Source organism: Cygnus atratus, chromosome 1 (assembly GCF_013377495.2).
Source record: "Cygnus atratus isolate AKBS03 ecotype Queensland, Australia chromosome 1, CAtr_DNAZoo_HiC_assembly, whole genome shotgun sequence".
Lineage (NCBI taxonomy): Eukaryota > Metazoa > Chordata > Aves > Anseriformes > Anatidae > Cygnus > Cygnus atratus.
In genome coordinates this window covers 132,194,817-132,483,174 of record NC_066362.1, presented here as the reverse complement: position 1 = coordinate 132,483,174, position 288,358 = coordinate 132,194,817, and the positions used below count along the sequence as shown (strand labels likewise).

Genomic DNA, 288,358 nt, shown 5'->3' with positions numbered 1-288,358 from the left:
TTCATTAAGTAGAATTAGCAATTCAGGCTACTGAGCCAATGGAGCTTCAGTTTGAACCAGGCATACACATTTCATCTTCTTACCTTTCATGCTGTAAGACAGACAAAGAGAGCAATTTAATAGAGTCATTGGGCTGCGCACTGATCTCTGGCTAAACTAGCCCACTTTTGCCCTGAAAAATGCTTAATGCCTATATCAAATCAGGAATGTGCAGTACAGAAGTGTAGTTTGTGGATAGCACTGACTATCTGTATCTATATCTGTGTAGTACTATCAGGTGATTCACAGTTCTAGACATCTGGATTTCTTGCTTATTGGCAAGCTGTGAACACATTGCACTTTTTGCTGCAATCGGGAGGCTACAAATTTGTCTATAGACACCTATATTTTTAGGGCAATTTAGATTTCCTTTTTGGAAAAAAAAAAACACACTTCCACATTTATTGCAAAATACCTCTTCTCCATCTGATTTAACATGATGAATCTTCTTCTTCATCTGCCTGATTTCTTGCAATGTTTTATCCAGGTTCTGTCACACATTTGTAAGGAAGCCTATGTTGTTCAGAGTAGGACATAAAATGTCTCTGTAGTGTGATTTCTGTTGTCAATCCACAGTAACAACAATTTAATATTTTCTCGTCTTCTAAATATCAAGGGTTCCTTTCTTTGTCCACAGTACAGCAACACACACACGCACACACACACAATGTATTTCAAGTACCTCACTGAATTCAAGTACCTCACTGAATTCCATTACCTGGAATAAGAGTTTTGTAATGCCAATGCACTGTGACTCATGTAATTCAGATCTGAAGCTAATATGCTGTTTGAAAATGTACCCGTTGCTGAGATGATTCCTAAACAGGGACACTGAGTAGTGATTATTAGATAGGACAAGACATGAGCTGAATTACTGAAATGTGCAATAAAGAGATCTCAGCCTCTACAATTTGCCTGTCAAAAATGAAGCTTTTAATCAATTTAATCAGTGTAACAATATATTAGCTCAGCAGCCTGCCATCTCAGCATGTAATTTTAACTATAAAGAACATTCTATAAACACTATAAAGCCTCAAAGTGCTCTTTAAAAAAGTCTCTAAAACATAAACAAGGTTTTTAATAGCCTGTGTCAGCAGGACTAGAACAAATCACAGGAATGTAATGAAGAAGCGTGTTTTTTGTTGTTGTTTTGTTTTGTTTTGTGTTTTTTTTTTCCTCAAAAAGGATTCTGCAGCACTTGCTAGATTGCTAGATAATCTGACTACATGCCTTATTCTTTTGTGAAAGCAAAATATAACCTTGATTTGTCTTCTTCTCCCCCAAATCTCTCTAGCTTTCATGCCTCGTAGAACTGCTTATACTAATCTTCATTAGTTCTCTCAGGGTGCTGAAATCATGCATTCCTAATTCCAACAAACACACTAAAACACAAAGGAATGTTACAAAACAGTATTAAGGGCAGTAAAGAATCTCAGTCTCAAATTGCAGTGTTAGAATAAATTTTCATAGGAAAGTATTACTGTGTATTATCAATAAGTTTAAAGAAGGTGAAATCATCATTTCTATTATTTCATTGCTTTATTATTTCAGTGCAGGAATTACTGTAATTAACTTTTCCTTATGTTTTCAGTTTTCCAGTGACTCATTGTGAAAATTACCTCCCCAAGCCTCCTACATGCACACAAACCACCACATATTTGAAAGTGAAGAAAGCCAAAGCATCAGGCACATCTACAAGAGGGCTAGACATGAAAAACTGCATATATAAACACATTTTCTGTGTGACAATGAACACTTGCAATAGTATTTTAATGAAGTATGGTCTGCCAAATGAATTTCACATCATAAATACAGTTTTCTATGTACAGGCAATTATGCAAACTATTTTCTGAGCTTCCACCCTCCAATGCACCTGGCCTGCCCTACAATTATGGGAAAGGATGGATGTGGCTTTGACCTCCTCTGCTGCCTTCCCTTTTTCAAGAGTTAAGCTAGGGAGTGGTGACCGAACCTCACACAGGGATGGAAGAGTGTTCTGAGAATTGCCTTTCCACTGACCTGAGCACTCTGAAAAGCCTAATGCAAACTAGCCCCTGAAGAAAACTGTAGCTTTTTTTCTGTAGAAGAAGAAAATGAATTCTTGGTTCTCAAAGGAGGAGACAACATGTGTAAAAGTCCAACAGCTGCACCATCACATTTGAGTCTTAAAAATCTATCCAACTGGAGAAACAGATGTGAATTTGGAATAAATTTCAGGACATGCTTCCCTCAGTGCACCGATAACAGGGACAAAGAAGGCAGAACATTAAATCCCAGGCCTGTCATTTATGCCAAAGCAAAGCTTACATATAAACTACAAAATTAAAGAAGAGAAACATTTCTGTTTTGTGAACCAGCCTAATAACAAAGGCTTTCTTCCCAAATCAATACTTTTCAGCTTCAACAGAAATGCACTCAGAAGAAAAATAAGTTCTTGGAGGTAAAGCACATAGGACCAAATATCAAAATCAAGGAACAGTCCACTGTAGAAAATTACTCTGCATATGTATATGTAACAACTGCTTTATCTTTGAAGGCCAGTGGAGTCCTGGTATAGTTACCATTTCATATTTGCTGTACAAATCACTAAGATGCTTGGAGAATTCTCTGATCTCATGATCATTTTATAAAATAGGATTTTCTGGGGTCAGTGAATCCTATAGATTGCTGCTCGTTTGCAAGCAACTATTAAATAATTGTTTGAATTTCGTTTTGTTAGTTCTTTCTCATATAGCTCTTATCATATGAGTATGTATGAGAACGACTGTCAAAATTGGTGAAAGCCACCGCAGTGAATTCATTTTCATGGTATCTATGACCCTTTTTAATTTATATTTTTTAATTTTCTGTGACTAGTGATGTGAGTATAGATATGTATGTATGTGTATAAAATTGTGTGTGCATGCATGTGTGCATGTGCTTGTGTGTATTTGGCTGACTTTGTGAGAACTCAGATGGAATAATTGTATCAATAATGCAATACCTGCATCAAGTGTTGCAGCTTCACTGGCATCAGGCATCTTGCTGTGTTTGATTTTCCTCTTCATTCTAAATGTTTTAGCTATCAGTGGAGGAGTAATAATTAACACAGAGAAATTTCTTCTTTTTTCTGATGAAAATTGTTCATTGTTTCTGTTGAAAAATTTTGATGTGTATTTCAAACTATATTCATGGTAAAAAGATCCAGTCTATCATGAAAAAAATTATGTATTTATATTTATTTCATAAATTTTAACAAGGTTAAATGCACTGAATTAATCGTTCTTTTCCAGGAGTTTGCACAGCCTACTCCTGCTTTAGAGCTTTGCAGCAAATAGCCACCATTACACTACTGAATTGACATAATCAAGCCACACAAGATATTTCCTGTTTACATGTTGTATTAATTTGATTGACCATAAATGATATGTTAGTCCTGTCAAAATAGATCCCATAGCATCAAAAATACATCTGGTAGGGAATTCTAATGTTCTAGGCACTGTATCTTTTGTAAAATAATTCTTCTATATCTATTCCCAGTTAATTATTTTAGACAGCTAATCAATTCAATTATTATCCAAATATTTCAAATCCTTGGTTTGGTAAATCTTCATTTACTGTAATGAAGCGTGCAGTTACGCAGCATATTCTCTCTGATGGAAATGTTAGCTAGGTCCTGTTCCCCCTCTCCCTATTCTAGTGTTCGTTTTCATGCTAATGTTTTATTTTTGCCATCCTTAATACAATTACTTATGAGACCACAATGCAAACCAGGTCATTTAGATTATTTTGATTTCAAAAACAAACACCAAAAAACATTTCTGTACTCCAGCTTACAGTGCAGAACTTGTGAGAACACAAAAGATTGCAATGGTGGGCAGAAATCTGCAGTTTGGAGTGGGAACTACATAAACTATCTTTGTCAGCAAATAAATCACGGTATATAGCTCTGCCTTACTATTTCAAAATACTCTGTTCACAAAATAAAAAATCATTAGGAAAGATTCAACCCAGAAACTATGTTTATATGGAAAATATACATATATGAAGAAGTAATAGTCATAAAAAATAAGTTATTAAACATTTAAATTAATAGAAATTCTGTGTTTATGATGAATGATAAAATAAATAAAAAGGAAGGAAGCAAGCATGGATAGTTACTGGCTCATAACTTTTTCCCCAGAGTTTACAATTTTAGTTTTTCAAATCAAAACACCCATACAATCACCTTTAAAGAAACCCAGCCACTGAGAACATGAACAGTTAATAGAACATGTCAGAATCACTGTTGCTTCTGCAATTTTAATTTGATCTTCTTGGTATAAACTTTTACAGTTCCCCAACTCAGTTTACAGGATGGACCATATGTCACAGTAGTTCATTGAATCTTCCCTGGTATTATTGAATGTAATGCTCAGAAAACAAGCTGCTGAAAAGGTTTTGATTGTATGCTTTTCCATAATATCAGAGTGCTTGACAAACTTTACTGATTTCATTTGAATCTGACTTTTGAAACATGATAATATCTGTAGTTTTTAAAAAGAAGGAGAAGAAGAAGAAGAAGAAGAAGAAGAACAACAACAACAACAACAACAACAATTAAAATCAAAAGCACTGCAACTTTGAGATACTTAGAATCTTTTATTTCAAAGTAAGTGCTGCAGTATAAAACTTTATCACCATAGGATAGAGTTTTATTTCATCAACATATTTCATCAATATATATAGGGTGAAGTCAATCCAGCTGACCCTGCTCTGATCAGGAAGTTGGTTTAGATGTTCTCAAAAGGTGTCTTCCAGTGATCCAGTGATTTTGATAAGAAAACAACCTATTGACTTCAAGAGAAAACTAGTAGATGTCTCAGAAGAAATAGATTTTGTCCAAATCTTTGGCAAGGAACATTGGGGTGTTTTTATGCCTCTGTGTTTCGTCTTGAAAGCTGCTGCCATCTGATGCAGCCCTGATGCCCTGATGCAAAAATAACTTTTTGTTTTGTTTTGCTTTGTTTTTTTCAGCATCTCCTGTTGAGAAATTTATATTTCATCTCAAAATTGATCTGATCTGATTTTAAGCATCTCAGAGATAGAAATTTTACCTTTTACCAGATGTCAACCTCGTAAACCATCAGCCAAGAATACAGGGTCAACAGGACTGGAAGAGGACGGCCTGCAGTGGCAGATCAGTCATCTGGTATGATTCTGCCTCCTAAACTCATACATAATTTTCGAACTTTGTCATTCCAGTCACAAAATATAAACAAACCAAACTTGGCAACAGCATGGAAAACAGAAGTCTCCTTGTTTAACTCAGTGCCTAATAATGAATTTAAGAGTTGGATTCACTTCTACTTGCTCCTTTACATATCTTTTCTTTCTTCTGGTGCCTCAGAGGTAGCCAACACAGCAAACACACTTTGGTTTTAATGTTTCTTACCAACTGTAATGGCTCCCTACTTGAGATCTCACATTTTAGATCACCACTTATCTGTGGTGATTACATATTCAACTAAATTTCCTTGTCATTTTGCTATGGCCAGGTGTGCCATTTTTAGATATTTTCTGTTCAAACATCTAAGATTTCTCCCTGAATCTTGCTCAAACCTTGTGGTATTCTCTGAAAAGTTAAGATGGAATGTGTTACTAGAAATGAAAATTCACTACCATTCATTCACTACCGAAAATTCACTAAAGAAAAGAAGTCTGACAACTGACAACTGTTGAAGGACATTAAACATTTCAGAACTTTTTGATTACTACTGAAATAAATTTAATCTGATAGCACAACTTACCTTTGTATTCCCATGCTGCAAATGTCTATATCTGTACTGGTAACATTTAGTATCCTATACAGACAAAAAAGGAAAGGAAGGGCCCATATGTTTTGGTTCTTCTGATCTGTTTTAGACATCATTTTTTATACCTCTTTATTGGCTACGTAGAGATTACAAACACTCAAATGTAGTGCTATGACTATTAATCTTGTAAATTTGATTTAATATGAGCAAATAGAAGGAAGCCAACAAGCCTATTTTCACCTTGCACTTCACTGGATTCTGCATTCTGGTCTCCTAAGTTAAAAATGCACCTTGTTCAACCAATTGTTAGATCATTAACATATAAGTCTTTAAAGAATTATATGTCTTTATGTAGAGAGAAATTAGTCAGGAGATTTATGTATATAGTATATATCCTTAAATCACAATGTTTTGAAATGCTTTAGAAGTGCAATTACAGCAAATAATTCTAAAAGTAATGGAACTAATAAAGCTTAGTATCATATGCCTGAGGACTTGAGTAGGGTCTCCTCTTCTCACTCCCCTTTACCCACTCTATAAAATGTGTAGGACTTTAACATCTCTGAGACTCATGTATCTGTCTAATAACTTGGTTACTGATGAGGAAGCTCAGACCCACAAATACAAGTGAGATAGACACATAGATAGACCATGGGTAGTAGTAAGCATATGCGACCTAATTTACAAGATTTTTTAAACATTTTTGGTTGGTTGGTTGGTTGGTTTGTTCTGAGTTTAACACATTAATTATCCCTGCAGTTAACAGAGCTTGTAAAAGATATATACTAGAATCTAAACAAGTAATTGGTAGGTCAGGAGTTGCAGCAATCTGAGATATACAGCTTGTCCCATCAATGCATCCAATATCAATGTATGGTCACATCTGCTATGAATTCCAGTTAGAACATCAGCTCAAAACACTGTTTTGGTTTTGTAACTTTCAAATTACTTCAGAGTCAAGGTTCTGAGTTACTTTTTTTCCACTCCACTGGTTTTGTGGGCTTTGAATCAGTCACCTCCGCAACATCCACTATGAAATCACTACACTGTGAAGGATCTTTCCATGGTTACACTGTTGAAGGCTGTCTCTCTCTTCTTATACAGTTTGTGAAACATCTTGGCTGAAGTAGTGTGAAATGATTCATTTTTTGGCCTTGCAAAGTCATGAACATTTGCAGATTTTTCTCAGTTCTGCTGAATAATTCAAATTAAGCAACTGACTACTAACTGTCATTGTCTGTGACTAAGAGATTTGGTAGCCATTCAGTCAAGCTATGTTGATTGCCACCTTTTTAAAAAGTATTTTGCCATATAAGACACTTGTTTTTTCTTAATACATTGCACCTGGTCTTTCTCCATAATAAAAAAAAAATACAAAAAAAAAAAACCCTACCCATAATAAATTTAAGAAACTTCAAGTTACAACACACCATAGAAAAAAAAATAATAATAAATAAATAAAAAATCTGTATTAGGCTGATTTGTTAGCTTGCTTTTAAAGAAAGGCTCAAGATCTAATACAATTGCAGAAATGATTGTTAATCAAAATAATTCTTTAGTTGGTTAAGCATATCAACCTTTACATACTCTAAACATCTTCCTAGCTTTTTTCCTGAGGGTGTTCATGGAGAAACTAGTAGAAAACATATTATAAACTAAATGGAAGTCTTGTAATGAATGTGCAAATGCTAAAATTACTGTACATTAATTCTCTAGAAATGACAGCTACAGACAAATATGATGTGACTTACATGTCAGGGACATCATCATATAGACAAAGACAAATCTTCAAATTAAGCCTCCCAACAGTAATATTTTAAGAGCCTGAGACCATCAGTTTTTCCTGGGTACTTATAAATCCCCTTAAAACGAGGTTGGTGGCTTTGGCTGCAAACACCCCTATGCACAACAAGAGGTCAGATTCTTAGCGCTATACATAGAAAGGAAAAATTCAGAAGAAATAAATGCTCCTTTTGTATTAAAACCTGGTATTTAGCACATCTTCTGTAGCCCTTCTATTAAATGCTGTCCCTCTAGATTATTATTTATGACAAGATCCATTTATGCTACCCACCATTCTGTTGCAGTGTTTGAACAGAGGGATTTCTCCTCGTCACAGAAATGTCAAGACATATGTTTTCTGAGACCCTGCAAAGTATTATACCGGGCTTTATGTGGATCTCTGATTTAATCAGAATGGCCTCACATTCAGTCTCAGACTATGAGTCTTCAGCTCATTTAATTTATAGCTGTTTTCTCAGCTCAAGACTTTGTTCTCATGTCAAATCTTTCCTTAGCATAATCTGTCAAAGCAGATTCTTGGTTAATAGCTTTGATGAACATGCCAACGTTTTAATGTAATAACAAAAATGGAAGGTTTTCCATTATGGGAAAAGAAAAACCTAAAAGAACAAAAATGATTATGTCTAAACCTCACCATATATTTTTGCTGCCAAAGTTGAAAATAATGCAGACTGAGCAGCACCTCAGCTAGGATGCTGCTTCAAACTTAGCACCACAAAGAAAATGCCATTCCCGTTTAGGGAAAGATACATTTAACTTTGTGGACATCATAGTACATATGAAGCATGTCCATACTTTCATTTTAAATGAATTCCTTCTTCTACTGATCTAATCACTACTTTTTCATTGACTGATTTAGGAGAAAGGGAAGGCAATCTTCTGCTGCAAAGTAGTAAAATGGTCCACAAATGTGGAATATTTCAAAAAATTTCTTAAAATACTGTATTATTGCAACCTCATCTAAACCAATGACTGCAGTAAAAATCAAAGTGATTACAATATTCTAAATAATTAAACAGATTAGATTAAAAAACTGTTGAAAAACAATGAGAATTTTTTATTATCTCTTAACGTGTCAAGCCATTGGACCTGGGCCGTGAGGGCTCTCCTAGACCTGTCTGTCCCTGCCCTGCCCCCAGTGCTCCCCATCCTGCATGGATCCAGGCCCCCATATCTGCCCCGGGGCTGCCAGCCCCTGCCCCAGTGACCTGCAGCAGGTCCTGTCTCCAGCTCCCCACAGCCCTGCCCTGCCCAGACATGGCCCCTGCCCAGCTGGGCCCACCCACAGGCCTACAACATCCAGGCCTGGCTTTGCGCATACCCAGAGAGGTGCCTGGTGCTGGGGCTGCCCTGGTGCCACTGGCTGCCTGCTTCTGGCAGGGTGTTGGGATGACATGGGCTGCCAGGGCCGTCTTTGAGCCCCCGTTGGGAGTCTCCACAACCCTGAGAAGTAGAATAGAGATCCAAAAAGCTTTGTCATGCTTCATAATTTTTTACGTTTTCTAGTAAATCTCTTTAATGTAAATCATTATATCTCTGTGTCTTTGTTCTTGCTTTTACGTGATTTAGCAACAAAATATAGGAAGGTGGGGATTTTTCTGCAATCAGTACTCCCAGAAGGATTTTTGTCTTTTACCATCAATTGCGGTTTAACCTTACAGGAAGCTAATACTGCATAGCCACTCGCTCACTGCTCCCCAGCAGGATGGGGGAGAGAATCAGAAAGGTAGAAGTGCAAGAACTCCTGGGTTGAGGTAAAGACAGTTTACTAGGCAAAGCAAAAGCTGTGTGCACAAGGAAAGCAAAACAAGTTCTACTTGTTCCACTACTACAAGTTCCACTACTTCCAAACAGCAGGCATATGTTCAGCTATTTCCAGGAAAGCAGGGCTTCATTGCACATAACAGGCACTTGAGGAAAAAAATACTATAACCACAAACATCCCCTCTTCCTCCTTCTTTGCCCCCTGCTTTCATTCCTGAGCATGATGCTATATGGTATGGGATAGCCTTTGGTCCTCCCAGCCTCCTCGCTTGTGGGACAGCATGAGAGGCAGAAAAGTCCTTGGCTCTGTGTAAGCACTGCTCCACAGCAACTAAAACCACTAGTGTGTTATCACCATTATTTTCATCACAAATCCAAAACACAGCATTAGATGAGCCTCTATGAAGAAAATTAACTCTATCTCAGCCAAAACCAGGACAGACAAACACAATGAAAATGAGTATGACGTGTGATGAGTGCAACCAAAATGATACATTAAATTGTGCTAATATGAATTTGTAGTAGACCAAGGGAGAGAGCATGAAGATATAGAATCCTGTGTGAAATTTGAAGTTTCAGTGGCAAGAAAAATGTCCTCTTCAAGTGGCTGATGCCCAGACTGCAACAAAGCAAATGAAGTTAGTTAGCTTAAATACAGATGTCAGTACATTCAAAGATAATAGTAGTCTTCATATGATGCATTATTTTAGACTTAATCTTAGTGCTTATTAAATGCTATATTTAAGAAATGATAAACCCATTCAAAAATATATAACCTCATTCAAAATCCTCAGTATGTTTTCTCCTTTTGAATATTTATTTCTCTCCCAGCAGTACTGCAACCTAACCATGTATTATGTTAAGTCATATATAAATAAAGCTAACAGCTTTGGGAATTGTTAGTTGCTAAGCAAGCCAGTTCAATTTTCCCACTGTCTGTAGGTGTCTGAAATAGTTGGGTTCACTAAATTATTCTTGTTGAAGTGTTCCATTTCAAAGGAAAAAATAAATAAATTTTGATTTGGCCTAGGAGACAAACACATGTAAAAGAATGAGCATTGCTTACTGGAAAGGACACACTCATGTGGGTTCAGATTTCCTTTGTCAGGTGCTGTGAGACATGATTGAACACCTCACACTTTTTGAGGTGTACATGAACACCTAAAACAACAAGGTTGCACAGCAGCTGATAATGGAATTTCAGGCTGTACACTAGGGATGCTAATATTCACAGTAAAAGATTACTGCCCAACTCTTACTTTAAACTTTCTGTTAATCATTCGAATCTATGGCAAAAGGTTAAGCAATTTGCCTGAAATTTCCAAAGTTTCCTACAGCTCAGTACTTTAAAAATAAGTTTAGGGGACAAATTAACATTCTTGACACAATGATTAAACAAGCAGGTTGGACAGAGAAAGTGACAGGTGTTCAAGGGAATCTTTTAACCATAATAAACTCAAAATACAATGACTGAAGGACTTTAACAATTCCTTTATGTATTTTTGTGGCATGTTGATTGCAGTTCAGTTTTATCTGTAATATCTCTATATTCTGAGATGATTCAATGAATCATTTAAATGAAGGGAATAAAATAGGGATTACTGAACTACTGAAATCACACATAGTAAAGAAGTTTATTTGTTGCACTAATAATTAGTTTACACTAAAGCAAAGCATTAGTTTATACTAAAGCAAAATATGCATAATCCTTAGAGTCAGGTGACATTTTATATGAGAAAAGTATTTAAACATCCATCTTTTCTCTAGTGTCTCTCTCTTTCAGATGTGACTAAAGTTTTTTTTTAAATCTCAAGGGAATGATTAGGGATATAATTGGCTGTATGGTGGAATTTTTAAGTTACTGTCTCTAACACCCCAATATTACGTTTTTGCGTGTGTCAGTTGCATTAGCTTGAGGCATAGGTTTTGCATGTTAACCCACTTTATATTTGTTAATATATATGTACACACCAATAGATGGAATTTTTTCCCGAGTTTCTTGATGGCCACCTGTTTGGGATTCCACTTGAGGAAGCTAAACAGCTGAGGATCAGAGGTGCTTTTAAGAAAATAAAACATACAGGTCAAATGGGCACGAAGAATGTTAAAGAAAAGAGCACAGATGAAGAACTGCTTCTTTTCAGCTATATGCCTCATACATATTAATACCGCAAAGCCTTCTAAACACTGCAGAGAGTGGACATTGCAAGTTATATTTACATATGTAGATATAGCTTTATCTACCTATATATTATGTACAATGTATACAGTTATTAAGTTTATTACGAGTTAAAGCTATTACTGATTGGCTATTACTGATTATGAGTTAAAGCTATTACTGATTGGCACAATACATTTGCTAGACCTCAAAAGAGACATCAAATCTAGAAGCTGAACTAATTATTTAAGCTTACTCGCTGAATATATTGCAGCAATTTTTATTGTTTATAAATTGATTACAAAATTAAAATGCACTTTTCCATCATTCTGGAAGAAATCTTGTTTCAGCAAAATACATGGTCAGGGGTTTACACAAGTCCTGAGAGTACAGCCCTCAGACTTCACAGCTGTAAGACTAATTGTGGGGGAGAAAGGCAATGAAGAGTCTCTGAAACAGACAGATCTGAAGTTTGCTGGATGATCAAACCGTACAAAGTCTTCCTTGGTGAGATGCAAAGAGAAGACAGTACATGCAACAATGTCATCAGAAATTAAAAATTAGTATTATGGATGACAAGATCTCACAGAGAAGGACATACAAATGTGCATGCCGTAAATTGGATTAAACAGGGTCGTTAATGGGGAAAAAAAATGTATCAGGTTAGTTCAGCTATTTAGATCTTTTTATATAAGTTCCTGCTTATTGCCAGGTCATTTCTAAAGCTGTCCATATGTTATTTACAAAACTAGAACATGGAACTGAATGTCATTCCATTGAAAAGTTCAAATAAACAGCCCTTGAGTTATACTCTTTGGAATGATTTTCACAAATACCTGAAATACTTTGAAAAGACAGTATAATAACAGAATTTAACTTCTGTATAGGATAGACCACAGAACCATGCTGGTGGTTTCTTCATTACATCAACAACTTCAAGTTTAGCTATAATATTTTTTCTAAAAAGTCAAAAATAGTCAAAACTCGTGGCAGCATCCCTGCCATAGTTGCTGAAAGTTTTCTGAATCATTATAAAATGCACAAGCTTATTATGAAAATGGAAGAGGCACATGTTAAACTTCTGAGAAACTTAAAAAGTTGAAAATTACAACTGAACTCAAGAAACATATTATTTCCACAATGTATGGGCAAAAAAAAAAAAAAAAAGGAAAAAAAAAAAGAGAGAGAGAGAGAGAGAGAGAGAGAGTTTAAACATGGAGTATTTCGGGATAGTTTGGGAGTTCAGGTGCCTTTCCAAACTAATCATGTTACAAACTCTGCATGAAATTGACCTAAGTAAAAAATATGTGAAATAGATCTTGAATAATATGCATTTTGATTGTGTGCAATAGCAGAGTAATTTGGAGCATCTGTGCTTGAAAGCATACTAGACTGATGTTATATTTCAATAAACGGAAAGCATCATGAAGTACATTACCAAAAGACAGATGCTGGTATTGAAAAATAAATATTGAACTATTTATGACAATTGCTTTATCTCTATGCTGAGCTCTGACTTTCAGTCGCAAAGAATAAACTTCCTAGGTCATGTGTGTATATTTTCACTTGAAAAAAAAGAAAAAAAAAAAGAAGAAAAAAGAAAAAAAGAAAAAAGAAAAAAAGAAAAAGAAAAAAGAAAAAGAAAAAGAAAAAAGAAAAAAGAAAAAAGAAAAAAGAAAAAGAAAAAGAAAAAAAAAAGAAAAAAGAAAAAAAAAAGATCATTATAAAGAATGACAAGCTACAGTTACATCAATTCTGTTTTACCCAAGATGAAAATCAAGCCCTGATTAATTGCAGAGCTATGTTACAGGCAAATTTACTGCCACTGTGGAAACAGTCTTGACATGTTGGGAAGCCAGGAAACATTCTCAGATCTTTTTCTCCACAAAATCTGGTTTGGGTGGCTTACATGCAAGAACTGAGCACGAAATTTCTTCTGCCTAACTTAAGCTGTTTAAGAGGTAATTCTTAAGCATAACCATTTTTGACTACTCAGATGGGTGTTTAATATTTGTCATTGGAATCACCTACTAATTGGGCCTAAAAAGCAAATTATCAAAAGAGGAAACCTTAATATCTGTCTCAAGTAGACAGAACTGAGGTAAGTTCTGTTCTGAGAGAAGAACTCCGCCTCAAGTCTGCCTTCCCATAAAACTGCTAATGAAAGCACTAGGTGGTATTGGTCTCATGACTATAAACATATTACAAAACATAATTTCCGCCAGTTCATTTCAGTAACAACAGCTGTTGAACAGCTACAGATTGTAATGACTTTAAACCACCTGTTAGTTTGGTTGAGATCTGAACAACTGACCAGTCCCCTAAGAAATGAAAATTGCAATACATCTTAAGCACTCATTTCTCATGATGCCTCTTCTGACTTTAAAACTGTGTTTCAGTTAAAATTGGCATATCTCATACTAAGCAAAAATATATTACATGCATTTGGCTGATTTCTGAAAAAGAACAGGTCATGTCTGGTTGGTTGGCCAGCTATCAGCTACTAATGTTTGGCAATACTCAAAAAGCTACCATAAACATTTTGATAAGTGCTAAGAAATTCTTCCAAGTTCCTTATCATCTCATCCATTCATCTGATTATGAATAGATAATTGTATGGGAAAAGTTGTATATACTTTATACTTCTACATGGTAACAGTGTCTGGTAGGGCATACATGTAGAGCTGTACAAACACTAAAAGCACAGCCCAAATGTAGCAACTGTTTGTGAAACCTGGAAAAAATACTGATCAAAATACAGGGGCACATCAGAAGCACTGAGAAGGTGACAGAGAGAGAGCAGCAGTGATGAAAGTGCACAATTTCATTCCACAGGTCTTGTGTTTATTCTGTGAAGATCTAGCTTCCAAGTCAGAGAAAATGAATGTGTTTTACCTAATGGTACTAGTGACACAGAAGCTGCATCATGTTCCCTTGTTCTGGACGTGTTTCACATACCCTCAGAAAGAAGAATGGTGTGTAACCATATCTGTTGACTATACTACTGGAAGACTGTCCTCTCAATATGAGGAGTGCCAGTAGCCAGATCTGCACTATTACAGAAGAAAACAAATAGAATCACAGAATCATCTAGGCTGGAAAAGACCTTAAAGATTATCAAGCCCAACGATCAACATGGCCTACTGAGTCCCATCACTAAACCAGGTCCCCTTAGTGCCATGTCCACACGTCTCTTAAATACCTCCAGGGCTGGGGACTCCACCACTTCCCTGGACAGCCCATTCCAACGCTTGACCACACTTTCCATGAAGAAATTAATGTCTGATATAGACATTTCCTGGCACATCTCAAGGCCGTTTCCTCACATCCTATCACTTGTCACCTGTGAAAAGAGACTGACACCCTCCTCGCTGCAACCTCCTTTCAGGTGGTTGAGAGCAATGAAGTGTCCCCTCACCTTCCTCTTCTCCAGACTAAACAACCTCAGTTCCCTCAGCCACTCCTCATAAGTCTTGTTTTCTAGTCCCTTCACCAGTTTTGTCACTCTTCTCTACATCCACTCAAGCAACTCAGTATCCTTCTTGTAGTGAGGGGCCTGAAACTGAACACAGTACTCAAGGTGAGGTCTCACCAGTGCTGCATACAAGGGGACAATCACTTCCCTAGTCTTGCTGGCCACACTATTTCTGATGCAGGCCAGGATGCCATTGGCCTTCTTGGCCACCTGGGCATGCTGCTGACTCATGTTCACATGGCTGTTGACCAGCACCTCCTAGGCTATTTTCTGCTCAGCAACTTTGTGGCTACACTTCCCCAAGCCTGTTAGTGTTGCATGGGGTTGCTATGACCCGAGTGTAGGACCCAACACTTAGCCTTGTTGAATGTCACGTGATTGGACTCAGCCCATCGATCCAGCCTTTCCAGATCCCTTGGCAAAGCCTTCCTACCCTCAAGAAGACTGAAAGTACCACTGAACTTAGTATTGTCTGCACACTTACTGAGAGTACACTCAATCCCCTCACTCAGATCACTGATAAAAATGTTAAACAAAATTGGCCCCAAGAGTGAGCCCTGGGGAATGCCACTGGTGACCTGTCACCAATTAGATTGAACTCCTTTCACTATGACTCTTTGAGCCTGGCCATCCAGCCAGTTCTTTACCCATTGAACTGTATACCTGTCCAATCTATAAGCAGTTTCTCCATGAGAGTACTGTGGGAGAGAGTATCAGACGCTTTACGAAAATCCAGGTAAACATCACGATACACCTATCATTAGATGTGACATATCATATTGGTTACACACTACAAACTTACATTTCTTAAGGAATTATAGGCCATGTCTACATTATTCAATTAAATGGATACAAGGAGCAGCTAGTTAAATTAGGTAGTGCTAGTTCCAACCACTGGAGCTTGATCTGTACATTTAATCTGTTGGAATCTGTGGTATGTCCCTTGTATATTCTTGGTCTTCATTCCCAAACCATTTCTGGGAAGAGACACGATTGACAAGGATCAGGAGCCATTCGCAATAAAGTTTGGATGCAGCCACCTACTTGTGCGGGACAAGATTGTTTAATGTTATGAATGTGGTCTGTTCCACATCAGCTGCCCTCAGTACCTGAGAACAGTTCTTGATACACTTAAAGCCCAAGACAGAAGCAGTTTGCAATAGGCACATCTTGCAACAGGGAGATTCTGATTAGAGAAAATGAAAACTTTATTCCAATAAAAATGGTCAAACATTGGCACAGGTTGCTCAGAGAGGCTGTGGGGTCAGTTCCTTGGATATGTTCAAGATTGACACAACCTTGAGAGATCTGATCTGCTTTGAGAGTGGGATAGGATTAAATGACCTCCAGAGGTCCCTTCCAACATAAATTATTCAGTAATTCTGTGATTTATGTTCTGCTTCAAAATCCAAACCAGGCTGTGCACTCAGATAAGGATAATTTAATCCGACAGAAATTATCATTTCTTAAATGGGCACCACAGATCAGATGGATGAATTTTCCATGGATTTTACCAGTGTAATTCACATAATTTGCATCCCAATCAAGACCATTATAGAAAGATGACATGAACATCTTGTTACATAAGGTAAGCAGTAATACTTGTGTATTCACTTAACAGAGACACATCCAATTGATACATGAATTACATCTGGCAAAAGTTTGAGGAGAGATATGAGAAAAACTCTACCAAAATAATTATATTAAGTGAGCAACATGTTTGAATGTAACTGAAGAGAATAAGAACTCCATAAAGACTAATTCACAAAATCTCCACAGCTAGAAAATATTCCTATACAGCCAGGATTTGGGTCTTGTGTAAAAAGTGATATGTATACTTTTTTAATCTTTTGAAAGTGATTTAACATAGATTAGTATTTCGGAGTCCTAATTTTACTAAATACAGCTGTCAAAAGTCTTGACATTCCTCAGTAAAATATGACCCATTTTCAAAAGAAACTAACTCACCTGAGAAATATGCTTCATCACCCTCTGGGTGAAGTATTTCCTCCTAACCTCTAATCTAAATCTCCCCTCTTTTAGTTTAAAACCATTCCCCCTCATCCTCTCAGTATCTGGTTGAACAAAGAATTTCTCTCCATCTTTTTATAAGCCCCCTTCAAGTACCAAAAAGGTGCAATGAGGTCACACTGGAGCCTTCTCTTCTTTAGGCTGAACACCCCCAGCTCTCTCAGCCGTTCTTTGTAGGAGAGGTGCCCCAGGCCCTTGATCACCTTTGTGGCCCTCCTCTGGACCCACTCTAAAAGCTCCACATCCTTCTTCTGCTGGGTGCTCCAGACCTGGACACAGTACTCCAAGTGGGACCTCACATGGGTAGAGTAGAGAGGGACAATCACCTCTCTCGACCTGCTGGCCACTCCTCTTTTAAAACAGCCCAGGATACAGTTGGCCTTCTGGGCTGCAACTGCGCACTGTTGACTCATGTCAAGCTTTTCACCCATCAGAACCCCCAAGTCCTTCTCTGCAGGGCTGGTCTCAGCTTGCTTTCGTCAAGATTTTTATTATTATTTTTTCTATGGTATGACATAATTAAAAGCACAGAAAAATTTAAGTGAGATGTATATATTTCTTATATTAAAGTTATTGCCAATACTTTCCGTCCTCTGTGATCAAATAAAAATACATGATAAATTGTCTTTACCCATGGATCCTTTATAAAGTGCACAAAAAAATATTAATGATCATATCAATTCATGCTTAGGGAGACCTTATTCAAATGGATCACTGGCAAAATAAACTACAAGATGAAGTGTGTCAATGAATATATGAAGTTCTTAATACATAATTCTGCAAATAACTACATTTGCATGCTGATGGCAATAACATACTGGAACAAGCATAACACTACTGGAACTTCTGATGGCTAAATGCAAAAAAAAAAAAAAAAAAAATTAACATTACAGAATATTGACCTCAGTGATTTCCCTTCTAATATAAAGACATTTGAAAACAGGAAGAACTTCTGACGGCTAAATGCAAAAAAAAAAAAAAAAAAAAATTAACATTACAGAATATTGACCTCAGTGATTTCCCTTCTAATATAAAGACATTTGAAAACAGGAAGATTTCACACATAGGAGATTCGAGAACTGAACAGTTAAACAAACATTTCCTTCTCAACTTGAGCTAAGAGAAGGAGTACCAGATCAGCTAAAGCAGAGACTTAAAGGCTCTGGATCTGACTGCTCAGCTCTGTGCTCACTGGCTGTTTAATCCAGCTCCCTCTGACCTCTCTTCTCAGAATGCCTTTGGCCTGGTTTCGCTCCAGAATTGCCTTTCTGACACACTGTGGTGGTCACACCACTCCCTCTCTCCACTCCTCAACAGAACATGGGGAGAAAATATAATGAAAAACTTAATAAATTAAGATAAGGACAGGGAGATCCCTCACCAATTACTACTGCCTTACTACTGGCAAAACAGACACAGCATAAGGGAGATTAATGTAATTTATTGCCTACTAGTAACATACTCGAGCAATGGAGCAGTGAGAAACTAAAAGCAAACTAAAAACACCTTCCCCCCCATCCACCCTGTTCTATGTCCTCCCCCAGAGCAGCGCAGGGGAATGGGGATTGCGGTCAGTCCCTAATGCTTTGTCTCTGCTGCTCCTTCACAGTCACTCTCTGCCCCTGCTCCACGTGGGGTCCCTCCCACGGGATGCCGTCCTTCCTGAACTGATCTTGTATGGGCTTCCCACAAGCAGCAGCTCTTCAAGAACTGCTCCCACATGGCTCCGTACCACGGGGTCCATCTGCCACTCCAGCAGGGGTCTCCCATGGGCAGCAGCTCCCCCCAGACCCCCTGCTCCTGCGTGGGCTCCTCTCCACGGGCTGCAGCTCTGGCTCGGGGCCTGGTCCTGCGGGGGCTCTCCATGGGCTGCAGCCTCCTCCAGGCCACATCCACCTGCTCCACCAGGGGCTCCTCCACAGGCTGCAGCGTGGAGATCTGCTCCATGTGGGACCCATGGGCTGCAGGGGGACAGCCTGCTCCAGCAGGGGCCTCTCCACAGGCCGCAGAGGAACTGCTGCTGCGTTCCTGGAGTACCTCCTGCCCTCCTTCTGCACTGACCTTGGGGGCTGCAGGGCTGTTCCACTCTAACACGGCAGGTTTTTTCCCTTCCTTAAATCTGCTCTCCCAGAGGTCCAACCAGTGTTGCTCCCTGGCTCGGCTCTGGCCAGCAGGGGGTCCCTTTTGGAGCCGTCTCTGGTCTCACATGGGGCTGCAGTCACCCTTGCAGCCTCCCTACTACCTAAACCTTGCCACATAAGCCCAATACACATACTCTTTCTTTATTAATTTCCACACCCTTCTCCTCTAACCTTATTTAAGCATTTAGCTAGTCACTTCCTACCTAAACATGTTGTTGTTGTTTAACCCGGCCGGCAGCTAAACACCACACAGCTGTTTGCTCACCCTCCCCCCTCCCTCTCTGGGATGGGGGAGAGAAACAGGAAAGTGAAGCCTGTGAGTTGAGTTAAAGACAGTTTATTAAGACAGGAAAATAATAATAACAATAATAATACTAATGATAATGATAATAGTATTACTAATAATAATGTGTACGAAACAAGTGACGCACAATGCAATTGCTCACCACCCGTTGACCGATGCCCAGCCTATCCCCGAGCAGCCGGCCCCCCCACCCTGGCCAGCCACCCCTATATATTGTTTAGCATGACGTCAGATGGTATGGAATACCCTTTTGGCCAGTTTGGGTCAGCTGTCCTGGGTCTGTCCCCTCCCAGCTCCTGCTGCACCCCTAGCCTGCTCGGTGGCAGGACAAAGCGAGAAGCTGAAAAGTCCTTGGCTTAGTGTAAGCACTGCTCTACAACAATTAAAACATCAGCATGTTATCAGCGCTCTTCTCATCCTAATCCAAAACATAGCACCCTACCAGCTACTAGGAGGAAAATTAACTCTGTCCTAACTGAAACCAGGACACATACTGAAATTACATCCCCAGCACAGTGTCATGTACCACACTACTAAACTTTCAGTGTGTTTTCTGTTTTTTGTTGATATTTTTTGTTTGTTTGTTTGTTTGTTTGTATCATTCTTTTCTTGTTTCCTTGGACTGCAATATGGTTAGGAAAAACATTCTAACACCTAATGTGATGGGTTGCCATTCCTGGCTAACCATGAGATTCCAGGAATTATTAGTGATCCTTAATAAAAACTTAGCAAATGTATTATTTTCAAGATTGGGAAATAACATCTTCCTTTGGAAAGTCGTATATTTGCAATATATTCCTATAATTGGTTTGACAAGGGTAGTAAAACAAAACTCAACCCTTTGGGAGAAGCATTGAAAATGGTGTTTTGTCAGGAGGAAAGTACTAGTTAGAGAAGATGATTTGTGGACAAATGAAAAACCACAGCAGAAAGGAAAATGACTGAACCACCAAAGGAAACTCTTAAACAAATACAGTATTTTCTTATACATAAGAATGTATGTAAGAAAGATGTATCTGCTAAATTATTTATGAAGCGGATTTCATATAGAGGTCCAAATTCTAGTCTGTATATTAAACCTGATTATTTTCTTCCCCACCCTTTGATCATATGGTTTTAGAAAAGTATTACGCTGCCAAAGAGGATTAAACTGGATTTGAGATCCATGACGGTTCTATCATATCAAGCATACAGGAGCAGACTTCCATTTTTGTGCAGCACTAGGCAAACTGACAGCCTTCAAATTATCCTCCCTGTTATGGTACCCTGGGTCTACTGTCTGTAGTCTACTTAACCCGGGCTGATTTCTGTGTATCTGTCATTCTGTTTTTGTTTGTTTGTTTTCTTAATCTAATCCATTTTCAACATTACATAGAAAGAGTATGAACATTCCCTGCCCATGGAGGCTTGGAACTAGATGATCTTAAAGGTCCCTTCCTACCTAAACCATTCTATGATTCTATGATGATAATAAATTGTATGTAAAATATAGCTTAGTCCATCTAGCAATGTTAATCTTGGCCCCAAACCAGCAAAGCTCTTATTATTTCTTAATATTATCATTACACTCAACAGAACAATTGAAAAGCAAACATATATCGAAGCACGGAGTCAACTCAAGGCTTCCAAAATTATCTGTGCTATAACAATGAAAACAATAAGAACGCAGAAAAAAAAAAAACTAGAAATAAGGAAAGGCATAAGAAACATTTCTGGTTCAAAACTAAAGAAAATATTCAGTTAAAAAAAGTGCTAATTAATCTACATTAATTAATCTACATCTTGGACACAGATTATTAAACTAGAGATAGTTACATACTGATGATAATGATCTTTGCTTGAAATGCATCTCCATCTGGAGAGTCATCTGGCTCACAGTGGATCAGGCAAGGCTAAATATCTCTCTGGTTACCTCTGTACTGTATTTAAAAAGGGCCAGAGACTGAGGCCAGCACTGGACCATAGATAGCATCCTTACTGCCTGGTTGTTAACAGCACTTCCTGACTCTCTCTTTTGGAATAGACCTACTAGCTCTCTCCAAGACAAACTTCTTACAGAGGCAGTTAGCCCTAAACACTGTGGACCAGGGCCAGTTGGCAGCACTCAATCTTTCAGCAAAAGATCAATTCCTGGATTTATTTAGAAATACAAATGGAACTCCATATTCCATCTTTGGGAAATGGCTCAGAAAATTAAGCTCCCTTTGTGAGGTGCCTTGATAAAGATCTTGGGTCTATCCTTCCCCTACTTTTTCTCCTCATGTTCTCTTTTCTGTTGCAGAAGTTTTGAAAACTTTTAAACTTTTTAACACATGGATTTCTCAGCCTTGCTGTCTTTCTACAGCTACAAGAGGTTATTATTTCTCTGCCTCTGGTTTGACAGAGCTCCTGAAAATCTTCTAAAGGACTTTGAAAAAGAACCACTTTTTGGTTTTAAGTAGTCCTTTCTCTATTACGGGGGATTACGTAACTAAAACCTAAAATCAGAAGTTTTATAATACCATCAGGTTCAGAAGTGGGTTTTATTCTTTCTGTTTTATTCTTCACTGTCTCTTCAAAGGCCCAGACTGTATTATGAGAAAAGAAATATGTTTCACTTTGTTGAATGTTCTGTGTATTGTATTCTGTAGTTCCACATTAGTCTTATCAAATGGATAATAACCAATTGAAGGACAAAATCAATGTTCATAGTCTTGTAGTGGTTTGAAGCATGTAAAACAGCTAAACAATTAGAAGAAACAATTTCAAGATATGAAGATCATCTTCTTCTGAATGTCCTAATGAGAAACAATGTAATTTCCTTCAAGATATTCCCAATAAGCATGTATAATCGTATGACCTCTACCTGTTAGCACTTCTCAGGCACCTTCAATTTTTTCTTGTGCCTGAAACTTAAAGCTGCACTCTACATTCATTTGTACTGAAAACTGTCTTGTTCTGAAGTTTGTGACTAGATTCTGCTGTACAGTTTTGGGTACAAGTTATTTTTGCCTGTGCACAGATGGAAAACTTCTTCTTGGTCTGATTATAATTGGAAAGATATTTTGCAGAGCAGTGAATATACCAAGGAATAGCTGATACAATTCTAAGAACAAAGCAAATTATTGCTTTTGGGAAAAAAAGAAAAGAAAACAAGGAAACAATTGTTTTTGTTGCATGTACTAAATATCACCTTGCTAAACAAGGACTTGAACACATGGTGTCTTAAATAAACTGGAAATATGTCAGTAAATGAAGAAGTCAGATATAACTTCATTTACCTGATTAACTTCATTTACTGTTATTCTGTAGGCAGGATAACATGTTTGTGACATTTCAGAGTAAAAGAAGGTTAAGATTATTTTTTTTTTTACATTCAAACTGAGATAGTGATAAGAGCGGCTCTTAAAAACCATGAGAAATTATTCTTGAGCAATTGCTGGAAAGTGATATGTGTTACTATGGTAGATTAAATAAAACAGTTTTCTCTTCTACAAGGAGAGTGGTGGTTTTATGCCTACATAGATTCATAGAATCATAAAATCATAGAAACGCAAGGTTGGAAAGGACCTACAAGATCATCTAGTCCAACCATCCTCCTATCACCAATACTACCCATGAAGCTACTAAATCATAGAATCACAGAATAATAGAATATCCCGAGTTGGAAGGGACCCATAAGGATCATCAAGTCCAACTCCTGGCACTGCATAGGTCTACCCAAAAGTTTAGACCATGTGACTAAGTGCACAGTCCAATCGCTTCTTAAATTCAGACAGGCTTGGTGCAGTGACTACTTCACTGGGGAGCTTGTTCCAGTGTGCAACCACCCTCTCGGTGAAGAACCTCTTCCTGATGTCCAGCCTAAACTTCCCCTGCCTCAGCTTAACACCGTTCCCGTGGGTCCTATCACTGGTGATAACAGAGAATAGGACACCTGCCTCTCCACTCCCCCTCGCGAGGAAGTTGTAGACTGTGATGAGGTTCCCCCCTCAGCCTCCTCTTCTCCGGGCTGAACAGGCCCAGTGACCTCAGCCGCTCCTCATATGTCTTCCCCTCTAGGCCCTTCACCATCTTTGTCGCCCTCCTCTGGACACTCTCCAACAGTTTAATGTCCTTTTTGTACTGTGGTGCCCAGAATTGCACACAGCACTCAAGGTAAGGCCGCACCAGCGCAGAGTGGAGAGGGACAGTCACTTCCCTCGACTGACTAGCGATGCCGTGCTTGATGCATCCCAGGATACGGTTGGCCCTCCTGGCTGCCAGGGCACACTGCTGGCTGTTATTCAACTTGCTGTCAAGCACAACCCCCAGATCCCTCTCTGCGGGGCTGCTCTCCAGCGTCTCGTTGCCCGGTCTGTACGTATAGCCAGGGTTGCCCCGTCCCAGGTGCAGGACCCGGCACTTGCTTTTGTTAAACTTCATGTGGTTGGTGATCGCCCAGCTCTCCAATCTGTCCAGATCTCTCTGCAAGGCCTTTCCACCCTCTTCCGAGTCCACAACTCCTCCAAGTTTGGTGTCATCAGCAAATTTGCTCAAAACACCTTCTAGTCCTACATCCAAATCATTTATAAAAACATTGAAGAGGACTGGCCCTAAAATGGAGCCTTGAGGGACCCCACTAGTGACCATCTGCCAGCCAGATGTGGCCCCTTTTACCACAACCCTTTGAGCCCTGCCTGTCAGCCAATTGCTCACCCATCGCATGATGTTCTTGTTTAGCTGTATGCTGGACATTTTGTCCAGTAGGATCCTATGGGAAACCATGTCAAAAGCTTTGCTGAAGTCCAAAAAGATCACATCAGCTTTCCCTTGTTCGACTAGATGGGTGATCTTATCATAAAAGGAAATCAAATTTGTTAGGTAGGACCTACCCCTCATGAACCCATGTTGGCTGGGACCTATGACTGCATTGTCCCCCAGGTGCGCTTCAATAACTTCAAGGATCATCCTCTCCATAATTTCACTAGGCACTGACGTGAGACTGACGGGACTGTAATTGCTAGGGTCTTCTTTCTTACCCTTCTTGAAAATTCGCACAACATTTGCCAGCTTCCAGTCCAATGGGACCTCTCCAGATTCCCAAGATCGTTGAAAAATAATTGAGAGAGGTCCCACCATGACGTCAGCCAGCTCTATAAGCACCCTGGGATGAATCCCATCTGGACCCATGGACTTGTATGGATCCAGGTGGAGCAGCAAATCCCACACACGTATCATATCTCAATCATATCTCGTAGCACCATGTCCAGGCGCTTCTTGAACACTGTGAGGGATGGTGACTCCACCACCTCCTTGGGCAGGCCGTTCCTGTGCCTGAACACTCTTTGAGAGAAAAAGCTTTTCCTGACATCTAATCTAAATCTCCCTAGGTGCAACTTGTGGCCATTTCCTCGAGTGCTATCATTAGTTATGTGAGAGAAGAGGCCGACTCCCTCCTCATCACCTCCCTTCAGAAAGTTGTAGAGTACACTGAGGTCTCCCCTGAGCCTCCTCTTCTCCAGACTGAACAATCCCAGCTTCCTCAGCCGCTCCTCATAAGACTTGTGCTCCAGACCCCTCACCAGTTTTGTTGCCCTTCTCTGGACACGCTCCAGGGCCTTAATGTCTTTCTTGTAGTGAGGGGCCCAAAACTGAACACAGTACTCAAGGTGCGGCCTCACCAAAACTGAGTACAGGGGGATGATCACATCCCTGCTCCTGCTGGCTACACTATTTCTAATACAGGCCAGGATGCCATTGGCCTTCTTGGCCACCTGAGCACACTGTCAGCTCATGTTCAGCTGAGCATCGATCAACACTCCCAGGTCCCTTTCCTATTGACAGTCTTCTAGCCACTCTGCCCCAAACCTATAGTGCTGCATGGGGTTATTGTGACCAAAGTGCAGGCACTTGGCCTTGTTAAACCTCATCCCATTCACCTCAGCCCAGCAGTCCAGCCTATCCAGATCCTCTGAAGGGCCACCCTACCCTCAGGCAGATCGGCACTACCTCCCAACTTGGTGTCATCAGAAAATTTACTGAGGGTACACTCAATCCCCTCATCTAGGTCATCAATAAAGATATTAAAAAATATAGGCCCCAGTACTGACCCCTGGGGGACACCACTTGTAATGGGATGCCAGCTGGACTTAACTCCATTACCCACTACCCACTGGGCATGGCCCTCCAGCCAGTTCTTTACCCAGAGAAGAGTATACCTGTCCAGGCCATGGGCAGCCAGTTTCCTCAGGAGAATACTGTGGGAGACCGTGTCAAAGGCTTTGCTGAAGTCTAAGTAGACTACATCAACAGCCCTTCCCTCATCTACCAGTCTGGTCATACAATCATAGAAGGAGATGAGGTTGGACAAGCACAGCCTGCCTTTCATGAACCTGTGCTGGCCGGGCCTGATCTCTTGGATGCCACATATGTGCCATGTGATCTCACCCAAGCTGATTTGCTCCATAACGTTCCCTGGAACCAAGGTCAGGTTGACAGGCTTGTAGTTCCCCGGGTCCTCCTTACGGTCCTTCTTGTAGGTGGGAGTCACATCGGCAAGGCATGTGGGCAATGGCATGAATTTTCCATAATTTATCTATTTGTATAAGATAACATACATTGGTAGAACTATGCCAGCAATTAAAGATATAATATTGACTTTAAATACATGCATCAACAGTTGTCATAAACATCTTTATGTAATTCAACAAATAATAATGGTCTTGGTACACAAAAATATGCACTAAAGGAATTGAGAGAAAAATATTCTCGTTGCTGTGTATTTCACATGCTAGGAAAGTAGCAAAAATAGCACGGTGTATACAGGAACATCCTTGAGAAATTGTTCATAAAGGATCCAACTGTGAGTTAATATGACAGAACATAAAATATGAAGCATCAGTCATGTCACTGGATTAATATCTTTTTTGCCTAACTGGATGGACATGCAGGAGTACGGATTTTAGTTTCTGAGAACTATTTGTCATTAGATGAAATCTAGAAGGCTGCTAAGGATCCTAGAATATGATATCCAATGTAATGACCAGTAACCTTAACAGAAATATTTTATTTTTCCAAGTCAAAAAGACGTAAACATGGTTTATCTACCCAAATGTCTCAAACTGCAAAAGCAGGGCAATTTGCTTCAGTCTACCCAATCAGACAGAAACTACAATTCCTTCTGGAAAAAAGCTCATCAGATAAGTTTAAGGTCAGAGAAAGCAAGAAAGCTGAACTTTCCAAAGAAAATAAGAGTTCCCAAGAAATGTAAAGAGATACTGCTGAATCAAGCTGCCTAAATTCAGCGCATAAGAAAATAATCAGATGTACTACCTCAAAGTAATAGATTTCAAGATGTCTAGTACTCGGTCAAGATCAAAAAAGAGAACATATACAAATATTAATAGTCTTGGAACTCTACCAAAACAGCAAATGTAAGAGAGAAGCAAGTTCAAAATGTTTTTAGGAGACTGTTTCTACTCTTTCTCGGTCAAGGCAGAATAAAGATTGTTTCAGCTCTGTAAGACAAATGCCCCTGTAGTGACACACAACCACTTTAATAAAAGTAAGCTGAACAAGTTTCTCTATTTCCTTTACATATTAACGTGATTCCTGATTGTGGGGAGAGATCAAAGTTCCCTTACCCATCTCCCTGTAGTTGTCTTTGGCATTGATGATCAAGTGGCCAGGCCACCACAAAATGAGAATAAATATAGTATGAGGACAGAACTGAAAAGTAAGTGGAGGAAAAAGAGTTTTGCCTTGTGAAGAAAAAGCTGATAACCCAAGAAAGCTGATAACCTAAGAAAACAAGTTATGATTTCCCAAGTTCATTTTAACTAAGTACATATATCATTTAAGTACTTCTGGCAATGCATCTAAATATTAAAGCATTTGCTATTTATATGGATTTTCAGAGTTACTGAAAGAGTCATATTTTACTCATATGAACAGAAACACCAAAACGGCTATATGTCCCATGCAGACTAGAACTTCCTTTGGCCAGAAGCATGCAAGCAAAACTTTTCCCCCATTTTTAGAAACATTTTTTTCTTTTGTTAGTATTTTGTACATTTGCCCTATAACCTAAAACTTGCAAAAGAAAGACCCGTCATACCCTTTTTGAGTTATGAAACAAACATGAGAAATATTTCCTTCTTAAGATTCTGTTATACCTCATTCATCTTATCATTGTTTTCACTCTGTAAAGATACGTTAAGCTTTTTCCAAGCCCTCAAGGCAGCACAACAGTATTACAATAACATTTGCTGAAAGCTCTTTGAAAGACCTCCTACACTGCAATTCCTAGTTGCCTGGCACACCCATGTGTCAGTTCTTTTAAATCATGTCTCAGCAGGTTTTATACACATGCTCATTCATAATGTATGAGCTTGTTGGGTTTGGGGGCTCACTTTCTTTTATTACAGATTGCAGTATTGTTGAAATTAATCATAGGTTACTTTCCCTAATGGCCGCTGCTGGGAAGTTGAGTATGCTGGAAATCCTGTTGTGATTTGGGATAAAATATTCATATCAATACCAGCTGCTTTGTGTTATAATGATATATGTACAGTTTAGTAGTAAAGCAGTTAGTTGATAATATTAGAAGGTTATCCTGGAAAACTACCATATTATTTGTGTTATTGTGGTAGTTGATATGGATAATTTTATTTATCTTTCAAATTCAAACCTTATTTCCATGTAAGAACTACCTTTTTTTCCAACAAGAAACTTTATGGCTAACTATTTCTTGAAGTGCCAATACCTATCCTTATCACCGTTATAGATCCCTATTCCAGTGAATTAAACACAGGCTGTTCTTTCCCACATTCAGATCAAGTACATTTACTTACACTTGATGATAGATTATTCAGCTATTGTGGGAACTCAAATAACAGTTTCTATTGTACTGAACCTGAATTCTGTCCTTCAAATCCAGAATCCCAACAACTGAGAGGTTCAAGCAGAAGTTACCTGCTGCTATTTATGTTCATTAATTTTTGTCCAGATGACTTCACAGAATCACAGAATGTTTGAGGTTGGAAGAGTGTTCTGGAGCTCATCCTATTCAATTCCCTGTTCAAACAGGGCCACCTAGAGCAGGTTGCCCAAGACCATGCCTGAACAGCTTTTTAATATGGAATCATAGAGTCATTTAGATTGGAAAAGACAAGACCTCTAAGATCATTAAGTCCAAACATTAATCTAGCACTGCTAAGTCTACCACTAGACCATATCCCTAAGCACACATCTACACATCTTTTGAATACCTCCAGGGATGGTGACTCAACTATTTCCTGGGAAACCTGTTCCAATGCCTCACAACACTTTCAGTGAATAAATTTTCCTAATCACAGAATCACAGAATGGCTGAGAGTGGAATGGACCTCTGAAGATCATCTTGTCCAACCCCCCTGCGAAGCAGGATCACCTACAGCACACTGTGCAGGATGGCATCCAGGCAGGTTTTGAGTATCTCCAGAGAAGGAGACTCCACACCCTCTCTGGGCAACCTGTTCCAGTACTGTGTAACCCTCACAGTAAAGAAGTGCCCTCTCATATTCAGCCTGAACCTCTTGTACTGCAGTTTGTGCCCTTTGCCTCTTGTCCTGTCTCTGGGCATAACTGAAGAGAGACCAGGTCCATCCTCTCAACACCCTCCCCTCAGATATTTATATACATTGATGAGGTCTCCCCTCAGTCTTCTCTTTCCCAGGCTAAACAGGCCCAGTTCTTTCAGCTTGTCCTCATACGACAGGTGCTCCAGTCCTCTAATCATCTTCGTAGCCCTCCTCTGAACTCTCTCCAGCAGTTCTATGTCCCTCTTGTAGTGGGGAGCCCAGAACTGGACACAATACTCCAGGTGTGGCCTCACCAGGGCTGAGCAGAGGGGGAGGATCACATCCCTTGACCTGTTGGAAACACTCTTCCGAATGCACCCCAGAATACTCTTGGCCTTCTTGGCCACAAGGTCACATTGCTTACTTGTGGTCAGCCTGCTGTCCACCAGGACTCCCAGGTCCCTCTCTGCAGAGCTGCTCTCCAGCAGATCAGGCCCCAGCCTGCACTGGTGCTTGGGGTTATTCCTCCCTAGGTCCAGGACCCTGCACTTGCCCCTGTTGAACTTCATGAGGCCCAACCCTCCAGCCTGTCGAGGTCCCTCTGAATGGTGGCACAGCCCTCTAGGGTATCTGCCACTCCTCCCAGCTTTTTGCTGTCAGCAAATTTAATATCCAACCTAAACCTCCCCTATTGCAACTTAAGGCGATTTCCTCTTGTCCTATCACTTGTTGCTTGGGAGAAGAGACCGCCCCACACCCCACTATAACCTCCTTGGTGGTATCTGTAAAGAGCGTTAAGGTCTCCCCTGAGCATCCTTTTCTCTAGGCTAAATAACCCAGGTCCCTCAACCACTCTTCATAAGACTTGTTCTCTAGACAGCTTCATTGCCCTTGTTTGGACATGCTCCAGCACCTCAATGTCTTTCCTGTAGCGAGGGGCCTAAAATTGAACACAGTTCTCCAGGTGCAGCCTCACTAGAGCCAAGTACAAGGGGACAATAACTTCCCTAGTCCTGCTGGCCACACTATTTCTCATTCAAGCCAGGATGCTGCTGGCCTTCTTGGCTACCTGAGCACACTCATATTCAGCCAGCTATCGACCAAAACCCCCAGCTCCCTTTCTGCCAGACAGCCTTCCAGACACTCTTCCCCTAGCCTGTAGCATTGCACGGGGCTGTTGTACCTCAAGTTTAGGACCCAGCAGTTAGCCTTGTTGAACTTCATACAGTTGCTCTCAGCCCATCAGTCCAGCCTATCCAGATCCCTTTGCAGTGCCTTCCAACCCTTAAGGAGATCAACACTCCTGCCCAACTTGGTGTCATTTGCAAACTTACTGAGGATACACTTGATACCCTCATCAAGATCACTGATAAAGATATTAAAGAGAACTTGTCCCAATATTGAGCCCTGGGGGGACACCACTTGTGATTGGCCTCCAACTAGATTTAACTCCATTCACCACAACTCTTTAGGCTTGGCCACCCAGCCATTTTTTTACCCAGCAAAGTATACACCTGTCCAAGTCATGAGCAGCCATTTCTCCAGAATACTGTGAGAAATTATGTCAAAAGCTTTATTAAAGTCTAGGTAGACAACCTCCACAGCATTTCCTTCATCCACTAAGCATGTCAACTTGTCATAGAAGGAGACTGGTTAGTCAAGCAGGACTTGCCTTTTGTAAACCCATGCTGACTGGACTTGATCATTTGCCTGCTCTGTATGTGCTGCGTGATGGTACTCAAGATGATTTGCTCCATAACCTTCCATGGCACCGAAGGCAGATAGACAGGCCTCTAGTTCTTTGTGTCCTCCTTCCAGCCTTTCTTGTAGATAGGCATCGCATTTGCTAGCCACCAGTCAACTGGGACCTCTTCTGATAGCCAGGACTGCTGATAAATGATGGAAAGTGACTCGGTGAGCACTACCACCAGCTCCCTCAGTAACCCTGGGTGGATCCCCTCTGGCCCTATAGACTTGTGTACATCTAAGTGGTGTAGCAGGTCCCTAATCATTTCTTCTTGGATTATGAGGGCTTCATTCTGCTCCCCATCTCTATCTACCAGCTCAGGGGGCTGAGTACCCAGAGAAAACTGGTCTTACTCCTAAAGTCTAAGGTAAAGAAGACATTAAGGCATTATGGACCAGCCTTATCCTCATGTCTTGTCACTATGCTTCCTCTCACATCCAATAAAGGATGGAGATTCTCCTTAGTCCTCCTTTTCTTGTTTATTTATAAAAATATTTTTGTTGTCTTTAACAGCAGTAGCCAGATTGAGCTCAAGTTGGGCTTTGGCCCTTCTAATTTTCTCCCTGCACAGCCTCGTAATATCTTTGCAGTCCTCCTGAGTGGCTTGCTCTTTCTTCTAAGGTAATAAACTATCTTACTCTTCCTGAGCTTGAAGCCAAGCTTCAGCCAGGACAGTCTTATTCCCCATCAACTCATCTTTCGGCACATGGGGACAGTCTGCTTCTGTGCCTTTAGGATCTGCTTCTTGAAGAGTGTCGCATTGAAGGACTCCTTTTCCCTTCAGGACTGCCTCCAAAGAGACTCCACCAACCAGTCTCCTAAACAGGTCAGTCCGCCCTCCAGAAGTCCAAAGGCAGCAGTTCTGCTAATCCCCCTCCTTACTTTTCCAAGAATTGAAAACTCTATTATGATCACTATGCCCAAGACAGCCTCCAACCCTCACATCACCCACAAGTCCTTCTCTGTTCACAACCTAAAGTCCCAGTGCGGCAGTCTCCCTGGTTGGCTCACTTACCTGCTGTGTCAGGAAGTTATCTATCTTCCACGCACTCCAGAAACCTCCTAGACTCTTTCTTCTCTGCTGTGTTGTATTTCCAGCAAACATCTAAAAAGTTGAAGTCCCATACAAGAACAAGGGCCAGTGATTGTGAGACTTCTTCCAGTTACTTATAGATTATTTTGTCTGCCTCTTCATCCTGGTTGGGTGGTCTACCACAGATTCCCACAATTATATCTGCCTCATTGGCCATCCCCCTGATTCTTACCCATAAACACTCAATCTTGTTTTCGCCATTATTAAGCTCTAGACAATCAAAAAACTCCTTAACATACTGAGCTACCTCACCACTTCTCCTTCCTAGCCTATCCCTTCTGAAGAGTTTATACACATCCATTGGATCAATACCATCATGTGAATCATCCCACCATGTTTCTGTGATGGCAACTATGTCATAGTTTTCCTGCTGAACAATGGCTTTCAGCTCTTCCTGTTTGTTGCCCATGTTGCATGCATTGATGTACATGCACTTCATGGGCTAGAGATCCCATCACCTTTTGAGGGGAGAAGCCCTAATTCCTATGTGACCATTCTCAGGCACTTCTGTGATTTCTAACCCATCAGTATCCCTTGTGCCTTTGCTGTTACATGGCTCTTCTTCCCCTGCCTATTAGGACAGCAGACCAAAGGACTTTGCTAACACATCTCACAACTACTGGCCCCCGAGGCTTATCTCTAGCAAGCCTGATTTTATTCCTTTCTCCCTTCAAATTTAGTTTAAAGCCCTTTCAATGGATCCTGCTAACCCCTGAGCAAAGATTCTTTTCCCCCTTTGAGACAGGTGAACCTCATTTGTTGCCAGCAGACCTGGTATCATGTAAAATGACCCATGATCAAAAACCCCAAAGTTCTGACAGTGACAGTACCTGGCTCAGAGTCAGGTATTGATTTGCTGACTCATCCTGTTTCTCCCATCATTCCCTGCAACTGGAAGGACAGAGGAAAACACTAGTGTTCCTGATGCCTTGACCAGTTGTCCCAAGGTCCTGAAGCCTCTCTTGATTGCCCTTGGACTTCTTGTTGAAACTTCATTGCTGCCTACATGAAAAACCAATAATGGGTAATAATCTGAGGGCCACACCAGGGAAGGAAGCTTTCTCCTTGTTTTTCTAACCTGGGCCCCAGGGAGGCAGCAGTCTTCCCTGTAAAGTTGTTCCAGTCTGCATATTGGGCCTTCTGTTCTCTTCTGAAGGGAGTCTCCTATGACAATGACCCATCTGTTTTCCTTGGTGGGAGCTGTTTTGATGTAGGACATAGGCCAACTTAACCTCAGTGACACCTCCAAACCAGATGAACTGTGCTCCTCAATAATGTTCAGTTCCGCTTACAGAGCCTCAAACCTATTGCACAAGGACACCTGGGAAGTCACTGAGGAGATGTGCCTGTCGCACTGGGCAGGAAGTTATCGCCATTGCCTGTTATCCATTATGTCACCGTGTGCAGCTGGACCTCTGTGAGAGCAGATTTAAGAAAGGGAAAGTGCTGCTGTACAACAGCAGCTGGGAAAAGAGAAGTGAGAAACAGCCCCCAAGGTCAGTGCAGAAGGAGGGCAGGAGGTGCTCCAGGGACCAAAACAGAAGTTCCCCTGAGGCCTGTGGAGAGGCCCCTGGTGGAGCAGGCTGTCCCCCTGCAGCCCATGGGTCCCACACGGAGCAGATCTCCACGCTGCAGCCTGTGGAGGAGCCCCTGGTGGAGCAGGTGGATGTGGCCTGGAGGAGGCTGCGGCCCATGGAGAACCCCCGCAAGAGCAGGCCCCAGGCCGGAGCTGCAGCCCGTGGAGAGGAGCCCACGCAGGAGCAGGGGGTCTGGGGGGAGCTGCTGCCTGTGGGGGACCCATGCTGGAGCAGTTTGCTCCTGGGGGATGGACCCCGTGGTACGGAGCCATGTGGGAGCAGTTCTTGAAGAGCTGCTGCCCGTGAGCAGCCCCCGCAGGATCAGTTTGGGAAGAACAGCATCCCGTGGGAGGGACCCCACGTGGAGCAGGGGCAGAAGTGACTTTGAAGGAGCAGTGGAGACGAAGCATTAGGGACTGACCACAGCCCCCATTCCCCGTTTCGCTGTGCTGCTTGAGGGGAGGAGGTAGAAGACAGTGGATACCTATGCATGACCAGTTCACTCAAGTATTCCCCGACCTGATCCTTTTCCACCAAGAGCACATCTTTGCTCCAGCCTTTCCTCCGGTGCCTCAGACCTGGGATTTCTGAAGCCTGATCTTGCTAGAAAGGACTGAGGCAAAGAAGACATTCAGTACCTCGGTCTCTTCCATGCCATTGCTTGGTTGGTGCTAAAAGTTATCCAATATTTAAAGAATTTTGAAAGAGGTGCTTGGAAAAAGTAAACTAAAATGGTGGCATCTTTATGATACTGTTCTCACCAACAGCCTCTTCAAGCTACCATTGATTTTAATAGAAAAAAAGATCATGAACCAAGTGAATTAGGGAATGGAGATAGCCTGGGAGATAGTGTAGTGAAGATGGTCAGGTGATGCATATAATAACTGATCAATATTCAAAAACTGGTCAGGGCCAAGCTAAGGAGAGGAGAGAAAGAGTTAGTACATGGACAAGGAAATGCACAATGAGCTGCTAAAGCCAGGGATATGATTAATCAACCAGCCAGTACATTTATCCTGATTAAGTCAATGGGATATCTCCAGTTAGATAAACTGGAGGAAGTCCAAAAAAGTCCCCTGGAAAACCTAATCTGCATTCATACTCATGATGGAATATCCTTTGCTTGAGGAAAGTGGAAAGGCTATTTTGGGAGAAGATATGTATCAGACAAGAGGGAGCAGTGAGCAGCTGTCCATTTTGTTTGGCTGGTTGGTTGGTTGGTTTGTTTTCGTTTGTTTCTGTTTTTGTCATTGCAATGTGACTTTCTGGAGGAATGTTGCTTCCTCCTGAGGAGGATGAGCTAGTGTGATCTCTCCTTTGAAGACTGACACAAACCATTTCTGCAAACATTTTTAATGCCTGACTTCCAGACGTTTCTTTGTTATGTATATGACAACACAGAATTGGTGGCAAAAATATACCAGCCTTTTGGGACTAAATTGATTTTGACCCATTTTTGTTCCTTCTACTGCTATAGTACGAAAACCAGATATGATAAAACCCTAGGTCTGAGGTCATTTCTGCATGTTTGCTTTGTTGTACTTGTTGTTTTGCCTTTAAGAATCAGATAATTGCCTATGGCAGCCTTCTGCTTGAGAAAGTGAGCAGCTGACCTCAGATATGGAAACAGCTCTTAATAATCAGGTTGTGCCACACAGTTGATAACTTATTCCCTCAGGTACCTGTGGCAATTTTTTTTCTAACCTCTCTTCACAGTTTACTTCTGAACCACAACCTTTTTCCCAGCATATACCAACTCTGTCAGCTGCTATCAGATTTGATCTCTTATCGTGCAAAAGTATTTCCAGTCTTTCCTTAAGGCCAATCAGAAAGCAAATGTGTATTGTCATTATGCTGTCAGTGTGAACTACTCCCCAGCTGGCTTCTTCTCATGATTCCTTCCACCCTTTGGTGCCTGAAAAGTACTTTCTGGGACTAGTTATAGAGGGAGATGTCTTCGTCTAATATATTTGGTCTTTTGGTTCAGTGTAAATTTCTGGAACTCCGTGTAGGCTGGAAATCTGTTGTCTGTATTTGCATGATGGAGATAGCCAGCTTACTTTGTGCAGCTTTGTGAGAAGCAGCATGTCTAAGCATGACTTTGATTTGATAGACTTTGCATGTACAGCTATCCAACTCAGAGGTGACCCAGTAAACCAGACTTTCTTGTGAAATTTTGGAAAGAACAGGGGATACCACAGAATGAGACACCGGGTGAGGGAAAATTTTATTGATATTAACACAAGTTCAAAAGCTGCCCAGTTATACAAAGAAGCTTAAAAAGGAACTATTTATTGAATGGTACTGTCAGAATTAAATAGAAGCTTGCTGGCTGACTCTTCTGGGCATCTTCCATACCATTTTAAAAGGAGAACCTAATGAAAATGGGGCTTTGCACACATCAGTACTAATCCACAGGATGGGATACTATATACACCTTGCTGTTACTTGCAACACTGTGGAAGAAGACTTTTTATAGATCTCAAGCAACTTAGTTAGAAGCAGTTGTGCCCTAAGAAAGGAAGAGGAAACCGTAAAGTACTAATCACACTCTCATTCTCAGAATAATACTCAAGGATCTGATTCATCAGATTATGTGACAGAAGCCACCTGTGCTGTATTTTCTAACAGAGATTATACCTTGAATTTGTCTGCTCATTGAAGATAGCAGTTTTAGTTTAGTTTAGTTTAGTTTAGTTTAGTTTAGTTTTGTTTTAAATGCGTATTCTTTCCTTTGCATTTATTTAGCAAGAAGAAAACAAACAAGCAAAAAACTTTAATCCTAAATTTTATCCAGAGACATCTCCCATCATGTTTAGAAGTACAGATTACTCAAAGCCACTTGCAGATGGTGTTATTAAAACAATACAATAACATTAGGATTATTTTTTGTTGTTGCGTTGTACAACTGTAATTTCTTTTAAAATAGGAAGAAACAGCATGGTATCAATATAATGTACTAAAAGCCCAAAATTATATCTATACATAAGGAAATTAGAAAAGTAGAAATTTTCTTGATTCTTGAAATGCTTTGTAGCTTGATTCAAATTAAAACAGCTGAGACAAAAGTAAAAAATGAAAATCCTTAAAACATTCAGATGCATTCTGCAAGTGGTGACAGATTTATACTGTGGCTTCTGAGCAAAACACACAACATGGGCCACATGAAAAGATGTTCCCTAAAACAGACTGTATATGATCCACAGTAAGCCATAAAATAAATATATGCATAATAATAACAATAATAAGCAGAGCCTGGCAAGCTAACTTAAGATTTTATGCTTGTAAATATGTCCCACATGTCTAATTTTGAAATTGTGAACTTGATTTTACTGCTTTACCTTTTAATGGGATGAGTTAATAACCCAATTTTTAATGTAAGCAAGGTAAATGTGCTTTAAGTGTGCACTAGCTGTCTCAGTTTAGTGACAGAACATTAAGATTTGTCTCTGCCTTGTCCTGTTTATCCATTCGTACTGTTCTCATACTGTAGTGATTCTCCACTCTCTTTGGCTTCCATATGAGGTTTATATGTAACAGAGGATTTGTGGGAACAGGTGGCTGTAACTGCTTTGATAAAACAGAACCTCAACAGAAAATAGTGGTTTGTTAAAAGTGAAAATTTGAAATTAGTCAGATCTATAAGCTGCCTTGTATTAAAACTTAACATGAATGAGAATGATGGTGAAAAGTGTGTGTTTGAGTCTTTTCAGGCAGAAAAGATAATAGAAGGGTTTCCCAGTTCTTTTCTTCTTCTTTATAATTAATAGCTCTTTCTGATGAACAAGTGGTAATGAAAGTCTTGGTTCAGTTCTATCATTTGTCTTCCTTTTTGATGAACTTTCAGCAATTATTAGCATTACAGCCTCAACAGTGACTACTGAAAGTTAAAGGGCTCTTTCAGCAGTACACAGCCACATGTCAATAGAAGTTGCGAAACACAAAGATATTTCCATCCCTTTCCATATGTGCATGATTTTTATCTGAGTAACATACCATGGCCAAAATCTTCATGCTTAAAGGAGGTTGTTTCTAGAAGAAAACAAAGCAGAGTTTTATCCTGCAAGCCTACAGTAGTCTTTTTAAGACAGAGGATTTTCTAATAAGGGTGGTCTATTTTACAGGGTTTTCTGCATGTAGAAGAAACTATCTTTGCTCTTTCCATTTGGGAAGTTAAAAAGCCAACACACAGGTGGCCAGGAAAGACTGGACTAACCTTTTGCAATTATGAACTTGCTGGGTCATTGGGAATGCCTGCTGGCATACATTATATTACGCAGGGCAACTGTTTGATGGGGAATGCAACACTGCCCAAAGTCAATTTTTAAATACATATGAATTTGCATTAATCCTTATGTGTATTACAAGACATACATTTTGTACCAGAAATGTGTACTATTGCATGATGGATGAATCATTAGAGAATCTCTGGTCTAACACTGATCATTAGGAGTCCCTGCATATTCTCAACAGAAACTACAGAGTAGCATTTTAGATTTCTTCCAACAGCCACCATGTGTTTTCAATAAGATCAACAGTCTGCAGGTGCAGTTATCTTTTGCAGTACATAAATTTTAAGGAAACTGAATTCTTTTTCTCCCCTAACAAAGACCTCTGAGACTTGCCATGCAGTTTAGACCCTGCCATTGAGGTGTAACCTCTGACCTTCAATGCAACACGCACCAGAAGAAAGCAAACTCCCTAGTCTGTGCAGAACACCTGCTTCAAACATCTGCAAGCAGCAGAGCAGGAATTTAATGAACTGGCCTGCTCACAGCCCTGTGATTACAATAGCTCTGCAAAGATTCTTAAGGAGGCCAAGACTAAAAGTGTTCACGACAAAATGTTGACCTTTTACAGACTTAGCATGATCAAACTTAATTGCTGATGTAGTCTGTTAAGAAAACCAGCCCACTTCCCTGTTACATGTTCATGCTTTATGTGCTAATTGGTTTTATTCTGCCCTTAACTTACGGACTTGTACCCATTTGGAATGCCCAGTGGAAGAAAATCCCACTGTCAAAGCTTGGAGAGAAAGCTGTTAATTTGGATTATTCAAGGAAGACTGACACATCATTGTTGAGGTTCTTTAATATGAATATAGGTGATTAAAATAAAGAAAACTAGTCACCATTGCACTAAGCTAGAAAAGATCATTTAGACATTAGCAGGACATAGCACCAGCCAGCAAGGAAAAGAGTAGAGTTTAGACTCATCTCAGTTGCTATTTTCGTGCTACTTAGAATATCTCTGTTTTCCAATTTCTCCATTTGTAATGGTAATATTTATAACTGCTTATACAATGCTTTGAAATCCCTGAAAAGACCTTTTTTACTTTAGGGTTTGCACAATACAGGCCTCTTACAGAGTGTAATATATAAGTCCCTGCAGAATCTAGACTAGAGTCCTACACAGCTGTCCTGTCTGTCAAGCTTGGATGGGACTCCACTGTGAGTAATGCAATGTTTCCACCCTTGTGCCTTTTTTTTTTTTTTTTTTTTTCCCCTACGGGGAAAAAAGAGTATGTAATTCAACCCATTTTGCCAGTTTCAGAAGCAGAGGCTGTTGGGAAAGTGTGGAGCGGTGGAGCACACAGTGTACCTTTGACACCCTGGTGGGTCACTTCTTGCTACCCACCAGGTTCTATACGTGTGCATACAGTGAAACAAATGGAACTTACTCTTCTCAGTTCTACATCATTACCTGCTCAAAGAAGCTGGCTATGGTCTGTAGCAATCTAGTTAGATATTAGCACTTTTTACTAGTGTACTAAATAAGACTAATAATTATAGCAATCACGCCCTGTTCTGAGCTGTACATCTCCTACTAAAGATGATATTTCTGACTTACCGAAGTTACACTGAAATCAAGGAAAATACTGGTAACCACAGAAAGACTACCATAGGTAGGTAACCATAAAAGACTACCCAGGATCCGGTCCAACATGTCCTTGCTATAAACACAGTATAATTCTTCTTCCACTGCAAAACTTGTAAAGCAATTTTCTGCTGTACCTTTGCCAAACATAAATCTTGCTTAGTTATCTAGAGCCTCCTAATTGAGTCATTAGCTCTTCCCACTTATCTGACTATTGCTAGGCTTATTTTTCCTGTTTGGCCACAACTTTTTCTGTGCTTCTTTCTATTACAAAAAGTGCACAACATAGTCCATGCCTTTCACTGTAGTAGCTCTGATAATCCTCTAAGGTCCCTGGGATTTTAAATGAGGAGAGCGTGCCCTTTGTTAGTTTGACTGTTTGGAAGCTGGGTTCCCAGCAGTATTTATGTACTGTAAATTGCAATGTTGCAGAACATAATTTAAGTGCCTGGCCTTATTTCCTCAGATAAGTTATTTTCCCAAATTTCTTGAAAATTGGGATTTATCCAATCATGCCCTATAGTAACACCTACAATGCTGGTCCCTTGACTATCTCAGACCAGGAGATATGCTAAGCACACTGAAAATCCCTGTCTGTTTAGCTCTTAGATCTCCTTCTAATTAATCTAAGACACAGGAGGAGAACAGAGGTAGGAGACTGAAGAGACAGGTTCATCTTAACATGTTACACTGTCATGGTATGACAAGAGACCATCAGATCTGAGAAGTGTCTGCAGGTACTCAAGATACCCCAATTCATTTAATTTGAAAATGGGATGTTTGTTTTGAGTATTGAAAAAAGCTTTAATGTCATGGAAGGAGGAAAATCTGTTAAAGAAAATTTTCTTTATTAATATATAACCTCCTACAAAAGTTGCTTTCAAGCTAAGTTTTTAATGTACCAAACAGGCATGGTTTCTTTAAATGTCCCTGAAGTTTTCTTCCTATTGTTCCACTGCAAGAATGATTCTAACCTAATTAGGATACTACTTTACTCTGATGGAAAATCTACGATCATTTAGGAACAGAAATGTCTGACAAAAGACAGATATATAGGTTCCCAGCTAATTTCTTTCCAGGATGGCTCTCTGCTAATGCCTCTCTTTCCCACCTCTCAGACAGATGCAACGTAAATTTTATATGATGAAAATCCCTAGGAAAAACAACAGAAAGACCATTCTTTCTCAAATAAAACTCAAGTCTCAGATGTATCTATGAGTCAATAATTAAGGCTGTCCACGGGAAGGGTTTTCACCACAAAATATATAACTAAACACCAGTATCTCAAAAGTGTACAACCAACTTTATCTATATCCATGTCTGACTTGTGTGTATATATATATATATATCTGTATATTAGTGAAAGAACCATCTGTATTCTAGAATTGGAATTAGTGGTGTACCCACAGGGTCACTACTGGCTCCTATGCTTATGCTGTTCAACATACTCACTAATGAACTGGATGATGGGACAGAATGCGCCCTCAGCAAGTTTGCAGATAATACAAAACTGGAAAGAGTACTTGATACACCACATGGTTACAGCACCTTTAAGAGGAACCCCAACATGCTGAAGAAGTGGACATTCAAGAAATTGAAGACAGACATCTCCTGAAGAAAGAATCTGCATGAATATCAGCAAAGGGAAATGCGAAGTCCTGAACCTGGTGAGGAGTAATCCCATGTACCATACAGGGTGGGCCCTGACCAGCTGGAAAGCAGCTTGGCAGAGAAGGACCTTTGGATCCTGCCGGACACCAACTGACCTTGAGCCAGTTGTGTGCTCTCATGTCTGTGAAGCCCAATAGCATCTTAGGCTGCATTAGGTAATGCTGCCAGAAAGTCAAGGAAAGTGATTCTTTCTCTTTGTTCAGCACTGGTGAGACATACCTGGAGCACTGGGTCCAATGCTGGGCTCCCTAGTACAAGAGAGACATGGACACATTGGTGTGAGTGCAGCAAAGGACTGCAAAGGTGATTAGAGGACTGGAGGCTTTTCAACACAGGGAGAGGCTGAGAGTGCTGGGACTGTTCTGCTTGGGCAGAGAAGGCTCAGGGGGGATCTTAATCATGAGAATAAATATATGATGGGAATAGAGAGCAAGCCAGACACTTCTCAGTAGTGTCTACTGACAGGGCAAAGGTACAAATGGATACACATGAAATCATGCCTGAACATAAGGAAACATTCCCTTACTGTGAGGGTGACTGAGCACTGAAACAGGTTGCTCAGAGAGGCTGCAGAACCTCCTTCCTTGGAGATATTCAAAACCTGACTGGATGATGCCCTGAGAAACCTGCTCTAGCTGATACCACTTGTGCAAAGGAGCTGGACTAGACAATCTCAAGACACTAGATAATCCATCCTCAGTTATTTGGTGTGATTCTGTGCAATCCAGTCTTTTTATGTTAAAAGTGGATGTCAGTTCTGCGATTCTTTTTACAGGCGAGATGTGGAAAATGGGAAAGTTGGCTCTTTGATCTCAGTATAAAAAGCACTGCAGTACTCAGCAGTGTTAATGACCATGCCACTTCCCTCTCTGTGCATAAATGCTTCAGCTACATGAAACATAGCAGGTCAGATGGAGTTACCCTCTGTGACAGACCGACAATTCAACCACCCTGCATCAGTGTGGAATGTAGGGAAATGAGAAAACCAGAATCTATTCCTAGGTTAGTCAAGTGTTTGTATAAGACTTAAGAAAAGTTCTAGAGGTGGCTTTAATCTCTAAAAATTTTAAAAGTTGGGCAAAAATAGTCTAGCCGCTAGGACTCTAACATATGGCCATAGACAAGAACTTTCTCAGTAAACATTGACATGATAAGGGAGCAAAACTCTTCTCCTCAAGCAGTCAAAAGGCTATTTCTCTCCTTGAGCAAAAAGCAAGGTAGAATAACTATGCTGGTTATGCAAGATAGTTCTGGCAGTACATATCAAGGTTCATATCAGTCATTAACCAAGAAACCCTTCCCACAGCCTACATAACAACTGAAGAGCTTCCATACTTAATTTTAAAAGCAATACTTTTAGCTTTTTTTAAATCTTGAACATATGTTTTCATTATTTAGGCCATGGGTGTTCGTAAGGGGATGGGCCCTGATAGGATGTACCCACAAGTGCTGAGGAAGCTGGTGAGCCCACTCGCAATAACCTGAAGACTGGAGGAAATGTCACTCCTACCTTCAGGAAGGGAAGGAAGGAAGACATGGGGGGAACTACAGGCTGGTCGGTATCATCTTGGTCCCTGGGAAGCTAATGGAGCAGATAATCCTGGAAACCATTTCCAGGCAAGTGGAGGGGAAGAAAAACATCAGGAGTAGTCAGCATTGATTCACCAAGGGGAAGTCACATTTGAACAACGTGATAAACTTCTATGATGAACTGACTGGCCTCCGAGGGGAGGGGAGAGCAGTGGCTATTGTCTTCCTGGACTTCAGTAATGCCTTTGACACCGTCTCCCATAAGATCCTTGTAGACAAGCTGTTGAAATATGGGCTGAATGAGCAGACAGTGAGGTGAATAGAAAAAAAAAAATGGCTAGACAACCAGCCCCAGAAGGTGGTGAACAGTGGCACAAAATCTAACTGGAGGCAATTAATGAGCAAAGCACTCCAGACATCGGTACTGGGTCCAGTCCTATTTAACATCTTCATTAACAATCTGCATGATGGAGTACACTGCAACTTCAGGAAATTCACAGATCACATGAAACTTGGAGGAGTGGCTGAAGGGCTGCACAGCCATTCAAAGGGACCTCGACAGGCTGGAGAGGTGGGCTGACAATAATCTCATGAAGTTCAACAAGAAGTGCAAAGTTGTGCAATATGTCACTAAGAAGGCTAACAGTATTCTTGGCTGCATTAGGCAAAGTATCACCAGCATGTCAGGAAGGGTGATCTTTCCCCTCAAGATGATCAAAGGACTGCAGCACCACTCCTACCTATGAGGAGAGGCTGAGGGTGGTGGTACTGTTCAGCCTGGAGAAGAGGAGTTTCAGGGTGGATCTCATCAATGTCTATAAATACCTGAAGGGAGGCCATCTTCTGAGGAAGATGGAGCCAGACTCTTTTTCAGCGGTGCCCAGTGACAGGACAAGAGGCAGTGGGCACAAACTGGAACACAAGAGGTTCTGTCTAACCATTAGGAAGTAATTCTTAACAGTGCGGGTGATGAAGATCTGGAATATGTTGCCCGGAGAGGTTTTAGAACTTCAGAAGTTCCTGGGCAGCCTACTGTAGGTGTCCCTGCTTGAGCAGGGTTGGGCTAGATGAGTTCCAGAGATCCTTTTCAACTTTTACCATTCTGTGTTTGTAATCTTTTTTTTTTAACCTTTAGAAAATGTACAGGCAAAAAGAGGACATTTACTGATGATAAAGACTGTTTTTCATGAATAATTACTGACACGATAAAAAAAGAAAATCCTTCCATAGGCTTTATTTCAACAACTTTACCTTTCTCAGCTTGCAAGTTATTCAGTTCTATACAAAGTATACCACATAAAGCAAATAGTCACTGCAGACTCCAATGATAGCATTTTATTGTTAAAAAAAAAAAAAATCAGAAATGAAGCACTATATTGTGAAAAGCGTATGAAGTAATTAGCACATTGAGCTGTTCTGAAAGCTGCTGGCACTGTTTAGAGATTAAATCAGTCTTTGGCATTACTGATCATAATTATTTGAGTGTTGTATTCTTAAATGGGTATTTTACCGAAAGGCTATTGGATTAGTAGTTTGAAAAAAAGGTTTACTTTATGAAGCCATAATAACAGTCCATGTTAGTGGCAAAGGCAACAAAAGGAATACACCTCTGGTAAAGCAGATTGCTAGATATGCTTTATGCTGAGATTTTTACCCTAAAATATGACTTCAAACAACAGATAGTTCACTTGTGATCTTGGAGAACAACAGACTCTTTTCTTTTGGGAAAAAAAAAAAAAGAGCAAAAGAAGCTCAAAACGTGTCTCTGAGAAATTTGGCAATTTCCACTTGAAAGGGAATTTCAAAGAGATATCAATTCTGGAAGATGTGTCTTAGTCCTTTCTGATTCTGTCATGCTTTGTTTTCTCTTTGGAGTTTGAATGCACTGTTAACTTTCTCCTATCCTCATACAAAATTTAATTTTGAATTTGGTCACTTTTAAAATTAGATGTGTATGTAATATTTGGAAATCAGCATGCCTCTCAGAACACAAGGTGTATGTTCTCTTTACATTGGTTTTATCAGGTTAATAGCCATTAATATTTGTGAAGCAGTTTGTGAGGAAAATATAAGTGAATCAGCAACTTTTTCTTCTGTTTGTTTGTTGTTGCTTTTTTTCCTGCTAGCATGTCATGCAGATCTCTAAGCACAAATATATAATGAAAAAAAAAATAGATACTAAAATGGAATTAAACTTTCATAAAGTAATTTCTGAACTAATTCACAGGATATACATTGCTGTTTATGCATTGCAGACATTGCAGACCTAGGGAATAGTAGGAAATCCCCACCTTAGGGATAATAGGAAATATTAGTGTCATCAGAAACTAGTGAGAAAGCAGAGAAAGCATTGCAAAAAGAGTGCTTATTATTACCTCATTTGAGCTGGACATATGAAAGCAAAAACACAGTTTTCAGAGTATCCATATATTCTCCTATAAAAAATCATACAACTTCCTATAAGCACAGATGGTGACATGACTTAGATTTCCACAAATCCATCTCTATTTGGACATAGTTAAAAGTTGCTCAACTTTTGCCATGAACTTCAGTTCTATTGACTCATATTGGATAGAACCTCAGCTAGCATAACATTATCAAATGAACTTCATGAGCCAAGGCACTTATAAACTCAATTTAAGATAAGGTGATTAACTTGTTGGAAAATCCACAAATGTAAGCCTTCAAAGGCTGAGGTCCATTCAATATTTTTGCAATAAAGCCTCTGCTTCTCTTTTCATGCAGTGTGGGATACTTTGGAAGGCACTTTTAGCAATAGCTTACTTTCAAAATATTTCCTGTTATTTAAATATTGCTATCAGCTATATTACTGAGAAGAAATGGGATGGGAGGAAGATAGGGTAGTCTGATAAGGCAGAAGTATATATCTTTTTTCTTTCAAGAGCATTTAGTGAGAAGTAAAATCATTAGGAATTGTATTGTTTATGGCTTTTCAAAAAAATTGTCTGGTAAAACACAAGGTAATCCATGCTACTCAGAGAAATCCCTCTTCAGTTTACTCTTTGGATTCCAATAGAGACCATTATAATAATCAGAAGTAATGATAGATCTCAGTCTCATCTCTTCAGATATTGCAGCAAGTGCAATGAAAATCAGTTTCCTTTGGGACAAGAGGCATTTATTCTGAAGGTAACTTGCAAAGAAATAATTTTCAGAATACACAATGAAAGATGAAAACAAGGGCTATGCTTTTTCTCGTATTTGATATGTTGCCCTAGGGCAACATGGGAACCTTGATAATTTGGTAATATTTATAAACCACATTATGCGTTCTTATTTCTTTTATTAGCTGGTAGAAATTAAGTAATTTTTGAGTAATCAGATATCTTCTGTGAACTACTTTATACCAGCAGCTTCTAATTATACCCAAAAATTTACATTCCTCCAAGAACTTTACCTTTTACTAGGATGAAGTTGTCTGAGATTTGCCATTTTACCAAAAGAATGTTGTATACTCTGTAACAATAAAGCAGCAATTTTATCAGTGAACATTAGCTAACATCATATTTTAAAATGCAAATATAAGTAAAGCAGCACTCCAGACAGTGTTAAGATGTAAATAAAAATTATTCTATTCATGACTTTATATTAACTTTTCATTAATACTGTAATGTCCTATTAGGAATAAATATAGCACTAAGAATCAAAGTAAAGATTAAATAAAAGTAAATGACTCTGTCACAGCCTCAGTCTTTTACAGATACTTTCCAGGTGACTAGTACGCCTAACTATTAAACAAAGCAAATATGGACGATTTGGAACTACTTGGAAAGTCTTTCATCATTTGCTTAAAAGAAATGTGTCCCAAATAGTTCAGCACATCATACTCTGGAAGCCATTTAACTAATTTATAAAAACAAGACCACTGTTGAGAGTGTGGCCTGCATCTACCAGGCATAATGATGCTGCTTTATGTTTTGTTCATTCTGGAAACAATCAGCCACACACGTGCCAGGAATAATAGCTACTATATGTTCAGAAAGTACTCAAACACTGAGACACATGCATCTCATTGCCTAAGTAGGGAGTATAAATCTACCCCAAAAATCATCATATTTTGATATTCATAAGATATTACTTCCACCGTTGACAATTTCAGGCCACTTTCATATCTAATGCATCACAGTTCAAAAATATTAGGGAGATAAAGCATGTGAATGAGAAAAAGAAAGAGCTGTGGTGAAAAGAGAAGTGAAAGCTGCAGAGAAAAGATAAATGAAAGACGAATAGTTTTCTGTGACAAATTCTCAGAGCAGCTGGAGATATCAAGCAGGCTTCGCTAACAAAATATGATCCCATTTCTAAAAATTCAATGTAATATGCAGTTATTATACAATAAAATTCTCACAGGCCAATAATAACTCTTAGAAATGAAAATCAGGGTGTCTCAGAAGCACAGTCTACTTTCCTGGGACCACTCATGGGAATAAATGTTATGCAATTTCAGGAAACTTGACGGAAACATTTCCATAACAATTCTTTTCATAAATAAGTATTACTAGCAGGAATTTGTTTTCCTAAAACTCTCTGATAAGTCATTTTAGAAAACTGGCTACCCCTTTTACCTTCTAAAGCTTTTCTTTCCCAGTTAATAGAGTGAACTGGTAGACATTGCTGTATACAAATTTAAAAGAATACTGAAGACTGTAACAGTTGTATATAACTTGAAAGAGTTTGTTAATACCTTGGCAATAGTTCATACATATCTGTGGACTATCCAGTGTCCTTTGGTCTTGAATCTATTCAGCCTACCAAGATCTTGGCTCTTGTTGGAACTGGAAGATACTTTGCCTTCACAAGTGACAGAAAGCCACAACATATTAACATTATCGACAACAGTCCCTTGTTCTTTTCTAGTACGCAAAGTATGTATGAGGATATATTCTCCAGTGACAGGGTTAGCAACAGAATCTTTCTTTATGACTTTGGTGGGAGAGGGATGTCCTTTTAGTTCCTTAATTTAGTTTTATGTACATTCAGAATAACTACACAGAGGCTAATAGGTTGAAACAGATTATTAATCAGCATGTCCATGCCAGATTTAGTAGGTGAACTAACAAGTAGAATGTAGTTTTATAGTGAGCTCTATACAATAGACAGAAAACACAATTGACCTACTATGGGCAGAGTACAGAAGTCATTGTCTAGGGACTCATGGGTTGCCTTAACATAAAATCAATGACAGTTCAGGTTTGATCTCACAGGATGAAAGGATTAGTGCATCTGAGAAATGTCAAAGAAAACAAGATTACAGAGCATGTGATGCATAAAGAACTGTGGGTTATGTATGAATGGGGTCTTTGCCAGGTCAATTTGCTGAATCTGTTCCTTTGCTCTGAAATCAGAGTAATCTACTCAAATTTATCTTCACTGCTGAAAATGTGTTATTAACTATGCTTGAATTATGGTTCATCCTAGAAGGTTTACACATTTCATATTGAGAGCTGCACATTTAAATTGGAATTAATAAATAATTAGATGAAGGTAAACTAATGAAGGCCTTTGTGGCTGTGATGAGACACACAGCCCCACATGGTTTTGGAATGATCAGTTGTGGAGATCCTAGTCAGCCCTGCCAGCTTTACTGGCTGTATGCAACATCTCAGGGCCCTGAGGGCACTGCCAATTCTCAGGGTTCCCCAAACCTGCCCAGGCCCAATGCACCACATCAGCCCCAGGGCTTCCAGCCCCTGCACTAGTGAGGACACAGCAAGGCTGGGCTCCAGTTCTCCACAGCCCTGCCTTGCCCAACCTTGCTCCCCTCCCAGCTGGGCCCACCAACAGGCCCACAGCCCAGCCTGGCTACATCCAAGTGTTGTCCTCAGGAAGGTGCCTGGGTCTGCCCAGGTGCCCCTGGTTGCACGTTCCTGGTTGAGGTGGTGGGATAGGACGCTCAGGGCATCTGAGCCCCCCATTGGAAGTCCCTGATACTACCAGCCCCAGGGAGTCACCAGCCCCCACAGATAACATGCAGTGGTGGGTTTCAGAACAGTGAAAGAGTAATTAGGGAAATGCTCGCCTACACCTGCCTGCCCCAAAATAATTGCCCTCTCTTTTTGGAAATGGACTTTGAGAGCAGAAAGAACTGAACTGAGCTGAACTGCAGCTAATCAGAGGACCCTGATATAAATGAAAACTGTTTAGAAACCTTATAACTATAAAACTAGACCATGCATGAAGGTGTCCCACCTTAGGAAAGTGGGGTTTGAGGGCTGAACCCCCCAAAAAAAAGTATAGAAGGAGTTTCCAAAAGTTCTGAAATAGGATTCCTTCAACATCTGTTTGTGTTTCCTGTGCGATTGCTCTGGCACCCTCCTGGAAGGAACATCATACATGGTGCCATGACCCTTTGTGGCTCTGAGTCTGATCATGCTGCTGATGGACCAATACAGCATTTGTTCTGCCTGCTAGAACTACTACATCATCACTACCATGTGAAGTTTTTTGTTGGTGGTGGTGGTGGGTTTTTTTTGTATTAATCTTTCTACAATAATAAGAGGATTGCGCTGTTGCCCACCAGAGTAGATTTACTATATAATGAAACTGAGGGATGTGACATTCCCTGAGGTGTCAGGTGAGGGGTGCTAGGGTGATGAAGGATGCCTAAGACAATAATGCTGGAGGGCTGTACAAGGCAGGGGTCCTAAACAGTTCGGTTTAATAGAAAACTGGTTTGATCTTTTCTGCACTGCCTTTGGAGAGTAGTGCCAAGAGGAAGTTATCCAAACTTAGGTCTTTGTCCTGGGCCTAGGTAGTTGAAGTGGTCCTATATAGGGCAGCAGACAAACTAACAACTAAGCAAAGTGGCTGGTCAGGCACTCAGTGCTCACTGCCTGGACCTCTTTCACACAGCCACATGAAGACGGCATACATGCTTTTATTACACAAAGCAACTGACCATATCCTAAGAATTTATGAAGCTTTTCCTACCTATGCTTTACCTACCACAGAATCACTGAATGTTTGTAAGAGGCCTCTGGAGCTCATCTAGTCCAACTTCTCTGCTCGGGGGGGGTCACCTAGAGCAGCTTGCCCAAGACCATGTCCGGACAGTTTTTGAACATCTCCAAGGAGAGGTACTTCACAACCTCTCTGGGCAGCTTGTGCAAGTGATTTGTAATCTGCATAGTAAAGTGTTTCCAATGTTCAGAGGGAACCTCTTGTATTCCAGTTTGTGCCCATTGCCTCTTGTCTGGTCACGAGGCACCCCTGAAAAGAGCATGGTTCAGTCTTCTTTGCACCCTGCCTTTGGGTAGTTGAACACATTTGTGCTTACTGCAGCTTTGGGCTCTGGAAGTGACAAGCAGAGGCAGTGATCTCTTCTGTGGTCATGAACTAAAGACACAGAATAAGGTTCATGTCAAAATGACTGAGTTCTGGATCCAGAGGTAACTTTAACTCTGATATTTCCTAATTTTCAGGTATACAACTTCTCAATTGAAATATATTTTAATGTGTTTTGGAGGTGTAGTGGAATACTATTTCCCTCCAGTTATAACATAGCATAAGATTAAATCAGTGTCTCAGCTATTGTGCTCTCCTGAGTTAGGAGCATTAGTCACTAAGAACTGTGTTTGACTAATTACATATTTACCTTTAAGAGGACTTATTTTAATATATATTACAATTTGAATGCCTTATATGTCTGTCAAATTCTTTTCTCAAAATCATTTTTGATAACATAAGCAACAATAAATTTTCTCTAGTCTCACCTAGAAGATTAGATTTGGGATCATGATTAGGATATAAACTGAAAAGATCTTCACTTTGCGTCTTCATTTTGCAATTCACATAACGCCTATTTTACTTGAGAAGAAAGATAAAATAATATTTTTTATTATTTAGCTCCTATTGTGCATAAATACACACATTCTTATGATGTACATATATATATACACAAATGTATAGATGCACATATATATATATATATACACACTGTTTCTAGGTACAGGGAGGTTTTATAAGAAGCAAAAGCTATCGGGGAGAATCTCTGACCAGGGTCAAGCTGCTAGGCAAAACTGACAGGTCACTAAGGTCAAGACCTATTTCAATTAACCCCCCACCACGTGAATGGCATTAGGTAATTACTGTTTTAGATGTGTCAGGGTAGATGAATTGTGTGTGTATTAGCATTTAGACATGAAAGTATTTATCAATGAAATTTCCAGTATACTGCTACAGTCTATTACCTGTAAGATGGTAAATACTAATACTTAAACATACTTTTAACTACATAAATTTCAGGGTTTAAGGAATAAATTAGAACAATAGCTGGAATACTGTCATTAGTCAGACAAAATTCCCTTCAAGGCTTCAGAATGAAGGGTAAGCACACTACTATTTAATTAAATGAGTGGCTATAGGCCCTTATCCAAACAGCAATCAAGTCAGTGAATGACAAAAATGCTAACCCATGAAAAAAATATGGATAGTCTTTGAAATCATTAACAACTAATAAACTTTAAAGAAATGCATATTACTGATGTATGAATTATAAATTTATCCAATCTGATACCATAGGTGTTTTTTATGGCTAGTCTGTTTACACTTCAATTATTCATCAGAGAGTATACATACATTCATAATGCCAACATTCATAAATATTTCTGAGCACATAGGCATGAAGAGTTTTTCACTGAATTCGGGCTCGGATCTGTTTTACTCCTTTACTAGTACCCATCGGTTAATGAAAAAAGAAAATTTCATTTCTCTCCTATGTAAAAAAGGGAAAAAACAAAAGACTGATTTCTATTTATTTATTTATTTATTTATTTTTAAGTATTAATGAAATCTACTGGTGGAATTTCAACATGAGAACTGTAAAAGTTGGAATGTTTTGAAAGATTTGCTTCTTCTCAGTTATCGTGTTGCACTTTTGGTGACAAATGGCTTTACACTGTTAAATTGGCTGATAATACTATAGACCACTTTTGGATTTTAAGCATGCTGTGGCTGGGTACTCACAGAAGTGCAGCTGCCAAGCATTCAGGACATGACTTTTAATTCTGATGTAAATTGATCAGAAAGTTGCACCTCTACCAGCAACTACAGTTTAGGCCACAAGAATATTTGTGTTATCCGGTCTTCAATATTAAGTTACATAATCTCAAGGATACAAAATTCATATAAACATGCACAGACCACTACAATCCAATCACTTGTGCACTGGCTTTCTCCCTCTGTCAAGATATTATAGTCTTTGAAAAGTAGTCTCTAGTATCTGAAGCTGTCTCTGCCACTGCTCAGGATCAGAGCAATCTGGAGATTATCTTTCCTAGTGAGTGGGTTCCTTGTTCAGGATCTGTCCATTGGAAGCAAGACCAGCTGTGGTGTGAGACACCCATTATGAATATACACCCTTCTTTCACAGGGGAAGGTACTTGAAGAAGAGCCCAGGTTATAAGCAAATATACTCTACTGATGTTTGTGTGCTTCAATAACAGCTAAGGCCCAGCAAAAAAGTGAAGAGTGAGAAGAGAAAGTTCAGAGCAGGTGAGTAGATGGTGCCTCTCGTGCAAGAGAAAGGTAGATGTGTGTAAGTACCTGGAGGAAATCTGAAATCCAAAGCTCTGTAAATAGCTGGAGCAGGTGTGTCTTATGAACCTCTAAATAGTGTAGAACACTGGACACAGTAGGTGCTAGGAAGATAAGTTACTGCTTCTTTGAAAAACAGAATATAATTCTTCTTTAGTTTAGTAAAGTAACTGATGTTTCATCTGTGACACCAACATCCTTTAACAACTGTGTCCACTGGAATGAGTACAGAGACGTTTGTGAGACAGAGAGACTATATTTTAACTAAAGAAGGCTTTGGATTTTGGATCTTTGTAACACAACAAATTATAAAGAAAGCCTCACTATTTCAGAATGCAACAAAAACTTATACTTGGCTTATCTCTCATTCAGTTTCTCCATCTGTATGCAAACATCTACCTCACAAACAAATCTAAAGCATAACCATGAAAAAGCCTCAGAAAACACTTCCATACCCTACCCATTCTGATTTTTCATTTTCTTTCTTCTGTACCTCAGCAAGCCACTGTCAAGGGATTATACTGTGCCTAAAAAGACACTTTATCCAACATTTCTTCACCTGAAAATACCAATTAATGTAAGCTAAAAGCTTTGCTTTAAAAGCTTTGAATTTGTACATAGGATGAAAATGTTTATCAGAACCACTATACAATTGCCAATAAGAGGAGGAACAACACAAAGGACTATCTCACAAAGCAGACTTGCAGCTGGATCTTTACCATTACAAGGAGATATTCAAAAATGAATTATTACATTTTATGGGCTGGATGTCTGCTTTTCCAAGGCCAGGTTTATTGCCATGCAGACTGAAGTATGGAGGTTCTCTGAATGATGCTTATTTTACCATTTTTATGCAAAGGGTTCAATAAAGTAAAGAGAGAAACAGAGAGGCATTGTGTTCCCTGTGGGATCTTCAGTTTGGGCTGTGCTTCACTAGCCAGACAGAAGTCAAAAAAGATCTCCTTCCCAAAATTTTGGGAGGAAGAGGAAGGGGCTTAGAACAGTCCTTGCTACTGTTTTATTGAAAAGACTACTGCAGCAGGATTATTGGCTTCTTTTGACCTTTTGACTTTGGTTAACTACATCTTTAAAAAATAACATTTGTTCCATGTACTTTTCCGCATGAACAAGGGTCATTTTTTAACCTCTTTGTGTTTGTTCAGCATAGATCCGTAGGGAGAAAATAAAAGTTCTAGCAAAAGCTGGTGGCATTATGAAGTCTATTTTTCTTTTTCTTTTTCTTTTTATTTTTATTTTTCTTTTTCTCTTCTGGAATTGTGTCACAAAGAAATATTACTCCCTGTCCAGTTCTGTACACAAACACCAAGTTTATCAACATTCAGTCACAGTTATTTTTGGCCCTAGTTCAAAGACAGAGAATTATACTGTACTGCTTCAGTTGTGCAGATCCTCAAAAGAAAAAAAAATCCTTTTATAATATCACAGTATAATATTCCATGCATCTTGCTATTAATTTTAGCATTTACGTATGTAGCCTTTTGCAGTCTCAAAGCTATAATTTTACAAAACCCAGAATATGGGCTGTACTGGTAGAAACACCTCCATTCTAGCCCTATTGATTCACTGAGACCTGACTTGGTGAATTATAAATGGCAATAAGTTTTCTAGATACTAAGTTAATTACAAAGAATATTCAGGACATAATCTTAATGATGCTTTGTTCTAAAAGTAGTACCAACACAAGCCTCAGTTGTACTTATGGATTTCAAAGATGTCAGAAACCACATATTTTCCGATTTCATTGCAGTTTTGATAGCATCAGAGACACCACGGTCTGTGAACAGTAACATAGTATTTAGAGCTTTCTCATCTCTAGCAAATGATATGCATGGCACTGATAACATTTACTGTTTTACCAATGTGCAATAAAAATCCATCACATATTTTAATGTGAAACACAGACACAGTCTCAGTTGGTCCTAAGATTTCATGTCAATTTATCTACTTCTGTATGAGAAGCAAATGCTAATTATTCCCAGATTGTACTTGCGAGATAAACTGCTATTTAACTGGAGGAAAGAGGGAAAGAGGTGAAGAAAGGATAATACTCCCACCTTTGCAAGTTTTCCATGCCAAAAAGTGTGTGTGTGTGGGGGGGGGGGTAGTGTTTCAGATATAAAGCGAGATAAAAGATACTATATACCATTGCACAGTAACTACTGATGGACCAGCATTCTTCAAATCAAAGATTTGTCTGCCTGGTTTGAAGGAGAGACTTTACAAAAGGTATTCAGCTTTTCTCTAGACAAAGCTGTTTGTAGTATCTTGAATTCATTAAACCACTTGTCATCTCCTTAATCTTGGTTACCTTTCCAAACAGAAAATAAATCAGTTTTCCATTAATTAATTATAATGTACTAAGATTTAATAATGTTAATTAGTTGTTCAATATTGTGATCAATATGTTTCTTCCAGAAGTATTCCAAAGAACTGTATGTCCAGTCTTTGGATTAATAAATAAAGAAATAAATATATAGGTGGGAAAAAAAAAGAGGGGGGAAATGTAGGCATTTGAGAAGCTATACTGATCAAAATGATTTTGATGATTCTTTTAAAGTTAACTTAATTTTTCTATGCTAGACTAAAAAACCTTAACACCTACCTTGCAGATGTGTATATTTAATGCTGTTTAGCTTTCCTACCAAAACACCAAGAATCAAGGGCTGCAACCTCAGTAATTACAAAGAACAGTGCAGCAATTTCTCTGTGATGATTAGTGCTAATGTATTAGTACACTGCTGTTTGAATACAGAAGTCATGACTCACAGTGAAGTTCTGCAGGATCTCTTTACTACCAATGCGTTTCTTTGGTAGAAATATATAGAAATAGAAGTTTACAGGAAATTTTTTTGAGGTTATACTCATATCACACATTCTGGTGCTAGGTATTTCATATAGATCACATAATAAAATATGAGTAACTTCTCTGGTTTTATTAACTGATCTGTTAATGTTTTGGTGCATATTCCCATTGCATTAGTTCATTACCCTAAAGTTGGATGCTTCCTTTTCCTAGCATAAAATACAACAGACACATTCCTCAGAAGAACATTGAAACATCATCAAAATCCTTGTTTCTTTTATTTATAGACTAAGAGAACCTGTAGTTATAAGATGCTTGGTGACCTTTTCAAAAGCTTTCCTTAATATTTTATTTCAGGTGTAACCATGTCTGGTAACGTGATTCATGTAGTGCAGGAAGTGCTTTGTGAGCACCAAAAGCTCCAACTTCGAAGATGAACTTAAATCTCCATAAAAATCTCTAACAAACCCCTCATCTATTGACCGAGTCTTCAAGATCTTCAAAGTTGGCCATCCACCTTTAGTCTGGTAAAATTTTCATTAGTCTGGTAAAATTTTTATTGATCTGTCAGAAACTTAGCATTTTTTCCCTACATATTTAAAATCTAAAAGAATAAGGGTAAGGCTTTATCTTTAGAATCAAATCTTGTATCACTTTTTCTTTTTTTCTATTTCTTTTTTTCTTCTCCTTTTTCTTTCGTCTTTTTTCTTTTTTTCTTCTTTTTCCTTTCTCCTGAGCATGTTTTCTCTTCTGCTCCTTCAGTGCCATTCACAGGGTTAAATTCCGAACACTACCTGGCCCTATTTTACGAGGTTGTGAAGTGGAACTAGAAATCCGCCTCTGGACTGAGTATAGAAAACGTGAGTGTTAGCCAGTCGTGCCAGTAGAGAACTCTTTATAAATTACTTGGGAAGTATTCAAGGAGAAAGTGTACCTCACCCAAAAGTACTCCAAAAATCTTCCGTCATACCATGAAACCCCTGGATTACACCACAGGCTGATACAATTTAGAGGCTGCTTCAAGGTTTCAAGGTACAATGACTGATGAGTGCTTTCCTGTTTTGTTTTTGTTTTTTTTTTTGTTCCTTTCTTGGGTTACATATAGCAACAAATCACTACAGAAACTGTGTATTTAACTGCTCCGGAAATTATCCAGATCACCAATCATTATGGTTCTGAAGTACCATCATATTTTTAACACCCAGAAATAGTTACTGCATATTTCTTCTGAAGCTGTAGCACCAACTTTCATAAATGTTTTATTATACAATTAATATATTAATCCATGATGGAATGAATGTCACTGCTCATCCTTAGGTAGTATCCTGTAGAAGAGGTTATAAAGTACAAGAACATCTAGACATGCTTAACTAATTACACTATAGGAACATACTGAAATATTACTACACTCAACACAAAGTTTGTCATCCTAGAACAATCTTTTACTATTAAAATACTGTTTTGTGAGTAGTGACTGTGATACTGCTCAAAGATACTATCTGTATCAATTTTTGCAACCTTTTTAATACCAGTTAAATAACAGCAGGTTTGACTTCCAGTCTCATTGGTTTGACCTAATCAAGGAATACACTTTTACCATTTGACACATATACCCTTAGCTTAGCTGTTGATGAATATACACTTAACAATACAATTTCAACTTGAAGGTGGCATTTCTCACTTCTACTTCTATTTCCCTACTGACAGAAAGCTTCCTATTAGCTGTGAGGAATGCAGCATTTATATGCAGTTATTTTTTAGTAAATTCAAAAGACAATCTTTTGTCCACTGAAATTATTAGGTATGCATGCTTAGAAAGTTTTTCTGGGGGGAGGGTGGAAGAGGGCAGTGGAGAGGAGGGTAGTCTCATGTGCTTGGAAGCTTACTTTAGATAGAAGTAGTTCAAAGCATTTACATCAAAGGCCTTATATATATATATATATATATATATATATGTATATATTTGCCATTAAAGACTGTGGAGGTGAGCTTGGCAGACGCAAAGTGTTGCATTCAGAGCCAGAAGCAAATGTATATATCTCCAGGCTTGTTCTGTTCATGTTTTCATTAATTGCAAAGAATGTATTGCTTTAGGCTTTCTTTATACTATAGATAACAAAATCACTTCAACAGAAGTAAGAATCCTTTAAATCACCCACAGAATTATCTTAGATACAGACAGTGAAGAATTTTGTGGTCCCCATTTTGCTATATAAAAAAAAAAAAGTAAAATAAAAAAAAAATTTAGATTTCTCTTTGCCTTTTACAAGAAGAGCTATACCATCACCTACATGTAGTTCTCTTAGATGTTCAGCAATACTAATGGTAGCAATTCTCCAAATTGTTCTGAAATGAATGAAAAAGTTGTTGGAAAATGGAGAGAAAAAATGAGTGGGGGATCAAGTGATAAAATAAAATATATTTTAGCAGTTCCATGGCTCAGGATGATGGTGAATTTGTGGATAACTATAAAACTTTCATTCTTGAACCTGATGTACTTGCAGTGACCCATGTTGCCCCCATTAACGGTATCAGACTGTCAGTTTCTCTGTTGGCTCCTTGACTGTGTGTGAGAAAGGACAGCAGAAAGAAAGGCATTTTTGTTTATAGAGCTTGGAAGTAAGGAAGTAAGACAGAAAAGCAGTGAAAAATAAAGTGTATGTAAGCAGTTAGTAGAACCTTTAGGATGAAAAATAATTTTCATTCCCTTCAGGAGGAAAGGAACATCATGTTTTTAAGACAGCTTTATGCTACAAACATATGCTTCTTATTCAACATTCCCATTCTTATTCACCAGCTAGAAAATATCCTAACCATACAAAACTGCTCTTCTCTTATGGAGGTGACGGTTGAAGACCCATAGGTAAGGAAAAAGGAAATACTTGCCAAGATCATCTTGAGTAGAACCACCTTTGTGTTTGGGGTCCCAGATGGTTTTGGTTTCAGTGCTGGGGAGTCATGCAGGCTAAAACTGACTTTTCAGGAGAAACTGTTAAAATACCCTAGCAGAGCTGGGGAAGCTCCTTATTCAACATGTCAATATAGTTGATGTGTAATACTTGTGCGGGTAGCAGGCGCTCCAGCTGGTATGGGATCAGTATGCAGTCACCCTGAAATGACTGGAAAACTTACATGGCAATTAATACCAATGTTAATGCTGTAATTTGCAAGTGAAGTCTGAGGTATTTGTAGCACGTTCATTGTTGCAGAAATTTTGCTCACTGGGTTTTCACAAAGATTGGTGTATGTGTGTAAAGTGGAACGAATTAGTCAATTTAACCATCTAAATTAATTATACTCCTGCAAAGCGTAGACACTCAGCTAGATACTTGCACCTCAACTGGATTGGAAAGATCAGAGTGGAGCCAAATTCTTTGGTCTTTCCATAAGCATTACATTATCACTGGGGTTTCTCAAATTCCAAGGCCCTGTTTGCCCATACTAAAGATTGCTCTGTTTCACACATACAAGTAAAGAACTCTTGAAGGATGAAAGCTCTGCCTGTGCCTGGGGCAAAAAGGAAAATTTTCTCTTTTGTGATGAGTAAAAACCCAGGCCACATAGCACCGAGGTCTCAGTATTACCATCTACCACAGAAAGTTACAACAGGATAGAAGCAAAAACTCAGCAGGATAATGTAAACACATGCTTGGGAATTGAGGGTTGCATTTAAGGAATGAAGTTAATGTTTTGAGTAAATGATTTCTTTTATTATTTTTTTTTTCTCGAAATTCTTGGGAGGTCTAACTGTAGTCTGGGAGACTTTTGGTTTCTCAGGATTGCAAAGCTTCTCAGTGCTCCCTCACACACACAAAAGCCAGTGCTATGCACTATATAGTCGTGCTAAGAAGGGAAGCTCTCTGTAGGAACTGCTCAACATTTTCTCTACATTCCAGTGAAGCCAGTGCTGAAATGACATTGAGTTCCTGACACCTGCCTTTTTAGTAGGTGACCGAATGGAAAAAATACAGACCCTGTCTGCCCAAAAGACTGCAGTAGCAACACAGGGATTGTGACTGTCCAAGTTGTGCATTTGCTTCATCCATGCATCTATGAATATTAATGGCGTAATTTGATTACTTTTAGAAGGAGGGTTGGTTTCCTGGTCAGTAGAAGAGTTTTTCTACAGTAGAAATTCAATTATCTACCTTTCTGACTTGTATTTCTGGTTCATGTTTCTTTTTTTTCCCCTTCTGCCTTTCTTACTATTACCTAGCTCTTTACTCCATTCTTTTTCCATATCCTATTTACCCATTGCTATTTGAATGCCCCACCTCAGTCCTGCTTTTAGTTCTGTTCTGCTCCCATCTTTCACCATATTTTGTTTGATACAAATAAGATTGTAGTTACACACCTTCTGTTCTCCTTTCATGATAGCATCAAAATACTACTTTCCCAGCAATGTGAGACTTGCAACAGTAAGAGCTTTTTGTTGGATTTTTTTTTTTTGCACATCTTTTTGAATATTTGGCATTAAGTGAAAAGCAGGCTTTTCCTTTCACATTACTGCTGTTTTGAACAAGCAAGGTTTCAATTTCTTTGAAGATAAGAGAACAAAAAATATCTATTCTTTGGACACATCTTTGCTATTTTGCTATAAAATAACAGTATTGACTCGTCTCTCCTGCCATTAGACCATCTACCTCCAGGCCAGGGCAATAAAGATGCTTAATTTGTCTATCACTGAACTTTGACATTTATTTTTAAATTGTATTTAATATGCGTTATGTGTGGGAGAAAACTCTTGCATCAAGCATGTACATCATACCTATCTCCCTTCATTTCAGATAATCTAAAATGCCTATTCCTGCTCATTTTACCTTTACCTCACTTTTCAGTAAGTTGTTTCAGTCACTTTCACTAGTTAATTCCTAACCGTCAGAAGTTAATAGTTTTTTTCCTTTTAATTTTTCTTTTTGCTAGGCATTACCTTGACTTATACCTTGAACACACACCCTCACCATCCCCTTCAAAGTGTTTGCATAGTTAACAGTGCCATCTCTCTATTTATTACCTTTTTGCAACTGTTATCATGTGTTTGCTGTTACCATCTGCTTGCTGCATATTGACATCTCTTAAAATCTGTTTGTGTTCACGTGGCTTACAGACAGAGAGCTCTTTTTGTTGGTTTGTTCATAAGCTAATTTGCTCTCAAAGAAAAAGGAAAAAAATACCTGAAGTGATTGATTCCTCTCAGTCTCCATTTTGCAGGGTGAGAAATGTAAATTAGTCTTGTGTGTGTAGAAATGTAGAATCAAGTATGCTGTTGATGCTAAACAATTTTTTCATGTATATTTATTAACTGACACAGAGACATATGCTTAGGAGAAACAGCCATAATAGGCTTTCACAGTTTCTTACTTTTCTTTGAATTAGGCTTTCATATTATCAGCTGCAGAAACTGGGTTGGAAGTTCATCTTTTGTAACTTTGTAATAAATGTATAGTGCTAAGATTGCACAGAATGATCTTTCTAGTTGAATATCCCCCAAATCAATTAAGTAAATGAAGTAAAATAAATAAATAAATAAAAAGGCCAAATAAAGCATTATAATCACAGCAGATTTTAGTTGTGATTATGTACATAGAATTCTGAATTAACACTGCCTAGAATCTCAATCTCATTTCATACAATTGCCTTTGAATTTATGCTGGTAAAAAACAGGCCAGAAATTCATTAATTCTCTTTGGAAAGAAACTATTATGATTATATCTATGCAATTATTAATTTGTTACTAATTTCATAAATAGAAATTAATTATACTGTGTATTTGGTACAAGTGTCCTTTGTCTTAGAATACCTTGTATCTTCAATATTGAGAGTATTTTCCCTGGTATTATTGGCATCCTGTAATGCTAGATGTACAGAACTGCTATACAAAAAATCTGAGCTTGATACCGTAACTATTTCACAATATGTCTATTATAAATAAATTAAAATCTTCAAGCTCAATATTTTTGTTTGTTTTTGTTTTGTTTTGTTTTTCCTCATATTTTCCTCTAGTGAAAAGTTTAGCATGTTCTTTTTTAAAGATGAAAATTCAGATGTTATCTCTTTGGTTATCCACCCAGGGTACAGTCAGTTTATACCAAAAACCAGCAATGTGGAAATAATCCAGACTTCTGCAAAAATATACAGAAGAAAGTAATACTTTTGCAGCATGTATATATTAACTATAAGGAAAAACGGGGAAATTCTGAGTTATTTTTTTCTAATTGTCTGTCAGCAACTTTCACGCCTTTTTTTTTTTTTACCTAGTAAGTTGTCTGTATGCTCTAATGAAACTGAGCTACTCTGGGACACTGAAAGAAATGAAATGAAAGAACATGAGGTAGGCAAAGGTTCTTGTTTAATGAACCTTTATTAACCTCCTACGTATTTCTTCTCATTATGTTGATTTCAATCTTAGAAAGGACTTAAAAAATATATTCAGAGAAATTGCCTGCTGTGGAAAAGTTTGGTTTGTGAGGAATGTGGTGGTATGCCAGTTCCTTCAGCATGGAAAGAGAAAAACATAAGAAAATTTAAGAATGCTTACCAATTAAGGCAATGTAATTCAGCAAGCCAGAGCCAACTGTGGAATAACCCTCCTATGAATACAATGTTATAATTGCTGCATAACTCTGCAATCCTAGTAAAGATTTGTCAGTTCCTACAAGAAGACAACCTTACAATACAATTAACTGGTATCTGAAGACCTTCAGCAAGGCGACTAACACCTGGGAGAGAAAGAAATGCCTCCCTGTTTATGGTTTGATGAGATAACATAAACAAGTAGAGTCTAAATAAAAATTATTAGAGTCACTGTAGAGCAGGGAGATAAGTCTTGCAAAAATACAGGTTAATTGGTAGCACCTTAAAGTCAAAATATTTGTGTTGACTTATATTAGCTGAGAACCTAGCCTTTTATCTTTGAAGTCGAACTCAAGGAGCCTTGAATCATAATAGCACTGAAGTAACATTACTTCCCTCAAGACAGTTTCTCAGAGTAAAGACATAGCTAGATGGAGAGAATTTATTGATTGCATCTTTGATGCTACTGACCAAAACGAGACTATACTATGCTCAGATTGCAAGCTCTACTGTAAGCATTTTGACTGTGGTGTTCCTGCCCAGTGGAATGAAAGAAAAACTTATTAAAATGCTCTTGACCTGGAGGGATAACTGTCATGAAAGACATTGTCCCCCTTAAATGTCATAATATTTCTCTTCCCTTTCTTATTTCTAACAGAGTACAAACTCTTTCCTGACCAGATCTTGGTGGGAGAATATGCCTTTTTCTACTTTTAGTAGTCAGTCTAGCTATACTTTTAGATGTCCAGTCCAGGAATATTGGCATTCCTCTTTGTTTGTACAGAAGCACCTCAGGTTGTGGAAATCTTTGAAATAAAAAACAGTGTTATATTAATAGCACTATTGTAAGTGAAAATGAATATTGAGTGTCATTAAAAGAATGAGGTAGTCTGCACAGATTCTGAGGTGCTTTCTGTAGAAGCTGTGAGATTTCTTAGTCTATCACAAATGTTGGACCTCCACATGGAGAAGCAAAAGTGACAAAGTTGAAAATATTTATGATATTATGTGAACATTAATTCACAATTCAGATCAAAATTTTGTAGAGTAGCCACGTCTATTAAAAACCTGAATAAGCAATGCCCCCACATTTTTACTTTCTTACGTCAAACACGATTATGCCACCTAAAAAGCAGGCAGTCCAACACAATCAAACATCATGTTCTCTCTGCATTTATTTTCTAGCTGTTGCCTGTTCAGAGGAAGCAGGCTAGGATTGTATATTTGTTGCATAGACTTGCAACTTTGTCAGCACTTCATCTTTCTCTTCATGAAGGCAAGCATCTAGATAGTAGCATTTGTAGGAGGACACTAGTTGCACTGTATCCATAATAAAAATAATGGTGAAGGGAAATTGGAAGGGGAGGCAGCAGGCAGTAGAAGAGATGAGAATTGAATAATTCATTTTGTATTATAGACAGCTTGTAACTTGTCCTAGCAGCTGGCACTTTTTTTTTCTTTTTTTTTTTTATGTTCAACAAAGAAATTCTAGAGTACTGATTTTTCTTTTGGAATTCTCTGCCTTTATTTTCTACCAAAGAAACACCTAGTATTTATCTATGCATTACAAGATGTTAATTATAGAAAAAGTTTCTACCCAGAAGAATCTATTACTTAAATAGATAACCAAGAAATTACTGTTATCTATACTTCACTGGTACAAAAATCAGGAAAAAGCAGATTCCAGTGATTTACCAAATGCTGTACAGCAAGCTGTTTCTCTTAGATTTCAGCCCAGATTCTTCTGTCTCCTGGTCCTGAGAAGAGATTAGCATTCCCTTCTGACAGGGAATTTCTATTTCAATCTCTGCAGTAAGAATGCACTGGACTATGTCAGTACTCAAGCTCCTTTGATTATATCCACTTATGTGGGTATACCCTAAAAGATAATGCAATGCACAGCCACTTGATCATTCCTTTCCACACACACTAAACAGCATTAAAGCAAATGTCATATGTAGAGCTGACAGAAATGGATTGTACAAAAGTGATGAAGCATGGAGAATTATTTAGTAATGGAGGAAATTTCAAGTCAATACTGACCTTTTCCCAAGTGGTAATATTTCTAGATGATGAAGTATTGCAGACATACACAGTGCAATATACCCTTCAGAATCTTTGACTTTCTATGTGTTTTTTTGTCTATTTAGCCAATATTTATTCTTCCCTACTGCATTTGTCTGTTAAAAGATATAAAAATGAAAGCAGTCTAACTTTGTTTTTTTTTTCAAAGCTTTGTTTATTTTTTTAGTAAATTCAAGACATTTTTGATCTTGAGCATTGAGTGGTGTCTACCCGGACTTCAATAAGGCCTTTGACACTGCCTCCCATAAATTCTTCATAGACAAATTATAGATGCATGGATGAGCATAAAGTGAGGTGGACTGCAAAATGGCTGAATGGCTGGAATCAGAGGGTGGTAATCAGTGGAACAAAATCTGTGTGTAGGCCAGTAACTGGTGGTGTACCTCAGGGGTCAGTCCAACCCTGTTCAACATCTTCATTAATAATCTGGATGATGGAGTAGTTTGCTGATGACATAAAACAAGGAAGCATGGCTGATAGGCAAGAGGGTTGTGCTGTCATCCAAGAGAATCTGGCTAGACTGGAAAAAAATGGGCTGGCAGGAACCTCATGAAGTTCAAGAAAGGGAAATGTAAAGTGCCTGGAGTACTGGGTCCACTTCTGGGCTCCCCAGTACAAGAGAGACATGGAGCTACTGGAGTGAGTCCAACAAAGGTACACTAAGATGATGAAAGGACTGGAATACCTCTGCTATAAGGAAAGGCTTAGGAAACAGCTGGGGCTGTTCAGCCTGGAGAAGAGGAGACTCAAGGGGATCTCATCAATGTCTATAAATACCTGAAGGGATGGTGCAGAGAGGACAGAGAAAAGGTCCTGGTCAGTTGGGCCCATGACAGGACAAGAGGCAATGGGCACTAACTGTAACATGAGATGTTCCTTCTGAACATCAGAAAACACTTCTGTACTTTGTAGGTAACCAAGTGCTGGCACAGAGAGGTTGTGAAGTCTCCCTCCTTGGAGGTATTCGGAAACTGTCTGGACATGATCTTGTGCAATGTGCTCTAGGTGACCTTGCCAGAGCAGAGGGATTGGACTAGATGAGCTCCAGAGGTCTCTTCCAACCTCAACCATTCTGTGATTCAGTGATTCTAATTACCCTAGCTGTGTATCATATATACTGCACTTAGGCCTAGTGAGTTAAAATCAAATGATAACTTTGCAGTAGTAGTTTCTTAAAGAAATTGCCTAATCTCACAAGGTACTGCATTAGCTAAATAATTCTATGATTATTGCAGATGTCATGAAATGTCTAAATCTCTACTGAAAATTACTTCTCCAAGAAGAATCCATTATTTTTTAGGCTATGAAAACATAGAAAGATGTGAAATTTGACTTTCCTTCTGCAGAAATTTTCGTAATATGTTTTGGTTTTTTTACATAAAATTTTCTTTTTCCTTTAATATTTTAAAGACATTTAAAGTGTCACAAAACAGTTACTAGGACACTTTTTTTTTTTGGTGGTGGTTTGTTTTTTTTTAAATAAAAGTAAAACAAGATCACACCTCTCTGTGACCTTTAAACAGTTAAAAGGAAAATTCAGCAAAGTAACTTCTTAACTTTCAAAGGGTGTACCAGATAAGTAAAAGCCTCCAAATTTGATAAACCTCTGAAAAACTCAGTCTAGGAACAATTATTCTTTTCAGGCATTATGCATGATGGTACTACTGTGTATTGTAGCTAAGAGGGTTACAATACTGTAGCTGAGAGGACTACTGGGTATTGTAGCTAAGAGCCATCTGCATCCCTGTTCCTTCACACTAATTCTCAATCACTTTTTCATCTGGAAGGACAGAAATATCTTTGGAGTCTCAATCTGCTGACACTATAACCAGTAGCAATATGTACACTTTGGCTCAGAGTACTTAATTGCACTGCTTGGGGATTTTCTCGCTGTTCGTTCAGGTTGTGCTGCACCTACCCAAACTGAACATCCTTTCATGAAGACAGGGCTTTCTCCATCAGAAATGAGTACGGACCTGGTCCTCACATATTCAAAACAGACTGAGCCCTTTGCCTGAAGACAAAATGAATTGTTCTTAGGACAGATGTTTATTTCAATGGCTCTTAAATGTTGGAAACCATATAAACTGTCTTCAGGCAAGGATTTCCATTACTTTATTGTCCTCACTATTACAGAACAATTTCCAAATATTAAAATTTGAGTTCATTACTTATTCATCATCCTGCTTCTCAATGCAACCCATTTCTAAATAGCTGAAAGTAAATAACACTTCTTTACTCTTTCTTTTCTGTAGAATACCATACTCCAGATGTACTTCATTCATATCATAGATCACATTTTCTGAACTCTGATCACTCTCCTTGCTCTTTAATTTTTCCACAGCCTTTCTTAAAGTAAGGTTCATTCTCAGAATAGTACTCCCACAGAAACATTACTAGTGCCAAGTAGAAGGAAAAATGGTTTTAATGTTGAATGTATGTTGAATGTCACATTCTTGTCTAAATAATTTAGTATAGTTTGCCTTCTTTTCTTTTGCAGCAATACAGTATCATTGGCTCATGGACAACCCATGAATTCAATTCTATTAGATGACTGCTTAGCTAACTGTTCCCCAACCTGTACTGTCCAGCAGATTGTTCTTGCTCTAGCAACATACTTTTTATTTATCCCTATTATATTTATCCTTTTATAGTAAACCATACCATTAATTTGAGATTATTTCAAATTCTAATCCTTAAAATATACTTTCCCTAGCAAGTCTGCAAATTTGAGAAGAACACTCATTCTTACCAGATGTATTTCATCATCCATAATGTCAATGATAACAGTACATAATCCTGCTCAGAGCAAGGTGAAGTACATTAGTAGATTCATTTTTCAATATCAACATGCACCATTAGTAATTACTCTTTAAATATGTTTTTTCAACAAAGTCTGCATATTCTCTTTAATATTTTCATCTGAATAATATATATTTTTAAATTTAATCCTAAGAGTAGGACACAAAGTCAAAAGCCCTGCTAAATTCAAGATGTGGAAAAATGCTCTTCCTTTCTATCTTAAAGGTTTGTTAGTATGTTATATGAAGAAATAACACTACTTTTACACAGTTTTTTCTTTGCTAATTCATGGTGGCCGTTGCTTAGTTCTCTGTGTTATCTTCTAAGTTCTTACAGGTTGGACCTTGATATTTTTTTTCATCCTTTGCTAGGTTTCTTTCCTTTATAATTTTGCTAAACTTATTTTGTTCCCACATCCATTGTTACTGACCTGCACACAGACAGTATGCTTCCTGTTGTATATTAGCAATGAAGGTCTTTCAAGTTAGTCAAGTTGCAAGCACATTTGGTATTGTTTCTTCTGTATCTTCTTTGGTGATATATCTTCTGTATAGACATGTAAGCCTGTGTTTTTCAAAGTTCTCTTTATGAAAATAAAATAAAATAAAATAATAATAATTAAAAAAAAAAAGAAAAGGACAGAGCTTTTTAATACAGTTACCTGGACCTCAGCACCATATAAGTGCCTCAGCTGACTAATGAGTAGCCAGCACAGATACAGATGTCCTCTCTGTAGAGTCTATCCTTAGTCCCTTAGTCGGGTGAGTTCTTGCCTAATTATTCTGCATTCTTTCTTCAGATTGTGTTTGAGAAGCAATTAGTGACTACCACCAAGTAGTAATTAAGTAATAAAGTAATTAATTACCACCAAGTCCTGTGATTGGATTATTCGTATGTTCATCTCCATGACCCTGAGCATGACAGTGTTCATATTCTTTTTCCTTTAATTCTGAGCAGTATGAAGAGGGATGTGAAAACTTACCGAAAATATATGCTTTTTCATAATTTGGATCTCGAGTAAATATAAACACTCTTCACATTTAAGAATAATTTCTTGCCTTTTTCATTAGTCTCCTGCTTGACTTCTCTGAGCAAGCTATATTCTTCAATATTTATGTTGTGACATACGAATCGTCCAACAGGCTTTTAATTAAGCAAATGTCAGTTGAAGTAAAATGTTAGCCATGTAATATAACCTTCAGTTCCTCCTACTTACTTCCTACATAATACAAGATGTTTGGTGAACCAACACACCATTCTCCTTTTTGTCCCTCCTCTGACCTTATGGTAAATACCTCTATTCTTGCTAATATTTAGACTTATGTTAAGGCCAGAATAGTTCATACTGATCTAATGTGTTTTTGTGAAATTGTCTCAGTAAATCAGTAAATTAGTGAGAAAGAGAAATGCGGTTACTCTTTGTGCCATGGGGTTTATAGAACATTATCCCATGGTCAAGGCAGCAGACTTTCTGCTGGCAGCACCATCTGCTCACTCACATATTTATCTCCATGTCACATCTGTCCCTGAGCCTTGACCTTTGATCAGCAGAACTGACAAAAAAAGCCACCTGAGCTCCTGACCCCTTCACCCCCCAATCACAAAGCCTTACAGTAGCTTTTAATCTGTGTAAACTCGTTCCCAGTAGTATTATTAACACCCACATGGAACACGAGCATGGAGTAGTATTCAGTGGGTTGGTAGAGCCTTGGCAACATTTCACTAACACCCAGCATTTGGGTTCTTTGGAGGCAGCATACCTCCCAGAATGTCAAAACTTGTCTGCAGATGGGTCTCACTGTCACTCTCATCACTACTGTCATTGACAAATCATAATCTTCTCACAAAAGTGGTGTTGTTGTTTTTCATGCAACCCAATCCTTTAAATTTTTAACTTCATGGAATTTGAAATACTTCTCTTCCAATCCCTCTCTGCTACATTACTGTCACTGGTGTAAAATAATAATTTTTCTATTTACAGAGAAAAGCTCAAAAGCATAAGTCCTAACTGGCAAGAAACCAGAGTACAAATTAAAACAAAACAAGACAAAACAAAACCACATATTTCTTCTTTTTAGAGAGGCCTATGATTTTTAAAGTATGTATAAGGTTGGTAATTCAAGGGATCATTTTGCCAACCACAATTAAAAATACAGTACAATAAAAGAATACAAACTCATCCATCCTTAGGGGTAAGTAGTTAAAGAGAAGATGAATGTCTTTAGTAATACACTTTTGTCTTAGCTAAACCTCTGACTGCATTCTTGCAATACTTCCTGAAATATATTTTCATAAACAGTGCATTTTTACAGTGTAAAGGATATACACAAAGAGCAGAGAACTATCCCATAGACAAAGTCATACTTTTGAAACATTTCAAGGAACACCTAACCAAATCACTCTTTTGTGACGTAATGATTAGCTGCTGTGAGCTGCCTTTCCCTTTCTTTGTATTTATATCTAGAATGTTGGTGGAGGAGAATAAAATTTTAGGGAAAATATCTGAAATGAAACCAAAACTATAAACATCTTATGGTGCAAATAGTGACCCATTCTGTAATAATAATAATGATAATAATTGCTCATCTTAATAAACTTTTGTTATTGTTGCTGTTGTCAATTTTAGATCCTTGGTGGGAAAAATAGCCTCATTTTGAAGAAGACTACATAAGACAATCAACCGCATCTTAGCTCTATGAAAGATTTCTCATAGCTCACTTATTGAATCATTTAGGAGAAAAGAACAAGATACTAAATATTGGAAAAAGAAAAGCTGTGAAGGACAAAGCATCTCATAATACACACAATTATTGTGAGGATGATATTGTGAGATGATATTGTTAGATCATCTCTATAAAAAGTAATGGTGATGTTATTCTTTGAAGCAATCTAGCAAAAGATAGATTCCAACCTAAAAGGCATATTATGCCCAAACAGAAGTCTTCTGTGTAGTTAGTGATCAAGAAAAGGTAAAAACATTGTAAATTTTACAGAGAACAAGGAGTACAAATTTGAGACCAAGGAATACACTAAAGAGTGTTTAGTAATTGGAATTAAAAAAAAACATGTTGTAGCTAGTAGTTGAATTTACTGTTAAATTAGTGATGCAGAAGCATGACTGTCCAACTCAGGGAAAATTCAGGATATTCAGTGAAAAAGTATGGTGGCAGTGGTCAAGAAAAAGCAGAGGGAAAATCCCTAGGGAAAAAAAAAAAAAAACGGAAATGCATAAAAATGCTTTTTAGAGGAACGGATTTCCCATGGCAGAATTATGGCTATTAGGGACAAGGCAGAATAAAGCAGAGAGGAGAGCAGCTCAGACAACAGAATTATAACTAGGATGTACAAATGAAAAGCCAGGATTGTCTGTCAAGAAGAAAGAATCAGAGAGATCATCTAATCAAAGGTAAGTGATTCATGTACCCTAGGATCTCTTTTCAAAGTCAACAATGATGAGTAGGTTGGGCTTGTTAATCTCAAATCTGGCAGGGCTACCATTAAATTTAAAATGGATTTAAGGGCAGAGGTGGCAGTGATTTGTAAAGAGAGTTTGCAAGAGATGATCCTTGGAACCAGATGGAGTGGCTGGGGATAGTACTCAATAGCCCCGGGGACATAAAAGTTGCCTTGTTTAGTACAAAGTCTACCTTAGCCACAAAGGAAAGGCATGTGTATTTGACAAACGTGGTATTAATGGGATTCCAAACACTAAAATGCCTAACTAAATTACAGTCATTCAGAAAGGAGATTAAAAACAAGTGGAAAAAGCTTGGCCTAAATTTGGCAATAATGGTTTAAAATCAGTGCACAATTTACTGAAATGAGACATTACTTCACGCATTTTGCATTGGTGCTGGTATAGAAGAAAGACTAAAGATCATGAGAAAAAAAAAAAAAAGAGAGAGAGAGAGAACCAGCAGCCTTTATTAAACTTACAAACTTACCCTTACAGTGTAGTGTGTTCTTACAGTGCTCATGCTGTAATACATAAGTCCTCACTTATGTAAGCCATAAGTACATTTTAAACTACATTAATGTATTAAGGGCAATACTATGGTAATAACCAAATGCAGTTTTCCAAGATGCCCAGCCTCACTGGAATGCTGCAACTAATGGCTTCCCAATATTGCACAGCCTTTTTTTTTTTTTTTTTTTTATTCCTTTGACACATTAGAAACATATTTTGTGAATTGATGCTATAGGATTTGCTGAAATATTCTCTCCAACAGTCTCTTGACTGATTTAGTCATTTCTTCATTGTTTCTATTTATTTTTTTTATTATTTCTAAGGATGGCTAAGTGATATGTGAGAGAGAAATAAGGACTTTGTATCATATTTATTAATATTTTTTATTCTTTACAGAATCACAGAACCACAGAATTACCTCATTAAAATATTCCTTGTCTCCTTCTAAGTAGTTATTTTTGATGTTTTTCTTCCAACCGTGGCCTTAAATATATATATATATATATATATATTTTGCCAAGTTCATGGATCTGATCATTTAAGGGAAAGCTAAGTATTACCTTACCATGGGAAATTTTACTGGGAGAATGATAGCAGCCTGCCAGAGGCCAGAAGAAGATTTCTTTGTTGTCTTTATGTTGCACTGTCTCCAAGGCAAGGACATAGCTATTGAATTTACTGGCAGACCCAGTACCTAACTGTACCTGGACCCACAGAGCAGCCAAGATGCAGAGCACAGAGATATGCAGGGAGACCAGTGTTCACATCTGGCCTCCTTTTATTTCTGGCACCAAACCTCTGGTGGTCTACACTTGCCAATCTTTATTCTCTCCTGCACAAGTCTTTAAGAAATTCCATAAGTTTTATTTTCTTATCTGTGGCTGTGGGTTCATTTAAAGGGTGACCATTTTTCTTGGTTCTGAGTCATCATGAAGTAACCATTTAAGGAGGAAGAAACACATTTTATTTAATCTATAAGTATTTCAATACTTCCACATTTAAGATGATAGTAACATATGCTTCACCATGTCTGGAAATGGCTTTTGAAGTGCAGCAAGTCATGTATTTAGACTTGTCTTTAGAATACAAGGGCAACCTACTGATTTCAGAAGTCTAAGCTTCAGAGTATTTCAAAGTCACTGTTGCTAAAGCCTTATTATAAGGTTACTAGAAGCCAGAACACCACCTTTTTGTTGTTGTTGTTTTGTTTTGTTTTTTGTCTGAAGCTAACTGGTTCAACAGGCAAAACTGGAAAATGATTGAGCAGAAATATTTTGCCCACATCAGTTTCCATATAGTTATAACAGGAATTAGCATAAAGTCTTCAGGTCTCTTCATTGCCTGTCTTCTTTTGTACAAAAATTGCCTCTTATTTTTAATTTTTGACATCTACAGCAGGACTTTTAGTGAGATAACAAAGCTTTTGCTTGACACCTAAGGTCTTGCCAGAAGGAATGAGGATGTAAGGCTCCAGATTTCCACTGTGATGTGCAATAAGCCTCCATGTGGGCTCAAGTCCTGCCCTTAGGAAGAATGCTCTCACCTTTTGACCAACACTCTGTTGCAGCTCCTGTTTTTGGTAGCTCAGAACCTCATTACAGTAGATGCCCTCATAATGCATGCAAGTATAGCCCGCTTATTTGCAGTCACTGCTGAAAAAACACACAGTGATACTGCTTGAGGTACTCACCTCTAGCCAGTTGAAAAGCTACAGCGTCTCTGCATGTAGTGACAGGATTTGCCCTTTCCAGCTTGTAGGGCCTTCATTTATTCAGTTCTTTTGATCTGACAGTCCCTCTCCTTTCAGCAACAGTGTCTGACAGTGATGAAACTCACACAGCTATCCCTAGATGATATATGGGTGACCATCTGAGCTGAAGTAGACTACAAACCTGCAGGGAAAGGACCATGTAAGGACCACCTACAGGGCAAGACTTACTTAGGGAATGTCAGTGTGAATTTCCCCAAGTATATGGTAACCCAATGGAAAAAAGAAGGAGAAGGGACAGTAGTGCATATGTTCACCATAGTGGTTGAAGAGTGAAGATTAGTGGAACACAGGGGTGTCCTCTCACCCAAGCCAAATGCCATGTCTCAAAGCTTTGTTTGGACACTTCTTCACTGAGAGCAGCCCTGATGAGAAGGACCTGGGGATGATGGTTTATGAGAAACTCACCATGAGCTGACAATGTGCACTTGCAGCCCACAAAGCCAAGTGTATCCTAGGCTGCATCAAAAGAAGCATGGTCAGCAGGTCAAGGGAGGTGATTCTCCCCCTCTGCTCTGCTCTTGTGAGACCCCAGAGGGAGTACTGCTTTCAGCTCTGGGGCTCCCAGCAGAGGAAGGACATGGACCTGTTAGAGTGAGTCTAGAGAAGGGCCATGAGGATGATCAGAGGGCTGGAGCATCTCTCCTATGAAGACAGGCTGAGAGGGCTGGGGTTGTTCAGCCTGGAGAAAGGAAGGCTCCAAGGAGACATTATAGCAACCTTCCAATACCTAAAGGGGGCCTATAGGAAAGCTGGGGAGGGACTCTTTGTCAGGGAGCATAGTGATAGGACAAGGGGTAATGACTTTAAAGTAATAGAGGGGAGATTTAGATTAGATATAAAGAAGAAATTCTTTACTCCGAGGCGAGGCACTTGGACAGGTTTCCCAGAGAAGCTGTGAATGCCCCATCCCTGGAAGTGTTCAAAGCCAGGCTGGCTGGGGCTTTGAACAACCTGATTTAGTGGAAGGTGTCCCTACCCATGGCAGGGGGGTTGGAACTGGATGGTCTTTGAGGTCCCTTCCAACCCAATCCATTCCATGATTCTATGATCCTCCTCATCTTGGAGGAGCTGAGCTCACTGTGAAATAGGTACCAGAAGTAGACACTAAACCCTGTCAGAGCAGCAGGCAGTGTTGGTCCCAGATAGTACCCCAGCTACAGTGATGCTTCTCATTGAGGTCCCAGTTTCTATTCTGCATCAGTAGATGTCTGGGCTAATAAAGCAAAGCAAGGTATTTCTCCAAGTCTTCCACAAGCAAAAGTTCAATGGAAGTAAGTCTATGTGGATTGCAGCATGAGGCCCTTTCTGCCAGATTTTCTTTGCAGCTAGTCCACCCTCACCTGTTCCCATCAGAAAGGCAGAATACTGGAGGTGTGAGGTGTTCCTCTCTCCTCATAGGAGCTCAGGACCTTTTCCTTCAACAGCAGGGGTATCTCCCCCTGACTAGCAGGGCTCACCCTGACTCATTTGCTGCTTTTTTTGTCCAGACTGTGCTTGTGAAGTCATTTACACACCCTCTCTTCCAGCTCAGGGACCCAAGGACCCCAGGTCCACCCAGGATCAATGGGCACTTAAGTGCTGAATCCTTTCTTTCCCGCCCATCATACACTTATGTGATGGGATGAGATGCCTTTCAAATTCATTTCCATTGAAGGCACACTTTTATTTTCCCCAGGCTGCTGTGCCCTCTATCTCTGCCATCCCCAAGCACAGGGATTTGAGTATCTGCAGCACCAGCACAGCTGGTCAGGTAACAGCTGTGCTTTGCCACAGCCACAGCACCTGGCCTGCTCAGCTCAGCTCAGCTCTCCCAGAGCCCTTGGTGGTCTCCTCTGAAGCTCATACCCTGCTCGAGGTGAAACGTTATCTGAGCAGGGAAGATTCAAGGCAACAATCCATGGCATACGAAAGAGCAACACAAATGGGCCACAGCTATTGTCAATAACTATTTGTTTAATATTAGTAAGGTAAATTACCACTTGAGGTCCTAACTCATTCAATTTTACAAGCCGAGCAACCAGTACAAACTCTCTAGAAATCTGGCTACTGAACTTCCTGTTTCTCATGGCTTGTGAGGTAAGTAATGTCTGACAACATAAAGATACATTGAGAAGCTGGTTTCATTTTCTGCAATCTTTCAGTTTCCCAGAGGCAGTGTAAGAAGGGTTTCCTCCCAAATCTACTGAGAATAAAAGAACCTATATTCCCTCAAAGGAATGTATTGCAATTTTTTGGTAATTTGACACACAATCAAAATTGTTTATGCCATGTGGTTTTCCACATGCAATTTCCTTGAAAGTTAAGATGTCACTATTTGCCTTATTGTTGTTTCAAAAGTACTTAGTAAGAGAGGATGTATAATCTCTCTTTGATGATAACCAAGACATGAAAGGGCAAAGCCCTGAGCAACCTGTCATCTATGAATGATAACGTAATAAATTATACGAGAGATTTTGAGATTAGCTGAGATAAGAGAACAAGTTCCCTAGATGAAGTCTGATGACAGCTACCAAACACACTGGTTATATTATACATGGCTTCCCAATAAATATATATATGGTTTTTTTAAATCAGGAAGATTTTTTCAGTCAAAGGTTGAATTTCAGGAAGTGAGAGAACCCCAAACTGAAGTGCTCACCCAATTGAATCATATTGTTCTATGCAAGTGTGTTGATGAGTGATTCTGAGCATGATATTAGGTAAATAATACTTTTTCAATTGCATTTACATAAATAAAAGGATTTGTTTCTTGTTGTTAGTTCCACTTACTTTATGAAGTTACTTAAAAAATTTACAAAATCACCTAAAAAGAACATGCGGGATCACCTTATGATTTTGTTAAGGTATTGAGTACCCTCTGTCAGTAACAGAGAAGAAAAAATAATTAAAAAATTGTGTATAATTTTGATATTATCCAATCACAGAAGTTCATGTTGTTCCTTCTACATCTCTCTCCAAACCTCTGGTATTCATCCACATCTCCTGTTTTGTCAATGAATGGGAATCTGTTTGTGCTCAGTCTCAGTAATATATTTAGCTAACCTGAAAACGATTTATTGTCTTAGCAGCATTTATTAATCTACAAATATGAGTGATATCTATCAGTTTAATATACTCCTGTGTGCTTGCTACAATTTCCTGTAGCTAGCATGCCTGTTATTTAAATACACTAAGGTTTCCTGAAATACAGTTTCTCCAAAACTATATTATGTAGATAGTAATTTCAATGAGATACAACCACAGATATTTTATATGTCTAAAAATAATATTATTTTGTTCACAAGGGACACTTTACTGAAATCAGCTCTAAATACATAAACTCATTATTTTAGTGACTTTATTTATTGTAAAGATACCACAAACCTCAATCTTCACAGCAATGACTGGTGACGAGAAAGAAGCTATGAATACATCTTGTATGTCCATGATAAATAAATGAGGCAAGTTCTCAAACTGAACATACATATAAAAAAAGCAATGAATAGTGATCCATTATAAAATAGAACAAAATAGAAGATGTTGAGACAAAAAGATGAGAGAAATTAATACAATCTTCAAACAAATGAAAAAAAAATGCAGGAATCATTCACTGGTGCATCATAATAGCTTTAAGTTACTGTATACGTCTGGTAACTCATCCACTAATGAAGCTATTAAATCGGATTCTTTGTCATAAGAAGTATTAGAAAAAATGCCTGAAATCCACTCAAAGCAAGAAGAATGTGTGTTGCTCTTCATGGTCTTCATTATGTTTCAATGAATATCACACAAAAAGCACAGCTGTCCCAAAGGGCTCTTTCAGAATCCGACAGCAAGTTTTGGCTTAGTAATTTTTTTTTGGTTGTTTTTTTTTTAAGTTTTGCTTTTTGTTTTGTTTTTCTTGTACATCAGTCTTATGAGACTAATTGATGTTGGCTTGAAGATATGCTTAGTGAAAGTCTGAAATATAAATAAACATTGAAGCACAGCTCAGAAAAGAAATTTAAAAGATTAATTTGTATGTTTGCAGACAACTACTAACACTGGAAATTGGATGAATACATAAGACGTGTGTGTGTGTGTGTGTGTCCTTCACTTTTTTTGTGTGTGTTTGTGGTGGGGTGAAGTCTATTCATTCCCCTATCTACCTACCTTCCACTTAGGTAGAAATGGCAGGGTGGAAATTACAGCTTATCACTCTACATCTAATAATAACTAAGCAGCCTGAACCACTTAAATCAAGCAACATTTTCTAAACAAAATTATAAAAGTATGAAAAATATGCTGGCTAATCAGTTCTAACCATCAAATAGAGAGTTAAACACAGACTATTTTGAACCTATTACAAATATACTACTGGACAGCTTGTGAAAAAGACAAGCAAGAACTATTTGGTGTATAAATATATTTGCACACAAACATAAAGAGATATTTGTGTTCAGCATATTTGCCTAACTTTCCTTAAAAATGGCAGTCCAATCATTCCAAATTTGATATCCTTTTAAGAAGAAAGAGACCTCCTGAATGAAGCTTATTATTAAATAACCTGAATAAATCACCATCACAGGTGAGGAACTGGGTACAGCAAGCGTTCATAAATTCTTTAGCTTCTGACCCACAAAACAATCTCAGTAAATGCTTATAGTAAGGTGTATACTAAATATTAATCTATACTTCTACCAGCACCTTCAGTAGAAGCAGGAATGCTATTATGCACAATCCAAAGGGAGACAAAACAGACATTTCTGTTGAACCACATCCCCTTCAGGCCTGCAGGAGTCTTTCGCATAGGCTATATTTCAAAGCCATGTGTTCAATGATCTCCCATGTTTTCTTTCACCCTTACAGGTGCTGCATTGTCACTGGCAGGCTCAGCCAGTGTTTTGGCTGAAGGCCTTCCTCAAGGAGGCTGGCATATATCCAGATGATGACAATACAACACCTGTAATAGGAAAACAGAAGTATGGAGGATTTTTTAAATATATATTAAAAATAAATAAATGATGGAGAGCCAAGTTGCACTGAAGCACAAAGTACAAAACGCAAAATGAAAATGATCCATACTGATCAATATATACCAAATTTGCTTTATTTCATATGATTGACATCATCCAGTCATCACCTCTTCTAATTCAGTGTTGAATAGAACATTTATGTGAAGTTATGAAAGGGGAAAAAGAAAAAGAGTGACAGTGCATAGAACACTTCATCTATTTATTATGACAACTTACCTACCCACAGTGATATATAATTCCTATGAGGGTTTACCATACCACACTGGTGGAATACAACTTGGAGAGGAATTTAATTATAAGGGTTTATGCTAAACATTGTCCATTTATGTAAAATGAAAAACAAACAATAAAAATCCTAAACAGTTATTCTACTGAGAAAGTAATTAGGAAAATTTGGAGTTTATGCTCAAGTTAACAAAAACTATAAGTAATTTGAGAGTACGTGAAAGGCACACCTGCTAAGAGATTTACCAAAAACATTCCATTTGAGAATGATAGCACATCTATGACAATTTGAAACAAATGTTGTAGTAAGACAGATATTTATATTTATTAAAAATATATCATTTAAATCATGGGATACTCCACTTTTAAATATAAAATATTCCAAATCTGGTGTACACATAGATTTCACCATGATTTTCATAAACAAAAATCTTGACTTGCAGGATCAGGCCACTGACATAGATCTAGCAACATTTTAATTATTTGAAATTACCATTACAAAGGGTTACTAAAACTCCATTGTGTACTATCCCATGGAAACAAGGGAAAAGAAGACAAGATCTTGAGTCTGATTTTTTACTTTAAGAGTTGCTTTTCAATATAAAATACTCAAATGATACCTAGATTTATCTTCAGATTATTTTGATCACTTTCTAAAGAAAACAAAATGCAGTAGCAAACAGCGAGGATAAAATGTTATGACTACATGTACAATGAAATGTAGAGTACCAATGGTACTCTGATTTTTATTCGATAACACTTTATCTCCCACTTAAAAAAAAATAAAATAAAATAAAAAGTTTAAGTCCTGTATGGAGGAGATAATGTAGCAAGACTTCAGTGTAGGGTAGTTTATTACCTAAACAGTATATACAAGTTCTAAACATGAAAATAATGAGTAAAATAAATCAGGCTCTATTTACATTTACATTTTTTTTTTTTACAAATTGTTTATACATATTGTTTTCTTTCTCTAAATAAATGGACAGCCACATAAGACCAATTTTTTTGTATTACATACATAAATAAATACTGACTTTAAATGACTGTTATAGGAATATAATTTCTACAGCCAATTTGGGTAACAGATAAACAGTTCTGTTACAACTCTACTACAATATAATTAGGTAAAAAGAAAACATTTTACATATAGAGCTCTGTTAATAACTTTGTAAATTGTACCTTACTAATATACTCAGTAGAGGTAATACAGTCGTTACATTTCATGCCCACAACTGAACAATGAGTTTTGGCATGCAAAACCATATATAATCATCAACATCTGCAGGTATTCATTTACATTTTTTAAATAGAGGGTTTTCTTAATTATTTTAAACTACATGCAACAGCTTATTAGCATCATATTCCTGGTTACAATGCACAAGTTTGCATAACATTATTTTTAGTAATTGATGTTCACAGGTACTGATCAAAAGGGTAGGAATATACTTGGCACATAGTATAAGAGAATTAATTAATAAATAAGTCAATATCACAACTACATTTACATATACACAAGACAAAAATAAAAATTTCTATGGTGTTCTACATAGAATTTAGAACTGTCTGGGTCCAATACTTTGTTCCATAAGGCCCTAATTTAAGAGAGTATTCAATTCTGACATCCATACTTTATTTAAGACATCACTAAAGCTCACTCTCTACTGTATACACAAAGGTATACATCCATCCCACTGAATTCTTCTGTGCGTATAGAAGTTCTCTTTTCTGCACACCTTCCTGAATCAGAGCCTGCTTATCTGAAACTCTCCCTGACTCCAGTAGGGAGTATGGAGATGAAATTATTGTTGAATGAATTTACTCAATATTTAGGTTCCTATATGCTTCTGCTAATATAAATGGTAAATTTGCCACTCATATTAACAATGACTTTGATTTTATGTGTGATCATGCCAAACATTAATGTCAATATTAGTATTGCCATACCTCAATTCTTTCTGAAGCCACTAAGATGAGGATGTGCAGCATTTCAGAAGTCAGACCTCTTATTTACTGTCCATGTGCTGTATTCTTAATGAATGTTCAAGATGTTACACATAGTAGTACAGCACAAGTTTTGTCTTATTTGAATTTCCCCTACTCTATACACTACTTAAAAACCACCAAAAAGTTACAAAAACACACCATTGTATTCTTAAACAAAAATCATCGGTGAACAGCAAAAAAATCAATTTCACAAAGCAGCTAGCAAAAATGGCATAATCTCATAATTCTTTTAGAAATAAAGACAAACATAATGCATCCAGAAGTGAACTGACAAATCCATCAGAATCGTACATAGAAAATAATATATTAGTGTAAAGGTGCAGAGTATTTAAAAGCATCCCAATATCTATATTAATTCTGTATTATGCAACATCATTAGGGAAAATAAATCATTAATTAGTGAATCACGCAGTGAATTACAAGTCTATTGATAAATTAAATGTATAATGTGATTTAGGCCAGTAAATTAGGACAACACCCTGTACAATTCAGCAAACAAGGCTTTATGAGTTAGGCACTAGAAACTTCAAATTGGTACTGCTAAATTCAAAGAATAATTGGGAAAGCACTCGTAGTTTCAAATTTAACATCCATGCATGACCTTGGTAGATTTATTATTTTTTATTTTTGATTTGGAGGATCACTTGAAAGGTGAGTTGATAAACTCATTTGTAGAAGGATAAAAATGACTTTACATCTTTGTAAAACAGACTCTGTATAATGCACTTGCTCAATACAATTCTACTTTATCAAATACATATATTTTTTTGGATGGCCAAAATCTAATTTAGAAGGAAAGCATACTCCATGTTCTTTAACATTAACTGCTACTTTTTAAAAATTGAATGTTTCAAAGAAATAATAAGCAAGCAGAAGAACAAGGCTTCCACTCAGCAATTAAGACTAAGGATATGATCACTCAGGGCTGCTAACTTCCAGTTTAATCTCCAAACCAGGTCTGGCCTCATTGTAATAAAGACTGACATCCATGTTCTATGCTTTACCAATGTCACTATGAATGCAACATAATTTCATTAACATTAATCAAGTCACTACAGAATTGCTCCAGCATAACTGGAATAGACTCTAATGGAAAGGTTTGGACAGAAGTTTTTTAAGCAGCCTGAGGTAGTACTTGCCCTGATCCCACTGAAAACTACTCTCAGCAAACAAGATACCTTCTATCCTTACTTTATGCCCTGCATAACCCAAACATCAAAGCAGTGCTGCACAACAGTTCAATCCATATAGTTTTTTTTCTTTGTAAAGTCTTGTACGCATTACACATTCTTACATCCCTCAAAATCTCTGAGACTCTTGCCATCTTCCAAAATTGAAATAAATATTACATTACAGATTTTATGAATTACATTACAGAATTTTATGAATAACATTATCTGTTATTTGTTAATGTGTTTTGGAAAAGATAAGGTGACAGACCACCAGAGGAAGGAATCAAAATCACCATTGCTTTTAATATTTGTAAAACAACTGTTAAAGGTCCAAATCACATGGCAATTGAAATTTTCTGTAAAAATCCTTTGTCACTGAGTGCACATCAAAAAAGACAACAGGCAAAGTAGAAAGAAAATGGGAAAAAAAAAAAGGTACTTTAATAGCAAAGGTAGATATATAGAAAAACTGGAATGACCAAGTGATCAGAAATTAATTCAGTTTCCTTCACCCTCAGTGCTATTGACCCACATGCACCAAAACTATAAACTTCAGTAGAGACAAACTATATGTGATTATTTTGTGAATGCCCTACTATGATAAATACAAATGTGATCCTCAGTTTCAGGCATACATTTCTTTTATCCATATTTGTTTTCTACAATACAATTTGTAATCAAGAGAAGGAAAATATATTTGCCACTAATGTCTGAACATTAGATTTTGATTGTATTTGTATAGAAGTTTATTGGCAGATACTTTCTACCTTCTTGATAATAAATCCAAGTAGTTTCTGTTTACTATCGAAGGATGTCTCTTTGTGTAGCAAATTATTCTAGACAGTTTATATTGTACAATAAAGGCAGTATGTATTCCCTTATGGTTAAAAAGGGCACCCTTCTGCCTGAATTTGAAAAATGCATTCAAATAAACTATAAGCCAATGCTTTCCAGATGTTAGAGTATTGTCATGCAACTCTTCTGTATAGCAGAATAGCATGGAGCCAACATACCCATCCCTCTGTTCAAAAGATCCATGGGGAAAAGAGATGTGCATCAAAAGACAGAGAAGCCAAAAAAGTAGCTCTACAGCTACTTGAATAATAAATGTGCCCCAGAATTTCCATTTTTAAGATGTTAATGGTAACTATTCAGACTTTTAGCTAGAAAATCAACATTTCATTTTAAGATAATAACAAACAAAAAATAGTGGGATTTTAAAGGTCATTCTTCCAGAATCTATCAATTAATTGTATTAATCACCATTAATTGTCAACAATTGTATTAACTGTCATCTGTTTCTTTATAATGAATAGTACATCTACCCTGTATATATTTTAACTATTAACTATATTAATAGAAGATCTCCATACTGAAACATTACTTTGGAAGAGGTGGTTGACTATGCAAATGTATCATCACTCTCCTCTGCAGTGATACTGCAGTTATTAAACATTGACTATTTAAAGGTTCCTGCTTCTGCTGCTTATTTTACTTATGTCCTTATTTCAGACAAGTGGAGATCTTTAACAGCAAAATACTCTAGGACTTGAACTGGTAAGAGGGTTTTAAGTAAAATAGATCAATTAAACATGTTAATGACAACATGGCCTCCAGTGTTCAAAGGTATGTATGTATCACAGGACAACCTCTTATATATTAACATTGAAGTCACTAAGAGAAAAAGCTGTATACACCACACTGTTTCAATCTACTTCAAACATAGAAATACAAAAACATTATAATAAACACACTTTGATTTTCTCTCAGGTGTTGAGTTTGATGCAATTTTCAATTTGTTGAATAGTAGTGGTACAGAAATTATACTTGCTGTATGCTTCATCCTTGTCTTGGTACAAATACAATTCTTGATGACTGAACTACATAGAGTTGATACAGATCATACAGCATGGTAACTTCCACTGGAAAACTGTATTCACTGGAAAACTGTATTCATTGCTCCTACAGATGTGCCTTTTCCTAGCCTCCACTTGGGAGCTCAGTTTTTCCTCTCAGTTATTTATATAATCATCTGAAACAGTTTAATATTTCTCTGGGGGTGGCTTATAGTGGTGTGGATGATGTTGCTTCAGATGAGGTCCTAAACAAAAGGATAAGAAAGTATGCACATATCAAACCCTGAATATGTAATACAATCATTTACCAGATTCTCCTATAAAGGCCTCTTGAGGCCTCCAGCTTGCAAGCCTTCAGCTTTTAAGTGAACTGCCTGTGCTGACAACTACGTGCATATTCAGTCCAGACAACTTTAGTGGACTAATTCACTGTAATTTTTGCCGGGCTTCACAACACTGAGTTGTGCCTTTCCAAAAGTTACAAAATGCTTGAAACGGCCATTAAGAGGTTTGCACAGCTTTAGAAATATGGTCATACTATAGCCATACTCAGCTGAACACATCTCAGAAAAGTCTAATCTTGAAAGCTAAGCAGTCCCAGGCCTAGATGGTACTTGGAGGAGAGACCACCTCCGAATCCCAAGTACTACAGGTATAAGCCAAAGAGTTGTGGTAGAATGTGGTGGCAAATGTAAGACCACACAAAACTGAATGAGAGAAAGGCTATATTTGATTCCACCACTGCTGATAGACAGTTACAGAGAGAGGGAAAAAAAAACAAACAATAATACCATATAATGCCATGCACATTATGTTTATGGAATTCTACCAGAGCCAGTAAAGATTCTAAGGCTCAAGCAACCTGTTTGCATGTGTAAGACTGAAGTTTTTTTTAACACACAACAACATGCCAAAATGAGGTACTACTTACTGTGGGGTGAAAATGGAGGAAGAGTAGGTGTTCGGAATGATTTTATTGTAGCTGGTCCCTCCCCACCAGTTGTCAGCACTTGAACTTCCAATCGGTACAGCATTGATGGCCTCAGATTGGGCACGGTGAGTACATAATGATCCTAACAATAAATAAATTACATTAATTCTCATAGCATCTAAAAATAAAGCATGGTTGCTCTACTCACACAAATCAGTGGTTTAAACAGGTTCTGTCACTCTCGGCACCCACAAATTGCTTTCTTAGAAATCTGTAAAAAGGATTTAACATATGTGTTACTTGGTTGAGGGGGTTTGTCTTGAACTTTTGCTTGCCATTGACTTTGAGCATACATTGTTTCCCTAATGCTACAGTTTCATGTGTAAGAGGTACAAGCTTTCCTTATTATTCTTGAAAGTTGATATGTTCATCACTGAAAAAACAGTTTTTAGCTTATTTTTTTATTTTTTTTTAACAGGTTCATTAAATACACTTGTTTTTATTTTACATCTGGCTGTAAATTCTACTGATTGATAAATTAACTCATGGGAATTTTCAGATCTGGGGTACAAGCTGCAGATAGTGAAATCAGTGGGTGGCTACAGTGATTTCAGCAGGTTTGTCCAAAGTTACACCATGAAGATCGGCCCTTCTGTTCTTAATCACGTTTCTGGCAGGATGGATTGTGAAATATCAGTATTGTCCTCACTTTTTATTGCTCTGTACCTTGTGTGGTTACTTAAAACTGTGCAAAATAATTTCACAGTAAGTTTATAAATGCTCCCAAATAGGAATACATCTTACTGAAGACTGAAGGGCATTCAGGAATTGGAAGTCACAATTCACCTTATTCCAAGCTAAAAAAGGACCTCAGAAACACACAGCATACTAGTCCCAGGAATAAGACTGTGGAGCAGAGACACTGGACAGCGCACACGCAGCGTGGTCCTCTGATTAGCCAGAATTTTCATAGCAAACTCTTCTGGCAGGCACTGTCCCAAGCACACAGCAGGGAGCTGAAAGTGGCTGTGAGAATAACTGATAATTTGCTGTTCTTTCCAGACCAGAAAGTAAAGGGGAAAGGAGAGAGAGAGAAAAGGCAGGGGTAAAAGTGTAGCTTTACTGACAAATTATTGCATATACTGAGATTGGGCTGCTCTTAAAACATCTTGCAAAAGCTGTTCCACCACATGTAACATACATAATGGGTAGGAGAGAGAGAGAAATACATACATCACACTTAGACATTCACTCTGCTCTTTCATATGCTCCTGGGACATGTGCACTTCAGCCTAGTTGTGTAAATATTAAATTTTTAACAATCAGAGATTACCAACAAAAATGAGTGAATGATCATCACCATGAAATACACTACATTATGGTGGTTTCAGACTGTAGGTGATATTATTTCAGCTCAAACCAGAGTTTTGTGCAAGTTAACCAGGTGTTATGAATAGATACATACATACGGTGATAGATAGTTAAATCTTCAGGCTTTACAGTAGTGAAACCATAGGGGAAAAAAAAAAAAAAAGCATAACACAAGGTAAAGAAATATTTTAAATTAGACATAACTGAACCAGAAGCTTAAAAAGTGAAATAGAAATTCTGTATAAACCATACGCCTGGTCCTAAAACAAAAGATGAAAACTGAAGTGAAAAGTAACATCTCATGGTCTATAACCGCTTATTGTGCTAAAGTGGCTGTTTGCATTCAAATGCCTGTGATTGAGTATCCGCTTTAAAATAATCCTGCAACATGGCTTGCTGAAGAGACCAAGGCTCTATCTGCACTGTGTTTCCACTTGGGACTGTAGATTGAGCTTTGAATGAACTAGTCTGGATCCCACTGAGTCTGTACTACTGTGGAACAAAACAGCTCTGCACACTGCGTAGTAGCTTGCCCCATAGTTCTGGAGCATCCATGGTCAACTTTGTTGCTCTGTCTGAGAAAAACATGCTTTCAAACACAGGGGGCATAGCCTTAGGGCAGTCTGCTAGGAATTAAGATAAAATTGTGGGAACCTTGTCTTGGACTTGTGGAAAATGTGTTGAATGCAAGATGTGTCCAAGAAAACATTTTATGCATTCTTTTATAAAACAAATGTTGTGAAAAGATTTTCAGTCTGTTCTGCTTGAGACAGTTGCTTTGATCCACGTCCCTGAAGTGCATGGAAAGACTCCCAACATTGTTAGTAGACTTTGGATCAAGGCTAGCTACTTAAGTCCTTTTGATGACTCTGGTGGATCTGGCAACTGAGTCTGAATGAACTCTGGTGAATCTGGCAAGGCAGTCTGAAAGAAGTGCTCTTCATTTGCTTCTGCTAGAGGAATTGAAATAGCAAGGGCCGTCTTAAAGCAAATAGGGGGAAGAATTCAAATAAATCATTGTAATACTTTCAGTAAACAGTGAAATCTAGTATTCCTCAACTTACTTGTCTATCAGACAATAGCGCATATTCACAGAGGGGAAAGTGATTTTTACTTCTCTTAGAGCAAAGAGTGACTCAAAGGGAAAAAAAATTTGGTTAAATCCATCAAATTTATGGACATGGACACCAAATAATTAGTAAAACTATAGTAGCCACCAAGCTGAACAGCCTGATCATCAAAAGAAAATAAAAACCATTTATTGCCACACACAGATGATCTTTTCCTCCCTTTAGGCATTTCTCAGATAATGTCTGTTAATTTGACAATTGTGCACATTAAAATGTTTGATGTGCCATCGAGAAGAGTAGCTGTGCTTTGTATTTCCAACAAGGAGGAAAAATTAAAGCACCTCCTGCTCCAACTTGTCCGCAGAGTGAGAGAACGCTATGTGTGACATCCGCGTTACCACTAAAAATTAAAAGTATGCCACGTATGCATGCAGTTATGAATGCAATAGAAAAGGAAATTAACAAACAACTTACTGCTGGCAGTATCTGTGACTGCGAAATGATGCTGTTGGGCAAGCTGTTCTGTCGACTTTCTGTGGTTACTTCTGCCCATGTGACTTGAAACCCTGTCATGGGCTGGTGAAGGACTGCCTTAGATATCTTCCAGGAAAAATGACCAGTGATGTTACCTTCCTGAACAATGAAAGACGCAGATAGGTTCTCGGGTTTGGCCAACACTTTTGGTAGAACTGGCACTATAAATTTGGAAAGCAGAAAGATAAGCTAAACTTTGAAAGATAACATTCAATAATGTTAATTTAATTTTGCAACTCAAGGTCAGACAGAGCTCTCTTTCTGATGTTGTCCAGTATCCTGCCAGCTTTCTGCCATTACATTTTCAGTTTTAACCAAAGCCTATCGTTGATATATTCCATTGAATTTTGGGCCAAATTCAAACTTCAAATCCAGTTCCATCAGCTACAGATGACAGAAAGAAAAGCCAATGCCACATAAAATTATAAACACCTATTCACAGGGAACCATCCTGTGGGTCCTCTGTATTTCAGAATATCTGAGCTATTTTTCAGTTTTGGGACCACAAGAAAACCCTTAGATCTCCATGATGCAGGCAAAAAGTAAAATTCATGCTCTAAAACTGTAGTACGATTTAATAGCGGCACTCTGTTTAGGTGAAATGTATGCTTCAGTTGCAGTTGCCCAGGAAGAAGACTGTAATGCTGGAAACTTTGTCTTCACAAAGCTATGGCTGACCCGACCTAGTGCTGGCAATAGCCCTGCTTGAAGTGCATGGCTGGATTAGCTGAGATTAGAGATCCTTTTTAACCAACATCTCCATGATTCTGTGATTTACCATAATCTTTTAGCTACACCTTGAATTGTAGCTACACTCTACCACGTATGAGCACCTTTATTTGTTATTTAAGAGAAGCATTAACCTAAACAAAATCAAACTGAAAAAGCAGCTTGCATCAGTAGCAAAACATTCAAAAGATGGATCATGCCAGCATAATTGTTTACATCTGTCATTCATCATTATAGTTAATGTAACTGAGAAACTTTCTCCTTGCACTAAAAACTATGTAATAACAAGTGCCATCATGTGTTCATAACCAGTTCACTAAAATTCTTACCTAATTAACAGGAATGTGGCAACTTAAATCTATATTGCTATGTATTTTAGTTGATTTTTCACATAAGCATTAATCATCTCTTTTTTTTTTTTTTCTTCTGAATCTTTTATATACTATTTTAGAATTTCATTAAAGACTTTTCTTGGTGATTGTAAGTACGTTTGAAACTATTTGGCAAGTTCTCCAGATCATGTCTTACCTCCTTCAGCAGGACAATTAATGTGCTTGTGGTTTTTTTCTTTAAATGCAGAGCAAGGTGGGGTGACAAAGAAAATACTCTCAGCCTTAAAACGACCTTTAGATTTTGCAGGCAAAACAGTTACTTTATATTTGCATGCAAACGACAGGTCCTTCAGAATCATGTAGTTCTCCTGTAACAGGAAAAACAAAAAGAGAACATGATGCAAATAGATCCCTAGGGAAAAAAAAAAAAAAAGAAAAGAAAAAAAGTGAAAAATAAAATTGGCAGAAGATGAAAAGCTTTCTCCAATAAAATATTTTCCTGATATGCTTAACACATGCCAACATAGTTTTTACTCAGTCAACAAAGCAAACATTGCATATGTTATGATTATTTTCAGTAGTAAAATACATTAGCATGGCATTTCGACATGCCTTTCTTTTCTATACAGTTCCTTCACCATGCTCTATCAAAGCAACTAACATCTAATATTTAGAACAGTCTCTGACATGATGGCAGTGGGGGTAGCAATGTGACGATGTAAATGCTAATTGAATTAAATAAATGTAAGAAAGCTGAGTTAAGTTGCTGTAAATGACAGGCTTCATCTACATTTAACTTTTTTAAAGTGCATTCAAAGTCAGTGTGGCATTATAGATGAACTTTTTTTCCCCTTTAGTACATTAACTATTTCTATATTATTATCAAGAAGATAAACTCCACAGCTGTTTTGCAAAGCACAATACTCCTTTTAAAGACAGTGACTGAAAAAACTTTACACAAAGTGTAAGTGTCCTTCTAACTTCTTAATGTTGTCTAAAGTATATTTGAAAATCACAGCCTGAAAGCTTTAGCACAAATCAAATTATAGGAAGAAAAAAAGTTGTTTTTTTGTTTGTTTGCTTTATTTATTTTTTTCTAGGAGAATGTCCAATACTACCTTTCTGGCTAAGGACCCAAGTCTTTCACTGTCTTTTAGATCTTTCTTTCTTTCACTTCAGAATCACTAGTCTCCAAGGTTTTTCTACACAACTCCCTGTTTTTTTGGAAGTGAATCCCAAGCCAAGTTAGTCAAAACTTCACTTTGAAGGTCATTTTCAATGGGATATAGAGATTGGGCTCAGAAAGGACTTGATTCTCCATCTTCCACCTGCTGTGAGAGTATTATAACAGGTTTGATTCCTACTTAAGCTGTAACTGTACTGTTTATTTTTTTTTAAGAAAAACAAAACAGACAAACAGAACTGTTCCTTTACTTTACAAATGACTGTAAGTAGACCTTTGTTTTAAGATGATAGTATATTTAGGCAAGATTTCAGGCTATTCCCTGTAACCAATGTTTCCCATTCACTCATTAAAACAGATACCTGCCTGTAATTTGGGGTTTGGGCTGAATTTTAGGAGGCTTCAAATGCATCTCAAAGTACACTCTGAGAATAGCAAATGGTCTAATTTCAATGTCCATAAAACCATGGACCAGAAACCAAATGCTCAACACTCAAAACCTAAGGCCTATATACATCATGAACAATTATATTGACTATCAAACCCTTTGTAGCATCAGTCTTCTTCTGAGAGTTTGTAATAAAAATAAGCCCTCAAAAGAAACACACAGTTTCACAAAGTAGATTGAACAGATTGCTGTAAAATGACTGATAGAAATAAATGAACTAATCCCACAGCGTATTGGCCAGATGTACAAAGAGTCTATCTTGACCTCAAGTGGAACTAAACTTATTAAATACAAACTTTCTCCTATCTTCATGGGCATACCTTGAAATACTGAGCCTGATTGATCATAGCATTATATTACAATCATTTTTTAATTCACTGCTAATATTTGCTTTGCTAACCCCATGAAGTAATAAATCTTACAAGCTAACAGCTTCTTGCGTGAGAAACTGTTTCTTATGATTTACTCTACTTTTACATGTCATTAACTCCATTGAATTGATCTGGTAGTACAGTTCATGGTAAGAAGTAAAGGTGAATTATGTTTTATTCCATTCAACATAACCCACTAAATCAATTATGATGCACTCATCACAGTATTGTGTTTTTCAAATAATGTGTTGCAGATACAATATGATGTCTAGATGATGCTAGATTACCAACAATATAAGTATGAAGAACTGACACTGTAATATATATTTGATCTGACATGTACTTACATGGATCTTTTCTCCTTATCTGATATCTGTGCAACTTTCAGATTTAATTTCTAGTATTTTTCAACTACTGTTCTGTTTTTCTAATTCTATTATTCTCCTCAGGGTTGTGAAACACACCCGCATGTCTAAAAGGAAACCTAGCTTATTAATTACTATTATTACTTGTCAGTATTTACACTTTGATAGAGTCTTACAGTTCTAATTATAAATCAAGCCCTGTGTTCTATATGCTGTAGAAATATATAGGTACTTAGCTATAAATTTGTCTGCTCTTGTTTTCTGAATAGCACCAACAAAGCATTATGACTTTAGCTTGGCTTGGATTTAAAACAACAACAAAACAAACAAACAAACAAACAGTACTCCAGATGCATCATTTCTATCTTTTGCACAAGAAGAAAGTAAAAAAGAAGCATTCTTACTTATTCTTACTGATTCTTCACTCAGAGGGTGGTGAAGCACTGGAAGAGCTTGCCCAGAGAAATTGTGGATACCCCATCCCTACAGTCATTCAAGACCAGTTTGGACGAGGCCCTGTGCAACCTGATGTAGTGGAAGGTATCCCTGCCCATGGTGGGGGGATTGGAACTGAATGGTCTTTAAGGTCCCTTCCAACCGGAGCCATTCTATGATTCTATTCTATGATTACTTATATGTGAAATATAGTATGAAACATGCTGTGTTATGTTACAGAACCACCCTTTCTCTTGCTGTTTAGAAGCTATTCAGAGTCAAGCACAAGTCTGAATGGAGACTTACATAAGTCAGCTCAGTTACTTTCCCAAGTCCCTTGGTGTCATTGTGTGCACAGGACTCCAGTAACCAGTGGACTTGGAATTGATTCATGTTGATATCTAAATGGTTCAAAAAAAGAGGAGAAGACATAATTACACTTTCACCATTGCAACTTCTCAATCTTTTATATATATATATACACGCATATATATGTGTATATATATATATACACACACATATGTGTATATATATGAATATATATAGGAATTTTAAGTATTCTAGAGTTGGTAATTCCTCACTTGTTCATAAGCACACATTAATAAAATGGAGAAAGTATTACACAGTTATGTAATTTAAGCCATATATCAGCTAACATGTTAACTTTAAAAATAGAGAATTAGCATTTTCAGAAATGTAAGCATCTAAGGATGTATTAAAAATAATCTCAATGCTCCTCCTTCTGAATATCTTGTAAATGAACGGAATGACTTTGCGCCAACTGCCCATGACTGTTTATATCGTCAGAGCATTGCAACACTGCTGTCTGGCACTACTTGAGAAATCTGTGCCTGGAGGTATGTGAAAATGCCTGCAAAACCCTGAGATTTGTTCTTTCAGAAAGTATGATAAGCCCTGTCCTGTATCTGCCCAAATAAAATTCTATCTCTGACTCTTAAGAGCAATACCAAAGTCTTGAGTGACAAAACTTACAGCACTATGTTTTCAAACATAAGCTTTCAAGCAACTTCCAGCTCTTCGCTTTTTGAGAGCCCTACAAATAACTATAGGGATAAGCATAATAATTTATAGCTGTTTTTCTCAATACTGATTGCATAAGGAAGCAAACCAAAGAGCAATAAAGAATTAGACAAAAGAAGAAAAACTTATCAGGTAGTACAAATATATTCTGTCATTTTTTTTTCAGGATTTAGTTCTCCTCCATCTTTATACAGAGGATGCAAAATTACGTGTCTGATATTATTAATTAACTTGGTATGACATAGCCACTAATGCCAAGTGCCCGATTGTGGGTTTCAAGAGGGAAAACAAATATCTTTGCTGCCCTTAGGGCTGGTCTGGCATTAGACTGCTGTAAGCAAGTTAGATGCAGAAGGGAAGGATTATAAATTAAAGAGAAAATAAGTAATGTCTGAAACTAGCTCAAATAGTATTCTAGTAAAAGACTGATGAGAAACCTCCTTGAAATAGATTTTTGTAGCACTTGGCTTCATAACAACATGTATGCTAATTATTTGCATGTTTTCTTCAGAAGTCCAAATGCTCTCAAAAAGAAATGTTTAAAGAAATAAATTGTTGCCTTGTGATTATTCCCTCACACTTAGAAACAAATAAATAACTGGATGTGCTTTCACTCGCCTCTTGGTTGCAGGGCTTTTCCCATTTGATATGCCTCTTGGATGAAGACACAATCACAGTGCACTTGGAAGTAGGTTTCATCTGATTTTATCTGTTCCAGTTCACTCAATTATTGCCTATCACCTGCTTGCACCCCTCTCCCAGGATCTGAAAGTGTTGTGTGCTATACTAATCTGACTATACTAACAATGTGCAGTCTGTGCCAAATGACCATAGTGATTGCATTAATGAAATCTTTTATTGATTGCATATTATCTGATAATCAGAACTTATCATTTTAAACTATCTGCATGTAAGGTAGACCGATCTTTGTAAAGCTACAAAATACCAAGAATCAAGAGCTTACATCAACTCAGCACCCAGATATATCAGTCCAGAGTTTCACTATGCCTTTTTCCAGAAATGTAATTAAATCAGTTGTCATCCAAAATATTTGGTATTTGCAGCTTCTGGCACTGCAGAAAGCTGTTTGGATTCTATTGCAGCTCCACATCTATTTCTTTTGTGAGCTTTTCAACAGCTTCTGCCCTCTCACAGTTCTTGCCTTCCTTCCTAATTCTCCTCTTGTGCATTAGCAAACTCTTAGTCAGTCATTCATAAACAGCTGTGGTTCCAAATAACCTATCTATTTGAGCTAGAAAATCAGGAAGAGGTTAAAAAAACTTTTTATGTCACTCTTGTTTGTCCTATTAACTTGGGACTGTAAATATAGGATGAATGTTTTTAATAACCACAATTTCATATTTTTATATTTAAACAAAATGAACAAAGTGTCCTGGTTTCAGGTAGGACAGAGTTAATTTTCCTCCTAGTAGCTGGTAGGGTGCTATGTTTTGGATTAGAATGAGAAGAGCGCTGATAACATGCTGATGTTTTAATTGTTGTAGAGCAGTGCTTACACCAAGCCAAGGACTTTTCAGCTTCTCGCTCTGTCCTGCCAGTGAGCAGGCTAGGGATGCAGCAGGAGCTGGGAGGGGACAGACCCAGGACAGCTGACCCAAACTGGCCAAAGGGGTATTCCATACCATCTGACGTCATGCTAAACAATATATAGGGGTGGCTAGCCGGGGTGGGGGGCCGGCTGCTCGGGGATAGGCTGGGCATCGGTCAGCGGGTGGTCAGCAATTGCATTGTGCATCACTTGTTTCATACGCATTATTACTATTAATACTATTATTATTATTATTGTTGTTGTTATTCTTTTCCCTGTCTTAATAAACTGTCTTTATCTCAACTCACAGGCTTCACTTTCCCGTTTCTCTCCCCCATCCCGGAGAGGGAGGGGGGAGGGTGAGCGAACGGCTGTGTGGTGTTTGGCTGCCAGCCGGGCTAAACCACAACACAAAGGAATCCTGGTATTCTCATAACAACCTATATTGAAAAGACAAGACTTTCTTTATTTTGAGTCAATATGTAATTAAAGTTATTTCACAAAGGGTTTTGCATGCATATTTATATATATGTACATCATCAGCTACTAACTGGAATCTATTCTAACAGCAACAGCTAAGTTTAACCAAAATTTTTCATTAGAGGGGGTCTTTTTGACTTCTCTATACTTTTATTTTCAATACTAAGACTTCTTCAGTTTTCATCTTCATGAAGCTTGAGTAATTTGGGTTGCAAAACTGAAACATAACAGAAAAATAGGTCCTACTTGAGACAGAAACTTTTCCAAAAATCGGGAAAAGTTGGACATTTTTTAATTAAATAGAACCAGAGGCATGAAGAACTCAAAGTGTATATATATGAATGAAGTATACTTATTAAATGACAAGATTGCTTTAGAAAATCTTTTTTTTTTTTTTTTTTTAAAGCATAATGATGCAAGATGTATGGAATGATCTAAGAAGCCACATAAGAGACTTCAATTAAAATAAAAAAAAAGATGAAAATACACATTTTTTCATGAAATTGCTTATAAAGTTTATGGCTCTAGAGTTTAGCATTTATGCAACTCACTCTGTGTTTACAGCACATGCAAAAGAAAAGCTTATCCTAGACTTCTTTTCTCCTTCCATTGAGATCACTAATGTAATTTTATTAAGATTTTTCTTTTCAGCTGTCCATTAGAAACTCAGCAACAGGTACTGAACAGTTCAAGCTGCAGCCTAGTTGAATGTCAGTCACTATCTCCAAAGCTAATGGTTCTGCATTAAGTCCAGCTGAAGTTAATAAACTGTAATCCACAGCCATAACTTCTTCCGAAAAGTCATTTGAGTAGTTAATATTTACAGAATATCCAGTATCTACTGGGACCGATTTCTGGCAGTTTTATCAGAAAGCTCTGCTAACCCTTCTAGAATGGGAACATAACGCTGCAAAGAAATGGCAAAATCCTTCATTTCAGTTCTCGGATATTTCACATTTTTCTCTGATATATCACATTATAAAAACTTTTTTTTTTTTTTTTGTATAAAATCCATCTTCCTCGTAATAGTTAGGAGTTTTCTTGATTATGTCCTTCTAATTGGAAGTCTGTCGAAAGTTTGGTAACTCCCTTGTTCTTCTGATTAGAAAGCATGCCATTTGACAGTAAAAAGACTGATCCACTAAGCACAAACTGCAAGCAATCATCTTTCCCAGCACTGAAAATATTTGCATAGAAACACGTGACTTGAAGGACTTTCAAGCATCTCTAAGCTTGTGAAGTTAGTCAATAGAATAGTCACTTAAGTAAGAATTCCTTAAAGAACTTTTACTGCAAGCAGATTACTCAAACAGTTACTTTTGTGCTTTTGTTTGTACTTTTGTTTGTACTTTTGTTCAATTACTTCTTTACCAAAAAAAAAAAAAGGCAAACCATAAAAATATTTTACATAAGTCACTTCAAGAAATCACCTAAAGTTACTGACATGGACATGATCTTTAGCTGCCCAAATCAAAGACTTCTTGATGTTTCAGACAGTTGCACAGAACTAATCCTCCCAAAGAAATTAATAGCTAATGTTAATTATTTTTGCTATGATTTTTAAGGTAAATTTTCTGAAGTATAAAATGAGTTCCTAGACTAATAAAAACACTCCTATACAGGCATCACATGAGCATGTTCTTAACATTCCACGTATGCTTAGCTCTTTTCCTTCTAACTTTGTTGAACAGACATATCTCTAACTAGAAATGTAGTGATCTGGGCTTGCTCTAAAGCATGTTGAAAAGATGTCTGTTTTGATTCCCTCCTTCTTATGTTCCAACTAAAAACAGCCTTTATTTTCAAATGAATACACAAAGCTTTCACTGTATTTATGAAGATGTCCTTTGCCAAATTTATCTTCTTTCTCCCCCTCTGTAACCTAAACTCTTCTGTTCCATTCTAATAAAATAAATATATTTCAGATTTATGTTTGAGGAAAGTGCACATTTATTATGTAGCTTTTAAAAAAAAAACAACAGTTAAAGCATCTCAAAATATTATTAATGTCAATTAATTACAAGTCAATTAATGACAAGTACCTCAGTTTGCCACTTTGAAAAGTTCTGGTTTCTATGCACAATTTAAACACCGTGTATCGAAAAGTTTTGCTTAAAATACTGCAACATATTCTGCATGACAGTTAATAGGAATGCCCTTGGCCTACATTTTACATCTGCTAGATCTCATAATCTCCAGACAGCATCTGAAGTTTTGAGATTCACTTAGAAAAATCACCCAACACAATGTCAGGTAATCCTGCAACTTTTCAGAGCTGGATTTTCTGGTTTAAATGATTCTACATTTTCTGAAAAATACATTTCTGAAAAATTAACTAAATAAAATAAGTAATGTCTCTTCCTCTTCTTTGCCAACACTTTCCACATATTTATCTTGCTATACATTTCCAGTACTGCCAGCGGTGTGAATAATTTCATCTAATGTGGTTTCTTTTTTCTGCCATGTTACTACAGACAGCTCCTTTCTTTGCCTCAAATACTTTTTTCCACGTTATATTTACTGCTCCTGAAGGGTGCCAACTTGACAGAAGGTTGCCAACTTGACAATCAAGAGGAACTGAAGTCTGCTTTGTAGATAGATAATCAACATAAGCATGGGCAGGAGCAGCAGTGAAGTTTGTTCACGCAGCCCAGCATCATCAATATCACAACAACCTACTACCACTCTAGGAGACTAGGTACAAAAATTTAAGAGGCACACATTTCTTTGTATTCCTTTAATCTACAGCAAGTAAATTACGTCAGATTGTTTTGGGTACTGGGGTTAGCTGTGCTGCACGTTGGCTGGAAGTCTTTAGGCAAAGCACTTCTTACCTCCCTACCTCTGCTCCATGCCTGTCAAGTGGTGATAATGGTAACAGTCTCTGCTGTAGAAGTGTTTCAGCCCTATAGTTCTATATTGTTCTGTTTGATGGGTGGCTGTTGAATGATGTCTGCCTGCAATTTAGTATAAAAATGCCAATTAATGCCAGCTGTGACAGTACTACTGTGTGGGCAACCAAATCACAGAAACTTACTGGAGAGAAAAATCAAATGGGATTTGATGGAAAACAACATTTCAAAGCAGACTTGTTCAACAACAGCAGCTCAAATGAAGGCTTAGTTGCAAGAAAAATGTTTGGCATTGGTAAACACACTAACATTGTCCTGGCTTCAGCTGGGATAATTCTTTACCTAGTAACTGGTGTGGCACTGTGTTTTGAACTTAGGATGAGAATAATGTTGATAAGACACCAATCTTTTAGATGTTACAGTGCAGTGTTTACACAGAGCCAAGGACTTTTCAGCTTCTTGTGCTGCCCTGCCAGCAAGAAGGGTGGGGGTGCACAAGGAGCTAGGGGGACGCAGCCAGGACAGCTGATCCAGGCTGGCCAAAGGGATGTCCCACACCACGTGGCATCATGTGGAACAATAAAACTGGGGGGGTTGTATGAGGTGGGTGCCACTGGTCAGGGACGGGCTGGGCATTGGTCAGCAGGTGGTGAGCAGTTTCATTGTGCTTCACTTTGTACTTTCTTTTATCATCATTATTATTATTATTTTCCCTTCTTTTTCTGCCTTATTAAACTGTCTTTATCTCAACCTGTGAGTTTTTTGCCCTTTTTTTTTCAATTCTCTCCACCATCCCACTGTGGCATGGAGTTAGTGAATGAATGGTTGTGAAGTGGTTAGCTGCCTGTTGGGCCAAACCACAACAGCTGATTGCTGGAGAGCAACAGGATTTGAAATAATTAATAAGCAGTATCTGATAGGTTTCCCCATTAGAATTAAATATGGTTAAAAAAAAAAAAAAGTAAAGAATATAAACATAGATTAAAAAGCTTTACTCGGCAGCATAAAAATATTAATTCAATAAAACGAGAAAGCATACATTTAAAAGTATTCCTGTAAATAAATTATGTTCTGAGGTGTATTTCTTGTCATTACTTCAGGAAACTGAGCTGGCACACACACCCCCCACCCCCCCACCCCCTATACACATTTATAATTAACATATTAACTGCATGTGCAAAATGGTTGTTATCAAAGTTTGGAAGATAATTTGCCATATGAAAACCTGCTATCTTCATTCCGACCTAACCTTTCTTCAAACAGAATGCCATAAACAGACTATAATTTCTGTGAAGCTATTCAGTAAGAAAATTACTGAAGGAATTGGTTTTGCATGTAGCTAAGCCCATGGATCTATTATGTATTGCTAAAGCTGATGTTTCATACAGCAAAACTGCAATGATTACTTGTGACTGGCCACGTTTTTTGTTTCTTTTCTCTTGCTGGGGCGTTGATCTTACCAGTTTCTGAGCGCTCTGGCCCTGATTCAACAAAGCACTTAAGCATAGTAACAGTTGTGTTGACTTCAGTAGTTAAGAGCAGCTAATGGATAAGGCCAGAAAGTTTAGTACCCAACAGGAACAAGACATTAATGACCATACAAACTATAGTCAAAAGATGGTCTTGAACATGTCTTTAATTGTTTTAGATTAATAGAAAGAAGGAAATATAGAAACATTAAGTAGTTTCCTTTCTGGATTGTGTGCCTTGCAGCATTACTGCTCTAAAAATTGACTATAGCAAAGTTTAACCAGACTGGGTAAAGATTTTATATTTAATTTTACAGCCCAGGGCAGAGTCAGCTCAGGGCACACGAAGCACATCTCAATATCGACCAGCTTGATTGTTTCTAGGGCAAAGTTATAGCAGGAGCTTTGCATAAATACTTTGTCAAATAATATACCACCCAGGACAAAAATATTTATTTTGTATTAAATGGTGTAGCCGTGCTATGGTAAATGGTAAATAGCAAAATAGTAAATGGTGAAATTTATGTCTTACATAAAGAAAAATATTTTATCATCTCTGAAATGCCTGAAGCTGTGTACAGGTCAATGACTTCTTGAAGAAATAGGAATAAGTTGTTCCTGCCCTATAGTTTCTCAGTATGCAACCCTTGATACACCTTTGCAGGTATGGATACAATACAATACAACACTGCTTCTAAGCCACTGTTCTCGCACAAGCATGAATGGCAGCATAATTTTCCCATGTTTCCACACCAAGAACTATTATGCCAATATTTGAGATAGAATATTATGAATTGTCTTCTGCTCTCTCAGACCTTCATTCATCTGTTTATCAGGCCACCATTCTTCTCCATGGAAACACAAAATTATAAAATGCACCAGCTTTCATAAACAGTTTTTCTGATAAAAAACAATTGGTAGAAAGGTCCTGAAAAAATATGTAGGAGAGGCATAAATTTGGAAAAAAATCAAGTGAATAAATGAACCACTGTTATTTACTACTAGTTGCTTCAGTTTTGAAGACATGATTAGTATAAAGTGATCCACTTGGTACTTACTACTCATGACAGTGTCATGCTGTAATAACAGTATGACTGAAAAATGGTTTGAGAGGGAATGCTTCAGTGTACAGCAGAGAAGCAAAGTATGATCTCAGCAATACTTGATCATAAGAGTTATTTCTTCAGTAGTGGTTTACAAGCTATTCTATTCCTCTATGAGTCATGGAGTTTCCCATCAACATTTGAAATTTGAGGCTAATGACAGGACAAGAAACAATGATGGAATAATAAGTATCTTATTTTACCTATGGTACTTAAGTGAGCTGTCAGTCTTAGGACAGATAGGTCAACACAATGTATCACAGAATCACAGAATCATCTAGGTTGGAAGAAACCGAGCTAATGCGTTTTCCCCTGTAAAAAACTATGATGTTGATGTGCTCTGTCTCTGGAATTTTAGCTAAGTTTTCTTAAAAGACTGAAATGAAAACTACTCTGGCACTTTAGCTGCCTGTGTATTGATTCACCCAGTGGTAGAAAAAAAATCAAAAATGTCAAATGTTTGGTTTTGAAATGCATGGTGTTCATGACACCTGAGAACAATAACTTTTTAATGATCACCTATTCAAGCAGTATGATTAAAATAAACACCAACCCCCTCAGCTGACATTTAAACTACATTCAATAAACAGTTCTTAACAAAGCAAATGATACTGTTTCCTGCTTTTACATGGAACATGAGCAGCATTGTTTAAATTGCAAAGATTTCGTTTCTCACATTATTCCATTTAAAACAAACAAGCTTTCTATAGAATACACTCTTTGCATAACACAACAATAATCCTCTCCAAAAAATATATTAAAAATTACTGTATAATTTAAGGGTGGGTCTGAGACACAGTGTTTGTTTCCATATCTAGGTTTTACGATTTAAAGGTTCAAGGTATAAGGATGTTTGTATTAAAGGATTTAAGTCTGGAATCATCTCTAAACCAGATTACCTCTACTCCCACTCCCTTTCCCACACACAACATCCTACATAAAGTGAATTCAACAGTATTTCTTTCTGGTTTTCTATTACAGGGAAATTTGCCTTGTGTAAACTCCAAGTCTCGTAATAGCTGCTTGTATCCTGAATAGAAGCATCATACAGACCTTCACATATATCTAAGCATACAAAAATAGAATTTAATGAAAAAAAATAAGCAAGTCCAAGGCTCATTATGAGCATTCTGTCAGTAACGTTAGCCTTCTGTGTAACTTTGTCAAATCTTGACCTTAATGTAAGAGGGGAGGCTATAATGAGGGTAGGGAATCTGGGAGTTTTTCCCATTTCCAGAGTCCAGGTATACAGCCAACTTAACCTTAACTCCTCAATGGGAGGAGATGCAGAGATGCACCTGCTACTCCCTTCTCTCTCATACCTCATGGACAGAAAAAATTGATAGGTGGGTTTGCATGCATGCAAAATGCTCCAACAAGTTCTTAAACTGGCCATTCATGGTGTGCATCATGGCATGCCATACCAGGAACTCAGGTATGCTGAGAGCACTTACAGATGGTTATTACATCACAGTTGATGAAAGGTATCTTGATAACCTGCAATACCTCAGGATCTTTTAATTCACAGGAGGAATGGTAGGATTGCTTCACGTATGATTGTGTAAAGATGTAAGTCAAAGCTTTTACTGGAAATGACCTAGTAATACAGTTTGGGGATACTGCTTTTGAAAATATATTTTTCAGTTATTAAGGTTAAGAATAAAAAGAGAACTTCTTTCAAACACCTAAGCCAAAATGAATACATTTTCACAATTACTTATAAGAGTTCTGGAGTGAGGGCTTTTGAACAGCACACACTATGTAAATTTTAAAATGACACAATGTGTGAATTAACCAGACAAAGTGTTACAAATCAGTGAATATTTTTGATGTAAGTAGTCCAGTAGAGCCACAGTCTGTCTTCAGCAGACATCAGTGGTGATCTGCTAAGCAAAATCAGCCTTATGTTCTGCTTTTGCTCTGGTACCACAGTAGGTAATCCTGATTTGGCTTCTCTTATTTGATTTCCTGGAAGGCTTTGAAAAATTTCCAATTACTTTCCTGGGACTAATCATTGGAGAGACTTGCCTCTAAATCTCTCATATCGAGAGCTTTAACCACCTACCCTGAAAGGTATGGAGGTTTGGAAGCAAATAAAAGGCAGTCATTAGTGGTTTTCTCTTGTGTCTGTGGAAACATGAAGAAAGGCAGTAAACTGTGATATTCAAAAACCTCCCCAACATCGTCTCATTTGCAGCGGAGATGCCCCTGAGGTTGCTGCTATTGTAAATGTGAACATAAAGTTGCATACTATTTGAGAAGTTGCACATTTATCTGCTCCATTAATTGTATTTGTTGATTTTTTTGTGACTCCTACCAGCAACATTTTAAGTACTGTTAGCTCTTCACATTTAGACATAACCCAAATGCAAACCACATAGTTCGAGCCCTGTAGTCAGTTCATAAAGTATAATGTGTAGACGGTCAGATGCTCCCGTTTTCACTCTCTTCTAGGAAGCAAAAAGACAGAGATTTTAAAAATCAGCAGTGAGATAACAAAAATTTTATTCCTGGAATTAGATTAGGCCTATGTGAGGCAGAGTTAAGGAGGAGTAGGAATCACAGAAGAATAATTCTGACAGGCTATTCTTTTAACTCTGGAACAACTCCCCACTACAGTTATAGCTGATAGCATTACAGAATCACAGAATCATCCAGGTTGGAAGAGACCTCCAAGATCACCTAGTCCAACCTCTGACCTAACACTAACAAGTCCTCCACTAAACCACGTTACTAAGCTCTACATCTAAACGTCTTTTAAAGACCTCCGGGGATGGTGACTCAACCACTTCCCTGGACAGCCTATTCCAACACCTAACAACCCTTTCAGTAAAGAAGTTCTTCCTAATATCCAACCTAAACCTCTCCTGGAGCAACTTCAGCCCATTCCCCCTCGTCCTGTCACCAGGCACATGGGAGAATAGACCAACCCCCACCTCTCTACAGCCTCCTTTAAGGTACCTGTAGAGAGCGATAAGGTCACCCCTGAGCCTCCTCTTCTCCAGACTGAACAATCCCAGCTCCCTCAGCCACTCCTTGTAAGACTTGTTCTCCAGACCCCTCACCAGCTTCGTTGCCCTTCTCTGGACTCGCTCAAGCACCTCCATGTCCTTCTTGTAGTGAGGGGCCCAAAACTGAACACAGTACTCGAGGTGTGGCCTCACCAGAGCCAAGTACAGGGGGACAATCACTTCCCTAGCCCTACTGGCCACACTGTTTCTTATGCAAGCCAGGATGCTGTTGGCCTTCTTGGCCACCTGAGCACACTGCTGGCTCATATTCAGCCGACTATCAACCAATACTCCCAGGTCCTTCTCTGCCAGGCAGCTTTCTAACCACTCCTCTCCCAGCCTGTAGCGCTGCTTGGGGTTGTTGTGCCCCAGGTGCAGGACCTGGCACTTGGCCTTGTTGAACCTCATACAGCTGGCCTCAGCCCATCAGTCCAGCCTCACCAGGAAGAACGCTGGGGAAGCCCATAGGATACAGGCATGTGAGTCAGCTGTAGCACATGTGGAAAAGTAAAATTATGCAATGTCTCCTGGTGAATTTCTGAACAGTTGATCTAGTCAAAGATTGCTGAGATTGGGGCCAACTTTACCAATTAAATCCCTAAATGCCAATGAACATTATGCATACTCCCACAATCAACCTCTGCTGAGCCAATGTATTTGCATGGAAACACCAGATAAATACATTGCTGTATACATCACTATAATTAATGTTAAGATCTTCTTTTTGAAAGAACCATCTGGACTACAGTGATACCTTCAAGTACAAATATTTTACTGCTTATGTATCTATGATTAGGAGATGGCCAGCTGTTCAAACACTGATCTTGCAATGCAACGGTTAGTACCAAACTAAGTAATTCCTTAGTGTTAAGAAACTACTGTTGAATTATTTAAAAAAACAACTAGAAACTCCGTCATTGAATGGTTTCATTAATTTCAATGGTATTAGTTGTGTGAGAAAGGACCGCAGGATAACGTGGGGAAAGCTTTCAGTTATTTTAAAACCTGCCATATGAAATACCTTATTGCAAACAGAGAGTCAGCACATACAGTCACTTCATTTATCTCCCTGAACTAAGTGAAAGTTAATTTTGTTTTCCTAAGATCTGGTTTTAAAAGCATTTGTGGCAGCTTTCTATTTGCTTTGCCTTGCCTTGCATTTTATTCTTCCCTGTAATTTAATTCATTATTCTTGTTTGGTTGATTTATCAGACAATGGAGGATTCTTTGCTTCTCCCTGTTTTAAGTGTTCTTTTTTTTTTTTCTGCTTTAGCATTTACCAGAAGCACAAAGAAAGAAGCCTGAAGCCAAGTCTTAATGCATTTTAAATATTTGTCTTTTTAAGCAAAACAAGGGGCATATATATAGATTTTAAATATCTAGAAGTACTTTAAATGTTTTATTTAAACAGGGGGACATAAATGCACGTAGACTTCATTAAAAGACAAGTGAAGGAACCTAAAGCTTTACTTGAGCAAAGATAGTTACCTTATACTCAAATAACAAGCACTGAGAAAATGGTAGTAAAGACAGTGTGCTGGGTTAGAAAATATTATTGTGATATGTTGCTTTGGAAAAGAATCATACTAAATCACATTCATTAGAATTTTCATGTATGGGAGTTATTGCAGCAAGCGATGAGAATTGCAGAAGTGAGCTCATAAAGAATAGTTTGGTTTTTTTTTCCTCCTCCAGTTTATGAGATATGTCTTATTCTCATACCATAATGATATGCAACTTTGAAGCAACTTTAAGACTTCTCAGCTGAGGTCCAAAACCTCAGCTCTCTAAGTTGCCAAACCACTGTGGAACAGAAGAAATATAAGATTCTCTTTATTTTTGCACTTTCAGTCTTGATTAATGCAGAAGATATTGAGGATCTTAATTATTAAGTAGCTAATTCTTTTAAGTAGGTGTTTCAGAGTGCATCGGTTCTTGGTAACAGATGACACTCTGTGAATCCAGCACCAAGGAGTTAAACGTGAGCTGTTTAAGTTGGTTCCACTACTTGACATAAATAGCACATAATTTCTAATTTCACACAGTCAAGATGGCCAAAAAATCTGGCCACAAGCAAGTTCCTCTTTTCATTTACAAAAGCAGAATTCATGCTGTTTAAGGAATGTACCGTGTTTCTCTAATCCCAGGCCTAAATCAGAGGCAGCAAGTGAAAGACATTTTCTTCGTTCAGAAAGAAGCCATTGTAATCACATAATTACAATACACTTTTGTGATGACTGTCTAGCAAAATTATGTGCATTTGCTAAGCACCTTGTACTGCTTGAAGTGTGCAGTTATTCTTGCTAGCATACCTCCTGACGAAAAGATATTATTGCTATCATACTGAAGCATTCAAACTGAAAGATTATTTCCGAGAGTTGTGTTTTTTGTTTGTTTGCTTGTTTGCTTGCTTGTTTTTAATGTAAAGTATAGAACCTGCATTCCATTCATGCCTCATGCTTACTGAAGCTAATGGGACTTAAGAAATGACACTTGAACTGGCCTAGATAAGTCTTTCCAGCTACCAAACTGTGGCACATTATGATATATAAATATGGAAATAGGATCTTCCACTCAGACTTTAATTCAAACATTGTATTCAGTTCTGAGTACTGACAGGCAATCACTTTACTGCATAATAAAGCTACTTTGGTAATAGCTTGCAACATCCCCTCTATTTCAGGATAGAAGTTGGATTAATTCTATTCAGAGGGATACAAAAACAAGAGCTTCAGCCTTGATGTCATCATTGTGTTCACTCACTGGCTTCCTACAGGCACATCTGCAAATGACACTGAGGAATACATCTTCTTTGTAGTAATGGCAGAACTACCTTTGAATGTCAAGAGACACCACCATGCCTTCTGGAGATCCGAAGGAGCATTGCAATAAACTTTTAGGTGGCTTCTGCAGCCTGGTATTCATAAAGGACAAATTCCCTGTCATTCAGAAAACAATAAAAACATCTGTTATAGGGCCTCACAAATAGGGCCGAACAACTTGATTTAACTTCAAAGTTAGTTCTACTTTGAGCAGACGGTTGGACCAGATGACCTTCAGAGGTCCCTTCCAACCCAAATTATTCCATGATTATATTCTGTCCTTTTTTAGACAGAGCAAAATGTTTCAAATCCAAAACAATTTCGAAGCTAGCAAATGGAACTATGAAAATAAAGAAATAATCCAAAACAACCTTAGTAATATGTTTGTATTTTCTAAGTGGTATGAGACAGCAAGATACCCATACAGGTCTTTCCTTCTGATTTTTTCTGTAATTTGTGATGCACTCTGATGTTGGCAAGCAGTACAAAACTCTTCTGTAGAGCCATCTTGGTTTTGGACAGAATTCCAAAAAATACATATTCTTAGGTCTAACAATAATGAGAAGTTATTACTAAAGAAAATGAGTTAACATTGTTCTTACAAAGTGAAACCCTTCTGTTTTAGTAATTGTTAAGTTTTTGTTACAGTTAAAAGACACTTTATATCAATCTATCAAACTGGTTTAAATATCTTCATCTTAAAAAACTCCAAAATCTAAACAACATATTTATACCATCACCGCTGCAACCATCTCTGGTTAGTACCACGAAGTCTATTGCATCAAGTACTAAAAACCTTGAAAAACAAATTAGACAAAGCAGATTGCTACAAACAGTTGAAATCTTACTGAACTTACAAATGTCAAAAATATTCAAGCTTCAGTCTTGTATTTCTTGAATTATTTCTTATGTCATGAGAACTCTCAATATTATCAATCTACATATTTCATATGGTTTCATGATATTTTCTTAATTGCTGTGTATTTAAAAGTCATATATCCTAATTTAGGACTATACAATGGCTGCATTTTTGAAAAAAAAAAAAAGAAAAAAAAAAAAGAACATTGCTTTTAATAGCAAAACTGAATAGAACATCCTGAGTTGGAAGGGACCCAAAACGATCATCGAGTCCAACTCCTGGCTCCACACAGGACCACCTAAAAATTAAAGCATGTTTCTGAGAGCATTGTCCAAACGCTTCTTGAACTCTGTCAGGCTTTGTGCCATGGCCACTATCCTGGGGATCCTGTTCTAGTGCCCAGTCTCTTTTGTAGCAAACTACAAAATAATGAGAACAGTAAAGCAATCAGTAGGGACTCCTGCTTTCACCACTCATGTAGAAGACAGAGGTCAGTTCCTTGTCAGGAAGGATTTGAACTTTGATTGCCTATCTGCAATGAAAATAACCTAGACATCAGGCTGTAGAGTAGGCTGAGGTAAATTATCTGTATTCCCTATTATAGTTGCTGCATTCTTATACCTCCTACAAATCCCTAAAGATGACTTGAAACAGTACAGTTCATAAAGGAGAAAAAAATGTGGGTACAGTTCCAAATTCAGTTGGCTCCAGTAACTGCTGTCTTTCATAATGACAAGACACAGCCAATATGTTCCTCCTTCTGTGTTCACAAGCACAGTGAAAAAAATCTTGCTCCTGCAGTACATTGTCATTAGTAAATTTGCAGTAAGTACCTCATCCATGCACTACCTAATCTCCAAACTCCTATAAGAGCTCATAGAAGCTGCTAGCTTCTCAGGAGGAGGTAACTGGCTATATTTCAGTTCCACAGGAGACAAAGGCTCCTGATGAGTTACTGCATGTGCTGTCACTCAGAACAAATATATTTTTGTTAAAAAAAAAAAAACAACTGTGACAAACTTCCATATTCTGTCCCTCTCACATACCTTTGCTATCACAGCTCATTACGTAAGAAAAATGAAGATATCTTCCACTGTATGGCTGAGGCATAAACCTAAATACTCAAAAGCATGTGACAGAGCTTACTTCCACCACATGACAAAAATGGATGTCTCGGTGTCCCCCTGATATAATTGAATGTACACAGATTCATACAAAAATCTATACAGTCAGCAGCTCATGAACTCAACTAGCCCACCCCTTGAATGCAAGTAAAGGTGACAGCAAGCAAATCCATGTCATTTCTAAAAGATGTGTGCTGTATCTGTCTTTGAAGATCACCAGTAGTGGAGATTCTGGCACTTACAAAACCAGTTATTTTAAAACGATAAAATATTTTGTAACTGGTCATGAAAACTACTATACATGTAAGGTGAATTTCACTAGGGGTGGTGGCACTTTGGTCACATGATGCATCACCTTCCTCCTGGAAACAGGCTAGAGGGAGAAAAGCCACAACTGGATGAGTTACTTCACAGAGATGAATATCTTTCAACTGTGAGTTGACCCTGCCTAACATCTGTGGGACTGTGGGAGATATACTATCCCCATCTGTGAATCTTGCCTCATTATTTTTTTTTTTTTTTAGTTCAAACGGCTCAGAATTGAACCTCAGTTCCCAGAGAGAAGTGAGCAGAGAGAAGTGAGGCATCTCCACGCCTTCTACAAACAAGTTGTCTGGTCTGAGCTGGTCATTTAAGGCACCCTCTGTACTGAGAAAGGAACACAGGCAATTCTAGAGCATGATTTAGCAGTTGTGTGGGATGAGTTACCTCAGAAGTCATGTTTTTCTGACTACAAAAGCAGCTCAACAACTAGTTGACAACTCACTTACAGAAGGTTAAATTTTAAGGTGACCAGTCCAAACCTCAGAATATACAAACTCACTTTTGATAACCAAGATAATATTATTATGTAAACTTACCATTAATTATTAAAAATGCCTCAGTTTTTATTTAAGCTTTAAATTATCTTGCCTTTCCATAAAGTTACACCAAAATGAAATTTTAATGGGGAAAGCTAAAAAAGAAAAAAAGAAAAAAAAGATAGCCAAGAAAGGGACAAACACTTAAAATGTGTATGTAGTCGGGCTGAGCCAAAGCTTGCAGATTTAATGGAGCAATAAACATATAATTTGACAGAATGTGATACAGAAGGGAAGAGAGGTAGACATTTAAACAGGTAGGCAGTTTTTAAGAAGCAAAGGATACCTCTCATAATCCACACAATCCAGTGTGACATACTCTTACTGTTATATGGAATAACTGAATGGCCTTTCTCCAATCAGGGTGATGCTGCATAACCTACGGAGGATGGGTGTTGGATTTGACTTTGAATGATTGTATAAGGCTCAGTGTATTATACCAATGCTCTACAACTCTGAGACACTTTATGAGAGTTCTTCCTTAGAAAAACAGTGAAACAAAAATTGGACAAACCTGTTCTCTTCCAGTAGACTTTAACCTGAAGTTGATTGTCCTGATAGAAAGGAGTTCCAATTTTAAGAAAACGAGTGGTTTTCTTTCTTTGAAATGTTGGGTAAGGATCTACCAGTCCTTTCTGGGGTTTCCCAGCAGATGTCTGCTCATCTGCAGTACATAAAACAATTAAGAAATTATTTATTTTAATACAGTGATGTCTAATGATCATGTTAACAATGTTCAAATTCAGAGGAAAAAAAACTTATTTCAATATCTTACCGAAACAAAATTATTATAACTTTAAAGAGCAAAGTTCATAATGGTTGAAAAATATATAATCTGTCTGAAATTCAGTAAAGATATTTTAGAGAGAAAAAAAGGTAAATATATTTTAATATGAAAATGCTCTCTAAACTTTTAAAGGAATCATAAGTAAAGGGAGTGAATTTGTAACCCCACGAACAAAAAATGTTAACACTGTGACTTTTTAAACAAGCATGGTATCTAGCTGTACTTCTGTATAATCATTCATGGTCTTTATATTTGCACAGTATTTGAATATACACAAAACCTGAGGATGGGATTAAGTGTAACCCACAGAGGCTACATGTGGTTATTACATCAAAGTAAACACAGTCCTCTGGTACACTATATGAGAACACTATGGTCAGATTAAAGATCTTTCTTGCCCACTTTCCTGTCTCCAACAGTGAACAGTGAATGCTTAGGAAAACATTGTAAGAGCAGAATGAACTTTGAGCAATTCCCTCGGTGTATGTGCCTAGCTTCCAACAAGCAATGGTCCTTCATCATCAGGACAACACAATGTCCTTCATCAAGCACTACATCTAGTAACAGTTTGTGAACATATAGCAGGATTGTCAGTATTTAGAATAATTGAGTATTCCTAGATATTTTCAATTTAAGAGTCGGTAGTGCTGATTCAAACTACATTTAATTATACACTTTCAGATATATCAATTCTGATTGAGGACAGTATTTGCATCAGATTAACAAAAAAAAATGTATTTAATTCTATACTACACTTCAATAAAAAGCAGAGATTCCGATGATTAGTTAAGTTGTGAATTATTAACTACATACTTGAGAGAAAAAGGGAAAGACTCAAGTTTCAAGAATAATCGTGAATAATATGTAAGCTTGAATATTTTGCCCAATATATAGCTTCAGCTAAAACCCTAATTGCTTTCTGGAAAAAATATATTTTTTCAATCCTTTTTTAAATCTGATATATTTTTACATTTTCTTTGCTTCTTTTAAATCAATGCAAACCTACCAAATGTATGCAAATTCTTTCTCAAGGTAACCATAGCGTTTATGTTATCTGAAAGAAAATCACAAAGTGATAGAGTAAAATACAAACTTGAATCTATTAGGTATATATCAAAGTATTTTAATTTTACTAAATTTATACTTTGCTGTTCTCTCTCTACTCCACTGCCATATATATATGTGTGTATAAATATATATATATATACACACTCACTGTATATACTGATCAAGAGAGAAAATTTTGCTGCATTTCCCAGAAGTGAAGCATATGAGTATATGTGAGACAACATGTATGTCTGAGTGTGGGGAAAGATAATGCCAGAGGGCCAGGGTCAAAGCTCACAGAGGTCTGTAGGATTAAATTACTTTAGTGGGTTATGGACTGATTCTTTTCTGATGACATGAACAGACACCTAAAAAAAGACCGTAATTCCTCAGAGAGTTGAGTAACTGACAGTGGAACTTCAGCAAAATTGGAACGGTGCTTCTGGAGCTACTTCCCAAAGGCCACAGAAGTCCCCAAATAATGAGGAAGCGTGAATGTCCTGTCCTAGATAATATTTCAGGCAATTTATTTTTCAGATTTCTCCATCTGCTTCTGAGTATTGTTGAAAATACCTCAAGCAGAAGCAGCTCTAACTAACTTCGGTGAGACTCAGAAGATGAATTCAGATATATTTGCATCGCCTCCAGAGGTAGATTTTATTTGTTTTTCCATATAAACCATAATTTAGCCATTCTTAGAAAAGGTCCAAAAAGGTCCACACACATTTCTCAGCAGAGTGCTCAATCACACTAAAAAGTGTGATATCACTGGTTTTGACCCAAAGAATCTTGAACTCTCGGCTTTAATAGGAAGGATGTTCAGATTTGTCTATCAACTTATAGACATATATTTGTCTATAAACTTATAAACTTTAAACTTCAGCCTGGAGAAGCAAAGGCTCCACGGAGACCTTATAGTGACCTTCCAATACCTAAAGGGGGCCTGCAAGAAAGCTGGGGAGGGACTCATTATTAGGGAGGGTAGTGATAGGACAAGGCGTAATGGCTTTAAGGTAGAAGAGGGTAGATTTAGATTAGATATAAGGAAGAAATTCTTTACTCTGAGAGTGGTGAGACCCAGGTTGCCCAGAGAAGCTGTGGGTGCCCCATTCCTGGAAGTGCTTAAGGCCAGGTTGGATGGGGCTTTGGGCAACCTGATTTAGTGGGAGGTGTCCCTGCCCGTGGCAGGAGGGTTGGAAATAGATGATCTTTAAGGTCCCTTCCAATCCAAACCATCCTGTGATTATATGATTCTATGATTGATTATTGAAGTACTTACACGTATTAGGTTTAATTCTCACATGCACTGTTTTGGCCCAAATAGGTAGCAAAAATGAGCTTAATAGGGGGAAAAAAGGAGATCTTTAAGTCTGTTTTATCTTCTTGGTACATTAAAATATGAAACTACTGTAGATATGAAGTTCTGTTATAGTTAATAACTACTTTAAAATATTTCATACATATCCAAACATAATATGTTTGCAGAAGGGTGCAGCAAAAATAGTGATTGATTAGTTAGGGTGAGAGTATTTGGGGTAACAGCAACATTATGAAAATGGTACCAAATAAAGTTTAAACTTTGATTGTACTTAAAAATAAAAATGTAAATGGATAGAAAATGAAACAATCAGGAAAGGATATATAAAATGATATCTCTAGCACCTTTTAATCAGAATTTTGCTGTATTTTATATTGTATATACATTGGCAGTTGGGACAGTAACTCAGTATTGCATTGTAATTATGAAAGCATTTAACTAAGATTCAGTTTACTGTTAGATTCAGATATGATTTTATATTATATTTTTATAGTAAAATGAGAGAAAGAGTTTCAACAGCTTGCTCAATGTCTCTTTGGCTAGATATGCATAATAATGGCATCCAGGATTCTCTCCCAGTTACTAGGACAAAGCCCAGCCCAGCACAGTGCTGCCTTAGCACGTGAGGTTTTAAAGATCTTAAAAATAAATAACCTGATCTCTAAAGATCTCAAGATTTTAATTTGAATGTTGGTCCTATGCGTGTAATAATTTCTTGAGAATTCATTTCTTATCAGGCATGAACAATTTAGATTCCATAATAGAAGAGTCAAGTGTTTTATATCAATTCGTAGCAGATATGTATTTGAGTGGTCCAAGAATCTGAATTCATGGTCTAGTCAAAAGAGTCAGGATTTTGAAAAGTATTGCAAATTACAACTGTCTAGTTAAGACAAAAACACAGAAATGGATTTACTCCAGCGACTAAGGAATATAGTTAGTATTTATAACTATAATATATTTTAAAAATATTAACATCACAGTGATGCACATGCTTCCATTTTCATTGTACTTGTTTACTTCAGGTGAGCAGGAGCTAAGACAAAGTATTAGGTGAAAACTATGATCAGTTTTTATATAAGAAATTTAACATTAAAAGGTTACTCGACCAAGACAAGATCACTTTGCTATCAAACAGCCAGCTTTAAGTAAATTATTTCCTTTCATTTGAGAAACCATTACACAAAACAATTAAAATCCAGAAAAAGCAGAGAGAGAAAGTATTCAGGTGTCTGAATACTCACTATTATTCCTGGTGTCCTGCGTTGTGCTAAAATGGAGAGAAACCTTAGCACTTTTAAGGCGTATCTGACCCCAGCGTGTTACTGCCTGTAGTTCTACATTGTAGTTGCTGTTGGGTTGGAGTCCCTCCAGGACCACATAATTCTGGGGCTATAACAGAGGAGAATAAATATACAGAGCAGTTATAGTATTACTGAAACACAAGCTCTTATTAAAAGCAGGCCTGTTATCTTGGGCTCACTACTCTTTTGAAATTAGAAAAGAAAACTCATATATAAATTTCAGCAGAACAAAATTTTCTTTCTTTAAAACAACATTTTACTGAACTCTATTTTTGTGTGTCATTTTTAAAGAACTAATAAAGGACTAACTTTCCTGGTGTTTACAAAATTTTGTCAATTCCTTGGCAAATGCAGACACGGACTGTTTAGGTCAAAATTAAAGGTGTTTATACATATATATAAATATATATATATGTATAACTTTTTTTTTCTTGTGCCTAAATTATTTTAGCCAAAGAAATTTAAACTCTTTTCTCCACAATTTCTACATTAGCAAATCATTGACAACTTAGTCTAGAGACAGCTAGTGTTAAGACAGCTAGAATGCAAGATTCAGTACATTTGTCAATATTTTCTATAAAACGTTTTCTACAAAAATAAAAAAAATAAACAAACAGGCATCCAAAAAACCTCCTTATTAACAAGGATTCTTTTCGTCTACAGAATGAAAAATGGAAAAGAAAAAATGAAGTTTCCATTGTCATGGAAGTGTACATAAGTAGGATTAATCAATCCTACATGAGTAGGTTTATCATTCTCTGGTTAATAACCCATAAATTAAGTCCCATAATATTGCAAAGAAGAGACAAGGGTTCACAGTATTCTTGCATTCTTAAATACATTTTTAGTATTTATAAAAATCCTCTTCTATCCTGTGTCACAGACAGAATATATTACTCCATGTTTTCATTAGAATTCTTTGTGCCTGTAAAGTTTCACAGTCAATCCAAAGTGAAGAGGACAACTATGCACTGCCACAGTTCAGGGATTGTCAAAAGCATTCTGTTTCAATTATGTTTACTTGTTTTGTGTTGAGTTATTTATTATTGACTATAACTCTTGATTAACGGCATTGATTTCTAAATACTGCAGCAAAAATATTTGAATGTCTACCTAGAATCATCTAGAAATCTTAATAAAATGGTTTGGACTAGACTACATTTGAACTAGACCATACCTAAAGATAAAAATTGAGAAAAAAAATCTTCAATGTTCTTTAAAAAATGAGATTTTTCCACCTTGTTTCACATTTTCTACAGTTTCAATTTTTAGACTGAAGAGTTTCTGTAATATTCAAAGGACCATTGACCAGCAATAGCCTCAGGAGTATCCTGTGGGGTAGTCTGAACCTCATTACCATATAGTTTCATGCGATGCTGCAGAAGAAGAAGTACACTGGGCCAGGAGTAGTATGAAAGGTATTCTAAGAGCCTGTCTTTTCTCTTAGATATGTCTTGGATCTTCTGGATTTCCTTATATTCAAGGCCAGAACCTTGTCACAATTATTTAATACTGTATATTGGATGTTTTAACATATACCCAATTTGAAGGTCTCTAGCCAATGGCAGTTTTCCTGAGAAACACAAATTTTTCTACCTAGCAGAATCCAAATCTAATCCTACCTTGCTAAAGTGATTCTTTAAAAGTACAACAGAGCTCTTTTTTTAAACAAAAAAAGTATTTAACTTGAGTAGAAACCAAAAGTTGAGTTATCTCAGTCCCTGAAAAGACTCCATATCATTTCCAATTGTGGCTAAATTTCCTTTTCCCTCCTTCCCAGTGTAGAGCTGGTGATGATGGCTGCAGTCTCCAGACCCTGATCCCTGTCCGTTCCCATGAAAAGAGGTGGGTCCACCATGCTCACACGTCAGTGGATCTGGCTATGTCCAGTCTGCTGTAAATGAACTCAGAATAATGCTTTAGTTGCTCTCATTTTTCTCAGGATTTGGTGCCTGAGGGACAGAGAGGGAACTACAACCCTACAGCTGTCATTCATAACAGTATAAACAGGCAACCAGAGCCAAAACACAGGGTTAACACAGACATGGAAACAAATTCTCACAATGCATTAATAAAACTTAGTTCAGAGAATTAAGTCCAGTCTGTTATTTGTGATACATTTCTATTCCTATTAACTACTTTAAGATACTATGCAACACGCTCAAGAATACGACAGCAGATAGTTTTCCAGTAAAGCAATATTTGATATGAATCAAAAAACTCACAGGAATTTACTGCTATGGAAATATGTCAGATCTCTGGTACAGCAGAGTACTTAAATGTTGTTTTGTTTTGTTTTGTTTTCCTTGGACCTATAATAATTATTTAATTGTTACTCTATATGATAGTGTCCCAAGTTTTATTTGCATACTGAAAGAATAATGCAACAGATGATGCTACACCTTTGAAATAAAACAACACTGTATCTTTCAGAAGCACAATAAAATAAGCCTCACTATAGAGGACAAACAGCACTTTACTTTCTGTTTATCTCTCCTGCAAAATCTTGTACTACTTGTCTGCATTTTAAGGCAGAAGTCTACTTCTCTCCTTGAGTTCAGTGAAGCACAGAGATTGAGAAATCAAAATTGTCTGTGGGGTTGGTGATCTTAAAAATTAAGGTAATTACTTTCTCATTTGTTGAAATAATTGCAATTTATCGTATTTTTGATACTTATAATCTATTTATTTTATGCCAGAAATAGGTTTGAACATTGCAGAATTAACACACACCCATATTTCTGTCTCATTTGCTATCTTCTTTCTTACCCCATCAGTAATCTTCCTTCTCTTTTTTTTAGCTGGGATCACATATTTGCTATACGTCCAGCTCCAGAAGACTTTGTAGTGGTGCACTGGGATATCAGGCTCTTCTGGAAGATCCCAAGTAATCATTACATTTACACTTCCATCATTGTTTGCACTGATATTGGCAATTCTGATATTAGATGGAGCTGGTGGAGCAGACGGATCTGCAATTAAAAAAAAAATATATCAAAAAATCATCTTCAGTAAGGTAAAGATCATATTCATCTTATGTATCTACTAGCTATACACAAGCTGTATTAAACATTCTTGTTACTCTTATGAAAATTCAGTCAAAAAATTCCCATAAGTGAGCTGGCTTTTTGTAAATTCTAGAAATCCAAACCTTATTAAAACTACAATTATGTGCTTGCTTACCAGCTTTGGGACTACACTTCTAGGATTGTTGTTATATTGTTGCTATGCTCACAAATATTACAAAGCTTTATCATAATGTTCTAAACTATAAGGGTTACTCCTGGTATTCACTACTTTAAACACACAATGACTGTAAAAAGCTCCTAGTCTATGAGTAGCCTTGTGTAGTCATCCTGGAATTACATGGTGGAAATGCTGATTTTTTTTTTTTTTTTGGTGTTCTCAAAGAATTCTCAAATGAGAATATTTCTACAAGTTGAGACTTTCTTAAAAATTCTTGTATTGATATCATGGGACATAAATATGTCCTTAGAATAAATGTAATTAAGATGTAATGAGATATTATGCTGCCATAGAAGTCCGTAGTTATATTTTTATAATGACAAAAAGCTATTGGCTATCCCTGTTATTTATTTCCCTATTCTGAACGAATTTCTGGTCAATATTACCTGAGATATCATTCCTTCAGTTCGCTGTGTGTCAACCCTAGTGTCAAGAAGGACACTTGACAGTCAAAGGCTCCACAACTGAATCTCTTACAATATTGAATTTTAGATCCTCCTTGGGGTTCTAATATATGATATGCTGTCTCTGAATCAAGTGAATAAACGGAAACTTTGCAGCTGAGCTTCTGAAAGTCAAACTTGCTATTATCTGGCTCTTACTTTTTAATCATGATTCTCAATCTAAGTAATTTTAGAATCATTATAAAAGAATGCTATCAAGAGTGAATATGGCAATATACTTATTGCACCAGCAATTTAGTGAAAAAATATAAGACTTTGAAAACTTTATTTTTCTAAATGCCTGTGGTAGACAAACATTAGTGGCAAAATATAATGAAAATGCAATAAATATATAAATAGATAGATGAATAAATAAATTAAACACTGTGGTTCAAAAAAAAAAGAAAAAGAAAAAAAGAAATTAAAGGTATATCAGGCAGAAAAAAAAAGAAAAAAAAAAAGGAAATTTGTAACAATTAAGGTATAGGATGAAGCTGAAGCCAAGAAAAAACAATGTGATTGAGAAAACCATTTTCACATAAATTTTCAGCCAAATGAGCCACCACTTACTGCCAGAAATAAAACTGAAGGTGTGCAGAGGAGACACCAGGCATTCATTTATGGCACAGTTCACCTGAATCTTTTTTATAATGGTTAATGAGCTGTTAAATGAGCTTTCCAGACATACTAAATTCATCTGATAATCCCTATGATAAATGGTCTCATTGAAAAATTCCATCATTTAGGTCATACAAACTGACACATTCAGAATTAATAAAGACAGCATTTCCTTTTTAAAGATCAGCAGATGTGAAATAATGGCTTATTCCTGTTATTTAACAGGAGTCTTGGCTAAACAACAATGGATGCTCCTGTTTCCTCATACATGCCATTTTAGTTAAATAGTAATGGATGCTCCTGTTGCCTCACACATGTAATTCAACCTATCTTTTGGACATAAACATTTCAAAGCATACCTGAGTTTAAAAATTCTGGAAATTCAACTTTATTTTCCTATAATGAGAATTCCTTATTTCTTCTCTTTCTCTATTTTTTTTATGAAACTACAAGCCAGATTCTTTTATTTTTTCTGTCTCTGCAGAAACACTTTTCATACATTTATTGCCTTACCTGTGAAGTACACACCTCTGTCTTAAACATATACAAAGCCGTGTATTTTGGAGGGGATAAATGTAAGAGATTAACTTCTACAATTTGTTTTAGGTAAATGGCTTGTATTGTTGTCTAACATAATTCCTCATCTACTTCTATCGCTTACTAAAATAAGTAGATGCAAAATTAAATTTAGATGCAATAAACAGAATCATGAATCAGAAAACCAAAATCAAAAATTAAGCATTCATCTTCACTGAATTAAAACGTTAGGGTTCTTTTTCTTTTTTTTTTAAGTTATATGACAATGTATTATGACAATAAAACATTTATAACCTGAAATGCAACATGATCATATTGCTGCAGGTGAATTATTCAGGTTATCTCCCAGAAGTACTATGCATCATGTATTATGTATACATAACATATGGGGTACAATTAAAGTGTTTCAGAGATTATGCCTTCATGAATGGTCAGATATAAGCCTAAACAATTCTAACTGTACAACATCTTTGTCTTCATTTTGCAACTGCAAAAGATTCTAAGAGTCCTAAAAATTCTAAAAGCTAAATGAAATAGCTCTTCTGGACAAAGTGTATTACATGATTCAGTATATTTTCAAGTTCTATTTATCAACTTTTCATAGATCTAAAGAAAATGACTGATTTTTTTGTTTGTTTTCTTCCAAAATTCCTTGTCAAGTGTTTCTGTCCCCACAAGAATGCAAGATAATGTGTAATTATCCTTATATAAAGTTGGTGACTGATCAGAACTGAGCTTTTAAGTGTCTCAGCATCACAGGATTTTTCTTTTAGGTAACTTCAAACATCCCTGTTTTTCTCAGTAACATAAGCAGAAACAAAAATAGTAAGGAAAAGAACTGTGTACATATTGAAAGCAATAGATAATTTCTTTTGAATTCTACAGTACCAGGATTCACCCTGTACTTACTATAATTCCAGTTTATTGAAAACATCACATTGTCAGTAGCATTTCTGCATGCTCTGTTCACTAGAAACAGTCCAGTCTGCAGACAGAATGCAGATTTGTACTTAAAAAAAAAAAAAAAAAAGAGTACTGTTTTGCTGAGGGAGAGTTGTACATTAATACATTGAATACATTGTATTAAAAATCATCAGGTAACTATTGGTTAAGGAAAGGAAAAACATCCTCCTCTTAAGTTGAATATACATGTGAAATAATATGAAAATAGTAGAAATATTTTTCCTGAGTGCCCACTTTTTTCAAGCTGTCTTTTGTGAGCCTAGCAAATGCCATTGAAAAGGGCATTTGAAGAGGAGGAAGAGGAATGGTTGTAGATGTGGAAGACAGAAAGGAAGGAGTCCTGCAGCTGACAGACATGAAAAGGCGAGATATTTCAAATTGTCACGTTTTCAAGAAGGGCTTTTTTAAAACTCATAGACTAAGCTGTAGAAAATAATAATCTAGAAGCAATTAAACTGACCAAAGACAAAAACAACAACAACAACAACAAAAACACTTTGGAATGGAATGGAATGGAATGGAATGGAATGGAATGGAATGGAATGGAATGGAATGGAATGGAATGGAACAGAACGGAAGGGAACGGAACAGAACGGAACAGAATAATTCTGTTGGAAGGAACCTACAAAAGCACTTCAGCACTAACCAAAAGTTAAAGTATATTAACAAGGGCATTATCCAAATGCCTCTTGAACACTGGCAGGCATTATAGTTTGGCATTAAATCATCTGAAAGAAAGATTGAAAAGAAAAACACAAAGACTAACAAACAACTATCTGATTGTGGGGACCCAATATTAAAATATTTCTTGGATTTTGACTACCTGAAATATGAAGCCACTTAGTGAGTGGCTGAAGCCACTACCAGCTGAAGATCCTTTCCATATTAAGTATTTCCATACCACTATATAATTTATTCATATATTTCTATGTCTCTCTGTACCACTCATCACTATTATAACTGACAAAACTGTAATTTTTTAAGCCAAAAAACATTAATATTCATCTTTTCTTTCATTAGAAAGGACTGAGTTTCACCAGCAAGAAGGAATAGCAACTAGGCTAGATATTGTGATCTCTGTTATTAATGGAAAAAAAAAAAAAAAGCCCCAGACTCAAAAAGGAACAAACAAAAAATCAAAAACACCCCAAACCTCCCCCAAAGTCCTCAGCAAAAAGCAAAAAAATAAAAAACAAAACAAAACAAAAAAAGTTAAGTAGCCTTAACAACACACTCCTTCATAATGCTTGCCTACCAGTTACCAGATAATTGTACTTTTTCTGTTTTTTTAAGCCTTCACAATTGCATTATTGAATGGAGAAGTCATGCTTCTACGAGGTGTTCTGTTATGCTTCTGTATGTCTATGCAAACACTAAAAAGCCATACGCAACTTGTGTGCTGAAATATTTCAAAGTCTAATAACTGGTACTGAACTATAAAGCTTATATACATAAAATGTTTGTTAACCTGACTATGAAGCTAAACTGTAATTCTGCTGACTATAAAGCTTAACAGCCACTCTGCTATTAGCGTTCATATATCTGCGATCCCTTTGACTGACTGCCCACATGTATAATTCAGATACATGAATATTAAACTACTGGAATGGAAACTACTGCCAGTTTTTCAAATTTAAAGTTCTGAAATTTTATATACATGAATTTATCTGAGTGTTAAATCAAATTCTTTGGTTTGCAGAAAGAGTGATGATAGTTGCAGCATTTCCTTTGTTGTTTACGCTACAGCTCAAATAAAATAAAAGCCATTATATATACTAGAATTTGGCACAGACAGTTGTCCTCAAATCTGAAAAATTCTGGTCTCAGCAGCTTGACAAGTAAATCACTTCTCACTGCTAGAAACGATAGCTTCATTAGGTCAAGGCTGAGACTGCTGTTCCAGCAAATGGAGTAAGTACTGCATTTGTCTGCATTGTATCTGGCTTGAGTATACCCAAAGGACTTAAATTCTTGTCTTGCTGGCTACTCAGCCATCACAAGGAAAACTCTATTTCAGGCCCCAGAAGGGAGGATTCCTCACATCTAATAAAATAAAAAATAAAAAAATCATATCATCACCATTTCAAAATGCACATCTTTCTATATTCATTTATTAAACTTAGTGATAGACAGTTTATCTTTTACAAAATTCTTTCAGTCAATAGGATCTGGAAGTGCTTTGCAACCTTAACATAACAGCATGGGTGAGCTATGCTTACAAGAATCACATCATACGTTGCTGCACATGCATTCACTTTGGCTTTAAATGGAGCAACTGTAATGAAAATAAATAAATAAATGATTTGAAATATATGTCAGAGAGGAAATAATGACATTGGAACCTGGAATTCCCAATCTGAATTGTAAAAGTGACAGCAAGTTTGACTCCATTTTAAACCCTTTCTTACATAGATTTCTCTTTCTTTCCTGACTTAAAATGGATCACACATTGCTAACTTTTAAACATTACGCCTACCAACTCTAGAAATCTGCTGAAGCTGCTCTACAGACAAGTTTCCAACTTTTAAACAGTTCCAAGGCATAAGCAGGAAGACTGGCTTTGCCCAATGGAAATGGCACACATAAAGCAGCTGTGCAACAGTATAAAAAAATCATTGGTCCCAAAGGAGCAACAGAAAGAATTTTATTACCAGGAGTGGGTGTCTGTTCTGGTTTTACTAACACTCAGTAATGCATGCATGAAATCTCATCCAGCATAGTACTTATGTGCTGTGAAAACAATGTTGTCTGCTTCCTTTTGCTAGACAATTTATCCTGTGTATGCTAGCAGCTGCCTTTATGTTGAAGATAAAAACCTTTAGTAGAGGTAGAAGGATCATATGGTTTGGGCTCGTGCTGATCATACAGTCCCTTTTCGCCTGTGAAAATGGCACAGTACCTAACTACAGACCAGAAAGATAATATATTATATGGAAATGTTTAATGCCGATCCCTCTAGTTAACTGCAGTCCCTGTTACTGAGAGTTCATTCTCACCATGAAACACAAAAAGCTAAAAAAAGTAGCCTAAAAATCCAAATACAATTGTAAATTGTATTACTAGAGCCAACTAACTTCTGGCAATTTGGGTTAGGCTTTCCACTGCCCACTTAATGGAAGAAAAGCATAGACAGTTTTTTTCCAAAAAGACTTACTTATGGATTGTAGGATCAGTACTCTCCTCCCCCTGTAGCAAATGAAACTGCTTGGAGAGAACCAGTCAAAGTATGAAAATAAGGATATTTGTACCTTTGGGAATCAAAATATTCCGCCAGTCATTCTGTTAGCTTTTTGCTGTTATTGCAAATTTTTATCACTCAGTGGAAGATGAAAAGCAAAGCAAACACAATTAAAAAAAAAAAAAAGTGAAGTAGAAATCACAGTCAAAATATCAGAAAGTTTTGATCAATTTTAGTTGACAGTATCAATCAGAAAATCCATGTACAGAGTTCTACTTTTAGGAAAGGACCCACTCTCCAAGGTGCAGCATTCACTCCATCTTCTAGCCACTTTGCTCCAAAGAGATAGGCACAATTTAATCTGTGTTTCTTGTAACTTTGGTATCAAATTTTAGAAAAATGAAGCATCACTTTGTTCTGTGTGAAGGGCCATGCCAGACAGGCATGTATAAATGCTTTGTTTCCTTTAATAATAAGAAATAAATGGCATAAAAAATTCTCTCTGCTTATGCTCTGAATATTTCATAAATTATATATATCAGCTGTGTCACTGATTATTTATTATTTACTTATTAATGCAAGAAATGAACACATGAGGCAGTGTAAAACAGCTAACAAACCTTCACCTCAACTTTTTACTGTGTAAGAATATCTACAGCTACAGCAGTTAAAAAAAAATATCAAAACACAAGTAGATGAAGAATGGTGTAGAGCCGTTATAGGTGGAATGCTTGATGAAATGCTCTTTTGTCTTCCTGTTTTTGTCTTTTTCATGACAGGGCAATTAAAGTAATTTGGATAATAAGGATCTTTTTAGTGATAGAAAAGTTAATGGAAATTACATACCTCAGGAGATGTAAAGTTATTTTGAATAAAACAAAACTTTACTCTGCTGTGTCTACTTAGAAACCATATTTTTGCACTTGCAAAAGACACAGAATAGCATAAACAGCATTGCAGTAACCAGACAAGAAGTCTCTCTCCAAGTAATTGCAGCATCAAAGTTTTTGAATGTTCTTTTTAACAGTTTAAAATATTTAGTGACAGAAACATTATATCACATTTGTCCTCCTTTAAAAAAGTACAATTTACTATTCACTGTAACTTAGGAGCAACTGGTAAAAGTTCAGCATCTCATGTGAGAAAATGTCTTATGAATTGCTATCACGTTTCCTCATCAAAGGATTTCTTTTTGAAGAAAACTTCTGGTAAGTCTGATGAAGATAATAATCTTCTCTTGCTCTTGGCACAACATGATGAATTGAAACAGTACAAGAACTGATGTGAGTTTCTGTCCACACTTTACACAAACATACCACAGAGAGCCAGCAACCTTCCAAAGGTGATGTGCCAAAGTCCTCCTTCCTTTTCCAAATTAGAGGTTAAACGTGCCTATAGGAGCACAGCAGGAGACAGTAGATGCTGGCATGCAAAAAAACAGGCACATCTGATCAGCAGTTTCTTGCCTCTCTGCCAGGAAGGGGCCGCCACTTCCCACTGAGTTCCAAAGTAGTAATTAAAAGTCTATATGACACTATAACTGTTATTGCTGAGTGCCTACTCAGGGACATCGATACTAAGAGATACTGGCTGAAGCAACCCAGTGTCATTCCTGACAGTCACCGCCCAGCAGCATCTGCATGTGAGTCACTTAATGCTTCCACGTTTCATTTGGCGAACATGGTACCTTTGTAACAGTCACTGACAATACCAAAGCCTCTAAAATAGTCAAATTAACTTCTCAAACAGGATGACTCTGGCTACAAAGCTGATAGTTAAATGAAGTTCTTGCTGTCTGCTTGGCAATTCATGATTAAGGGCTGGAGTTTAGATTTGAAAATTGTTATTGTGAGAGTTACAGTAGCTTTTTGAACAGTGCTGGTTACAACACTTTATGCCCTTATCAAGATCCCCATTGCTTTGGTTTATTAGGTAAGAGCATGCAGAAGTACTACTGTCTTCTGCTGTCCTTGTCACAAAGTCCTAAAAGTGCTTAGAGTGCTCTCCACCCAGCAGACAGCCATAAGCAGTACTACAGGTGAGCAAGTGCTTCAGGGGTAGCTGCAGAGACCACAGAAAAAAAAAAAGAGGACTCTGGTATCTAACATGTAATTATTTCAAAACCACAAACTCCTGAAAAACAAATCACTGCCACTTGGGAGATTATCCTGAAGAAATATCTTTGTGCTTATCATGCTGTCACACTTCTCCAGAAACCCACTTTTGCTAGGGTCAGATACTGGGCTAAAGAGACACTTAGTATGACTTAGCATAGATGTTCTTATATTCCTTACTAATGCAGGTGTTTTGAACAACATGCTCCTGTGGTGAGCAAGCACAGCAGGGGACAAATCTAGGGGGGAATTTAATACACATCCTGCTTCAAAATGTCACGCTCAAGCCAAAACCTCAGTGTTATCATGATATACCTTTATGTAACTACAGGCACAGTGGTTCCAAACAGAATAGTTGGAAAATCTTTTGAAACTCAGAAAAAAAAACTGGCAATGATCTGAGTTTAAAAGTTGGTGCCAGATTCAACGATGCAGGGCTGTATCTGCTGAACTGCAGCTCATAAAAAAAAAAAAAAAGCAGAGAAAGCCTCTGCTGCTGCTGAATCCTTGCAGTAAGCTCAACATAGCTTGAAGGAACTGTATTTTTGATGTCATTGAAATGGTGTGCTACTCAAGTGTAACAAACTCTTTAAATAATACTTTTATATTCGTAAAGGTTTGTGGTCACAAAAGTAATGGTATGACTACGCCAAGCAACCTTCCTACCACAAATGGGGTTATAGTATTAAAAATTATTGATCCTAATGTAGACTTATTCAACAAATAAACCATCCATATCACTGAAAGCACTTGCATGCCTATATAACTGTATCTACAATAATATTTTTTCTAGGATTGATTATGGCCAAACAGCAAGCTAAAAACTAACATGGAAACCCATAAATGGTGACTGCCTATATTGTAAGTCAACTATATCTTCAGAAAGAGGAAATGCATTCCTCAAAGTATTTGTTATAAGAGTGTAAAGATTCTGTCACTACCAAAACAAAGACAAGTCTGTCTATTAGAAACCTTACCTCAATTAGTAATACAGTGAAGAGTGCTAGATCTCATTGTTTGGCACCAGTAAGCTAGTATGGTCTGGGTATTTCCACATTATTAACTGTCTTTAAGAGAGAGTAACCACATCCAGATTGTCTACTGGGGATGGTTTCTGGCCTGTGCTACTGTGCCTGAAAGTCATCTGGGTAAACTCTGCTTTGTGTTGGTGAAAAGTGCATCAGAAAAAAATTCATGGGACAGGAGATCTGTTTCCAGCTCCCATCCCCCCAGTGCCATTTACTGGTATATTTTCAAAGTTATCCCACATCCCTTGCAGAACCAGCAACAGCAACAAAAATTCCTACAACACTTACTGGACGGTCTATCATGCCTTCCTAATGAAAAGACACATACTACTAAACACTATTATACCCTTTTTATCCCTAAGCCCTTATGATTAGTGCTAGCAAGGAGAAAGTTATATTAAGAGAGCCTGTAGTTCCATTAAAACAATGATGCTGCAATTAAGATATAGGCAACAAAATATTCCTGTACGCTGCTAAGCATATGGCAGGAATGTACTGATAACTATAAAGGAAATCAATACAAACATCTTGGAATAACATGTTGAAACCCCATTTCCTTTGTGTTTCAAGGTCAGGGTCATGTTGTCTGATACCAACAGTGTGGAAAATGCTTAAAAAGATTTATTCGTTGAGACCCCTTACTGATAAAAGAATAATGACATCTTTAACCTTTAATTCCTGTCTTGACTTCAAACAAATCTCACACCATTTCTAAAGCTGATGGTAACATGGCCAAAAAACCCACCTGTTAAAAACCTTCTGCCACAAAAATGGGCAGATCAGGTTGCACTCCACATGCGAGCGAGTAGAAGGTGAGTGCCAGCTGTAGGGAACCAAAACTCACCTTTCGAGGAGCGGAAGTGCTTGCTGGGTGCCGTGAAGCCCCTCGTCCCATGCACATTGACAGCTGCCACACGGAACTGGTACCACCTGCTCGCTCTGATGTCAGATAGCTGGACCCTCTCATCCGTAGTCTGGTGGGGAAAATGTCACAATTATACTTTCCATTCAGACGTGGCTAGTTGTGCTCTCTGCCACGTGACACCCATTAGGCAGACTGTGAGGTAGAGGACCCACCTCTTTAATACATAGGAGTGTTAACAATAGTGAACAAAATCACATAACCAGCACATTTTACAGTGCATTGCAGGTCTCTTCTAGAAAAGTGACCTTTAGAAAACTGGTCAAGTGTTAAATTCACAAAATTATTTTTCAGTTATCACAACTTTCACCAGAATATATAGGGCTTAGCTGATCAGGTACTGACATTTCAGGGAATTCATTACCCCAAATCAAAGGACTCATTTCTCCAGATCCTGAAACGGGAGAGTGAGTCCAAAATGGCTTCACAAAATCCAGAGCTGTGAGAAGCCGCCTTTTCTGGTTCATAGGAGACACAAAACCCTCAGGTAATGAATGCAAGCCCTCTTGAGATCCTTGGCATTTATGTCAAAATGACAATCTAAGCCTTAACTCTTCTCTGCAGACTTTTCTCAGGTTATAGGAGATGACCTTTCTGTCAACAACACCCACTGAGACTGCTGGTGTCATGAATTCAATTTCCAGCTTCTGCAGGGAGTGCCTTAACTACTGAAATATGGAATAAACATAGATGCACCCGGAACCCTTTCAGTAGGAAGCACTTTAGTCTGAGGCCTGCTTTTCTCTATCCTGTTTTTTCCTTTAAGCTTTTAAAGATCTGCCTTCTGCACTGTTTCTGATTTTTTTTCTAAGGTACAAACACCAGAGCTGAACACAATCTGGTAACAGCTGAATCACTGCCAAGTACATAAGAAATATTGTGTTTTTAGAACTCATTAGAAACTCATCCATTTGTGGCTGATTTTACATTTGCAGTTACCTCTCAATTATCCAAACTTCAAGTTATTTCAGACTATTATGTTTATTGTGTTTTAATCTAATTCTTTAATCAAAATAACACATGAACTTGAAACAAATGACTTGTATAAGTCTAAATATCCTACACAACCAATACTGAATATCTTTATTGACCAAGATGCAGACTCATTAAGAAATTTAGTGACATCTATTTATTTTTACAAGATGTTTTCTGTAACTTCAAAAATCTACCATATGAGTTTCAATGTTACTTGCAGTGATGCCAAATACTTCCCAAAGAAGGCAAGGTGTAACTTCTGCTTTTTGCTTTCTTTCCAATCTGTGAAAGAAAGCAGCAGCTGCCAACCTAATTCAGATAGCCAGAATGTCAGGAAGTTGCTTCAGCTCTCCAACAATGGCATTTTTAAAGTCCCAACCAATAAAATTTGTAAATATTACTCTGTGCTTAATCTCGTCACTTGTTGACAAATAAAATTTAGGGAAAAGGTTACCTGGTTTGTGTGTGCATGTGAAGGAAAGAGAGCCTTTTAAAGCTGCACTATAGACTGCTCTCAGACTGATATGCTTTGCTACTTTGAGCCCCCACGTATTCCTGCTACTCAGAGTCCTTCTCCATTCAGAGTCCTACATTTGTCTATTTAGCTTAAACTGGGGTAACAGTCCCTACACTTTCATCATCTGCCTCATCTTTTTTCCAATTTTTAGCTTTTACATTACCCGTAGAATTTATTATCTAGTTGAATGAAGGGGTTCCTAGGGAAGAAAGAGCCTATCTGAACCAGTTTTATTACTATTTTCATTCTTTAGAGCACTCAAATGTGCTAGCTTGTTTGTTTGTTTATTTTTGTTGTTCCCAGCATGAAGACCCACATACTCAACTATTTACAGACAAGACATGACAGTGAATTAGAGTGATATAAACTATAACTATATTAACAGAAAAATAAATCATGGATATATTCAGGATACTGCTGCAGCTGAGATCCTGAGATTAGTCAGGACTTAACTGTAATTAATTAGTTACAACACTGTGGATTTTTAAAAACAGATTTACTGAATTTAGCTACAAGGTAGGCATAATGTGAATAGACTTGACCCCAAATTTCTCAACTGAGGAATCTCAGTTGTCATTTGCATGAGCTCAGTTATTCTCTTAGGGCTTGTTTAAAACACAGTATTTCATTTCTGTCAGTCTTCTGTGGCAACTGTGAGATGTTGTGGGATTAAATAATGTGTCAACCTATATCACCAAAATTATTTTAATATATGAACAGGCCTTAGGCTTATTCCTTTCGTCACTGGTTTTGTTGGCAAAGCTCCTGTTAATCTCAGTGGCATGCAGGAGGTGTATCTGTAACTAAAGCTCCTGCATTACAAACTACTTTGGCACCTCTAAGCAAAACTTACATGGTTTTAACATATTTCAAGAAAGAGCAAAATACTGTTGAGATATACTACTCTGTCGGTAAATTGAATATTTTGTTCAATTACTTCAGTTAGTTCTCCCTACTTAAGTATGTTTGGAGCTGAGATCATAACACTGAAAGTGCTTTTGATATCTCTCTTGTATTAACATGAGCCTGCTAAATGGCATGCTGCGTACTATTAAGTAACTAAGGGTTGAATTTCAACACACACCTGAAATTCTTCCTGAATATTAGAGAAATTATTAAACAACAATTTTACTGATGTCTTAGAATGCTAATATAATGTTTTAAAGAATTTAATCAATGAAAGATGAAACAAAAAAATCACCTCTTAGATAAATGATTATAAGATTGAAATTATTATTATTATTATTATTATTTTGGCTATTTATTATGCATTTACTTAAAGGAGGAAAGTTTTAAAGCTAGGTTCCAATCCTAATACACTTGTCATTTGGAATAAAATAATATAAAAAATGAGTCCTCAGGCAAAATCACTGGCCAACATGTCCATCCTCAACATCATCCTAAATTCAATAAAGACAAAGGTAAGTCCCCACTAGTTTACTTTAGTATATAACTTTACATAAGAGCAGCATGGAATCACAATGACATAACCTGGAGAATACAGAAAGTAGCCTGACACCTCTTCTCAAGAGTGCATCTCAGGTCCAAGGAACAACAGGTCATATCCAGTGACCAGAAAGAAGAAAGTGGTTGGGCTGTCAGCACACAGGGATAATTTGGCTGACATTAGCGTAGTACTGACTCATGTAAGAAGCACTGATATTTCTACTCTTTTCCTAGCTGTTTAGGCCCTCTCCTGAAAGTAGTCCCCTCATACTGTCTTTCCAAAGGAGATTATTTGCTCTTCTCTTCAAGATGCCTTGAGAAATCTCCTTGCTGCTCATACAAATGACTGATGATTAAAGTACTTTCCTGGAGCATGGATGACCTATCTTCAATCCCATCCTCTGTCTGAGAGGTTGGGAGAAACTGTTCCTTAGTGTCTTCGATGTTGCCTGCTATATTGAATTATGACATTTTTTGCATTCATGGGCAAAACTTTTCCTCTGAGCAAAGCAGGCTGAAGGTTTCAAAAACATCTTGTAAGGGAAGGGCAGAATTATTTAGGATAGGGAGGGAAAAGAATGAGAAAATACAAGTTGGCCACATAGTAGGCGATTCAGATGGGATTTTTGTGTCACCACTCCAAGGATTTTTTTTCTGTCTTTTATATATAGGTAAGAACTGGTGTAAGATGGCCTTTGTAGCAAAGTCTGGTACAGAAGACTCTCCCCTTTCCAAGGTTTAAAATAATCAAAGGAGTATTTCATTGTGTTCATTCCTTTTCTCTCACACTATCAATCTTGGATTACAGCCTTATCCTGATGAGTTCATAGCTCCACACCTATCTTCATAGAATCATAGAATGGATTGGGTTGGAAGGGACCTTAAAGACCATCCATTTCCAACCCTCTGCCATGGGCAGGAATGCCACCCACTAGATGAGGATGCCCAGGGTCTCGTCCAAACTGGTCTTGAACACTGGTAGGGATGGGGCATCCAAAATTTCTCTGGGCAGAGAAGTTTATTTTGAAATAATGCACAGTGAGAAAGAATTTACAGTTCAAAGAGTGAAGGGGTATCATCCAGGGTGTAAGAAGAACTAAGTTTACACTTCTGACAAAGAAGCAGCTTGACAGTACCACATCCACTACTCTGCCAAAGGACAGCAGACCTCCACTCTTTTGTGTGAATGGAATCTTACACAAGGTGGGCACTCTTTAAGAATGTTTATCAAAGCAAACTTCTTCTGGATGTTGGAGAAAGAAACCTTCAGTTTATGGGACTGGTGGTTAGCTTCAGGAGGGACTTCCTGCTGTCAAGAGCTGAGAAAATTTTGGACATCCTTAGAACCAGAAGTTTAGGTGTTTCAGAAGCTGAAAGTTTTAAAAAGGATTAGCTGTCCACGGAGTTTAGACAATTCCAAGATGAAGCACTAAGGTTTGTCACAATCAAGCTAGCAGTAAATACTGCTCCTTATTTGTATTAATAGAGGAATAAACTAGTAAGTAAAATTCATTAACCTCTGCCTTCATGCATGTACAAATACTTGGCATCCACTCACAATACAGAGATGTACTCTCCCATCTGGAGATAACAGGCACAGCATATTTGAATTAATTTAATTCGTTACATTAATATGATTAAATATCTAAGTACCAAATATAAACAGCACTATGAGTATTTTTAGAAAGCATCGCAACAAGCAGAATAATAAGTTTGCTCATCAGATATATTGTATTCTCATGGGATAGTGCAGCTGGCCCTATGCAATTGGTTAAACCATAAAAAGCAATAGTATAAGAAACTTGGCATAACCACTTTGAAAACTGCACATCATAGTTAACTTACAACAACTTATATCTTAGTTCCTGTAGTTTTTATATCAACTAATGCAAATTAGTCAAATTGTTAGTTACGTCAAGTGTTCTCAAAAATGCACAGAAAAAGAAAAATAAAGTTAACAAAATTCCTGTTTCCTGAAGTGATAAAAAACTAAAATTATTTTCAATGTGTTTGTTTTCTTTATATTCTTCGAGAGTTAAATAATGTATTAGTAGATTGTCTCCCCTCTTAAAAAGCAAACATCAAAAACATTCTTATGACAATACAATGCGAAAGAAATGAACTTCTTCAAAAATATTTTTTCAATACCAAATAAAAATTCATAAGAGATGTGAAAACACTTACATGTTAACCCACATTAATGCAATAGAAGAAAGTAAAAAGTAAAAAGTGAAAAGTAATTCCTTTAAAAATGTTGTTCAAAATTATAACCCCCTTTGTGATCTTCCTCTGCTCTGTACATGCTCTCTAACTTAAGTTGCAGAGTAATGAAAGGGCATCATCTCCTCTAGACTGTCATGCCCCAGGAGTTTTCAGCTGTATGGCTGAGCTCTTCACAGCCTTTACCTATAATCAAAGTCTCAGAGCCCAATGCTTTGGAATCATACAAGAAAAATTCTCAGTTATATGGACAAGAAAATACCCAGAGGCGATCCACACGGTCACTTTAGTCAAACTGTGTATCCAACCTTGTTGATGACATGGTAAAATACATCCTAATGCATCTAATTACACTTAACATATTTGACTGCCCAGCAGGACGTCTAAAACTACAAACACTGTTGAGTTACATTTCTCTATAGAGACAGAAATTCTTATTACTAGCACCCCATAAGGGTGCCCACCCTGTAATGCCCCATAAGGTACACACAGCTCACAAAGCCAGTCAGGCATCCTGAAGCTTGTTCTCAACTGACATCCTCAGTGGTGTCTGTTTCACAATCCAATACAGATCTCTCATGATGCAGTAGAGACATCAAAGTTCTCAGAAAGATGTCAGTTGGAGGAGGCTTCTCCTGCCATAGTGATTAACTCAGCCCTTCTGTCTGCATGTGACAGACCCTCAGGAAAGACAACTGACAGGATTCTTACCATTCTTGCACAGGAACACATTTCTAAAACCCTCTCTCCTGTACATCTCTGTGAGATGGAAGAGATTCATATATGCTCCACAACTGTATATACTGCTTGCTTCCAGAAATGTGCATGAGGTCTATTTCGGGGATGAGAAAAAGCACAGCAGTGTGCTGCTACCTTTGCAGTCCAGACCCACCAGCCAGAAGAACTGTGTTTCTACAGCCTAGCACATATACATAGCATGATAACTGTGAGGAGCAATTGACATCTGGCTTATGTTTTCTACATGGTATTCTCCTAGTAGCAAAGGCACTAAGTTGTTTGCTGAATATAGAGAATGCAGACTGAAGACCTGCACATCAACTGAGACAATAAAAATGTCACTACAAATTTATCAGATGTGAGGGTGTGCATGTTTGTTTGGATGCAATTGCACAGGCTGGGTTTCATGCCAGGCTCAGCTGAAGGTCATTTTTCCTGGACAAGACATTTTGACTGTCCCCTGTAGTACTGCACTAAAGCTAAGGACTTCACTTTTGAGTGTTCAGTTTCACAAGCTTCACATTATTTTAAGATACCTTTTTCCTACACAATCTGAATGTAGAATGAACACAGATTGCCACAGAACTTCAAATCCTTACTTTATCTTGTGGATGATTCTATTTATTCCCTCTTTTCTTTTTCCTAGCTATAACGACATTTTTGCAGGTCTTTTGAAAATCAGCATTTTGCTTTTCTTGTCAGCAGGGATGAGGGTGAAGCAGTGAAGATAAACGATTGGAACTCTGCCATACAGGTGAACTGTCAGCATGTTAAAAAACAGATTGAAACTGGGAAGGAACTAAGTGAAAATTTATGCTCTGTTGGCTGCTTCTCATTAAGAAACATTTACTCATGAATCTTACATTTTCAGCCTGGACTGCACTGAGTGATAAGAGCATGACATCATGGGCTTTTCTGAATTGGGAGGGCAACATCTGAAAAAATGATTTTACAAAGAATAAAGGTTTTAGTCTTAACACTCTTAATTTTAAAAATTGAATGGCCTTTTTATCAAGTATATTTCTTAGCATTTTGCTAAGACCCAAGCCATGCCTTGGAGACCATGCACACTGATTTCAAAAGGACTATGTCTCTCATATGCTTCCTTCACTATATTTTGGTATCGAACTCTATGTTTTTCAAGAGATTCATGGCTTTTTGGAACCCCCATCTGAATAGATCACAAGTATGTACTTACAGGAAAGTACCACTCATTGTCTTATGAAAATCAAGCCTCCAGCTCGATCTATAGATCTTTATCTGTAGAGAGCAAACCTACAAAATAAACTCATTTTGAAAATATAAACCTCTGAGTATTATTTTTTGGGGGGACAAGGAAAGAAATATTTACTTCTTTACTAATATATTCACACATTTTTAATGATATAATTTTCTATACCTATCAAAAGCATTTGATGTTTCTATAACTGAAAAACTGCAAGTAAAAATATTGAAGTTGATTTCTGCTGAATAAGTCTGGAAAACAGCTCATTGAGCACTGGAGTAAGATCTGGATCCTGCCTGTGGCTAGCTCATGACTTAGAGAGAGACCCTAGCAAGGGGTCGCTGTGTATCAACCTCCTTACTTACAAAGTGATCTAACTCTTTGACCTGATGAGGAACTTCAGATCATTGTCTGAAATCTAGGGATTCTTACCATTTTACCAAGAACTGACCTGTGCCACTGTTTGCCAGTTAGTAGCGTCATCCTCACTAGGATGGATTCCTTGATTCCACCTCCTCTGAACAACATAGATCACAGGCTCAATGGAAATATTGAATTTTGAAGACCACTTCACCTCCAGGTCTCCAGATTGCAGTTCTATGAATTTTAACTCTTTCCGGGGTTTCAGTGGAACACCTGCAACAGGAACATACAAACAAAAGTATTTGAATAATTTACAAAACAAGATGAAACCATCTGTAGGTGAAGCTGTATTAAAAAAAATAATAATAATAAAAAAGATGGTTTGTCAAATGGAAGAATAAAAGTGGGGAAACAGGTAGGCTGATAAGTATGCACATTCAGAAGTGTTCACAACAAGCCTACCTCTGCCAACGGTAAAATTTGTTTAAAAAAAAAAATAAATTATTTATTTCATTTAAAAACTAAAGGTACTAAGAATCTGAAAGTTGTGAGCTAAAACTTATCTCAGAGTTTCCAGATATGCTTTGATAAGAAGGACAAAGACCCTTTGATCCCAAGCAGCTATCTATACCTGTCATTCAGATTTTCACCTAATTTGTCTTTAAACAAATCTAATGATAAAATTTCCACAGCATCATTCAGCAATTCTTGCAGTTCTCCTGTGGAAATTATCCCATTGGACACAGCTCTTCTCCAAAGTCATGCCTAAAACTGGACACAGACCCCATCTAAGCCTTTACTGGTGTAGTCTACAGTAACAGGATTATCTGACACATCTTACATTAGTCTGATGTATGCAAGTATGCTGCTTGCCTTCTCCTGAGCAGCTTGCAGCCATACTGTATGATATGTCATTCTCCACTCTTCCCTAAAATCTAGGAAAGGTAATTCCAAGGCTTCTTGAAATATAACTGTTGTATCTGATATATACAGTGCAATTGCTACACTACAGGGAAAAAAAGTTCTTTTTAAAATTTAATGGTAATTTCTCCTTACATCGTGTCACTGAAGGACAGTTATTCCTGTTGTTCCTGCTCCTGATAACACTGCCTTTTTGAAAATCTTTGCACTAGCTTGTAAGAAAAAACAACTCTTCCAATTTGGCATCTTTTGATTAAATCAACACATCAAGTGTTAGATACATTTCCCTAGATAGTTATTAGGAGCTCATATACTTGATTGTGCATCATTTTGTCACATACAAGACTTTTATGCTGACATATGAATCTTCTTACCAAGTTATTGTATGAATTTGTGTTATTTCACCATTTCAGCGGGGGCCAACAAGTCCATCTGTATGCACTGGTTCTATAAATTGTAATATAAATGTTTCTACTCAGTCTATCATAGTTGGCTGGAGTACCAAATTTCCTTAGGTAAACAAACTGCTTTTATATTCTAAGATGTCTTCCAAATCTGATTAAGTGATTAGCTACAAGTCAATAAAAATCAATATTGTAGCCATTGAAGAAACCTAAAATCAACCTGAGGAAAATCCAGTACTAAACTCTGGTTAACTCAGTCTAAACCCTGGATATCATTCCACAGCCAGATGCCTTAGCCTAGTATAACAAACATCACAGATCATGTCAGTTCCAATTTCTATATTTGAAAATCCTTCTTTAATTATGATGTACAATAATTCTTCAATTTGCATGTTAAGAAAACTTCCATCTGCTCTGCATTAGGGGCAGTTGGATTCACTTGATTGCAAGTTACTCAGCCTCTCTGGTGTTATGTAATTGTGTGCAGATGGATTGCAGCAGCATAAATGACTAGAGCATCACACAAGTGCATTTTGAAACACTTTTGTAGAACCAGCATCATCAATTTCATATCCAGATGTGTAGATCCAATCATTCTTCAATGTGCTTTTTATTATGTAAATTGTCAGCCCTTTCATCATGCTGGAACAAATTAGTTCTCTGAAGTCTGTAGTGTTTGAAGAATTAAAATCACTGACTGTTGTATATGTGCAGTACCAGAGCCCAGGAAAAAACATTTCTAAAGGTGTCTTTCAAATCACACATGCATCTCTGTGCTATGAAAAATAAATGCACGCTGTTCCACCATAAAAATCTGTATTTTAAATGTTGGTTCCATAGGAATTCAAAAAGCTTCTATGGTAAGGTTTCGGACAGTAAAGGTTACACTTATGTTACCAGTACAATTCTAAACAGTTGTTCAAAGACTCAGAAATGAACACCTCTAAAGCTGTACACAATTGTTTTAATACAAAACTATTTTTCACTAACATGAAAAAAATCTTTAAATTCTGGATGACTGTTCTGGCTTCAACTACCCAATTATGACACTGTCATACCATCATAGCCTTTAAATGTCACAACATTCTCTTCACAATTCACTTTGCTCAGATCTGCAGTTCGGTCTGCTTTAGTAATTGCTCCCTAACATGTTCCAGACAAAGTTGGTTAGGCTGGTTTAGACAGTATGAACCCTGAAACTTTTTTTAAAAAGGGGGCCTGGAAAGTTCACAGAAGTTGGTGTACTATCACACTGGAGACACCACTACCTTCTGAACAAGAAAAAGGTGATGGGTAATTTTTCAGCAGTAACCATCTGAGTGTGGAAAAAAGATACATGTCCATATCCTTACTTAGAGATGCATATGTGTATTTAGACAAAGTGAATGTGATCAAACATTGGACATCACTTTTTCTTCCTTTTTGTTCTGCGTTTTTAAGCTTATTTCTAAGCAGATATATTCCTCCCATTTATATTTGTTAAGTACCAAATTTACTTTATATACTTACTGTTAATTTATAACATCATTATCTCCACATAGGAAAAAAAAAAAAAAAAGAAAAAAAGAGGTAGGCCATAGAGAAAGAACATACACTTTCTGAAGTCCTTTACTAATTGAGACAACGTAAAGGAGGTAGATGTGGCAGATGACAGATGAGTAGGACAAAAAATTTCATATCACCAGCAAAGGGAAAAAAAACGTGAAGACTACATAACTGAGTAGCAATACTCCTAACATGGATGAAAAAATATATGTGCATTTATATAATGATATGGCAATTTGAGCTCTATACCAAATGCAAGCCAATAAACAATTGGGATAACAAGTACAGTCAATCCAATGACATTTTCAATATGTGACTTCTGTGTAAGTATACTTATATTAATATTATTTTAGAATTCAGCTTTAGTACTCAGTACTAGAGGGCAAATGCAGTTAAATCAGATGAGTATTTTATATCTGCTGTTGTAACTTTCATCTCTAGAGCTTGATCAACAGCGCAACTCTAGCAACTTATGTAGACTCTTTAGATTCAATCTGAGTTCATTTTCTAGCTGTGAGTGCTGTCAAAATAAGAATAAGCACTAAACTTACTCACTAGATCTTAGTCATGCTTGCAGAGTTTGCTCTTCCTTAGTGACAGGAAGGTCATTTACCCCTGGAGGAAATGAATAGCAAGCCTGCTCAGCTTCTATTTGTCCTTTGTTGCAGAAAGACAGGTTGAATAGGATAATTAGCTGAATTCATCAGCTGAGAAGGCAGTACTGCATTGGGTTTGCCCTTCCTTTGCAAGACTTATATGCTCTTACAAGCAAGCACCTCCTGCAGATAGGTGATAAGATCTTAGAGAAGGTTAATTCTGTTTCTATATAATTAGGTTGAGCAACAGTAGACTTTGCAGTATGCAGTTATACAGCGTATCATATCCTGTCAGATCTTGTGTCCTCTCCAAAAGCATGCCATCTGTTTTTGTTTGTTTGTTTGTTTGCTAGTTTTGTTTTTACCTTATCCAGCTGTCACATTTGCTGGAATGCCCTGCAGTATGCAATTTTGTAATTGTGGTATGAAGCCTGACCATGTAAACCATTACACATGCAACACAAATGCTGAGTTTATCACTATTCAATTTTCTCAAGAAGATGAAAGAAAGAAGTAAATAATCCCTTTTTAATAATGTTTTATTCTAAAAGGTGGCGTGGATGCCAGTGTATTAATCCCTTACAATTTTACAAAGCTGCTCTGAAGTTTCTTGGAAGCAAGAGAATTTCCCTTCTATGTTGGAAATCTGGATCACAGTGCCTGCTGTTCAAAGTATTTCAAGTAGCATCTTCATCAGTTTTATGCTTAGTCAACCTCTATGACTTCTACATCAAATCTTCTTCACTTTTGTAAGTAAATTAGAGAGTGTTACCTGATGGCCAATCCTGTATATTCAAACCCAGGTTTCAAAAGTCAAAGAGCATTATTTCTGACATACATTCTCATCACTAGGGACATTCAAAAACAAGCATCAACATTTCAGTTAATGGAATGAACCTAGAAACAAATCACCGTCTCTTTCACATATTTCACTTCCAACTTCAAAACAGACCTGATATTTATTGTTATCAAACATACATAAAATCACTATAGTCTGTTCTATTTCAAATGCTGTTAGCAGGTTTATACCCCAGGAAAGGGCAACGATTCTGACCTCACTCAAACATATTCATCCCCAGTGTTTTCAAGGTTGCAAACAACTGGAGCTCCGCAGATGGAAATAAAACTGGATTCAGATCTAAGCCTGGAGCTTAGCTCAGAGTTCTGCTGATTAAGATCTCCATGGAGAGCCCAAGTTATCAGAAGCATAACTGATTAGTATTTATTTTTTATCACTAAAGTAGAAGAATGCATTTCTAACAAAATATTCCAATTCTGTGCAACAAGAAAATGTGTTTCACAAATGGTCATCACTGTGTGTTAGAAGCACATTTTAAAAGTATTTCCATATAAAAAGCTTTTTTTTTTAAAAAAATTTAATCATAAGAAATTAAAATCTGGAGTTTGTCTAAGCACAAATCATTCCTTAATCTATATGTTCTTGCTGATGGGTAGCAAGGAAAACCTTTTTTCATAGAATCTCAGGACTCAAATCAAGGCAATTAAAAACTTCTGAATAATTCATGGTGCCATAGCTGTAAATAATGCAGTAACATATATGTGGACACTATCATTTGTCACTATTTTATTCCTAGGTCATTAAGAATACCAATTCCAAATACACTGCATTGATTTGTTCTTTACTTTATTATCTCACACTTCCTATTTGGTAGTCCCATGTACTTGGCTTATAATCATAAATGTCATTTGTGATTAATACAACTTGAACTATTTATCGTTAAATATTTTCCTGCTGCATTCCTTCTCAACTGCATCAAATTAAGTGAGATTTCACCTAAACTGGCAAGTTCATTCTACTTAAGATGATTCATAATAGCCACATGTTTACATTCCATAGATTTCCAGATATGACCTTCATAAAGAAAAAATAAAAATAAAAATCAGAAAATCAAGCAACATTTTTCTGTCCATCCATCCCTTCTGCATCCAGTCACATGTCCCTCTATGTATTCACCTCCATACAAACTCTCATGACATAAAAGTCGTGGTTTTCTAGGAGACTTTACTATGGCCTGAAGTTATTAGCCTAGTATGAGTATATATTAATAATAACCTCTACCTTTGTATAGATTTTTTGGAACTTGGCATGTGTGACCACATCCATTGGAACAGCATTTCTTCACTCCAGAACATTCACTATCTGCTTCGCAGCTTTCAACACAGGCAGCTGCAAAACCACTGGCCTTCTCAGGTGCTGGGCAGTCCCCTTGCTTCACAGACAGGATGTACTTAAGGAATTCGCAGCTAGTTAGGCATTCATAATTCTTCTTGGGGAAAAGAGGCTAAAGGGAAAACAAAGGAATTGTATAAAGTTTTCAACAGTGGGAAAAAAAAAAAGAAAAAAAAAAAAGAAAAAAAAATGTTGTACATTTTCCAAGACCTCCTAAAGAAAAACACAGATTTTCAGCTTTTGCAAGACTATCCCTAAAGATTTATATATTCAAGTTGCTTCTAAAAAAGCATTCCAAATGCAGAATCATGAATTCCCTCAAGTAAGACCACCATCTTTAATGGAATAAAGCTGTTTACATCTGCCAGCTTTCCCTTGTTTTCCTCACACTGCTTGGCAACAAAGTTGCTCAACAACAGATTTGAAAAAAAAAATAATCTCAAAACAAAGGGAAGCAATGGTCAAACAGTCTTTTTTTTTTTTTTTTCTGACTGCCCCACATTCCTCCCTTTGTACTTCATAAGACTTTACCCACAATATCTGATGTAATGCCCCTCTAAATAAGTAAGTAAAATCTTCCTACATTATACTCAGTTTGAACTGAGTTGGCTAAGAGAAGAGCATCTTTATGTTCTTGCTAACATGTTAATAACTGCATAAATCTTCATGGTACTGGAATAAAATTTCTGATAAAACGATCAGCAGAAAATACAGATTAAAATAACCCTTAAATATATTTCTTAAAGATCAAAACAAATGCTACCTCTTTGAGAAATCAGGTACTAGCTATAGGAGACATTGTTTCAAAGCATAGACATTTTATAGCATATGTACTACTCAGAGGTTTGCAAGGTTCATTTCCAACGTTATTAAAAACAGCTTCTAGTACCCAATGTCATTCTGTGTGACATGGGGATTTCATCTCCTCTTTTAGCCGGTGCTTTATTTAGTTTGGTGCAAAACCAGCTACAGTAAATCCCTCAAAGTGATTGGTGGAACTGTAGGTAAGCAAACCATGTAACTAGAGTTATCTATAGGCTTTCTTCCCATTTTAGAGGAACCAAAAGTCTTCCACTCAGAAAGTTCTGATGAACAAATTATTAAGCTTACACAAAAACTATAACCTACTCTCCATCCAATTATTCATGTAACTTCAATGTTTTCTTCCATATTCAAATATTATACTTTCTAATTTATACCATTCTCATATTTCTAGCAAAATGAGAAAGACTTTTCTCTATGAAGGAGGCCCAAGTGGTTCACTGAGTATGTGTCAGTTTATACTCCAAAGTCCAGGAATGTAGCACTAAGTTACCTCTCACACTTCATCCCATAGAGTCATCCAGATTTTTTTTATCCTACTCTTAAGGATGCATTTGGTGATACAGCTTAACCAGTGTAAACTGCCAAAATGAGCAGTGCGCTTTTCTCTTCTATTGACCCCAATGTTCCTCGGACATTCACTCCTGCTGTTCTTCCTGTTGGGCTATACCTGATTCCACAGTTAGCCGCCTAAGAAGCTAAACCAGCAGGAAATTATACTTATGAGGAAAAAAAAAAAAAAAAGGAGACAGGTAAGCTGTAAGGTTCCTCCTCTAACACTAGTATACTTATTTGGTAGGTAAGAAATTGCATACAATGCAGGACCTTGAGAAATAAAAAGCTAAACTTTTGCTTCCAGATTTTATAAAGAATACAAAAAAGACTGAAACACTCTCAAATGAAAACAGCCTGGTTCAGTTCAATCAAATAACGTCTATGGAGCATACATGAGCTTGAAAGACAGGAAAATGATCCCTGTGTGTGTGTCTGTGTGTGTGAAGCAAATTTCAAATCCTAAAGCATCACAAATTTGCAGCTACTTAATTAAAAACTTTATAGCTCCCTAAGGCATAATACATCCTCAAGGCTTCTCTTCCTCACCCTATTTCACAGCTCATTTTTCAGTTAGCTGCTAAATGTGCTGCTCTTCATTACTAGCTTTTGAAGTTCTAAATTTAGCTTCAACCACAAAACACTAATCAAAGAGGGATGCTCACTGTTTTCAACTACAATAGAACAGTGTTCTACAAATGTTTTTCTTTTAAACCAAATTTATACATATTTACACCCATATCTGGAAACATACAGCCTTAGTGAGAAGTGATATATGAGGATGACATAAATTAAACCCACTAAAACTTCTTTATTACACTACTCCAGAGTTTTGTTATATAAGGAAACAGCAACTGATTCTGGTTAAAGAACACTTACAAGGATCGGTTTTCATGAGAAATTTTTACTTGTTCTTCTAACATAGCTAAATAGACTAGTAACCCCTTATTCCCTACTTACATGTAGTTATTTGGATCTCAAAATTAGTTTTGTTAGTTGAAATGACAGCTTTTCCTAATCATCTTCATGATGTTTAAATTGTTTAAACATAACACATGCTCTTCTACCAGCAGAAGAGTGCTCACAGTGATAAGGAATGAGTCAAATCAGTTCAGGGCACAATCAGTTAAGATCATTTTTATTTTTTTCAGGAAAGGCTGAAAATCTTCATAAACACACGTTAAATGATTTGAATAAAGGTGTATCTTTATATTGATTTGGTTACAATAAATCAACCTTCTACTGAGAAGATGCTTTCACTTTGTACTAAAAATCCATTAAGGATCGTAACATCTGACTTCCACCAACTCAGCAGAAGCTGTGTTTCAAATGCAATAAAACTATCTCCTCTTTTGTGCGAGTTTAACTGATCTAAACTTGTTTATTCACAAGGTTATCCTGAAACACTATGCATAAACACTTTTCCAAAGACTTGTTCCTGAAGAATTATGCATTCTGATGCCTGCCCTCTGAATCCAGTTACTCCTGGAGATATATTCTTTGAAAAATCAGACTGACTTTCACATATAGAAAGGCCACCTTTTCTAGTGACCCCGCACAAGGATTTCCACACTTGCGACATTTTGTCTTTTAAACAAAGATGCTCTTACTCTTTTTCTTCCACGTGGCTGGAAAAGAAAGGAGGAATGTGGGAGAAGTAGCAGTTTACAGGAGGAATTTAACAGTGCCTTCTCAGAGAAATTACATAAGCGTGGCTGAATAACGCTTCAAACTTCAAGTTGAGATCAGGAAAAAAAAATAAAATCTTTCTTTCTTTACTCAGACATAATATGGCTAAATAGTTATATGTGTATCCATTCAAATGAAGGTGAATGCTATAAAAAATCCCATGTTTGTTAGCTGTCTCCTTAAAGCTCACACCTCTAATAATTTAAGTGAAAGAGACAGCTAGAACAAAGTGAGAAAGAGTGCCCTTGGGCTGACATACCTCACAGAAGCTTTGACAATGGTTTTTCTTCAAGTCCCAGGATTCTTTGCAGGGCTCCAGGCACTAGGAAGAGTCAGTGGGGGAAAGTGTCAGGAAGAGAAAGAAATAAACATCCACAAATGACCCCAGTTCTCTGGTTGTTTGTTTGGCCCACAGGAAGTTAATAACAGGCTTTAAAAATCCACTTCTCCTGAGGATAAGATTGTGTCATTGAGCCTTGGTTTCAGAGCAAGGTCATGCCAAGCCATGGTTAGATTACAAGAAACATTTTCAGTATTTCTTACTGTACAAGGCAATTGCCTCACTTATATATATGTCATCCTATTTTCTGCCTTACTGAATCTAGGTTCCTAATAACATTTAACACCATGTCACTGGATCACAGACCAATGTCAAAAGTACTACTCTAAACTACAGAAAGTTAAATCTTCTCCTCACTGACTAGCCTCAAGATTAGATGGGCACATTGTCTTCCCATGTGAGAAGCTACTTCATCAAGCTATGGAGTAAACTCAGCAGAGATTTAGCCACTATTCCCATATAAATAGACAATGTTCACTGGTCTGTTAGCAAAACCACTTTATTTCAAGTATCATATTATCATTTCTTCACCTTCAACCTCTACTACAATGGATATACAGTGAGTTTATATTCAAACTCTGCAAACCAGAGTCAAGCTTCACAGCATAACATAAAGAAAAGTCTTTAAGAGAATTTACTGTAGCTGAAACATAAATTTAAACTCACGTTCAGAAACCTTTTCACTTCGTTTGTTAAATAGATGATCCTGGAAATTACCAGCATTGTTGGGAGTCAATAACATCTAATATTTCTGGTAACAGTAGAAAGATACTTACTGAACCAAAAAGAAAGGCCTTCGACATGCAATTCACGTCATTTGACATGTGTTTGTATTATTTGTTTCTCTTACACATAGTATTAGGTTGGATGAGTCTACTTTTATGCTATTCAAAAACAAGCATGAACACATGCAGGCTATATCTCAGAACAGCTGTCCACCTGTATCATTAATGTACCAAAAAAAAATAGTGTTTTAAAAGTTAAACATTTTTCTTACTGGCAACAAAGCCTGAAAATATAATAAAACCATTATTCACAGAGGTTACATACTTCAGGAATGCAAAACACCACTCAAACATTTGTTATAAATACATATACTGGTATTTCCGATCCAACTTTTAGCTCTTCAAAATCCACAATGTGCTGTATACAGAGTAATTAGGATACCTTATAAAACGTCACTGAAGTCAGGAAGTTTAATTAAATCCAGAGTGTTGTTCATCTTGTGGTGAGTTACTGTACATTGGAGCCCAATCCCACGATTCATTCCAATTTTACAGCTCTCCTAACTGTCTGATGGATTTAGCCATGACTTACAGAGGTATAAAAGTGGTGCAAAAACACAATGGGCAACCTTTTGATCTCACTGGGACTTTGTCAGTTATTCCCAGGGCTGACAGGATTTCCATATCCTTGCCTTTTCCCAATTCTTGTTTCAATGCTGCACGGCCACAAAGACTGTATCTAAACCAGCATATCCACAATCTTGCCACAAGCTTGAGACGAGGACCAGAACCAAGTTCACTCTGAATGTATTGCTGGACCACCCTCCTTGCATGTTGTAAAGCAAAATATTTGACATGCATGGAAGGAATTACCAAGATGCTATATTTCAGAGGGCTTGTTCAATGTTTCTACAGGGATGTCTTTACCCACACTGTAAGTAGGCTCCAGCATTTGGTGTTTTGTCTGGCAGCTGTTCTGTTTCAATAATCATCCAGGACAGACCAGAATATTTTCACTTTGGACCCAGCATCTCCTGCCACCAGAAAAGGCATTACTGATGGGCATCTCAGCTCAGACACTTCAAAGGAAAGATGGACAAAATGAACCAGGTCAGAGCAGTATCCTGCCATCTGACTGCCCTCAGAATACTCCAATGAAAAAAAAGATAATGTAGCTAGCCAAAAAGCCTCCATCATAAGCTTCACAGGCACTGACTGGAGTATACACCCTCAACTACATGGACAAAAAGTCTTTAATAGATGTTTCATATTCCTGTTGTAAGAGGACTCGACAGAGCACTGGACTTAGCACATTGGGCTGGTGTATAAGCCAACTGTGCAGCTTCAGTGGAGCTGTACCTTTCTGTAAGTTGGATAAAAACTGCTAGCTGACAGCAATGTTACCAATAACCTTGCACTAGAATTGTTTGGGATTGTCCTTCTAAAAAGGTAGAACTTAAGCTTGCAATAACATAGATGAGAGCACCTCATAAACACTGAGTTTTATGTTTACCCTCTTTGCTATTTTGTGAGGTTCCCTTATGGTGGGGAAGCTGAGGAATGGAAAGGAAATGCATGGAAGAGCTGGAAGCTTGATCTACATCTCTCACCTTTGAGTCCTTGAATTAAACCATGAAAGAGATGAGATATTGAGATCTCCCCCACAGTCTAGTGAGCTTTACCCTCTGAATGGCAATAATCTCAGGAAAAGAGATACCTTATTTTCTCCATGAATTCTCTTCTGATATTTTTATTTGGAGAGGGAAATGTGTGCCAGATCCAATGTATTACACAACCTAGGTCTGAAGAAGGGCTATTGTATACATAAATTAGTCTCTTTTTCCAGACATCTTAAGTTTCACCTACAAAGGGTTTCTCATTTTTGGCATGCTTTGTTATGAATGTGCATCAAGATGAATAAAATAGAGTAGAATAGAGTAGAATAGTTCAGCTGTGAGGTACTTTCACAGATCATCTAGTCCAACTGCCCAACGACTAGCCAAAAGTCAAAGCAACTAAACAAGATCATTATCCAAGTGTATCTTGAACACTGACAGGCACAGGGCATCCAACCATCCGGCTAGGAAGCCTATTCCAGCGTGTGACCACCCTCACAGTAAAGAAATTTCTCCAAATGTCCAGTCTGACCCTCCCCTGGTGCAGATTTTTGCAGTTCCCTTGCATGCTGTCATTGGTTACCATGGCGAAGAGACTGGTCAATGCCTCCCTCTCCACTTCCCCTCCTCAGGAGGATGCAGAGAGCACTGAGGTCACTCTTGGCCTCCTCTCCTCCAGACCGGGCAGTTCAAGTGTTGTCAGCCTCTCCTCACAGGACATGCCTTCCAGTCCTTTTACCAGTTCTGCTGTCCTCCTCTGGACACTTTCAAATACCTTAACATGGTTTTTGTACCATGGAGCCCAGAACTGCACACAATATTCAAGGTAAGGCTTCACCAGTGCTAAATACAGCGGAAGAATCACCTCTTCCAAGCTACTGAAGAAGATATTTGCAGTGCTCTGGATCATACTGAAGTAAAACATTTCTCCCTCCAACCTGGCTCTTCATCACTTTTAGCCCACCTAGCTAGGGCAAACACAAAGTTGAAAATTCTCTCAAGAAAAAGCAGAATCAGGCCTTACACTGACAACTTAAGATTTTCTGACAGGTATCTGTCACTGCATAATAAAAATTAAAATCAAGAAAATGTGAGTCAGAACGAGTTGCAACAGCATCAGTTTTCTTAAATCCTAGTCTTCAGAGAATAGAATAAAAACAAAAAAAAATCTTAAATATAACATTTGGATATTACATTTCTAACAACTTGAATGCAATTCAGCAAAGACCTGACCCAACGCTCCCCAGACCAATGGGAGTCATGTCATTGATGTTTAGCTTTGCCTTGATGTCTGAAGGGAAAGCATACACCATTTCACACCAATACAAAGAATTTCAAGGAAATACCTAGAACACCCCTGAGAAAACTATTCCCATCCAGCAGGCAAATGCATCCAGGTTTTCCAGATGAGTGTGAACATGTGTGCTTGTTAAAAGGACACTGAAAAATAAGGAGGAATCTAGACCCAGGAGCAGCTGTCCTTGCCCGTTTCATGTAATGAGAAATGCCTTGCAGGAAGTCATTGCCACCCACCCTCGGGAGCTAAGCCGGGCTGCCTAGATGGCTGATTGCCCAGACCAGAGGCAATGGGCAGGCAAGCAGGATGCACCATTGCTGGCCCCTGGTTGCCAGACCCTAGCCCCATGGTGAGGCCAAGGGCAGTGCCAGCGGGACACAGCTGCCTGCAGAAGGAGGGGAAACTCAGTCATTGAGGGCGATAGCGCTCCTCAGAAGATGACGGGTGTCAATGACACGGCCTTGCTAAACTGAATCCTACTAAAGCACCTGCTTGGTCAGCTCCTGTGGTTAAACCTGGGAGTTGTAGGCTTGCTTTCTCCATCCAGGCCTTGGCAGTGTTGATGACTGCCAAACTATGCAGCAAGGGCCGGGAGGAGAGCTAACAGAAAGTACTAGCCAACCTTCAAAATCCATCTGTGTATATGAGCACACACATAGGTGTACACATTTGAGATATTACTATAGATCTATTAACAACGAGGCAATCAAATTAGGAAAAAAATACTGTTCCATTCAAGGAAGAAATCTTAGTATTGATGTATTTTGAATTATATTTTTTTTCAATTTTATTTCTGAAAAAAAATACATTTAAGGGACCTGTTATAGAAGTCTTTTTTGTCCTATTTTTTTAATTATAAATAAGCCACCTGTGAGATTAGCATGTGATGCAGGCCACTTCCATTATTAGGAAAGGGATTTTCATAGCAGACCACTGCCACTTTTGCATAGCAAATGTTGCCTTTGACAAGGGAGAGTTACACCAACACAGCAGTTTTGAAAATCTAGTAAACTGCAAAATATATTTTAAACATTGAAATAAATACTTATTCAAATAGTGTATATTTATTTAAATATTGTATTTAAAATAAATTTCTGAATATGGCATTTATAACTATTTAAATAGCAAACATTTACTTCAAGGGGAAGATTCTACCCTCAATTTATCTGTCTAGTAAGGCTTCTTCATACACCAAAGTGGGACCAAGTCATAAGCAAACTGCTGTAAAAAAAATTGAATGAAAATATTATAGTTGGAATATAATTATTCTTTTCATTATCATTCACTACTCCAATTGCTCACAACAGCAAGGTCAGAAATTAATGTTTTAAATGTAAAAGATATATTTCAGTGTTTTGCTGTCCTAGGGTTAATTAACTGGAACCTAGATTTATTTATTTTTTTTAAAGCAAAAAGACACCTTTCAGTGTACAGTCTCCTGAGAACGTCATATCATAAAGACAAATTATCTAAAAAATGTATATTCCAAATATCAGTGGTGAACCTTCTTGCAGTCAAGAATTTAAGAAAAGCCAAAAGAGAATATACTGTTCATTGCTGTTATAGAAATCTGTTTGTAATTGGTACAGTTAAATATATGACTGCACCCAAAGGAAGCATGATAAAAGTGATTTTCAATCTGTACGTCCTAGCACAGTGGTAGTAAACACAATGCAAAACATGAACAAGTAGTACGAGAGGCATAAATGACTGAGGCTTTCTTTAAATCTGGTGTTTATATATAGAAAATTGCACAGAAACTGTTACTTTCTGTATCTCAAAAAGTAGACTCTAAGTTGTCTGAAAAACATAATGTTTTGATCTGAGGACAGTAAAAGCACAGCTAAATATTTATACAGTCCAAATCCATTCATACCATCTTAACCTGGTAGAATAATATTAGATATTAGAATTATCATATCATAGAACATACTTTCTTCTGAACAGTTTTAGGCAGCTACTTTTCTTCTTCATCTCATGAATCATGAGATGCAAGATGTGTTTACTGAAACTATTTCTCATGATATATCTGAGCAGAAATAGCAGGAATACTTATAATTAAAAAAAATAAATAGCACATACATTAAAAAAAAAAATCGCATTAGTTCTGGGTTATATTTTCCCAAAGCAATCCTCATAAATTCGCTTCCTAGAATCTCATCTCATTTATTAATGCCAAAAAGAAATATCACTCTTTAAATTACTGTTTGAATCAAAGGCCAAATTCTCCAACTCCAGTACTGTTATAATTGACACGTGTCTGACATAGTGTTCATGTACTTAGGAAGACATGCTGCAATTCTAAAAGCTATACCTGCAAGGATATAATTTAGCAGGACAGGAAAATATCATTACCCATAAAAGTAGATATCACAACTCTTCAATAATTTGCAATGAAAGTTAAGAAAAGTATCATGAGATGGTACCAATGAAGCCAACTGGAGTGTACCTCAGGACTATCCTTTTTTTTTGTCAAATCACTTTTTAAAAGTCTACTTATGCATTTGTATCTCAACCTCCTGTGGAAATGAATTTCCTCACAAACTTTAAGACGGATATTTTCTTTCTATAGGCTCAAAGAATCTTACTTGAATTCTGCAAATTAAAATCAAGAAATAACCTTTTGGTTATGAAACTGATGTTAGATACACCATTTTAAAGATTCTTGTTCTTTCTCTCTTGTTTGTTTGTTTGTTTGTTTGCTTGTTTGTTTTAATCTTCGGTTTAAATCTTTGACCAGAGCTAGGGACCAGTTCTTTCTTTGATCAGCTCTCTCTACGCACCTAGAACACATAGGTGTGACTCTGTTTCAAAAAGTATATTGCAAAATTAAAAGCTTGAGTAAATGTATATGCAGCAAGAATTTCAGGCACTTGCAGTGAGGATTCCTACAGAGGCAGGTAGGTAACTCCAGAATTGTGATGCAAGTTTCCACTCATTTCCACTCTGGATCATCCTTAGTGCTCTCCAAAAGCTTTGCTTGATGGTTTGATTGATTCTGAGACTCGATGTGAGTAATTCTCCATGAGTGGTTCATGGTATCAGTGTATTAAAGTTTGCGGGCACCCTTCCTAGTCATCAAGTGCCCAAGGTGAGGCACTGCAGCACTAGGCTTTCAGGTGCTTGTACTCCTTGTCAGGTCAGGCACACATAGAATCATAGAATCATAGAATGGCCTGGGTTGAAAAGGAACTTAAAGATCACCTAGTTTCAACCCCCCTGCTCTGGGCAGGGTTGCCAACCACTAGAGCAGGCATGTACACAGCTATCTTGTTTTAAAGAAAATGTTAGAAGCAGAGATGCACTAATGAATCAGTCAGTGTCTCAAGACAAAATAATAATAATAATAATAATAATAATAATAATAATAATAATAATAAAAATGCATAAGCCCAGAGAGGAATGCTCAATTGCAGAATCAGTACCTCCAAGCATTCTGTGAGATCCATTTCAAGCTGAGTCAGTCTCTTGCTTCTCAGCCTCTTTGCCTCTCCTCCCGCATTAGTAGATTGAACCTTTGAAGCACTGGTCATCTACTTTCTAGAAACTCAGTGTGACATTTTAACTCCTAAAATTCAGTTACATTTAAGGTAGACTGGAAGTGGCTCATGTATCTTTAAAGCTTTGAAAGTCTAATAGGAATACTTGTGAAACCTATTCTTTTATGTAAAATACCAGCTTCACAGGACAACCTGAAGTTACTGTCTGTTAATGAGATTCTCAAGAGAATTAAAGTAGCAATATATTTTCCTTGTAAATGAATAAACAAATGGGTTAAACAACGGAGAAATGTTCCCTGTCTGTGTTGTCTCTTTATGCTTCTGCAAGTCACTGGACACCATGATTTTGGGAAAAGGAATGATTTTGCATTTGAGAAGGATCAAGTCTTAAATTAGTTACATGTGGGGGTATTCTGTGACATTGTCATGTCTACTGGGAACACAGCTGGTACTGTCTGAAAGTATAGATAAATGAAGAGCTAGTTTTGAATGAAAGCCAGGTCTTAAGATTTTAGATGCTCACTAAACTAAGAGCACTTAAAATTACTTGTAATTACTTGGTTAGAGCAATCTGGGTCTTTAAAATCCCTTTAAGGAGCACTTCTTAGTCTTTCTTAAAACATATTTTTTATAGTTCTGTACTGATAACATCCTGATGCGTACAGTGATGGTCCAGCTGACAAGGAACAGGTTACCAATGTGGAACGTGTTACCTTCTGCAAGTACTAATTTATTCTAATTAATACATATATGTATATATATATATATATATGAAGAAGAAAGAAAAACTCTTAACATGTAATCAACATTCAGACAATTTATCCTTACGTTTTAGGACAGATCACTATTTTGTATTTTCCAGAAGTCAACAGCAAAATACCTGGGTCTGGCACTGAAACAAAGGGTATGGTCTGTCTATCGGAGATCCGCTTACAGCTACGCTAACTACTCCAAGTCCTCTTCAATGGTATGGTAAAACACTGCAGTGCAAACCTCCCAGGTCTGACAGGAGCAAGTGGGGAGGGACAGGGATAGTAAACATCAACTACACAGCCACCATCGCATTATATTATACCACATCGTGCAAAGGTGTAACTGCAGTGGTTGGGATTCATGGGACCTCTGATACCAACACCCTAACAGACTTCTCTAGTTTACTTACGTGACCTCATCCAGAGCAATTTGACATTAAAGCACTAAGGGTTAAGTCATAAGAATAGAGCATTTTGTATTGAGCACTAATATCAGAAAGTAAAAGGCAATCAAGCCATCCAGTAGCAGTCTTAGTCAACAAGAAAGAGAGCTGCATTTCCTTGCAGTATATGTTATATCCATTATGAAAACACTACCAAAAACTGTGTAACAGAGATTCAAAATATATCACTACATATACAACTAAGATTTATTTTCAATAATCCTTATGTAAGGAAGACACATACAATCAGGAGAAATGGTGAACTTATAATGCATCGCTTGTTTTAGTTAATTTTCAGGAATTAGTTTCTCTCTCTCTTTTTTTTTTTTTTAAGATGGTAAATGGCATATCTTCCTATTATATAATACTATTATATAAACCCACAGAATGATACTCTATCTGGCTTCTTGAAAGATACGAACAACCTTTATTCATCTCAAAATGGTGTTAATACTGAAATATACATATTTTTAAATTACATTCAAAACAGCATTAAACAATTTTAATTCTGGTTTCACATCCAAGAACTGTGCTCATAATAACTGTAAATTATTTCTGCAGATGGGACTGCCAGGGTCACAGAACCACTAAAACCTCTGTTTCATCAAACTCTGCAGAACATAATTACAGATCTTCCAACTGCAAATTCTGAATGTCACAGAAGATATATATATACATATATATATATTATTCAAAATAATATCCAAATAAGTAGAAGGAGAGCATGCTGACATGCTTCTTTGAAGTCGTACCTTGCTACTTGGGCAGAGAGGTGGACAAACCCTTAATTTTGTCTTTGTTTACTCAGCTTTCTACAAGGCTTAGGTATACAGTTTCTGAAGCAAACTATAACTGATTTAGGTGCAATCATCTTCTGTCTGCTAACCAGCACTTTGGAGAGTGGAGTGCTCATTTGAATGGTCATTTCACAACATAATGGCCGTTTCACAGCAGAATGGAGTATTTCTGAGAACCTTTACTGGCTGCAAAGTCAAGCAGAGCTGTTTAAATTGCTACGGCAAACAGCTGCATTTGATGTGCTGCATTTGATGTGTGTATTTTACTTGGACATGGGGGCACTAAAAGCACACACGGGTATTAGTGCTCTCCTGTTATGCAAACTTGCAAATACCAGAGCAGTAGATATGGTACAGGCGATTTTCAGAAGTGGAATTTCTGGATATCTAACAAATACCTGAGCTTGAAATAATCATTTCCTTTTCTTAATTACCCATTTTTTTCAGTAGAAAGTATCAGGGGTAACAATACCACCCTTTTAAGTGTCACCAATTTGAATAAACAAATTCCTATCAACACTCTAAGCAAATAAAGTAGCTTTATGACTTAGGATCAGAATTAATATTTCCTGGAACACAGATAGGGAAAGGGATAGACATAGCATATCAGTTAAGTCTGTCTGGGCCTCTGCATATACCAAGTAGCATTACAGGCTTTGTTCCTAAAATGGACATTATGTTTCAAAAATCTGGGGGAAAATGCTGTTCTGATTGCACTGATCTCTGAAAACTCACCACTTCAAATATCCACGTTACAATATCCAGCATTAGAGCACCAAAAAGACCACAACCCTTGCCGAGAACTTCAGGTCAAATTTTCTGGAAGTGTGTGTAGCCTTTGCTGTGAGTTCCCAGAATTAAACAGAAAATGAAAACTACCAGATACATATACTGAAGGTGAGAATCACTGAATGTGTTGCAAATGAAAGAAGTATTTTAACATAAAATATTTGGAAAGTAAATTACTATTCAGAATAAATAAATAAATAAATAAATAAGAGAAGTCACGTCATTGCACTTTAGCTAAAACGCTGCAGTTTAAACTCTAAATCTTTTAGAGTCAAAATAACTTTTAACACTGACAGCTTGATATTCATCTGCATAGTTTAGTTGCCTGGCATGTCAAACTTTACCAGAACTGTTTGTTTGAAAGGACAGAACAACAATCCTAGGACGCTTTTCATGTTTCTATTCTTTGTTACCAAATCAAAATCATGGCCATCTATGTCAACAGAAAATTGGCTCCCAAACATTAGCTCATTCCTGACCAATGCTTGTCAAAGTTTATTCACAGAGTTTTTATACCAGCAGAGGAAATCGAGACACATACATTCCTCCTTTTCCCCACCTCATAGCCAAGAGTCTAACTAAGGTAGTCACCAAAACACAACTTTGAGTTTTTATTTTGCCTGATTTTGAAACACTGAATTGAACCTAAACCACCTACATTTGAGATGAATCCACAAAATACAAAGTATTTGATGGAGCATCCTGTTTTAGCCTGCTGAAGCTGTTTCATCTTGTATAAGCAATGAGCTCTTCTCTAAAGAAGGGCCTTAAATATGGACTTCTCACCTTGAAGGGGCATGCCCTAATGGCACTTTCTGATCATCTTAAAGTTTTTTTTAAATGTTTATAATGTGTACAAATATTTTGGTTATGTTTACGCACTGTAGCTATTCCACCACAACTTCTTTCCTACACAGATAATACTCTTTTTCATGGTCTTGTTCTTTCACACCTTCATTTCCTCTACCAATCTTCTCTGTCCTTAAAAGTGTTCCAATTAATCTTATTCAAACTATCCAAACTGCTGCCACAAAGACTCTTTTCCTATTCTCCTACTGACCTGCTTTTATGTACTGTATCAAATGCCAATTACTTATCTTTTTCCAAAACGCCTCCTAGACCTTACTCTAAATCTATACATTCTAACATTTCACCTGTCAAGATATAAGGCACTAGAATTGGCAAAATGCTATGAAGCAGCAAATCAAGCTTGGAGCACTCATGCACACAAGATATATATACTGTGTCAGAGTGCATAAATTATATTATATGGAATGAAGATAGATCATTTAAAAAGTTTAAGAAGGGCTTCTGTATTAGACTTCTTTCCAATAGTGATAATAGCCTGAATTCCTTAGTGCCTTCCACTTTCTGTGCTATTTCTTGTGTGTGGAATCCTGTAGTAGCATTGCTACTATGATACCAATAATGAAGTGAACTAAATGAATTAGAAAACAGTAGTAGTTTTAATTCTTGGCTGAACTTTCATATTTCAGGTTGCAGTCCTGCAATGCAGTTTACCAATAAACTGATCTGTTATGTTTGTATCTGTTACATCAATGTATCATGGATCTGTCATGACAACTCTTTTCCTTTTAAAGTTTCTCCAAGATTTGCTCCTATAATTTAGAGAGTAAGCAACATGGCAGAAATTTTTGCCTTGTATGTTCTTAATTTCTAGATCACTGTTCCCTGTCGCGTGTTGTGTGTCCTGTCCCCGCTGGATAGTCTGTCACAATTTGTTTTCAGCAGTAGCTATAATGATTGGCCGATGGTGACTCTAAAAGAAGCCCATCTTGCATTCTAAATTGTATCTTTCATATACTGTGTTTCATTTCTTAATGCTTGTCTATTTGCTTTAGTGATTACATAATACTTTCAAATTAAAAGTGATCACAAATATTTTGACATTTTAGATGTGCACAGAATTTTCATTGAGAAAACAAGATTCTTTTAATCCCAAACAGATAAAGGAAACCCTCTTCAGGCTGGCACTTTCCCCTTCCAATCTGTTAAAGGCAGCTTCAGATAACCACACACAGTCTTGCTATAAACACCATCTTGCCATGGAACTTGAGTGTCTGTCAGAGCAGCACTGTTCTCTCCAAGCACAGTCAAGTTTTTTGTTGCTGTTTTATAAATGAGTTAAACTAGTGAACTCTTCTGATAGCAGATGACTCTCCTTTTACATCACCCTGCAAATTCACACATACATTTCTGAATGAAAGAGCCGCAACTAAATGTTCTTTTCGCTTGTATCTACCGCAGTATGGTTTTATAGACCACCTAACAATCGGAGACGAAGAAAAAAAAAAAAAAAAAAAGAGGGAAAGGGGGGGTCTTTTTGTCTAAATTGTTACTTTGTTTCCCTTCTCTGGCTTTCTATTTCCCTCCCAGCACGACCATCACCATCAGAAACGACATATTCCGCATTACTAAATAGCAAGAGCCATAGGGCTTTTCACTCCTAATTTCACGCCATAATAAAATGCAGTGGTTGTTTCACTGGGGGACCTGAAAAGCCTTCCTTTGTGAGGCTTGTTTGATGGTCAGGTTAAGTATCACATTCTGGCAGCAGGCATCTGTGTCTGCCTCTTCATGCAGTTGTAGCAAAGGGGGAGGAAAAAGAACAGAAAAATGAAAAGGAGGTTGTCTTAAAAAAAAAAAAAAAATCCCCTACTCTGAAGCAAGCAATTTACATTACATGTCTATTGCTTGGCCTAAATATTTTTAAATATATCTGTTGTCCACCACATTGATAGGCAGATCAAGCTAATAATAGTAAGTCTAGAACATTTTCAGTGTATTCAGAGTTACACTTGTTGCATTAATGGAAAAAACTAAAGACTGGAAGGAAGTAGACTAATGATACATATTTGTGTGGGTGAGAAGAAGTAAAAATAATAATAATAATAATAATAATAATAATAATAAAAATGGATCTAAGGAAAATGAATTTTCATTTTTATTTATTTTAAAATACATGCAAAGTTACAAAAAAGAAAAACAGTAAAGGTGATCAGCAATAATAAGCAAACAATACGGTGTTTCTAAAAAGTATCAGGATTATATGTAATAGAAATATAACTTCATTCTATAGAAAATAGAAGTTAAAATTCAGTTAATCTCAAGTAGAAAAACAAAAAAAGCAAGATGTAAACGGAAACTCTGTGAAGTGCTCTACACTTATCTTGGCTTTTTCTAAATATATTCCCGCTACACAAAGAATGTTTTTCTGTCCCATGTTTAGAATCCCTATTGTATCCATTGAATCTTTTGTAAAAAGAGATAATGTGATTCCTTTTCAATAATCTCTTCATGTATCTTAACACAGTCTACTGAAAAAAAACACAATGATTAAAATTCTATCAGTTTACATGACAATTCATGGAATAAACACTGTTGGATAATACTTTAAAAGCTGAAGAGTTTCATATATGATTTTAAAAAAAATAAATCTGTGATTTAAATAATTGTCTGAATACCTTAAAAAATTCAAACTAAGTGACCTGAAATAGTTATTTTGCTTCAAAGGAATTTCTTTCAAAGGTTATTAAATAAATGGCTCCCACCTATTATTTTTCAATGTATGCTACACATTAGCAAGAAAGATTACACTTTCATGTTAAATGTCTTGGTTAGTCTTCTAATTTTTAGGTTTTTGAGGTTATAGTTACATTGTAGGCATAAGCGAATCTAAATCCATGCCACCACAAGACAGGCAGTCGTGTACCATGACTAGCAATCCTTCAGATGTAAATGAGCTGAAGCAGAGACCCTAGATGAAAAAGTAATCAGTTCTTAGCCAAGTAAACTTCCCCATTCAGCTCACTCAGTAGCCTCATAAAAACAAGTTTCTGGGGCAGGGACATGCGCAAAAGGGAAGGAGAGAGGAGTGTGTAAACACCTCTTTAATTGATAGCCTGCACTTACAACAGCTTAAGCCAGTCATAAAACCACAGTCTAAAAAACAAATACTGCTTCATTTTCACTACAAGGCTGAGTAATAAAGTTTGATGTTATGGTGTTGAGAGGTAAGCAGGACAAACTGGCAGCTGCGTTAATAAATAAATAGTTTGGATCACACTATCACAGAATGTAATAAACTGTCCTCAGCCTTGTGTTGGAAGAATTGAGATGGATATATTTTCCCTGGCAGCAGGTTTGGGCTAGACCAATGGCCATTTCCAGTCCCAGAACAGAAGGGAATATAATTCTGCTGACCAGACTGTCGGGAACAGTTTCTGATTTCAGCATTCATCAATGCAGTAGTTCATCTCTGTGGCTCAAACAGGTATCACTGCATTACTTTACAGTATAAATTCAGAATGTTAATTGGGCAAGCACAATTCTTCTTAAATTTAGATGGCAGATATCATTCCTAAAAGAATTTCAGCTGTGGCTGAATATATATCTTTATTTTTTTAACTTCAACTTGGAAGCTGAGTATTTTGATTAATTATCCACTGATTTCTAACATTACTAAAACATACTGATCCTTCCAGTCACAGACTACAATACATAAAGGGAAAGACTGATAGTAATATACTCCTAGTCATCCTAAAGTTACCTATCATAGTGTGCAGATGCTGAGATAATGAAACTGAATGTAATTGTCATAAATGTGATGCTGTACCACAGCAAAAAATGTGAAGCGGAAATCTGGGACATGTAATGCTTCATCTGGTTTTCTGCCATTCATCTTAATGGGACTCTTGAGCAAGCTCTCAGAGGAATCAAATACAGTAAGATTCTGGAAGCATGTTGGTATTAAGTCCCTGGAGAACAACTGTCTGATAAGCCACTCTTTGCACAGCATTTCCTATACTGACAGATGAAATGGATAGCTTCCCTTTTTATGTAAATATATGCAAGGAAACACATACTAGTTAATGAAGTATAGCCAAAGGGTCACAACCAGAAATTGTAATTCAAGATTAAATCAGCACAGATTGCAGGTGCCCTGAACATCTCAGGAACTGTCTACTCTGATTGCCCAGAGGCATCCTAAATCTCACAGTAATGCATGTCTAGATAAGACTACTAGAATGTTCAGGTGTATATAGAAAGCATGTACCTGTGAACTGCTGTGTAATTCCTATAACTGCAAAATTGCAAAACTTGACAATCTTGAAGAACCTTCACTGTGGGCCGTGGAGTTGTGGCACCTCTAACTGGATATCATTCTTTACCACTTATCTCAATACAAACAGAGTTAGGGTGGGCAGTAGTAGTAAGATGATAGGCAAAAGGAAGGAGAAAAACAACAGTGCTGGATGAGAGAAATAGAAAATGGAGGGACGGACCAAAAAATATATAAAAATAATAATAATAATAATAATAAAGTACTGCAAAGCTTTCCATGCAAAGTCATCTGTAAGGACTGTATATCCCTGAAGGTATATTAATGTGTAATAAAATACTGCAGCTTTTTGTTCAGTTCAGGACACTTTCAGGTTTTCTGTTTTCTATTTAGCTACTTCTAATGAAACATTTTAGGGACTTCCTTTTAAGAGTTAAACACCCCTTTTGAAACCAAACATCAGGAAAGAAAGACTTCGGAGCCAATACACAGAGATGCTAAAAACTGCTTTGGAGCCTTACAAAAGACGTCTCTAACTCTTGTCCCAGTAGCTGGTTTTCTCACGAATCATTCATCCTAGGCTATCCTCCTAGCCACCTTACAATTTACTATGAAAGCTGAAGCAGGTAGACAGCCAAAAATAGAAGGCTTTTGCTGGCCAAATAGTGACCAAAGGCTAAAGACAGAAGTGAAGAATGATCTCTTACTATTTGTCAGAGCCAGAAAAGCTAGGTAGGAACTTGTGCCAACTTTATATGTAGAATCTCATTGATCTCCAGATATGAAGGGCAGAGCTCATATTCTCCGTGGACTATTTCTCTCCCATGTTCCAACCTTTCCCTCAGGGCTTATGTAGCACTGAAAATGTAGTACACCCTATGGTTTTCCCACAGAAAAAGAGCAACCCTATATTTTAAAATTCACAAAAGAAGTCATTATTCTGTGAAGTCAAATAGGTAGTTTTCTCTCCTTCAGTAGGATCTAGGCCCGAATCTTACCTCGTGAAATTACTGCAAATTTGAGATAAAACAGGCCTGTTTTCTGCTCTGGTCCCCTCAAAATTTCCCGTTGCTATGAGTGACTATCAATGAACAGTGGGGAACCAACCTGCCTTTCTTGAAAAATAAAGAAACTTCTTGAGGTCTAAATAGCCCCCACAGTAATAATACCAGGTACCCTAGTCTATGGAGACGGGAAACCGTTCATTATCTTCAAAGCTCAAAGGAACATGAAACACCAGGTTGAAGAGATATATAACTTTGTGGCCAGAAAACTCAGTAGGAGCTGTGCTTCAAATGTACCAGGGCAAAGTTAGTTATTTCCCCAGACAGAAAAATACCTGGGGCTTAATTCAGTTGCTCATTCACAGGTATCCAATAAAGCTCATAGTATGGCAACTGGCCTCCAACTGCCTCTCTTGAAAGGCAAATGCCTTTTTCTTAGGCATCTGTCACATATGCCAGCCTTACATGAGTGACTTCAGGACTCTATGAAAGCTTAAATGCAACAGGATGCTCATGTATAAACAAACAATACAGACCTAGTCTGGGATTACGATTTAAAAGCCAAGCTGCATGTAAGACAGGGTCCCAGCCTCCCATTAGCTGATGGAGATCTAGTCAATACAATCAGTGGCATATGAAGAACCTTTCAGTGGACCTTTGTCTCCTATAGGGTGAGATAAATAGCTCTCTGGACACTACTGATTGTACTAGCTGGATTCCTATTGACAACAGTGGGAGCCTGGATACCCAAACCACATACAAATTGTATAGAATCCAAAGCTCAGGTGTTTGAATCTCAAATTAGATTCCACCACTGGTTAAGGTACTGTTAATTAAATTGGCATGCTTGGATTATCATACTGACAAACCATTTTTTACCCAATAACTAATATTCCACAATACTCCTGGAAATAGAATACTACTGTAGCAAGCATTTCAGGCAGACATTTCTGTTCTAATTCTGTGGCTGTGTTATATTTCTTACATATAAAAACACTCAGTCATAAAAGTAGATAGAAAAGTACTTATAGAGAGACTTTTAAACAAGATGTAAGATATAATCTGGTCTGTTTCACTGCCAGTCACATTTGTTACATGATTTTACTCATTTTTACTCCCTCAATCCAATTTGAACTTGTATAATTTTCGATTGCTGTAACATTTCAAATATGTTCAGTTCTATGTATGAAACCACCAGGGCACTATTTCTGCTTATTCAAACAAACTGTCTTAGTCATTTCATATTTTCCACAGTATTTCTTTGGGCAAGAGGCTAGAGATGAATATGTAAGCACCTTGGGGTAACCATACTATATTTGTCTGAACAAATGCATCAATCGATGCTGTATAATGAAAATCTTTTCCTTTACCTCCACAAGACAGTTAGATAAAATATTTCTACCACCACATAAAACTTCTATTGCCCAGTGGCAAAACTGCTACTATACTGAAACTGTTTACAGAATTACTTGTAGCATAAAAAATACGTGTAGTCTTTATTATAAATGCTAGTGGTTACAGATCAAATAATGAAAAATAGTATTTTGGGAACACTGCAAATTTTTTCAAATACTGTTGTTTTTTATACACAAGTGAATTAAGAATATTTCAGGATTTTAACTATTAAAAACATCTTCATAATATCTGACTGTACAGAAATATAGTGCCTCTCTCCTTCTGTATCTTACAGGTTCCTAGTGGAATGGCTGCAAAAGTTTGCATCCATCTGACAGATGCGTTCTTCAAGTATACTAAAATTTCCTTATGCGTTCATAGAAAATTGACCTGTTTTGCAGTTTAACCTCAGTGACTCAGTATCATAGGGCCAATTTTGTGTGTTAATTAACATATGCAACATTCATTAAAATTAATAGGAGCCACCCAGGCAACCAAGGAGATAGAGTTTGTCCCAAAATATTTCATATATTTTGCACAACTTCTAGAACAATATTTAGGCCAAGTCACTTGCATAAACAATCTTTCCATTCAGATTCTTAAAAAAGGCAACAGCAACAACAGCTGTTCCTTGTTGTCCAAACACAACTTTGTCTTTTTAATTTTAACCTCTTAGACTAAATTATACCTGCTTTTTAGAGACTAATTTCAAATGATGTCTTTTTCAGTTATTTTCTTCTATGAGTACAATTTTCCTTCACACATTAAAAAAGTAGCTTGAAAATGGTATTCTTCTAAATTGTAACAATTACTTACTTTTATTTACTTACTTCTTCATCAGTCCTTCTCTTGCTCAGTGTAACTATTGAAATCCTTTTCAGGCACTAAAATGACCAGCAGGGAGGGCCACATCGACAACGTTTAGACATAAAAGACTTACCAGAAAAAGGACATCACTGTAGGCAAAGGTAGATTGATTTCATCCACGTTTAAATATATACATATATACTTCTTGAGTGTAGTTCAGGCTTTACTTTGGTTACAGAGACTCATGATACATACAAAATCATTATAATTTTGATGAAGCTTACAATATCATATAACATGCTCTTAAAGATACAACCTATCACAGTTAAGACAAGAAATTATCTTGTGCCTGTAAAAGGCCTTTTATGCTACTATAATTTCATACCTATTAGTATTGTGCTAGCGTATCAAAGTTCTACCACTCCAAACTACCAGCTGATATAATTTTATATTTTTCTCCCCTCCCTGACCTGACAATAGCACAACAAAGGTGCAGTGCTATAACGCATAAAGTATTTTTTGAAATAGAGAAAGAATTGTAGCCATAGATCATTATAACTCATTTTTTGAAAAATGTCATCATATCTTTCCAGGCACAAATCCAAACCAAGAATTCAAAGAGAAAAAACATGCTGGCCCCATCTGTAATACATTTTAAACTAATTTATTGCCACTGACTGTTCTCAAGTAACTGACTTACCCTGCAAATACTATAAGCTAAAGCTTTCATTTAAGAGCTTTATTTTATTTGCTTCATGGATTGTTTTGGCACATTTTCCTGTTTCCCACTGCAAAAGTGGGAGTATGTTTCATGTACTCTGAAAACATTAATTTAATGTTTCAGAAGAAATAGAAAATACTCTGAAGTTTTTTATTTGCCACAGTAATAACCCAAACTGCTCCAATTACCCCCATTTGCTACATGAGTCTCCAGAAGCTATTTCCTCCTTGAGACCATTTTACCGATTTTTCTAAACGTCGTGCCATCTTACAGTCAGATTCTCTGTTAAACAAAACATAGAAATGTATCTTTAAAAGGATCACTTTGGCTATGACAATGCAATATACATTCTAGAAAGACAGCATATTTGATGTTTGAAACAGTGACTCCAAAACATAAAGAAAACAGAAGCAGACTAAACAGTGACATCTACTTCCTAAGTTCACACAAGGAACTTCATCAGTCTACATATCCTAAAGCTTTTCAGGTTTTGTGTGTGTGTGTGTGTTTTGTTGTTGTTGTTGTTTTGTGATGGTGGTGGTTTTGTTTGTTTGTTTGACTGTTTGTCTTTTGGGGGGATATCCCTCAGTTATGCCAGTTCCTTATAAAAGCTTTATTCAATGGGATGAAGATTACACACAATACAAGACCTGTAGTGGGCTTTATCTGACAATGTTTTGCTTCCTGTATAGCCATTCAAACCAAGCAGAAAACAAATGATACCAAATTAGAACACCAGTGTTTTCCAACTCTGTTGGATCCAGTCTGGAAATGAGAGATGATGTCTTTACAAAGCAACCAGTGAATTGGTTGAGAGGCATAAAAAAGTATTACTCATGACGTAGTTGATGAATGGCATGCTCCTCACTGGCTATTAAATCAAGTAGTACAGGTGAGAGGAGATGTAAGTCCTATTGCCTTTTACAATGATAGAGTACCTTGTGCAGAGACAAGCAGGTGAGGCTCCATGAACAGCGTAAGCCAAATCAATGGTTCTGTCCTCCTGCTCTGCCTGGGATGCCCATTCTCCTTGCTCTTTTGAACTTCAACTGAAAAAGTGAACAGCAGGCTGCTAATAGTGAAAAATCCCCCTCTGCTTGTCTCCTCCATCCAGATGATAAACTGACCTTGCTCACTTCAAAGTTACGGTAGTAGGACAGAACAAGTAGCTGGAGGAAGGGAAGACTGACCCTTGCAATGTCATCCAATATACAAAACAGCTTTGTGGACAACCTACCCCAAAAACATTTTATTTTGAGAATTTCCTTTTTCCTTATCCTCTTACTAAAGTGAAAAAAAAAAAAGAAAAAAAAAAAACCTTTGGCATTTTAAAGTGACTACCAAATAAAAAAGATGAAGTGTTAATGTTTTTCTCCTATTGTGCATTTAGAAGATGTGGGCTCTTCCAATGATCTTCAAAAAAAGGAGCATTGTGTTCTAAACTAATAAAATCTTATTTGCTCTATTTATACTCAAGGCTTCATATATTTGAACATATATTTGAGAGACATATATTTGAACAACCTGAGCATTAGAAAATAAAAATAAAAATAAAAATAAAAATAAAAATAAAAATAAAAATAAAAATTAAAATTAAAAATAAAAATAAAAATAAAAAGAAAGATAGGTAACCATGTTGCTCTATGGCTGGTCCAGAAATCACTGAAATTAAAGTGCAGTCATTAAATCACCTTTGACAGAAGCTGACAAAGACCTTAGACGTCAAGATTAAAGGGAGCAGAGGGACAGGTGACATTATAGTGGGGGTCTGCTACAGGCCACCTGATCAAGAAAAACACGCAGATGAGGCCCTCTATAGACAGAAGCAGCCTCACATTTGCAAACATTAGTGTTCATAAGGAACTTCAACTACCCCAATATCTGTTGTAGAGACAGCACAGTAGGGCATAGATAATCCAGGAGTTCCTGGAATGCATTGATGATAACTTCCTTAACCAACTGACAGATGAGCCAATGAGGAGACATGCTGTGCTGAACATCATTCTCACCAACAAGGAGGGGCTGGTGGGGAATGTGAAGCTCAAGGGCAGCTTTGGCTCCAATGATCATGAAATGGTACAGTTTAGGATCCTGAGGGCAGCGAGGAGGGAGCACAACAAGCTCACTACCCTGGACTCTAGGAGAGCAGACTTTGCTCTTTTCAGGGATCTGCTTGGTAGAGTACCTTGGAACAAAGCCCTGGAGGGAAGAGGGGCCCAAGAAAGCTGGTTAATATTCAATGATCACATCCTTCAAGCTGAGGAGTGATGCATCCCAACAAAGAGGAATTTGGGCAAAAACATGAGGAGGCCTGAATGGATGAGCAAGGAGCTCCTGGACAAACTCAAGCAGAAAAAGGAGGCCTACAGAAGATTGAAGCAAGGACAGATATCCTGTGAGGGATACAGAGACATTGTCCAAGCAGCCAGGGATCAGGTTAGAAAAGCCAAAGCCCTGTTAGAATTAAATTTGGCCAGGGACATCAATGGCAACAAGAAAGTCTCCTTGGTACACTGGTGATAAAAGGAAGACTAGGGAAATTTTGGGGCCTCTCTGGAAGGAAACAAAAGACCTGATCACCCGGGATATGGAGAAGGCTGAGGTACTCAATAACTTTTTTGCCTCAGTCTTCACTGGCAAGAGCTCCAGCCACATAAACCAGGTCCCAGAAAACAAAGGCAGAGACTGGAAGAATGATGAACTGTAGGAGATCAGGTTTGAGACCACCTAAAGAACTTAAAGGTGCACAAGTCCATGGGACTTGATGAGATGCATCCATGGGTCCTGAGGGAATGGTTGGATGTCATTGCTAAGCCACTATCCATCATATTTGAGAAGTTATGGCAGTCCAGTGAAGTTCCCACAGACTGGAAGGGGGAAACACAACCTCCATTTTTCAAAAAAAGAAGATCCAGGGAACTACAGGCCAGTCAGTCTCACCTCTGTGCCCAGCATGATCATGGAGCAGATCCTGCTGGAAACTGTTCTACAGCACATGGAAAATATGGAGGTGTTTGGTAATAGCCAACATGGCTTCGCTAAGGGCAGATCATGACTAACAAATCCGGTCACCTTCTATGACGGGGTTACAGCCTTGGTAGATGGGGAAGAGCAACTGAAAATATCTACCTGGACTTGTGCAAAGCACTGACACTGTCCCCCTTGATGTCCTTGTCACTAAATTGAAGACGCATGGATTCAATGGATGGACTGCTTGGTGGGTAAGGAATCAGCTGAATGGTCGCACTCAAAGAGTTGTGGTCAACGGCTCAATGTCTGAGTGGAGATCAGTGATGAGTGGTGTTCCTTAGGGGTCAGTGTTGGTCAGTATTAGGACTGGCACTGTTTAACATCTTTGTCAGTGACATGAACAGTGGGACTGAGTGCACCCTCAGCAAGTTCACTGATGACACCAAGCTGTGTGATGCGTTCAACATGCTGGAAGGATGGGATGCCATCCAGACGAACCTTGACAGGCTTGAGAGGTGGGGCTGTGTGAACCTCTTGAAGTTCAACAAGGCCAAGTGCAATGTCCTGCATCTCGGCCAGGGCAATCCCAAGCATAAATATAGGCTGCTTGGAGAACGGATTTATAGCTGTCCTGAAGAGAAGGACCTGGGGGGGTGGTTGATTAGAAGTTCAACATGACCTGGCAATGTCCACTTGCAGCCCAGAGAGCCAACTGTATCCTGGGCTGCATCAAAAGAAGCATGGCCAGCAAGTCGAGGGAGGTGATTTTCCCCCTCTGCTCTGCTCTCGTGAGACCCTACCTGGAATGCTGCATTCAGCTCTGAAGCCCTCAGCACAAGAACATGGACATATTAGAATGAGTCCAGAGGAGGGCCAAAAGGATAATCAGAAGGCAGAAGCACCTCTCCTATAAAGACAGGTTGAGAGAGTTGGGGTTGTTCAGCCTGGAGAAGAGAAGGCTCCAGGGAGACCTTATAACGACTTTCCAATACCTAAAGGGGGCCTACAGGAAAGCTGGGGAGGGACTCTTTGTCAGGGAGTGTATTGATAGGACAAGGGTTAATGGCTTTAAACTAAAAGAGGGTAAGTTTAGATTAGATATAAGAAGGAAATTATTTACTCTGAGGGTGGTGAGGCCCTGGAACAGGTTGCCCAGAGAAGCTGTGGATGCCCCATCCCTGGAAGTGCTTAAGGCCAGGTTGGACGGGGCATTGAGCAACCTGTTCTAGAGGAAAGTGTCTCTGCCCATGTCAGGGGGTTTGGAACTAGATGATCTTCGAGGTCCCTTCCAACCTGAACTATTTTATGATTCTATAGTTCTATGATTGATGGTGTTAATTTGCTACTAATTTAGGCAGAAAGCTTACATGCTCTTAGGCTGGACAATACTATACGCAGCCATGTATTCTTACCTTCTTACTTCACTGTCAAACTAACACGCATATTAAGAAGCACAATAAAACTTTTTTACCTAATCTCACAACCCCCTTCTCAAAGCAAGAGGTTATGGGAGTTAAAGAACTTACCAGGTTTAAATTCTGGTCTCCCAGCTTCCTGAAGCAAGCGCTCTCAGATCTCAGCAGTACTGCATACTGCCCTTACCTTTTTCCACTCTAGAATGTTCTCACCTTCTGTTCCAACTACACATTCTTTACTCTGGGTGTCTACAAGAGTCTTGGGGGCATGCAAATTTTTGCAGTGCCTATTCTAGAGATATTCTGCTTTAAAAAGTTCAGGGATTTCTCAAGTCCTCCTCAGCAACATGAAGAATCCAAGCTGGAGGAGACAGACAAATATTTCTTACCTCTCTTGAAACTGACAGTTTGATAGATATTAAAAATATACATGAACAGATCTTTATCAATTCCCCAAAAGCTTAAAGTGGAACAACTAAAGATATAATATTAGCCAAATTAGTAATAACAAAAACTAATCAGAGGAAGGGCAATGAACTGCATTCTGAAATTTCTATTGTAAGAAATAAGATTTTTAAAACTGAAAATAATAATCAGATGTAGCCCATAAGGCTTCAAATCAAAGTCAACTGAAATCAATAATACCTTTGAATTTACTTCAGCAGGTTTTCAATTGGACTATAATTGCTTTAATTGAGTCTTGAAAGATAACGTGATCATATCATGTACATTATAATAACAGATAGTTGAAAACTGAGAATGTTAATCACAAAAGGCTTTTTTTTTCCACATTTTTTACTGTCTGTGGTTTGAGTGAATACATTTTTTGTAAATATTTATTCAAGTTTGCTTTTTTTGCCAATATATTCTAAACTGTTTTCCATTGTTCAAATATCTTTATGTTTCTGTTTGCTCATGGTATGACACAGCTTGCCTTTGGAAGAAAAGATGCAATTCTGTTTTACCATTTCCTTACCATGTAACTCATTTTTCAAAAATTAGCAGATTGTTGTTTCCAAAGTTGTTTTCAGTACAATGTCAAAACACGAACCATTTAAAATTGTTCACTGAACTTCAGCAGTGTTATAGCAATTAAGTTACCATGTAATTGTTTGCATTTTATTGTAAAAAGGTCTATAAAGTGGTGATTTTATTAATTTGAAATAGTTCTGGTCTATTGCTTTGAAAGAGATGCCAAATTATTGCACAAGATTTTACAGCAATATTTTTTCCTGCAGGTTTTCTGCAAAACAGAAGACTAATTTCTACACAACCTTGCAACAGTACCACTGTTCTAGAGCTTTTAATTAATTTCAAAAATATTGTGTCCAATTACTTACTTCGTCTGTTAAACATGATGGTTACTTAATCAGCATAGCTCATAGGTGTTGTATTAACACGTATAAGTATTGTTCAAAGAAAATGTGTCCAGTTCAAACTGCACTTCTTAATTGCTTAAGCAGAACCAAATTAGCATTCACGGCCTGCATTTCCCTAACAACAGGCTTTCAAGCTGAAAATAATTTGTAATTCAAAAAGGATTTTGGTCAATAGATTCTAAGCATGCAAAATATGTTTGGCACTTAAAAATTCCAAGACCTGTTGAAAACTTAACTTATGAGTTTACATTTTCTTGTTTCCTGTTATTTTTCAGTGAAACATTATAAAATGGATGTATGATTTGATACAAATTGGAATTATTCCCAGACATTCAATTTAGACTAGGTCTGTTGCTAATATCTGATGAAATCTTAATCTATATTTACAACAGCTCTTTAATTTGACTCCAAATGATGTAATGTCCTTATGGCTTAATAAACAGGAAAAGATGCCAAGAAAATAATCTCTTACATAAATTTGAAACATACCAGCCTTCTATTCAAAATGTTTGTCTGTACATATGTACAGACTATACGTATAGCTGCTGCTATATGTTTACTCCAATAACAGATGCATAAAGATGAAATCGGGTTGATTCATTCATTAATTATAACGTTGTGTGTTATATCTAGCACTGAATGTGCACAAATCACATGCAATTATAATTTATGAAGATTCTATGGTAAATAACAAGTCACAACATTTGAAAAAAAAAACACAAACGGTACTTTTCTATTATAAAAATAGAAAAGCACAAGTACAACAGCTTATTTTTTCCTCTGTTTGGTTGTCTTTGGTAGTGTGAAATATGTAGACATAATGAAAGTAATATATGGTGTTCAGAATGCTGAAGAAACTTCTGAAATAGTTCTCAAAGAATTTAAAATGTCATTTACCGTATCAGGTCTGTCCATGATTTGGACATGCCTTCCTTGCATTTGCCTTGAAGCAGAGGAGCGGGAGAGAACAAAATAATAGTCCTGCCAAGTCTCCTGTGACAGAAGAGACACTCACCAATTTAAACCTCGCCTGAAGTCCACTCTCCCCTTTTTCCCTCCAGCTTGATGCCCTTATCTGACACATCTGCAGTGCCATGCTGCTACCAACTTCTACAACTGTATCTGGCTAGTTGTAAGAGTTTGCTAACTCTTACATGTGTATGTGGTGCAGGAAATCTCACATTTTAAGGAAACAGAATCATGCTGCAACAAGGAAAATGTATGTCTAGATACAGACATACTTATGTCTGTCTATAAATAGACTATATTCTTACAGAAGAGCAATGATTGCACAAGGGGAACGTGATTCTGAAGACTGGAGATTATCTTCTGCACATTTCCCAGAAAAAGTATTTCTTTTCTGAAGGGTATAAGTGTTCCAAATAAACTCCAGATCACGTAGAAAGAGATTCAAGCATTATCTCAGACATGGGAACAAATTAATGTAACATCCTTGTCAACTGGGGATTTGGGATATGGCAAGAACGTCTCCCTGATATTCTTAACACTGTAACTATATTTCATCACAGCTACACCTGTTTGATTTTTTTGTTTGTTTGTGGGTTTTTTGTGCATTAATGGACAAAGGTTTCATCTGTATTTTTATTTCATGCTTGTCATCTTGCTTATTTTTGTTAGGTAGGGCACAGGTGTTATGATAATTTGACCTGTTGTGTGAAAAACAATGGGAAATCACATAAAGGAATTTTGAAGTCATGTTTAGTAAAAATCAGATGTATTCTCTTGTGAGTGGAGACTGAAACAACAGTTTTTATAACAATTTCACTTCTTATTTTCTGAGCCATACAATATGTTTTGCATATTACCATGATTTTAGGAGAGATGTCATCTAGAAAAAAGCAAGATCCACAGATCAAAGAGTTGGCAGGCAACTTTGTAGATTATTTCATTATGTAACCACCCTTACATGTTAGCCCCCAAAGCACAAGAGTTCCTACAGATGGCTTTTGATGGCAATTTTTCCTCATTGTAGTTGTAAGACACGTTAGAATGATTCACAGATGAAAGAATGTCTAGCAACACCTGTACTTCTTTCAAATCAAGTCAGAAGTATGATCACTGGGTTTATCCAAATGCTTCCTCCATCCCTTTACCCCGCACATATAGAAACGTTAAGTGTGGTTGTTTCCCACGCTCAGCTGGCATACATGCTTTGGTATAAAATTATTCAATCAGAACACTAAATTTGTCTCACCCTGTTATTCTTTTGTCTCTTACAGATGACTTAAATAACAAAATGAGAGCCAGGTTGTTACTGAAACTGACAAAAATGTTGAAGAGCAAGATGATACAGTATTAAAATTTTAGTTTCACAGAATAAAGAAAGGTAAAGCATTTGATTTGCTATGAACCAAATTATCTTTGATATTCTGGGTCACAATACAGAAATAAATAGTACACATTCCTAACATTTCACATCTCTTTCATCAAACTTCAGCCAACATCATTAGGATGATTGAGGTGATGTACAGCAGCATATGACTGTTTTAGCCAAAGAAATGGAGAGGATAAGTGTGTTGAGCAGCGGATGAGACATGAGTTTTTATGTTTGGTTCTGCAAATGAACATGAAGAAATACTTGTGTGACAGATAAATGCATTAACTAGGTGTTTCTGAAGCTTTTTGAAAAGCTTTTTGTGGCTATGGTGCTTTGAAGGTCATATCAGGAACAGTGTTGATTTTGCCATGTGCCAAACTGAGAGCTGATGTGGGATTTGGTTGCTCTACCTCCCTTATACTGGCTATCTACCCCTCACAAGAGACTCCAGAAAACGACACATGTTCAGAGTTTATCCTCCTTAGTTGATAAAACCTCACATTAAAATTTGCCAGTATTAATTTATGTTTATTAATTCTGTTGATTCGGGAATCTAGAATTCATGTCTCCCCTTCTTTCTTTTTTTCTTCAGGACAAACATTTCATGATGCTGCATGCTAACCCACCTGGGCAATGCTAACACTCTGTAAAATAACTTCTGAACATTTCTGGAAACCCAAATTGTGCCAAGTAAGATAGCTGAGAGTTAAATAGAGGTTAAAGGAATAGATAAAACACTATGCAGAACAATTATTTACTCATCATTTTCCTGCTCCATCGCACCAAATCCTATTACAGGACATTACACCAGTACATGGTTAAGAGTTTATTTTCTATGCCTAACCATGTAGAAGTTTACTAAGACCAACAAAGTACATGTTCATGGCAGACCAGTATATATTAATAAAGTTAAAATATTTCATCAACCATTAGTATCTTTGGAGGACTCTAATTTAGAAGAATCAATTGGAGACATTTCTGACATATAAGAAGAATCAAGCTCTTTATCTATGAATATTTATTTATGCTGAAAATAGAGAGCCAAAGTATGGCAGAATTATTTCACACCTATCAACTTCTCATGGTATCAGTTATCATACAAAAGAAATGAAAAAGAACAGAATTAGTCCAAAACGTAAGCATAGACAAAGGGAACACATACATTATGAGACATTGATTATTCCAAAGATATCCCAATAAAGCTTTCAATTTGTCAAAGCCATCTGTACTACTACAGTATAATAATTTCCCTAGTATAATAATTTTCCTGTTTAGCACAAATAAGTGTAGACAACACATAGTTATAAGTAGATCAACCTATGAAAAGGGTTTATGATTTCTATGATAGAGCATATGAGTCCCTTTTCACTGATGTGTTATGTAACACAACTCTTCCTTTGTTGTACTGAGATTAGATGGCATAAAAATGATTATTGAATTCAGTGGCATTATCCAAGCACCCTAGTGACCAGGAACCCCACAAGATCCAGTAGTGTGCCCTGGGAGCCAAGAAGGTCAATGGCATCCTGACTTGCATCAGGGATAGTGTGGCCAGCAGGACTAGGGAAGTGATTGTCCCCCTGTACACAGCACCAGTGAGACTGAACCTCAAGTACTGTGTACATTTTGGAACCCCTCACTACAAGAAGGATATTGAGTTCCTCCAGCGGGTGCAGAGAAGAGCAACAAAGCTGGTGAAAGGATTAGAAAACAAGACAAATAAGGAGAGGCGGGGGGATCTGAGGTTGTTTAGTATGGAGCAAAGGACGCTGGTGGGAGACCTCATCACTCTCTACAACTACCTGAAAGGAAGGTGCAGAGAGAAGGGTATTGGTCTCTTTTCTCAGGTGACAAGGATGTGAGGAAACAGCCTTAAGTTGTGCCAGGGGAGGTTTATATCGGACATTAATTTCTTCTTGGAGAGGATGGTCAAGCATTTGAATGAGGCGTCCAGGGAAGTGGTGGAGTCCCCACCCCTGAAGGTATTTAAGAGACATGTGGATGTGGCACAAAGGGGACATGGTTTAATGATGGGATTCAGTAGGTCATGTTGATGGTTGGACTTGGTGATCTTGAAGGTCTTTTCTAACCTAAAAGAGTCAATAATTCTATGTCTGCATGTCTGTCTAATAAGTTATCCCAGTATCTCATTATACAAATTGAGGATCGTATAGTTTCTTGACCTGTGTTTTTAATTATTTTTTTTTTCCTTTTTAATATTGTATCCACAAAACATTAACTCTTATTCCCTCTCCATGTCTATTATAAATTGCTGTCACTTGTTTTACTTGGTAGTCTGTACCTAAAGTTTTAGATTTTAAAAGGAATATGATGTATCCTAAAAAAATAAAATTAAATTAAAATAAAATCCCTATCCTGTTCTTAGCTGAATAAAAAGTGATATCAAAGTAGAACTAAAATTTCATAGGAAAGCAAGCCTCCCCTCTGCACAAGCTGCCTTGGTTGCTATTCTGCTAATATGTTATGCACTTGCATTTCATATTTCTTTCTTCCCCATCCATCATTGTTGATTTACATAAAATCATCATACTTAGATTTAAATAGGTGCAGAAACCCCACAAAGACATTGGGCAGCAAATATTTCCTATATTCACTGAAATATGTAATTCTACCAAAAGAGCCATAGGAGATGTGTAGAATTTTCATTTCAAATATTATTATATTTTTCTTTCCAATAAGCATTTCAATTCTTAGATAAATCCATGTATGCAATGCCAAACTTATAGAACAGAATTATTTTTAGTATAAGAATGGTTCTAGTGATATCTATGCACTTTACTAATGCTGAAAAACTACTTCCAATAAACTCCATGAGAGGTAAATACAATTTTATTTTACAGATGGGGAAGTTAGAGAAGTGAGAGGACACAGAATTTGCTAAGACTCCTTAAAGTATATCTACAATAAGACCATGTGTTTCTCAAGTCCAGATAAATCAAAATAATCTTATTTTTGCTTGAGTTACATTCATCCATAGCAATTAACCATTTAAAATCCCTTTCTATCCTTGGATGACAGCATGAGTTCCCCAAGCCTTAAGTACCCTGTTCATATTTTTTTGTGACAATCCCCATATCCCACCTCTGTCTTCTTTTGTACTCCCTTTATACCTAAGAATACCGAACCCTAAGATTTCCTCACACAGGTTAGTCTGTGATTTTTCTTCTGTCAAAATGAGGCTGGCTAGCAAAAAAAAATATAAATCTGTCCAGCTTAACTTGTTTTGACTGAAGCAGGCTATCATGTGCTTGCTGGATTAGCAGAGTGGGGAAGCAGTAATCGCAGGGATACTGCTGAGAGGGAAGAAGTGATAAACAACTGGGGACAATAACCTCTTCAGTGGTACTATAAGAACCAGAAAAAAAAAAGTGTAGTACACAAATCAGAATCTGTAGCCCAGCTTAAAGGAAACATATGTATTGTGTCTTTAATTTGTTCTTATTTATTAGAGTGACTTCAGCCACAGCAGTTTTTGTTGTTGTTGTTTTTTCTATTACGAAAGTCTACACTCATCAAAATGACAAAGGAAAAATACAGCAGGTTATCCTACAATTGCATTTTATTCTTTATTAATAAGATCAGGAAAGTTTCAGGTGCACTGGAAAATGGGAATCAGCATAAATGAGACAGTGACTCCCTGGACAGGATCCAGAGAGCCACTTCAACCTTCAAACCTGTCATCATCTAAGTACTAGCAGTGTACATACATACACATACATGTGTACACACACACGTGTGCTCAATGTAATTCACCAGAGTGATTCAGATCACTAGGTGTGCAGAGAACCCATGACACATCAAAAACCAAAAAAAATACTCTTGTGGAAGTATTATCGACTTTTCAAATAGAAGCAAACAGAGAACTTAGTTAGCAACACACTGATCTAAACTCTGAACTATGGATAAATGAATGCTCACAGTGAGAAAGCCCAATCAAATAAACTTGAGAAAAAATAAGAGCAGAGAGGATGAAGGTAAGTTACCAGCTCTAAAGGAGAGAAGAAAAGGGGCATTCATTTCTCATCCAATAACTCAGAGCAGCATCACTTCCCACTCTGTCCATCAATAAGAGCAAATGTAAAACAAAACAAAACAAAACAAGAAACTATTTAACCCTCTTAACTAATGTCCCAAATTAAACACTGGTGTAATCTATTTGGTGTCAGTTGATGTCAATTATCACAACTCAGTTTGGCACAATATATTATTTTTGTGGTACTCCTCTCATAATTGTGCATAACACAAAAAGTACAAGCAGTATCCTCCTTTAGAATAAAGTCAGCTGCACCTATAAAGTGACCAAATAACCATCAGCACTAGCTCCAATACTCCTCAGCAATGAAGACTGCTAAAATTAAGCAATGATACTTTCTTGCAGCTGTGCAAGCCTAAAATTAGCACACACCCCTCCTCCAAGACAATTTATCTGATCCTTGACAAAAAAAAAAAAAATCTCATCAACCTGAATGTGAATTGAATGCTGCTGCTTTTCTCTTCCCTCTTTTAAACAAAATCTGCATTTCAAAGGAAATTGACAATTTTATGTTGGATAATGAAGACAGTATCTGCCAACTCTTCCCTTTATGTTTCATGTTTCATATCTCCCCTTTTCAATTCTACATCTTAAAACACCTGGTTTGGCTGGTAAGAAACGCATTGTCCCAAGGATGCACATATTACAAGCAAAGCAGTGGTCTTATTTTTTCTGGTTGTATTACTTCATGATGATACCTTTATCAATATTACAGAATAGCTGAAGTTGGAAGTGAACTCTCGAGATCAGCTAGTCCAACCTGCTCTGTTCAAAGCAGAGTCCGCTAAAGCAGGTTGCTCATGATCTATACCTATGTGCAGAGAGAAGGGTGCAGTTATATATTCATTCATACTACAGCAGGAGACTCATGTTCTAGTTACATCAGGATGCAATATAGCTATATGCACAAAAGCTCTGTAAGAAAAGTTTGTGGCCTGACAACTTTCCCATGATACAACTGATGACTGCACCATAGTACTAAGGCAATTACCATTACGCTCAGCCTTCACAGAGTACTTATTTCACCATAGCCTTCTGAATAAAAAATCCACTAGAGACAAATTAAATGATACTATCATAACAATCTACATGACTGCTGCATTTTAAGGGCTGGTCAAGTGCATGCTGTAGGTATGCTTCAGTGTGAGTATGCTTGAGCACTACTTGAGCATGAACTTTTGGATGTGAACTAGCTACTGAACAAAAAGACAAGGAAACATTGGGATTTTAGTATTTTATTATTATTATTATTTGTAATTTCAGTCTAACTAGACATATCAGTCACTACTAGAGATTTAATCTATAGTATAAATATTGGCATGAAGTTTAGTATAGTCCCAGTATTTTGGACAGACAAAATCCTTCAGTAAGACAGAGTTTACAGTAGAAGCAAATAGACATTTTATTTAGACATTCTTGTAGATAGCACTCTATAGGCTCTAGGAACTCAGGCTGTAATCATCTGTAAAGATTTCTGCATCAACAAGCAAAAGCAAATCCTGAAACCGCATAAACTGTTATTAAGTAGGGCACCACTGTGCAGCTTCAGAATTACACTCTCTTCCTTAACAGTACTCCCAGTTCTAGTAATACCAGTGATGTTCCTTAGCACACTGACACTTAAGAACAAAATTACACTGATTTCCTTGGGAACTAGATTTTATCTGAAAAACATAATAAATAAAGCATATACAAGTGTCTCTAAATAACTGTCTCTCAATATAATTGGATGTCAAGCATAAAAAAGAAACAAACATACAAAAAGGCCACAGGAACTAGAGTATTCACCAAGAACAGCTCATCTTCACCATTTCAGAAGTTCAAAGACAGACAGCAGTCCCAAACACATTTGAGCATCTGTGTCAAACCACAGTTTGCTCAGGATGGTACAGCCTATGTTTCCTGCATGTGTAAAAGTAAGTTTTTGTGAAGCAGCAAAACCAATACTAGATTCGGATGTAAAATGTTCAAACTGCATTTAGATCCATGTAAAACTCAGCTTTCAAAGAAATTCTTTCTTTATGGAGTGAAGGATGTGAATGAACTTATATGAATGGACTACTGCATCCAAGGGAAGACAGATAAGCTCTCCCAAGGAAATCATGTTTCAGGATGGAAGCTAAAAGCTGAGGTGAGAAGATGCAGGACATCTGGAAACAGAAGATGACATATGTCTGCGCTTCTTTTCTGCCTTTTCATGCCAACTCCCTCTAACAAAGGCACAATCTTGTAAATGCTAGCAAAAGTCATTACAAAGGTTAAGTCTAATCCACATAATTGAATCAAAAGGCTTTTCAAGCACACAGCCCTTTAAAAACAGAGTTTAAGCAAGTGAAATTTAAAAAGAAAGAGAAATGAGCATATTTGAGAATTATGCATTTCTGTATAGGCAGATGCTGTTTTACATAAATAATGCAGCAGAAATTAAAAATAAGTAAAAATGTTCTACCTTCCTCAGATAGAAGTTTCTTCTTTGGGTTATTTTTTAAAATCCCAGATATGTGAAAACACAACTATGAAAATATGAATTACATATAAAAATTGACATTCCCTACCCAATGTGGTTTATTGAAAACCTCCATCATTAGCCAGTTGCAAAGAATGAATGTGTGCTTTTTTCTCAGCTACCTCCTGCAACTTCCAAACAGAAAATCACTGTAAGGCTGCAGCCCAATTGCAAATTCTTCCACTTGAAGGCAGTTATTGCTGGAAAAAGACCTTGTATCACTGCACTGTCTTGATTTTCAATGAAGTTTTGTCTGGGTACAAAGTAAGAAAAGCCCCTGGAAGTTCCTATGCTGTATTTGTCTTGTGGGTGGAGTGACCAAGTAAAGATCTCTGGATTCAGATCTCAAAAAAGCCCCCTGAGCCAGGTAATTGAATGTCATTGCCAGCATCAATTCATCTGCTTCTGTGAGAATAAAAACTATTTTCAAATGTGTAGAGATATATAGGTACGTACTGTATTTCTAATCAACAAGAATGATTTTCTCAGTTAATAAGAAAATGAAAAGGTTCACAGTGTAGGAACAGTTAAACAACAAGGATCATGTTCAGTGCTTTCAGTAGAAGATGATGATATCCAAACAGCTTAAGATAATTAACATCTTGAAAATATATCACGGTATCTCACATTATAAGATCTAGTCAGAAAGTCTTATATCACACACAGAGAGTGAGGCTGCTATACATGGATTGAAGCTCCCATTTGTAATTTTGTGATTTTCTTTCACATAAATTTCCAACACATTTCTACTATTTCATTCTCTATAAATCAACTATTAGTGATGTATTTGTCTGCTTTCTGCAGGTAGAACATAATTGGAACAATAATTTAAAAAAAACAACCTTTTTGTTAGATTGGACTGCACGTCATAGAGTTCTGTATTAAGGGGCCGAGGAAAAAAAAAAAAAGAAAGATCCTGTTAAGATTCTCATCCTTTAAAGGAAATTGAAAGAACAGGAAAAAAAAAAAAAAAAGTTGTCCTTCATGTGTTTTTCCTTAAATTACTGTTAGGGAATGCAAGGGGGAAAGTTTCTCCCCCCTCTCCCTCCTCCCTGCTCTCTCTTGCTCTTTCTTTGTTTTTCTTTCCTCAGTGAGAGAATGCTATTCTACAATAAAAATGTCTTTTCAGTAATTTGTCATCTGCTTTGAAATCATTCCTCTCAATATAGCCTTTTGTTAAAATAGGCAGAAGAACACATTTCTTTCTGCAAACAGGCACAAATTAAATTTCTTCCTACTACACAGTGGGTAGACCAGATCTACTGACAAACTGTGTTACATGAACATTAATACTTCATAGCTGGAAGATGAAGATATATGACACACTTGATACTTTGTCTGGTAAAAATTTGAACTAGTGTGTTTATCATTTCCATATTTTAAAGCTTAAATTTCATATCTCAAGATCATCCTAAAATAGATAGCATTTGACAAATGTTAAAATCTGTACTTTTACAAAATTATGTATTCTTGCTTACTCATTTTGTGTGTACATATATATTAAAAGGGAGAAAACAAGCAACGCATATTTAAGCTTATGTTGACTTAGAACTCAAAGTTTTATCTTCTTTCAGTTATGCCCAACATCAGCTATGAGATAGCAGCGCTATCATAAGCCTTATTTGTGAACATCTTCACATTACTGGGAGTCTTGCATAAACACACACTTCGAGACTGAACCTTTATGTTTGCCCTACATATTTCAGTAAGTCCAAAGGAAGTTTACAAACCCACTTCTTTACAGAAAAATGTCCCGTTGGTTTTAGTGGCCAGATCATTTAAACTACCTCTCATGTCCTGAAGTGCAGAGACCAGGCTGCTAATGCCTATATTTGTGCATATAAATCTCTTATCTGTCAATCCATTTCCCCATGAATAGCCTATTTTGGTTGGGTTTAAAGCAGTGGGAAGTCGACCTACACGAGAGAGTTCTCTTGTAAAATGACCGGAGGTCAGTGTTATTATCTCTGTAGGCTACCAATGGTGCATTTGTTCCACCCTGTGTATGAGTCATTCATTTATAATAAGCTTCACTGTGCTTTGAAAGTGCTGGGAGGGATGGGTACAGAAGCTTATCTTCTGTCAATTGGCTGAGGCACAAGACAACGCAAAAAAGAGATGTCCTCAGTGTTTAACTGCTCAACTAGAAGATGATTAACTTTCTTATAAATAAATTATGGAGACCTTACACCCAAATCCCAGTAAAACTATGCTATAATCACACTTTTACTCTGGCAGCCACTTCGTTATATACTTCCTTCACTTTTGAAGTTCTCATTGTTTATAAATACCTATTCAATATGCATACTGTCAACAACAGCTTCCCATTAAAAGCAAAAGTAGTTACAAAAGCTAGCTTAAGCAATTACATTAAAGTACAGCCACATTATCAAGATGTGAATTCTATATCCTGTGCTTATCTTTCATACATAAAACTCTAAAATGAAGCAAATTTAAATAATCCAATTTAAAAAGTTCAATATTCAATTTAAAGTAAATTATGCACAGATTTAGGTTCAGATTTTCCAGAGAGCCTAAGGAGTGAGACGCAAAACCCTCCTACAGCTTGAACAGAGTGGAACATTTCTCTTTTATAGGTTTCTTGAGGGAGTGAAAGGAGAAGGAGAAAGGAAAACACAATAAAACAAAACTGTTACAGGATTACTGCACTCACTAACATTTGTAAATGGCTGTTGGATCCACGCAAGAAAAAAGTATGCTCATACTGAATATATTTCTACAACATATTTACACAGTTTTATTCATAGTAGTTTATAAATTATAACACAGAAGTGTTTTTTAAATGTTTCATACACTCTTCTTAACATGCAATCTCATCAATTTCAGAATCTCTTATACATTTCAGTTACTGCTATTTTTTTCTAACTTATTCCATCACCCTGAGGCTTTTTCATAAAAGCCTTTCCACCTGTTCTCTTTATACGATGTGGCATTTTTAGATGGTAGGCCATCAAACTAAAGAGAAGTTGGTTAAGGCTTTCTTAATACAAGAGACTAAGGTGTCAAGACAGATAAATTTTTGCGGCATTGTCTTGAAAAGATACAGAACAATACAACTTGGCAGATTGACAATTCTTCCAGGCTTTGTTTACTGTTCTTGCAACATTCACAGTAAATGAGATCACCAATCAGACAAGGTCAGAATATCATGCTAGCCAAACGCTGATAAAATATAGCACAGAGCATGCACACTGCATGTCATACATCATTATAGAGGAGCTTGGATTACTGTAGGCACACAGTACTACGCATCAGTAGTACTCGGACATTAACCACTTTGACAGACCACCCCAAAATAACTATATATAATTTATTTAAATAGAAAAAATATTTTGACTTTCTTTAATAATATTCTGGAGCCATAAACAGAAAGCGTAGTCAGTGTTTTGAAATGCAATTGCAGACATTACAAAAACTATTTTTTGCCTACATTCCTCAAACATATTCATATCGCTTCCAGGTTATATGATGTTTACTTTCAAGTCAAGTACCAAATGTGGAGTCATTTGCAAAGCTGAAACAGTAGAACACAAACAAGGGGCAGAAAGGTCAAAATAGGCCTGACATCTTTACAGGCCTGTCTTCTCAATGACAGATTTCCCAAAACACGTTGTGTTTCTTGTTAAGCAAGTGTCACTATTCTCTTTATTGTCTTCTTCAAAGGTGTTAAACAGCTCTGTACTGTTTGATAACCTGTCATCACCTAACAAATGTTAGTAATAAAGAAAAAATGTACTAGCTTTCTATGACAGCACTATAAAACATATTCAAGAGCTTTCTCCTAAATTCACTATTTGATAAAACTACAATAAAAAGTACAACTGTACTGAGGTATTTCAACCTTTCCCCAGGGAAAAAAAAACAAAACTGTAATGCACTTAAAATATCACTCTGAACCAAAGGATCAAGCAAGCAAGTTTCTGTGCAAACACAGAACACACTTGCCACACAAGCATCTACTTGAATTGCACTGATCTACTCAGAAAACCATGACAACTCGGGGAGGAAAAAAAACCCTTCCAATTATTGTGATATAATTTCTTTCCTTTTTTTTTTCATTCCATGGTGAACAACTTATTTTTTTGAATAAAAGGTAAATTTAGTAAAGAAAAGCTGCAGCTCATTTTCTAACAAATGGAAGATTGTGTTTTCTGCATAGATGTGCATGTGATCTGCCTACACTAAGATGCTGCCTGTTCACTGCCCCTTCACTGCCATGCTGTCCTCTCACCATTACTTTTATATAATACCATAAATGTCTTAAATGTTTTGGTATAATCTGCCAAAAGTACAAGTTTAAGTAGCCAATAAGCATGTTATACGCTTTAATAATGCGAACTAAATCAGTATCACAGCTGACAATCTTACTACCATTTGAACAGTAAAAAGGGGGAATAAAAAGAGCTGAATTTCTGTTTCATTCAGTCTTTTTGTTTTAGCGATTAAAACATTAATGTATATGAATAGTATTTGCAAATCTATTTTACTGTCAATGTCACCTGAATAACAATTAAAAGGACATCTTCAAAAAAAAAAAAACACATATAGATATACCTACTTCTTTACCAATAACTACTTTCAAGTGTATTATAAAATGAATTTGCAGACTGGTGAACTCAGGAATAGCAAGGACAAATAAGCCTTTCCGTGAAGATGCTGATGACCTACTTACTTGCCATTTAAGGAATTAAATTATTCTTTCTGCAATACTTTAAAGCCCTTATTAAATCTGGGAAACATGAAAATCAGATGATTTCCCTTAAAGCCAGATATTACTTTGAATGAATATTGTGATTTTATACACCACTATTATCCTTTAACAACAAAAAAAATAATAATAATCTTTCCACACAATAAAATTACATTATTTTAGTTCTCCTGGTTTCAGTTTATTTAAGGGTAGGGCAAAAATTAAAAGCAGAAAACAAGGCCAGAAAGAAACCAACCAGTTATCTCTTCTTTTTTTAAATACCTAATTTGTTATTCAAATGTATTATATAACTATAGATTAATTTTAAAATATTCAGTTATGAAACTGAAAGATTTAATTCATCTTTTGAAGAAAATGAGCAATTAAAGGGTGATTATTTTCTGCACCATGACCCCACCAAAAAAAAGTAGATCGCAATTTTCGTAGGAGTTATACATGATGATACTAAGTGAAAGATGACTTTGGATGAGCAAATAATGTAGCAGAAACAGCTGAACTCTGAAGAAACACAGTACTTCTGCCATGCAGATACCTTCAATGATAAACAATAGTAGGAAAGTAGAACCCTAAATAATATATGGGCAGAACAGATCTCCAGCAGAAAGCTGTTGGAGGTTTTCTCTGAGACACCAGCAGTTCTTTAAGAAGTATTTGTTGATTTGATGATCTTCCAAGACAGATTTGGTAATGTTGTCATTGATTAAAACAGTTACTTGTCAGCTCTTACTGGCTCAGTGCTTCTTTATGGCAGCAACACCTAACCTTACAAAAATCTCACCCAGAAAACTCTGATTCCTTCCCATGCTTATAGTCCATTATTCCTGCCACCCAGTGAGTGAATAATGAGACCCTCAGATATCACTCAGCAATATGGTCCAGATCCAAACAAAAATTAACAAGTGTAGCCAGACTGATCTCTGCCTGCTGGGTCTGACCATACCTCCCCTGAGCACTCATGCCACCCAGAAGCAAGCATGGTTAGTACTCCTCCTAACAAGGGCTGCACAAGCCAGCCTCTCTGAATGGTATTCTCAGGCCAAACTGAAAGAATTACAAAGAAGCACATCAGAATCCACTTGATAATAAAGTCTGATCCAAGTGGGCACAAGGTATAAGCAATGCTAAAGTAAAAACTTTATGCACCATCTTGGTTGTTAGCCATGTTTCCAAGGGCTAAAAGGATGTTCATACTTATGTAGAGCAAATAAATGTATTTCTATCCCAAATGAGTTCAAAATTCAGTTACAACTTAGATAAAGGTTTCACATAAATCATAAAATAGGAGATATTTCATTCCTAATAAGAAATTTCTTTAAACATTGATTCTGGATTCCCAAATCTGGAAAATTGCTAGTATCCTCAAAGGATCAGTTCAAATCCCAAGTGCTGTAACTGATTTTTATTTTTATTTTCCTGCTCAAGCCTTAATTCATTGTGGGTATTTAATATATTTTGGATTTATTCATATATAGCCATACAACAATAACATCGCCTCTCTGAGAGAAAAACATAGACACCTATTTTCCTTACCCAAAATCAGAGGCTGCAAACTCTGACATTTGGTGGAGTCCATAGGTTTTACATTTTAAAGCCAGAACAACATCAGTTATTCTAGAGTAAATACCTTTGTTCATAACTCCAAGATTACTGGTTTATACTCTAGAGCAAAAATCCCTTTCCAGAATTCATTATGGAAATTTTTCATTCCTAAACACAAAAGCTGAAAACACCTACCTGAAAAAGTAAATCCCTTTTATGCCTATATGTACCAGTACCCAAATGGTACAGGTCTGAATAGTTATCCTTTGTCTTCTTTCATTTCCCTACAGTGCATCCTGCTGCTAGTCCTGCATGAGGAACTTCTTATGTTGGAAATGAGCCCCAAATATGTCTTCATATTTCCCATGAATATTAAATATATGTATCAATAGTAAAGAAATGCGGATATGATTTTCACTTTTAGTTTACAGCTTGTGTAATTCTTCACATTGTATAAAATGAGGGTGCAAACCAATTTTAAATTAGACTGCACATAGTAGCCTCTATACCTTATTCAGATACATATATAACTTCAGAAAGGTTACAGTATTGTAAAACAAGCCTAAGCGTTCTTCTGCGGCTGCTTTCTGTCAGCATCTCACTTCTGGAGATTTCTGTCTATATCGTTCTATGCTGCCTCTGTGTGTTTAAATTCTTCAGGCTACTGAAATAGCTAAAAACATTTGATTCAACAAAAAACAAATTGCATATTTGTAATTCACAGAATAAGCATGATTATTACAGAAGAACTGAAAAAAAAAATGAAACCTTTCTGATCAATTAACCTGACACTATAACCTGAACAGATTTTAGGCAGAAATCTCCAATGAAAATCAGTGAGGAGATCTGCTTAACATCTATGGCACAAGAACAGCTCTTTGACACCGTATCCTCTCAGAAACGTTTTTGTTTGCTGAGCATAGAAAGTTATTCTAATAGACACACAGTGTTAAAAGGCACTTAACTCTTTAATGCCTGATTAAATATCACACTGAGTGTACAAAATATAACCTGCAAGTTCTGTTTCAAGACAGACTATGCTTCTGTGTTCAGACAGCTTCCCAATTATATGCAGGAACTCAAACGTGGAAAACAGTCATAGTTCCCACTTCTATTTCAATGCACTCCTTACAACTCAGTGCATGAGTTGTAAGGGCTCTTACCTCCTTGGCTGTGTGCCTCAAAGACAGTTGGCTTCCTCTCAGCACAGTATCCTCAACCAGCTAAACACATTTTTATATCTTCTCCAATATTATGGTAACGGAGGAACTCCAAGGTTAGTCACTTGAAAAAACACAATCTTGCCTTATTGATGGATATAAAGATTGTTTAAAGTCAGTATTCCTTACCCCAGTGGGTTTTGGACAAGGCCCTAGGTCTATTCAAGCAAAACTGCTTTCAAAGTCAAGTTTAAGATGGAGACATGCGTGGTTTTCAGGCTCTGTCCCTTTACAGTTGCTTGAATATATTTTATTACTACATTACAGGTCAACGCAAATACATTTTGTCTTTGTCACTTAACTAGAACTATATTTGATCTAACTCTGCAGTTGTCTCCCACAAGAAGAGAACAGGAACATACATTTAAACAGACTATTACAGCCAGTTTTGCATCAGGAATTAATTACGTTAATGAAATGTAATTTAATAAGACAAAATTAAGATTCTTATCTCAACTGCAAAGTTATAAATTTTGTACAGATTCTCTGACTTATGTGAGCTATTAAAATTCCAGAGTGGCATTCATGCAGCTGAGCTTAAGGAACTAAAATTGTATTTGGGAAATCAAAATCTCAAATACAGTTGTATGTTACATATTTCCCTTTGCATACCGACTGCAAAATTATTGAAAGATGAGGAAAAAATATGTACAATGTTTGAGCAAACTGGGTGGTGAGAGACCTGGGAAAACTCTAAAGATATAAAAGGATATAACAAAAATCTGTTGCTTGCTTTAAAGCAGATTTACTGCTCATTTGTCTTAGTCTCAGTAGTACTGTCTGTCTTTACTGTCTGACCAGTGTTGCTCCAGTGATGATTGGCCTTCTGCTAGATGTTACTTAATCAACTGCTTGCTAGATGGCAAAGATTTACAGTTGATTAGGCTGCATAGCTCAGTTGCTATTTCAAAAGTTTCTAGGAAGGGATTATTTTTGTGCTCAAATACCTCTAAACAAAGGGTTCCGCAGTCTGAATATCCCTGGATTCTGAACAGAGTTCACTGAAGCAGAAACAGCTAAGTTAAAGAAGCATTTAGTGCTTCAGAATGCCAGACTCAATAAATATCTGTCGTGTATGTGTGTGTGTGTGCGCGTGCCCAAGCACACATTTCTCTTCTTAGCTGAAGTGCATTTTTGTATTTAGTATAGAGTATGAAGACTAAGGTCTAAAGCCAACATCTGCATTTTTGAGATCAGAGTTGAGACTCCTTTGCTATTATCCTCAAAGCCAGTGTTGGCACAATTCAGCTGCTAATGACAATTTTGTATCCTTTCTCCATGAAAGAAGGCTGCTTAATCTTTGGCAGGTTATGCACAGCATTGGCTCATCTTTCTCACTATTCTATAGTTCAAATTTCAAACAACATAATAAACAGACTTGCTTACATACATTAGCAAGTGGACCAGATACAACTAGCCAGAAAAGCAAGCTCCAAAACTGCCATCCTTCTCTGTGTAACCATTATGAAGACCAATGAGAAACCCACTGAGAAACTCAATGAGAAACTCAGCAGAATTCCAAATCAATGAAAAACTGCTGTTCAGCTACAGACAACCAGCATGATCCTTTACACCCTACCTATTGTAACGGTTCCAGCAGTGGTGATTAGCTTCTGCCAGAAGAAAAATGAAAAGAACTAGATTCTAACCATTTTTCACACTGACAGAAACTTATCGAAAGAACCATTCAAAGTGAAGGCCAACACAACACTTTCCATGAGTCCCAGAGATCTAGTCTTCAAGACAAAAATAGTGTAAGTTGAGCCAACAGCGAAAAATGAACAGTAAAAGCTGAGAAACCAAAACTAGTGTCTAGGAAAGGACATGTCCTCTATGTTTCACAGTACCACCCAACAATAAGTAATAGGGGTTAAGTAAGTTTTTCTAACAGCAAGTTATTCTACACCTGCAAGTTTACCTGTCTACTTGGTAACAGCGTATGAGAACGGAAAGATGACCAACTTGATTCAGCATGGCAATTGTGAAGAATATGAACTTTCTTCATTTCTTTTTAACACCCCATGTTTTTTTGATACTTAAAAAACTGCTTTTTTGATACTTAAAAAATAAAGCTTAATATTTACAAATATAGAGCAATACATCAGAGGACTACAAAATACTGTAAGCATTCTTTGGATTTTAACTTTGTTCATTTGTCAGTTTTCAAGACCCTTAAAGAACAAAGGGATTCCTATTATCACAGCACATTTATACACTAATGTGTTTGTTTAAACATAAACACTGAATCACAAAGCTTTCTTCTATTTCCACAAACAAAAATGTCCAGAAACTTCAGTTGAACTATTTCTTAGCTACTTTAGTTTTAATCATCTAACCACTATTGTTCTCTCAGCCCCCTCTACCTTTCTATGGATGAATATAATAAAAAAACAAATCATCCACAGGAATGCAAGGAATAGGCAAAACAACTGCCTTCTTAATTCATATCTGCTCAGGATTATTTTATCTATTCAGTACACCATCTGAGCAATTCCTGTGAACTCTGTTTCTATTAAATGGTTTTACCTTATCTTTTAGTAGATGAAGAAAAATACTGTCTAACAGATCAAGATGGAAATTTTCATTATTTTTTTTTCTTTTTCCAAAAATCAAAACAGCTATTATCTCACCTCTCATGGCTAGTACTTAAATCATGATTGACTGACAATACCAAGAACCACTACTCCTCTTAAATTTTACAGCTACCCCTATCTTGCTGTAGCTTTCTTGTGTAAATAAGAGTGGCTCAACATACTTTCCAGCAGAGATGTGTGTTTCCAGGCTCAGAAACCTGGAATGTTCCAGCTACTTCAGGCTAATGATCTCTCAAATGCACACTAATATGTTTGATAAAAGTCTCCCAGCATGTGTGCACGGAATGCTTACCATAAGAATGACAGTACTCTGGGCAGGGCAAATCACTGACACCATTTCAGACTGAGTTAGATGCTGGAGGCACAAATTAAAACTGCAAGCTTTCATTTCAGTGGGCTTTGACAGATGGAAGAGTGCATCAAATCTCTAATTGTTTAAACCATTAACTCATCTTTCCACCTGCATTGTCTTTGGAAAGAGCTCAGTTGGAAGCCTGGAACAATTGCTCACAGACTGGATTCAGGAGTGTGCCTTATTCTAAAAAGAGATCAAGGTTGTCTTTTTGAAAGAGTATATTTATTTGGCTGCAGCATTTGTAAACTTATTTATCTTTATTTTCACATTTTCCTCTCAGTCCTGAAAACTCAAAAATAGCCTTTCAGCCTTCCTGCAGAATCAATCAATCAGGGACCACTGCCTTGACTGCTGGGAACAAGAAAACTGTATTGCAATTCATAGAGCATTATGATGATCCCCATTTATCTATAGTCCTTGTAAATACCACTGCACATGCAGCTTTAAATTATGCCTGCTGGTCTTTTGTCTTTCAGTTGCTTAAAAAAAAAAAAAAAAACTTGTGTAAGGAACTGTAAAAAAAAAAAATAATAATAAAAAATCTCTACCTCACAAAGTCTTTTAATATGCCTTTCTCGGTCATTCTGCCCCCACCCCACCCCGGGCCAAAATACATTTTTCACTAAATCAGCATCAATGTAGAACACTTTGTCATTTCATGTTATTCTCACCAGAGTTTGACTCATTGCTGTTTTTATAAGGAAGCACCTGTTATGTGCTCAGCACTTCCAAGCGCTTCAGAAGAATGGCCTCTGTGCTTATGGAGATCACAATGTAAAAGCAGACTAGCAAGGACAGAACAGTAACAGTGATCGCGTACAGTTTAGCAATACTCACTGTTAATAAAATGACAGAATATATTGGGATTTAAGCACAGGAAGGAGTCTTGTGAATGACAGCAGGCAGGAGTCATTTGGGGCTTAGAAAGCAGAAGTAAGAAAGAAGAAACAGGGCCACAAATATGATTAAGGAACTGGATGCACCATAAGCAGAGAGGCTGAGAGAGCTGGAAAAAAAATGACGGCCTGAGGGGATATTATCTGTGGGTAAAAATACTTAATGGGGTTGAATGGAGAAGACATAGCCACTTTTCTCAGTAGTGCCCACTGACCAGACAAGAGGCAATGGGCACAAGTTAAAAAACAAAAAATACAATCTGAACATAAGAAAAAAATAATAATGTTGTGAGAGTGGTCAAGTACAGGAACAGACTGCCAAGAGGTTGTGGTCTGTCTGCGGAGATGCTCATAACCCGGCTGGACTGAACAACTGGCTCTAGCTGACACTTCTTGAGCAGGAAGGTTGCACTAGAAAATCTCAAGAGTCCATTCCAACCTAGACAGGTTGATTCTTTGATAGATCTGTAAGAAATAGGTAGATAGGCATACAAAACAGTGACACTAGTGGAGAGAAGATACAAAAGACCACATAAAGATTTTCAAAAGAAAGGTTAAGGAAAAGAAAATTTTAGAACAAGAATTATGTAAAGATTTGAAGGTTAAATTCAACAGCAAATGTGAAGTCAGTGGGGGAACTCAAAACACAACATAAAAGAGTTTATTGATTTTGTACAAAAAGAGCAAGCCTCCAGTGCAAAATTGTTATCCTTGCAGTATTTGAATTGTCCTTGCAGACTGTTTTATTCTATTTCAGACACTCTGCATATTCAACCAATGGGATTTCAAACACTGAACTGTCCTACCTTTTTCTCTCCAGTGGCTGCCATTAAGACCAGAAATAAAAAAAATTTAAAAAGTTTTTTCCAAATGCTGTCAATTAGAGGAAACTTTTCCAGTACAACTGAGGGTTGCAAATTGTATCAAATTTAATTGAATAGCTGTGTTGGAAGCAAGTTTGAATTCTTTAAAATGAAATAAGAGAACAGATTATCATGTTAATGAGATATCAGAGAAAATATGACTAATAGGAGGGAGAAAAGAGGAACAAGACCAAAGTAGGTTTTATTTCTATATCACAGGTAATCCATGTCAAAATATTATTTTACTTATTTTTGCTTTGTTGTTTGGTTGTGTTTTTTTTTTTTTGTGATAACAGCCATGAAAATATTTTTAATTGCAATATGAAACTTAAGCATTCTGCTATAATGCAACAATCAAGTCCAATTTGCATAGGTATATTAACCTACCAGATTCCACTTTTAGCTGGCTTCACCTGACCAGACACTAGACTTAACAGAGCTTCTGATCAGCTTTGCATTTCTCTGCTAAACCAGCTGCTGGCTGGATTTTTATCTAGTTGTTCAAGTGAAAGAAAAGAAAGGCGTATCTACTTGTCTCGTTCTCTTCCTAAACAAGCTTTTTATCCATGTGGTACCCAGAAATGAGTGGAGATGACTGAAATATAGATCCTGATCCAATGAATGTGCGTAAAGACATATTGAGCCCAGGCCAAACCAGTCCATTTTGCTTTCCCTCAGTCTTTCCACTTTGCAGCTCCAGTTTCTAATGATGTTGCTAATAAGCCCATGTTCACAATATTCAGCAAATCTGACAGGCTGCTAGTAATCTACCAGTGAACCAAGTGAAGTATAAAAAATCATAAATTTTAACATTTCTTATCATATCTGAATGGAACCTCAGATTTTGGATTGCTATTACTATTGCAATTGGATTGCTATTGCCATTGCAATAGCAATCCAAAAGCTCTGATATTCACAGGAAAAAAAAGAAAAGGCACATAAAGTTTTCAAGACTGACCTTCATGCTTAAAATATTTGTTATTAAATTAGTTACTAACAGATTAAAACAAACAAACAGACAAACAAAACTGTTTCAGGACCTGATGATTACTGGATTAATCAATGTACTGATTTATCAACGTGCAAACAGAACATGTGGATGTTTGTCATATACAATACATTATTCTGTATATATAATAATTCTCAAGCACTATTATAATTCTAACCAACCATACCAAGCACTTTCCTTCCGGATAAAGCTGTAGAAAAATGTGTAAACCTTAAAATAAACTTCAACACCAAAGTGTATTTTTTGGTTGTATATACCATAACTAAAGGACTTTAAAAATATACATATTTTTTCCATACAACTTCAAGAAAAACAAACAAAAACCACAACTCTTAGTCATTTGAGACCACATGACCATGTGTAATTAAAAAAAAAAAAGAAAACCAAACACCCACCATAAAGTTGCAGTGAGATGAGTGATCAGAATAAAAAAGAGTAAAACATGAAAAAAGAGAAAGACAAAACTGCAATAATATGAAGGCCATATGATCAAACAAAACAATAGAATTGCAGACAAAGTTAGACAAAATAACTATGACTTCAAATTTATTTCTAAATAAGTTCATGAAAAACTTCACTCACTACAGTGTAAAGGCCAAGTCTACAGTCTTCATGTTTACCTCAATACTCATATTTGCAGTAGAAGCCAACTGGGCAATTGGTAAGATCCCAAGAAAGCCCTCAGTCTTCCACTGAAGTCCGTACAAGCAAAGATGCAGGACTGCATGATGACAGTGAATAAATCAACTACTGCAACCAAAAATGGCAATTTATTTAATGAACATATAATAGTCCTAATTATAAAAGAATATATTTAGCATATTGAAATTACCCATCTAATGTCAAAAGAGGGCATGCGTTCAAGAGCTCTCTTGAGTTTTACCTTGTAAAATAGACCACTGGAGAGATCTTATTAAATTAAATTACATATAAAATCATTGGTGCATATTTTGGTGCTCAAAGTCACGCTTTTGTGACTTGCTCCATTAAAATAACAAAAATAAATAGCCTGTTGGGATGTAGGTAGCAATCTACAGCTGCTCCTGTGAGAGCAACAACCATTTTAGTTCATTAGATTTGCATCTCTTTGAATTAGTAGTTCTCAAAGGTATTCATTTTCAAACTAATGGTTGTTGACTACACTTATATTAGAAGGCAATGATATAATTGCTTGAAATAACTTTAGAGGTACTTCACTGACAAAATGAACTTGAATAATACCTTATAAACAGCAATCTGCTACTCCAGAAGTGTCCTTAAAAATAAAGACCACAGAATTCCATGACGAAAAAATCATTTGTATAGTATGCAAATATTCCAATATTTTTCCCAGTTATTCTATGTACATAAGTGTGTCCACAAAATTTCCAAAGAATTGTATGCCAGACTGGTCTTACTCACAAAGAATAATGGAGAAAGATTTGGAACCGCTTTTTGCCAGTTCAGGTCTAGGCAAACTGAAGCCAAAACACATATCAAAGGTGCCTGCAATGAGGGAAAAACACATGGAAAAGCCCTCTACTGGACGTTTTATGATGATAATTTTCGTCCAGGAATTCTACTTTTACAGGCTATATCATTTGACCTTGGGATGAAAAAAAAAATTCTAAAAAAAATGTGGTTGGTTATGTTACAAGTAAAAAGATGGATTACACTGTGCCTTTTCTATCTTAAAATATTTTCATGAAAGAATAAAATCATTGAAAAGTTACTAAATTAACTACATCATCTTTTAGTGTTGTATCAGCTACATGCAAATACTTGTGCAAGCAAACAGTGCTTCTGTGTTTCAGAGTCCCTCTGATAACAAAATAACTGCATGTCTGCTGTCACCTGCACCTTACCACAAATCATCTTAAAAACTGTGTCACTAAACTCCATCAGCACAAAATAAGGTTGGACACTGTGAGAATCCTTTAAAAAAACATCATCTGAGATATTTAGCAAAATCACAATCACATAAAATCTTTTCACTGACGTGCTGAGAAGCAGTGAAAGGAATTTGCATTTTTAGAAGGTTAACTCCATCTTCTACATGTCTTTGAAAGTTTCAGTTATGTAACACATTTGTTTTATTTTGCATTGCAGAACACGCAAGATCAAATCTTACCTTAAGCATATTTTCCTTAGTTCTGCTAATGTTCAGTTCTCCTAACATTTTGACTAAGTTTATATTTCTTTTTTTCAAGAAGGCAAAGCTGCTTACTTAAGCAAAATGTACTACTTTTCTCAGAAAGAAAACATAACATATACTTCATAGTCATGTTACCTTAAGTAATTTAAAACTTAAAGATTCATTACATTTTGTGTTATAAAATAATACTAATTTGTATCATTCACACACTGATTTTAAGAGTCTAATATAATATAGGTAACCCTTAAAATAATACCCTTTCATCCATTTTATGTGGATTCTACAAACTTGGGAGTGACTCAGAGAGATGTTCATATAATCTCTGCCTTACTTTAAAAGCTGGACAACTTTTTCTGTATGACTTGTTCCTTGTTAGGCAGGCACAAACCATTGAAAAATCTTTCAGATTAAATATCATGGCAAACTTGATAAGCAAATAAAAAAAAAAAGAAAGAAAACTACAACAGTACGGGTCAAGACCTCTACACTTTCCTTAAAAGGCAATTCAGTTACGATGAAACAAATTCTCAGCACCCCTTCATCAAGAACAATATGATTTCATGGCAGAAGCACAATTCTTAGCAATGTGGCAGAACTAATAGGAATCATTCCCCTCTCTTCTTTTACCGATGCTGCTATACCCAGTTTTTAATACTGACAAAAGTGGTCAGCTCTGTTTTGTCTTCCTGCAACGGAACAGTCAATAATAAATTGGTCCTTTTCCAATCCCACTCACTTCAATGAAAGCTAGATTCACTTATCAGTGAACCAGTAATCTCACTTCTTAAATGTAAAGAATAAATTGTCATGTTAAAAATCAGGAGTTAGCATCAGTATTTACATAGATTGCATTAAGAAAACAATACACTATAATGCTACTCGGTTTTAATCCCACTTGAAATACACCCTTCACAGAATAATTATTGGATAAGAAGCCTAAACTATTGTAGAAATACATTTTCAGAAGAGAGGCAACGATACTAGAGAAAACTCTTCACCATTTTCAGGTAAATTTCCAAGTCAATGAATACATGCATCTCATCCATTACATTTATGAACAGTCATTGCCTAGAACGTGTAATTCCACTCCAACCCAGAACAGCTCCCAAATCATTGCTGCATCTATGTAGACACCATAGAAAAATTCTTGCACTATCAGTTGACTATTAGCTCACCTACCCTCTAAGCTTTCCAGGTTAATTTGCCAGGATAGGTTTGGGCATCAGTGAAGCCATTGCGGTTTGTATCAAGAGTCACTTAAAAGAAATTCAGTGTCATGCTAAAAATTAAATACCCAAACTGAAAGGAAAGTTCAGTGTTGGCATACCTCGGTGCTACCGAGTGAATATTTTGAAGTAATTGACAATTTTACTCTCATGTTCAAAAACACTGAAACAGAAATGATACATCAGATTTCAGGTGGTTTAAATTTGCTGATAACAGCAGAATTATATTGGCTTAACTACGCTTAATGCTTATCCTCAGACATGATTCCTTTGTCCTGAAAGAGTAAATCACCTGGTTTTAATTTTGGATATTTCATTACAGGTTGAGATTTCCAAATAAAGTATAAATAGGTGCTTCTTCAGATTAAGATGAAAAGCGTTTCATCTACAGACAATATCAGAGCAACAAGATAACTTTATAAATGAGATAGGAGTTAAAAAAAAAAAAAAAAAAGAACATACCTTTGAGCACTGTTTATGATTCTGGCACCAAGCAAGTGACCCATTGTTCTGAAAAACAAATATAAAATACATGAATATATTTTTTTTTTTTTAAGAATAAATCTGATCATCCTAGTAGGTTCAAACAGAATTCACCCTACAGTTCTCTTTAGAGAATGATGTTGTGTCACAACATTAGTAACAATCCTGACTCCAACTCCCTTGTGTTAAGTAAAAGGCTCAGGCAAGTGTTAAGTGATCTAAGAGCTAAGAAAGCATTTCATCAAGCAAGACTGGTGGAGAACTGATCGAAGTCTCCTTTCAGTCTACCTTTCCTAACACTTCCTATCTAGATTTACCAAGAAGAAAACAAAGGTAACCTCTGTATTTAAGAAATCAATATGCATGAGTAGTGATTCATGAACTGAAAGCCCATTAACTGCATTTAAATACTACACAATATTTAAAATAAATTAACAAGGAAAGATAATGAACAGCCTTGAAGTGAATAAAAAATTGGATTAAATGGGACATCAATTTACCAAAAGTCAACCATGTCAGCTTTGGTTTAAATTTTTGATAACACATTTCCCAAATCAGGAAACACTGTAGCTCTCCTTTACCTTGACTGCAGCAAGACAAACAATATAGTACCACTTGCAATTTTTTATTTTTTTTTAAGCTAAAGGAAATGGGAATATGATGAAAATAGAAAGACAAATATGAAACTGGCATGAGTAACCTCCTGTTCTACTAGAGTAGATTCTAAAGGGTCAAACATAGGAGAGAAAAAATTACAAAAGAGAAAATTACAGGAAACTACAGATATATAACTTTTATCTGTGTGCTTCTAAACACAAGACAAAATTATTCTCTGGATATTCAACAACTATAATTCAGAGGCAGAAATAGATGCATTAGCATGCACTGTACTCAAGCCAACTAGACCAGTCTCTGAGCACAGCAGTTCTGCTCTCAGCAAGGCGTATGAGCTTGAATTCACTGGCATGCTGCCACAGTGATGAAGCTTATAGTTTGGAGGTGGCTTTGTCTTAGCTAATGTTTGGGGAGATAGTGTTTGTGCATGTCTTCATATATGTATATAGCTATGCCTTCACACAAGCTCCCAGGGTTGTTCAAGTCATTCCAAAAATCTTTCCAGCTGTTCCAGGAGCTTGGCCCCAGCACAAAATAAATAAGTAAATAAATAAATAAATAGTAAAAAGAACTAGTATCCCTTTTTATGCAAGACTGTACACCAAAAAGACCAGAAAGCACAGCAAGTAAAAACAGCATGGATTTTGATTTATGTGGTCCTATCCAATAGTTTGTGGAAAATAAAGCCCTCATACAGCAAAGAATAGAAATCAGCTTTTAACTAAGCACAAGTGATTCTAATGATATGAACAGGATATCATTGCTGCTTGTGCTTTAAGCTAAGCACACTCTTCTGTTAATTGCTGGACCGACTAAATTAAATCACACATACACAGAAAAAAAAAAAAAGAAAAAAAAACAGATCAGAGAGATCTCTTCTACCCTGAGAGATCAGTGTCTGTCTCTCTGTGTCTACCTTGAGATCAGTGGAATAAACAAACTTAGTTAGATCAGTCATCTAACTGAGGACACCTTTCTTGCACCACCCACTTAAGACAGTTCCCAAAATATACCAACGGTGAATCATTTCCGAGGTCAATTCAGAATCACCTTCCAAATTTTTCTCTAAGCTTTGGTTAGCAGAAAAAGAAAAAGAAAAAAAAAAAAAGAGGAAAAGGTAACTAGGCTACAAACTTGGGTGTTTCAGCCATACAAGATAAAGCAGTGTCTTCTGCATTTTGAACACTAAGCATGTTCTGAATTTGGTGAGAAGTCAGAAACACAGATTTGGATCAGGCACATTGCAAAATTCAGGAATAGAAACAAAACAAACTTGCATATTACTCTTGTACCTTAAGAACCAAACCAATGCAAATTATACTTCTGTTTTCACTTCTACTTTCAAACTGAATTTTAGAAAACTTCTATATATGACATTTTTTTTCATATGAGCTGTAATGCTAAAAATTTCCATTCCTCTATTAACTAAGCAGCTCTGGGGATAATATACGTAAAGACATATCTACTCCTTTCCACTTCTAAACTCACTTAGGAGCGATTTTAAAATTTTGGTTCATACAATTCAATGTCAACGTTTTATGAACATTTGTTTTATCTTCCCAGCAGGTTACTATGTAATCATTACTTGATTTTATAATACCACTCTTCTCTGACATTACTGTAGAATTTAGCTAAAATTGAGATTTGTTAGCATAAGAATAGCTAGCTATGAGCAACATGTCGGGTCCAACCCCTTCAAATAGAGAGACATAAATAGAAGAAATAAAACTTTAGAACAGCCATAAATAACATATGCTAGTGGGAATACTTTAGTATTATCCTCTATCCTCGATGCCATACGAGGATTTATTATCTCCATTTACAGATCTAGCCAACAGTAATGTTAAAACAATATTTTATGTGCTACTTCCAATTTATCCCCCCTTTCTTCTTCATATAAAATGTGACAGACGTAGCTGATTGCAATAACAGATTAGAAGCAGCTCAACACTTTATTTCAGTTATGCTGCTGCCTTCCACTGAACTAGAAAAAGCACTCCTGCTTTTGAATTATACTGTTACTTGAGACAATAATGCAGTAAATGCCCAGGTGTGTGGCTCTCCTTCTTCATAATGTTTAATTTCTATGACTGTTTTCTTTTTTCCACTGAAAACTATTATAACTTGAATTAAAAAGTAAGTTTAACAAAACATAAAAGTACTGTTTAGCAACTTCAATTTCATACAAACATGATATGAATGATCTTTCTTTCACTGTACAAGGTGAAGACAAATTCTACAGGCTTGTGTTGAACAATGGGTTATCAGAGGAAGCTGGAATACTAAATGAACATTTCTCTATTCTCCATTTTAGCAAATGGCTAACCTAAGTTTAAAAAATGTTCATCTGTATTTTTTTTTCTGTTTTTAATCCAATCTACATGACAGAAACTGTAATTTCAAAACATCAGAAATCTTGTGTTTTATCTGGAGCATTTTACATCCTCCTACGTTACATCCTCAGTTATCTCACATCTGTTTTTCTTCGACCCAGTCCTGACCTGACTTATGCCAATTAGAGTTTTGACTTTGACTTTAGTTGTGACTTAACACCACCATGCAGAAATGTCTTTGAGCAAGAGTTAAAAACCACTTTTTCTGTCTATAAGCTTTCCACCAGTGTATTCTCAGGACCACCTTTGTACGGTAAAGAGGAGAAGAAGCTGTGCTCAACTGGGCAAACTGGACTTGGAGAAGAATGGCAGGGAAGTTGCACAGCAGAAAAGGACCTCGGGGTGCTGGTTGACAGCCAGCAGTGTGCTTGGGTGGCCAAGAAGGCCAGTGGCATCCTGGCCTGTATCAGAAATAGCATGGCCAGCAGGACCAAGAAAGTGATTGTCCCTCTGTACTCAGCACTTGTGAAGCCACACCTACAATACGATGTTCAGTTTTGGGCCCCTCACTACAAGAAGGATACTGAGGTGCTGGAACATGCTCAGAGATGAGCGACAAAGCTGGTGAAGGGACTAGAAAAGAAGAAATATGAGGAGCAGCTGGAGGAACTTAGGTTGTCTAGCCTGGAGAAGAGGAGGCTGAGGTGGGACCTTATACCTCTCTACGACTGCCTGAAAGGAGGTTGTAGCAAGGCGTCAGTCTTTGTTCTCAGGTGAAAAGCACTAGGATGCAAGGAAAGTTGTGCCAGGGAAGGTTTAAATTGGACATTAGTAAGCACTTCTTCATGGAGAGCATGATCAAGCTGCCTAAGGAAGTGAACAGAGACCTTTAGTTGCCATTCCTGAAGGTTTTTAAGAGATGTGTGGACATGACATTAAGGGACCTGGTTTAGTGATAGGACTCAGTAGGCCAGGTTGATGATTGGACTTGATGATCTTTAGGGTCTTTTCCTACCTAATTGATTCTATGATTCTACTTGCAATGAAACTGATTAATTGGTATCTCTAATCAGCTTTATTGGGTTTTATCTCAGGCAAGCATATGCGCATGCTTGCTTTCTTCTGGTAAACAACAAATGTCCTTGGACCTGAACAGTTAAAATAGAAACCTCCGTATTCTTTGCCCTCTCATGCCTTGAAAAAAGTTGTGCAGAGTCTTGAAGATAAAATTACATGTAAAGAGACAATGAAGAATCAATCTTTATCTATCTACAGTCTGCCCCAGGGAAGAAATTTAATAACCTTCACAAGGAACTCAAAACTAGCCTTTCAAGGGGGAGAGAGGGAATTTCCTTCATTTGCATCTTTGTCCACAATTACCTGTTAGGAGACATAACCTTTCTTTTGAAGTGCCAGAGATCAGTTGTGAAAACTTAAGTAGTCATTTAATCTACTATGACAATACATGTATCCCTGCTATCAGTTTTGGAAGACTTTACTTCCCTTCCCAATCTTCAGTGCACTTTTGAGTGAAAATGCTGTCACTCAGAAGTGACTTCTCCTGATGATGTTCCTAATTCTTTCAAAATGACAAAAAAGCAGAAAAATATGCCCCTCAAATGACAGTGTCCCACTGACGTGAAACAGAGCACTTCAGCACAGAAATCAATAGCTGTTGCTGTGATGAATTTAAAGAGACAGGTTCCCAACATTTTCCTTAACCTTTCAAAAACTCAACAGCATGACGTTACATGTTATGTTAAAATGTCACTTACACTCTGCCTGACTTAAATTTCCTGCCTACGTGCTCACTAAGACACAAATTAATATAGGGACTTATCTGTGGCAGTGCTGTGTGATCCTAGGTTCAACTCTAATGTGTGGAATGAGGGTGCAGAATGGAATTAACAAATTCAAATTAGGCTTTTCGTTTTCCAAATGCCAAAGCATGCACCTAGGAATGAAATTCAAAAAAGCCTGTACACTTAGTGGGGAGAGATACTAAACCCAGCAGAAAGGAAATGCCAAAGAAAATGTTTCTCAAAGCCTTTCTCGTGAGTATAAACATGAACTTGAAGCAGATATATGAAAAGGGGAACCACAGTCCCACACAGCTCTCCTGGGCTCTGGTATTTTAGTTACCCTTTTGCATATAAATAAATGGCTCACATTTTTATTTGAAAACATGGATGATAAATGAAAAGATGATACTCTTTTATGTAACAGCTAGAACACTTGCCACAGAAGTCACCAAGCAAGAGCAAATTTAAGCACTTATACCCTTTGCAATTACTTTTTAACAACATGTTAGAGGTGAGACTGAAACCAGGCCAGAGAAACTGAACTACTCTGTAGAAATAAGTGAATGAGCAAGGTCATACAGTCCAACGACAAGGTCTGCTTCTGGGAAGCAAGACTGCTGCTTAAAAGAAAATTTATGTAAATACATTTTTAGTGTCTTCACTTCTAAGTCTTTGTCCACTGTAAGTCAAGCTTGAAGATCATCCACTGGAGAAGCCATGGAGAGAAAAGGATTAATATTAGATGATACCATCCATAAAAAAAACAACAGAATCCCAGAAATATTTTGGTTCCCTGACTTCAATCCAGGGAAGATAGGTTCTATAAGCCTATGACATATAAACAAATGCATAAATTTTGTTCCTTCATAAAGTTTCTTATTTCACTGTAAACTATGTCTTAAGGAAAAATTAAATTCTTTGTAAGGAATTTCTGTTGCTTTATAATAGCTCTAATAAGAGATGAAATAGTATAAAGCAAGAATCAAAAAAGCATTAGGCAAATGTTACTGAGCAGGACCATTTCTCGCACTTAGATAAACAGGCATGGTGTTTGCATGTACAGGAGCTGTTTCCATTAAAATCATTTAATTAGGATACTTCGTTCCATCCTGATATAAAATGATCAGACTTTGGTTAGTTAGGCTTTCATCACCTCTAAGCTATATTAAGCCACGTGACAACTCTACCTACTACTACGAAGCTCCAGGTAATACAAAATTCTGTCATATACTGCAGAAAAAGCAAGCACTTCCAAACCTGAACAATATTCAGACAATTTATTTGAGGATCCTACAGCAGGCATTCACGTTTTGATTGTAAGTTGGACAGGGCACTCACATCAACACAGACAGTACCAACGGACTCATCCTGTTCCCTCCTCTGGCTGAGTAGGATGTGGGCCCATGTGAACCTAATGAGGTTTAACAAGCCCAAGTGCAAGGTGCTACACCTGGGTCAGGGCAATCCCAGACATGAGTACAGACAGGGAGAAGAACTCCTTGAGAGCAGCCCTGCAGAGAAGGACTTGGAGGTTCTGGTGGATGAAAAGCTTGACACGAGCCAGCAGCGTACACTTGCAGCCCAGAAGGCCAACTGCATCCTGGGCTACATCAAGAGAAGTGTGGCCAGAAGGTTGAAGAGGGTGATTGTCCTCCTCTTCTCTACCCTTGTGAGGTCACATTTGGAGTCCTGCATCCAGATCTGGGGGCCCCCAGCACAAGGAGGATGTTGATCTGTTAGAATGGGTCCAGAGGGCCACAAAGTTGATCAGAGCGCTGCAGCACCTCTCCTGTGAAGAATGGCTGAGAGAGCTGCGGATGTTCAGCCTGAAGAAGAAAAGGCTCTGGGAAGACCTCATCGCAGCTTTTCAATACTTAAAGGGGGCTTATAAAAAAGATGGAGAGCAACTTTTTGCTTGGGCAGATAATGATAGAGCAAGGGAGGATGGTTTTAAATTAAAAGAGGGGAGATTTATATTGCAATGTTAGGAGGAAATTCTTCACTCAGAGGGTGGTGAGACACTGAAACAGGTTGTCCAGAGAAATTGTGGATGCCCCATCCCTGGAAGTGTTCAAGAACAGGTTAGATAAGGCCCAGAGCAACCTGATCTAGTGGGAGGTGTCCCTGACCATAGCAGGGGAGTTGGAACTGAATGATCATTAAAGTCCCTTCCAACCCAAGCCATTCTATGATACTGAGATTATATACACACACACCTGCCACATGGATCCCAACAGGGCCTAGGCTCAGACACTTGCTCTGCCCAGTAGCTACCCCTGGATACCAGTCTTCACAGTTTCTGGCACCCAGACAAATGAGGCCTCAAGCCGCAGCCCCACTTCAATTGCTGGCATGGCCCATCTCACATGCACACAAGCAAATACACACAGAGCAGACTGTGACTCCCACTATACCCAGCAGCCAAATCCTTTGGTCTTGCTCTTAGAGACTTGGTACGACCCACCTAGAGATGGCCAGGACTCTCCTGGTCCCCTTTAGTCAGCTCTCTTGTACTCTCACCCCTAGAGAGGCACATTTACACCACGCAACTTCACCTACCCACCAGCTCATCCAGCTTGCTCTTCACAAGCACTCACACACCTGGGCTCTGTCCAGCCTCTGACTCCACAGACAAACAGGCTCTGTAACCCAAGGTCCCTCTCTGAGGCTGGCACGTGGCTTCACTCACTCAGGTCTCTCTACCTGCTGTCACTCAGCACACAGGCACTCCAGCCCACAGTCCCAGCCCAGCTGCTGGCACCCAGACCTGCATTCATTCCAGTCACTGGCACCACAAACACATGGGACCTCAGCCCTCTGTTATAACTTCAGTTGCTGGCACTTGGACCACCATATGCACATGCATGCACAGAACAGACTCCCTCACCCAGGAAGAGTTAAGTAATTTAATGAGAAATTAGGAGAGCCTGTGCTGACCAGGTGCAGGGCATGAACAGACAAGCTTATCACTTATTTACACACATCCAGCCCTTTTTATCTCCTTACCCCTCCGCTTCCTCAGAGTATGTCTTGCGCAATCCTGAAACACTTTTCCCCTGCATCCCATAATGTGTCCCACACCCCAGGCATCAGCCCCCTCAGTTCCAAAGGTGCCCTGGCATTGCTGAATCTTGATGGGTCTCATGCTTGGACACAGGGGCTGAGGTTCTCCTGAGACAGTCCTTGGAGGCTCCAAAAAGGCCATCTCTCCCTTTGAGTCCTTAACCTAGGTTCTTAACCTAGCTTCCCATCTGCTTTTGGGACTCTCTCCTCCTCCCCTGACCTTGTGGGGATGGGCATTTGATAGGTTGATGGCTCCTGTGATGGGTCTGGGAGTAGCTAGGCAGGGTGTGATTTGGGGTCCCCCACCTGCCATTGTCCCTCTGAGCTCCTTTGTGGGTATGCAGACAAGCTTTCATCATGTACCCTAACAGCTCATTCCAAAGTATTTCATAGTCACAGAGAACCTAACCAATTTCCAGATAGCACAATGTCTCATATTTGGGGGGGGGGGGGGGCAAACCACCATTACTGAAACAAGTGTAAGAAGTGCATGAGCAACTAGTGGCTCATTCCATATGTTTAGACTTTCTTCTTGATATTCTCTGTATTTTTTCTACTTCTGCTTACACCATTTTGAGGTGTAAGGACAAGAACACTGAACATTCAGAAGGGGTCTTAGTATAATTTATGCAGTATTTTCAATTTTATTTACTGTTGTTTTTTGAAAATCCTTAGGTTTCAGCTTAGTTTTGATTGCTCCAGAGAATTTAGCTGGTATATTCCCCCTTGTTACATGTTACGATGTTATGTGCCAAGTGTCAAGGCCCTGAGGACACGAATAGGCCTTAACTGCCCTGCCCTGACCCACCACCCAGAAACCCCAGTTCAGCGGGGCTGGGGCCATCAGTCCTTGCCTGAGCTAAGCTGTAGGTATGCCTGTCTCTGGCCCTGCCTCACACCAGTGCTGTAGGTCACCCCTCCTGGATGTACACTGTAGCTTGCCTCTGGCACTGTCTCCCAGCTGGACTTGGGTCCCCACGCTGAAGCCTTGTGCCCAGCCACCCGGTCTCCCTCTGCCCCTGTCTGGAGCCCCTGCCTGCCCCTGGCCCCAGCTCATCCCATGCCTGGGGCTGTCACCAGCACCGGTTGCTGCCTGCCCTGTGCAGGCCCTGGGGGGCTGCTTCTCAGAGAGGGCACGGCCTGTGCTGGGATCACCCTCAGGCCCCAGCTCCCTGACCCCGAGGGGCAGCTGCTCCTTGCTGTGGCTGAAAGCAGGAGACTGCAGGTTGGGCTCTATAATGACCTCAATTTTTCCCTGATGCATAAAGAATGTTCCTTAGACTTTGATCTCGTTAACAAAAATGAAAACCAAAATTTCAACAATAAAACCAAATAATGATTATCCAAACCTGGCAAAATAACAAAGCATAACACCTACCACCAGAACAATACCCAAAAAAAAGCCACTTGACAGGACTCTAACATGAAAGAAGAGAACAAACACTATGTAGTAGATATTAGTCATTTTTAATGTATTACCTACCCATCAGGCAGGCACTTGGATAACTTTATGGTGAGTGTTTTACACAAAAACTTTTGTAGAAATAGAGTTAAGGTTAACTATGTATATATATTTCCACTGTGATCCTATGAGTAAATACAACAGATTTAACTTTTTTTTTTTTTTTAAATAAACCAAGTGACAATATTCTGGAAATGAAAAACAGAAAAATAGAAGAATGCATTTTGGAACAAATATATGCAGACCTTTTGTTACTGTAACCAGTCACCATGGTCCCTCACAGACAAACAAAATGTACATCCTCCTCAGCAGAATCCATTTCTATACTGCAGACACTTGTACTGTAGAAAAGTAAATGTTGTTTACTGGTTAACCCAAAGTGACTAAGTTAAAGAGGTGACTGAATGTAAGAAACAGTTACAAAACTGGTCTGCTCTTAACAGTTGATTCTGGTGACATAACTACAGTTTGTAAATAGAAACTAAAATTAAATCATCATGGAAAACAGCTTGACTAACACTGCAGTCTAATTTTAAACATCTGGATTAACGCCAGCAAATGCATATCACAAATAATTTAATCAAAGTATCAGTAGCACTAGTATTTTTAGAAAGTTTTAAGTTTTCTTTTGGATTTACACTTATGCCGCCATCACCTGTAATGCACTAGCTCTGATCACAGTGATATGGCAGGCTCCTGCTGTGGATGGGTGGGTATGAACAGAACTGTATTGACCTAAACCTTGCATTGATTATTTCCCAAACAGTTCGTGCAAAGTCATCTTCAGCCTTCATTTCTATTAGACTGTCCTCATTGAAGTTTACATTGAAATATGTAAAGCCACAACTTCACATGCACCAAAAGGAAAACACAGAGAAAAAAAAATGAGATAAAGATCAGAGTAATTATGAAAAACAATCAAGTAAAATCAGCAACCACCACCTAAATTGCAATACACACCAGCATTCCTTATAAAGCTGTCATCATGGGTAGGTTCCTAGAAAGACAGTGAGCAAAAATCCAAAGGTCATTACCAATGAAACAACAAGAGATCAGTAGTTTTGAAAATATAGACTATGCATAGCTTTGATTAACATTGCATCTCCAGTACGCAACACCTTTTCTCTTTTCACAGTAGTGCCTTCTCAAATGGATGGAAAAACTGCTAGATAAACACAAGCTGTAAAAACAAACGAGCCACAGGAATCCTGGTGTCTCCATTGCACTTGTGAGTTATGACTGCCTTCTTGTGGTTTCACAGACTTCAGTGTTACCACTTCTAAGACTGATCTCAACTGAGTTTTATTCTATGTAGCAGAAGTTTCTATCAATCTATAAAGGAAACCAGACCTAAATAAACTTCATTTCACTAAGCAACAGGGGAATTAAAGACAATGACACTAAGATACTAGAAGTAAATTCAGCATCCCACACTAATGCATATACTTGGGGCCAAACCCTGCACACATTTCTTGGGGTTAAGTAATCCAGTTGAAGGGAACAAAATCTAATCTAATAGCATGAATATGAAAAGTAAAAGACATCTTGTTGACTATTTGTTTCTAGGCTAAATTTCAAAACCCTCACCATTCCAAAATGCTTCTTAATGTGCCTTTTCCCTCATGTCATAAAGCAGATTTTGCTATGCAAATTAAATAACAAGATAATAATAATATATCCTGACTCAAAAATAATGACACAAAGGTAGCCCACTGGGAAATTAGCATCAAAAGGAACAAAAGACGTTCTAAAAATTATATTGTGTTTTGTAAAAGTAAATATTAAGTGTAGACGTGATTTTTTTTTAAGTGTATTTGAGAAAACATGATTCACCAAAAAAGACAGTAATATTCCAGGTTTCAGAAATGCGTGCATGCTACTCTTGTGCTAACTTATCTGACTTTATAACTGAAAATGACAGTCCATGTGACTATTCTGTGTAATTATAAGACTGAGTAGTTGGGTCCCAACAGTATGTGATGTGCTACGCTTACCACAGGCTGTGTTCGCCTGCACTGCCTACCAGCCAATCATTCCAGAATCAGCTACAAATACCCCAGGGTGTCTCCACACTAGGAAGTAGTGTGAAGCACAGTAGCACATCTGTTGAGCAAAACAACTGATGTTGACAGATCTAATACTTGCACTATATGTATGCCAACTTCCCTTTCCCTTCAAACTTGTCCAGTCCCATGAACTCATGTCCATAAACTGCTAAAGTAAATTAGGTCCCCCTGGAGCACCTCTTCCAGTTATGTTCATCCAGAAGGAATCTACTGCATGACCTCTCAGGTTGGTCTATGAAAAAGAGGATCATGTAGCTCAGGAGACTGACTCTAAATGCATACTCTGATTCACATAAAACATTAACGTGTAGATGCACTTCGGAAATGTCCAACACCTCCCACAAACATACAAGAGAAGTATTTCATTTCAGTCCTTCCTACTAGACTAGATTTTCCTCATAAGCCATCTTTTTTCATGACCATTCATGACCATTCAGGGCACAATTCCTTTCTGGACCTGCAACAGGCTTAGGGTTCTGGTGTCTCATGTCCTTAAGAAACTGAACATAAATGATAGGGTAGCAACCCCATATTTTTAGATCATGTTTATTATAAATAATTTATAGTTAAACTATATGAACATGGGATACTCCATGAAGCTTGCATTGTGGTGGAGTCATTTCTGATTATAAAACTGCTAAATGCATGATACTACATACTGGTCATGTGATATTTTCCTGTTTTTTCTCTTATTCTGTCCTGGTATCTATGGGAGGGACATCATTAAATAGTACACTTGTATCTTTGATACAAAATACATGAACACAGCTGCCCTTATCAAAATTAACAGCTCTCTGGTACCCATTTTATTATAACTCAAATATCAGGCAACATCAAATTTTATGCTCATATTCTTGTACTTAAGGTACCAATTATTTCTGATATAATATCATGAATTAACATGATACGTTTCAGGAATTTATTTATTTCCTTTCTCTTATTACTAGTTTACAAGATACTAGATATTTCAAATATGCAGTAGCAGCCATATCCACCACAAGCTGATGGATAAGTATATTTTCATTTCCATTTAAAAGAAAAAAATAATAAATTCATTCCATACAGTGCCTTTCTCAACAGAATAAAGTGACAAATATCCCCTATCCTATTCTAGTTATCTTGATAAATTATGAAATTTCTCCTTTTTAATCAGTGAAAGGCAATAGGCTCAATAAACATCATTGCCAAAATACATACTTTGTCTCAATGTCCAAAGTACTTTTACAATATTGAAAGAATGTAGAAAATTGTAATCTCAGCAGTAAAAAAGACAACAGCACAAATAATGATCATACAGATTAAATATGCCTTCTGAAATTTGCCTACAATTATATATTAATAGTTACACTGATCTACTCATAAAGTCTATTATTGAAGTGCACAGCAAAGTTCTCAGAAATAACAAGTGTCAAAATTCATACAGTCCTTGTAGCTCTAGCAATTGTTTAAAACAGTCTTTTGGTTTTTTTTTTTTTCCTCTTTCTATAGAAGTCTAGGCTCAGTGAGTGAAGTACACTTCATCAGACCTGCGATTTCCTAGAAACATTTACAAAAGGTTTCTGTGGTCATTCAGGAATTAAATAACTGTCCAGATCAAAATGACCCATTGACTCATAAACAGCACAGTCTATCTTCAACCTGAATAAAAACCAAGACAATATTGTTAACATACGCTCAGAAAGGACTAACTCAAAGAAACATATGTCAGCCACACAAAAAAACAGCTTTTACCACAACAGTTAAAGCAGCATTTCAGGAAGAAGTCTTATTTCCCAGACATTTTAATTGCTACCGTCTTTCCATACATCTGCCTTGATCGCAGACATTACAGGAAGACAGGCAAAATGTAATGGGTACAGTTTAATTAGCCTATAACTTTATTATCTCAACTATAAAGCACAACCCAACAACTAATCACACTGTGCAAGCTAACACTCTTCCCTGCTCCTATTGGTTTGGCCATCAGCCTGTTCCTCCCCAGCCCATCTCTCAGTTCCGTGGAAAGTCAACCCCCAGTACCGCCACATTCAGTCAATAACAAAGACTAGTGGATGCCAGTCGCGTTATGGTCAGATATCTCATATAACATCAGATGATGAACGTCCTCCTTATTTTATCATGTAACAAAAAGGGAAGCCATGACTCCTTTTCCCTGACTTTAGCTCAGTGCTGCTGTCTCCCCAGCTCCCAGACCTGTAAACCCTGTTCATATTTGTCTGCAGACTGCATTTTTACTCCCATCCTATTTTAAGGGACTGCAACGGCTCCCAGAACAGCAAAGGTTGCAAGGGCATTGTGTTGACAATGGATGAAAAACAGGCATCATGTGAAGGAGCATACAGTAGGGTGGGAAGTTTGAGTCTTTCCCTTTCCACTTGATCCTAGCCGGGGCCCTTCTATCCTGCAACGCTGACAATACATTCCTGCAAAAAGAGGCAGACTTTTAATGCATGTTACAATAGATACAAGCCACTTCTTCAGTCTCCTTATGAGCTTTTTCCAGCTTGTTAAGAACTGTATGCCATATGAAACATATACAACTGCTACAGTCCTGTCTTCTAGACCACCCTGCAACCAACCTTAGATTGTGGAAGGAAGAACAGATGAGAGGGAGAGGAAAACAACATGAAATGTTATTATTTGAAAAAGATACAAGACACTAAAATTATTCATACAGTCTGAGCTACAAAGATATTAACTGGATCTTTCTACAGAGATCTTCCACTGAAAATTGTGAAAGTTGCCTCACCATATGATAAACTTTTCCACAAACAAAAAGCCTGTCATGTGCCAGTTTTCTAGTATACAGTCTGATAACTAGCTAATGAAGACATACCATAAAAAGAAAATAAATCTCTTTTCAAGGCAGGACTGCAGCATTTGTCATTGACACATGTCTGGTTACCAGAGATATAGCTGCTATGCAGAGCAATCATTTCCTGACAGGTATATCGTGTTTCAGTCATTTCTGCCATCAGGTGAAAGAGTTTAAAATTAAGACAGCTTAATTTGTGTTGTAGATATTGAAAGACTTGTAATATGAGAGGTGTCAAAGCTCGGCCTAAGTTCCTATCCAAGCTACAGTATTTTAAAGCCCCAGTCAATGTAAACAATTGGATGTGGACTTTTTCCACAGAATTCCACTGGAAGGATAACAGAAGCTCTGAAGCCTATGATTTTCTATCTTCAATCCACGCTAACAGACACAAAAGAAAAACATAATAATGCCCATATTTTATGAGTTTAAGCATCTACAAGTGTGTCCATATTTTAAACATCTACAACTGAGGTTAATACCAGTTATCAACATCTTGAATTATCAGCAGGTTTTGTATAACAAGTTTTTGTTTCTCTTTCTTATATCATTTATTCTTGCAAAACTGTCAGATATTTCAGTTGTTTCATCTTTGGAAAGTCCCAGATATTTCTGGCATGCTCCAGGAATTCTATCCCTATTACACTGTCTCATTCCATCTTACTAGTCTTCTCACCTGCGCAAAGCAATTAAGAAAGACAGTGAAGTGAAGTGGGGTGTGGTACTACAAATATGTTGATAATACTCAGGTTTGTTTTTCATTGGACTGAGGAGCTCTGCTTGATTTGCTTTCTCAGTGGGAAGGTCATGGATGAGAACAACTTGACTGAGGCTCGATCTATAACAGATGGATCTACTAGATATGAGTAAGCATCTTACGGGCATGAAAATTTGACATCTGCTGCTATTATTAAGAGGATAAGCCATGCCTGTTGATGAAGCTTACCGGGATGCCATGGAATCCCTGAGGGCACTTGGATATATAGAGTAACAATCAGTAACTGGACAATATCTCATTTTGTAAAAAAAATACTTATTTACTGTCTTTAGTGGTACTCAGCTCTGGTTACATCAAAAAATTGTTTCTACCTTTTCTTATGATTTGAAGGAATTGCTTCTAAAAAATTTATCTTAATTTGAAGTCAAGACATTTTACATCTGGCAAATAACTGGCAATTCGGTTTTACTTTATCCTAATGGCATAGTAACATTTACTACCACCCTGAATTGTAAAAGATGATGTCAAGATGTATTAAGATGGTATTTAACAAATCTAAGTTAATTGTCTTTAAATAGTTTAATGGGAATTTTATTGTTTTTATCTACAAATTTTGATCAGATATTTCTAGTATATTTGACACTGTTCTAAGATTATTTCAGTTGAAACCACTAGAGACATTACCATCATCTGTAGGGATATCAAACTCAGGCCAGCAATGAGAACTCCAGAAAAAAAAAAATCTGTATTAAACTGCTAATTATATAAATGGAAGTGTTGATAAGTTTCATTCAGAAATGTGAAAGATCTCCAGCTAAAGAAAAAACAGGAACTTACACTACATCCATGTGTAAAGCTCTTTAGTCTTTAAAACTGAGTCATGCTTTCTATCCCAAAACAACAACAGACAGTATATCCTTCAGAAAACTCATTTCTTCATTTGTTCATTTCTTTCTACAATCTGGAAAATGGCTGAGGTTTTGTTTTACTTAAAGTCTAGTCCACACTGCTGCTCTTTTTTCTATTTAAGAAAAATAAAGTTTTGAACACTGGGAGGAGACTTGAAATAACTATTAGTTGCTGTTAAACATTTAATTGCCACTTATATTACAGCTTCAGTGCTGTACAGTGCACAAATGTATCTGCGTGTTGTTCTAGTTAAAATTTTTCACAAGATGAGCTAATATGCTGCACATGCAACATCAAATGCATTTATACTCCGGATCCACTAGATAGAAAATACATGAAATTTAACAGAAGTCTACTGTCTTTCACACTGCTTATTCAATTCTTTTACTCAAAATCCAACAATAAGCTGCTAGTTCCAGAAATCCATGTCCTCTTTCCTTATTTGTTCTGACAAGTGTGTCCCATAGCTGATAGCAAGTACTATATGAGGCGAGTCATACACCTCATTAACTGGATGATTTTTACCTCTTTCTGTCAGTTTGTCTAACCCTACATGTTCTTTCCACCTATTGCAGATCCAGACTGACCAAAGTTTGGCTAATTCATGATCTTTACATTAAAAGTTACATAGAAAGACATCTCAAAATGGGGAAAAAAGCCTCAAGCTTTCCTACATCCAGTTCCTTTCCCAAAATTGCTATGGCTCAAATGTCAACATATTATAAACTCTTTATGACTAAGAAAAATGGGGGCAGATAATGATGTGCTTTATTATTGTCTAGCTGTAGTTACATAGTAATGTGACTTCGTTGTTTCCAAAGGAATTATAATCATCTAATTAAATAAAAAACACATAAACCTTGTTGAATTGTCTTCCAAGAAAGAACAAATTATAAAAAAAATCACTGAGTCACTGTATTAGAACACATTATTATTATTGTTCTCTCTCCTTCCTTGGCTTTCAGCTATTTGCTGCCTTATGCATTTGTCCATCCACGTACAAAATCCCAACAAATCCAAAGCCTTACAGCACATGGGTTTAATAAATAAATTTACAGTGTCTAGGACCAAAGAAAGCCCAGAGGCTTGACTGGAATGTTCCTGTGGTACAAAGATATCATTAACAATTAAAAAACATTATCAATTAACTGCAAATGATGTATAGACCTGTATCTATGATCTAAAGTATGAGATGTTCATATGAGTAAAGTACACATTCTTTTATTTAATATAAGTCAATGTGAAGATAACTCCCCAAAAGAATAATCCATAAAAAGGAAAAACATAGCTATTCTTATAAATTCCAAGAATAGGAATGAAGGTTGAACTACGTTTACACTGGATTAAATAAGCACATTATTCTCATCCAATCTTTACCATCAACCTCAATCTCTGAGGAAGACACCTTCTCCAAAGCAATTATTTCCCTCACATTATCTTATTACAAGATCCATGGCAGCTGCAACCCTCACAAGAAGCAAAAGCACAAACTCTTCGCTACCTTGTCTAGGTTTGTGGTTTGAGTTGTGACAACGAGGGAAACTACGGTGGCAGTAGTTTCTCAAACTTCTGACTAGAAAGATAACCTTGCAGCAGACAGTGACCAACATTGTGCCTGGGGAGGCAACTAGGCTTTGTCTAGCATATGAGAACACACCACATGTGCAGCTCTTCTCTCATCAGATGACCAAACTTACGGTATATGCGCAACACACTAAATCCAGCACTTCTGAAAACGTACAGACTACATGCACCAGAAGATCCAAAGCTTTTCCCAAAGAATTGGGATCGCTAATTAATCCAGAATACATGCAAGTAAGTCATGGTATTGACTCAAGAGAGCAGGCTGCCATCATCAGAACTTATTTCCAGTTGAAAACTCTCCAGGGTAACTTTTACAAGTTAACAAACAGAGTGATGTTTGGAGAGCAGGAATTGTTCAGAAAGCCAAAGCAGCCTGTTCCTTTGACACACTTTTCTCACAGTCCATCAGTGTGATACGGCATGGTCTGTAGGGAAGACAAAAATGAGAAGCATGCTACCAACACCCGGACACAGGTGAACTGCCTTCACCCTCCCAAGGTACTTTTATTAAAGAATTGAATGAAAACCAGGTGAAAAGAAGCGAGCCAAAGGTCATCACAGTTACCTGGACAAACTGTACGCTTGAGCATCCCTGGTCTAGAACAAACAATGTTTATTTGCCTGCATTGGATAGGCATATGACATGAGCACAAATCACCTAAACCTCTGTGGTGAATTTTCTTTGAGGTTTTAAAACTGGATGAAGACAGAAGGATACTCAAACCACGTTTTAATTAAGTTACAAACAAGAATAATTAACTTTTTTAAACCAGGTAAAACTCAAAGCAGCTCAGAAAAAGCTGAAACAAAAAAATACTTACAAACAACTCTTCCTTTCTGTCTGCGCAGGGCAGTTCCCTATTTCTAGCCCTAATTTGAATTAATTGTGTCCCAGTAAAATCTATATACTCCTAGACAAATTCTCTGTCCAGCATTGTCTTCCCTTGTGTGCGCCTACTGGAATTCACCTTTCTCCATCTTTCTCCCTTCTGAGACTCTCTCTCTTCTTTTGCTTCTCATGCAAGTTTTGGGGCCATATCTTCCTCTAGTAATCTCAACTCCTGCCAGGGTATTCACTCCCTTTGCAGAGGGAGTCAAGTAACTTCTGTTTTAAAAGGTGATGATGAAAGATACAAACCAAGGTAGGGGGAAGAAAAACATGCAGTGTCCATGGTAAAATAAGTTACTTCTTTTTTGTGTGTGTGTGTCTGTGTGTGAAAGATGTATTTTCCTGGATTACATTTTCAATTCATAAATATGTTTGCATAATTTGGACGACATACTTCTTTGACAGGCTAGATACACATTGGTAAAAATGCACTTCACAGAAGTCAATGGAAATTTTTATATAAACTTTGGGCTAGGATTCTTCCCCAAATCTGGAAATATCTGATATTCTTTTTGATGGATGAAAATTAATGTATGATTCTTTTTAATCAGAGATGAAAGGAACAGAACTCTATTTTCAAGTTTAAAGGGTCCACTTACCTTTCAACACCCCCAGTTCTCCACCTTCATATCCTGTGATCTTGTGGACATTAAAAGATAAAAAAAGGGGGGTGGGGGATAAAACTAGAGCTGGGATGCCAAGTTCACATCACTCTTCTTCTTTGTTGACAAAGGCTGCATGGCCCCAGTGTACATATGTGGACCTGATCCAGCTGAAATCAACAGAAGGTTTTTCATGGACTTCAAAGGTTTTTGAGATATAAGACCTTAATGCTTAGCTATGGCAAAGGTCAAAAAATGAAAATTCTTGGTGTAAACTCCTAGTCAATAGGTTTTTTGTTGCAAGCTTTACGTTTCCTAGGCACCACCTACTTAATATAATTGTGAACATGTCTTCCTTCTGTTGTAACATACTGCTGATACTTGCTTGTTAATCGTGGTTTTGATCTTTAAAAATATAGATGTGAAATAACAGTACTTTCTCTGTTTACAGAAGGTAGAGATGCACTCAACACCAGATTATCACAGGAAGCAGAAAATCACATAAAATAGCCGACAGAGATGCAGATCAGCTTGTGAATAATAATCTCCCTTTGTAGACACACAAATTCAGTACTCACTCTTATGAAATTTGCCCTTTGCAAAATGACAAATGTTCAGCATCTGGGAAATGAGTCTGTTTTTCAAGCTGTCTCAGAAACGCGTTGTGTATTTTTTTTTCCTTATGGGACACTTACTAAATAAAATATATTTTAATACAGTTGAGAGTGATAGTTAATGACAGAGATAACCCATATGCAGACAATGAACAGTTTCAAAAATAATCTTAATATGAACACTACCTAGCTTATAAACTATCCTTTTCCTCAGTGGTAAGTGGATATATATGCAAATGAAAAAAGGATTTACATTTGAAAAATACCAATAATTCTCTATCAGAAGTTTTCGAATGCTTTTCAAAAGCAACATCCCCTTTCCTGGTACACACCCATGACATTAAAAGTATGCCTTGCCACTGTTATCTATACATAGAATGTCTGCTTCAAAATACATTAGCAACATTACTATTAGTTTTATTGCATTTAGTATCACACATTTATCACATTAACAGCATTTTTTAATTTTATGTAGTATAAAGATTTTTCTTCTAGTATATAGTCAGCCACAAGCAAAAAGCAAGAATACTATCTTGGCAACACTTACTGTTCAATAAAATTGTTCACCCCTCTCTTCTGTTTCCATGCAGTTTATTTGATTTGCATTTAAACCTTACACGTGAGACACAGACAAACATTCTAATTTGGAATGACAATGTTCAAAGTTATGATCCCAAATCAGAGAAATTAAAACTGCTAGGCAGCAAGGACCAGGCTCTACAACCCTTCTGCTCACATTGACTGCACACCCTCACTGATGCCAAAGAGCTTTGAGTTTGGTCATGAGAAAGTTCATAGATCTAGATATGACCACAAAGACTGTGGCTCAATTCCACAATGTGGTTTTTCCACACATAGAATAATGCAGGTGTTTTCACTAGTTGTGACCGTTATTATTCAAAGTGACCTTTTTGTCTTCAAAGATTTTACTTAAGATCATGTTAAGATCTGTGCATTTCTTGTTCATGATGGCAGATCTCAATAATATGAGCACACCAAATGTCAGAATAATTATCCAGATCGTATGCCATCTGAATAAAAACAGATGAACAATCTGGATTTTTAATTTTTTGAGAAAATCATAAAGTAATGACAAATGTTCAGATTTGTCTGTGGAAAGAAATTAACAGCTGTGTGCTTGTAAGGAGACATACGAAAGTCAGAATTATTTAACACAAGGACTATTTTTGGAAAGGAGATGAGTACTGAAATGGCAATACAAGCAGATGGCACACATTTCTTAAGTAGTAACATGTAGAAAAGATTATGAACAATGTCCCAAAAGATCTAAGCCTAGGTGCCTGGGCAACCTATCAATTGAAACTGAAGCATTCCAGGAATAACACACAACATATCTACTATGCATCACTACAAAAGTAGTACATATCTTTTCAAAAGGTTCCATTAAAACTAATTTAAGGTTTGGGGATTATTCAAGACAGTTACAACAAAATGTTTCTTCGTGATCTGACTTCTCTACAGCAGAGCACATAGAGACACATGCACCCTAGACTTTCAGCCTGGCCTACAGCTTTCCCATCTGGAACTGATTGCAGATTTTTTGCAGGTGCAGTCACTTTGGAGTTTCAAGCAATTTGAAGGCAGATGTGCTGGCACTTAGACAACTGGCTGCCTGACTTGTAGGTAAAATCAGGCATTGGCTATCTAGAGGTAATCACTTGCACACTATTTGCTGAAGGTATAAAATCTGAGAAATTTTATTATATCTTTAAAAGGATTGCCTGTTTTCCCTCAAAAACTTTAGTTGTTCTGACAGACCACACTCCATTTAAAACAGTGAAGACAATCTCCTACCACCATACAGTTATCAGTGATTCAAAATAAATTTTGAAGGCCTTATTTTTCCCTCCTACAGCTATTAAACATTATGCAACATATTGAATTATTAACTTAAAAGAACATTTTTCCATCCTTTCAAAAACAATTCAGAGTTAGCATTAGCCAACCTAGCTTAATAGTTCCTAAGTTCTAATTCTTAGTACATTATTACAAGATTTATACTAAGAAAGGAAATCTCTCAATAATTTCCCTTCATGTATCGCAAACCTGGCTTGCCATGTGAGGGATGTCTACACTGCATCAAAAGTTTAGACTGGAACTCACCCAGTATTCAAGCTGGCTTAAGCATGAATACAGAACCTCTATGCGACCAAGCTCATCCCTACTGTTGCTGGTACATTTTAGTCAGTCTCCACCTTAACAAGTTTAAAGCAACACCTCATAGGCCTATTCAATCAGTAACGACAATTCTGGATCACACTATATATACACCTGGATTTCCCTAAGAATAAGGGAATGGATTTGCTAAGATTCAGTTTACAACTGAAGACTACCCAAACAAACAAAAAGAAAACTACAGACATGCAGTTATCTAAAAATTATGGGAGGGGCGACACATGATATCTGCTTGGATTTAGCATTAGCATTTTGGTTTTAGTGGATTGATAGCTATAAATAGTCAAATAGTCATATATAAGCTAATGTAAGAAACTTGTAACAGTGAGAGTGGTTTTGAAAGTGAGTACCAATATTTAGTTTGCATTGTAGCTTTAAAATGTAATTACTCCTATTGTCTGTTCCAGTCACTCCTCCACATCTGTAGTCCTGGGTCCAGTGCTAAGCTCCCCAGTACACAAGAGACATGGGCTTAGTGGAGCATATCCAGCAAAGGGCCGTTAAGAGTAGAGGACTGTAGCATATTTCATATGAGTAGAGGCTGAGAGAGCTCAGTTTGTTGTGCCTGGAGTAGAAAAGACTTGGGGTGGTCTCATCAATGTTTATAAATATCTGATGGGAGGGAGTAAAGAGGACAGAGCCAAACTCTTCTCAGCAGCAGCACAACCCAAAACACAGGAGGTTCCATTTGAACATATGGAAACACTTTTTAAATTTTATTTTGCTGTGAGGGTGACTGATCACAAGAAGCGACTGCCCAGAGAGGTTGTGGAGTCTCCATCCTTTTAGGTACTCAAAATCTGACTGGAGACAGTCCTGACCAACCTGTTCTAGCTGACCCTGCTCAGGAGGATTGAGCAAACCATCCCAGAGGGATCCCCAGTGGGATCACCACTCTCCAGTTCAGCGAGCATGTGGCTGTTGGCCACTCTCTGTTCCTGTGACTCCTCACAGCAAACAGGGGCGGTCTGACAGGTACCCACAACCTCTTGCTGCTGCCATTCTTCCCTTCTCTGGTATGTTCTCCTACCCTCTCAGCTTCTGACCCAGCACATGAGATGTACATCTCCCCTACCTGAGCCAACTTGTTGAGTTTCACATATTAAGCAGGAAGACACTTGAGAGGCCTGTAACACGTGGCAACTAAGACCAAAGATCCATGAGTTCACAGGTCCAAGTAAACAATGTTTGTTCTTCATAATTTTTTTATGCTGTACTTTTGGCCTATGAACTTACTCTGACATTTGCCCCAAGTTCTTATTCACAAACAAAACTTTCAGTCATGCTGTTTTCTGAACCTGGCTCAGACGACTGGCGGTAGAGGTTAAAATCCAAACCGTGCTTTCGCTCAACTTGAAAACAGAATGCTGAAGGCCATTGCCATGCCTGCTCCCCCAAAATGAGATGAGTTCATCTACAATTAATATCACAGACGAGAAAAGCTACATCCATAGACAGCAGTGCAAGGAGTCTTTAGTCTTACACCACTAAAACAGATAGGTTACACAGAAAACCTCTAGCTAAACTAATCTGAATACTCAAGCCTCTATCCCAGCTAGCTATACAGGGTCCTTTATTTTTACCCACATCCTTTTTGAGAAATAGAAAAAAACATGCAATAACTGTGACCTGGTCTTCACGAGGCTTTTACCTAGTGTGAGTCACTATAAAGCTGGATTCACAAAGAAACTTTGGATACCTGAAATTAGAATCCCAGACATTTCTGGTCCATCAGCCGAAACAAAGGGAAAGGAACTGTCTTCTTAACTGCTAGTCTGAAACTGTTGAGGGAAACAATGTATCACCCTCCTTTACAACCTCAGTCCCAAGAAAAGCATGCCTTCTACAGAGGATTCATAGTCTTGATGCTTCTCATGGAGCCAGGCACCTTAGCCCTTCCTCTCTTTCCAAAGCAGAGGAGGAACTGCTCTTCCTTTCTTGTAAGGGCAGCTTTTGGGTTCCTCAGTAAGATACAGACATGCTCTTTTAGAAAACAGCCTCACAGGTATAGAGTGGAACTATCAAGTTCGAAACTGTCTTCTCTGCTGTAGGCAGGCCACTTGACTATCATGCTTTTAGTTGCTGGAAGAACACTCTAGTCACCCTCTCCTGATCAGGTGATTTGCAGAGAATAACGAAACACAAATGCTGCCGGAAGCAAAGCACAGAGGTAGGAACTCTACTCTTCGATGCAGTTACCCAGGAGCATGGATGGGTGCCAGTGACCCCTCCAGATACTGTCTCACGCAAGTCATTAGTCATTATACTACAGATTAAAACCCCAGTCTCAATATCCAAAATAGCTAAAAGTGAGTGCCCTAAACATTAGGCTAGAGAGACATGTTCTCTTTTCCCTATTTTTTTTTTGGTCACAGTTAAATCAATGTCTCATTCTGTGCTGCACAGTGGCCCAAGTTCCACAGTTGGGATACAAAATCCTTTCTCATCCGCAACAGCCCAAAACAAGCTGAAGCACGTGCTCCAAGAAGCCAGAAGATATGTTGGAGCCCCTTCATTCAGAGACTGAGCATCGCTCTCCACTGCTGATGACTGCTGCAATTTATATGCTGCTACGTAAAAGAAGAAAGCACTATGAGCCATCTTGCCTGAATTTTTTTGTTTGCTTTTTTAAGAAAGGACTTTGTGCCGGCATATTTCGTGTGAAACTTCTTAGTCTGCAGAGAGATGTACCTACATATAAAATGTACGTATTTTTTTGAGCTATAAGACCCACGTGGTGGGATATCTCCCATATCAACCACAAATGTTCTTTGGTGTGATCTCTACCTAGAATTCCCCAAACTTCCTAAAAAATTGGAAAACTCCTGGAAATTTTACAACAAAATGCAGGCATCTGAGCATGTTCATTAGGCATTCTGGAAACGACAGACTTTAAGGTGACCAATTCTTCTTCTAGCCTACATCAATAGCCTACGTGGAAGGGGGGGGGGGGGGGGGGGGGGGGAAAGTAAATTATCTGAAATGTGCGTTGGTTAAAATAATCCCCTACTGGAAATGCAACTTTAAAACAAGCTTAGAACTAATTCCCAGATATAAAATAATTAACAAATAAATAAACCTCTCTTGACCCTTTCAGAAACAGGGATGGTAAAGAAAAATGGGTGAAAGTTTCCAGAATTTCCAGGGAGCAGGAGGGAGGGGGTGGGAAATGAAGGAAAATCTCTTGTGAACATTTTGAAGATTTGAAAGAATATCAATTGGCATTCAAACAAGATAGCCAGAAGTTATAGAAATAATCATTATTTTTGTTTATACTACTTGACCTTCATTCCCTGAAAAAAAAAAAATGTTAGTGCTGTGGTTTTGGCATCCTGAACTGTGTGAACTGAACTCTCTGCAATGTGGTGGAGTCCACCTGCCACCACGCACCCAGTTGCTGTCTCCCTGACCCCCACACTGAGGTGGTACCTGAAGCAGGGCTGGGAAACGAGTGGGTCACACTTCTTTCCAATCTTGTTCTACCTGGGAGACACTATGGTTGCTTCCTGCTCCTGCTGGGTGTTTGGTTCACTTCAAAGGCTGAATCAGATTACAAGATAAGTGGGCATCTCTGCAATGAGAAGAACTCCAGAAACTGCTCCCAGACGAGATGAAAATGGAGGGCCGGGAGGGTGACTGCATTAAAAGGAGGAAGAAGAGAGAGGATGAAAGGAACATCGTATCCTTTCGCACTGGTGGAATCATATGGCCCAGTCCACTGTGCATTATCAGTCTGTGAGAACGTCCAATCCTCCCTATACTCCAAAACTCTCCTCCTTTCCTTCATTAAGGGACAATGGAAAGCTTAACTTCCATAAGCGAGAGCACTTTATCTCCCAACATTACAGTCGTTTCATATCCAGCAGGAGTTTAATCCCTGGTAATTTAGATAAATTACCGCGTGCTTTAGCAGGTTGGGGTTAAAACTGCAAGATTTTCAACTGATTACAAAAATAAACAGCCAGTTATTAAGTCCTAACTGAGTAATTTGCAGCTTATTTCACCCTAGCTAATTAAAATGTAATCACTATTGTTTGGCAATGTGCATTCTGTCAGCAGTTTTACGTCGGAAAAGAAATCATGCCAAGAAAACACAAAAAAAGCCTTTCACTCGGAATTGGCTTGATCTAAACTGCCTCTTTAGCCACCGAAACTGTAAAACAAATAAGTTACAACCGCCTGACAACGCCATAAAAAGAAAAATAAAAAAAAATCCCAAGCCCTCCCCAAGATAATGAACTATTTTAACGAGTACCATCCTTTCCAGGCGCGCTGGGCAGCCGGCCACGTTGCCACCAAGCGCCTCGCCACCCCTAGACCCGGCAAAGCCTCGCCAGGGGCAGTGCCCACTGCACCCTGCCCCGGTCTTAGCCCGGGTCTCGTCCTCGGTCTTAGCCCGGGTCTCGTCGGCCCAAACCCTGCTACAGGCAGCGAGCGACTCCCGCGGCCGGCGGGACGAGCGCGTCAGGCTTTCCTTTCGCTGTGACTTCTGTTTTTAAGAGGGTTATCCTTAAACCTCTCCCCAGCCGGGGTTTTGTGCCAACACCGTAGCCCTCGTAGCTACTTTCCCCAAGCCGTCGGTGCGATCGGTCCCAGTTTGTAGCGCACGGGGAAGCTGAAGGGAAGCGAGAGGCGCTCCCCAGGCGTTGCGGGTCCGTGCTGTCCCGAGACGTGGAGGTGGCCGCGCTCCCCACCAGGCTTGTTCTCAAAGGGACTTGGGGGCTACAGAGGGAGACGTGCTCCGGGGGGTCCCTCATTTATTTGGCTCAATGCGTGCACAATCGAGAACAGGTGGGGAAGGGAGAATGGAAAACCTCTGCCCAGAGAGGTTACGGATGCCCCATCCCTGGAGGTGTTCAAGACAAGGTTAGATACAAGGAGTGCGTGTAGCTGGAAGGTGGGGACGGGCGGGCAGACACCCGCTGCCCTTACACCAGCTCCCGCATCGCTTCCAGGGCAGCCGCTTTAGGAGCTTCAGGGGCTCACCCTCCCTCCGCACAGCTCACTGCATTTCATACCACGCAGCTCTCCCCACACCTCGTCCCCACTTCCCCCCCCCCACGTCATCCCTGTTTCGCCACCACCGTTATCCCGAAGGAGATGCAAAAATAAGAGAAGCCTTACCCGCACCCTCACCGGGCCGGCACCCACTGTCCCCCCTCACCCCTCGTTAAAAGCAAAGCCCGAAGCGCACCCCTCGGGGCCGCCCCGTCCCGGCCACCACCTGTGAGGAGCCCTCGCCCCCTGCCCGCCGCCTCCAGGTGCCGGCGGGGCTGAAGCCGCCACGAAGTTTGCCGGGGGTGCGCCCGGGCACCCGGCCACCCACCGGGCGGGCAGCGGGATCACTCCGCCCGGCGCCGTGCCCCTACCTGGAAGTGCTTGAAGAAGGCGGAGATGCGGGTGATCTGGAGGCTCAGGCACCTGGAGGTGCATCTGGCCGTAGAGAAAGCCCCGTCCTCCTTGCGGGCGGCGGCGCCGGCCCCCGGCCCGGCGGGGCTGCCGCAGGCGGCCGCTGCCCAGAGGAGCAGGGCGAGGGACGCGCCGGGCACCATGGCTGGGCGGGCGGGCGGGCAGGAGGAGGGCAGGGGGCTGCGGGGGGCGGCAGGCGCCGGGGTGCGCTCCCGCTCGCCGGGCGGGTGCCGGGCTGCAGCGGGGGCAGAAGACTCCGCGGCGCAGAAACTAAACAAGAAAGTTCAATCATCCAACTCCCCTCGCCCCTTCCCTCCCTCCCCGCGGCCCTCAGCCCTCCCCCGCGCCGGCAGCGGGCGGGCCGAGACTGACAGAGGCGGCGCCATTGGCTGCGGCGAGCGCCAGTGCCGGGGCGGGCGGTGCGGCCGCGGGCAGGTCGGAACGGCACGGCTCGGCTCGGCTCGGCTCGGCCCGGCCGGCTGCTCGCCGCCACCTGTGTGGCGCCCGGCCGTTAGCGGCGGGGCTGGCACCGCCCTCCCGGCCCGCGGTGGGGTCCAGCGGCCTGTGAAGGGTCGGTCAATAATGCGGAGGTGCCGGTCACCGCCGCGGTGCCTCCGAGAGAGAGCTGCGAGAGTGGAGCTTTAAAATGGCTCCCGGGCGGTGCGCAGCAAGTTAGGAGGTCGTTTCCCTCCGCTCCTGCAGCTGCTGGCGGTGCGGTGTGTAGCACGGATATGTGCTGCATGCCTCCGCGTACCTGCGGCCTCTGCGCTCCTCCCGCTGCGGGACAGGGCGAGAGAGGCTCCTCACGGGGATCTGAGGGCCGGGCCTCCCGAGCTGGAAAATCCCGAGGTTGTGCGAGCTGAAATAAGTTGTCTTCTGGCCGTTTCAGGAGATGATAGCGTGAGAAGCTCGCTAGTAATAGTACCTGTTAATAGTACTAGTTACAGTTACTGCTATAAATAGTTGTTTAACATGGTTATGGAACACTTACACAGCAGGAGTCTTCTTTACCGAAACAAGTGTTAGGGTAAGCTAAGTACATTTTAGGAAACTCACCTAAAATCTAATCAAAATGCAGCAAGGTCTTTGACCAGTCTTGCTTGTACAAATTTTACACAGCTATAATTATTTTCCTAATGGATACTCCATTGTACACAAATGTGAAATAAAGCGTATACCTCAATGCAGTTTTTCTTACCAGAATCCATATATACGTTTTACACAAACCTATACATATACATCTGTAAAACAGAAAATCAAACTATAAAAAGGTTTGTTAAATCCAGACTAAATCCATAGTTAAACCGTATGAGTAACATACAGATTGTACTGGTAACATACCAATATAACAGGAAGCAAAACAAATTCTAGTTTAGATGTTACTTTGCAGCTCAAAGTGCCTGAACTAAATCCTCCTGTCAGTTGACTAGAAATCTTCACTCGAGAGAAGCCAGTAGGCCACGTTCACTCCTGCAAGTGTTAACAAACTGAAATGACAGTCCATGTCCTTCAATGCTTGAGGGAGCACAGTAACCAGAAGAGGTCACCTGCCACTTCCTGGCATAGAAGTTGCCCCGCTGCTTGCACTGTGTAAGCGTTCTGAGCAGGGTATTTTGGAAATGTACCAAGGGAGACTGTCTCAGCTACACCTCCAGACGTATTCCTCATCTTGGGAGCTAGACTGATTACCCATGGCTTTCAATGAACAGGAGTAGTAAGTGGCCCGGAAATACCGATCCCAACCCAGACAGATTTCTTGCTGCTAGAGAACTGGTTAGGGTTCTGCTGACAGCAGTTGATGAACTTAGCCTACTTTGGCATCTCTATGTTGAAAAAGAATAAGGAACCACATCATAGACCAGCACAGAAGTAAAAGCACAATCCCAGCAATACTGTGACAAACAGTTATGGGACCATTCAGGCCTCGATATTAAGTTCAGAAAATCACAGTCTCTAACTGACTAATTTTCAAATAGGTTTTATTAAGCCTTAGCTGAATCTTTTGCAACCTTTTGCCTTGAGTCAGGAAAAGAAAATTGCTTCACTGATTCATAGTGTTTACAGATACACGAAATGCTTTCAAGTTTTGCCATATTTTAGCAGTTAATAAGAACTGCCTAAAAAAAAAAATGTTACCATCTATAAATCAGACTACAGATCTAGAGAGGGCAGATGGTTCTATAGATATAACCCCAGTGTTAGTGCTAATGCAATTTATGTTGTATGTTATAATCCCCAGCTCTGAGTAAAAGGGTTTGAATCCTGTTTCCTTTGTTTTATAAAGTCTGGTAGCAAAGGGCATAGAGCCCTTAAAAATTAAAAAGTTCATGAATACACAGTTTACTCAGTTGCTTGTGTTTGAAAGGTCACGGTTACAGAGATCATCAGTGTAGTCTGTGAATTCCTTTTAAGCAAGGGCCAACTCGGTTAGCACACAAAAGACCGGCTGTTCAGTTCCAGTAAAACAGAATTCACACAGGTCCTGTTCCCTTACATGGAGATTAAGAAACAGGCTCCCCAGCTCAAGAATTTTGTGGGTAATCAAAACCCACTACAGGCTAAATATCCAACAGATTGAAAGGTAAGATACATACCTTTGTGAATACAGTCATATTAGAGAGCTTAGTAAATTGGTTCTAGAATACATTCATTTGGAAATAAATGAGATGCAAAAAACCAGCAATCTTTAGGCATAATCATGGAATCATTTAATTGGTCAGACATCTTTGGATCTTTCAGAAGTCCCAGATAATACAGTGGTAATCTTTCAAAACAGACAAGATTCTTTTTAGTGAACTTTTCAGAACATTTCTTGCAACTATTCTTGGATTTATTTTTGTTTTCTGAATCACAAGTTATTTTTCAGACATCAGTTGTTATTTACTTATATGTAAGCATACCTACCTTTTTTCCTTATTAAAATAGTAGCCAAAACCACAAAAATATATGTGATAGATACATTCTTACATTTTGGCTGTTTGGTTTTTGTTTGTTTGCTTGCTTGCTTGCTTGTTTTTTGATAAATGAAAATAAATAATCTTTTAGTATTAGAATCTTTTAGTATTTTGATTCAGTACCAATATATTATTGCAAATACAGAGTATTGATCTTATTTTTAAAAATACAGGTTTTATTATCCTATCTGTTCTTCAAACCAGTGTGACATACCTGACAATGTACACACAAGCCTTTTTGGAGACCAGCTTTGAGAAACTCGGGGCTGTTTTTTCACAGGAGACAGCGCCACATACTGGTTTTGCGAAGGGAGAGCTACTGGGCGTTGTACTGATTTATTTCTGTTTAATGAGTTGGTTTTAATCGATTTTAAATTAAACTTAAGTAATCTTAAGTAATTATTTCTTACCATAAAGTAATTAACAACACTATTCTATAATTGCACATAAACAAAGAAAGGAGATAATGTTAATATTAAAAAATATATTTTTTTAATAAACTATTTTAACACAATGATTTAGTTTATTCTACTAAATGGCCCTAAAGTGCCATTCTTTACTCAATTCTATTTGGTTTTAATTATGTTATGTAAAAAGTGATTATAAATTCAGGTACAACATTTGAACAATAATTTAAACAAACACATTTATTTTCAAGAGCATTTCCCAAATTAAAAAGAAAACAAAAAAAACTGAATAGAAAATTACCTTAAATGTTTACCTTTAAAACAAATTGCTTGCCATAATCTCCACTGAATTCCACAGGGACTTTCTCCGAAGCACTTCTTTAATTCAGCACTACGACTTATATTTGAACTATATTGGCTTTTTAAAGAGCAGTAGTCTGTGTTTTTTTAGTGAATTCGTGGGCAGAGATTAAAGAGACTATTACGTGTCCCACCTATGCTGCATATTCAGTTCACCAGTATTCAGGACATACATAAGGAAGGTAATATATGTGAGATATACAGTAATTTAGATGTAATATTAGATGTAGTTTTTAATCTATATTAACATTACTTATAGATTTGTAAAGCTGTGGGAGATGGCTGACCCACTTGTGATTTCTTGATCATGATTTCCTGCTAGCAGCAGTTCACCAAAGAAATTGCAGTAGCGAGAGCTCTGCTAGGTAGTGGTCTTTTATTTGCTGTCTGAGGTTTGAATACAGACTGTGTCTGCTGCAGTTTACTGATGCTCAAGGGAAGCTGAAAGCATTTACCATGGAGAATGAAGTCATTTTGAAAGATGCTTCCACAAAATTGTTTCTTTCTGCAAGTGAAACAATGGAAGCCAGAAGTGATATTAAAAGCAGGATGAATTTGTGCCAGAAGTTGTGTCTTGTGTGAACAAATCTTGATGCCTGTGACTGAGAGGATGAAACAGATTTTCATATGAATTTCCACATTCCTTCGAGGACCAAATACATCTTGGTTCCTGTGGTAAGGGCAGCATAGTAACTCTTGAGAGTTACCGTGCTCAACTCTGGGTTCTCAAAGGCACATTTCTTGCCTGTGGAATTCACACATGGGATCCCTGAAGTTAAGACTTTCTGAAACTTCTTTTGAGGAACGTGATTTTGTATAGTCCTAACTCAGGCCCTGAAAGCAAATTCCAGAAATCTCTATCTTATATAGCTGATACTCTTCATTCATAGGTGAAGAACTGTAGTCCTTATAATAATACTTTCTGACAGGAACAAATCATTTTTCTTTGTTGCTATTTTCTCTTGTACAAGGGAAATCCATGGTAGGTAGTTGGAATATTAGCAGTGGAGTTAGCGGTCACAGTGGAAGGCAGGACAAAATAATGTTTCACTGTTCAAAAATCTCACCATCTGTGTCTAAAGCACGAGTCAACAGATGCTTGTCCAAAGATCGCTGTCAAAATGCAGGAAAAAAGTTAGGTGATTTTGAACGATGTGGTAGGCCTTGTCACATGGGTGCAGGAAACACAGGCACAATGAGTTCTGAGGAAGCATCTGGAGGAAAGTGGTGAGATAGCTTGAGAGATATTCACTGGGCACTCTTCTCAAACACAAGAAGAAATGTAACAGAAAGCATGAAAGTCCTTATTTAAAAATGTAAGAATTAGATGAAAAATAAATGCTGATGTCAACTGAAAAGGAAAGGAAAGGAAAGGAAAGGAAAGGAAAGGAAAGGAAAGGAAAGGAAAGGAAAGGAAAGGAAAGGAAAGGAAAGGAAAGGAAAGGAAAGGAAAGGAAAGGAAAGGAAAAAAAAAAGAAAAGAAAAGAAAAGAAAAAAAAAGAAAAGAAAAGAAAAGAAAAGAAAAGAAAAGAAAAGAAAAGAAAAGAAAAGAAAAGAAAAGAAAAGAAAAGAAAAAGTCACAGTATTTAGAATGGAAAATGGTGGTTGATAAGAGTTTACCTGTATGAATGAATAAGAAGGACTGAGCAGGAGAGACGTTGTACCAAAGAATGCAGATTTAAACAAGCTTTGATTTTCAAGATATGGAGATCAAAGCCTTAGAATCAAAGATGGTACCTGAGTGATGCTCCTGAATGAGATTTGGTCCACAATGCTAAAGAAAGGACACAAAACAAGAGACAAATTGTGAACACATTGAACTTGAGACCCCCAGAGAGAAAGGTCAGAGTCAAACAATGCTATTAGCTCAATGAACATACTTATTTCCTCCCAGGGACTCTCATCTTTTTCAGGGTCATATAGAATAGAGCAAAGCCAAGGCCTCACTCCAAATCTGTGTCTTCAACTAGTTTGCAAAAATAAGTTATCCAATGAAAGTATATCTTACTGACACGTTCCCAGCTACCTCTTGTCACTCAGGTCATTTGGTCTGAGTTCTTATTACAAACAGACCATAAGTCTTTGTCTTGTGTTTTGTACATCCTGTACTTACCTACTGTTTGAAATAGAGTATGTTTATAAAAAGGTATCCACTCTTTATATCAGGACAGAAACTAATGTAGAAATCAAAACATCTTTGGTGAAGGTTTTTTTGTTCATTTGTTTTGGTTTTGGTTTGGTTTTTGTGGTTGTCCTACTTTTAAAAAGTACACCTTACTTGTAGCCTGACTGCAGTTTTTATTAATGTTTAGACATTGACCTTTTTACCACCTTTTGGATAAATGAAGACTGCCTTTCATGTTGAAATCCATCTGAAGATAGATTGAGATCCATCTGAAGATATACCTGGGATACAAGGGGAGGTTACTTTGCAGACCACAATTAACTTCTTTTATAAATTAGCCAGACTGAGCTTTCTTTGTCATGTTTTGCCGTATTGCAGGTTTTGCAAATCCAAGGCAATTTCTGCAGTTGTTTCTTGTTTTTATTTTTTGTTTGTTTGTTTTTCCAAAACCTTTCCAACCTTGAGGTGTGGACATGATATTCTAGTAAAGGTGTCAATAATAACATACAGATATAATATATATCATATCTATAGTCTGTCTTATTAGTCTTCACCTTACATTGTTAAGAGCTACATTAGTCTCAGTCACTGTATTACAATGTGAGCTCATGTTCAGTTGGTTACTCACCAAACCCCAAAGGCTTTCATAGAGACAAGCTTTCCAAGAAACATTTTTTGTGTCTTGTGTGACCTACTTTCTGTGTTCCTGGATGTACAACCTTGAATATGGCAGCATTAAAATGTATGATGTTTAAAAATGAATTCACATTACTGAGTGACTCAGAATTTTCTATATATTATTTACCACTTGAGTCAATAATCATGTCATGTGCATAATTCCTCAGAAGCAATTTTATTTTTCATTTCTAGGTTACCAATACACAAAATGAACAATACAGAGTCAAGGACAGCACTAATCCCATGAATTTCTGTGACGTTTTCCCATTTACAATTAGTGTTGGAGATTTGTTATCAAAACCTTTTTTTTTTTTTCCCCAGTCTGATTAATACAAATATGTTTTACATTGATTATTGCTAAATGTCAAATTTTAGTTAGAAAGTCACATAAAAATAAGCCAAATACTAGTTTTTCAACATGGTCGTTGCCAGTCAGATTTGTAATCTCCTAAAAAGACAATGTCAGATTTCTTTGTATATGTGTATGAAAAGTATTTTCATGCTTTTATTCATTTATTCATTAACTTAATCTGCTGCCATACTTGCCATTGTTGCTTTTGCCAAGGAGAGACAGACCAATCAAGGTGAAGGTCCTGTTGAACTAGGCTGTACAAGGAGCCAACCAATGAATGTGTGCAGAGTCTGAAAGCAATGTGTGACACAATTGTCATTTTCTTTAATTAGCCTCAATCTTAAACAACTGTCCAGCCTGTTACATAGCACACATAATTTCTTCTCAACTCACAACTGCATATTTTCAATAGTATATGTCCTTTAAGATTAATTTGCAACATATTTCAGAAAACAGGACATTCAGGATGACAGAACTACAACATAGTAAAATGATCCTTTATAAACATGTCTGGCTGACAACCATGTAGTCTTAATATTCCTATCCAATGTCTACAGATACTTTTTTTTTTTTTAACAAAAAAATAGCTAAAGGTAAGGCATGGTGTATTCTGTTTTAAACATTCTGTTTTTCCTTGAATTGATCTGAAACCTTTTGATGTACTCAAGAGTTTGTTGTTTGTGCATTGTGTCCTTCAACCTAAAATAATACCAAAAGTGATAGAATGAAAAATGACAACAATTAAGAAGAAGCTGAATCTGCAAATTTGTTTTTATGGATTTTCCTGCTCTGTGTTGCAAATGTTGGGATCTAAAATACAAAATAATTCAGTCTTCTATTTTTCACAGTTCTCTTTTCAAAGTTAATTAATTTTGAAATGAATAGAATGAAAATCCATAGCAATATGTTTGCTTTTATCCCCTATCTTTCATTAAGTCTACTAAAAAATGGGTAAGTATGTACCTGTACCTTTGTATGTGCAGACAGGCACATGTGGAAACTCATAAGAGTAATGAATGACCCCAGGTAAGTGGCTTTGTTTGCCTCTGTTTACTTGGCAACATATTTCAGAATGGGGCTGTTCCTTGTACCACTCAGAAGAGCAGAGGCTGGTGACAGTTATATCACTCCCTCCAATATTAAAGCTTAAGAGGATATGACTAACCCGACAAGACAGCTTTGGATGTCAGTATTGTCTTCCCATATCTGCAAATATAAATAAATAAATAAATAAATAAATACTGAAGCGAGCTGTGGCAGTCCATCAGTCTTCCATGTGTATTGGTGTCTGAGATTCCTCCTTTTCAGGTGCAGGATTTGGCATTTGTTCCTGTTGTAGTTCATGAGATTCCTGTTGGTCCATTCCTCCTGCCTGTCTGCCTCCCTTGGTTGGCAGCCCTGCCCTCCAACCTATTAACTGTTCCCTCCAGTTTGGTGTCATTACCAAACACCTCAAAAGTACACTGGATTATGTCCTCCAGGTCACTGATGAAGATGCAAGCTTGGGATCCCATTGCAGGCCCCTTTAAGATCCACTTGACACTAGCATCCAGGTAGAGTACTAACCACTAGCCACCACTGTTTGACCCTCTCCATCCAGCTAGCTTTTTGCCATCGAATTGTCCAGCCATCCCGACCATAATGGCCTTACATGGGTAAAAGATTAATTAATCATGAATTAGCTAGGCAAGAGAAATGAGACTTTGGAAATGTGGACTTATTCATACCCAATATTAGTAAGCAGAATTCATTCTCTTTACCTCCAAAGCTAATGATGAACTGTGTGTGTTAAGCAACACAGTTATTTGTTTGATTTGTCTTCACAAATATCACTGTGCAGATGAAGTTGGACAACTTGCCGAATATGAGGTCATGTAGTTATGATATTGGTTTTCCCACATAAGAGAAAAAATGTGGGTTCGGTTGTTTTTGTTTGTTTGTTTGCTTGTTTTCACAAAAACTGGCATTATTTTGGAGTTTGAAGAAGTCAGAGTTTAGCAGCTGTGTGAAATAGTGGTACAGTGTAGTGGCTTTCCCATAATATGCTTAACTTTTTTGTGCACAGTTGATACCATTCCATACACCTCTTAGATAGGGGATCCAAATAATTATTTATAGTCAACACTAGAAGAAACTAATCTGATCAGAATTCTTTCATCTAAATGTTGATCATTGCAAAACATGTTTTTAATGTAGAATGGAAGTGTTTTTAAAATATTTGTATTAAAATTATCTCAGGTAAAGAATGCTTTGAAAAAAAAAGTGACAAAAGTTTTATACTTATGTCAAAGCATCTGCTATTTTTGTTTCTAAGGAAGCCTTTCAATACAGGAGAAGAGCGATGTTCCAAATGTGCCAAAGTCAGCTCTTGGTATTGATTTTAAGAATATTGAAATATTTCAGTATTTTTTCATACTGTCACATGCCAGTAGTAGTGCGATATATGAATATGTTGCTGATGATATGCCATGAACTAGCTAATAATTATAAGAATAAAACATACAATAAATTCCACCAGATTAAGAAAAAGAAAATAGATTCTTACAGTTTGTGTTTATTTTAGCTAAGCAGAAATCACTTCAAAGTGATATGTCTTCAACATTTTGCAGCAGGCAGTTTAAAAGTGTAGTTTAGGTTCCAAAGCAGAATGAAATCTTTTTTTGAAATGTTGCATTTTCAATTTTAACTAGAGTGCCAAGAATTTAAAAATTCTGTCCTCAGTCTTATTAAAAGTTGTTTAATAGCTTACATAACTAGAAGAAAAAAAGGTAAAAAAGGGTGCATGTCTCTGATATCTTGGTGATCTAAGGCAAGACGCAGATCCTCCGAGAATGCTTGCTTTTTATACTACTCCTTAAAATTCGCTCATTTAGTTGAGAGGCTAAACTGATATTAAACTGGTCTTAATGTTGAGCTGTTGTTTGGTCACTTTTTCTCATTTGTATCAAATCTGTTCAATCCGTCCCAAAATACTTCTCCCCTCTCCCTTCTGCCCTCTGCCTGAACACCCTCCCCAATCCCCCACCTCCCAAAATAATCAGAGTTTTAATGTTTTTTAATGCCATGGCAAATTCCTGCGTTGTCATGCTCTCGACCAGAGGTACAATTTTTCTTGACCTCACGTCATTTTTGTAGCTTTCATGATTGTATAATGCTCAGCCATGTTTAATAATACTTGTGTGGTATTGCTATGATGACTTTAAAAGAAAAAAAAATGTACTTGTAAAATCTTTTAACCCTATCAAAATTCTGTGGCTGTCATGGCAACTATGAAAAAAAAATGCAGATTGTGGCTTTCTCAGAGGACAGTATTTTATGATCATTGCAAATAAAATAATGAGAAAATACTGCAAAATACTCTGTTGCTCTGCAAGGCAGGATAAAAACAGCAACAACAAAAAAAGGTACATAATTCTTACAGCTAGAGGAAGTTAACATTTTCTATTTATTAGAAATGACACCAAGTCTTCTTTTTCACTTCAGTACTCCTAGCCTGGGGCATTCCTGACAAAATAACAAAATTGAATTAAATCTATGTGTTTTAACAGCAGCAAACTCCTTGAACTCCATGAACATTATATTTTTTGAGAGCTCTTTAATTCATTGCTAAATTATGGATTTTGTCTTCTTTCCTTATCTTCTTGTCATCACCAGGGTGAGATTGTTCACCCTCTTAAAATAAAATTTCACGACTTTGAAGACACAAGGTCATTTCCTAGTTGCAAATGACATTGTGATAAAGTGCCATACAACAGTTTAGAAGACTTCACCTCTCTGTTTCCTTTGAAAAGGAAGAAAAGATTCTTTTTGCAGAATTGAGCAAAGTACCACAACCTTATTCACCCAGTTATTTCAAAATAAACCTACTAAATATGAAACTGAATGGTGGTATCAGACTGCAAAAGAGAGTGCTTCTCTTCTTCATTCTGAGGAAAGAATTTTGTTTTAAAGAAATTAAATTAGAGTAGTATAATCATTACATGTACACCCACAACATTTTATTCTATATTGTCTAAGTCTTTTCATCTCCAAAATCTTCTTGGAAATGAACAGATGAAAAAGCTATGCAGTTGCTGAAAGATCTTGCTGTTTTGTCACTATTGAATAAGTCCTCAAGAGTCACATTCAGAGTGCTTGGAATATACTTTCATTTTGAGATAAAAGAAACTGTATGGATAATGTCCTAAATACAACCTGAGTTGTATGATATCCCAAGACTGTCTGTCAAGTTAGAGTTTTGACTGAGGCACTTACAGGTCTTCTTTGTCAAATATTGGAATGATGTTTTCATGCTAATTTGCTGCATCAAACTGGAGGTATTTAATTAGTTGCAGTTTACATGTTGCTTGCTGTTGAAACCATGATGATTCAATCCTGATGTGACAAAGATATATACTGCTATGACTGAATCTGGGAAGTAAAACCCAAATGCCTTGGAACACAGTGTTTCTGACACTCTTGTGACACTTTTGTGTAAAGATTCAGGCGGAGAATTCAGCTCTTTCAAAACTGGGGTAAATATGTTTCCAAAAGAAGACAGCTTCATCTTCATGCTTTTTGTGCGCTGCCTGAGGGAGGAGTCCAACTGAAAAATTAAGCAAAATTTGATCACATAAATAAATACCTTAACATGATGCACATGTAAAATAGGCATAATTAATTTCCAGGGTAATTTAGGTGTTGCATTATAATTTTATATTTGAACGCTTGAAATTGTGATTTTCATACCATTCCTTGCAGGCAGGGATTCACATCACGTAATATATTAATATCTCAAATTCCTGTGCTCAATAGTTGTCCTGTACCTTCAATAACTATTTTTTGATGGTATGTAATCTACAATGTAATCTAAGACATGGATGTAATATGAAATATGTGACAATATAAGAGTACCATTATAAAAGAGCCTTCTTCAGAAAACAACCTTGAATCTAATGATCCCTAGCTGATCCTGTTTAAATGAAATAGCAGGATAAATAAAAGCATGTCTGTAAGAAAAGATTTAGATTTTGAAAGGAAAAACTTCGACAAATTATGAGAACCAATCAGAGACAATGACTAGATTGAGAGTTTAAGGTCTTTAATATAGAAGAGCCATGAACATTAATCCAAAAGAGAATCAAATAAAATAATCAAAAAATCAAAAAATAAAAAAAAAATCAAAAAAATTAAAAAAAAGAGAGAATCAAAAAAAAAAAGAAATCTAAAAGAGAAAACTGTATCTGGAATTTGCAGACAAAGCAAGGAAAAAGTTGAAAGTAACATCCCAGGACTTTCAGAGTAAAACCACCTTGAAAATTGTGGTGGCTATAAAAAGAGAAAACAGTAAAAAGAAAAAAAAAAGTTTGAATTTACTTGGTGATGGAAAAGAAGAATAATAATGTAAAGCCTTGCAAAAGATATTTAAGTACATAAACAAACAGTATCTTTAACCAGAACTACGTATAAAAAAAAAAGAATGACTAGGTGAATCTCACGATAAGAAGGTTGAGGTGATGATGATATGCAAGATATTGTTATTGTAGCTCTAAAAACCATGCGTGTTATGTTTCAATTTTCAATACAGCTGATGATGCAGAACACCAACCGCTGGGTCTCTGTCTTCCTGCGGACCAGACATGTGGCCTGTGTAGAGTTACATGCTGCAGGGCCTCCACTTGCCACCTAATCTGACATCTATAAAATGTCATAGAGGTAAGAATTCCTGTGCAGAAAATTTACACTGAAAATGAAATAATGTTGCTATCTGCAAATCTGTTTAAAAGTTCTCTATTATAGGAAGACTCTGCAGAAAAATAAAAATCATCTGTCTTGTTTGTTGCAATCCTCATATTTACTGATATATTTTTCTGAAACAGTATTGATTCTGCCATTTTACACTTAACATAGTATTTATCAACAAGAAGTGGATATTAAGCATAGTACAGACATTTTGAAATTCCATTTTATCTTCAGAAAAAAATTTAAATTAGTTGGATTTTGGCCCAGATAACCAAAAGAAGGTCTGCTCAAGAAAAGACAGCTATATTCTACATATTCAGTCTTAAATGATTACTTTTATGGAGAACAATATTCTTCTGTAAGCTTCTTATTTCCATACAGAAGAGAACAAGTTTCTTCCTCTGTGAACCCTTCTTCACCAATTTTATCTGGAGAATACAGTTTTCCTTAGACAGCCCACTGAGAATGCACAAAATGTTCATATATGTTGTAATCAAAGAATAATTTGGGGCTGTAATGCATTTAAATACCACATCAAAGAAACACCATCTGCCCCTTGCTAAGGACCTGTTCCAGCCTGTGCTAGAGCCTAGATTTGTCCCCAGCACTATCACCATGAGGAAGCTAAATTCAGTTTTCCTTGATGCTCTGTCTTTATTTTTGCTGGAAAGATGAATTAGTATTTGCATAAAGCCACTTTTCCCACTGTAATTACTGGGTAAGTTTTTATAGTGTGAACCAAATATTACTGCTAATGGATGTATTGCCTCACACATATCATTATGAAAAACTGCATAGTAGCCACTTCTTGTCATTATCATTGTCAGCATTATCCCTGATCTGCTTGTTCCTCTGCTGTGTAGTTTAAAACCAGCTTTGTCAACTGTAAGTAGAATTTCTGAGAACCTTCTTAGAGTCATAGAATCACAGACTGGTTTGTGTTGGAAGGGACCTTAAAGACCATCCAGTTCCATGTCCCCTGCCCTAGGCAGGGACACCTCTCACTACATCAGGCTGCTCAAAGTTCCATCCAGCCCGGCCTTGAACACCTCCAGGGATGCGGCATCCACAGCTTCTCTGGGCAACCTGTGCCAGTGCCTCACCACCCTGTGAGTGAAGAATTTCCTCCTAACATCTAATCTAAATCTCCCTTCTTTTAGTTTTAAACCCCCTTGTCCTATCATTATCTGCCCAAGTAACAAGTTGCTCTCCAAAGCCTACCAGCAACATTTTCTAGATTACTGAAAACATTCAAGAATATTTCTGGTTTGTACTTCTTCACATCTTGCAAGATATTTTCACCTTGCTCAGAATGCATAATAAACATTAGACAATCAGAATTCCCAGGAGAATGTTACCTGATGTTCTTTGAACTCTTTGTGTATAGAGAAGCAGGATATATTAATCCATGTGAGATTTATTCCCAATATAAGGATAATGAATTTAATATAATAGCTGGCAGTATTCACACACATTTTTGGAGGTGACATTTTGGGAGCTGGAAAAAAAGCTAGGGATTTACTATATTTCATAAGGCACTCCTAGTCTATTAGAGATTCTTCATTGCATGTTTTTTGTACACTGTGGAAAAGTTATTTTCTTTACTTGTGTTTATTACCACCTTTCACCCATCTCTCCATTTCATGGACTCAATACACATTTGAGGCATTAGTTTCTACAACTTCATTCTAGACCGACTAGATATGTACATCATGTAAGTATGAATACACACATATAAGTGTATATGTATTTTAGTCTTGGAAGATAATTTATTCCTTTCCAAATCAGAAACAATTATTTTACCATATGGATACTTGCAAGATTGTGCTCATTCTGAAGATCTGTATTATTGCAGATTTGCCATCCGTGTTTCACCAGATCATTTATGTAATTCTAGAATGCTTAACAGCGTCATAATTAGAAGTACTGCTCTTCCTATCCCAACTGCTCTTCCTATTCCACAGAAGCTGTGTGAGGAAGAAGTATGTGACTATGAAGTGGTTAGATACAATGTGAAAATTTGTCTTAGAACAAAAGATATTCATTTACTTAACTGCTTAATATAAATGTCCACTTTTCAGTCTTCATTTTTTGTTCTCTTCATAGACACTGGAAATAAATAAGTACTTTCAGATCACAAAGAATCTCATGTTGAAGGAGGTGATCAAAAATCAGTCACCCGAATCACATGCTGACTGCTTGTTTCTCTCCACTGACTCCAAAGGAAGTCACAGGTGTGGATATGCAAATGTCTGTAACAGCAGATATTTGGGCAGATTATTCACACTTAGTTCCTCATTGTAACCGTATAGATGAAGTGTGGGGTAGATAAATAGTTAGGCAAAGATATGCCATCTCTGGAATGTCAATCAAGTGCCCAGCACTAAAGCAATCAGTTCTGTAAAAATCTCCTGAGTTCTGGAGGAGAGACACAGGGAAATGCCAAAGTGAAGAGTAAGTTTCTTAAATGGGTTAGATTTAGAGTGCTTTATTTGTTTGTTATTTTAAAATGATAATTAAAACCTAGTAGTAAAATCTCGCAATAACAATTTTGCCTGGTAAATGCTCTAGATGCCACTCCCTGACAAATGAGCTCAGGGTATCTCTTTTACACATAATAAATTTTTGAGGTAACTCCAGTCAACACTGGTGATGGAATTCCATATATATTTTGAGACTGTATGCAGCCCCAAATATAATGGTGCCTACATTTTATTGCCTGATGTTTGAGATGATCCAAGAATTATTTTATTCTTACAGGCCCACCAATTGCATATATTACAGAAATCATATCCTTTAAGAGTATTTGGAAGGTAGACATTTAAATGTGTTTCAGTATCTTACTTAAAATGCTGAGGGAGGCAATGTGGCCTCCCATGGAAACCTTAAAATTTCAAGTCCAACTGCTACCCACAGTCTTGACAGAATCCATTTACTATGTAGTTATTTCGATCAGAAAAAAAAAAAAAAAAGAAAAGAAAAAAAAGTGGGTGCCATTTTCAGCCAGGAGCTGTACTCCTTTTATGTATTTACTTGCAGAAAAATGACATGTTTGCAAATGTCTTTTTGAAGAGTACTTTATTCTATAATTACTCCTATTGAAGTCATGAGTGTACCTGTAGACTAAACTGCTACCTATCACAGAATCAGAGACAAAAAAGGCTGGAAGAGACCTCAGAAGGTCATCTACTTTATTCTTCCCCTGCAGGCAGAATCAACTGTACCTGTCAACTTTGATAGATGTTTATCTAACCTGTCCTTAGACATTTCCAATGACCGAAACTCCAAAAGCTCTTCAGGCAATCTATTCCAGTGTGTCATGATCCATGTCGTTAGAAAATTTTACTTACTATCCATCTTAAATCTTCCTGGCTGTAACTCAAGCCTATTAATTCTTTTTCTGTCCTCTCTAGGCACAGAGAACTTATTATTTCTTTCTTCATCATAGCAGCATTTTATGTGCTTGCAGTTCATAACAATGCCATGGTCTTTTTCTTTTTTTCTTGAAACATTCTCACTAGTACTCTTTTTCAGTTCCTTCTTCCTGTTATTTTCACTGTTCTTTTCAGTTAGCCCACATGATAATTGTATGCGGAAAAACAGAAATTTTTGAATTTCTTTAAGCTTAAGAGATGGCCTTTTCTTAGATAAACCTGATTTATATAGGGCATACAAGAGAAAAAAAAAAATATATATATATTTTAGCAAGTATCAAACACTGTTTAAGAGAAAGGAGTGTGTGATCACAACATTGGAAGTGATGTCCATTACCCGGTATGGAAACTAGATGACAAACATAGAAAAGTCCAATAACTTTCTTTTTTCCTAGCATCTGAATGATACAAGTATTCATGGGGGGAGTAGTTAGGCAGAATGTACAGGAAAATGTTTTGATGTAGACATTTATTTAGAAAGTTCTACAATGTCCAAAAAATATTAATTTATTGTGGTAGCAGTAGATATATGTTACACACTTCAGGGAAGTTTTGTACCAGTCTGCATATGCTTTAATAAAGACTAGAGTTACAAAAGATCATAGTTACTCAGCTTCCGACTTTGACAACTAGATCATTTTGATATCTTGAGGCACATTAATTATTATTTGATATCAACAATTCTATACAGACCTACCTTCCTGACAACAGGATTGCACAAATTTTCCTTTCTAATGCTTCCAAAGTTTGGGTATCTTAATTCTAGGAAGTTTCTAAAAGCAGTAATTCATTAACTTATCCTGTCTGAGAGCTGCTTAGGATAGCATATCTGTATCTTAAGTGTCTGTTGGATATTCAGGACTCCCTTAATATCTTCTGTTGAATTTTCTCTATAAAATAATTAAGTTTTCCTGTGGCCAGAGAAGAAATTGCAAGTTTTAAGTACCATAGTTCAATGATGAGGATAATTCTTTAGGCCTAGGAGAGAGATGGAAATTTCTGCTACAATTAATATACAATTGTTAGTTCATTGTTTATACAGTATCCAGGAAAACAACAATAACAACCAAAACAAACAAACAAAAAAAAAACAACAACAGAAACAAATAGAACATCCAGTAGATTATTAACTGAAGTAGTCTTTGAGGATCTAAACAATTTGGATTCAAGTCCTTGCTTCAAATGTGACAGAAGAGTAAGTTTTCAAATAGGTTTATGAACTCCAAGCACTACTGTGAGGTTGTGTTGCAACAACTGAATTTTAGGCAGCTCATACACAAACTCCAAGTAGAGTTAGCGATCACAATAGGAAATTCAGAGCAGCCAGCGTACTGTAAGTGGATACCCAAGCTCACCAGTAAGCAACGCTGAGCAGAGTTTTATGCTTCTGTCAGGATTTCAACATCTATTATCAAAACCCACTTTCTTCCTTCCCCCTCAAAAAGCTTGTGTCACATAGTTTAGGATGGCCCCAAACCAACTCTACTGTTGAGAACAGGTTCTTCTGCACAAAAGAATCTATGATTTTGAGGCTGAACAAATAAGAGCATCACCAAGTCTCTGAGTTGGGCAATCAAGAGGAAAGAAACTCAGATTCAAGAAGAGCAGGTGAGAATGCAACCTTGTCCAGTTGTCCATAAGGAATGCCCTAATCCCAGGCTAAGTGGAAAACTTAAGTCTTCTTTGAGAGTGGTGCATATGATTGCATAGGAGACAATAAGAGACACAGAGGGCCCCTATCCCAGAACAGTTCAGACCAGTTTATGCTCTATATCTGCCCTCCCCACCAAGAGGGGTGGAAACGTGTTTCAAAGCTCTTCATCTGAGCTGGTGCTTGTACTGGAACTGATGCTGTACTGGAACAAAAAATGCGCTACTTGTTCCTCTACAGAAACATATATTCCACCTGCTCCCACAGTAGTATAACAAATATTTTTCTGAGACAGCACTTTATTCTCAAAAATCTGTCATATCATAGGAGACATACTAGGAATCGCACTTTTGTACATGTTTCAAACAAGAGATGTAAGGGTATCCTTTCAATTTTAGTTTGTTTTGGGTATAGGTGGCAAGGTTTGGTAGTGGGGGGTGGCCTGTGTGAAAAGAGGAGCTTTCTGCAGCTTTCTGACTTTCTTATTCAGAACACAAAAAAGTGAAACAACTACCTAAAACTCAAAAACAGATCTTCACTGATTTCACCTGTGAGAAGCTAAACAATAATGCTAGAGAGTTTTACTTGAGAAAAATCAATTGTGACTAAAAACTATATTAAAAATCCAGCCCACGCTCCTTATGGTTCAGTTTCTGATGAATTATGTTAATTCAAAAGTGTCAATTAACCAAGATGTCATTCCATCCTAGTAAGAAGATGAAACTGTTCAAACAGCAGGAGTTTTTTATTTTTAGTTTATTGCTTTAATTATTTTAGCACGAACTTACACAATTTTAAAGGCAGAAAGAAATTTACTTATAATGATACCAGTAACGTAATTTCAACAAAAGCAGTGAGCCTTCAATGTGACTTCAGGGTCTAAAATGATGCTTTAAGTATGAAGTTAATTTTAAGTATTTTATCTTAGAGGTATACTGAATTGCATATAAAAAACAGCCAATCAGGTCACACCAGTTGCTGAATAATTCATACTTCATAATTAGTGTGGTTGGGTTTTATGAATTAATATGTTCATTCAAGGGTTCATGGCTCTGCTTATTTCAATGTGATACTATTCAGAAAGGCTTTACAGCCAAAAATAACAACAAAACAACAAAGATTCTTTCTTGTAAGCTACTTATGGCGAACCAATTAATATGGAGAGCTAGGAAATGCAGTTTAGAAATGGTACTGATTAAAATATAATATATATATATATAAATATATATATAGCAGAGGGAGCAGTAGAATAAGCCATTTTCTTGAGAAACAGGTGATGAACAAGATCAGTAACATAATTTTTGTCTAAATCCCAGCATCGTTCTACTGAAATACTGTGTTCCAAAAACTCAGCAAAGGCCTGGCTGTCCTATCAACTTCCTGGTGGTGTTACAGTCACCACTTAATGAAACCTGACTGAACCTGGTATAGCCTGCTTCTCTCCAATAGACTGAAGGTACAGTTTTGGAGGTTCTGGATACTGATATGGAAGTTTATGCAAGAAATGAGTGCATGAAGATTTGGTGTTTGTTTAGGGGCCTTTTTTGATTTGTTGCAATACTATGTAACTTTTGCTTGATTATCACTGGAGAAGAGCATCAAAGAGAACACTATTAAAGTGCAGCGAAGATTAAAATATATAATAAATAATAATAAAATTCTTAATGAAAGATTTATGGCAGGATTATTATTTTTTTTATCAGAGAAAAAAAAAACTTTGCTTTTTTGGATTCCAATTTGGATTCCAATTGCATTCCAAGCAATCAAAATGTTCTCTCTGAGTACTCATTCTGCAACAAATTATTCTTTCATCCTACACTACTTCAGAAAGCTGTGTTTTACCTCAAACATGTGTCATTATTCCATTATTCTATGTTATGTCCTGATCTAAAAGCACTTTCATGGGCTCCACTGAGACACCACTAACTTCACTCTATTGCAAGTCCATAAAGAAGATTTACACCAGACCCTATAAAATCAAGTTATGTACAAATATAATGGTTGTCTACTGATGGCTACTATTCTGATTCTCTCAGTGCAGGGTAATGTAGGAATCACTAATATAGCCATTGCTTCCATTAAGACTTCATGAATTTGAAACATTATCAGTTTATATTATTTAGTATTTAGGAATGCCCACAAATTTCTTGCTTTCAGAAGGACCTGGTATCTTCTACCAGAAACAATATTATATGTTATGGCTATTATAACCACATCATGAGATTTAAAGCACTGCAAAATATTGTTTAAGATTTTGCTTTTTCTACTCCACACACATTTCCCGGTCTAATTATTTGTATCCATCAGAACTTTCTTACATTTCAAGTAAATTTTACCGTCAAATGGAAAATAAAGTTTTTGATGTGGTGTAGACCTTTATTCTTTTTTTACAGCCACCATCTAACTTTCTGAAATATACTTCAGCATAAAATGATGTGAGAATCACCTAATATAGTTATGCTCTTGTTCTGCAAAGCTTGTCTCACATACAGTGATAATTGATCTCTTCATGTTTCTTTCAGAGCACTCCATCACTTGCTATTTCCAGCTTTTATACACCATATTTTATATTCCTTTCAAGACAGGTTAATAGATCTACTTAAAACAGTCTTTTAAACCAATCTGCAGTACCTATATTCTGAACTTACATTTTTCTTTTTGTCAGTCTTTCCTCTAACACAAATTGTGAAGAAAAAAAAAAAACAGCTGCACATCATAATTAAATACTCAGGGAATCTTTCCAATCTAGCTTTTGCATAACTTCATAATGTTTTTCATTTCCCTCCTCTAGCACTAGAATCCTTTCTGTTTTTCCCATTGTACACATAATTGTCTGTTCTGTTATTGAAATAACCACTAAAAGTCAGCATTTATAATGGCATTTAAGATTCTGCAAAGTTTCCCAGTACAGAATACCAATAAAACTTCAGTCATCATACTTTGGAGTAAAGCCAGACTTTTGAATGGTGACCACTGGCACTTTATATTACAGTTCAGACAACTGCATTTCCTACAGTACCACACTGGAGCCCAAAATTAACCTAAGAATATGCATCAATCCTACTTAGTATGTTTTCTTCTTCATTAATTTTGATATTTAAGAGCTATGATGTGCACCCAATAGTTTCATGAAATGAGATTGTTTGCATTGTTGGGTGTCTTTTCTTCTAATAAAAGTATATAAAAATTCTCTGAGGAGTTATTAAATGGAGTCCATCTTGCATGTACAGACAAGAAGTTCTACTGCACACGTTATGCAACAAATCCTTCTGCTCTTGTAGTTAGAGAGCTCTGGGAAGATGCCAGAACTGTGAACTGAAGTGCCCAGAGGCACTTTGTACTTAAAATACCTGTGACAACAACCCTTCCTCTCTCCATTGAGGCTGTGAATGCAGCTGGCCTTAGAGGCTCCTGGAGCCTGCAGGAAAGTCTGCAGAATGTCTGACGTGGTGATTCTGCCTGGACAGTTGGGACTGTTATGGTTGGATATAATGTTCCCTGGTAAGGTAGAAAACGTGGGAAATCAGGGAACGTCCCCTAAAAAGATTGTTTTCTCTTGGATAGTCTCACAGTTAAATTCTTCCAGCTATGATATTTGGTCTTCAACTCATAGTTCAGTTAGAGTCAGAAACCAAGAACAACGAAGTATAAGGGACATCTTTTTTAAAGGACTTGTAATGGATAAAAAGTTAGATAACACATGATTGTCATTCCCTTCGTAGGATAATTGGGGCAAATTCTACAATGCCACAGGCAAAGCAGGCTTTCAGAAACGGAGTGTTGTTCCTACATCGCTGCACACAATTCTTTATGGTTCAAGTGAAGGCAGGAAGGGATGTGTCAAGAGTTCCAAGTCCCACATTGAACAGATCAGAAATGTTCTGGACAAGGAAATTAGATTCCTAATAATGGAGCAAACCCATGGTATTTAAGGAAAAATTTTGTCACCCAACTCCAGTTGTTTGTTTTGAATGATGCAAATATATAGTACTCCTAAGTACTGAATGAGTTTTATCAAAGGCCAATCTGAATTATTAGAACCAATGCTGAATCTATTTGGTATCAAATCATCTATACAAAGGAGCTATGACTGTATCTCATTCATACACCGTTAAAGTCTGGCCTCAAAACTAAATGAAGTAATGTTCAAAATTATCTTCAACTACTGAAAAAGAAAAGATACTGCAGTAAAGGAGGGGAAAAATAATCCATCATATGTTCTTCGATATGAAGGTAATATATTCTCCTTTGCTGTAAAACGTCCATATGGGTTACTATATTGTCTTCTGCAATTCATTAAGGTACTTTTACAGCAGTCTCTAAAATTCACCTAGGACTGGTAGCGACAGGAGTTTCTGACCTTTAGGTGGATATTGTTTCACCTGTAAAGCAAGCTGATGATTAACCCTATCCCCAGTGGACAATAGCACATAGCACAATGCCTGGCAATGCTTAGCCAGTCTGGGCCAAATCCTCAACCGGTGCAAATCAACATAACTTCAGTAAGTCGCAATACACAACAGCTGGAATCTGGCCTCAATAAAGTCAACAATGACATTCATATTGCTGCTAGTGGAACTGGGATTTTATCTTTCAGCTTCAACTGCTAGAAATTCAAGCTTATAATATTTTTAAAGAAATTTTGTATTGCCCTTTAATATGCCACATTGAGAATATCATGTGCTCTGTTTTGGCACCCTAGCTCCACCATATTCTACCATGGCTTTTGTGCAGAGGACTTTGTATTCCCCTCTGAAGTGTATGCTGTAAGCTCAAACGTAATATGAAAGGAGGTCTTGAGCCCTCCTCTCCTCTGCAGCAGTTCACCTTGCAGAGATGTGAATTTACAGCACTGGGCTGCGATCACACAGAAGAACATTTCTCTCTGGTTCCTTGAATGTGATATGTAGCACTGACGAAACATTAAAAAAAAAAAAAACGCCCAACAACAAGAACAACAAAACAACCTTGGTGCTGTACTTCCTGCCATATTCACAAAGTGCTAATGTCTTATAAGGGGGACAGGCAGCAGGGTAAACCTTTTTTTTTTGTGGTCTTCCCCCATGTCACAAATCTATGAGACCTGTGTTTTAGGTCTGTCTTCTCATGTAGTGGAAGTATATGTAGGCCCTTCTCCAGTGGGTATTTGTAAATTACACCTTACCTGTTCATCTACTGTTGAGCCTCTTATCCAAGCTATACTGTGAATTTGTATATAAATACTTTCACATAAAGGACACAAAGAGTGTCTTTGCACTACATGTCAAGCATTTAACACCATCCTCTATATTTTCTCTTTATCTGGTTTTGCTTTTTGTAACAAATACTTTTTTCTCCAAATGTACTCTTCTAAACATACTGAGTCATGACCTTCATAACCCAGACAAGCTAAGGAACCAGAAATACATATTTGATTAGAGTAACTTTTAAATATATGTACTTACAAATCTTGATGCAGCTGTGGGCCACTTAGGATGAAAATGTTTTATGACTTCTTTCATAGCGTATACATTAACGTAGATCATATCAGATCATACTTGGTTTGTATTAATATAGCAATTTTCACTGCTATGATGTGCACTGTTTAGATGAACTACACTCTTTGAATATGTAATTGCCAAAGACACGGTTCTTTTCAGATTTTTTCAGGAAGTTTCATTTCACAAATTCACCTCATATTCAAGGTATTGGCCTTATTTTTATGTAACAAAGAAGCAGCCATTTTGGAGACTACCGTTACAATAGCCAACAAAACCGCACCTAAGTGGGTATGAATATTAAGTATCTCATGGGTTTTCAAAATTGATTTATAGGTTCTTCAGTAACATCTCAAATGAAGAATGAAGAAAGAATTTTCCTTCATGCAGTTCTACTCTTTAAAACAGCAAAGGCTAACCAAAATTATACTATTTGCAGATCACATACTTGCAGCTGATGCACTAATCTGCAAGTTTACTTGTAACTACAGATGTATGTGTTCAGTGGAAGACCATCATCAACACAGTTCCACTAAAACTAAATTTAGCTTAAAGCAAATTTCTTCTCTGACTACAATAGTTTCATAGACCCAATCTGTTTCATGGATAATTGTGACCAGAGTTAATTAAATGCAAAACCTAGAAACTTTTATATAGAGCTCTTGTGGTAAAATGAACCAAACAAATAGAAAAATTAACATCATAAAAGCATTTGAATTCCTCAATACACTTTCTCTCAAAGATTTAAAATAGAACACCTTCTAGATTTCTTTTTTTTTTTTAATCACTATAGAGTATTTTCAGTCTGTATTCATTTTCCTTTTTTTTTTTTTTTGCCACTAAATTCAATTTTTAAAAAATCTGGAGCATAAGACATATCTCATGTTGGAACATGGATGGGGTAAGTTTTACTCTGCAAAAGTTTTAATATTCATGATATTTTGGAATATTACGGAGAAGGAAAAAGGAAAAAAAATAAATAGAAAAGTGTTGATTAAAATAACATAGATGTTAATCAATTTATGCCAATAAAACGGAAGAATGATAAAAACAGTGAAAGTTTAAGGGTTTTGTTGCTGTTGTTTTCACTGAGAAATAAAACATATATTTTAGCTAGGAGTCATGGAAAAAACAACAACAACAACAACAAGATTTGTTTAAAAAATTGAAATGAAAAATAATAATGAATCAAAATTTTAAAAATTGAATAAAAGTGCATGAATAATAGCTTTTTTTTAAAGCCACATCATGGTTTAAAAACAACTATATCATGGAAATAAAACCCTTTTTCCTCTGTACAATTTAACATTTTTAAGAGAAAACACGTTTTTCATTTTAAAAATTCTTCAAAATATCAAATCAACATTACGACCAGAAACAATCTTTTTCATGAAAGTATTCATTCAACTCCTAAATAGTTACAATTTTCTTAATATTTTTAAAATAATTTTCCTAGCATGGCAAACCTATTACATGTGAATACCTGATATCTGTGAAACTGCATATGTCTGAAGTTCATGCAATTTATGAGGTCCGTTCTTAGGAGCCACTTTGTCAGATTTTCTTTTAAGATACTGCCTTTGGAAAGGATTACACTTTCATAGTAACTTCTGGTCATCAACAGCTTCAACTTTCATCTTCTTGAACATTGCTAGGAATATATCAGAACTTTAACACTACCCTAAATAGGATTTTTATGGCTTAATATATACTTCAGGCCTTTGTGCTTGAGAAGGGTAAAAAACATCTGATAATCGTCACATCACAGTTGAGATCTGACCAGTGTCCCAATTAGTAATTTAATCCATATGTGTAGAGTAGCTGGGCCTGAAGTATGTAACCAATAGATATGATTTAGAAACCTAGAATCACATATGCTTATAACTGTCAGAACAGAGAAAAAGCACAAATTTATATTCTAATGGTAGCAAATGAAACATAGGTGCACTAGGTTCATTTAGCAGCCGACGACTAATTCATCCAAACCACAATATTTGGTTGATCTAAAAGGTCATGAACATGCTCTGACAGCAGCTCACTGATTCATAAAAATGTGCCATTCCCACCTGATGTCTCAGCAAAACATGCCGTTTTTATCATTATTGGCCATTTAAAGCCAATAGTAGGTATTACACATATACATGTAAACTATTATATTGTCTGCTTTCTATTGTATTGTCTCTTTTCCTGCAGAGTCATGCAACTCTGCAGGAATATATATAGAGAGATAAAAATATATATATGGGCTATACAATATATATGATGTATCTATATACTAGCCTCATCCTACTCTTCACCTGTACTGTTCAAATTTGGATACCCTCACCATCTTCAGGTATATGTTGTTAGAGTGATGATTGAGTCCAAAATTTCACCTGCTGGAGCATTTTTATTTATTTATTTATTTTATTAGCTGGATTTGGTGGAGCATAAATAAAAAAATTTTCTTCCTTTAACACATCTCAGGTCCTACAAAACATCGTTTAGTTTGGGAAAAATAATACCTACTACTTTGTGAATAAACAAAACTGAGAGCTAAAAAAATAAATAAATAAAAATTAAAAAAAAAAAAAAAAGAGAGAAAGATTAGATGATAACTTCAAAGTAAACTGACCTATGGGAGTCTCAGGTTAGATTCAGCAATGTGGCAGCCAGTAATCTCTCCAAACTACAGCTCCTAAAGATTTTCTGTCAGCTAAACTGGAAAAAAATTCTGAAGACATATTAACTTTTGAGAAGATTCTATCTTCTTTAATAGCTAGATTAGGAATACTTAAGAATGAAATACAAATGTAAACACAAAATTATAAGACACTGACGATACCTGAATCAAAAATACAGAATATTGATGAATATAGCGAAGGAAAAGATAGCCAAGAAGATAACCAAGCTATCTGATTCTGAAAAAACAGCCTTTCAGGATAATTACAGAAAGAAGTAATCCACACCCCTTACTTATGTAAGTGTCTGTGGAAAAATTTCCTTTGAGGTGAATTTCTTGAAATCAAGCATAAATTATATCCATTAAGTGGATCCTGCCAGATGGACTTCCAGACTGAGGAAATCACCTGGTATCAGAGGGTTTAGACTTACAGATATATTTAGAATAATAAATGCCGTCAGCTTGTCAATAAATATAGATCTTCCAAGGATCCTGGTATGGGAAGAAGTTGAACAAAACCTCTCACTGATATCAGTGGAATACATTGGGCCTGTGTGTCTTTTTTTTCAGACAATTTCAGTCTTTCCTAAACTCCAAGGAGTTAAGAAGCCTTCAGTGGAATCCAAGGGCTATGGAAAATAAACCAAGAAATGTCGCTATACTCTTATACAATGCCTTTCAAGCCTAGTTATAGAAGTAGTTATTGCCAAGAATAATAGAGAGATTTGAACTGAGTGTTGAAATATCTTCATATCTATTCTTTCCCTACTTGATTTAACAGATCATCAATGTCTTCCCTTCAGACAGAGGAAAAATGAAAAATACTGATATATAAAATGCAATGACACTTCCAGCACCCTTTCTTCTCCCAGATGAGAAAAAATATATATATATGGTATTAATTACCCATGCATTCCAGGTTCATTTTCTAATTTATTTTGTCCTTCATTTATTTATACATTCCCAAAATGCCTAATGCTATTAAATTAGTTTTCCCCTTGAACTGCATTAATATTCTGCAGTGGAAATGAGGAAGAACCAACATTAACAGTTAACTACATTAGCAGTACATAAATAGCTCTCCAAAGGTAATGGAAATTAAAGCAGCAGTTACAAGTGAAATGGTTGCATTGGATAAAATAACCTGCCAGAGCCAAATCTTTGGTAGCAGATGAATAATGTACAAAAGCATTTGAACCTAGCTTAGTAATAGGAAGAGAAAAGAGAATCTTGAGTTGGAAAGGACCCACAAGGATCACTAAGTACAATTCCCGTCTCCACACAGGACCACCCAAAAATCAAACCATATGTCTGAGACCATTGTCCAAATGCTTCTTGATTTGATCAAAATTTAATCCAGGTATGTTTAGATTTTTATTACTATTATTATTATTTTTTAAGACAGTCAAACAAACTCGAAAACCTGAAATCACATGCCAGTAACTCAACCACAGCTTCTAGTCTGACATGTAGATGCTTTGCACCATAACCCAGACAAGCTCCAGAATGGGAATGATTACTTCAGTATACCTTCTACCATCACACCAGAATTTCTCAACTTAATCTTTTTAGGAAACAACACATAGTCCCCACTATCTGTTCCATCCTATGTTTCTTAGAGAAATTGCCTACAAGAAGACCAAGTCACTGTGTCCCTTAGAGTTAATAAAAGAGTAGGCAGGTTGCACAGTTTTCCACTAATGTGAATCTGCCAAGACATCACGAATAGGGGAAGGCAGCTATTGTGTTTCTTTTTTCCTATGAAATTCAAATGAGATGGGAGAGGGTTGGTAGTAGAAGAAAATACTGAAAATGAATTGCATCACTGAGTGTTATTTTCCTTCTGTTTTTCTATCACAGGACAGATTAAGAACGGGCACATTCATATTATGCCTCAGAAATAGCTCATTATGGCATAACGAATGAATGAAAGAGTGAAGAGGAAACAGAAACCTTAATGGAAGCATAATCCCAAAGGTTAAATAGAGTTTCATGAAGTTTTATGTTATGAAGTTTTATACTTATGAAGTTTTTTTCTGACTTAAAAAATAAACTCCAAGACATCTTGTCTTTAACCCCCTCAAGTCTCAATTCACATAGACTTTGTTGGAGAGTATACAGAGACTTCACGTGTGAAACATCTTTAAATGAGAACTTCTGCCTATTTTGTTAAGACCAGAAGCTGTGGAGTCCTATGGAAACACTCAGAGATAGCTTCTGCAGTTGCAGCAAGTTCAAAAGTGGTGTCAAGTATAGTTTAATATTTTCTATGTTTAAAAAAAAAAAAAGTGTCAGAAAAATTCTCTTTAAGCTGAAATTCCTCTTTTGTTTCTGTAACTGATTATTTTCAACCTCACTTTTTTCCTCCTCTTTCCATCCTAAATAGAAAAAACTTACATATTTCTTAACTGTTGTTTCCCTAGTGAATCCTTTTCCCCCTTTGTACTAATTCCAATTATATAAGCCATGCTAATAACAAGAACAAAATCATGTTTCAAAATAATGTTAATGACTTTATATTACATACTTTATATTTTCAAGTATTCTACATATTTAACATGTAAGTAAAGTTTATTCAAAGAGTTTAGAAATTCAACACAAATATCAATTTCATGATCTCCATATACTTTATCTATAACAGATTTTTGATGATATGATATGCATTATTTTCTCTATCATCTCAATGTATGTCTATTGACATCCAAACAAAACAAAGTAAATACCATGTAGCCAAACCAAATTCAGGGTTAGCCCTGTAAATATACAAATACACAAGATTCAGCAGGGTCAAGTCTCAGCCACAAGTAACAAATAAAATTCAGACAGGCATTTGCTTGTTTTAACTATTCAGTAAAGTACACTGAGAGAAAATATCATTCTTCACTATCTTCAGAAAGTCTTTTTTCCTTAATGTAACACTGTTAAACCACAGCTAGTGCTGCAAAGACATACTTCAAGGCAAAAGAGGAGAAATGTCAAAAATTCTGCCCTGAGAGAAATGAAATTGTTTCCAACTGATGATCCAGTATATATTTGAAGCTGAGGAATCCAGAGAAAACATGGGTGTGTGAGAACAATTATAAGTCTGCAAGGGAAATGTTTTTAATTTTCTTATTCAAAGCAAATCTCCCTTATAAATTGTTTTAGGCGTGTCTCAGAACCATTTTCTAAAAACCTGAGGAACAAAAACACTGACTTTGATATAAAATGATGTCAGCCTTCCATTTTGGCACTGTTGTATGATTTATATGGGTGATTGCCAGAAAGTCTAGGGAACAGACACTAAAAGATCACCTTTTTTCATTTCCTTTTCGCTCCTTTCTTACTTCTCAAAACTGCACTAGGAGGAAAGAACACAACTTGCAGCTCCCCAGTAGAAAAAAATGGTAGTGTAGCTATGTAAATAAATAATAATAATAATAATAATAATAATTTACTGATAACAAGGTACAGGAGTTGTTTTTCTGCCTTCAGTTCATACGCCCTCTCTATCTGCATGAGTACATGAAGATTAATAGATGAAACTATTACTATCTCAAATGTGATAAGTAAAAGAAGCACACTGTGTAATAGAAATTACCCCTTCATGCCCTTACTTCTAACATCTAACATATTTAATATTTGAAGTGTCACATATCCCCCACAGTAAAAGATAGAAAATGGAAAGTAGACCAATGAGGTGTGCATTCAGCATAGAAATTCAATTAGAACACCACAGAAATGTCAGAAGGGAGGTTAACCACTTATGGGAGTTCACCTGTGACTTCTTAGTCATCTCTCCAGGTGTGGGACTGTGCTCCAGAAGAGCAGAAGCTGTATTTTACCTGAGAAAAGATGTTAGTACCAATGAATAAGCAACCAGGAAAGCTGCTTTCTGCTTGATTTAAGTGGAAGGGGAAGCATTGCTTTGGGCAGAACTTGGTGTTGGGAACTGCTGTGAGATATGGTACCACAAGGCAAGAGAGTGGTCTAAGTGTGAAGAAAATTGGAAAGAATTATCCTGATGATCTAAAAGTAGACTATGTTGGAGTTGATTTGAGGATAATTCAAGGGAGTAAAACAAAGAGTCTTGGGGACTTATCCTTGCTACTTACTAAGGTTCTCTGGATAAAAACCTTGTATGATGGGAGAGGTACATTTCTATATGGTATCCCCTGCTCAAGAAGCTTTGAAATCTCTTAAATGATGATCTTTGTGGCTCGGATAGAGCTGATGGACTGTAGGTTCAGTACGATGCTAGTAACTACACTCCTCCAGGATTTAAAGCAAAACTGCTTTAACTCTACTTTATAGCACAGTTATGTTGTATTATATATAAACTGATGAAGCAAAGAGCACTTCCATATTTTGGTTTCTATAGGGAAAAAAAAAAAAAAGTAAATATTTATGTTCCGATCATTGATCTAGATCTAGATCATTGATCCTGATCTAGATAACCAGAGACAAGGATCATAGCACGTTCCAAAGCAAACACCTTCTATGGCATAAATTGGAATCACTACTATTAAAGTATTAGGCATTCAAAAGCATGGAAAAGTGAAGGATCACCTAGAAAACTGTGGTGGTTTCACTCGGGTGGGCGGCTGAGCTCCACCACAACTGCTCTCTCACTCCCCCTCCTCAAAGAGGAACGGGGAGAAAATACGATTAAAAGAGCTCAAGGGTTGAGATAAGGACAGGGAGATCACGTAGTAATTATCGTGATGAGCAAAACAAACTCAGCATAGGGAGATAGTAAGATTTATTACCTATTACTAACAAGCTAGAGAAGTGAGAAACAAAGGAAAGAAACCAAAAACACCTTCCCCCTATACACCCTCTTCCACATCCTCCCCCCGAGCAGCGCAGGGGAAGGGGAGAATGGGGGTTATGGTCAGTCTATAGCGCTTCTTCTCCGCCGCTCCTTCTCGGTCACTCTTGTCCCCTGTGCTGTGGGGTCCCTCCCATGGGATGCAGCCCTTGCTGAACTGATCCGGTGTGGCCTGCCCACAGGCAGCAGCTCTTCAAGAACTGCTCCAGATATGGGTCCGTACCATGGGGTCCATCCCTCAGGAGCAAACTGCTCCAACCTGGATCCCCCACGGGCAGCAGCTCCTGCCAGGTCACCTGCTCCGGCGTGGTCTCCTCTCCACAGGCTACAGCTCTGGCCCGGAATCTGCTCCAGCAGGGGTCTTCCACAGGCCACAGTCTCTGTCGGTGCAGGTCCACCTGCTCCACCGTGGTCTCCTCCATGGGCTGCAGCGTGGAACCCTGCTCCACCGTGGTACTCCATGGGCTGCAGGGGGACAGCCTGCTTCACCATGGTCCTCACCACAGGCCGCAGGGGACTTCTGCTCCGGCACCTGGAGCACCTCTCCCCCTCCTTCTTCACTGACCTTGGCGCCTGCAAGGCTGTTCCTCACTCCTCTCACTCTCCCAGCTGCTGTGTGTTGCAGCGTTTTTTTTCCCCTGTCTTAAATCTGCTCTCACAGAGGCGCAAAACAACATCACTTACTGGCTCAGCTCTGGTCAGCAGTGGGGCCCTTACCAAACATGGGGCAGCTTCTAGATCCTTCTCACAGAAGCCACGCCTATGGCCCCGTGCTACCAAAACCTTGCCACATAAACCCACTACAAAAACGTGGGTAGCTGATCAGAATGAAAAAAAGTTAAAGCAAGGGCTTGAAGATTATAATTTTTTTCTGTGTGGAAGTTAGGGAGTTGACATTCTGAGAACAAGATAAAATGCAGGTAAAAAAAAAAAAAAAACTACATCCATGCCCATCAGGGCTTTTGGCAGATGCAAATCTGTCTTTTTATTTTGGGTGGGGTTTTTTGGCTTTGTTTTCAGTGGAAGGAAATAGATTGTGAATCAGATTGTGGGAGAGAACAGAGCAGTATTTTATGTGGTTTTGCACTAGGAAACAGCAATACACAAGTAAAATAGATCAGGAGGAACTGGGAGCTGCAAGTGTGGATCACATGCAAGTCAAGATTTCTTATAGCATAAATGACTCCACGACTACCTTACATACTTTAAACATAAAATGTTACCATGTTATGGTGCCTGGTAAATAATAACATAAATTCGCAAAGCATAAATCAAGGTAATTGTAAGAAAGAAAGAAAGGAAGTTGGAATTATTGTTGTACAAAGATTTTTTGTTTTTGTTGTTGTTTGTTTGTTTGTTTTAGTTCAATCTTAAGTCAGAAGAAGAAGAAGAGGGAGGAGGGAGGTGTTCCCAATGGCATAAATCCAACTGAAAGAAGCAAAAGGACAAAAGGTCTTCTGTTATTTTACATTAAGGTGTATCGAATTTGAACTGTTACAGACTGAAACTAGCTAGTGGAAAATTTCAAATCCTGTATATGGCTACTAAGTAAAGGGGAGTTGGGTTTTCATACTACAAAAATAAATGCCAGAGAAAATATTCTGCCTAAAGTTATCAGCAGAACTACAGTACAGCTGCATCAGAACTTCATATAGTCCCTTGTGGGTAATGAACTGTAGATCCTTAAAATAGGGAAAATACCTTCCTTTTGTAGGCACAGAACACTGTTCTCTATCAACATACACTTGATCACTGTCACTACTGCTGACTTGATTGTGACCTTGGGCAAGTCCCTTCGCTCATGTATGTTTTGTTTTGTTTTTCATTCTTTTCAGTGCTAGCTCAGTCCTTTGAGCAGTCTATGCTTACTAAAAGCACAGAAGTGTATTATCATTATTTAACAAACTTCAACGTTTTGAATCCCTGGATAAATGTGAAGTGCTATTAAAGCTCATCTTCTCTTTGCTCTCTCATTTTTTTTTTTATTTTATTTTTTTCTGAAATAATTTGCAAGCAATTGGATCCTGTAGTCATTTGCCCTTTTGGGAACCGGTTTTGTTAAGCAGAAAACTTGGCATTTCTGTAATTCTTAGCCTGTGGAGAAAGATGACTTTATATAAATCTATAAATGTAAAATTCTGGCAGGAAAAAAGACAGCCCTGTAAGCTAGTTTAAGTCATCTATATATTTTATTTTAGAGGTTCATACTAAACATGCCATCCAAAAAAAAAAGTACAGTCTAAAAGAAGGATTTTGTCTACTCATTATATTACTGTGTAAAGCTAATGTGGTGCTATGTTTCAGTATTAATTTGACATACTAGATTCAAGCTTGGACTTATTGGAAAGAGTAAAGGCTATCTAACCTCCTGGCTTCAAACACTAGACCTGAGGAGAAGTTGTAGATCTGTACTTAATAAAGATGCAAGGTAAGAAATTGATATTGTAGTGTAACAGGAGTAGGTTATCTTCATTTATTTCTCCTGTTTTCTTTTGATATTGAGCTTTTGCCTTTATTGTGATGACATTTTCATATGTGTAGCAGGAGAGGAGAACTTTAGTGAAAATGTATATGAAAAATAAGCATATTTCTTGAGAAATTCTTAAGCTAGATTATTCTATACTTTTCTGTCAGTTCCTGAGATATTCTCCTTGTAAGAAAAGTTATACTTCATGTATTTTATGTGATTAACCTCATCTCTGATTCATTTTAACTCATGTTAATCACACCAAGCTACCATAATTGCTGATTTAGAATGTATTTAATTCAAATGAATTTTCACACTGAAAGACATATAATGTTAACTTGACATCTTATTGCAATTTGACTGCAAAGAATCTCCAAATATAATACAGCTTTGAAGCCCAATTTTTGATAATTGTTATGGTGATATTTTAAATTTAATTGTAGAATTTCTGAGAATACGACTTATCACTGTAGATCTGGATTAATAAAAATGACTTCAACACATTTTGTTTCTGATGTATCCAAATGCTTTTAATGCTTTTATTTACAGGATATATCCTGTAACACTAGCTCTGGAAATTACAAATGACTTCAGGTGAGACATAAAATAATCCATTGTTTCTCATCTCTGTTACTAATTGACTAAAGTTAAAATTCATATGAAAGGTTTTGTGTAATTACTGGTGACTTTAAAAGACTGTTTGAAATTACTGTTCACTGAAATGAGGATGCCATATATAGTACCAGCAGGTTTTCCCACGCTGTTTCCTGACCTGCAGAATCCCTGCTGCTCTAGTGTTTTGCTTTTCTTAAGCACAGACCACCAATTGTGTTAAATTATTCTGTAGTACCCACCTGAGCAATTATGTTGATTTCAGTGGCTGAAATATATCCCTTTCTGTTGATGTAAGATCACTACATAAACCTTCCATTTAATTTTTTATATGAAAGCTATATTTGGAAAAGAAAAGCTTCTGAAATCAAACTTCCAAGCAACTTGCTTAATAGAGTACTGCACTGTAACTTGGTTATACAGTGTTTGATATATGCCTTCCATTGTGCTTGCATAAGACAACCAGTCACACGATCTAGAAAATTTTAGAACAAGTATCTCGAGTAATATTTTTTCACTCGCAAAAGATTTTACTCAAACTTGTTCTTAAGGTCTGCATTTTGACACAGCCAAAACATGAAAAAGATGTTACAACTTGCATGCTGCATACAAGCATACTTGAAATGTTTCAGAATAACATGATCTCACATTTGGACTTGTGACAGTGTGAGATAATAGCATGTATTACCACTGATTGTCTTTTCTCTGTATTGAATAAATAAAAAGATGTTTGTAGCTTGAATTTTGAAGACACCAGTAAAAAACAAAAACAACAAAAAACACCATATTCCTCATTTTAGAAAAACGTGATTACTATAAAGAACCTTATTTTTTTTTTTCTATGAGGTTATTTAGAGCTTTGAGATTTAATTTCCAAAATAACTGCTTTTTATTTTCTAGTTCTGCCTATTCTTGCTTATAATAAGTTGTGTAGGTTTTCACAGCTGTTCTGTATTTGTAGTCTGATGGGAAATTTCACTTGTCAGGGATGGTTTGACAAATAAATGTCCCATATGTGCATTTTATTCTTAGGTGTATCTTCTTATCAGCCAACAAAATGTCAACAAATCAAGTCTGAAGCCATTTAACTACACACACGGAAGCTGGTTTTTTTGTTTGTTTTGCTTTTGTTTTGTTTTGTTTTTTCCTTGTCATATGCCACCCAATTGAGAAATGAGTTTCAGTTCTTTTAAAGTGGAAAATCTTACTGACCTTTCAGACCTTTGGGGAACTCTTTACGACAGCCATTCCCATTTCAGGAACTCTTGGAGTAGCCAGATGGAAATTGTCCACCTCAATATGGCAAGGGAGATCTGTAATAAATCTCCTTGCTATCAAAATTTTCTGTGCAATATCTTCAAGTCAATGTGAACTTGTCTGTTTTCTCCCTGTTATTTCGCAGGATAAAATGTACACCACATCAAAGACCTTGTGAACAAACTCATAGAGAACACTTCCAAAACTCCTGAAACACTGAGGCTCTCCAACCGTATTTTCAGAAGGAAACTCACACAACACCTTTGGAAAACTCATGGCCTGTCCTACAGGGTTTACTCTCAATAGCCAAAGAAACAAGTGAAGTCAAGTGTCATTCTTGCTATTGTTTGACATTGCAGATGAGACAGTACATTATAGCAGATATATGCTATTGACAAAGATTTCTACAGTAAGTGGAAATGAATTATTAATGACCTTTCATATTTTTCATGGGCATCTTGGTCTATCATGTTCATAATAAATAGTTCTTATTGCATTGTCTAAAGGAAGTCATAATGAAAATGGGAACCTCACTTTAACTTACCTTAAGCTGTTAGACAAGTACTAATTACTGAGACATATATTACTTTTTTTTTTTTTTTCAGAAGAGTAATATAAGAGCTAAATGAATTAGACATGATTTGTGTAAGTCATAGTAGAACTGGCTCTGAATTGGCATTTTTCATGCCAGTATGAAAGATAAAGAGCCTGAAATATCTACAAGAAGGATCAATCTTTCTTTCCTAACATATATGGGGTAGATGAGCTTTGATCAACAGGGAAAAAAAACGAAGTACAATGCATAGAAAAGCTGAGTTGGCACTTAATTATCAGAAATGTCAAGGGAAACAAGGTCCCAAATAGAAGACTTAAGTCTTAGGTAAAACTTCTCTATTGCCAAACATCTAGGATTTAATTGATTTTTCTGCCTTGTTTCTCTCCACTGACTTGCCCTCTGGAGATATGTATCTTATAATCGACAATAAAAAATAAATAAAACAACAAAACAAACAAACACAACAACAACAAAAAAGGTAAGCAGAAGAAAAACAAACAAAAAAAAACCCTGAAATTAAGTGAGATGAATCTCATTTTATTATACAAGAATATGAAATACTCTCTACCAGGGTTTCGCTTGTGACTGGCACTGGATTATGACATCCAAACATTTTCCTACAACTATGTAATGTATGATGTAATTCAAATACATTGCATTTTTATATAGTGGAGAATAAGTATCTCTATTTACAGTAGTGGGTAATATTTCAGCTACCTGTTAATTCAGTAGATGGAATGTTACGCTATTCAAGTAGATACCATACAGCGAAACAAATGTTACTGCTTAGTACTGAGAAAGGCACTTGCACATATGGTTCTTGATTCCTTTAAGATATATTTTACCATTCCTTGCCATGTGATATGAATAAATGATGTCAAATGGCAATACGTTTATCAAACAGTATTGTCAAAATAATCTCTACTTGTTTGAATGCTGTAAAGAACTTCAGTTCTCTTGAGCTGATTCTTTCTAATTATTTATTACTTCAGTAAAATAAATGGGTTAATTCTTTTAAACTTTTGCAGCTTAACTGCAGCCTTATCTGTGCTGTTAATGGAATCCCCCACACACCACGCAAGATTTACCAGTTGCTGGCACAGTTCAGGATTTCCCATTAAAATGTATTTTTGCTAAAGGCAGTAATATGTAATGCTAGTGGCAGAATTTCACAGAGCAGTGACTTTGCAAAGCATTTATGAACATGTCAACAGAAATCGCTAAAAGTGGTCAACTTAAATATTTAAGTTTCAGCTTACTTAAGTAAGTGGCTAAATGTTTTATTGGAGTGCAGTTACTATTATTTAAAAACAAAACAAAACAAAACAAACAAACAAACAAACAAAAGCCAACTCCCTGCTCCCTAGAATTACTCTATAATCTCATTATATGAACAATTTCTGACCAGAAGCAATCTCCAGTGAGCTGTGGAGACTTCTGGCTTTTTGATGGTATGCCACTTCCACTGTACTGTGGCAGAATGTCATGCCTTCTGGATCTGCCTACACAGACTCTGAAGTTATACCAAAACCCAGTCTCACCTCCATCCCATTGATGTTCTAACATCTGCTGCTGACCCCTAAGTTTGCCTTCAATGCAAGACAGCCAGAATCTTTCTGAATGTCAGTGCTCAAGGCCCTAATTATACTCTCTCCTAAAGTGGGTTTAGGACTTCAGACAAAATCCTCGATAGCCCAAAGACTTCCTGTCATTAATCCCCACTGCTGCTCTCTTTCATAGCTTCAGTCATTCAATTTTTGCCAGCTTGCCTTGAAAACAAAGAATTTCAAATTGCAAAGGAGTGGGTTTCTTGAAGGGCTTGCTTATGGAACAAGCTTCACAGTAGAGTCAAGCTTTGACAGACTCAGGAAGGGTGATGGTCAGGGTTGACCTTGAGTGTGACTATGGTGCTGATGTATCTTCACATATTTTTTATAATGTTTTTATACTATAAGTCAACAGCAAATATTCCATCTCCCATAGCAATGTAATTACGCTGTTGCAAAAGTGGTGCATTTATAGAGTGGCAGATGCATTTATCTTCCCTTATCCACTTACCTGACTTGCTAAAGGTTTTTAATAATGCCCAAGTAATGGGCGCTGAATAATTCATGTCTAAATTAGATATGCATTAATGGTCCCAGTGCAGTTAACTGGAAAACTAGGATTTGGCTTAGTGCTTGCTTATAGCAATAAAATACTTTGAAGGCTACTGTGACTGTAACCGTTAGTTTGAATAAAGCTGAGTCACTGAAAAGAGCTGATTTAAATTTTCCTGTTTACCTTCTCTGAAGTACATTGTCAAACCATTGCCATAAAAGAACACCTTACATGGCAAAATAAACAGATTACACTATCTTTATTTGCTAAATGCAATCATTTAATTATACTTTTTTTTTTTGAAGCTATTTTTTTTACATCCTCTACAGTAGGTTATTTTATATTTTAACATTTTTCTAAATCAGGAAAATTTTAAAATTGATAGAACTGTCTTTACAGCTCAACTAATTTTTAAACATTATCTCAGACTATTAACACTGACATTTCTGTTGGAATAAGTTAACCACACTTAAAATAATATTTAAAAAAAACCTCTCTTTTGAATAAAAATATAAGAACATGTCTTAAAAGACAAGTTCATGGCTACAATTGCTGCAGCTAACTTCTCTGGGGCTAGTAGTCCGATATACATGTATAAAATTGAGTTTCCTGAGCATCCTGTGTGATAAAAGATTAGACTAAATTTTCATGTTCTTATATACAATACTATGATTACTCTATGTACAGTATTTCCTGCATATATTTATTTTAAACCTGTGCATGGAACATTTCAGGTTTAGGGTCTCAAGAGCTGTTCACACGTATAGATAACGTAATTGGAGCTTTTCACCTAGAGTAACGTTTCACGTCAGCTCAGACACAAGGTGGCAGTATTTCCATTTTGCTTGTTGCTATACTAGCCCGGAGCAGGGATAGCTGTCATGACACACAATAGCAAGTCTATCTTTGCAAATTAAAGAAATTAGTATTTCGATTTCTTTGCTAGATTCTATCAATATATTTACAAGACATAGAGTTGTAAAATAATTATGCAGTCAATTTTAAAATGTTGTTTAATCTAGTAAACTGTGATTATTCCTTTTAATCACAAGGCCCTCTTTTTTTTTCCTTACCATCGTTCATTTGAACTTGATTTCACATTATGCATTAGATTATAACAATAAACTCTTGTATAGCAACAAACATCTCTCTCTGACTTGTGTTCTGTGGCTTTACTGTTGCTGTGGTGAACCTCTTGCCATATTGCTCTGTAATGCTTCTGTGTTCTCCGAACAGATTAATTTATCCCTTCTTCACCATCTAAGTTTTTGAGTAGTCAAGAGACTGTAGACATTGGAGGACAAAACATAGACAACATAGCAGTGTGTTCCATTTTCCATATATACAACCATTTTCACCTTAAAGGAGTACTAATGTTCAAAGGAGACCAGTTTCTGAGTGAAAGAATAGATGGGTTGTGTAAGTGGTGCATGGTCTAAGCAGTGACGCTAAGTAAGCAGAATGCAATCATCATTGTCCCTGTCCTCTCTCTCTCTTCAGTTTGCTCATTGCTCAACAAATAAGATTCAGGATCCTAGGATAGAGATTTTAGAACCTCCACAATAACTTAGTCTAAAATTTGACCTTATAAACTTATGACCTTATGACTTTCCTCACTGCATGAACATAGGGCTGACTCATGTTCAGTTTGAACATGAGTCAACATGACAAAGCAGCTTTGACAAAGCTGCTTTCCTGATAGTCTCCAGGCTGTTCTGGTGCAGGGGCTTTCTTAGTGCCAGCCAGGAGACATGCATTTTCCTGTGTAAAACTCGAGGTGGATCCTCTCAGACCATTCCTCCAGCCTGCAGAAGTCTGTTTTGGGGAATCCTCAAAAAAAAAAAAACAACTAATTAGGGAGGGTAATTTTTTGTTGTTTAGTTTAGTTAATGAACTTAAAATTATTATTACTGGCTTATGTAAAATACTAGTGTACATCTGGAAGACAGAACTGCATATGCAGTAAAAGAAGTCACTAACATCCTAGATTGTTCACTTTTCGCTACTATGACTGGTTTTCATGTGACAAAAAATTAAAAAGACAATAAGAAGGGCATTCCTCTGGAAAGGAGAAAGTGACTTCATTGGTAAATGCTAAAACTGTTCTTTTTCTATTGAAAATGTAGCCAGCTTTTCAGTGAGATGGAATTCCAGATGACACACAACACGTGTGAAGCAATACTCTGTTTAATCATCCTAGAATTAATATTACTGTTGAATTTTCTTCCATTACACAATGCTTAAATCTGCCTTTCACAGTGGGAATTGGTCAAAATTCCCACTGTAATTATAGGTATCATGCTTCTCTTAAATTGAAGTGATTTCTAATTTTTAGTTTTCCTTCAAAGAGACATGAAGGTAGAAATGTAGAAAAGTGCTGCCCCATTCCCAACCTTAGATCTCTGATTGATAGGAAAATTCTGGACAAGAAAATGAAAGCAATGGTTTTAGCCATGTTAGTAATGAGAAAAGGAACTGAAGGAATATAATGAAGCTGCATCAGGGGAGGTTCAAGTTGGATTTTAGGAAAAGGTTCTTCTCTGAGAGGGTGGTCAGTCACAGGAACAGGCTCCCCAGGGCAGTGGTCACAACACTGAGCCAGCCAGAGTTCAAGAAGTGTCTGGATAACACTCTCAGACATACGGTCTAATTTTCAGGTGGTCCTGTGTAGAACCAGGATTTGGACTCGTTGGTCATTGGACTCATGGGTCCCTTCCAACTCAGGATATTCTATGATTCTGTGAAAAAAAAAAAATATACGTATAAAGAGTTCTCCTTAAATAGAGTAAAATAATTCTAATAAGCTGCTGGTTATAAATGGATGTACACACAGACTAACAAGTAGAAAGACCTTGAGAACATCCTTTTGGCTCTGAAATCTTTTTTTTTTTTTTTCAGTACGTGAATTTGATTCTTAATCAATCCTTTAAATCAGAGATTCTGTGTAATAAAATGTGAGTGCATAAACGGAAGTAAAACCACTGGTAAAAGAATAGTTGTCTAAAACACCAGCAAACTATTTTAGGTCTTGATATTAATTCTTAACACATGTGAACAAAATTCACTCCATATGATATGTGTGAACTCGAACTCTTAAAAATATTCTTTCTGGTCCCATTCAATTTTTCCATTGTAACTGTTAGGGATCAACTGTTTGGGATGGATTATACTGATAAGGACTAAAAGATATTCTCTCAAATCTGTTGTCCTCCACCAATGTGAGGACTAGATTTGACCATTAATTCACCTTACTGTAAAATGGACAAGTCTGTCTCACTAGTCATTCACATAAGTAAAATAATAACCACTCTCTTACATATCATTTTACTCCATATCACTTTCCCCCATTACTTAAATAGAACAAAATTGCTCTAAGCTGCTTTTTTTTAAAAAACAGTAAGCGTATATTTATACCATCAAATAGAAAACAATAATAATAGCAGACAAACAGAATTTATCTCCAAACTGTAGTGACTCTTCAATTAGAATGTCTTCAATCAATATAATATAGCCATTTCTGAAATAGTCACAAAACCCAGACTTCATGACTCAATCTCTGCAAATGTGATCTCATGTGGAGGATGAAACCAATTGTTCTCTTGTGCTAAATCAAGCTACTTCTCCACTGACAAAGATTAAGTTTGTGAGTTACAAAACATTGTTTAGATTACTAGGCTACTCATGGTGGGTGAGATCTTGATCTCTTATCTTGAGGAAATTGAATCTTCTTACAAAAAAAAAAATGTTTCTGGTACTCATCATGTTTGCAAACAACAATCTCTTAGTCTGTATTCAAGCTAGGTACATTTAAACTTCAAGAGGCTTTCCTTATGTTCAGCATATTTTTGTTCTCCTCTTGTTAGTATATAACGTTACATCCATTTGCTACCTTAATATATTGCTTTCCTTCAGACAAATTGGATTATTCATTTATGCTCTGCAAAGCCAGAGTAACTCTGAAAGTTATTAAAATTATGTAGATTAGTAGTGCACAATGAATGATTTTTTTTTTTTCTGATGGTTATGTTTTCCAGATATTTGCAAAGATACATTTCTATTTTTTTCTTTCTCTTAGTCAAGTTACTTACATTTCATACTCGTCAGTTTATCCATGCTTTACTTATTTTTATTGTTGATCTCAAAATTCTTTTCAGATTTTACACTACATTTCTGATAATGAGAGACTCAAAAATAAATGTAATATTCAATATTACATCTCATCTCAGAGATGAGATTTGGTTGAGGTCTTCAGATTTACCCACAGGGACTTCAACAGTTTTTTAGAAAATCTTCAATTTCTAAAACTCAAATATTTTAGTGAAATATACACTATGAAGAGTTTGGGTATGAAAGATCATAGGCTTACAGTGGTCGTAATCAGATATCAATGAAAATTTGATTTTTTGCTCTGCCAAAACTTAGAGATCAAAAATGTTTTCATTCCCTACTAGAATGTCCACCTGATGTTGAAAATAACAGGGTAGAATTTATAATACCCCAGTTGAATGCCTCAGTGTTGATGATACTCACTCTGTCATCTGTCATGAAGAATCTTCAAGGTCTTTGCTTCATAGAAAAGATGATTTTGAAATTTCACACTAATTTTATATGTTTGATATGCCTCTTGCAAGGGAAGGATAAACAGGCTTCCTTTTGTCGTAAATAAGCCTCCTAATACAACAGGGTGGACCATAACCACTAATGAAACTGGACTAAGAGAATTGCCTTGTTTATTGTAAATTCAGCAAAGATATTCTGCAGTCTGGATCCAGCCTAACTCAATAGAACTAGAAAGACAGCTGTTTTACTCTTGGATGTGTACGGGGATATAATGAGAGGCAACAGACAAAAGTTGGACAACAAAAAGTTTTGATTAGATAATGGAAGAAAATAAGTTGACCACAAGGATGGTCAGAGACTGGAACCAGATTAGCCAGAGAGGCTGTGAAATCTCCATCCCTGGAGATACTCACAAGCTGCCCAGACATGGTACAGAGCATCCTGCTCTAACTGACCCTTCCTTGAGCAGAGGTGGGACTAGAGGTCACTTCCAAACTCAGTTACTTCTGTGGTTCTGTAATCTGATTCATTAATGTCAGCCTGTTGAGTTTATAGCCTCACATACTAATGTAAACTACTGTGATACATCCTGAAGCTGCTACAGCTGTCTTCCAGCAATGATCAGGGCTTTTTCATTCATCTGAATACAAGATCATGAGAGTACTGCTGGCCAAGCATAAAACAGATAAATTCTCTTCAAGTTCACCTTACCAATCTCATCTCCTTCACGTGTTATGTGTCCCATAAGAGTTACTGAGCAACCTGTGGCATACTTCAATGCCATCATTTATCTTGGATGGCACTTTCTTTAATTTGGCACCATTTAGAAATTTGAATAGATTTTCTGCTAAGAGGCATGAAGAATCATACTGCTTTATAGCACAACAGTTACTCCTTTTAAACAGCTCTATCTTTTGACAAATTATAAAGTATTTGCATGGCCTATGGGCCTTACTATGTACTATGCACTGTGTAAAATCTATGTACTAATTGATACACTCAGCTAAAATCACTTTGGGTAAACCAAAGACGTCTCAACAACACCAGAAAACCGATTAGTAAAAAGTATCAGATGCAAAAATTTGAAGACTGTTATGTGTTTATTGCTCATGAATCAAAGCTATTAAAAGATATTTATCAAATTGCTATAGCTACTCAAAGCCTTCTAATTTAAGAGCATGGACTCACTTTCTTCACTTTGTATTTATTATGTCTTCATCTTGTTCTTACTATATTTTCAAATGTTATCTTGCAGTGTTGTTGTGGTTTAATCTGGCCGGCAGCTAAGCACCACATTGCTCTTCGCTCCCACTCCCCCTCCCTCTCTGGGATGGGGGAGAGAATCAGGAAAAAAATGAAAGCCTGTGGGTTGAGATAAAGACAGTTTATTAAGACAGGAAAATAATAATAATAATAATAGTACTACTACTAATAATGCGTATGAAACAAGTGATGCACAATGCAATTGCTCACCACCCGCTGACCGATGCCCAGCCTATCCCCGAGCAGCCGGCCCCCCACCCCGGCTAGCCACCCCTATATATTGTTCAGCATGACGTCAGATGGTATGGAATACCCCTTTGGCCAGTTTGGGTCAGTTGTCCTGGGTCTGTCCCCTCCCAGCTCCTGCTACACCCCTAGCCTGCTCGCTAGCAGGACAGAGCGAGAAGCTGAAAAGTCCTTGGCTTAGTGTAAGCACTGCTCTGCAACAATTAAAACATCAGCATGTTATCAGCACTCTTCTCATCCTAATCCAAAATAGCACCCTGCCAGCTACTAGGAGGAAAATTAACTCTATCCTAGTCAAAACTATGCCAAGTGTGAAATAAATGAAGCACTTTACTGCACAAGACCTGCATGTTAATGAATGCAGGCCATGAAAAAAAATGACTTAGTTATTAACAGCTGAAACTATGTAAAGCATCTGAGTATGACTTCATTTCCTCTGGTTTCTTTGTATTTGTAATAGCCCTTACTTATTAAAATCATATCTCTACTTTTTGTGACTGCACATTCATTTTTGGACATAATCTTCTCTTGAAAAAGAAATTAAATCTGGAAAATGTAATATTACATGGAGAAAATACTTATTTTAATTATTTATTTTTAATCCAAAACTGATACTTTTAGCTTTGCATTTCAGAATACTCACTTATGGAGCTGTATATCTAGAAATGATGGATAAATATCACAAATGAATGGAGAGAATTATTACCAAATGTCATAGAATCATAGAATCATAGAATCATGATTTTTTTTTCCTCAACAATGCCTGTTGGGATTTCAGATTACCCTCTCCTACTATCCAGGATAAGTGTGTAGTTTAAAATGATTGTTTCATGCCAGCAGATTATATGTTAAAGAGTTATAAGTAATTACACAATAGGTTATTATTCCTTAAATGCATTTATATCATGCAGCCATTTGTATCAGTAACAAAATGAGTTGCAACTGTTATAACTGAGTAAGACAAAACCTGTTAATGTATAAGGCCAAAGTGTTCATGAAGTTGAATTACCCTAAAAGGAGTGAGGCCTGCATATTACCTTGTTTAGAATCAATCAAAACCAGCGGTCCAGACAATTCTGACACACAAGCTTGACATGAATGATGGGCCTTTATTGTCCCAGAAGGGCAAAACTATACATGTGCAGACCAACAAAAAACCTCATGGATGGCTTCTGCACATGAGCTTCTCTGTCTGTCAGCTCAGGTGTTCAAGTACCTTTGGAAAAGCAACTGTTGCTGTGAAGCTTTGCGTCATGTATGTATGACAAAGTTTATTATATAATAGAAGATTTATTACGAAATAGAAGAGAGTTTGTATTATGTGAGGCAATTATCAAACCTAGTATTTACTGTCCTTCCTGAGTAGGGACCTGAAACGACAGCCCAGTGGACTTCACTGTAGAACTGTGTTACAGAAGACAGCTTAAGCCTAAGGAATACTTATTAAGAGAGTAATTAAGACAGCCATCAAGTGACTGGTGATGTGGTAGGCTGTTGCCTGGCAACTGGTAGGAGATAACTTTTACAAATTAATTCTTTTTTCAAACCGATGTTAGTTGCCTCATTTTATCAAGTTAGTACAAAAAAAAAAAAAACAAAAAAAAAAACACTTGGAGTAGAGAGCACATGGAAGAGAGAGAAGCAGAGAGAAGCAACTGTCACAGAAGAACACCTGTAGAGACATGAACAGAACATAAAAGAACTTGAAGAACAGTCACCCTGGGTTAAAAGAACTACTTCAAATTTCTTCTTTTTGGCAAAGGCCTATGAAAAAGCAAGGAACAGTCAGAATGTTGAGGTTACCTAGGAGCAAAACATCCTTTACGAAAACGAACACCCTTGAAGTCTATTTTACTTAAAATGCATTAATTTTTGCCTGTTTACCTAAAGTGGGCTTTTTGGAAAAACATTCAAATACTGACCTTTTACCTGTACAGGTAATCTGAGAGCAACTGCACCAGTAGTCAAGAAGCAACAATCAGTAAAACACTTTTTGCTAGTTTTTGTGACCAACAGCACAGTTCCACAACTCATGGTCTCAGAAGGGACCAAGGGCTCCTGTCTCAACTCAGTTTTGCCTAGCTATTTTATACCACTGATTTAAAATAAGTCCAGCAAAAAGATTTTTTTTTCTTTTTAATGTTTGAATAACTCTGTAGTAATGAGATTTTACCTCCAGATCTCAGGGCTAAAATTTTCTGAGATGGCTAGATTTAGGTAGTCAGCAGAACTCTGTTCATGTATGGATTAGGTCTCCAAGCGGTTTCAAGAACTGAGGAACTGCTAGTCTTCAATGTGGGAACATTGTTTCACCAGTGCTTTGTTTATTTTTATTTTTTTTTCTGGTAAGAGCTACTTTTTGGACAAAATCAAAACATTTTGATTCACTAAAAGTTTTTTTAAAGAATTGTCTCAATTTAGCAATAATTTCTTAGGTCATATAATCTCAAATGATCCCATTAATAACATTACTATAAGTCAACTCACTTCGAATGAATAAGGAGTTATAAGCTCAGATACTTGCTGTATCTAGAGCAGCAGAAACCCTTGAAACTGGATTGTCAATAATATCCCACATTGGGATAACATCATCTCCCTCAAGGGGAATTGCAATGTTTTAAAATGTTGCCCCTCTGTAAAATCAGAAAATGATTTTCCTTCCACCTGTATTTCCCTAATGACAGTCTGCAACACTTTTCTTGCAGCTTATTGGAGAAGGCCAAAGAACTTCTTCTACAGTGAACAGGTTAAGTTATAATGAACTGTGATGATGAACATGGCTAGACTTGTGCCAGCAAAGAGTGGTTATCTTAGTGCTCAAACACTTCTTTGCAATTACTTCACCTGATTACTTGGGTTTAACAAAAGAAAACAAATGCACATTAACTTCAATGCAATTAGTATAATTGCAGTGTAGTTACAATGCAGTTATGATTTGTTAAAAATAATTATTGCTAATGTATCTGCATTATAAAGTGCATTTAGAAGTTTGACTCTAGTTTCATTTTCAGTATAACACAAGAGTTATGTTCATTGCTTCATCTGTCACAACCTTTTTGTGTTGTTGTTTCTCTGAAGCTTTATAAAGAGCCAGTGGGCTAAAAGCTCTGATATTCCAGCCACAATAAGGATGTCGAGTAAATTTCATGATGAATATGTCTATTCATATGAAACTAATGTTCTTGTTACAAGAAATGGATTTGGATTGACTTTCCCTTCTGCCACATTCAATGTCTTCGGATTTAGTGAGTATAGGTTATGTGGGCTTTTTAACACAACCTTAGCTGATTCTTGACATGATCAGGAGCAAGGATGTGTCAGTGCTGAGCATCACGGCAGATTTCTGTTAGGTGCTCGGGTGGAAGGGCTGAAATTGCAGCTGTAGACAACAGTCATCCTGCTGGGGGGGGGGAGGGGGCGGGCAGGGAAGCAAATCTCTACTGGGTATGAAGAAATGCTAGCATGCTCTCTCACTTAACCCTAGAGCTAAGCCAGGGATACAAGATAGCATGTACATAAAATTAGATTTCATGCTTGAAATGATCTCTGGGATTTAGATGCTGAAAATATCCATTTCAGTGCAGACACAATTGCCTTACTCTTCTCCCCTCCTCCGCAGTCTGCCACTCACCTTTAAACATACTGTCTGATCTTGACTTGGGCTGAGCCAGAATGAGCTCAAATAACCAATACATTTGTCCCAGTTGAGCATTCTCAGTGCAGCTAAGATGGGAGGAATTCCCCTCCTCTCTCCATTGCCCCCACTGCACAGGGCGAGAGAGCACAAAAGGCGTCTGATCCAAGTACCTGTTGGCAAAGGTACTCCACTGGGAAGAGAAAGCAGTGATGTCCTCTGAGAGGCTTCTGTTGATTGCTTTCTATGATACTTTAATGCAGAATGACTAAGCAGCTGTGGAAGCAGTGGTCTGAACTGTTTGGATCGCATACGCCTGCAGTGCAGTTTGACAGAGAGTGATTTGCCTTTTCTTAGGCACAGCAAGTACTGGAGCACTCTACTGAGAGTTTAAATACCAAAGGGAGGACTACGGAATAACCCACATAAACAAATAACCTTCCTAAGTTTCTGTGAGAACAGTGCTGGAATGCATCTTGAAGGAAACAGGTTTCTATCCTTCTCTGAAGCCCATGACGTCAATGGTATCTTGTGAAAAATAGAATTGCAAGAATGCAGGAAAAGCTGTAGTCTGTCACATATACTTAGTTCTATACATGGAATTAAGACACTAGCTGGGGTGGGGAGCAATAAGAGAAGTCACATGCTCTTTTGCCCTAAAGATCTTGAAATTAAAAACCTTTGGAAAACTATTCTTAAAATAAAACTGAGAACTAATTAGCATAAAAGGATGTGTTCATAATTTTCATCTTATGAAATATCCTTATTCTTAGCATTTCAAGATTCTTGATAGTACTTAGATGGAAAAAAAAATCATTAAAATTAAATAGACTATAGCAAGGTGAATTTTTAACATGAGGTACTTAATCTCTTGCCAGAACTTAATGACATTTATGACAGAAGAACATCTGAAAAAGCGGAAAAATAATAATTATTTTTCAGCTGTAACAATTCAATTCTGAAATAGCCCTTGGAGTAGCTACATAGGCAGTACACACACTGGCTAAGTGACTACACATAGTCAAATGGGCAGTTATTTGTGGGAGACCTGAATTCAACTTGCTGTGGAAAAGAAAATAGTCTCATAACAGCCTTTCTCTGGCAGTTATTCCCAGCTGTGTACTTGAAAGGGATCTCTTGTCCTATACAGCTGTTCTTTCACTAGCAAAACTGAATGAACAGAAGACCATGGGTCTTTAATGAGACTCTTCCAGTCCACTCCATGGGACAACAGTGGCCAGCAATGAAGAGTGCTTTTTGTGCAGCCACGTTGACTGATGTGGTCCTCCTAGAAGTTCCCGGATCTTCCTGACGACATGGATGGATTCAGCCCTGGAGCAAGGTACTTTCAGCATTCTGAGCTGAGCTGGACACCACCTGCTTTACTAATTTCAGTGAAGCAGTAGCAAGCTCTTGCTGATCAAACAAGAAAGACCCTAAGAAAAGGGCATTATCTAACTAATCATCTAGGAAGCATGAACCAGAAATGTGGACTTTGTCAGACTCGACATAAAGCATACTCTTCTACATGGTGAAGGAAACTCAGTATATAGAAAATTATTATTATTTAATGAACTCCCATTGTCATTCTCATTTGAAGTTGCTAATGAGGCTGAAGTCAATATCCTTCCTCTGTTCAGTAAAGTGAATTCTTCTTCTTGACAGGCTAAGATTGCCAGTGGGTAGACACAGATTTGTGAGAAGAACTAAATTGTGTTTACTGTGGTGACTGATTATCTCCCAAAGAATCATGTGTTTTTCTCCAACAGTAGAGGATATAATTTAATTAGACTGTTATTTTAAATGTTCTGATTTTTTTTTAATGCATTAACTTATGGCCTGTGGCTGATAGAAAAGAAATTAATGCTGACTCCTTTGAGTGTGGAATGAATTGCAGTTTGCAAGGGGAGAAAATTAATTATAAATGCCTGCTATTTAAGTTTTCCAGATTCAGATGATAAATTAAGCAATTATTACATGTCAAGTATATAAACAGTAATTCGTCAACATTTCAGCTTATTAATTCTAACATTTGCCATTCCATGTAACATATTTATCACATTTTATTGCTTGTTGATGAAAAATCTAGCACAGTTCTCTCAATTATCTTTACACAGCTGCATAATGAAGCAACAAAATAGAGATGTATATCACAATTCTGAACGCCACAGAAAGGTTCTTGTTTGTCTTGATTTCAGTTCAGAATAAAGCACTGAGACCTCAGTCTGGCCCAGTTTCAGGTGTTCATCCTCATTTCAACTGCCCAAACTTGCTTTCAAGATGTCGTGCCTCTGTGCTCCTGATTGCATTTCAAATCCCATTTCTGCCTACTCCTGTGTGCCCAAGCCCTGCTGACTTGTCTTGTCTGGATGCTCCTTCCTCCTCTTTCTAACCACATCTCTGTGGCTTTTCCCATGCTCTCTCTGTACCTGGAATGACTTAAGAGCTGAGCACTGAGAACTTTCCATTATTTTCACATTTCTTTCTGAAATCCTGGTGTCCCACTGTGATCCTCACAAACTCCTCATTAGTGTGAGTGATTTATTTTACTTCACCCTCTGATTCTTGGCCATAGGTGTCTAATCCAGGACATTCCACTCCAAACTTTATGGACTGAGAAGAGGAGGCTCAAGACCTGACAATACTAAGACGTACAGCTATGTTGTAAATGATGCATTTATGGATCAGTTGTCAAATCTTCCTGTTCTGCTCTACAACTTCAGTTTGAAGACTCTTCCAATACAGGGTGTCAAAACATGGGAGCAGAGCCATGTGGTTGGATGGATCAAGGCTGGACAATCTGAGTTGCACAATGTCTTTGTGCTGCTGTGTAACATGTGATTAATCATTTTATATCCCTTGGTGAAATTCTGGGCCAAATTACGTCAATGGAAAAGGCCCATGACTTTAACCCCTGACTTTTTTTTATTCCTTAACAAGGTTAGCCAAACCAGGCTGTTGATAAATCAAGTGTGAGAAAAAGCAAACTCATGAATCTTTCAAGGTCTTCATCACATTTTAGGGTAAAGGGAGAGCTGCAACTGAAGGTTAAAAGGCTGCATAAAGTTCCATGGTCATTTAGGGATCTGAGTGCATCACTTACTGAAGCCAACTGTACATGCTAGCTTTCTGGCAGTTCTGAAGGGAAGAAGAATTTGGATTAAGGTACTTAAAGCTAAAAATTAAAACAAAGAGTCATCATCATCAACAACAACAAAATCTAATTTTCTGTGCTAAAAAGAATGAAAATATTTTTACAATCTACGTTTCTTTATGCATCATACATGTTGCAGAAGAAAGCTGTCACTCAGCTGATTTGTCTCGTCATCTTGTGATCCACTATGACACCTAGAGCCTTCTGCACACACTTTTTCCTTAGTGAGTTATTTCTTAGTCTTGCAGTGCAGATGGTTACTGCTGCCTAAGTGTGTAATTTTATGTTTATTAAATAGCAACTTTTTTCATTTATCCATTTGTCAAGGTTACTCTGAACATTACTTGTGTCTCTTGAGCTGCCAATAGTTCCTTCCATTTTAATGCTGTCTGTGAATTAAAAGTGTATACTGTCATCATCTAGTTAACTGATAAAAACTTTCAGCAGTTCCAAGATAATCTGGTTTAATACAGCTGCTAGTGTGAAGTAAAAAAGATAATAAAAAATATAGGGAAAACGCATGATTAAAGATTAGGTATAACCTAAATTCACAGTGATAGGGTTTCTTGGAAGCTGACAATAACAGGAGAAAAGAGAAAATAGAAAATTTATATCTATTTTCCAGAAGACAAGGCTGGAATAATTTGCATGATGAAAACTTTACATTTCCTTTATAATAGTTACCATGGAATTAAAAATAATAATAATAAAAAGGAATTGATTTAATTCTTTAGAATTATACAGAATCTGTAGGGAAGAAAAGAAAAGAAAAAAAAGTAATAAGCACATGCCACTTCTATAACTTAGGCAGAAGGTCAAAAACACAATTTAAAAACAAGTTATTTCAGAGAAGACATATGAGACATATGTTAGCAGTTCCTCAAATGAAGGAACTAGTTAAGATATATTAATTTCAAAGCTTACCTGGAAATATATGTCTTTGCTAATAAACTCTATTTCTTCTAGTCCTAAGGCTGCATCAGCCCTAAAACCACTTAGCCACAAACACATGGTACATGCATTATGTAGAATAGAAACCTTCATAGAAACGTACTTTTCTGATGAGTGTGTATGCACCCAAAAATCTAGATCTTAACCTCCTATTCACACAACTGAGAATGAAGCAGGTTTTGGATGATCAGGATGCAGCCAGCTTGTACTGTGTTGTGCCCTGCAGTTCTTCTGGGCCACCCACTCCCACAGCCACATGTATAACATCTACCCCTGTGCTTATGAAGCTCTGTCTTAAGATCAGCTGAAATTTTGCCCTACATTGAAATGTCTCCTTAATACCTTTTTTTGGTTAATTTTTTTTTAATCTTCTAGAATATAACATATTATAAGCTATGGCACATCAAGTAACAGATACTGCTCTGATGAATCCTGAGCCACTTAAGTTATTTGTACTTGGTATCTTTATATTTATTATGAAACAGTTTCTTTAGAGAAGCTGGCACAATGCTGTCAGTATAGGAAAAGTTGCCACTAGATTCTCATTATGTCATGTAAATACAATGTTTGCATTAATTATCACAAACATCAGTCCCTGTTGCCCTAATAGGTTAAGCAGGTATATGAAGAAATAGTTTTTAAGATAACCTTAAAGAGAAACACCCAACTTTATAAGATTAGCATTTAATTTTAATTTTCAGTAGCTTTGTAGTTTAAAAAATATATATATAAAAACAAAAACAAACAAACAAACAAAAAACTCTGACTTTCTAGATACAAGACATTAGGACATTAGCAGCATTATATATAAATACAGATGGAACAAATGACATGTTGATAGTGTTTGTTGAGAAAGCTGCACAGGACTGTAATAAAGCCATACTGGAACATGCTACAACATCTGACAGCACTCATCCCAACATAAGTTATGAGATCATGTATCCGAATTATTAGCTGACAATCTCAAGTTTGCTGTGTACTTCCACCCTGTCTCAGGGTCAAAACATTACCTCTCTTTCCTTTTCTTGCTGCGGTTCAAAGAACGATTTGCAGGTGTTCAAGTTGCTTTCCTGTGAGAGAGAGGCAAGCTGTTAAATTTCTTCTAAGAGAATGGACTTTTCTTTACCTTTGCTTAATATACATATCAGGCTGTGCTGCCTGTATGCTGTCACAGTGTAAAAAATAAGAAATAGAAGAATGCTTGTATATGAATTGTCATCATGATATTTGCCAAGATAAGACCTAACTGTATACCATTTCTCTCTTACACACTTCTACACTTTTACGAACATCACACAGGTATTTTTGAGATGATCAACTTGTTCTGAAGAATCTGATTTTGTTTAAGTTTCTTCTTCTCTATAATAGTACTTACTTTCACTTTCTAACATTTTAATAAGAATCAAGACAGATGCTTACTTTCACTGAAGAAAATCTGAAGCAGTGTTGTGGAGATGTATATGTCCCTACTTAATTTAACTTGCTATAAAAGGAGAGGATCATACTCTAGACACACTGCCCAAGCTGCAGAAGGCAAAGGCAAGGACTGGGGAATTAAGAACTGCCCACTATAGGAGAAGATCAAGTTCAGGACCATCTAAGGAACCTGAAAGTGCACATATCCATGGGACCTGATGAGAGGCATTTGCAAGTCCTGAGGAAACTGGTGGATGAAGTTGCTAAGCCTCTATCCAGCATATTTGAGAAATCCAGTTTGCAGCGACCAGAAGAGGGGAAAGATAAAATCCATTTTTAAAAAGGAATAAAAGGAACACGTGGGAAACTACAGGCCAGTCTGTCTCACCTCTGTGCCCAGCAAAATCATGGAGCAGATCCTCCCAGAAACTGTGTTAAGGCACATGGAAAAAAAAAAAATGTGATTGGTGACGGCCAATTGGCTTCACTAAGTGTAAACCATGCCTGGCAAATCTGCTGGCCTCTTACAATGGGACTACAGCATTGGTGGATAAGGGAAGAGCAATTGATGTCATCAACCTGGACTTATGCAAAGCATTTGACACTGTCCCACAGGACAGAGTTGTCTCTAAATTGAAGAGGTATGGATTTGTCAGATGGGCCATAAAAAGGAATTGGCTGGATGGTCACACTCAAAGAGTAGTGGTCAACTGCTCAATGTCCAAGTGGAGACCAGTAAAGAGTGGTGTTACCCAGGGGTCAGTATTGGGACTGGCACTAATTAACACCTTTGTCAGCAATAAGAACAATGGGATTGAGTGCATGCTCAACAACTTTGCCAAAGACACCAAGCAGTGTGATGCCACTGACACTCTGGAGGGAACGCATGCCATCCAGACGGACCTGGACAGGCTAGAGAGGTCAGCCTGTGTAAGCCTCAGGAAGTTCAATGAGGCCAAAGTCCTGCACCTCGGTCAGGGCAATCCCAAGCACAAATATAGGCTGGGCACAGAACAGATTGATAGCAGCCACACAGAGAAGGACTTGGGGTTTTGGTGGATAAGAAACTCAACGTGAGCTGGCAATGTGTGCTTGCAGCTCACAAAGCCAACCGTATCCTGAGCTGCATCAAAAAAAGCATGGGCGGCAGGGTGAGGGAGGTGATTCTCCCCCTCTGCTCTGCTCTAGTGAGACCCCACCTGGAGCACTGCATTCAGCTCTGGGGCCCCCAATACAAGAAGAAAATGGACCTATTAGAATGAGTCCACAGGGGGGCCATGAGGATGATCAAAGGGCTGGAGCACTTCTCTTATGAAGACAGGTTGAGGGAGTTGGGGTTGTTCAGTCTAGGGAAGAGAAGGCTCCGGGGAGACCTTAGAGTGGCCTTCCAGTACCTAAAGGGAGCCAACAGCAGGGGAGGGACTCTTTGTCAGGGAGTGGACAAGGGAGAATGCTTTAAACTAAAAGAGGGTAGATTTAGATTAGATATAAGGAAGAAATTCTTTACTCAGAGGGTGGTGAGGCCCTGGCACAGGTTGCCCAGAGAAGCTGTGAATGCCCCATCCCTGGAGGTGTTCAAGGCCAGGCTGGATGGGGCTTTGGGCAAACTGGTCTGGTGGGAGGTGTCCCTGCCCATGGCAGGGGGGCTGGAATTAGATGATCTTTAAGATCCCTTCCAAACCAAACTGTTCTGTGATTCTATGTACTAAGGCAGTACTTTCCTTTGGTAACATCAATGGGTACTGCAGGATAAAATAATAAACTTGGACATGTCTTTATTAAAAAAAGAGAGAAAATAATTTCACTGTAAAATATAAACTGAGAGCTCTCAGCTTGCAGATAATTTTGACATCTGAAGCTGGAAATGTTGCATTAATAAAGCTGTCCTCAGGTGTAGCCACTCCCTAATTTTCTCCCTTTTCAGTGCAGCATATTGGAGTTGGTTTATACTGCTGAATGTGCCAGCAAATCAAAGCTGATGTACGGCAGAGCAGATATCTCTGCCCCACCCATCCAAGTGGAAAAATTAGCAGCAGAGTCCCAGAGCAGGGTTAGCCCCTGAATTTTGCACCCGCTTTTATGAGCCACCAAGCACCCAGAGCAAGCCTGCACTGCCAGGACAGGTTCCTCCAACACAGAGGAGCAAAGCAAGGATACTGCCAAAACAGAGGCAGTACATAGCTAACACCAGCACAAACAGCAGCCCCAGCCCCCCCTACAGCACTAAGCAAAGGTCTGTAAACCTTGTTCTATGCTGTGACTAATTACTGTAGAAACAGCACTATAGTTATGCAACTATATTGCTTTCTGAGGCCCAGCAAGGACTCTACATGATGCTGCTTTGTTTGATTGGTCTATCTGAGTATGTCAGCTTCAAAAGAGATCTTTTCACACTGTACTCAGCTGGAGGCTACAGACACCTCCCAGGAGATGTGATGGAAATATTTTAATGATGACTGTATTCTATTAAAAGAATCCTTGCAGTAAGTAAAACAGAACTGTTTTTGCAATGGATATGCAGACATTTACAGAGATAATTGTATTACACAGAATCAATACCTTTAGCTACAGTAAAGGGTCTCAGCATAGTCTCCAAGCAGCCTCGGTAGAACAGTCCATACAAAAAGACAATCAAAATTTAATAACAAAATCTACAGCAGATACTGAGCCAAACTGCTCTCATCTGGAGCTAGACAAGAAAAAAAAAAAAAAGAAAATATCTCGGGATATGAAGGGTACTGAGGGGAGACTACTTTAGATATTCTAAGCATAAATCAACTCAATAACTAAATTAAGATGTACATGGTATGCAACTTCAGCTCCCTCAAAATGCCACCTTTTTTTTTTTTTTAAAGGCCTTCCAGCAAAAACAATCCCAAAATAAAAATACATAAATCCACTCCAGTCTGGACTGCCTGCAGGGAAGTGAGAGAATGAGAGGAATAAAATATCCCAACAAGATGTATTTATGACATCTGGAGCAGGCTCAGTACAATGAGCTTCAGACCGAAGGCTGAATCACCATTTGCTCAGCTACCCCCAGCTAGCAGAGATGGAAGATGGAACATAGCAAACCATTCACCTAGTATTTACACATCAAAAATGGTCTAGATCTTTTTAACCAAATTATGTTTTAGTACAGTGTTGTATAGTGAGCTAAAAAATTGAATAAAAAACTCTGATAGGTCCTTAATTTTGGCCAAGAGCTCTTGCATTAAGTAACAAAGTCTTTTGTATCCTCTTTACTTACCATTATTACCATTGAAATAAATCAGGTAGTGCTGCAGTTTCAAAAGTTACTAAATGCCAGGAATTTGGCTGCCAGGACAGAATAACATTTATTGATGTGTTTGGTTGTAGGTTTTTATCCTGCGGGAAGAGGACAAAGATAGCACTCTGCTGCACTTCAGAACAGTTTGAATATTTTTTACTAGCCTTAAAAATAAAATCATGACCTGCTTTCAGTGTTGACAAAATTAAAGATGTTACAGAAAGGGTAAACATTCCATGCAAATATAGGTTGAGTCATTTTGACTTATGGAATTGCTTGCACATAAACGAAAATAATCTCATGAATCTTAACACTGTCTCTAGGTTAAAAAGCAGCAGAAATCCTATAAATTAGATTTATCAATATTAAATATAGAATTAATCTTAAATTCTAAACATGATTATACTTTGACCGCCCCTGGTATAGAAATTTGATCTCTTTCTCTTTAAACAAAGAGAAAACTTTTGCTCTTTTTTGATATGGTTCCTCTACAATCCTTTACAGCACCTGGATTGGAAAAAAAAAATAAAAATCACCAAATGATTTTGCTGTTGCAATTAAGCTGACAGTGGAAAGCAAAAAGCATAAGAATACCTGGCTTTCCATTGAGCCATTACATAAGTAAACAATTTGATATAAATTGTTTCCTTAAATTTGCAGATGCTTGCCTAGCATTTGGATTTGCTAATACCATGTCCCTTCAATGCATATCTCTGTTTTTATCATGCCTAGTTTTTAAAGTTCTTATTCTGCCACAAGCATTGCAATCAAAACATTTAGAGTAATAATGCTGTTTAAGCACAGGAGCTGGTTTTGTATAGTCTGTCAACCTCTCATTTAGAGAGAATATCTGTAGAGAGGAGGGGACAGTCAAAAAACCACTTGCTGCTTTCTTTAAGAAAATACTAAAGATGAAGATGTGTAAAAATGTCAGACTTTCATGTTAGTGCATTTATACTCATTCATCGTTCTTGGAAATGTAAATGTCTGAGTGCAATGCTATCTCCACTTAAGTCAGTAGAGCAGGAATTTGTTTTCTGACACGAATCCAGATATACATACAGGATTACATCATACATCTAAGAAATGGTTTTACTGCAAGTTATAAAGAATGTTCTAAAGGCACCTTGGTTTTCAATAGGTTCAGGGAAGGTACTGTGTTTCCTATTACAACCTAGTCCCATGAAAACAGAGAAAGAGGAATTACGTTTATAACTAACATGCAGTATCCTCATTAATGTTTAATTAACCAACCCTTTGAAAAAGGGGAAAAAAATAAAAACAAGCATGACCTTCTTATTCCTATATATTGCACTCTCTTTTCTGAAAAGTTGTTTTCACAGAAGCCAACATCAGCATGCTTGCAGCCATAGCTACCAACCCATAGAGCTCACATTTTCCTTACTTGTCTTGTTCAGGTGTATGCCCAGTTTCAAATCTATGCAGCGCTTATTCTTTTTGTGGCAACATGTAATAAAGCCTAGGAGGTCCTCTAAAATTCCTTCTTCCTGAGAGTTGAAGTGATGAGTGGGAATATACAGGACTTACCCCCACACTAATTGTGGGCCAGAGGACAATGGGCCACCGCAAGGGCTTCCTGGAGGTCAGGAGCCCAACCTGACTGGCCCGAGCCCTCCAGGCAAAACCCTTCTGTGTTAGCCAGCAGACTGTGACAGTGGTAGCAGGAGCTCTGGTGAAAGGATTCCAGGAAAATGCTAATCCACGCAAGAGGAAATATTTTCAGGGGTGTATATCTCAGGCATGAAGCAGATCTCAAACATATTACAATGTCAAGTCAAGGAGAACTTTAAAGGCCATTCTAGCTTTCACGTAGGACATTGTTCCCAGTAGCTGCTGATGAAGAGAGACCTTTGTACTTGTGGTGTCCTATCTCTGTTGCCATGATGAGATTTGGTGAAAAATTCCATTTATCAATATTTAAATTAACTCTTCAAGTTTCTTCTGATCATAGTGTTGCAATGTATTTCTCATCTAGGCAGTAGTAGTTCAGCTGCCTCACAGAAAGAACTGTGGATACACGCAGTCTTTTTTATGAGAAATTTTCACGGAAAAATAATCAATTATTAAAGCAATGTCTCTCTCACATTTCTCTTTGTGGTTTTCATCCCATTTTATGCAGCCAGAGTTCAGGGCAGGCAGCTTCAGATAGTCAAACACTAGATAAAGAATTCTGTTTCATAGAGTATAATGTCACCACCAACAGAATCCTAAGTCTGTGCATGGAGAAGTATAGTCTTTGGTGCTAGCACATGTTCTAGTTGTGAGCTACTGAAATCAGAGACACAGTTGTTAAAGGAAGGCATAATCCTGTTCAGCTAGGGCTGTGTATGGCATTGATTTTGCTTTCACACAAGCTAAAGCTCACACCATCCATTTTCTTCTTGTTCTTTTCTTCCTGCGCTAGATGGCACTGTGATGTATATTATCAGAGACGAGCAGCTTTTGATGTAATGTAAAAATAACACAGATTTCTGAAGAAAATCTAAAATGACAGTGGCAAAAAATGCTTTCAAATGTTCTGGAGTTCTCAGTGATGCACTGTAAAAAGCATGTCTCATTTCCAGTCCATGAATTTTGTGTCCTCTCTACCTCATTGTTGTTTTAAGATGACTGTGTTAGGGAGGAGGGCTGCTTTCTGAAAACAATGCAGAATTTTATTTCCATAGCTGTCAGTTCAGTAAACATTGAGAATGTGAACATGCTTGCAGGTATTCTGCAGAAAACATTAATTACTCTGCTTCAACTTCTGGTAATTTTGTTGCTTCTAGGAAGAAGTAAAGATTATATCTAGAATTTCACTCCCTCTTCCCTTCCCACCTCATCTCTGGCACTGTAATGTTTCAGGTCAGGAAGATGAGCTTTGAAACACTTGCAAATATCAAAAATACTGCTTGAGTTTCAGTTCTTATGAAACCACTTAATCTTGCACTATTTAGGAGATGTTTTTTGAAATAACTGTTCTCCCCACCACCCCTAAAAGAATAAATAAATAAATAAATAAATAAAATCACACAGCAGAGGACGTTAGTTGGTACACAGCTTTTTCAGTGTTTTTGCAATGACAGCTTTGGGTTGGTGGCTGACATTAAAATGAAAGAAAAATGTTTTCCAGCACAACCCGTTAAAGAGCCAAGGCTGTGACAAAGTTTTTTAACAGTACAGTGATTACAAATGAGAATTGACTTTTAGAGACTTTTTAAAAGAAGCCTGAAGCAATATAGATGCACAATGTCATATCAGATAGTAGCACCGCTTTTTTAACTGGAAAATAAACTTATATGAAGATGTCAGCTCAATAATTGTTTTACATTAACTAAATGCAATGATATCAGCATCTCCAGAATCTGTAAGACTGACTTCCTTTATGTTGCTATGATACCATATTATTATTTGATATGATATGCTTTATAATCAACTAACATAAGAATAATGGTCAAGAGTAAAAATGAATAATTCAAATCAAGAAAAAGCTCTCATTCTAAACACTGTTTATCACACAGTTTCCCTCTGATAAGTGACCCTGTGAAACTGATATCTGTAGGTTTCATGTTTACTGTCTTTCAATTGCTCCAGTATCAAATATGGTTACTTTCCAAGCTGTTTGCTCATTCTAACTGCTATTTTTGCAAACTCATCTTTGGTCCAAACTGATTTCCTGTCTCTCTTAAATTAGGGAACATAAGATGTAAAAGATCATTGTCACAATGGGACCAGTATAGCCCATTGTCAAGCTGGTGAGGTTAAATAGGTTCACGGGAAGCAAATAGCTAAATTATTCTCCTAGGAATGGGGGAAGCACAATAAGCTCTACTTGTTCATCAAAATTAAAAATAGAGACAGCTGACATTTTTTCACTAACATTTGCAGAACTCAGCTCAACATTCTTTGTTCAGTGCATTGGGTGATCTTCCATCACTGGAGCTCAGGGATCCTACAAAAATCAGCAAAATAACCAAGGGACCCTGAGTAGACCCGGCTCCGAGGGGAGGCAGGGCAGGGTGCCGGGCAGCCTAATGAGTGAACTTCTTCCACGGAGCCATGGCCAAAGCAGCCACAGACCCTTGGGATGCATTCAGCTGTTTGATGAAGTTTATCTACATTTAAAGAAAATCAGTGGTCTGGGGACATGTGGTCAGCAACATAACATTTGCTGCTGATCAAAAATGAAGCCACCAACAAATTTGCAGTTCACAGGAAATTTTGAACAGTTTCACTTGATCAGATGATTTAGAATTAAATCAAATTTTGAAAAGTAATTTGTTATAAATTAGAAATCCTACTTCTCTGCAGTGAAGACACCTCTTGCCATTACCACAAGAAAGCATGAATTAATATGCTAGCAAATCAGCAGGGTTGGAAAGGGTCACCTTTAAAATTACTTGACCCAGTTGAACTCAATGAACTCAAGTTCATGCTGCTTAAGACAAAAGTACAGAAATATCTGAAGGGTAGATGGATTAAAAGTTATAACTCTCTGCTCTGCATTTAAATAGTCTTTCTTATTCCACGCTTCATAGCCTTATCTCTCTGACTCTGGTAATTACCTCTTCATCCATTTACCACCTCAAGAATAGGCATCATTTGATAGGCACATGAGATACTCTTAGGAGGTGTGCCATTGCACACTACACTGTGGCACAACACAACAATACAGAGTTTTAGCAAAACAAAGCAACAACTGATATTCCACTATATTCTGCACATATATATTCCTCATAGCAAATATGCATGTGAATGATTATTTTGTTAACCAACCCGTGCATACCATATTCTTTGTTAGTTCAAAAGTGTCCTATATAAAAACTTAGGCGTATATATACCATAATATTTGTGTATTAATATCTTGTAGATTATGCATTTTTATGCAGTTAATTCACCTCTGGGCATGCTTTGCATGCTAACACAAATTAAAGATGACTGATGTTGTTTTATGATATGCAAATTGATGTCTCACCTGATTCGTCAGAGCCTTATCATTTCTTAGAAACAGTGGGACCCAAGGACCACAAACAACTATTTGGTTGCCTTTTCCTGTGAAGAAACAGTCTGTTTTTGTGGCACCATACAGTATCATGAAGGGATAGAATAATTTGCTATAAAGAACGTGTTTGGCTACCAAAATCAGTGCTACCTCTAATGAAAACATCAGCCCAGGCTGATCAGCTGTATCTGATTTGTACTAGCATACAAAGTATGCACATAGGTGATTTATGAGAAAAAATCAGTCTTGCAGTGTAAGCTACCTTCACTCAGAGCATAGCACAAATTGCTTACTTCAATGTCTAAGTAAAATTTCCACTACTGTGTGGCAGGATAATAAGGATTGATGCAGCAAGTTTGAAACCTGTTATACGGAAAACAAGAGGAGCTCTATCAATGTAAACTGTCATTCACAAACAGCACAGGTATTTCTTCCCTTGAGAAAAAAGGATTTAATATTGCCTCTGCCAAACTCGTATATTTATTAAAATACCTGAGGACGGCAAAATGCCCTGGATCCATAGTATTAAAGGCATATAGCTAAGAGATTCCTGAAACTGTTGTATGGATTTGCTGCCATGGAATGGCTGCTGGCCATTTCCAAGAATTCAAGGAACTTGTTTAGGTGTATAATTCCCTTGTTGAGAATCTTGACGTTACTCTGTGTTTCCTTCACATATCTGTAAAACTCAGCCACCACATCCAGGATGCATTTCTACAGGTTCAAGCAGACTTCACATAGTTGTTAGTCTACTGTAGCCCTCAGTTTAGCGGGGCTTCACCTGAAGCATGTTTGGTGTGATTTGCTTTATGAGAAAATGAAGCTGGGGACAACTACTTGATCGTGAAGAGTCACACACCGTAGTAACATACGATTTAAGTAGTGCATGAACTTGTTCTAGTTTCAAAGCCATAGCTTGCACTAATGAAATTTGAATTTGTGGCTTTCAAAACACGTTCAAACGCACTGTGTCAACATTAGCTGCCATTCCCAATGACAATTATGACAAGCAACTAAATTCTCCTGGTGGATAAATTTGAACTTAGCATTTTAACAGCAAAGGCCCAAGAACAGAGTTCATATGAGTAGCCATGCCATGTGTGTTGCTAGTTCCTTGGACTGAAAAGAAATAAAAAGAAATGAATAAACTCTAATCTAATTTGTTCCACTAATCTCTCCGTCTCAGTTTGGAATTTATGGGGGAGCAGTCAGGTTTTAATGGCCAGACAGCATGTCCTGTTAGGTAGAGCAGAACAATGCTTGCAATATTTTTAACTTTGTTTTGTATGAAAATATGACATGCCTTCAGAATTACTTAATAAAAATCTCAACTTTTTCAAAAGCAGCGTGGATATAGTTACAGCCGTATTAGATACGAATACAGACTTTAGCTGCAGCTACATATGGGGAGAGTGCTAGTGCTGTACTAATACTGAGCTAAGAATGACATCCAGGAAGAAAACATACTTTAACACCTACAGACGATAAAGTGTGAGTGTTGTGTGCATACAAGCATAAATTATGTGCACAAACCTTTTGCAGTTCTGTGAGAGTAATGCAAGCCTTAGCTAGCGTAACAGAAATAAGCTGAATGGCACTTTCAGCATCCTGACCTACTCTCTCATGGATGAGTCCCAAACAGTGAGTTTGACTGCGACCTAGCCATCAGCTGAGTCAACAAGAAATTTGAGCAGAACACCTCTCTGTTCATTAACCTCTTAATTAAATCATTCAGTGCAACTCCAAAATTATTTTTTGCTGTCTTAATTGATATTGAAACTTCTTCCTGCACACTGAGAAGGACAAATGCAGACAGAATTAGTTCATAAACAGTTGCTCAGAAGAATTTGAGATTCATTAAATTTGGTTTACTAATATTTATTTATTATCATAATACCTTGTGGCCAAGCAGTATTGGGTCCTCTTTGTGCTGCATACTGTGCACATACTCAGAGAGAGTGTCCTGCCCTGAATTGTAGCCAACTATTAAGACAAGCTGTGGATGTACAGAACACAAGAAGAAAGATCACTGTAAGGATGGTAAGCACCAAGTTCATTCTACAGTATTACTTTCACAGGCATTTAACTAAAGGGACAAGGAAGTTAAAAAGCCTGAAGAGAGATCATAAAGCAAAGAGTGGGGCATAAAAAGAATTTAGGGCAGCCAATTGTCAATTGCTTAAAAAAAAAAATCAAGGAAACTTGGAGTGAAGGGCATAGACACTATCCTTGCTCTGGCTTAAAATACTTCTGTAGGTCCTGTGAATGGTACTTCAGCTCATGTAGTTTTCCCCATCACCACCAGCACTGTAAGATCTAAGTGACTGACCTGAGGTCAAGCAACATTTGTTCTCTGCCTCCCAGCTCTGGACCAGCAGCTTGAAAGGAAGTGCAATGGAAGACTGCTATGGATGGACCCCACTTCAACCCAATTTTCCCTCCTTTTCCTGAGACCAATATCATTTCCTCTGCAGCTGCTTTATTCTCTTTCTTATCCATTTAACTCTCTCCTTTAAGTATTCATTTCCCAAGTCTCTTCCAGTTTAGTACCTTGGAGTCCAGATTTACTTCCAGACCCTTCCAGATTCATTTCTTTATCTTATGACCTGAATAAGGAAAAAAAAATCCTTTCAGCCAGAGGAAGACATACTTATCAGCTTCTCTTCTATGTACAAATGGTGTTGCTCATTCTGCTGGACAAGGTTAATCTTGCTTTAAAGGTTAACCTATGGACACAGCTCAGCTGCAGCAGTATTTTCAGTCCATAAGCATAGGACTGGTATATCTGTTTTATTATTCACCTGATGTTCCACTCTTTTGGGGGTCTTCTAGAAGTACCAGGTACCTGGCCTCGCTGGACTCACACTCCCGTTTAGGCTAGGTCACTAGCTTTTAATAGCTCAGAATAATTTTGGATCATTAACTTTTTCACTTGTTTCAGAAGTGCCAGAGAGTTCTGTCAGCAGCAGAGTTTCTCCTGGCTGTATGAAATCTCCCTAGTGAGTGCAAGTGCAGGAAAAAGAAGGTAATGCTTCTATGCTTCTACAGGAGAAAATTTTTCTACTTGAGGAGCCTAACCGTATGAACAAGGGTCAGCATAGGGATGTCACAAGCCAGATTATTAGTATCAAAGAGGATTACTGGACTGTCAAAGTATGATCTTAAGTTAAACCTTACCCTGACCTTGTCAAGGTCCCAGACATGGGATATCTTTGTCCCCATACAAGATCCCATATTTCTAATGGTTTTCCCTGTCGTTTTATGTTTGTTTTGGAGAGCAACTGCATCATTTTCAGGCCTGAAACTAATGCACGGCATCTAATCAGCTGGGCAGAGATGAAGCTGTTCCTTGTGTCTTGCTAAATGTATACTGCTGAAAATTAGCAGTTTCTCAGGAATAATCTTGCAGAAAAATTCAGCTCTGATATTGCTGTGTTGTAAGTGAAGGGAGCACATACCAGAGAATTCATTGCTTTATCCACACTGTTAAACATTCACAGTTGAAAAGAGACATAAATAATGTAAAAATTGACTCTCCTGTGGGAACATTTCTTGACTCATTGAAGTATCTATCACACCTGCCTTCCTTTCCTTCCTTTTTCTGCAAGAGTTTTAAATTAGAGTCCACTGTTGAAAATATTTCTGCAAGTTCTTTGTGAAACCAATAGCTGTTTCTGGAGGATGTTTTCAAAGTCTCAAATGCAAAATATAGTCAGGAACCTTGTGCAGTACCACACTCAATAATCACTCAATAATGATAGTAAATCAGTAATTTTTTTAAATTAATCCTACCAATACGTAAAATGTAAATATACCAACTGGACGAGGAAGCTTATATTACTTGTGCTCACCACACACAGATTCTTTTAAACTAGAAACAAACTACAAACAAAACCTAATTGGAAAGAAGTATTCAATAATGGAAAGCAATGTTAGCATTTTAGGAAAGGTACCAAATAAGTTTTTTGCTGAAACAAAGGATTTCCTCAAAAACAACAAAATGGCACAGGCTCCCATCAGCTCAGTCATCATCATTATGATTTCTGTAACACACATCCAAATAGCTTCTGTAGTGGGTTTCTAATTGTGGTAGATTTATTCTGTGAGAAATCCACCTGGACTTTTAAAAGTATTACTTCCAAAGATAGATGGAAAGAAAAAAAAGACAAAAAAGAAAGACAAAAAAAAAAAGACTGCTAAATTAGAAAACGGCGGTTTGTATGTGGAAGGTGTCAATATGAAGGAATGGCTATATGAAGGCAGGTAGGAAAGTAGGTGAAAGCATCACAGCACTTAAAAGGTTGTCTCTGTTACTACTGCAAAGCCAAGATTACAAAGGAACAAGCATTTGTTTCTATCCTGTCAGTAATTGCAAGAGTTAAAAAGCATAATACATCACGTCTGGCTATGGTGAGAACCCTCCAGCCCAGAAAGAATCTCTCTCCAGATACACTGGGTTGTCTCTCTCAGCTGGTGACACAGGCAGTCACCATTCACTCAATGCAGTTTTGTATTTGAGAAGATGCAGCCCTGTTCTTTCCTTGCAACAAGCAAGTTACAGCACACAAAGAAGCTCTCCTATTTGAGTGTTTTGATTTTTTTCTCTTTTTAACATTTCTCATGTTCTGCAAAAATAAAAAGTGATGTGGAAAATGAAAGAGTGGGAGGTCACAGATTAACCAGTACTGCAATGTTTGATGTGTATATGGACCAAATTGTGTTAGACATAATTTATTGGTGCTTATAACTTTTTTTTTTATAAAATGGAGCAGCACCAAGATGAGAGAGAAAGCACATCTCAGAATGCCAATTTAGTACCCTGACACAGAATCTGAAGCAGGAAGACTACAGGTTTAAGTCATGTTTTCCCATGATCAATGTCAGTGTCCTTTCTAATAAAGGACTGATAATTCTGAAGTTAAATGTTATTCATGTTTTTATTTGCTGTGTTTTCTGAGAAATGTTCTGATGTTCTGTTCATGTTGAAACCGATATATATATGCGTCCTCTAAATAAGGATTGTAATAGAGATAAATTAATGTGTTCTGAAATTAATTTTAATTTTGAAAAAAAAAAAAGTTATATCTGAGCTACTTGTCTCAATATCAGCTACAAATAATACACAGAAATGGGCACCACTAAGTATTTGTCATTAGACACTTAGACTGCAACAATGATCTAAAACAGATCAGATAATCTGCACCTTTCTCTCCACCACCTACAAAGAGAAGAGAGATTAGGCATTTAAAACATGCCTGTAAATAGAAAGAGATGCCTACTACCCTGATTCTCTATTGACTCTGTCTTTCCTAAGTAAAACAGTTATTTCCTCTGTCCTACAATTTCTCTCTGTTGTCTAGATAAATAATATGCATTTTTGGACCAGAGTTATGTTTATGCTTGCCACCTAACAAAATGGGATACAGTTTTCCAGGCAGTACTGTAATTAAATCATGCATGTGCTATCAAAAAAATAAATAAATTTAAATGTGAAGCATCAACTGCAGTATGGAACACAGTTGTTTCATTAGGTAATAGGCAGTTCCATAGGAAATCTTGCTTACAAAAATCAAAAATGTAAATGTAGGGGAACAGCAGCTGTCTCATTAAAACTTTTTGTATCTTTAACGCAGTGTTTTCAAACTTTTGCTTGGAGCACTCTTGGAAAGATGATTAGAAAATATGCATTTTAATAGATCCAACTGTTATGTATATATGTATATATATAAAATTCTCCAAGAATATTCTTACTTGTATCACTAAGCTAACGACCTGAATATCTTTTTTAATTTCTCCTGTTTCTTTTTTTCTTTCTTCTGGCACTTCTCTCTCTTCTTCTCTCTTCTTCTCTCTCTTGTATGTAGGATCTTTATATTTCTTGTCAATAACTCTTCTTTGTCCTTTTTCTTGAGCATTTCCTTCCCAAATCGTCCCTGAAAACTTAGACTAACACCTTCCTGTCATGAAGTCACCAGCAAAGCTTGTGTGGTGACTTCAGTGGACATAACTTCCCTCACTGATTTCCATATCTGCTTCCCCCTCATAGCAGCAAAAGAGGAAGGTGATAGCTATAATAAAATGAGCTTTTATAATGCAGTTGATGTCAGGTAAGTTCTCCAGACAAGAAAGCTCAGTCTTGCAGTAAAAAAAAAAAAAATGCCCAGCTTTTCTCTGGCAGCTGCGTGACATAAGCTTTCTAAGCTTCCACTATAAGATAAAGGAAAATTTCCAAAAAACAATCTTGGAATTCAAATTAACAGGTACAGATACACTGGAAAAGTTCACATTTTTAACAAGATGTAAAACAGATCCTTATTCCATATATAGAGAAGTATTAAGGCATGTATTATGCCCATAGGGTAAACTTAAAACTCTGATTAGATAAAACACCTCTCACTAAGCCAGCCAACCACTGCCTTGCTTCTGGCAAAATCTTTGTTTTGAAAAAAAAATCATATAAGATATCCTCGTATGCAGTGAACTTGTGTGGATTCAGTAAGGCTAGTGCCTGAACTGCTGAATTCCATGTGGAATAAGGAAAACGTGTCAGCCCTGTCTGCCTGTAGGGCCATGGAAAGGAATCTGTCCACAGAAATAAGATAATTTCTTAGCAATGTGGTTTAAACATTCTTCTCTTCTCCCTATATTATAAGAGATATTGTTAAGCACTACAAGATGAAAATCAGAAACAGTTCAGACATTGCTTTTGGCTTTTCGGACTTGCCGTTATCTTCCAAATCCATGCAAATTACTAAAACAAAAAACAGTATTCAAGATGCTCTTGACTTATTCATAAGAGATAAGAGATACAGGATATACATAAGCTCTCTTAGTTTCTGAAGGCACTAGAGATCATCAGGATGGAATTTTCCCCAAAGGTTTTAAGTCTTTGTCATTTTTTGTTGGACTTCTAGTGAAGGTCATATTTGAAAGTAACTGTTAATTTATCTGAGATCATAAAGTGAACTGTACACTCTAAGTTTTTCTATTACAGTGCCCCCGACAAAATATTCCGAACATGAAATCTTCCGCCAGAATCTGAATGAGTGTGAAGTGACCTAGCTCTTCTAGAATTTGTGGAGCTTTGCCTCAGCAAAGCAAGTCTTACACAGTTATAGGAGGAAAAAAAATAAATAGTAGAATAGGAAGTTCTGTGTTCTTTTTTGGGGTGATCCTCAGAATCAACTTGGAATTGAACTTGAGGATGTTCATCTCCAAGAATGTTTCCAGCTGTAGGTCATGACCATTTGGAGAAGGATAAATATTAGCAATCATCAGCCAGGCTAAGGTTCTCCCCAAGACAGAGTGTTATTTACTATATAAATAAACTTTTCCAGTAAGTTTGAGACTGGTAGCTCAAACTCTGATTTAGGATACATAGGTTTTTATATTTAAGTATTGAGGTATTATATTTAGATTTTCTTACAACAGCAGCAAATCAAAATGGTAGAGGTAAAGTTTAACAGCATGCCTTTGGAAGTCCTCACAGCAGCTAGCAACATTTATTCCACAAAAGACTATTCTTTCCAGTATTTCCTGTATAGAAGATAATTCCCCACAGCCTTTCCTCTGTCCCTCCCCCAGTCCAGGAAAAGCTCCTAGCTGGTTTCTTACATCACGAAAGAGCCCAGAAAAGAGCTGTCATCAAGAAAAATATGTATTATAACTCTTCAAACAATAACTTATACTACCTATGTAAACTATGTATGTCTTGTAAAATAATTTCATAATGGCACTTTTTAAACCCTAGATTTTTCTCACCTAGAACATGCATGGAGAGAGATACAGATAGGTATGCATATATTTGTGTGTTCAAAATGGGCCCAAGGAAAATAATGTTAAAAAATTATTAGATTGAGAGTACAGTGCTACAGTGCTAATATCTGTGATTTTTTTTTCCCTGTTTACTTCAAAATTTTACCATCTTACAGAGCAGAAGTCAAAAGAAGAGAATCTACAGGGTTCCTACTCTAACGTACTAGTTTTCTAACCCTCAGATAAGGGAAAAGGGTAATTGAACTTAACGGAAATCTTTCAGTTGTCTAGTGCTGGGGGCAGTTCTAGATGTTCACTGTAACTTCAAGGAGAATTCTATTCCTGTTAAATAATTTTATAAAATTACTTAATCACTTACTAGTCAATTAAGTCTCTGATATAGAATTTTGTTGATTGTACCACTTACATTCCACAGGATC

The 288,358-nt window shown here is 37.3% G+C and overlaps 1 protein-coding gene across 1 annotated transcript; it reads right to left on the bottom strand.

Moving 5' to 3' along the window:
• Window positions 1-82,514: 82,514 nt before the first annotated feature.
• On the bottom strand, window positions 82,515-219,186 carry ANOS1 (anosmin 1). The gene is made up of 14 exons (XM_035542236.1): window positions 219,004-219,186; window positions 191,946-191,993; window positions 141,244-141,306; window positions 137,811-138,033; window positions 132,353-132,537; window positions 124,703-124,832; window positions 114,501-114,703; window positions 111,672-111,819; window positions 107,790-107,939; window positions 90,412-90,506; window positions 87,500-87,671; window positions 86,183-86,403; window positions 83,268-83,409; window positions 82,515-82,581 (listed from the first exon to the last, which is right to left on the bottom strand). The coding sequence occupies exons 1-14, from the start codon at window positions 219,184-219,186 to the stop codon at window positions 82,523-82,525; spliced, it is 2,022 nt and encodes a 673-aa protein (XP_035398129.1). The 3' UTR covers window positions 82,515-82,522.
• Window positions 219,187-288,358: the final 69,172 nt, after the last annotated feature.

What these genes read in the sequence shown, in the direction of transcription:
- ANOS1 (XM_035542236.1), bottom strand. Translation starts at nt 219,186, where the DNA reads ATGGTGCCCGGCGCGTCCCTCGCCCTGCTCCTCTGGGCAGCGGCCGCC. An exon ending in ACTGGCAAACAGTGGCACAG is followed by an intron (nt 124,833 to 132,352) that starts GTCAGTTCTTGG and finishes TTTCCCCACCAG; the next exon opens with ACTACGGATGAGAGGGTCCA. An exon ending in TCCTCCATTTTCACCCCACA is followed by an intron (nt 82,582 to 83,267) that starts GTAAGTAGTACC and finishes CCTTTTGTTTAG; the next exon opens with GACCTCATCTGAAGCAACAT.